The sequence below is a fragment of the Balaenoptera ricei genome, chromosome 1 (genome assembly GCF_028023285.1).
Source record: "Balaenoptera ricei isolate mBalRic1 chromosome 1, mBalRic1.hap2, whole genome shotgun sequence".
Taxonomy (NCBI): Eukaryota; Metazoa; Chordata; class Mammalia; order Artiodactyla; family Balaenopteridae; genus Balaenoptera; species Balaenoptera ricei.
In genome coordinates, this window is record NC_082639.1 from 117,766,220 (window position 1) to 117,995,031 (window position 228,812).

The following is a 228,812-nucleotide window of genomic DNA, read 5'->3' on the forward strand; positions in this document are numbered from 1 at the left end:
ATTTTTTTTCTTAAGAATGTGTTTTTGCCCTAGTTTCCTATCTGTACTTCTAAATTCCCTCCCTTCTTCTTTTTCTACTTTCCTTTAATAGTCCTTTATTCCTTCTCTCAGCTTCTCTCACCCAGACAGGATGTAGACGCATGTTTGCTTCCCCTCAGCACGCACTTTGATTCCACCTTCCAGAAAGGCCAGGTAGCATCTGATCCTCTTCACCCCGCCAGGGAAAGGCGGAGGCAGCCCACCTTCCCCAGAACGCAATTGCTTTGAGACCACACCCCAGCGTTCTATGCCTTTCTCTTTCTTCTGCTTTCCCCTTAGCAGAAAATACTTTCAGTTCACTTCAGGTCAGTCTTTCTTCTCCTTTTCCATCTTTTGATCCATTTCCAGTCACCCTGTCTGAAGCTGGGCTGAGGGGAGGCAGACTGAAAGCCTTGCCTGCCAAAAAAGGCAGCAGTGATATTCCGGATGGAGTACTGGATTTGGAGTCAAAGATGTAGACTTGAGTTCCAGTTCAGCAACACACAACCTGTATGATCCTGACCAAATTACTTTCTGAGCCTGTGGGTTCAACAATACTTGGCTCCCATCCCTCACAAGGTAGTTTCAGAATCAAATTAAAAACTGAACCTGAGAGGATGCGTGTAAAAAACTCTGGACAACGGTAAGGTTTTGTTTGTTTTCTTAAACGTAGACCCACACAGATTTTTCCAGCTAATCTAATGGTTATCAGCTCTTCTCTCATTTTTCTCCTCCCAAGGGGCAGCCCTCAGCCCTGGGAAATTTCCTCAGAGTTGATCTGGCCATGCCCTTGACCTTAAGAAATGGTGCTCAAGGCATGATAAAATAAGGAAGAGTAAATTTCCTTCCGTTAAAGATGGAGGACAAGGTCCATCTGTTCAAAGCAACTAATGGACAACATGAATTAGGAATGTGGTTCACCGCTCCTGACCCCAGCACCAGCTCCATCCTCTTCCCACCAGTCACATGGCTGACCTACCATCCCCTGGAAACTGAACTGGAAGTAGATGTACCACTTTGTGTCTTGTGGTCCTGACCATACTCTACCCCATGATAACTGCTACTTGTTCTCCACACTGCCCTGCCTGACCTTGAGCTCTTCTACATGAAGTCTTTTCTCTCCTTAGTTTAGTGTTTCCAGAGCCTGGCCCAGTGCCTGGCTCTTAATAGTTGGTTATAGATTGTTGAGTGCTGAAGGAATGAATGAGTTCCCTAGAGAAAGCATTTCCCTTCCCTCTGAGATACACTGGTAAACTAAGTCACCATGGTCCCTGCCTTCATGGAGTTTATATCTTGCCCTGCAGGATCCTTGTACAAAGAGCCCTTCTGTGTAATCCGGCCACTTTAGCATGAAGACCCAACATGCTACAAAGTCCACATAAACTCAGAAACTCCTGTATTCCCATTTCCCATGCATATTTCCCAGGTATTTGTAAGTCTTGGACATTTAATGGTCAGTGACCATCCAAGAATTAGTTTCATCAACCCCCACCCTCTCATCCTTCTTTTTCTCAAATCACACTTTCACCATGTTTCAAGGAGTCAAGGTCATTCTAGTATATCCCAGCTACAACACTGACAAGTCCCCAAATCCACCCACTTCTTCTTTTTTTTTTTTTTTTTTGGATGACCACAACAAAAGCAACAATGATTGCAATTACCAAACACGAAACACACTCATACTATGTCATAATATTGACATTCAGTCCAGTAATCCTCCACTGTAACAGCTCCTTTACTTTGCAGTGAAAATTGATTTGTATACTTTTTATCTCTGAGTCCTTGTGGGATTTTTTTTTATTCAAATAGAAAGTCACAAAAATTATAATCATCCTCATCAGTTCACTCAGTCCCATGTAATTAATTTTTTTTTATCTTGATATTTTGTTAACAGTTTTATGAATTCATCAGTTTTCCATTAGAGTTCTGAAAATGCTTATTCATTCAGTTCAGCAGTATAGTCAGTTACCAGAAACCTGCACTTGTCAGAGTCTTCTCCATGAATTCCTTGAAGATGAAACCCTTTTATAGGAACATTTTTGCAAAAGCATCAGAGTACACCCAGAACTGTCTGTAAATGACAAAAGACTTAAAAATGACCACGGTTAAAGATTTGATGAAAGTTCATAATAATGCAATTGACAAGGAAATTTAGTTATTTCTGAGATATACATTTTAAAGTAATACTAGAATTATGACTTATAACATTATACCAGAACATATAAGATTTTTAGAAATTTCATGTAATGTCTGAAACAATCCACCCACTTCTGAGACAAATTTTAAATTTGGGGTCCCTAAGACCACCTTCAATTTTGATAATTTACTAGAAGGCAATTTAATAGTAATCATTAACATGTTAAATACATATGCCCTTTCACCTAGCAATACCCCCTTTGAATTTACCCACAGAAATACTCTGACTAATACTTTCACAAATGCCCAAAGATAAGCAAGATTCTTCCTTATAGCATTGTTAAGTAAAAAATCAGAAATCACCTAAAGTTAATCAGTGGGGAACAGTTTTAAAAATATGGTGTATTCATTCTATACTACAGTATATTAAGAAGGCTTTTAAAAGAGTAAAATAAATGTCCACATACTCACATGAAAAGAACCTTAAGACATTCACAAAACCATCTGCATAATATAGTTCTGTTTAGGTGGACAAACTAATGTGTGTGTATTTATGTTCTCTGAATGGTTGTAAATGCAAAGAAACATGCCTGGGGAAAAATACTCATGATGGGGGCTTCCCTGATGGCGCAGTTGTTAAGAATCTGCCTGCCAATGCAGGGGACATGGGTTCGAGCCCTGGTCCGGGAAGATCCCACATGCCGCGGAGTAACTAAGCCCGTGCGCCACAACTACTGAGCCCGGGTGCCACAACTACTGAAGCCCACGCACCTGGAGCCCGTGCTCCACAACAAGAGAAGGCACCACAATGAGAAGCCCGTGCACAGCAACGAAGAGTCATCCCCGCTCGCTACAACTAAAGAAAGCCCGCACGCAGCAACAAAGACCCAGCACAGCCAAAAAAAAAAAAAAAAAATTACATATATATATATATATATATATATATATATATATATATATATATATATATATATATATATATTCATGATGGCAACCTTTAGATAAAGAAGTAGAATTTTGAGTAGAGGTGAGTGAGTGACTTTTACTTTTTATTCCACATATACTTCCTGTCCAGAACTTTTTACAATAACTATATTACACGTGCGATGATTTAAAGTATCAGTTCTCCGAGTTCCCAGGTTTTCAACTACATAACATAAGATCAATGTATTAGTGAGGCTTTCCAGAGAAACAGAACCAATAGGAGATATATAGACATAGATAGAGAGATAGAGATGGAAATGGAGATGGAGATAAAGAGATTTATTATAGAGAACTGGCTCATGAAATTATGGAGGCTGGCAAATCCAAAATCTGCAGAGCCAATGTCTCAGTTTGAAGGTCATCAGGCAGGAGAATTTTCTCTTACTTGAGGGAGAGTAAACCTTTTTTTTTTTTTTTTTGTCACTAAATAGGTTCTGCAGTACTACCTGACCTGTGGCTGGTTGAATCCACGGATGCAGAACCGCCTGTATGGAGGGCCAATTATAAAGTTATACTCAAAATTTAGAATTTGGTAGGGGCGGGATCAGCACCCCTAACCTCCACATTGTTCATTTTTCAAGGGTCAACTTTGTAGTATAAATCAGAATCTGATTTAGCATCAAATTTTATACTTAAATTGTTACATTTGACATATTAATATATCAGCGTGTTTTGCAAAAATGGAAAAGAAAACATACTGACTCTAGGTGCCCTGCCACCTAGTTTGTGAATTACACCTACTTTGTGAATTATAAATTTAGAAGCTCAAAACTGAGGTTTGAATGATAAGGTAATTTGTGCAAGTCAATGTTCCCTTTAATTTTTTAAGTTGTGGTACACTGGCACCTCTGAAAACAAGAGCATGTGATCAAAGTTTCATACTGCAGTTAGAAGCTTAAAACCAAGTTATCTTGTTTTTTTAATTATATGAACATTCACAATAAACCATAAATGAAATTTTCTTGACATGGCAAACTCTATTCTGGAGGATTTTCTTCTCTCCACATTGTTGTTTGTCTGTCATGTATAATCCATATCAGTGCTGACAGGTTTCCTGATTCCATGTGCAGTTACATCTACTACACAGGTTACACATGCCCACATACCCACATATTAGACCACAAAATATGAAGAGCCTAGATCGTATTTCCCGTCCCCCAAGAGTTCCCCTTTTTCTCCCCCCATCCAACCTTCCTATATAACTTTCATGTGAAGTTCTCTCAGTCTTTCTGGCAGACTCTGTTCTAACTGCCTCTGCTGGTGTTCCTTAGCACATCTGTGTGCTTTCTTCTTCTGAAGATAGAGACTTGGGGATCACATGCTTTGACCTCCCCTTGCTCCACTCTCTTATCTGATACTGCTTTTCTGCCCTCCATCCCAGCCAGGGCAATCCAGCACAAGCGCAAGTGTTAGACACACCATTAAATGTCAAAAAGTACATCAGCCTCATTCCAACTGAGGTTTTTAAAGCATCATTTCAGATTTAGAAGTCCTTGGCAGAGACTTCTGTTGCCTTGTGTTTTAATTCTAGTAATTCTTCTCAGACTATATCAAAGGATAACTTTTGGGTCTTGGACCCCAGAAATTTTATTCCTATTCACTTCCTCAAGTCTGAAAAATAGCATTTTATCTTTCACATCCAGTCCCTTTATCTTTTCTAAATGCATTGGTTCCTCCTGCCCTGTTCTTTTTTTTTTTTTTTTTTTTTTAATTTTTTTTATTTTATTATTTATTTATTATTTATTTTTGGGTGTGTTGGGTCTTCGTTTCTGTGCGAGGGCTTTCTCTAGTTGCAGCAAGCGGGGGCCACCCTTCATCGCGATGCGCGGGCCTCTCACTATCGTGGCCTCTCTTAGTTGCGGAGCACAGGCTCCAGACGCGCAGGCTCAGCAATTGTGGCTCACGGGCCCAGTTGCTCCGCGGCATGTGGGATCCTCCCAGACCAGGGCTCGAACCCGTGTCCCCTGCATTAGCAGGCAGATTCTCAACCACTGCGCCACCAGGGAAGCCCCTGCCCTGTTCTTTTTGTTCTTTTGTTTTGTTTTGTTTTGTTTAAAAAAAAAAAAAAACCATCCCAGCTTTATTGAGGTATAATTTACATTCACCCATTTTATGTGCACAATTTAATGACTTTTAGTAAATTTATGGAGTTTTGCAGTTTCATTACCACAGACTGGTTTTAGAACATTTTCATCACCCCCAAAAGATTTCTCAGGCCCATTTGCAGTCCATTGGCTATTCCTTTTTATTCTCTTTTCTAGGCTCTTTGTTATTTTTGTTGTTCTTGTTCTTTTTTTTTTTTTTAACATCTTTATTGGAGTATAATTGCTTTACAATGTTGTGTTAGTTTCTGCTGTACCACAAAGCGATCAGCTATATGTATATATATATCCCCATATGCCCTCCCTCTTGAGTCCCCCTCCCACCCTCCCTATCCCACCCCTCTAGGTCATCACAAAGCATCGAGTTGATCTCCTTGTGCTATGCAGAATCTTCCCACTAGCCATCCATTTTATATTTGGTAGTGTATATATGTCAGTGCTACTCTCTCACTTCATCCCAACCTCCCCTTCCCCCTCCATGCCCTCAAATCCATTCTCTACATCTGCATCATTATTCCTGCCCTGTCACTAGGTTCATCAGTACCACTTTTTAATTCCACTTATATGCATTAGCATATGCTATTTGTTTTTCTGTTTCTGACTTACTTCATTCTGACAGATTCTAGGTCCACACACCTCATTACAAATAACTCAGTTTCATTCCTTTTTATGGCTGAGTAATATTCCATTGTATATATGTGCCACATCTTCTTTATCCATTCATCTGTTGATGGACATTTAGGTTGCTTCCATGTCCTGGCAATTGTAAATAGTGCTGCAATGAACCTTATGGTACATGTATATTTTTGAATTATGGTTTTCTCAGGGAATATACCCAGGAGTGGGATTGCTGGGTCATATAGTAGTTCTATTTTTAGTTTTTTAAAGAACCTCCATACTGTTCTCCATAGTGGCTGTATCAATTTACATTCCCACCAACAGTGCAGGAGGGTTCCCTTTTCTCCATACCCTCTCCAGCATTTCTTGTTTGTAGACTTTTTGATGATGGCCATTCTGACTGGTATGAGGTGATACCTCGTTGTGGTTTTGATTTGCATTTCTCTAATGATTAGTGATGTTGAGGATCTTTTCATGTATTTGTTGGTCATCTGTTTGTCTTCTTTAGAGAAATGTCTGTTTAGGTCCTCTGCCCATTTTTGGATTGGGCTGGGGATTTTTTTGTGATATTCAGCTACATGAGCTGCTTGTATATTTTGGAGATTAATCCTTTGTCAGTTGCTTCATTTGCAAATATTTTCTCCCATTCTGAGGGTTGCCTTTTCATCATGTTTATGGTTTCCTTTCCTGTGCAAAAGCTTTTAAGTTTCATTAGGTCCCATTTGTTTATTTTTGGTTTTATTTCCATTACTCTAGGAGGTGGGTCAAAAAAGATCTTGCTGTGATTTATGTCATAGAGTGTTCTTCCTATGTTTTCCTCTAAGAGTTTTACTCTAAGAGAGTAAAGTAAGTGTCCAGTCTTACATTTAGGTCTCTAATCCATTTTGAGCTTATTTTTGTATATGGTGTTAGGGAGTGTTCTAATTTCATTCTTTTGGATGTAGCTGTCCAGTTTTCCCAGCACCACTTATTGAAGAGACTGTCTTTTCTCCATTGTATATCCTTGCCTCCTTTGTGATAGATTAGTTGACCATAAGTGCATGAGTTTATCTCTGGGTTTTCTATCCTGTTCCATTGATCTATATTTCTGTTTTTGTGCCAGTACCATATTGTCTTGATTACTGTAGATTTGTAGTATAGTCTGAAGTCAGGGAGCCTTATTCCTCCAGCTCCATTTTTCTTTCTTAAGATTGCTTTGGCTATTCGGGGTCTTTTGTGTTTCCATACAAATTGTAAAATTTCTTATTCTAGTTCTGTGAAAAATACCATTGGTAATTTGATACGGAGTGAATTGAATCTGTAGATTGCTTTGGGTAGTATAGTCATTTTCACAATACTGACTCTTCCAATCCAGGAGCATGATATATACCTTCATCTGTTTATGTTATCTTTGATTTCCTTCATCAGTGTTTTAGTTTTCTGAGTACAGGTCTTTTGCCTCCTTAGGTAGATTTATTCCTAGGTATTTTATTCTTATTGTTGAGATTGGCAAATGGGATTGTTTCCTTAATTTCTCTTTCTGACCTTTCGTTGTTAGTGTATAGGAATGCAAGAGATTTCTGTGCATTAATTTTGTATCCTGCAACCTTACCAAATTCATTGATTAGTTCTGGTAGTTTTCTGATTTCATTTGTTTCTAGAATCCTAGCATCTTTAAGATTTTCTATGTATAGTATTATGTCATCGGCAAATGGTGACAGTTTTACTTCTTCTTTTCCAATTTGTATTCCTTTTTTTCTTTTTATTCTCTGATTGCTGTGGCTAGGACTTCCAATACTATGTTGAATAACAGTGGCGATAGTGGACATCCTTGTCTTGTTGTGATCTTAGAGGAAATGCTTTCAGTTTTTCACCATTGAGAATGATGTTTGCTGTGGGTTTCTCATATATGGCCTTTATTATGTTGAGGTCGGTTCCCTCTATGTCTATTTTCTGGAGAGTTTTTATCATAAATGGGTGCTGAATTTTGTCAAAAGCTTTTTCTGCACCTATTGAGATGACCATATGGTTTTTATTATTCAATTTGTTAATACGGTGTATCACATTGATTGTTTTGCGTATACTGGAGAATCCTTGCATCCCTGGGATAAATCCCACTTGATCATAGTGTATGATCCTTTTAATGCATTGTTGGATTCTGGTTGCTAGTATTTTGTTGAGGATTTTTGCGTCTATGTTCATCAGGGATATTGGTCTATAATTTTCTTTTTTTGTGATATCTTTTTCTGATTTTGCTATCAGGGTGATGGTAGTCTCGTAGAGTGAGTTTGGGAGTGTTCCTCCCTCCACAGTTCTTTGGAAGAGTTTGAGAAGGATAGGTGTTAACTTTTCTCTAAATGTTTGATAGAATTCACCTGTGAAACCATCTGGAACTGGACTTTTGTTTGTTGGAAGGTTTTTAATTACAGTTTCAATTTCATTACCTGCGATTGGTCTGTTTATATTTTCTAATGCTTCCTGGTTCAATCTTGGAAAGTTGTACTTTTCCAAGAATTTGTCCATTTCTTCCAGGTTGTCCAATTTATTGGCATACAGTTGCTTATAGTAGTCTCTTCTGATCTTTTGTATTTCTGCAGGGTCAATTGTAATCTCTCCTTTTTCATTTCTAATTTTATTGAGTTGAGTCCTCTCCCTTTTTTCTTGATGAGTCTGGCTAAAGGTTTATCAATTTTGTTTATCTTCTCAAAGAATGAACTTTTAGTTTTATTGATCTTTGCTCTTGTTTTCTTTGTTTCTATTTCATTTATCTCTGCTCTGATCTTTATGACTTCTTTCCTTCTACTAACTTTGGGTTTTCTTTGTTCTTATTTTTCTAGTTGCTTTAGGCGTAAAGTTTGATTTTTTTTGGAGATTTTTCTTGTTTCTTGATGTGAGCTTGAATTGCTATGAACTTCCCTCTTAGAACTGCTTTTGCTGCGTCCCATAGGTTTTGGATCATCGTGTTTTCATTGTCATTTGTTTCTAGGTATATTTTTATTTCTTCTTTGATTTCTTCAGTGATCTCTTGGTTATTTAGCAGTGCACTGTTTAGCCTCCATGTATTTGTGTTTTTTACTGTTTTTTTCCTGTAATTGATTTCTAATTTCATAGCTTTGTGGTCAGAAAAGATGCTTGATATGATTTCAGTTTTCTTACATTTTCCAAGGCTTGATTTGTGACCCAAGATGTGATCTATTCTGGAGAACGTTCTGTGAGCACTTGAGAAGAAAGTGTATTCTTCTGCTTTGGGGTGGAATGTCCTAAAAATACCAATTAAGTCTATCTTGTGTCATTTAAAGCCTGTGTTTCCTTATTTATTTTCTCTCTGGATGATCTGTCTATTGGTGTAAGTGGGGTGTTAAAGTCCCCCACTATTATTGTGTTACTGTTAATTTCTCCTTTTATGGCTGTTAGCATTTGCCTTATGTATTGAGGTGCTCCTATGTTGGGTGCATAAATATTTATAATTGTTATGTTTTCTTCTTGGATTGATCCCTTGATCATTATGTAGTGTCCTTCCTTATCTCTTGTAACAGTCTTTATTTTAAAGTCTATTTTATCTGATATGAGTATTGCTGCTCCAGCTTTCTTGTGATTTCCATTTGTATGGAATACATTTTTCTATCCCCTTACTTTCTGTCTGTATGTGTCCCTAGGTCAGAAGTGGGTCTCTTGTAGACAGCATATATAAGAGTCTTGTTTTTGTATCCATTCAGCCGGTCTGTGTCTTTTGGTTGGAGGATTTAATCGATTTACATTCAAGGTGATTACCGATATGTATGTTCCTATTACCATTTTCTCAATTGATTTGGGTTTGTTTTTGTGGATCTTTTTCTCCTCTTGTGTTTCCCACTTAGGGAAGTTCCTTTAGCATTTGTTGTAAAGGTGGTTTGGTGGTGCTGAATTCTCATAGCTTTCACTTCTCTGTAAATCTTTTGACTTCTCTGTCAAATCTGAATGAGATATTTTCTGGGTAGAGTAATCTTGGTTGTACGTTTTTCCCTTTCATCACTTTAAATATGTCCTGCCACTCATTTCTGGCTTGCAGAGTTTCTGCTGAAAGATCAGTTGTTAACCTTATGGGGATTCCCTTGTATGTTATTTTTTGCTTTCCCTTGCTGCTTTTAATATTTTTTTCTTTGTATTTAGTTTTTGAAAGTTTGATTAATATGTGTCTCAGTGTGTTTCTCTTTGGGTTTATACTGTATGGGACTCTCTGTGTTTCCTGGACTTGATTGACTATTTACTTTCCCATGTTAAGGAAGTTTTCAACTCTAATCTCCTCAAATATTTTCTCAGACCCTTTCTCTTTCTGTTCTTCTCCTGGACCCCTATAATTCGAATGTTGGTGCAGTTAATGTTGTCCCAGAGGTCTTTGAGACCTCAATTCTTTTCATTCTTTTTTCTTTATTCTGCTCCACGGCAGTTATTTCCATCATTTTATCTTCCAGGTCACTTATCCTTTCTTCTGCCTCAGTTATTCTGCTATTGATTCCTTCTAGAGTATTTTTAATTTCAGTTATTGTGCTGTTCATCACTGTTTGTTTGCTCTTTAGTTCTTCTAGATCCTTGTTAAACGTTTCTTGTATTTTCTCCGTTCTGTTTCTGAGATTTTGGATCATCTTTACTATCATTACTCTGAATTCTTTGTCAGGTAGGCTGCCTATTTCGTCTTCATTTATTTGGTCTTGTAGGTTTTTACCTTGCTCCTTCGTTGTAACATATTTTTTTGTTGTTCCTTTTTTTTTTTTTTTTTTGATGGTGGGGCTGTATTTCTGTCTTACTTGTCGTTTGGCCTACCAGTCCACTGGCAGGCAGCTAGATCCTGGAATTTCTGGCTGCAGGGCTCTGGGGGTCCTAGGGTTACTGCCTATGCCCTGGTGTGGGGGGCAGGGTCCTGGGCCCTCTGGTAGACAGGCCATGTCACAAGGAATGTGTCAGCTCAGGGAGTCTTAAGGCAGCCTGCCTACTGGTGGGTGAGACTGTGTCCCCACCAATTAGTTGCGTGGCCTGAGGCATCACAGTATTGGTGGGTGGGGCAGGTTCCAGTGCTAATAAGCTAGAGAGAGGATTACAAAATGGTGCTTGCCAGCACCAGTGCCCAGGTAGTAGAACAAGTTCCCAAAAATGGCTGCTACTAATGTCTATGTCACCAGGGTTAGCTCCAGTTACCTCTTATCTCTCCAGGAGGCTCCCCAGGATAAGCAGGTGGCTATGAGCTATAAGCTCCTTTCAAATTACTGCTTCTGCCCTGGGTCCTGGAGTGTGTGAGATCCTGTGTGCCCCCTTTAAGAGTGGAGTCTCTGTTTCCCACAGCCCTCTGGCTCTCCCAAAATTAAGCCCTGCCAACCTTCAAAGTCAAACGTTCTGGGGGCTCATCGTCCCAGTGCAAGACCCCCAGTCTGGAGAGCCTGATGTGGGGCTCAGAGCACTCACTCCTTGGGAAGAGCTTCTGCAATTGTAATTATGTTCCCATTTATGGGTCGTCCTCCCAAGGGTATGGGTCTTGATATATCGAGACTCCACCCCTCCTACCTATCTCCTTGAGATTCCTTCTCTATATCTTTAGTTGTAGAAGATCTTTTCTGCTAGATGCCAATCTTTCTCATCAATAGTTACTCTGTTTTAATTTTGTTGTGCCTATGAGAGGAAGTAGAGCTCAGACCACAATCTTGGCCCAAGTAAGTCTACACAACAGAATGATAAACACAAATTCAGACAATGGCAATATAGAGGAGCACATGAGTAGGTATAGGTTATTAATAACATTCCAGTTTTGGGGTTGGGTAGTGGTTTATAAGTGTCTAAGTCATTATAAAAAAAAGGAAAGGGGGAGGGTGGGGTGGAGGAAAGGAAGGAGAGAGAGGGAAGGAGATACAGAGAGAGGACCGACCTGAGTCCCATGCATCTCTGCTGTTTCTTATAGCCATAAGGAAATGATCACTAATGCCACTTCATCAGGAAAACTTTCAGGTAATCATTAGTGTTGTTCACTCTGATTCAATTCACTTCTTTTTAGAGGCACATGGAAGACTGCACATCTTATCTGTGAAGTTAAAAAGGGCCATGGGACTTGTTCTAGCCAGGGAATGTAAGCAGAAAAGGTTATTTTCAGGCTGAAGCCTTTACCAGGCAGGGCACAAGTCAACATTGTCCTTTTCCCAGCCTCAGGAAATAACTCAAATATGTAGCCCTGGCTTGTGGCATGTTTATAGCTGATGAAGAAACTAATCTTGGAGGTTATCAGGATGGAGTTCTGTGTTCTGTTGTAGGGGAAATGGTACATGTGTTGACTGTGGTTTCTCAGGAGGTATGTGATGTAACTACTGCACTGGAGCTTTAAGGGAAGACCTCTGGGAAACAATGTGAGCACTGCATGTCAGCTGCCTTGGTTCTATATTACAAAGGACAGGACCTCAGGGAGAAAAGGTGGTCTGTTTTGCAAGCAGGAGTAAAAGGAATAACTGATTCTGGGTCTTCAACAGGCAAACAGTATGGAAAAATTTCCTTGAGAAATCATCTTCAATCAGGACACACACACACACAGACACATATGCAGGCACTATATATATATATATATATATATATATACACAAAAATACCACTCCCAAAATCTCTGTGTCCATCCACCTCAGTCAAGAGCATGTATTTGCTATGTGGTATCTCATGTGCAATATAGTAATGAGTGACACAGACCCAACCTAGCAGCTGAGGGAACTGAGAAATATTGTTTCTACATGATATATCAAACTTCTAAAATTTGATTAGTAAAATTTGGGGGAGTAAAACAATACATTTTTAATTACATTTGGATTTAGTAATCTTCCAGATGTTCATTCTTTGGTCATCAACATATGCGTTTATCCTCTGCTGAATACTGTTTCTAACATAGGACTATTGAGAATATGAGGACAAATGTGTATTCAGTGACCTCTACCAGAAAACTGTGTAACTGCTGGGTAAGACCTCAAGCAGCCTGAAAACCTGGGCCTGGTGGGGAATTTGTGATTGCAGTACAGGTTTGGCATATGCTGACATTCTGAAATACAGAGCTCTTAAGTTCCAAAATCCCAATATTTGGGATATAATAAAATACTTTAGTGTTTTTCAAAAATATGAAATCTGAATGTGTATCTTAATATATATCTTGAGGAACACTTTGCATTAAAATTTCAAATTGCATAAAACTACATTCCTCTTAAAAAATGTCACCATATCCATTCCTTGCTTAAAAACCCATCCTGGTTTTACCCCAGTAAGTACACTAACATTTCAATCTTACAGAATATCACAGTGTACAGGACCAGTAAGTACACTAACATTTCAATCTTACAGAATATCACAGTGTACAGGAGTACTTAAATCTTGTTTTGTAGTCACAACATCCTTGTGGCAGACCCCGGTTTTAAGCCTGGTTATAGCCTATTCCTGCAATTTTTTGTTGTTGTGTTTTTAAAAATTTGTAACCCTAAACATCTGAGAACTCATTTCTTGCTTTAATTCATCCGAACCCTTTGAGTAATTCATTTCCTTGATGTTCTCAAAATAGAAAATATTAGCTTAGCAAACATGGGAAATCACCATCTCTCTTAATAATTGCTAAAAGAGGCAAATAAATATTTGAATGCAATGTTATCAGTTACATAATAAAAGCTTGCCTCAGAATTATGAAAATACATACGAAGAAGTGATTGATTCTGTCACTGAGAAAGGGATGTAAATATATTTTCCCAGAGAACTCATTGATCTGGGGTATGAATGATGTCAAAAGTTTTGATCATGAGAGGAGTTTTTACTAAATCAGAGATTCACAAATTGCCTTCTAAAGATTGTGGCAGGTCATGATAATTTCCAGGGGTTGGCATACATCATAAAAAATATAAGAACAAAAATGTGGATTTTCCATGCAATTAGATGTATTCAAGGTAAAGAACTATATTTATTCTGTGATTATGTCCTTTCTATTTTGTTGTTGTTAAAATATCTTTCATGTAAAATGATATTAAAAATAGATGTTAATTGAATTTTAAAAACTATATCTTACATTTCTAGCAATTCATTTATTTTTCTTCAGACCTTCTATGTAGACTTATAGTTTCTGGTTGCCTGTACATACTTTTGAGCATATTGTGGAAATAAGTATGATGGTTTTATAATTTGTTTTGATCAAATGAATGGGGTGTAAATCTATGCTGAGACTAATCTTCTCATATATATATGTGTATTTTTTTTCTCTTTCCTTCTCTGTTGAACAGCAAGGTGACCTTTTCTACAGCTCCCTGAGGTTGGGAGAAGGGATAGCGATTAGTTCTGATTGCTCTTACCTCAGATATTTAGTCAATGTGGAGGGAGTCTCTTATAACTTTTCCCCACCTTGAAAATCCTGGATTTTTTTTCTTACTGTGCAGTCATTTAGAAAACACACTTTGTCTTGTATCAGTGGCCTCTTGCATCAAGGTAAACCAGATTCTGTCCCTGGCATCAGCTGTTTGAGATGAAGTGGAGACCTTGATATCTTGCATGAAGGGACATTAAGTTTGGTTTTTTTATGTGTTGCCCGAATTGTCATAGAACTCATACTGTATTTGCTTCACTTATTCTTCCTTAGAAAGAAGAGCTTTGCAGGCTTAGTGTGGGTTCTGTTGGAGATGCATGTAGGGCTCCAAGTAAATCCTTCAAGTGAAGTGCTGAAGTCCACCCATTTCTGGACCAAAGATTATTTTATATCTTTCTCACAGAAACTGCTCTTGAGGTTTGGTTTTGTTTTGTTTTTAAATATCTGGGAGACTATAGTCTTCAAAGCTTCCTGAAATGTCAAAGCCTGAAATTTTTCCTTTTTTATTAATGTTTTTGACTTTTATATTTAGTAAAATGTGCTCTACAAACATGTGCTCTAAATATTTAAAATATTATATATTTATAGTAAATAATAATAGATGTTAAATTTTTGCTTCTTAATCTTTAATTGGCAAATTTTTAAATTTTGTAACATTATATTTTTCCCATTGAAGTAAATGAACTTTATGACAAGTTCTAAGTCTGTGATTCTCTGCTTAGCCTGAGAAAACCAAAATCCTCGTCTCCATTGGGCAAAGTATGTGGGCAGAGGCAACACTGGGTTTTCCACCTAAAGGACTCAGCAGCAATCCCCAGAGAGTCTGCAAGACAACCACAGGATCCCAACTTAGCAGGAAAATCTCCATTCCAAGCAGCTGGTGGAAGAAGGGAGAGAGTAAGAGAAAGCTCCTCTGCCCCTTGGAAGGAGAATTCAGGGGCTGTTCTTGGTTGGTCATTAAGTCTCCCATCCCTTTCCCTTTGGGGTTTCATGCCTAGAAAAGAAAAAGGGAAATAAAAGTGATCACTAGGACCCTTTCTACACCTTGGTTATATTTTTTCAATGCCAATGACCAGAATCTCTTTTCTGTTGTTTTCTTCATAGCCAGGAGAGGGGTCCTGTCCATGAGTCACTTTCTTAGGAGCAATAATTCCTTCAAGTTAGTGGTTCAATGGAGTGGAGGTAACAGAGCTGTGCTAAGATGTTCTTGGCAGCAGGGTCTACCCTGTATCAGAGTGGATGCCTCTGAGCTGCAGAGAACCTTCAGCGCACTGCAGACTCCAAAACTGGGGAGATGATTTCTGGGCCTTTGCTGGAGTCTCTTTTTCTTACCCATTTTAAATGGTCTTCCTGCCAGCCCAAAGGAGAACCCAGTTTTGTGAAATTCCCTTACTCCCAGCCTGGATTTCCATGGATAGGACACTCTAAGGACATGAAGATGTGGAGAGAAAATAAGTGGAAAAAGCAAGTGGGCACCAAACCACCCATCGGGAAAGTGCAGAGAAGTGGGGAAAATAACAGTAAATCAATCACAGGGGTGCTGGGACAATGTGAAATCAAAATGGAAAAGAAAATTAAGCAACTCCTACCTCTCAATAAAGAAAAAAATCAATTACAGCTCAACTGTAGATTTTTATGTGAAACATAAAACAACAGTGCTTTTAGAATATTACACAGGTAAAGATACCTGTGAAGATACCCCCACAGGTATCTTCATGACCTGGGAATAAGGAAAAATTTATTAAATAAGACACAAAAGGAACAGGAACAGTAAATTGCAATTCATTACAATTAAGAATCTCTGTTTATCAAGAACCCATAAAGTGAAAAGGCAAGGCACAGAATGGGAAAAGAATTTGTAACACACATAATTAATAAAAGGCTGTGTCTAGAGCATATAAAGAATTCCTAAAAATCCCACATGGCATTATCATTGTTATGTGCACTTGAGTGGGTTATCAAAGGAAACAGTTTCAGAAGACTTGGCTATTTTAACTGTGGAGACCACGACAGGTTGTCTCCATGTAACATCTGTCAGTATGCTTTGTTGGCACCTTCGCCCTACTTATTCCAGGACTGAACCATTTTCCTCCCCAAAATATCTCGGTGTTTATAGTTTCGTCATCTAGACCTCACACATTACTAGTTCAATTTATCCCCAAATATTTTATTTTTTATTGTTATTGTATTGATAAATGGGATCTTTTCTTCCATTATGTCTTCTAACTTGTTATTTAAATAAAGGGGAGAGTTATTGGTTTCTGTACATACAGTTTTGTCTCATGGTCCCACTGTGATGGGTTGTGGTTTGTTCTTAGTGCTGAAGGAGCAGAAATAATGTACAAAGAAGGGAGTATCCCTCCCCTAAAATTCCAAGAGAGTGGAACCAGAAGCCCAACTCTGTTGCAAGCCTAACATATAAAGGAAGACAAAGGCATCCTACAATTAAAAAGCAGCTAAGGCCAGGACAGGATTGCAGAAAAGGAAAGGATAGAATTGCCTATGGTAGGGCTTAATGTGCTGCTGGTGAATTGTTCAGCCATGTGGAGACCAAAATATATAAGGGACCTGTTATGGGTTGAATTGTGTCCCCCCAAAAGATGTTGATGTACCAATCCCCAGTACCTCAGCTTAGGACCTTAATTTGAAATAGGGTCTTTGGAGAAAATCACATTAAGATATGTCATTAGGGTAAGCCCTAATCCAATATGACTGGTGTCCTTATGAAAAAGGAAAATTTGGACACAGAGACAGACACATCACGTGAAGTTGAAGGCAGAATTCTGGTGATGCATCTACAAGTCAAGGAATGCCAAAGATTGGCAGCAAACAACTGAAAGCTAGGGGAGAGGCATGGGACAGATTCTCCCTCACAACCTTCAGAAGGAACCAGCTCTTCTGACAGCTTGATCTCAGACTTTCAGCCTCCGGAACTATGAAACAATAAATATCTGTTGGGCTTCCCTGGTGGCGCAGTGGTTGAGAATCTGCCTGCCAATGCAGGGGACACGGGTTCGAGCCCTGGTCTGGGAAGATCCCACATGCCGCAGAGCAACTGGGCCCGTGAGCCACAATTACTGAGCCTGCGCGTCTGGAGCCTGTGCTCCGCAACAGGAGAGGCCACGATAGCGAGAGGCCCGCGCACCGCGATGAAGAGTGGCCCCCGCTTGCCACAACTAGAGAAAGCCCTCGCACAGAAACGAAGACCCAACACAGCCAAAAATAAATAAATAAATAAATTAAAAAAAAATAAATAAATAAATATCTGTTGTTTAAGCCACCCAGTTTGTGGTGTTTTGCTACAGCAGCTCTAACAATCTGATATAGGACCCTAATTAGGGAAAAGAAATTCTAGGACAGTGGTTCTCAAAGTGTGGTTGCCAGACCAGCAGCATCAGAGTCACCTAGGAGCTTGATAGAAATGCAAATTCCTGAGTCTTCCTCTATACCTCCTGAATCAGAAACTCCAGGGAGTGTTCTAAGGAGCCTTCTAGATTATTCTGATGCACACTACAGTTTGAGAACCACTGCTCTGAAAAAATTCCACCTTCCTGGACAGTGGAAAGGACTCTGGAAAATGGGAATCTGGAACTGTTGGAATACACGTAACATAAAATTTACCATCTTAACCATTTTGAGTGTAGTTCAGTGATATTAATTACATTCTTACTGTTGTGCAACCATCACCAGAAGTCTTTTCATCTTGCAACACTGAAACTCTTTACCTGTTAAACAACAACTCTCCATTCTCATCCTCCCCCCCAGTCCCTGGGAACCACCATTCTACTTTCTGTCTCTATGATTTAAATACCTTTAAGTACCTAAGTGGAATTGTTCAGAATTTGTCTTTTTGTCACTGGCTTACATTACTTAGCATAATGTTCTCAAGGTTCATCCATGTTGCAGCATGTCAGAAGTTCCTTCCTTTTAAAGGCCGAGTAATATTCCATTATATGTATATACCACATTTTTGCTTATTCACTTATCAGTCAGTGGACACTTGGTTGTGTCCATGTTTAAGCTATCGTGAAGAATGCTGCTCTGGACAGGACCAGATCCTGCTATACAAGACCCTGCTTTCAATTCTTTGGAGTATATACCCAAAAGTGGAATTTCTGAATCATATGGTAATTCTATTTTTAATTTTTTTTTTTAATGTTTGTGGGTTGGCACTCCTGGGACGGCTCCTCGAGGCCATATATTTTTTATTTATTTATTTTTGGCTGTGTTGGGTCTTCGTTTCTGTGCTAGGGCTTTCTCTAGTTGCGGCAAGCGGGGGCCACTCTTCATCGTGGTGCGCGGGCCTCTCACTATCGCGGCCTCTCTTGTTGCGGAGCACAGGCTCCAGACGCGCAGGCTCAGTAATTGTGGCTCACAGGCCCAGCTGCTCCGCGGCATGTGGGATCTTCCCAGACCAGGGCTCCAACACGTGTCCCCTGCATTAGCAGGCAGATTCTCAACCACTGCGCCACCAGGGAAGCCCCCTATTTTTAATTTTTTGAGCAACTGCCATATTATGTTCCACAGGGGCCATACCATTTAACATCCTCACCAACAGTACATAAGGGTTCCAATTTTTCCACATCCTTTCCATCACTTGTTATTTTCTGTTTATTTTTTTTTTAATAAAGGCCATCCTAAGGGTGTAAAGTGGTATCTCATTATAGTTTTGATTAGCATTTCCCTAGTGATTAGTGGTGTAGGACATCTTTTCATGTGCTTGTTGGCTGGTTCTATATCTTCTTTAGAAAAATGTCTACTTAAGTCCTATGCCCATCTTTGAATTGAGTTTCTTGTTGGTTGTTGTTGCTGTTGAGATTTAGGAGTTTTCTGTGTATCCTGGACCTTAATCCCATATCAGATATATGTTTTGCAAATATTTTTTCCATTCTGCTTTTTTACTCTGCTAACTGTGTCTTATCAGGCACAATTTTTTTCAATTTTTCGTGAAATACAATGGGTCTACTTTTTTTGCCTGTGCCTTTGGTGTCATATCCAAGAAATCATTACCAAATTCAACATTGTGAAGCTTTTGCCCTATAAATTCCTACACATCTCTCAAGACACAGCTCGGAAGTTACTTTTCCTGCAGTCACCACCCCTGACATCCCAGCAGAGTTAGGTGCTCATATGGCCCCTCAGTAACATTTCTGTTATACTTCAGATGCTTCAGATTATAATTCTGTGTTGGGGTGGATGTCTGTCCTGCCAGACACTGAGCAAGGCACATGCCATCTGTGTGCTCCCACACCAGCAGAGAGTAGCTGTTCCCCTCACACTTCTTAAGGTGCACGTCGGCACACATGCACACCACCTCACACATGCTTTGGACCATGGCTGGACAGAGCCATGGGGGCCAAGCTATCACAAGGAGGAGGAGGAATGCACAGACGTGCCCCACACTCATCACTCCCCCATCAGATCCCAGGTCCTCCCTGACAGGGAAACTACCTCATCCTGACCGGGAGAGGGACAAGCTGAAGACTGAGGAGGAAGAAGAGATAGGATCTCAGAGTCACCTGCCAGCAGCTAAGGGCCCTTGTCTCAAACTGTACATTTGGAGAGGGGTGGGTCCCCAGTGAGCATGCTCACTCTTGACAACTCTGACTCCGGGAAGCCCAAGGGCTTCCTCCTCATCCTGCCTCTGCCCATGAGACATCCCACAGAGACTGGAAAAAACAGGAGTCGAATGGTCTCTGGCCCAGAAGAGACATGGGGCCTGCTGCAGGTGAGAGCTGAGTCCACCTGCCCTGGACGTCAATGCTCATGGTGACCGCCGACCAGAGAGACAGCCCATGGTGGGGAGGTGGGTGGCCTGAGTGAGTCCAAGGGATGCCCAAGATTCTTCCAGTAACCCCCCTACACAGTGAGTATCTGTGCAGACACTGGCCAGGGAGAGGGAGGTCGAGTTTTGCTCTGAAAAGCTAAACCATCAGGTTGAGAATGACAACACCTTGTGTTTCTCAAGCAATCTCAGGTCCAAAAGCCTTCCACAGAATGTTTCTGCACACAAGCCTTATCCAACTCAGGCAACTGAGCAGCTTATCCCAAACGCCAAGCATCCAACAATGGTTCTTTTGAAGCCCCAGCCCTTGCGGTTCAGTCCTCAAATGTACAGTATGTCTGTACCTGGACAGAGGATCCTATAGCCCTGGCCCCAGAGACTCAGCAAGGAGTAAAGGAAGGTCACATTCCCACATACATATACACACTCACACCATGGTCATACCACACTCACACACACACCTGGCCACACACACACACACACACACACACACTGACAAACGAGTCTAAGCAAGTTCCCCTTGAGCCCCACAAGGACTCACATGTTCCATGTGACGGTCACCTGGTGACTCTCACTCCAGCACACAAGGCTCTGACTTGCTCTCTCATTATTAAATTCCTGAACTGGACAAATCCACAGTGAAGTCCTCTGAAAACAAGAGGCAGAAAACAGTATTAAGGAACATACTAGAAATAGCCTGTTTAGGTTGCCCCAGAGATTCTCTGTGCCCAATACTCCAGCCAGACTGGTGGAGCCCAGCACCTCTGTGAACAGTCGCTGGTGCATCTGGCCTCAAACTTAGCCAAGAGGGACCTCTTCCCCACCCTGAGATCAAGAGCCGTTCCTCAGAGAGGGCCCCTGGTCTGCCAGAGGCTTGAAAGGAGAAACTCACCTATAGAGGAAGATCACCACCAAACACCTCCAAGGGCGCAGTGGCTGTATTGGCAGATTTACTCACTCTGATCCTGTTCACACTTTTCTTGTTCTCCTTTAAAGTCTCAAATTCCCAAACATAAATAATGACTGCTTTGAATTTTATATCAAAGGCTCAGCCTCCATGAAGGATATTACGCTGCCAACTTCAGATTCACTAAAATAAACTAATGGTTACCCATCACAATAGAAATAAAACTGTCTCACTGTTGTGTTGGTTATTCTGCCCCGTGCACATGAATCCAGCCTGGTCCTAACAAGTTACAGAGGGGCTGACGGTGAGGTTGGAGAAGTAAAGAGTCTGGAGCCAAATTTCCTCATTCTGAACCCTGACTCTCCAATGTATACCCTGGGGGACCTTGGGCAAGCTCTTGAACCCACACAGTGCTTCAGTTTCCTAAGCTATAAAATGGATCTGGTAATAGCTCTGATGTCAAGAGTAGATTCAATGAGACAACACACATAACGTTTATAGAAGAGAACCAGGCTGTAGTAAGTGAACATAACTGTTACCTAACATAATTGAATGTATCGCCTGTCCTATTACAAGTTCAGAGGAGCGTTAAAGACTCACTCTGGCCAAGGGGTGAGTCATAAGATGCCATTTTCTAGGAATCACCAAAATCACAGACCACAGGTATTGCCAGGCCATTGTCAGTACAACACTATCCTCCGCGTTTCATGGGGAATGTCTACAAGGTACAAGTAAGTCATTGCGTGAGGACAATAGCTTTCACTCTCTCAGAGATGCTGCCATTCTTAGATGGCAAAGGCGAAGCAATGCTTCCTCAGTCACTAAGATTATTTCAAAACCAGTCAAAGATCTTTCGATTTTCCTGATGACAGTCACTCAAGAGATCTGCGTCTCTGACAGCCCGGGCCACCATGCATGCCCTTCCTTGCTCTTGCTCGCTCTCTCTCTCCCTCTGTCCCCCTCCCCGAAACCCACCCCCCCCACACACCCCTGCTGAATCCTCCTCTCCCATAGGTCTCTTCCCTCGCCTGGCTCAGAACTCCTGAGATAAGCAGGACAGGAGCCATCACAGAATCCTCGTTAGGGGAACATGATGATAGGACAACATGCCCAACCTCAGTCACTTCCTTGTCTCTACACTCAGGAAACCAGCCCCAGCCAGCAGCCCTGTGCACCTGGTAGGATGAAACACTGGAAGAAGCCAAACTCAGGAAGAAGCCACTGTTGGTGCGGTACCTCCGCAGGGAGCTGATCCTACAGTGTTGTAGGGGGGGACTTGTTGGGCACATGCCAGATGCCCAGGTCCCGGGCCTGGAATCGTAGTAGCCAGGGTTCAGGAGAGTGACACACACTCAGTCTGACAAGCCCGGGAGGTCCCACCAGCCAAAGACCCACACATGCAGCTCTCAGTTGAGCTGAGAGCTCTGGGCTCCAGGGGGCAGGTGCCCAGCAGCGCTCATACACTCCACCCTCTAGCGCATGATGAGGCCCCCCACACACAAACAGCCTTGGTGGGAGGAAGTCGTGATTCAAGACATGGATTTCTTTCCTTCTTCTTCTCCAGCCCTACCTCCTCATCCCCATCTCCCACCCTCCCTTCCACACGCTCTGCTCCAGCCACACTCAGCTCCCCACCCTTTCCCAGCTGGGTGGTCAGTGCCACCAACCTTGTAGTCTGCCGACAGAGGTGGCCGCCTCTGCAGACCCAAAAGTGTGGTAAATGGTCCAGTTGCCGTCCCCTTCTGGGTAGTCTGCCCTGACGCCCTGCTGACTGGACCAGTGACCACCCGCTGTGCACTTCCTGGACATGTGGTTCTCGTGCACACAGGCCACCAGGGTCCAGCCGCCATCCCCAGAGGTCATGGCACAGAACGTCTGGTAGACAACACCATTCTCAGTGTGGAGGAAACACAGGCCATCTGCGGAGGGAACCAGCCCAGAGATGCCCTGTCTGAGAGCACAGGGTCCATCTCAGACTCCACAACCAAAATGGTCCTGGGAACTAGAAACATGGCCTAAAGCTCCTCCACTGAATCTTATCACTGAGTGCCCCTACTGGCACTGGAGTCTCCCCGAGTTCAGAAGGCCATGCCCCGTGACTGAGGCAGAGCATAGAATTATCAAAACTTCCAGTGACGTTCCTCAACAATGTAAACATTGAAACCCAGCAATTCCACTCCTAAGTATATACTCAAAGCAACTGAAAACAGAGACTCACATGCTTCTACACCAGTGTTCACTGCAGCATTATTCACAAGAGCCAAAATGAGGTAACAACCCAAGTATCCACGAGCAGATGAATGGATAAACAAAATGTGATGCATACATACAATGGGTAAGAAGGAATGAGGTTCTGACACATGCTACAACATGGATAAGCCTTGAAAACTTGATGTAAGTAAGCTAAGTGAAACACAAATTGGCAAATACTGCATTATTCCATTTATATGAGGTACCTAAAATAGAAAAGTCATAGAGACATAGAATTTAACAGGGTACCTAAAATAGAAAAGTCATAGAGACATAGAATTTAACAGGGGCTGGGGGAGAGGAGGAATATGGAGTTATTGTTGGTGAGTACAGAGTTTCTGTCTGAGGTGATGAAAAAGTTTGGGAAATAGTGGTGATTTTGCACACTAGATGCAAAATAGATGCACAACACTGTGCAGACAATCAATACTACTTAACTGTACACATAAAATGATTAAAATGGTAATTTTTATATTATCTCAATTTTATCACAATTTTTAAAAATCTCCCAGTGGACAGAAATCTAACTGTCCAGATGGGCTTGGTGTCAATGCTTCATCACCTATCACAGGCACCACAACACCTCTCTTTGATTTCCTTGCAGCTTCTGGGCAGAGATGGACAGAAAAATGACAGGTCCATTTCTCTTTCCATTGCATAACCAAAGTATTGACCACAGAGAATATGCAGAGTTTTATTCTTACTACTGGTTTGACACAAAACCCAGCCTCTCCTTGCTACTAGTCCCAATCCCATTCCGCCACTGGAGCAGAGCCTCACTGCCTGGGATGTAAGGTCCTGAGGTTTCCAGCATCCTCTCCGTTCAGCCCACCTGACCCAGCGTCCAGCACAGGCTTATTGCATCCCTCCCTCCACACGACCTCATGCCTATGCTGGGCCCTGCCCTGGGCACAGGCCTTTCAAAGAAATCAAACATTCCCCCAAGTATTTACCTCAACAGAAAATTATGTTGAGAAGAATAAATAATAAAAGAAAGACAAGCCCAGGAGAGCAAAACAGAGACTATGAGATGAGACTGGATACTGGAGTGGCCAGTCTGGGGGCAGGGGGTTTGTCTGGGGAAATGATGCCAGTGGTTACTCAAAGAAGGCCTCCTAGTCCTGGTGACACCTTAGCTTATCCTGAGAGAATAGACCTGACTTTTCATTTGGAAGAAAAGAGAATGCAAAGCAGGAAGTACAGCATGCCCAGAGGCAGGGAAAAAATAATAAAGCATGGTCCACCTGTCAGGAAATGTCAGTAGCTTAATGCGTCTGAAACATGAGGTGTAAGGTAGGAAGTGGTCAGAGCTGGCCAACAGGCCAACAGAGGTGTAGAATGAAGAACCCTGTGTGCTAGTCTAAACTTTGAAGAGTTTGCAGCCAATTCAAAAAGTTTGGGAGAACAAAAAATCCCAAGCTTTCAGGTCAGAGGTATTCAATTATAAGAAGCTCAACACTTAGAGCTGAGGACTTGCAATTATACCTAACATATATGAGCCTGTTTCTTCATACCTAAAACGAAGCTAGTAAACAGTGATTTGGTGAAGACCAGGTGAGACAATATTGAGGAACATGCTTTACTTGTTTGAAAAAATGCCTAAATGACAATGAAGAGAAAGACCAATTTTTATGCCATTGCTAGTCCTGCTGTGGAGAGGAAGACTGGGAAGAGAGCAGTCCTGGGAACAAAACAGACCATTCGGGGCTTCCCTGGTGGCGCAGTGGTTGAGAATCTGCCTGCCAATGCAGGGGACACGGGTTCGAGCCCTGGTCTGGGAAGATCCCACATGCCGCAGAGCGGCTGGGCCCGTAAGCCACAACTACTGAGCCTGCGCATCTGGAGCCTGTGCTCCGCAACAAGAGAGCCTGCGATAGTGAGAGGCCCGCGCACCGCGATGAAGAGTGGCCCCCGCTTGCCGCAACTGGAGAAAGCCCTCGCACAGAAACGAAGATCCAACACAGCCAAGAATGAATGAATAAATAAATAAATGTTAAAAAAAAAAAAAACCAGACCATTCGACCCCCTCTGGAAATCCCAAGACCAAGCCCACTGGAGTGAGGAGAGGCTGGAAGGGGACACAGTTCTTACCACAGGCCCCTGAGGGCCACACAGAGGCACAGAGCTGGGACCCAGGACATGCCTCACCCAACACCCGAACTGCTTTCTACAGGCCAGATCCCACCAGATGCCAGAAATCAGCACTCAGCCTACAGGCATCTCAAGTCTGCAGCAGGAAGTGGTCTCTGTGCAGCTCAAAGACATCCCCTCTGCCCCAGAGTCTCCAGGACCCTGAGAACAGCCCAGCCCAGTTCTGTTATTGACATTTAGAGGAGAAGGGGAGGAAGTGCTGCTCCAGGAGACAATCGCCTGCACTGCACCCTCTTGTGGCCACCATGAGAAACAGCAGGAAGCCGGGGTGGATCCCTGTAATCTAAGGAAAAACAAGATGAAGGTTACCTTCCTGACCTTCGTTTTCCCCTCAGTCCCAGCTCCCACCCCTGTCCAGTCCTACAAAGACTTGAAGGCTAAGGATCCCTTGTCCTCCACACATCTCTGAGCTGGAATCCGGGCTTCCACACTCAACAGATCTTGTCTGAGTCTCAGCAGCACAGTGCAGAGTCCCCTATTTCCCTCCACACTGGGGCCAGAAGCCAAGAGCTGACAGCCGCTGGACCCTAAGAGCTTTCTCTCTAGAAGCTCAACAGACTATAAAAGACAAATCTTAAAGATCAACTAGCAGCATAGTGTCCAGATGCAGGGATTTCATGGACCTGTGTTATTTTCAAAAAAAAAAAAAATACACACATGGGGACAAGACTAATAAGAACTGGTGTTACTTTCGGTTTTTTGCTTGTGTCCTTCCTTCTGGCAAAACATACACAAAAAAATTGTTTTCAATTAAACATCAACCATCATCATCATTTCATAGAAAAAAAGATATTTTAAGGAGAAAATTGGAACTGATCGTCTCAGAATACATATAAATCTTCAGTTGAAATAAATGTAGTTTCACACAGCGACACTACTTTGTCTTTTATTTTCTCATTTTCCCACAAACTGGTGAATATTTACTACAGATGAGCAAATGAAGAGACTACATTTCAGGATAAGTCCGTACAAACCACCTCTGATGCTTCAAGCTTCATCTATCATTTCTGTCCCAATGGCATTCTTCTGTTCTCGGATTCTCCCTTCAGCTATAATAGAATTGATCAGTTCATCCACAGTGATTACCACATACCTAATACATCACTTTATTATATCGCTGATAACATTGCAAGCCTTAGGCTAAGATTGAGCCTTTTGTTGTTGTTGTTGTTAAGCTAACATCTTCTGTCTTTGTAGGTTCAAAGTATTGACTTACACAAAATACTCGGATACATTGATAAAGGAAAATGAAACAGTGCCCAAGAAAAACTCCAAAGAAAACTTATGCTTCTTGGGACTTCCCTGGTGGCACAGTGGTTAAGAATCCACCTGCCAATGCAGGGGACACGGGTTCGAGCCCTGGCCCAGGAAAATCCCACATGCCACGGAACAGCTAAGCCCGTGCACCACAACTACTGAGCCTGTGCTCTAGAGCCCATGAGCCACATCTACTGAGCCCGCATGTCACAACTACTGAGCCTGCGTGCCACAACTACTGAGCCCACGTGCCACAACTACTGAAGCCCACGCACCTAGAGCTCATGCTCTGCAACAAGAGAAGCCACCACAATGAGAAGCCCGCACACCACAACAAAGAGTAGCCCCCGCTCACCGCAACTAGAGAAAGCGTGCGTGCAGCAACGAAGACCCAATGCAGCCAAAAATAAATAAATAAATTTATTTTTTAAAAAAAGAAATCTTATGCTTCTTGTAATACATTATTTTATTGATTCTAAGATATAGCTTTTCATATTTTGACATCTTTAATTTCATTGTGCATCTCATCCTTCGTGGGATATAAATTATGGAATGACCTAAAGTTGACGGCACCTAAGCATCTGGGGAAATGGTAGAAGTAAACTTAGGGACAGCACCCCTTCAAACCACCTACATCCAGTCACAATCAATGACTGTGTCCCATTTATTCTACCTCCTACTTCCTCTTAAATCTGTTTCCCACACCACTGCCCTCAAGTCTTACTGCCTCTGACGCTTGATTAGTTCAGGTCTAGATCAGTTACAAGACTTTCATCTGGGACTAATAGAAAACCCACCTCAAAGTGGCTTAAACAAAAAGTAAATACATCACCTTATGAAATAGGAAATTTAGAGGCAGGGCAGTTTCAGGATTGATTGACTCGGCACCAGCTCACTGTCTTCAAGACCCCAGCACTTTCAGCCTCTCTACCCTGGCTCATCCTCTGGCTGAGAGTAAAATGTCTGTCAGTGCTCCAAGCAGCACCTGTGTAATAGTTTTGTAGGTCTACCATAACAAAACACCGCAGACTTGTGTGGGAGCAGGGCACTTAAACAACAGTGTATTTTCTCAAATTTCTGGAAGGTAGAGGTCCTAGATCAAATGTTAGCAGGTCTAGGTCCTTGAGAGGCCTCTCTCCTTGGCTTGCAGATTGCGGATGGCCACCTTCTCACTGTGTCCTCAAGGTCTTTCCTCTGTGATGCATCCCTCATGACTCTGTGTCCAAATTGTTTCCTCTTGTAAGGATACCAATAAGAGTGGATTGGACCCAAGCTTAATGGCCTCATTTTAACTTCAAAAACTCTTTAAAGAGCCAATCCCCAAATGCACTCACGTTCTGAGGTACTCAGGGTTAGAGTTCTGGTATGAATTTGGGGGAAACACATTTCAACACATCATAATCTAAATTTTTTTAATAATTTTTTAATTGAAGTAGAGTTGATTTACAATGTTGTGCCAATCTCTGCTGTACAGCAAAGTAACTCAATTATACACATATAGACAATTCTTTTTTTATATTCTTTTCCATTATGGTTTATCACAAGATATTAAATATTGTTCCCTGTGTTATATAGTAGGACCTTGTTGTTTATCCATCCTGTATATAATAGTTTACATCTGCTCTTCCCAAACTCCCAGTCCTTCCCTCCCCCATACCCTTCCCCCTTGGCAACCACAAGTCTGTCCTCTATGTCTGTGAGTCTGTTTCTGTTTTGTAGATAGGTTCATTTGTGCCATATTTTAGATTCCATATATAAGTGATACCATATGCTATTAGTCTTTCTCTTTCTGACTTACTTCACTTAGTATGATAATCTCTAGATGCATCCATGTTGCTGCAAATGGCAATATTTCATTCTTTTTTATGACTGAGTAGTATTCCATTGTATATATGTACCACATCTTTTTTATCCATTCATCTGTCGATGGACATTTAAGTTTTTTCCATTTTTTGGATATTGTGAATAGTGCTGCTGTGAACATAGGGATGCGTGTATCCTTTTTAATTATAGTTTTGTCTGGGTATACTCCCAGGAGTGGGATTCTTGGATCATATGGTAATTCTATTTTTAGTTTTCTGAGGAACCTCCCCACTGTTTTCCATAGTGGCTGCACCAACTTACATTCCCACCAACAGTGTAGGAGGACTCCCTTTTCTCCACATCCTCTCCAGCATTTGTTATTTGTAGACTTTTCAATGATGGCCATTCTGACTGGTATGAGGTGGTACCTCATTGTAGTTTTGATTTGCATTTTTCTAATAATTCGTGATGTTGAGCATTTTTTCATCTGCTTACTGACCATCTGTATGTCTCCTTTGGAGAAATGTCTGTTAAGGTCTTCTGCCCATTCTTCTATTGGACAACCCATAACAATCTATAAGACTAAGAAATATCAAGAGCAAAAAGAGGGATCACTTCCTCTGACTCCTTTTTAGAAGAAATGAAGCTTTTCCCAGAGGCTCCAGCACACTTTTCCTACTGTCTCATTGGGCAGAGATAGGACACATGCCCACTCCAGAATCAGCCTCTGGCCAGAAGGGTGGAATGACTTTGATTGCCTCCAACTAATCATCTGGACATGGAATGATGTTGGTGACCATAGAACAAGGTCCTCCATTCCTGAACTGGCCTCCTGCCCCCTCGTAATCTTCACTGTGTCCAGTGTTGGCCCACTCCAATCCCTTCCCCACACTGCTGCTGCTAGCAAGGGTCCTTATAAACCACAAAGCACTTCCATAATCCCACTGAAAACAGTTATGTCATCAGCTAGACCCCCAGGCTCAAACTGCACACCATGGAGGTTGGATCAGTTATCTACTGTGGTACAACAAGCCACTCCAAACCCAGTGACTTAACACAGCAGCAATCATTTCTTTTGCTCATGAGTCTGCAGTTTAAGAACAGCTCAGTGGAGATGGCTTGTTTCTACTGCACATGGTGTCACTGGGACATTTGAATACCTTCTCTCACCTTCTCTCCTCCCTCAATGATCCTGCCCACCCCCCAGCACCTCGACTTTGCCATCACTCTCCCTACTCTCACTTCTTTTGCGCTTCACGTTCTTTACCTCCTGACCACTTCCTCTCTTTCCCCCCTTCCTCTCTCTGCCCTTACTCGTTCCTGTCCCTCATATGGAATCAGCTGTCGTCAGCCAAGCTCTCTCCCACACTGGACAATCCACCATGGGACCTGTGACAGATTTCTGGTCAGGACTCTGCATCCTCCATGCCTCTTCCAGACTCATTATAAAGAGATAGGCAGAGAGGTCACAAATAACATAGTTTCTAATGTTTTCTTCATCTCTTCCATTTTTTCCTAATCCTTATTTCTGAATTGGCAGCTCCCAACTCAAGTGTTAGCACTTTCATCTTTGCCTCAGGCTTTCACATGTGGAGGATCCAGGCTAAGATAAATAGCACCAGAAATGGTTCTGGAAACAGGCTGTCAGGATGGGCTTTAGAGTCAAATTTCTCATATATCTGAAAGGAAGAGGGACCCATTGCTGCTGGTCAGTGGGATTGCGTGAACACCTGGCACTTGCCCTCTCCACCTTTCTCTTCCCCACTTTGTGCCCGTATGCCCTGTAGATCACTTCCTCTCATCACTGAATTTCCATGTGCACTAGAAGTTAGGAATCAGCAAGAGAAGTTAAGAGGGAAACTGTAGAAACAGCAAGGAATGTTACAGCTTTGGCAGTGAAAAGGAGCTGGGGAAAGTGAGGTAAATGTTAGGAGGTACTGATTGCAGCCAACTGATCTTTCCACTACAGGACAGACTCAACTGGGGAGACAAGGTAGAGTTTGAGTCTGTGTTGTGTGTGGTGACAAGCTGGAAATTGTTGGAAGGTGAAGGAGGGTTGGTAAGAATGTAAAAGAAGGAATAAAAAATTGACTCTGATAGAGTATTGCTTTTTGTGAATTTAGACTCATAACCAATCACCAGTCTTTATCAACATAATTCAAAATGTATTTTAGGCAAAAAAAAAAAAAAAAATTGACAGTATGTGTGTGTGTGGAGAGAGAATAGTGTGGGAAATAGCCAACCCCCTTCCAACCTCACATCCAGCCCAGCTTCTCCAAGTGACTTGTTTATACTTTACTGTTAAAAAAAAAATTTTTTTTTATTGGAAAAAATTAAAACACATATAGAAAAGGATATAAAACATAAATATACAGTTTCACAAATTACAGAAAAGCAAGTACCTATGAATCTCCATCCTGTTTAAGAAATTAAAGTTTGCCAGTGCTCCAAAAATACTCCTTCCAGATGACAAACGCCTTCTGAGCCATATCCTTGGAGCTGTTTTGCAATTACTAAAACTCTCACCAAGTGGAAGAAGTTAACTATATGCTGACCACAAGCAGGTAGACCCCAGACCATTTGGAACCAGAAGGTTGATGATGTTGATCCCAATGACCTCACCATCAACCCAATCAGAAAAATGTCCACTAGTAGATGCCGCACACTGTAACCCTCTTCCTCGCCCTGTCTTTAAAAACTTTTCCCTGAAAGCCACTGGGAGTTCGGGGGGCTTTTGAACATTAGCTACCCAAACTCCTTGCTGGGCACCTGCAGTAAACACTGCACTTTCCTTCACCACAACCCTGTGTCAGTAGATTGGCTTTACTGCACACAGGCATGTGGACTCAAGTTTGATTTTGTAACACCCTGACATGCGGAGAGAGAAATAAGGCAAGAGGTATCAAAGATGAGTAGAGAAAGAAGGAATAAAAGAGCAGGAAGGAAAATCAGGAATGAGGTAGTAAGGAACAAAGATTTATTAGGGAGGTGAAAAAAAGAGAAGATACTAGAAAAAAGCAAATACAGTTGACACTTGAGCAAAGTGGGTTTGAACTGTGCTGGTCCACTTACACGTGGGTTTTTTTTCAATAGTAAATAACACAGTATTACACAATTCATGGTTCTTTGAATCTGCAGACCACAAACACAGAGGAACCGCAGATATGGTGAAACTATGGGTACAGATGACAAACTATAAGTTATATGTGGATTTTAGACTGTGCAAAGTGTCGGTCTTCACAACCCACACGTTGTTCAGGGATCAACTGTACATTAACAGGAGTTGACCAAGTACCATACAAATCAGGTTTAGCCAAGAACAACCACAAGGCTTTTATTTCACCCTCCAGCCAGGACAGCTGCTGCCCAACCCAGAGCAAGTGCAGTGGCCTCAGCTGTGGCTGCAACTCTCCCCTCAGGAAACACCAGGCCACCTCTTCTCACAGTCTTGCCATGGAGTGTGTGAACAATGTGTATTCCTCTATCATGGGCTCTATCATGGGCTGACCTTGGCAAATCTGCCAGAGATATTTTCAATGAAGGATTTGGTGTGGGGTTGTCTGGATGTGAAAACAAAATCATGCACTGACACAAAATTCTCAACATCTGGATCATCTAATACGGACACAGGTCAATTTCCTGGGACCTTGGAGACCAAATACATATACTATTTGATCTAGCACAGAACAATGGAACACTGATAACACTCTGGGAGCAGAATTAAATTACAAATGAGGACCAGATTTTTCAAGGTTTGATTATAAGATTTAGTACTACCTTCTCACACTAACATGGTAAAGGAAAATGGTAAAATCAAGTCTTCTTACAAGAGGGAGTGTATAAACCTTGGTTGTGATGTTGACTCGGGTTTTGCGGGACCTGCAATCCATGGTTCAGCTGTCTTTGACTGTGGTGGCTAGCTTGCTGGGTACCAGCCCATGACCTGGGAGAGTGCCAAATCAAAGCTGAAAAGGAATAAATTTTCAGTGCCTTAGAGGACTGGGGACTTCCAGTTGCATACTATGCCAGTGATTCTGGGGACAGAATTTGGAGGATCGATTTATCAGAAAGGATGTGAAGATCTTGACACTTGGGTGAATCTTGCTTGGATATTAGGTACCAGCTGCACTAATTTGGGCATTGCAGCTAAATATCAGTTGGATCCCACTGCTTCTGTTTCTGCAAAAGTCAACAATTGTAGTTCACTTGGAATGGGCTACATTCAGCCTCTGTGCCTGGTATGAAGCTGACACTGTCTGTACTGGTAAACAGGAAGAACATTACTGCTGGAAGCCATGAACCTGGGCTTTCTCTGGGGTTGGGGGTGAATCCAGCTGTAGAAACTTCTGGGAAGAGATATCAGAAGGTTTGGCCTGAATACATTTCCCCTTTGACAGTAGGCTTCCCTCCCCCTCTCCTGACCCCCAGTGATCAAAACAAAAGACCATCTAAACAAGAACTGTATTTTAAATGTGTAGGCAATTTCATGTTAGCTGGCTTCTAGTTAAATTGGTAATCTGTCTAGTTACCAATGCTGCAGTCATGCAGTCACCTTACATTATTTAAATCTATTTAACTGTTAAATGTACTAACCACCAATAATGAAACTGATCTTTGTGAAAATTGCTTTAAAAAAAATGGTAAAGATGAAATCCTCTATCCAGCTTTTCTCAACCACAGCACTACTGACATTTCAGACCACATCATTCTCCATTTGGGGGAGGAGTCCTGTGCAATGGAAGGTGTTTCACAGCACCTCTCACCTCTATCCAGTAGTACTTCTCCCACCCACACATCACCTCCCAGTCATGAAAATGTCTCCAGATATTCCCAAATGTTCCCTGGGGGTAGGGTCACCAGAAAAATATTGCAGGAGACACATTTATACTAAAAACATTATTCACTGTTTATCTGAAATTAAAATGTAAGTGGGTCTCCTGTGTTTTTATTTGCTAAATCTGGCAGCCCTAGCTGAGAAGAGATACCACCCACCTCCCACCCTATTTGAGAACCACTGCCCTAATCCACAGGAGCAATAAAGAAAAAGTATGGTGATGGGAGTTGGGGAATGTTATGATCAGATTTGCATTTTGAGCAAAACTGTAAAACGATTGATCTGCTCACAGGCCAGGACTGCTGTCATCAGCTTCCTGTTTCCATAGATGAAACACTGAGACCTCACTGGAACCTTTGGCTCCCCTTTTGAATAAGCAACAGAAGATGGGAGCCCAGACCTTGCCATTCACATCCATCCTTGGGGAGCATGATGTTGAGAATCACAATATGAATAATAAATTTGGCCTTCATCCTGTTTCTGGCAAAGAGCTCCTAAAACACTTAACACTACCTAAGGGATCAGAGGGGGAAAAAGGGGGGGTGCCTTCAGTAAAATTAATGAAGTTAGAATCAGACTTGTGATGAGAGGGTTGAAACGCAGTCCCACCTACCCTGACCCTCCTGGAGAGGAGTGGCAGGTTTAACCAATTGCCCTGGGCAATGATTTAATCATTCATGCCTGTGTAATGAACCCTCTATAAAAATCCAAAGGATAAAGCAATTATACTCCAATAAGGATGTTTAAAAAAAAAAGAATTCAAAGGATAGGGTTTGGAGAGCTTCTGGGTTGGTGAATATGTGGAGACTGGGGGAAAATGCCGTGCTCGGAGTGGGCAAGGAAGCTCTGTGCCCTTCACCCATACTGGCCCCAGGCATCTATTCCATCTGGCTGTTCCTGAGTTATACCCTTTTATAATAAACTGATCATCTAGTAAGTAAAATGTTTATTTGAGTTCTCTGAGCCACTCTAGCAAATTAATTGAACCCAAGGAAGGGTTTATTGGAACCTCCAATCTATAGCCAGTCAGTCAGAAGCACAGGTGACAATCTGGACTTGCAACTGGCATCTGGAGTGGGGGATTCCACGGGCAGACTTGTAGGACTGAGCCCTTCACATGCGGATCTGATATTGTCTCCTGATAGACTGGGTCAAAATTGTGTTGAGTTGTAGGACATCCAGCTAGCCGTCAGTGAATTTCTTGGTGCTGTGAGAACCCTCCCCAACACACACATTGGAATTGCTCTAGAATCATTTTAAGGATACTATCCCGACTGTCAAAGCAGGAGGAATAAAAGAAATGGACAGTTGTGACCTCGAATTCTTTTTTCCTATGAATCTAAATAATAGTCATCTTGTCTTCCTTAAGACGTTGATGTTGAGGGCTTTATTTCATTAACCAATAACAACAGTATGATAGGAAATTTAACAAGAAAGATTTCCCCCTGCTCTTCAATCTCACTCAGGGTTTCCCTAGAAAGAGGGGCAAACTTGTGTTCTGGGATACCAGAGACTTGAAGTTCCAAACTCAGATCGTCTAAAGTAGAAATCATTAGAATAAGAGGCATTATTTTAAAACATCCCTCCAGGTCTCAGTCAATTTGTAAAAAGAATTCAGAGAAACTTAGGACCACAATGTGATGTAATTTATTCTCTTCCTCTCCTACTTAACATTCCGTTTTTCCATCTCTGAGTATCAGAGCTTAGGAGCTGGGTTCCACGTCTCATACCACACAGCTCTCAGAGGTAGAACAAGAGCACAGCTGCCTCAGTTGTTTCCCGGCTGCAGCTGTAACCACTGTGAGCTCCATATCCATTCCAGTCAAAGGAGGAGAAGTCCCCACACTGCATGGGATTGGCCTCTGGGAAGAATCCTTCTCTGCCGATGCAGTGCTGGGGGGCAGGGGGAAGAGACACAATGAGGGATTGGCTAGGACACCAGTGAGCTCTTAATGGTAGAATCCCCTGGAATCTTTGGTCTTCATCCTACTTGGCCTTGACCACCGCCCCACACAAAACCCTCCCTCCAGTGGACTCTGAAATCATGCTCTTTCCTGAATTCCTTTCTACCTTCCTTCATATTTATTCTCAGGCCCCTCAGCTCACCTCTCTTCCTCAATCGATTCCCCAAATGCTATTCCTCACGGCTCTGTCCACACCTCACTCTCCCGATGATGGCTCATCTCCTCCCATGACTTTAGCTAGTACCAGCATAATCATATTTTGTCAAGATACTCCTAAATGTCGGAGATCAGCCAGATATTTTCTGTGCTTGAAACTCCATATCCAGCCACCACTTGGATGTCTCCACCTAAGTATCTCTAGATCTAAAACTCTGCTTGAGCAAAACCAAAAGAATTCTCTCTTGCTGCCCTTAAATCTATTCCTCATCTTGTCACCCATCTTAATTGATAGCACCCAGTCACCCAAAACAAAAACCTGAAGTATGTTCAGTCTCCTTCATATGCCATCCCCCATATTCATTTGGTCATCAAGAACAGTTGATTCCACCGTCTATGTATCTGTCCTTGCTCATTCAACTTTATCAAGAACACCCTGGCTCAGGTCCTTATTATTTCACGTCTGCACCTTTACATCTGCCTCATGGCCTCCCTGCCCTTAGTTTCCCTGCTCTTGAATCCATATCCTTCACACTGCTATGTCAAACTTGAGTTTGACACATGTCTGGATTGTCTTCTGAATCACAAACTAGGGGTCCTTCCACGAGGGCACAGATGCCTCATTTTGACTGACAAATGGACAAACTGATAATTCATGGGGGAAGTGAAGATGTTCTTGACTTCAGGGTCACATTTCTCAGACTGACAGGAAGGAAAGGAAGGAAAAGGCCCTACGTGAATGCCCTTATTCTTATAGCTCTGACTCCATCTTCCTCCTGCCCTTCCAGCCACAAAATTTCCCTCAAAGGCAGTCTCCAGTCACCACACCTATGGTGCTCTCTTCTACAAGACTGGAAAAACGACAAAAACATAAAGCTTCTACAAGTTAATAAGAATAGTGGAGAATAGGGAGGGTGGGAGGGAGGGAGACGCAAGAGGGAAGAGATATGGGAACATATGTATATGTATAACTGATTCACTTTGTTATAAAGCAGAAACTAACACACCATTGTAAAGCAATTATACTCCAATAAAGATGTTAAAAAAAAAAAAAGAATAGTGGAGAATATCTTCATGACCTCAGCATAAGGAAATACTTTTTAAACACAACATAAAAGTACTAATCATACATGAGAATACAGATAAATTGCACTTCAATACAGGAAATTATGTCCAGTGGTCAAAAGGTACAAACTTTCAGTTATAAAATTAGTCCTGTGGATGTAATGTACAGACTGGTGACTATAGTTAATAATACTGTATTGTACATTGAAAAGTTACTAAGAGAGTAGATATTAAAAGTTCTCATCACAAGAAAAAAGAATTTGTAACTATGTGTGGTGGTGGGTGCTGACTAGACTTATTATGGTGATCATTTCACAATATATAAAAATAGAGAATCATTATGTTATACACCTGAAACTTATATAATGTTATATGTCGATTAAAAAATAATAGTAACAATTTAAAAATTATGTCCACAAAATACCAGCAAAAAAGTAAAAATGCAAGTCATGGAGAAACACATCAACCTACTCCATAGGGTGGGTGTGCACACACACACACACACACATACACACACACAAACACGCCAGGCTGTATATCTTCTCAAATATCACATGCTTGGGACTTCCCTGGTGGCGCAGTGGTTAAGAATCCGCCTGCCAATGCAGGGGACACAGGCTCGAACCCTGGTCCAGGAAGATCCCACATGCCGCGAAGCAACTAAGCCCGTGCGCCACAACTACTGAGCCTGCGCTCTAGAGCCCGGAAGCCACAACTACTGAAGCCCACGCGCCTAGAGCCTGTGCTCCAAAACAAAGAGAAGCCACCGCAATGAGAAGCCCACACACCGCCACAAAGAGTAGCCCCCGCTCGCCGCAACTAGAGAAAGCCCCTGCGTGCAGCAACGAAGCCCCAACGCAGGCAATAAATAAATAAATAAACTCACGTGCTCAGTGTTGCAACCAGTGACTCTCATCCCAGCACACAGGGCATTGGGCTGCTCTATCATTATTAAACACCCTGAACTGGACAAATCCTGCAACAAATTCCCCTGGAAAAGAAGAGGCAGAGAAGGGCCAAGTATTCAAAGGAAGAACTGGAAACAGCTTCCCTTTCACCAGCACAGGGATTCCCTACACCAGCAGGTCAGGTTACAGCTCAACACTCCAAGCTATGGGGAGAGAGCCCTGCACCTCTGTGGACAATGGCTGCTACATCCTGACCCTGAACTTGGCTAGAAGAGAACCTCCCTCCATCTGGGGAAAGAGGACCAAGGCATGGGCTCACAAGAGGTCACTTGTCTGCCTAAGGCTCATAGGAGAAATTAGACTCCACTGAAAGATCAGCAAGAAGACCTCCAGAGGTCCAGCAGGAATAAGCAATGATCAGATGTGGCCATCTGTTTATGCTGGCACACTTCTCATCCAATTACCATGACTTTATTTTCCCTGCCTACCATTACCTGCTCTCACTGAAATAGTAAATGTAAAAAGTAATGGCTCTTGTTTTCCCACCAAAGACTTAAATTCTGTGGCTTTATTATGCTGAAAAAATATCTTCTTTAAAATAATAGCTATCCATCATAACAAAAATAAATTTTTCTCGCCACTTTGCAAGTTGTTCTCACCTGTGAACATTAGCCTAGTTTTTACTATTTTAAGAGCCATACAGGGTATTGGTTAAGAAGCCTGGGTTTATATCCTATAAATTGGAGAGGATAGTAATTCTAACTTCATAGTTTTCTAATGATGATTAAATGACACAGAACCATGTCAAGTTCCTAGAAAAGAGTTTGGCACATTGTATGCGTTCAACAAATGCTACAATTGTTAATTGTTGTTAGTTACACTTTCCCCAAGACTGCAGGGAAGGATTGATGACTGGGCTTTGGAAGCAGATACTCACGCTGACCAATTGGTGAGTAATAAGATGCAGTTTTCTCAGCATCACCAAAGTCATAGACCACAGGAATAGCTGGGCCATTGTCAGTCTGACAGCTCCCTGATCCGTACTTCACTGGGTATTTCTGCAGGGACCCAAGATGCAGGTTGTGTGAGGACAGTAGAGAAGCTGCCACATTGGGAATTTGGGGATTTCGAGCCTTCAGGTGTCAATATGCAGAAATCAGCCTAAATAATAGTGACTCCTTCCCCCTCCCCCCACCCCATAGCTAGGTTCCTAACTAGCTTCAAGCCCCTTGTCCTTCTTCCCTCTCTACCCGCTCTCTCCTCCTCCATAGGCCTCATCCCGTGCTCAGCTCAGATTCCTGAGAGAGGTAGCACATGAGTTCACCTGACCCACAGGTGGAAGAAACAGCCAAGCGCAAGCACCTGCTAGTGATACGGAACCCAGAGCGGACTTACTCCTCACCCCAAACACTTGGCTCTCTGTCCACCAAAAGGAGTGTGAACAGCCAGCAGCCCCATATACCTGGTAGAGTCCAAACAGATCGTGTCCCAGATTCGGGAAGAAGCTAATGTTGGTGTGGTACCTCCGCAGGGAGCTGTTCCTCCAGTGCTGCAGGGGGGACTTGTTGGGCACATGCCACGTGCCCAGGTCCTGGGCCTGGATGTCATAGTAACCAGGGTTCTGCAGAGCAACACGGACACTGAGCCTGAACAGCCCAGGAGGTCCCACTAACCAAAGACCCACAATGCCGTTCTCAGTTGAGCTGAGAGCTTTGGGCTCCAGGGGGCAGGTGCCCAGCAGTGCTCAGACACCTGCCACCTCCAGCAGACGATAAGGCCCCACCACCCAAAAAGACCCGGTGGGAGAAAAGTCGTGATTCAAGGCATGGACTTTTTTCCTTCTTCTCCAGCCCTACCTCCTCATCCCCATCTCCCATCCTCCCTTCCACATGCTCTGCTCCAGTCACACTCAGCTCCTCACCCTTTCCCAGCTGGGTGGTCAGTGCCACCTACCTTGTATCACTGGTGGCCGCCTCTGCAGACCCAAACGTGTTGGCCCAGTTGCCGTCCCCCTCTGGGCAGTCTGCCCTGCTGCCCTGCTGACTCGACCAGCGATCACCTACCGTGCATTTCCCAGGCATGTGGTTCTCGTGCACACTGGCCACTAGGGTCCAGCCGCCATCTCCAGAGGTCATGTCACAGAAGATCTGGTAGATGACGCCATTCTCAGTGTGGAGGAAATACAGGCCATCTGCGGAGGGAACCAGCCTAGAGAGCCCGTGTCTGCGAGCACAGGGTCCACCTCAGGCTCCAAAACCAGAAACACCCTGGAAAGTCAGAAATGTATCCTAGAGGCTCCCACACATATCCATTTGTTAGAGTACAATTCTCTATGGGTCATCTATGAACAGGGACACTGACAGCCTTTGTTCCACGCTACATGTTCAAAGACTTTGTAGCACTAACATCCTTAGAAGACAGAGATATTAACTCTCAATGGATTGTGCTTCCTTCTGGCCTGGAGAGGCCAGAAATCAGCACCCAACCACATCTCAAGTCTACATCAGGATGTAGCCTCTGGAACTAAGAGTAAAGGGCAGGCATGGTCTCAGCCCTTTATATAAGATTCAGATTCTCTAAGCGCAGAGTTCCTCCTCATGCTCAGCCCCAAAGAGAATAAACTATCTTATCTGAAAAGGTTTGTAGTTGCTTGACGAACCCAATTTACGAGCTGCTTGGCAAACAAACTAAATCTGCAAATGTTTCCTGGCCCTCTTCACATCACCCTGTGGGGATGGGACTCAGGGAACCAGCACAAGAAAATGCTGATACTCTGGCTACTACTATGAATGTGAGTAATAAATTTCTTTGTCTCACTGTCAGGAGTTTCATATTTTCTGCCAGCATCTATGAAACTGTGGCAGGTTAACTCTTTAGCTTACAAGAAGGGGAAAATCTTAGACTCATCACCGCTCTGGCCACCACCTTAAGAGTCACCAGGAACACTGCATTCTCTCTGTGTTCAGAAGATCATGTCTGCTGTGCCTGGGTGAGACTGAAAAACCTCAAAATTCTCACTGGAAATCTCCTTGGCTGTAGCTGGAGTCAGAGCAGACAGGAGTGATGGGTACACTCCTCTTGCTGTCCATGACTGGGGTCCCTTTAGGTTAAAAGTGACTAAAATGAGAGGATGCTGGGTTGGTTTATAACTCACCACTTGCTTCACCACAACTTTCTTTGATTTCCTTGATGCTTCTGGGCAGGAAAGACAGGAAAGAAGCAGAGGTTTTGCTCTCCTGAAATGTCTCAGGAGAATGGGTCGCTGCTAGAGGATACAAAGATAATTCTCATTAATAGGCTGGTACTGCTGACAACAGCCTTCCTGGCCATCAGATCCCAGCCCCTGCCCACTTCACCAGTTCATCACTGCGCTATGAGGCCCCAGAGGTCAGGATCCTCTCTGCTAAGACTAGCTGACCCACAATCTAGTACAGGCTTAACACTTGCATTCTTCTGTTCAATTAATTTAAAATGAAAAGTATCATTACACCTACTGTGAGGATGGAATTGTGAGGATGGGGACTAAAGAAGGATATTCCCTGGACACAGCTCTGACCATCCAGCTCCCTCTGGGAATCCCCGGGCCAAGGCCATAGCAGTAGGAGTAGTTAGAAGGGAGCACAGTCTTTATCATGGCTCCCTGAGCCTGCTAAGCCACACAGAGGCACAGATTGCGGCCCCAAGACATGCCTTAGCTTCAGACCAGACCCCAGAGAGGCCAGCAGTCAGCATCCAGGCCGCATCTCAAGTCGGCTGCAAAGTGTGGCTTCTCTGCATCTTCATAACTCCGCTCTGGCCCAGGACTTCAGCATCCAGCCCAGCTCTACTCCTGCTCCACTGCACACCTCAGGTGAGCTGAAGAATCTGCGCCTCCTGAATGATTTACCTGCACTCGGCCCTCTGGTGGCCAAAGAGGGGAAAAGCAGGAGGCAGAATCTGGCCCCTGTCCCCTAAGGGGAAAGGAGATGCACAAGGTCATTGGCTTGCCCATCTTTTCCTTCCATCCTTGATCTTTGAACTTTCTGAGTAAGGAAACCTCAAATGGAAAGTGATGGGATTATGAGCATTCTGGAACCTCCTGGAATAGCCCCCACCTCTATCCAATGCTACAAATCCTTAAGGGGCCACAGGCTCCTTTCTCTGAAACTCCGCATCTCTGAGACCAAGACCAGACCTGAGCTGGCATCATGGCTCCCCACACACTCGGATCTTGTCTCAGACTCAGAAACACCTTCCTCACAGCATGGAGAGCTCCCTCCTTCCTTCCTCACAGATGCCAGGAGCTGAGAGTTCCCAGCCGAGTGGAGACTCAGAGCTACTGCCTCTGCAGAGAGTCCTGAGGTGGGTGAAGTGCTGAGCCTTTATGGGGAGAGCAAACCACGAGGGCCCCGCCGAGCCCTGCTCACTTCAGGCTGCAGGTCCCTGGCTCGGGAGTCCTTCCCTTGAAGGTCCCCGGGGCCTTGAACCCTGGCAATGAGAAGGAATGTGTGACTGGCTGGAGGGGCAGGGAGCAGTGCTCTTGGTCACACTGGTGACACTCACCATCTGAGGAGGGGGAACCCTGCTGGGTCAGAGCACATACAGTGTTACATTCTGTAACAGACTTTCAGGATGGATGGGACCTTACAATTCTTCCCTGCAACCTCTCCTGCTCCCACCTCAGTCAGATGCTCCAGTGCCTCACACATCTCTGTCAAGACGGCATCCTTCAAGTCTCTCCTGAAACCTCCGTGAAGCCTTGCCTGACACGCCCACCCACAGGCAAAGCTGTTGGATTTCTCCCCTGTCTTCCTACTGGACTTTGTCCAAACCCAGAGTGTGACATGTTTCGCGCTGTCATGTCATCTTTTAATTACTTTTTGGTTAGAAATAATTGAAAATTTACAGAACATTGCAAAAATAAAAATAACATAAAAACACACATATACCTTTTACCTAGATTCACCTATTGTTAGTATTTTACCCCATTTGCTTTATCATGTATGCCCTCTCTCTTTATGCATACACAAACACACTTTTTTCTGAACAAGTTGAGGTAAGTTACATACATGAAGGCCCTTTCCCCTAGATAAGTGTGTATTTGCCTAATAGGGATATCCTCATATATAACCACATGCAATTATCAACTTCGTATCATTAACTGTTTTTAATGTAACTTGTACTGTCCTAGGGTCCACCAGCCCAGGAGTTCTACTGAGCTGGAATTCACGGTACTGAATCTCTCTGGCTTTCATTCCTTCCCATTATTAGGAGAGTTCCTGCCCACACTGGAGCCCATAATCCCCAGGTGATGGTCTACTCATGCTTACAAACAAGATTTCTCCATTCCACACACACACCCTGCCCAATTCCTTTCAGCACTGTCCATTGGCCACGCTCTGGCTGACCACTGAACTTACGACTCCTCATCCCCATCCCCTCTGCTGTTCGGCCGGCTCTCTGGGACCAGATGCTGACGTTCAGGGCACTGCTTCCTCTCATTCCTGGGCCTCCAGCACCCAGGAGCCATTCAACATGCTCAGTGTTGAAGAAAGCAAATGCCTTACACATGTATAAACCACTACCCAACCCCAGAACTGGAATATTACTAATAACTTACACTTACCCATGTGCTTCTATATATCACCCTGTCTGTATTTGCGTTGCAGGGAAGGAGAGAGGGAGGGAGAGATGCAGAGAGGACTGACCTGTCTCCCGTGCATCTCTGCTCTTTGGTACAACCATACGGAAATGACCACTAATATCACTTCATCAGGGAATTTCTCAGGTAATTATTAGGGTTGTTCACTGTGATTAATTCTCTTCTTTTTTGAGGCACGTGGAAGACTGCACCTCTTCTCTGTGAAGTTAGACAAGCCATGGGAATTGTTCTAGCCAAGAAATGTAAGCAGAAAAGGTTATTTTCAGGCTGAAGCCTTTACCAGGCAGGGCACAAGTCAACATCGTCCTTTTTCCAGCCTCAAGAAATAAATCAAATATGTAGCCCTGGCTTGGTGGTATGTTTATAGCTGATGAAGAAACTAATCTTGGAGGTTATCAGGATGGAGTTCTGTGTTCTGTTGTAGGAAAAATGTTACATGTGTTGCCTGTGGTATCTCAGGAGGTATGTGATGTAACTACTGCACTGGAGCTTTAAGGGAAGACCTCTGGGAAACAACGTGAGCACTGCATGTCAGCTGCCTTGGTTCTATATTACAAAGGACAGGACCTCAGGGAGAAAAGGTGGTGTGTTTTGCAAGCAGGAATGAAAGGAATAACTGATTCTGGGTCTTCAACAGGAAAATGGTAGGGAAAATTTTCCTTGAGAAATCATCTTCAATCAGGACACACACACACACACGCACACGCACAAGCACTATATATATATATATATATATATATATATATATATATATATCACTCCCAAAATCTTTCTCTCCATCATCTCAGTCAACAGCAAGTATTTACTACTCATATGCATTATAGTAACCAATGACACAGACCCAAGCTAGCAGCTGAGGGAGCCGAGAAATATTGTTCCTACACAATATATCAAACTTCTAAAATTTGACTAGTAAAATTTGGGGAAATAAAGCAATACATTTAAAATTACATTTGGATTGAAAATTCTTTCCGATGTTCATTCTTTGCGCATCAGCACATGGCTTTATCATCTGTTGAATACAGCTTCTAACGTGGGACTATTGAGACTGTGTGGCCAAATGTGTATTCAGTGACCTCTACCAGAAAGGTGTGTAATTGCTGGATGAGACTGAGCAGCCCTAAAACCTGGGCCTGGTTGGGGGGGTGGGGAGTTTGTGATTGCAGTACAGGTTTGGCATGTGCTGACATTCTGAAATACAGAGCCCTTACGTTCCAAAATCCCAATATTTGGGGTATAATAACATATATTAGTGTTTTTCAAAAATATGAAATCTGAATTTGTGTATCTTAATATATATCTTGAGGAACACTTTGCATTAAAATTTCAAATTGAATAAAACTACACTCCTTTAAAAAAATATCACCACATCCATTCCTCACTCAAAAATCCATCCTGGTTTTACCCCAATAAGTACACTAGCATTGCAATCTTACAGAATATCAAAGTGTACAGGAGTACTGAAAGATTGTTTTGTAGTCACAACATCCTGGTAACAGAACCAGGTTTTAGACCTGGTTATGATCTATTCTTGCAGTTTTTAAAAATTCTTACTCCTTGGCATCAGAGAACTCTTTACTTATGTTAATTCATCCGGACCTATTGAGTAATTCATTTCCTTGACATCCTCGAAATAGAAAATATTAGCTTAGCAAATGTAGGAAACCACCAACTTTTTCCTAAGAACTGCTATAAAAGATAAATAAATATTTGAAGTGCAACAATGTTAGTTATATAGTAAAAGCTTGCCTCAAAATTATGAAAATACATAGGAGGAAGTAGTTGATTCTATCACTGGGAAAGGGTTTTTTTTTTAATTTATTTATTTTATTTATTTATTGTTTTGGGCTGCATTGGGTCTCTGTTGCTGCGCATGGGCTTTTCTCTGATTGTGGAGAGCGGGGGCTACTCTTCGTTGCGGTGCACGGGCTTCTCATTGCGGTGGCTTCTCTTGTTGTGGAGCGCGGGCTCTAGGCACGTGGGCTTCAGTAGTTGTGGCATGTGGGCTCAGTAGTTGTGGCTCGCGGGCTCTAGAGCACAGGCTCAGTAGTTGTGGCACACGGGCTTAGTTGCTCCATGGCATGTGGGATCTTCCCAGACCAGGGCTCGAACACGTGTCCCCTGCATTGGCAGGCGGATTCTTAACCACTGTGTCACCAGGGAAGCCCCTGGGAAAGGGATTTAAATGTTTTTTCTCAAAGAAATCATTGGCTCTGGGATATGAATAATGTCAAAGGTTTTGATCATGAGAAAGGTTTGTACTGAATCAAAGAGTCACAAATTGCCGTCTGAAGATGTGGCAGGTCATGACACTTCCAGTGGTTGGCATACAACATACAAAATATAAGAACAAAATTGTGGGACTTCCCTGGTGGTGCAGTGGTAAAGAATCCGCCTTCCAATTCAGAGGACATGGGTTCGATCCCTGGCCAGGAAACTAAAATCCCACATGCCACAGGGCAACTATGCCCACTCTCCACAACTACTGCACTCGCACACCTCAACTAGAGAGCCCGTGTGCCGCAAACTACAGAGCCCACGCACTCTGGAGCCCGCACGCCACAACTAGAGAAGAGAAAACCCGCGTGCCACAATTAGAGAGAAGCATGCCCACCGCAACGAAAAGCCCACGCATCGCAACAAGAGATCCCGCATGCCTCAACTAAGACCTGACACAGCCAGAAAGTAAATAAATAAATAAATATTTTAAAATAATACAACTATTTTTTTAAAAAGAACAAAATTGTGCGTTTTCCATGGAAATAAATATATTCAAGCTAAAGAACTATATTTACTCTGCGATTATGGCCTTTCTATTTTGTTGTTGTTAGAATACCTTTCATTTAAGATGATACTGATAACATGTTCTATTTTTGCTTCTTAATCTTCAATTGGCAATTTTTTTAATTTTGTAACTTTATATTGTTTCCCGTGGAAGTAAATGAACTTCATGATAAATAGTCTATGATTCAGTGCTGAGCCTAGGCTGGCCCTGAGAAAACCAAAGTTCTTGTCTACATTGAGCAAAATATGTGGGCAGTGGCATCACTGGGCTCTCCTCCTAAAGGACTCAGCAGCAATCCCCAGGGAGTTTACAAAACAAGCACAGGATCCCAACTTAGCAGGGAAGTCCTCATTCCAAGAAGCTCATCGAGGGAGGGAGACAGTAAGCAAAAGTTCCTCCACCCCTTGGAAGGAGAACTCAGGGGCTGTTCTGGTCTGATGATTAAGTCTCCCACCCCTTTCCCTTAGGGGTTGCATGCCTATTATAGAACTATCTCTCCTTTCAATCATGTCCATCTTTGCTTTATATATTTTAATGCTCTATTATTAGTTGCATAAATGTTAATAATTGCTATGTCTTCTTGCTGTATTGAAACTTTACTAATATATAATGTCCTTTGTCTCTTGCAACTTTTTAAAATTTAAAGTCTATTTTGTCTGATATTAGTGTACCAACCCTGCCCTCTTTTTGTTAATATTTGCATGGAATATCTTTTCCCCCCTTTCACTTTTATTTACTTTCAACACATTGGTGTCTTCAGATCTAAAGTGAGTTTCTTGGAGACAGTATAAACTTGGATCATGATTTTTTAATCCATTCTGCCAATCTCTATCTTTTGATTGGAGAATTTAATCCATTTACATTTCAAGTAATTACTGATAAGGAGGGACTTACTTCTGTCATTTTGCTTTGTTTTCTATATGTCTTATAGATCTTCATTTCTCATCTCCTGCATTACTGTCTTCTTTTAAGTTTAGTTTATAAATTCTTTGTACTGAAACGTTCAAATTCTTTTCTCATTTCCTTTTGTGTATATCCTATGGCTATTTTATTTGTGCTTAACATGGAGATTACATGTAACATACTGAAGTTATAACATCATATTTGAATTTATACCAGCTTAACTTCAATATCATATAAAAACTCTGTTCCTTTATAGCTCTCCACCCTTCAGTTGTTGTTGTCACAAAATTACATCTAACATTGTGTGTCCAAAAACATAAACTAATAATGTTTTTAATGCATTAGTCTCTTAAATTATGTAGAAAAAAAGTGTACTCATAGTGTTTGAATTATTTGCTCACATGGATGTCTCTCCCTGCCATTCCCCTGACTTTGCCCTCTTTCCCACTGCACTCTACAACTCAATGAACATGTCTTTGTTTTCTTTGCATCTGTTTCAGAGTTTACCACAATGCATGGCACAGTGATTCTTCAGCAGCAGAAAGGCCCAAAAATGTCTTTTTAATGAGTGACTGAAATTGAATTGAAGTAGACTTTTCAAAACTCTCAAGAACACAATAAAATAATAGCTAGTATGTATCAAGCAGTTACCATAAGCCGGCACTCTTATAAGGGGTGTAATGTTATTCCATTTAATTTTTAAAAAACAATATTGAAGACTTTACCATTATTATCTGTATTTTATTATTATCTGTGTCATCTGTATTCAGTTAAAAGAAACTGAGACTCAGATATATGAATAACTTTCTGGGGACCAGGTGAATTTAGTGCACCAAGATTTAGACTAAAGACATCTATAAACATTTTTGAAGTTATCTATATTGTCTGCCTGATAACATTGTATCAATTTTTATTTCTACCAGTAGAGATTTAAAGGGTCCATTTCTTTCTTTTTCTTTTTTTTTTGTTGAGGTGTAATTGACATACAATATTATATTAGTATTAGGGGTACAACATATTGATTCAGCATTTATGTATATTGCAAAATGTTCACCACAATAAGTCTAGTTACCATGTTAGCTTACAAAGTTAATACAATATTATTGACTATATAACCCATGCGGTACATTACAACCCCATGACTTGCTTTTTTTATAACTGGAAATTTGTACTTAATCTTCTTCACCTACTTTGCTCCCCCAAGCCCCCTCCCCTCTGGCAACCACTAATCTGTCCTAAAAGAGTCCGTTTCTTGAACCCCTAGCCAAGGATTATATTTGGCTGCAAATAATAGAAAAACTTATAGCAGCTTAAATAGTTCAGGGGGTTATTGATCACAAAACAAAATTTCCAGGGGTAGGCAATGGAGGACTGATGTGAGACACAACTGTCTCAAGAGGGTACTTGACTTCTTTGATGTTCCTGCTTCACCATCCTTTGTATATATATTTTTTTTTCAGCCTCATGATCACAGAATGGTTACTGTCTCTCCAAGTTTTTGCACAGCAAAGGAAACCATAAACAAGACGAAAAGACAACACTCAGAATGGGAGAAAATATTTGCAAACGAATCAACGGACAAAGGATTAATCTCCAAAATATATAAACAGCTCATGCAGCTCAATATTAAAAAAACAAACAACCCAATCCAAAAATGAGCAGAAGACCTAAATAGACATTTCTCCAAAGAAGACATATAGATGGCCAAGAAGCACATGAAAAGCTCCTCCACATCACTAATTATTTGATAAATGCAAATCAAAACTACAATGAGGTATCACCTCACACCAGTTAGAATGGGCATCATCAGAAAATCTACAAACAACAAATGCTGGAGAGGGTGTGGAGAAAAGGGAACCCTCTTGCACTGTTGGTGGGAATGTAAATTGATACAGCCACTATGGAGAACAGTATGGAGGTTCCTTAAAAAACTAAAACGAGAATTACCATATGACCCAGCAATCCCACTACTGGGCATATACCCAGAGAAAACCATAATTCAAAAAGACACGTGCACCCCAATGTTCATTGCAGCTCTATTTACAATAACCAGGTCATGGAAGCAACCTAAATGCCCATCAACAGACGAATGGATAAAGAAGTTGTGGTACATAAATACAATGGAATATTACTCTGCCATAAAAAGGAATGAAATTGGGTCATTTGTTGAGACATGAATGGATCTAGAGACTGTCATACAGAGTGAAGTAAGTCAGAAAGAGAAAAACAAATATCGTATATTAACGCATATATATGGAACCTAGAAAAATGGTACAGATGAACCGGTTTGCAGGGCAGAAATTGAGACACAGATGTAGAGAACAAACGTATGGACCCCAAGGGTGGAAAGCGGGGGTTGGGGGAAGTGGTGGTGGTGGTGTGATGAACTGGGATATTGGGATTGACATGTATACACTGATGTGTATAAAATGGATGACTAATAAGAACCTGCTGTATAAAAAAATAAAATAAAATTCAAAAATTAAAATAAAATAAAAAATAAATGAATGTGTAAGCCAAATGAATGTGTAAGACATTCCAGTCAGGAGGTCCCCAAGTCCAAGTCTTCCAACCTCCATTGGACACTCTTCCCTCTAAAACTGGGGAAAAAAAAAAAAAAACATCCATTGGCTCAATTTCCTGCCTTACATACTATGGAAAAACCCAGCACCCTCTCTGAGATTTCAGGGGATTCCCAGGGGCTCCTTATGGTCACCTCTGGCTCCGACTTCCTGTTCTAGCTGAATTCTCTCACATCTCTCCTCCCACGCTCTTTTCTTCTCTCCACTGTATGTAGGACCAAGTATGGAGCCCCTTCTTTCATCTGCAAAACATCACCAATCCAAGACAGTTGTGTAGATTGCTACCAAAGGTTTTGGATAACAGAGGAATTACCTCACAGCCCAAAAAATAAATAAAAATGGGAATTAGGCATCTCTGCTCTCATGTTTCTCAGCATCCCTGCAACAAGGAACTTCCTACTGGCTGAATTTCCCCCTCAGAAGAGTGACCCCGCCTCTGGCTCCCAGACCTATAACAGCCTCTCCCTAGCCTCCCACATCAATCAATTGCCAACTTCCCAATGTTGTCTTATATGGGGAAGCCTAACTCTTCTTTGTTGCACCATCTCCTGTCTAGGCTAGGTTTTCACAGCAAAACTTGCCTATTTAGATGTTTTTCCTAACCCAAGACTTTGCATCTCTCCTTCTAGGCCGTGCTCTGTATAAGAGCATTTACTATCTTCTATGAGCTAGGTATCCTAATAGATGCCAGGATATAAAGATGAATAAAATATGGTTTCTAGGGAATTCCCTGGCGGTCCAGTGGTTAGGACGCTGCACTTTCACTGCCAAGGGCCCAGATTCAATCCCTGGTTGGGGAACTAAGATCCCACAAGCCGTGTGGCTCAGCCAAAAAATATATATATATATATATATATGGTTTCTATGTTAAAGAAGCTCGGTTGTCTGTTCTTAATCTCAACATTTAGTTCCCATGATCCAGCTGTCTGCCTACATTAAAATGAAGTACATTTCCATCCTCTGCTTCAACATGTTGTGCTATTAATAGCAGTCAGGAATCTTTCAATTCCAAGTGATAGAAATCTACCTCAAAAACCACCATAAGCAAAAAACGTAGAATTTATCAGCTATGTGACTAGGAGATCCAGAGGTGGAGTCAGGGGCATGATGGGGTAAGTACAGGCTCAGGTGAGGTCCTCAGGCTACTCTCTTCATCTTCTTCTTGCTTCTTTTACTCATTCTTTACTTCTGCAGACAGGCTGTCTCCTTTGGTAGGGAAAATGGATCTGTGGACTCCTCACCCTGTGCAGACGGGCACTGCCACGGAGACTAGCGTGGTGCCTTCTAAAGCACCCTGAGCAGGAGCCCCACTTGTCTGGGACTAAGAACAGTACTAACCATCCACTCAAGCTGAGTTGGAAGACTTGGTTCAAATCCTGCTGATTCTGCCTTTTAAATATCACTTAAAAGTCTTAAACTGGGACTTCCCTGGTGGTCCAGTGGCTAAGACTCTGCACTCCCAGTGCAGGGGGCCCACGTTCGATCCCTGGTCAGGGAACTAGGTCCCACATGCCGCAACTAAGAGTTCACATGTTACAACTAAAGATAGATCCCACGTGCTGCAACTAAAACCCGACGCAGCCAAATAAAGAAATAATTTTTAAAAAAAAAAGTCTTAAACCTTGCCTGTCTCCATTCCCTGCTATCACCGCCCTTCTTTTCCTTCACAGGTTTGGATTCCAAAGACCATCTTGTACCTCAAACTCCTTTTCAGTGTCTACCACCAGAGAAGCCAACATGAAACACCAGCCCCTGTTTTAAAATATAGCTTTTATTACTACTTAGGTATGGCAAGGCCAATAAATGAGGACACAACTGTCATTGAAGAGACAGTTATACTCTAGGTTAAGTATAACTTAATGGTGGGATGAACTGGGAGATTGGGATTGACATATATACACTAATATGTATAAAATAGATAACTAATAAGAACCTGCTGTATAAAAAAATAAAGTAAAATTCAAGAAAAAATAAAGGGTTTTGATGGAGATTCATTAGCTAACTGGATCTTTCCAAAATAAGAATACTAAAACTATAAATTACTGAACACACGCTTCCCTTCACGGAGAAAGTAAAGCTGTATGTAGGAATCTCACAGTTTTCTGAAAAACAAAAAACAAAAAACTTCGCAACCAGTATTTCGCAGACGTACAGAATGCTAACGTGAAAGTTCACAACCGTGAAATGGAGCAGGATCCTGCAGGGCCTTGTTGGCCGAAAGGCTTCTCCGTCTCCCGAGTTTCATGTCCGGAGTTCCTTGTTCGGCAACCACGTCCTTCTCGTTCAGACTGTGAGTAACCAGTAACGCTGTGTGCCGATTTCAGCTCTCTCCCATGGCAGAGAGCTGTATCATTTCCATACGGCTCCATCAGGAGTCCCTCCTTCAGAGAAAAAAGAAGGGATAGAAAAGTTTTCGGGCTATAAAACTCATAAAATGAGAAGCGGGAAAAGAAACGAAGTTCTACAGAATGAGAGTCACTGAACACATATCTAGAAAAAGACGAAAACATTCCCGCCTTACGCTCCGTCGACAGCAGCAGCGCTTCTACTCAATGGACAAGTAGTTTTAAGGTAGCTACTCCTACCAGCCTTTCTCTTTACTCCACAGTTTACAGAAAAACAAGACAAACCATTGTCAAAGCCCTATGGAAAAAAAGGCGATTAGTAGACAACACCACAAGTGCTAATCTTGACACAATGAATCACCCCCCCCAAGAGCTAATCTTGACACCATAAATTACCTCCCGTAGGGAAACCGCACTGTCTTCGGCAACACTACAAAAAGAAGCCCATGCGCAGGGCGAACAAAAACAGCCCACCGTTGTAACTCCTAGTTTCAAAAACTCATTTAGTGTGGTATTTTCCGACACAAAACTTACTAAATGCTAAGTTAATACAAACAATTCCTACGCTTGATTTTAATGAAAACGCCCAGACGCGTCATCAGCTGATCGGCTCTGGCCGTTGCGGTTCTTCCTTCATCCCTATTCAAGTATGGTGAGCATCATAATCCACACTCTTTGTCTAATTCCTTTTGCGTCGTCGACAGTGCTATCGTGGACTCCTGTGCAGGCTTTCTGCTCTCTACTTTGTGAGGAGAAATTCTATGTACTTGATTGTTCCGTCATTCCCGCGCCGAACAGCCATTTCCAATCTGCATGCTCCGCCTTCTGTCCCCCGAGGAGGCGTGGCTACCGCGAGCGGACTCCACCCTCCGGACCGCCTCCTCGCGCCCGGAGCCCAGGCCCGACCGGGAGCCCGACTCCTGGCCTCCTGGCCGGTGCACTTCATGCTGCAGACCGGGGACAGGGGCGGCAGCCGGAGAATGCGAAGGAAGCGGTGACACGGTAGCAGCTCTCACGGTTCGAGCCCCGGAAATCAAGAACTTGCTTTTGCCCACCGCTCTTCCCCCCGCACGCACTGCACATTCAACAACCGTTCAATGAGTAGGCGTGCCTCCTACACGCTTAGCCAGTGCCCGACACAAGCCATGATTACGGAGGCTCTTCAACCACCACCACACCCCCTCACCCCTCCTTGCTCGGGGCCGCTCTGCTCGCGTCGGTGTTCGCCCGCCCGTCTTCTGCCCGACAGTTCGGGTCCCGTGGGGGGGGGGGGGGGGTGTTGTCCTGAGAAGGGATGTCCTGGGTGACAGTCGTTGGAATGCAACACTGCGCGTCGCAAATCAATACTTTAGCATCTCCGTTTTCTCAGCGTGATTCACTCCCGCGGAATTTGCTCAAATCGACGTGCACGGACTGAAGGGCCTGTGAATGGCGCCCAGCCCCCGTGCACGGCGCTCTGCGGAGGCCGGTCGGGTGCCCTTGTGCCCTCACGGTGGTGCAGGGCCGTCGCGGTGCCAGCCACCCTCACTGCAACGGAGCCTGGAATCTCGGGAGATCAGGGACGGTGACCGGAAGAACAGGGCAGGCGTTCTCCGGCAGCGCCTCTTTCCGCAGCCTCGCCAACAACCCCACGTGGCATCAAACTTGGGAATGCTTTTTTGGTGCGGGGTGGTGAAAGGGGGATCGGTCGATCTCATAGGTGAAAATGGTACCTCAGCGTAGTGTGGATTTGCTGCTTTCTAATCTTGGGTAAATAAGGTTGAGCGTCCTCTCCTGTTTCAGAGTCGCCTTTATTTTCTCTCTGTGAACAAACTCCTTGTTGGGGGTCTTCGGCCCTTTTCTTCCTGGGTTCTCGGTTGGGCTTTATCCTAAGGGCCTGCATCTGCAATTTACACATTCAGGGGACTGGCCCTTTGTCTATAATGGAAGCGGTGAACATTTTCTCCTGTTGGATATCTAGCTTTGGCTTTGCTTGAGGTGATGATTCCATTGCCTAAAGGTTTCATGGAAAGTTCTTTTTATATTATCATACTTATCAATTTAAAAAAATATCTTTCAGATTTTGAGTCGAAAGGACTTATAAAATACTTTCCTAAATTTAAAAAAAAAAAAGGACTTCCCTGGTGGTGCAGTGGTTGAGAATCTGCCTGCCAATGCAGGGGACACAGGTTCGAGCCCTGGTCCGGGAAGATCCCACATGCCGCAGAGCAACTAAGCCAGTGCACCACAACTACTGAGCCTGTGCTCTAGAGCCCGCGAGCCACAACTACTGAGCCCACGTGCCACAACTACTGAAGCCCACGCGTCTAGAGCCCGTGCTCCGCAACAAGAGAAGCCACCGCGTGAGAAGCCCGCGCACCGCAACGAAGAGTAGCCCCCGCTCGCCACAACTAGAGAAAGCCCGAACACAGCAACGAAGACCCAACGCAGCTAAAAATAAATAAATAAATTTATTTTTTAAAAAAAATGTACTAGGGATGTAATGGACAACATGATAAATATAATTAACACTGCTGTATGTTATGAAAGTTGTTAAGAGGGTAAATCCTAAGTTCTCAGCACAAGAAAAAAAAATTTTTATTTTTTTTTTCTATTTAATTTTGTACCTGTATTAGATGACAGATGTTCACTAAAATCATTGTGATAATCACTTCAGGATGTATGTGAATCAAATCACTGTGCTGTACACCTTAAACTTATACAGTGCTGTATGTCAACTATATCTTAAAAAAACTGGAAGAAAAAAAGAGATAGTTATACTCACAGTTCCCAAGGGAGGGGGGGGATGCCATATCACAGGAGTGGGGGACCCACACAGGGAAGAACCAGGGTCAATCAGGAGGCAGAGGGAGTGAGGGGAAAACTTACACAAGAGCCTTTATTGTGGTTTCCACAGGAAGGAAGAGGCAAGGCAGGATAAGCAGGTTTAGGATTGGCTAGTTTGAATAATTTCAGCGGGCTCTGGGGCACAGGGACTGTCCCTAGTTGTCTGGTACCTGACCCTGGGTGATTAGGGCAGGTGGATAGTGGCCCAGAGTGAAAGAGCATAATAGACAGGTGGCTGAGGGTATGGGCTCTGGATTGGTTCGTTTGCACATGGCAGGAATGCTCACAAGCAAGCTGCTTGCTACCCCTAGGAATTAGCTAACCCGGAGAGGGGTAGTCCCTGCAGGGCAAGTAAGGCCCCAAGAAGTCAAAGTATCTGAAAATTAAAGGAATGGGCTCTTCTGCCGCCATTTTAAATCTAGTTCCTTAAAATGCTCCACCATCGTTGCTGCCTGGACTCAGACTGAGCACCAGGACCCCCACTGTGGAGAACATGAACAATATGACAACACAGGGGCTTCCCTGGTGGCGCAGTGGTTAAGAATCCACCTGCCAATGCAGGGGACACGGGTTCGATCCCTGGTCTGGGAAGATCCCACATGCCGCAGAGCAACTAAGCCCGTGCGCCACAACTACTGAGCCTGTGCTCCACAACTACTGAAGCCTGTGTAGCTAGAGCCCGTGCTCCACAACAAGAGAAGCCACCACAATGAGAAGCCCATGCACCTCAACAAAGACCAGCCCTCCTCTCCACAACTAGAGAAAGCCTGTGCACAGCAATGAAGACCCAACGCAACCAAAAATAAATAAATAAATCCAAAAATATTTTTTAAAAAAAGAGTTCTGACCCAGTTCTAGCGGGGGAGGCGGGATTTTGCCCACACTGCCAAGCAATTCTTCGACACTAGCTGGTGTCCTACAATTCAACACAATTCTGATGCTATCTACCGGGAGGTTAAGGACTCAGTCTCACAAGACCGCCCCCTCCGCCCCCCTTCAGACACCAGTTGCAAGTCCAGATTGTCACCTGTGCTTCTGACCGACTGGCTATAGATGAGAGGTTCCAATGACCCACTCCTTGGAGTCAATTAATTTGCTAGAGCAGCTCACAGAACTCAGAGAAACATTTTACTTACTAGATTACCTGTTTATTATGAAAGGATATAAGTCAGGAACAGCCAGATAGAAGAAATATATAGGGCAAGTACGGGGAAAGGGCACGGAGCTTCTATGCCCTCTCTGAGCACACCACTCTCCGCGAATCTCCACTTGTTCACCAACCCAGAATCTCGGAACCCTCTCCTTTTGGATTTTTATGGAGGCTTCCTTACATAGTCTTGATTGACTAAATCGTTGGCCATTGGTTGGTTCATCCTCCAACTCTTCTCCCCTCCCTAAAGGTCAAGGGAGGTGGGACTGAAAGTTCCAACCCTCTAATCACAGGGTTGGTTCTTCTGCCAACCAGCCCCTATCCCTAGGTGGCGTCCAAATTTCACCTCATTCACATAACAAAAGACATCTTTATTGTCCTCATCATTTAGGAAATTTCAAGGGTTTTAGAACTCTGTGCCAGAAACGGAGATGAACACCAAATATATATATTTTTTATTACAAGTCACAATATCACAGACATATACCCTGCTCTCATCAGCAAATTATTCTTCAAATCTTTTTTTCCCCAACTCACTCTTCAGATTAAAAACTTCTTGACAGGGCTTCCCTGGTGGCGCAGTGGTTGAGAATCTGCCTGCCAATGAGGGGGACACGGGTTTGAGCCCTGGTCTGGGAAGATCCCACATGCCACGGAGCAACTAGGCCCATGAGCCACAACTACTGAGCCTGCGCGTCTGGAGCCTGTGCTCCGCAACAAGAGAGGCCGCGATAGTGAGAGGCCCGCGCACCGCGATGAAGAGTGGCCCCCACTTGCCGCAACTAGAGAAAGCCCTCGCACAGAAACGAAGACCCAACACAGCCATAAATAAATAAATAAATAAATAAATAAATAAATAAACCCAAAAGTTTAAACAAAAAAAAACAAACAAAAAAAACTTCTTGACAGCTCCCCTTTGCCTATAGTTTTTTTGTTTTTTGATTTTTGCAGGTAAGTGTAAACTGAAGCCACAAGGACCTTCAATTACCTTGCTGCAACTCCCTCTTTTCGCCATGACCCTACAACAGGTCCCAGGGGGCATCCAAGGTCAATCCAGGTACACCAGCCACTAAGGGTGGGAGGTCCCAGAGTCAAGCTATATCAGGCAAGTTTACCCAGAGAAGTCAGAAGCAACAGCACAAAAGCAGGTTCAGTGGGTGAGGCAGGCAGCCGGAAGTCAGAGCTGCAGCAGCAGCATCAGTATTGGGTTTAGGGGTGAGGTAAGGACATAAGCCATATGTTTTAATCAGGATGGACTCCATTATATTTCCCTAACAAACAGCTTCCAAACTCAGTGGCTTAGCACAACAGAGATTTATTGCGTGCTAATGCAGTCACCTGCAGGTCCGGGTGATTGCAAAATATTTGTCATCCATGGAGCAGTTCACAGTAATTTCAACATGAGGCCTTCTTGGTTACAGAACAGATGATACATCTGGAGCATCTTGCAGGCTTTTCTTTGCTTTAGCCTGGAAATGAAATGCGTCACGTTTGCTGACAGCCCATTGTCCACAACTAGTCAAATGGCCCCACCTAATTTTAAAAACACTGGTACATGTGGGTGTGGTAGACAGAATCCAAAGATGTCACCCACATTCCTTCCCCATTGGTTACATGGGGATATCACTCCTCCCATCAGAGGTGCAGCCTATTTCCCCTCTCTCCAAATCTGACAATGTCACCTCCTTGACGGATAGAATGTAGCAGAAATCATGTAGGTGTAGCCTAGCCCTTAAGAAGTGGCACCTTCTGTTTTTGCTCTCTTGGAACTCAGCCTCCATGGATAAGGAAGTCCAAGCTATCCTGTTGGAGAAAGAGGGGTCATGGAGTGTGAGACACAACTTGGAGAGAGAGGCATGGAGGAGAACCAAGGAGCCCCTGCCAAGTTCCCAGCTGAATGCAGCCCCATAAATGACCTGGCTGACAATGTCCATTGCTCAGTCAACATACAAAATCCAGAGAAATAACCCAAAAGTCCATCAACTGATAAGTGGATAAATAAAATATGGCAAATCCATAAAATAGAATATTTTTTGGTGATAAAAATGAATTAACTATTGATACATGCTGCAAAATGGATGAACCATTTATATGAAATATTCAGAATAGACAAATCGATAGAGAGAGAAAGTAAATTAGTGGTTACCTAGGGCCGACAGGGTTGGGGGAAATGGGGTGTGATTGCAATGGGTATGGAGTTTCTTTGGGGGTGATGAAAATGTTCTAAACTTGATTGTGCTGATGGTTATACAACTCCGTGAATATACTAAAAACCATTCAACTGTACACCTTAAGTGGGCGAATTGTATGGTATGTGAATTCTATTCCAATAAAGCTGTTTTTAAAAATCAAGGTAATTGATATACCCTCAGAACTCTTAACAAAAATTATCCAAAACTTGCAAATAAGGCGAAAGGATGACTGCATGTGGCTTCAAGGTCACACACAAGCATGGTCCAAGAGGCTCCTCCAAGGATTATCTCATTCTTTCCTTCCGGGCTGTCCAATACTGTAACCACAAGTCACAGGTGTCTACTGAGCACCTAAAATGTGGCTAGCACAACCAAATGTTTAATTTTATTTAACTTTAATTAATTTAAAATTTTAAACTTCAGTTATTGGGAAACTTTTAAATATATATGTATATATATATATACATATATATTAATGTAAGTCTTTGTCTTTATTTGCATCTTGGGTGGGTTTTTTGGGGGATGTTTGTTTGTTTGTTTGTTTTTGTCATGCCACACGGCTTGCAGAATCTTAGTTCCCTGACCAGGGATCAAATCCAGGCCCTCGGTAGTCCTAACCACTGGACTGCCGGAGAATTCACAGTATATTTTTAATTATGTTTGGAACAACTTTTTCACTATAAATTTTATGAAATCAAAATGCAACATCAACAATTCTGATGAATATATAGTATACAAATTGAGCTGAGCTGTATGTGAGTGTTAAATACACACTGGATTTTGAAGACTAAGCAAGAAAAGAAATTTTTTACATTGACTACATATTGAAATGATAATATTTTGGCTACACACACACACATATATTAAAGTTAATTTCACTTTTTTTTTTTTTTACTTTTTATATAGGGTTAAAAGAAAATTTTAAATTACATATGCAGCTTGCATTATGCTTCTATTGGACAGTGCTGCTCTAAGGTACAAACCTTTCATTTACTAGTTGCAATTAATTAGGGCCTAAACTCTGAAGTTACACGTTAACTTGTCAATTTTTGCCTCTTAAAAACACAAATGATTGAAGACTACCCCCAAAGTTTTATTGCCCAGCTTATTTCTAACTTAGTTGATTTATTCCAGAATGCCCTTCCTGACTACTATATAAATCTCTATTCCACAAATGCTCTTTGTTTTTTGTTTTTGTTTTTGTTTTAATTTTATTTATTTATTTAGTTTTGCCTGCATTGGGTCTTTGCTGCTGCACGAGCCTTCTCTAGTTGTGGCAAGCGGGGGCTACTCTTCATTGCGGTGCTCAGGCTTCTCATTGCGGTGGCTTCTCTTGTTGTGGAGCATGGGCTTTAGGCGTGCGGGCTTCAGTAGTTGTGGCTCACGAGCTCTAGAGCACAGGCTCAGTAGTTGTAGTGCACGGGCTTAGTTGCTCTGAAGCATGTGGGATCTTCCCGGACCAGGGCTCAAACCCGTGTCCCCTGCATTGGCAGGCGGATTCTTAACCACTGCACCACCCAGGAAGTCCCTACATTTATTTTCATACTGTTAGAGGTATATCTTCAGGGTAAATTCCTAGACATGGGATTGAAACCGAGTCCCCCTAAAACTGAGTTCTCCTGCTCAGTTTATGATTAACCTCTCTATCCAAAACTTTATTCACTTTCTTGTCCCACCCCTGTTCCCCTCAGGATTGAGAAGTATCAAAGTAAAGGAGGAGATTGAAAAATGAGCAGGACCCTGCAGGGAATTCCCAGGTACAAAAAGTCCTCCTTGTCCCCTGTTTCTTGTTTGTAGAAAAAGGATTTAGTCCCTTAGGCTTTCTCTGAGTTCCAAAGAGCAGACTCAAACAGTTACTTATTAGGGAAGTGAGGGAATGCAGAAAAAAGGAAAAGCAGTCAAGCAAGAAAAGTAATGATAGCTTAACAATATTTCAGCCACAACACAGTGTTCTATTTCCTCATCAAGGGACGTAGATAACAATCTGACGCATGTCTTTGAGTTGTTCTGCAGAAACTAAGACACTCCCCACCCACACACCCAGGTATAGGATGGTGACTACATGCTGACCACAGCACATAGACCCCGGACTGGTTGGAACCAGAAGGTTGGTGATCAAGATTCCTGAAACATCAGGAATTCCCTGGCAGGCCAGGAGTTAGGACTCTGCGCTTCCACTGCAGGGGGCACAGGTTCGATTCCCTGGTCAGGTAACTAGGATCCTGCAAGCCACATAGAGTGGAAAAAAAAAAAAAGACTTCTGAAACATCACCCTGTTGCCTCACCACCAACCAGTCAGGAGAAACTCCATGAGCTGCAATCCTCACCCCAAATGTTGCCTTTAAAAACCCTTCCCTGAAAGACATCGGGAGTTCGGGTCTTTTGAGCACAGGCTGCCCAGTCTCCTTGCTTGGTGCCCTGCAATAAATGCTGTACTTTGCTTCACCACAACCTGATATCAGTAGATTGGCTTTGCTGCATGGCAGGTGAGTGGACCTGAGTTTGGTCTGGTAACATAATGACCAGGTCAAATTTTAAATGTATATGTACTTTTGTTATGATATTGACAAATTGCCCTACCTTTTGGTTTGTGTGTGTGTGTGTCTGTGTGTTTTTAAAGATTTATTTATTTATTTGGCTGTGTCGGCTCAGTAGTTGCGGTGCGTGGGTGCCCCGAGGCATGTGGGATCTTAGTTCCCTGATCAGGGATCGAACTGTGTCCCCTGTATTGGAAGGTGGATTCTTAACCACTGGACCACCAGGGAAGTCCCACCCTCCCTTTTGTATTCACACCAACAACATATGAGTGTTTGTTTCCCCCACAGCCTTGACGATCAAGTGTATTATCAAGTGAAGGGGAGCAGAAAATGCCACCCCAAAATGTGCCTTTTTGGTATTGAGGAGGAAGAAATTTTCCTCTACCCAACTAGGTTTTTCTGGCTGGTTTAAGAAATAAATTGACATGAGACAGATTAACAGGAGCAAATCAAACAAAATTTAATTAATAACATGTGTACAGGGCAGAGACCCAGGAAAACTGAGTAACTCACCAAAATGGCCAAAGCCCTCACTTTAAATACCATCCTCAACTAAAGTCAAAAGAGAACGTTTAGGATGGGGGCAGTCGGTTATGGGAAGCTACCAGGAACAGCACAGTAAGCAAGGGTGATTGTGATGCAGATTTAAGTCACTGCCTTCTCCATTGCTAAGAGTTTCCAGAGATTTGGTCCTCTTCCTGTTCCAGGTACAGAGAAGATACACCCTTACAAATGGAGATTTCCCTCACAAATGTAAATGTTTCTTACAAAAGGGCAACTCCTACTTGGTTTTCAGAGCGCTTCCCATGTCTGCTGTTCCTCAGAAAATAACCAGCTTCAAACAATAAATATGCCAATGAGACATATTTTAAAGCGGCAAATTCTGCTCCCCTACATTGACATAAAGATTATCTTGAGTTGCTTACTTTTTAAAAACAGCAGACACAGGAAAAGCTCTGAAAACCAAGTAGAAGTTACCCTTTGTAAGAGAAATTTACATGTTGAAGGGAAATCTCCATCTGTAAGGGTGTCTCCCTTTCTGTACCTGGAAGAAGAGCATGACCAAGTCTCTAGAAACCTCTTATCAATGGAGAAAGCACAGACTTAAATCTGCATAACAAACCTTACCCTTTTTACTGTGTTTTGCCTGAAAACCTCCCATAACTAGCTCTGCGTCCCCAACACTCCAACATTTTGTGCCTTTAGCTAGAGACAGTATTTAAGGTGAGAGCTTCAGCCATTTTGGTGAGTTTTCCTGGAAACATGTGTACTGGAGGTATATATGTTATTAAACTTCTGTTTTTTCTCCTGTTAATCTTTTTAATGTTGGCGGGAGGGGGCTTCTTCAACCAAGAACTTGGAAGGGTAGAGGTAAAGTATTCTTTCCTCCCCTATACAAGCTTTTAAAATTTTCCCGGGGCTTCCCTAGTGACGCCGTGGTTAAGAATCCGCCTGCCAGTGCACGGGACACCAGTTCAAGCCCTGGTCCGGGAAGATCCCACATGGTGCAGAGCAACTAAGCCTGTGCGCCACAACTACTGAGACTGTACTTTAGAGCCCGCGTGCCACAATTACTGAAGCCCGTGCGCCTAGAGCCCATGCTCCACAACAATAGAAGCCACCACAGTGAGAAGCCCACGCACCACAACGAAGATCCAACGCAGCCAATAATAAATAAATAAAATAAAATAATAATAATAAATTTTGCCAATCTGATAAGTGAAGTTAACTATTTGTAATTCCTCATACTTAACTCTATGTCCAGGAAATTATGCCTGTAACATAGCATCACGTTTGGAAGAATAGCCATGCCAGAAGGGTCTAGCTCCACCTGGTGGTAGCATATCTAGTTGCAGGAAAAGTACTGTACCTTTACTTCAGGGATATTTGTGCCTTTGCACATTTGCTTACCTCTTAAATCTCCTGCCCCTTCTTCCCTAATGAAAAAAACCTGTATTCTAACCCCTTTCCTATTGGCTACAGCATGTGCCATATGCCAAACTTTGTGAGTTAAATGGCCACTAAAATAATCCACACCCACACAGTTTGCTGTTTACATTAACCTGACTTCACTATGTGAAGGTCTGCATTAACAAGACCTTACTAACCCAGGAAACTCTTGCCCAGGAACTAGACATCCCGACAAAGTGTCCTTAGCGTAAAATGACTCATCAAACAAGAGTAACTAGGAAACCCTTCCCTAGAAAATATTTCCCGCCAATCCTAAATTATTTTGCCACAGAGTATGCCTAATCTCAATCAGCAACCCCTGCCTCCCCCCACAATGAAATACCCCCTGTAAACCAGACTCCAGAATTCCCATCAATACCCTGCCTTTGCACCCCCATTCTGAGACTCTACTAAGACTTTATCAATGACATTCCCTCTGTTACTCCAATAAGCAAGAAACTCGGTTTTGCCTTACCAACAGATTATTTTGTGGTATTTTGGGGGAGCCAGCTTTCAACTTAAGAGAGAAGTACCTTTATCACCAAGTTCCAGACAGGGGAAAGGTAAGGGATTGGCCTTTGTCATACCAGACATTGGGCTTGACCCTCTTACCAACCTCATTTCACAAGTACACCTGTAGTTTAGTCCTTTTGTCCATTAGACTCTTTAAAATATTAGAGGGTGCCTTGGTCCATTTAGGCTGCTATAACAAAATATCATAGACTGGGTAGCTTATGAACAACAGTAATTTATTCCTCACAGTTCTAAAGGCTGGAAGTCTGAGATTGTTACTGAGTCCAAGCTCACTCTGCTCACCTCACGACAGGCCAATAAATCAGGAGACGAGGTGTTGAGGCAAGGAATAGTGACTTTATTCGGAAAGCCAGCAGACTGAGAAGATAGCGGACTAGTGTCCCCAGAGAACCATCTTATCGGGGTCTGAATGTCAGTTTCTTTTATAGAGCAGAGAGGGAGAGGAGGTGAGGAAGTAAAGAAAAAGGCCATTAGTTTTGCCTGGCTTGGCCAGCATATGGGAGGGGATGTGTTAGTTTCTTCTTTTCTGCAGCCATTCACAGGTGGGGAGGGTTCCCTGAGGCAGGCCATTATGTATGATTATAATAACAAAAGCAACGAAAAGCAAAGGTTAAAGTCAAAGAAACAGATCCAACATGGAGTCAGATTTTGCTCTTCCCTGTTACAAGATCAGGGTGCCATTGTGGTTGAACGAGGGCTCTCTTCCTCATTGCAGACTTTTCCTTGTATCCTGCATGGTGGAAGGGGCCAGGGAGCGCTGTGGAGCCTGTTTTATAAGAGCACAAATCCCATTCTTGAAGGCTCCACCCTCATGACTTAAGCATCTGCTAAAGGTCCCACCTCCTAATACCATCACCTTTGAGGGTTAGGCTTTCAGCATATGAATTTGGGTGGAACACAAACCTTCAGACCATAGCAGAGGGCAACTTTAGACTACCTGGACCTTAGGCTCTTTTCTGATGTTGGAGGCTAGAGGTTGTCAGCACCTGCTTCCCCCACTAGCCAGCTTCTTTCCCCCCAACCTATTTTCCTTTTATTTCTTCTTTTCTTTTTTTCCTTCTCTCTTCTACATGCCCAAGACCTAAAGGTGACACTATAAGGCCCTATCTCAGGACTAAACAAGTTTTCAGGGAATAGGAAATTTGACCTGCATCCGTAAAAAATGCTTTCTTGAAACAGACTTCAGATCCAGCCCTGGATTCTGCAGGCACCACAGGGAGCCACAGGCAAGAGCCCCAAGTTGTGCCCTCCTGGTATCACTCGCATTGAATTCTATGAGAGTGGCACCTCTGGCCTGCAATGCCTCCTAACATGACATCTCTTACCTGTGAATTTTCCAAAAAGCCTCTGGAGTTGTGTACTGAGTGACAGTGCTGGGGTGGTTTAGCGAAGCTTTCCAATAGCTCTTTCCCATATAGATAATTATGTGTCTGTAACCTTGGTAGAAGCAGAATAGGGAGTCTTTAGAATTTGGGCTCTGGAGCCTGTCTGTCTGGGTTGGCATTTTGGCTCTTACTCCTATATGACCTTGGGCAAGGCACTAACTTCTTCCTGCCTCAATTCCTCACCTGAAAATGGGGATGATAACAGTACCTTTCTTTTAGGTGTGAGGATTAAATGAGTTAGTACATTGAAAGCATTAGAACAATGCCTGGCACTAATGAGACTTCCAGGCCAACTCTTATTATGTAAAGCACTACACAAATACAGCTTCAGCTCCTGCCCTCCAACCAGATTGCTGCTCCCTAGGGAACAGCTTCAGCTACATCAGCTCTTCTGTGGTTCCTAAATGTGTAGCCCCATGAAGGAAAACATAAGGCTGTTTTTCACCTAAATCTGCTTATCTAGAGCTCTAAAGAATGCTCATGTTTCTCACATCTTTTTAAATCTGTGATGGTTTTACCCAACAATGACATCTCTTTTCAGCCTGGACATCTTTAAGGATTTCGACCTGTGTCTTGTGGAGTACTCCCCTCCAAAAATAGACATTGAAGGGTAGCAGAATATGCCACCCCAAAATATGCCACTTTGGCATATTGATTATTTCGAGCTGAAGGGAATGAGAAGTGGATACAAGAAAAGCCCTCTGCCCTTCCCCTAGTTGCCTAAAAGCAGAACAGAAATTTGTAAAGGTGCCCGCCTACCTTCTCTACCAGGAAGGACAGAAGTTAATCACCAGAGACAACTCTAGACCTTTAGCCCAGAGATGGCACCAGAAGAAATCCACATAACAAACCTAACACTTATCTCGCATTAGTTTTTCCCATATACTTACTTTCCTACCGTTTGCCAGCCTAGAAAGTCCTTTTCCTTTTGTCTCATCACTTCTTTAAAAATTTATTATTCTTTTGTTATAATGCTGTATATGCCCAAGTTCTAACCACTCCTTTGAGTTACTCATCTGAGTTCTCCCCATGTATGCATGACACATGTTAATAAAGTCTGTTTCTTTGTCTCTTGTTAATCTGTCTTGTCAGTCTAATGATGGGGCCCCAACTGGAGAACCTAGGAGGGTAGTGGGAAAAAGATATGTTTTCCTTCCCCTACAGCATAGACTTCAGGTGTTCTGAGTGCAAACAGAATTGGAAGTCACAAGCCTTTTAGGAATGTTGCCAAAACATTGGTGGAAAAGGGTGAGAGGGAGGGGGCTGAGGCTTTAGGCGTTGTCCTTGCTCCTCCTTTATCCCTCTGGCCACACTGCCCTTGCCAGGCTCCTTTCACAGCAGGATAAAGGGACCTCATTCTCAGCACTCAGCCTTTCCTGTATGGGTTGATGTCTCCCTGAGGAAGGTTTCAATGTGCTCCTTATTGGCCACCTCAACACCTTAAACCGTGAGCTGGTCTCAGAGGTAGGAAGAGCAGCTCTGAAAATCCAAGAGCCCAGCCCACTTGGAAGGACTCAGCACACCAGAGGGAGTGAATGAGGCCACTTTATTCTCTTCTCGGGCCCGTACCCTGTTCCACTGTCTCCATTGTCTATACACCAAGAAAAAAAATGCACGTTGAAAAATTCAGGGCCTTGGGCTTCCCTGATGGCGCAGTGGTTGAGAATCTGCCTGCCGATGCAGGGGACACGTGTTCGAGCCCTGGTCTGGGAAGATCCCACATGCCGTGGAGCAACTAGGCCCGTGAGCCACAAGTACTGAGCCTGCGTGTCTGGAACCTGTGCTCCGCAACAAGAGAGGCCGCGATAGTGAGAGGCCCACGCACCGCGATGAAGAGTGGCCCCCGCTTGCCGCAACTAGAGAAAGCCCTCGCACAGAAACGAAGAGCCAACACAGCCAAAAATTAATTAATTAATTAATTAATTAATTTAAAAAAAAAAAATTCAGGGCCTGGGGTCCTCTGTCCCCCAGCTCCATTCAACTTATTTTCATTTGGCTTCCACACAAGAAACAAGAGGTAATAATGCTGGTGACAGCCAACATAGCAGCTCCTCAGTTATCTTGACTTATTTAGATCTGGGGACATGATACTCATTCATTCACCATTTATCGATTGGCATGATGTGCCAGACACTGGGCACGTACCATGACAAGCTCCCTGCCCTCAAGGAAGTTGGTGACATCAAACAAGGAGCTATAAATAATAATTTATTACTGAAAATGACTGTATTACTATTTCCACATAGTTTAAGAATCAACTAGAAACAGAAACTGAATTTAAGTGTTGTTCTAAAATAGTGGGGATGAGTCTCCCTGCTAGTTAAATACCCTCCTCCCACATCACTTCTCATTGACATACTGGTTTTCCTTTCACTCCTTTCTCTCCTGCAGGCTCCAGTGATTTAGCTCTTATTCTTGTCCAGCTGCTCCCACTCACTCTGTTGTCTGAGTTTCTTTCTCCCCAGGGACGTTACAGACCTGGGCCAAAGAAATCTTAAAGTCTGCATTCAAAACCGAGTGAGGAGGGACTTCCCTGGTGACGCAGTGGTTAAGAATCCGCCTGCCAGTGCAGGGGACACAGGTTCGAGCCCTGGTCCGGGAAGATCCCACATGCCGCGGAGCAACTAAGCCTGTGCGCCACAACTACTGAGCCTGCGAGCCACAACTACTGAAGCCTGCGCGCCTAGAGCCTGTGCTCTGCAACAAGAGAAGCCACCGCAATGAGAGGCCCACGCACTGCAACGAAGAGTAGCCCCAGCTCGCTGCAACTAGACAAAGCCCGTGCAGCAACGAAGACCCAATATGGCCAAAAATAAGTAAATAAATAAATTTTTTTTTTTAAAAAAGGGGGTTAGTTGCCTTCTTTTAACTTTAACTATGAATAAAATACCAACGGCTCTATCAGTATGTAAAAAAGTGGTCTCGGGCTTCCCTGGTGGCGCAGCAGTTGAGAATCTGCCTGCTAATGCAGGGGACACGGGTTCGAGCCCTGGTCTGGGAAGATCCCACATGCCGCGGAGCAACTAGGCCCGTGAGCCACAACTACTGAGCCTGTGCGTCTGGAGCCTGTGCTCCGCAACAAGAGAGGCCGCGATAGTGAGAGGCCTGCGCACCGCGATGAAGAGTGGCCCCCGCTTGCCACAACTAGAGAAAGCCCTCGCACAGAAACGAAGACCCAACACAGCCAAAAATAAATAAATAAATAAATAATTTTTTTTAAAAAAAGAAAAACTCATAGCTAACATCTTAAAAAAAAAAAAGTGGTCTCGAATTTATGTGGAAGGGAAAGTAGACTATGGTGAATACATGGCTTAAAATAATGTGAGGTGACAAGCAACAATGGTTATAACTGATAACATATTTCTGAGTAACCAGACAAAAGAGAAGGCATAGAGTGGATGATTCTTCTCTGGCCATTGTTTGGTACGGACTCATTTCCAAATGGTGTACAGTCTTTACAGTTTCTAAGGACAAGAATTAAAATATTCTTTTATATAAATATATATATACACACACACACACCAATTGCCAGTCCATCACCTGTTTTTGTGCAGCCTGGGACCTAAGAATGGCTTTTACATTTTTAAACAATTGAAAAAGATCTGTTACCCGTGTGACAACATGTGAAAATCGTGAAATTCACATTTCAGTGTCGACAAATGAAGTTTTAGTTGAACACAGCCACACTCATTCATTGTCTATGGATGCTTCCTTGCTACAACTGCAAAGTTGTGTAGAGACTGTGTGGCTCACAAAGCCTAAAAAGTTATCCTCTAGAGGAAACTTTGAGCCACTGGGCAGATACCATGAGCCAAGCTCACCCTCCCTATTTGAAAAAAAAATTTGTGGGGAATTCCCTGGTGGTCCAGTGGTTAGGGCTCTGTGCTTCCACTGTAGGGGGCAGGGGTTCGATCCCTGGTAGGGGAACTAAGATCCTGCAAGCTGCACTGCACGGCCAAAAAAAAAAAGAAAAAAATTTATAGAAAAGAAGTTGTCATTGAAATTAAACTGTGGCAGACATGTCCGAGGAATACTGTGGAGATCTGATCCCTTTATGAGTCCTGTGGTAGATGAATGTGTGGAGATGGTAACTAGCGGGCAACAGAAAGATACCAGAATGGTGGTAATACGAATAGTATCATCATGTTAGAAGACTTCCAGCGTTTATAACCAACGGCTGTGTTCACCAGAGGAATCAACTGCTTCTACACATCCCCCATCCAGAGCAACTGTTTTCCTGTGTATATTTTCTTATCAAACTTTCTTTTTAACAACACCTTCGAGTTGAGGTCTATCCTGACGGGGCTTTTTCTGTAAACCTACACCATTGGAAACGCCTCATAGAGTAATGGTGTGGTTTCCTTTACTCATAGAACTACCTGTTAGAACTGTGGGAAAGAACTACAAGACAGAGCTGCCAAGTAAACTATGAAAAACCTAACAAACTTTTTAAATCTTAGATATTGGCATATCCCAATGATCTGTACTGTTCTAGGGTGTGATGGCTTAGGAGTGAATATGATTTGAACCTAATACATTTTTAGAGGATGTCAAATTCAGAACCAGGCAGATCCATCTCCTGACTCTAAACATGGTCCTAAAGTAAATCGCTTGAGGAAATTGGATCCCAAAGATTACAGGTGGGGAATTTTGAAGTGTGTCCATATTCCACGGGAGATCAAAGAAGCCTAACGAAAAGAACTGTGGGCTGACTCACATGACAACTTCTTTTTGAAAGGGCTATTTTATCGTGAAGATTATGAGTTTGGAGGAACTAAGGTGATTGGCAGTGGAAAGAATCAGAACATGTGAAATTCCTTAAAAATTTGACAAATAACTTTGTTTATGTTACACATAATTTTTTTAAAAACCTTTTTAAAAATAAATAAAAAATAAAAACACCTTCGTAGAGGACTTCCCTGGTGGCGCAGTGGTTAAGAATCCGCCTGCCAATGCAGGAGACACGGGTTCAAGCCCTGGTCCCGGAAGATCCCAAATGCCCTGGAGCAACAAAGCCCGTGTGCCACAACTACTGAGTCTGTGCGCCACAACTCCTGAAGCCCGCGTGCCTAGAGCCCATGCTCCACAACAAGAGAAGGCACTGCAATGAGAAGCCTGCGCACCGCAACGAAGAGTAGCCCCCACTCGCCACAACTAGAGAAAGCCCACGCGCAGCCACGAAGACCCAAGGCAGCCAAAAACAAAAAACAAAAAAAAAAAAACACCTTTGTAAGTCAAAAAAAAAATTACCTAGCCATTTATTGAAAGTTTGTCAACTCCTGGCCTAGAATATCCAGTCTGAAAGCAATTATGGACAGCTCTTATAATGTGAGGTACTGTAAATGCTTTACAGATCTTGTCTCATTTAATTCTAAAAATTTCATAGGGTGGGTATTATCACCAGTTTTTTAGATGACAAAACTGAGACCCAGAGAGAAAAATTTGCCAGCGTCACAGAAGGTGGAATCAAACAAGGTCTGCCTGACTCCAAAACTGCTATTCTTTCTTCCATACAGCACTTCCTCCTTAAAGCTCTGAAGGGCACATTCTGAATTATAACCAGTCTTCTTAGACATCATCCATTGGTCCTAATTTTCTGCCTTGGGACCATCCATCCAGTAATCTTCAAATATCTAATTTTGTCTTGCCTGAGTCTTTGATTCTCTGGGCTTGACATTGATTCTTTTATTAAGCTTCCAGATGGCATAGTTTTAAGTCCCTTAAAACTTTAAGTCCCTTAAAAGTTTTAAGTCACCATCCAGATCACTTTCTATGAACATATTAGTTTGTCTATAATCATCTTAAAGTTTGACATCTAAAACAGAACTTGATACAGGAGTTTAGTACCATCAGTGAAGAGTATCCCTCTGGTTCTAGACGTTCTACATCTTTCCAAATTTATACATGAAGAATTGGTTTTGGGAGCCCAAAGTCAGAATCTTAACACTTATTACCACTGAACTTCACCTTGTTAAATGGAGTTTATCATTCCTGCCTACTGAGATCTTTTTGACTTCTCATTTTGCAAGCTGATGAAGTTGTTATTCTCCTTGCCATCCACAAATATGATATGCATGCCTTGTTTTTCATTTAGGTCACTGGCAAAAATGCAGTGATGTTATCCTTCATTCCAGAAGGTGGCACTCATAGGCCCTCCATTCTACCAAGAGCTTCATAATTGCTTGTCTCACTGTCCTGTAGATACTGTTGGGGTAGTCACAGCTCAGAGAAAACCCCAGGTGGACATCATTACTTTCAATGTCCTCTCTCCTAATTCCCACATACCTACCTCTACAAGGAAAGTTAACTTCTATCTCCAGCTCCTCCTCCTGCAGGGTCACTGTGAGCAGGACATATGCTATTCAGCCTCTCCCCAGCTGTCTTGAATCCCAGATCTACTACTTGCCTAGTACTGGTTGTGTGAACATGGGCAGGTTCCTGAGCATTTCTGTGCCTCTTTTCCCCATCTGTGAAATGGGGATAGTAGTAATACCCAGTCAGGAAGTTAGTGGATGATAGTAATTATCCAACAAGTTACTGGGCAATTCCCTGGTGGTCCAGTGGTTAGGACTCAGGGTTTTCAGTGCCATGGGCCCAGGGTTCAATCTCTGGTTGGGGAACTAAGATCCCACAAGCTGTGCAGCGCGGCCAAAAAGAAAAAAAAAAATTACTTCCCTCAAAAAAGTTCCATTTCGTATTAGATTCTTACAGCTAGTACCAAAGAAGCGATAATAAATTGGAAGAGCTACAAAATTAGAGATTTTTTTTCTTAAAGTGCAAGTTGTACTTTTTCTTCATTTATCTCCTTTACTAAGCTGTCCCCATGCCCCCATAGAACATACTGTCCTGTCATTCAGAAATGAACCAACCCCATTTCCCACTTTCCCCTCCCCTGGCCTTGATCTGCAGATCCTGTTGAGACGGGGACAACAAATACATCCTTAATGTTCAATCATTTTATCCCTAATCAGGGTGGGTTCACGTCTAAAACACTAATCTCTGTGGATTACCCTGTTCCTCAACCCCCAAGTCTCCTTTTAATGTAGAAAATGTCCATTTGAAGCATTCCCATTCACGTACAGGCCAATGGTAAGTTAAACTGAAATCTAACTACCAGACTATTTAGAAGGATATCCCTAATCTCTTTCTTAAAAAGACTACAGGTAAGATTTTTGAATGTTCAAGTCACTTTGGGGGTCCCAATTCTTTTAAGCTAAAACTTCAGGACTTAAACAAACTCAATGTGAAAAATAAACATTTATTACAAAAATTAGTTGTAACATTCTAAAATGAAAGCAGACGAGGTGTTTTCCAACTCAAAGGGACTGTTGTAAGCTGAAGCGGTAAAGTCCGAGGCTGGTAAATAACTGACTCATACTCCTCACAAGTCGTGACCTAGGGAGTGAGGAGCCATTTGCTTCAGACTTAACAGGAGCAATGATTCACCTCTGCTTCCCTGTGGCCTTTTCTCCACATCCCTCCCACACTGTCCCCCCAACAATGATACAAAACTGAAACATACTTCAAAAATCTCATTCTTACTGAACCGTTTCACAATCTCTACTTTTATTGCCTAATTAGATTTTATTTCCATCTGGAAAGCTTATTTCTTATTGGTGCGTGACGATACGATTTGGTTTTTGTTTTTCCTTCTGGATCCTTGATGAAAAGAAAACTCATCAGTTCTGTGATGGATTGTCAGATAAGGGAACAGAATATGGCAAAGTGGTGTTCAGTATCCTCCACAGAAATTAGCAAAATCCACCCTAGAAGACCCCTTATTTGCCCTCTTGCTAGTTAATAAATAGACTGGGGCTGCTGGGGTAGAGGGAGAAAACAGATTTAAGGGCAAAGAAGGGTCAAGATGGGACAAGGAAAGCAGTGGCAGGGAGGACTACTCTGCTCACTCCTGCTCTCACTTACACCTACCCCCTAAATAAAGTAGTAGCACTACTTTAAACTACTACTAAAGAAGTGATTCTGAAAATGATTTGAGAAATCCTGCCTCAGGCTCTGGAGCAGCTTTTCCTGTAGCCTCAGGGAAGTATATTAGTGTATCTGGCTGCCAGAGGTGGCAGGGTGGGCGCTTCTCCTCTCACTGGGTGGATCAGACCAAGTAGAACCCAGAGTACACCATCACTTCACCCGGAGTGCCCTTCTCCTGCCACAAGAGGACTCTGGAAATGAGGGTCCAATGTCTGCCTTGAAGGCAGGAACCAGGAAGGGGTAGGACAGTGAGCTAGGGACCAGCCCAGGTTGCTAGGAAGCAGGGCTTTGGGGATTTTCTTGTTTGTACTAAGAAGGAGCCTAGGTATTTCATTTCTCCCATTCCCACAGTACAATCTCACCAAAGAGCTAAGAAGCCCTCCAACACACACTGAATTTCAGTATAGAACTGAGACCACACACACACACGCACACACACACGCGCTCAGCAGAGCTGACTACTACACAAATTCCCACAACCCTGCAGACACATCTTAAAAGTGTGGGTCCAGTTGTTCCAGCCAAGGGAAGGGTGATGGCTTGAGCTACCAGCTCCAGCTTTCTTTTCTGTAGATCAGTCGTTTAAAAACTCTTCTGCTCCGTGTGCCCTGAAAGCTTACTATGGTCTCCACAACAAAAGCTCTTGTTTTCTATACAGATACAGCTGCTGTCAGTCTGCTTGTGTTCAGAAAGAGGACGGTGCAGGAGGATCCCAGTGGCACTTCTGGCGGGAAGACAGAAGAAAGTGGGCTGCAGAGGCGGAAGAGACTTGACGTCGTCACCAAACAACCATTTCAGCTGCTCCAGTCTCCAGTCCCCACTCTAGAACAGCTGGTACCGGTCCTCAGGACGGCGAGAAAGAGCCAAGGAACCAAGCTCCAGATCCCTCCCTATTCGAGGACCACTACATGCAGGGGGCAGTGAGTACCTGCCACCCTCGCAGTCTACTTGGAAGGGAACTCAGCAGGCATCAGTCAGGACTTCTGCCTGATCCCTCATAGGGATGGGGAAAAAGAGCGTTAAACAAGTCCCAGGCCACTCAGCAGTGGTGGGAAAGGAAGGGAGGCAGGAAGAAAGAAGGTGCACATGGCAGACATTATTAAAAAAAACACATCCTAACTAAGATAAAAGTGAGGGCCCCTTTGGGGGCTAGAAGACAAATAAGGCATCCCGTGAAACTACAGACATCAGGGGCCAGAGTCTGGTAGCACCTGTGTAAGGCAAGCACAGAGGACGGGAGATGAGCTGGACCTGGGTCACACCAAGAATGATGAGGTCTGTCTGAATTCCCCCTGCAGAAATAAAACATTCAAGTAAACTCTCTACAGTCTTCTTTAGCTGATAATCCCCTGAATACATATAAACACAGTCTGGAAACCCCTCACTCCAGCCGGGAGGCCCTCCCCATCCCAGGGCAGGCATACTCACATCTCTTCGAGCAGTGGGCTGGCTGTAAATCACCTTCTTACTCGAGGTCCTACGGACAAGTCAGAAGATGGAGACACTCAGTCCCCTAGTCCCTCTCCTTAACCTCTGCTTGTTAACTTTAGAGGCCAGGACTGAGAACTTAATGGAAGCACAGAGTTCTCGGTAGGGAGGTTTGGGTGCAGGGAGAAAGGACAAGCACAGGACCATAGTGGACAGGGCTAGAAATCCAGATGTTTTTTCCCTACCAGGCTAGTTGCCTTCCCCTCCAACCCCTTCCCCCGGGCACATCTCAGCTTCAAACCATATACATCCATGTACTCAACCTTAGAGAGCTCTAGGACAGCAGCTCACTCACCCTTTCTTTGCTCCTGAAAGACAAGAAATGGGACCATGAGTGTCAGCAGTGTAGAAGACAGCATGGCGCAGGAAGATGGGGGACCTAGCGTGTGACCCTGAGATACGGGGGACCGGTGCTCCCTGGGAGGTAACCCCAACACACACGGGGCTCAGTATCAGGTCAGTACTCAGGTGGCACCCAAGAACCAGGCCCTGAAATGGGGATGATACAAAGGAGAGCCTTTGAGGGCAAATACTTACTGTCAAAGTAGCCTCGGTTATAGGCGAACCAGATGCCAAAAATCAAGACTCCAAGGAGAATGAGTGTTACAAGGACAGCTGCCACGATGCCCCCTACATTCAGCTCCGCTATGGGACACAAATGAGAGGTCAGGCACCTGAAAGCTCGTTCATGGTATTGACAACATTGCCAAAGCCAGGATGGAAAGCAGACCCCAAACCCCACCCTGGGGTCTGAGCTCAAGCCCCAGCCACGCCCTCACTCACCAGCATCCATGTGCACAGTGTCTGACTTCATGGGTGACCCATACCCATTCTGCGCCTCACAAGTATAGTCTCCAGCATCAGAGGCCGACATGGGGTCAAAGATCTGGAGGGCAGAAGACGAATTGGCTTCCTGCTTGAAGAAGCCAAGTACCTGTCTTTTCTGTCTCCTGACCCTAACGCCAAGGTTACCTTGTTGCTTGCTCTTCTTCCCCACTTTCGGGGGTTCTATAACCCTGCGCCCCCCTCATACACATCTTTTACCCTGACCCCGTCCGTACCAGCTCCCCTGTCTTATGGTTCAGGCTATAGGAAGAGTTGCTGAAGGCACGGTTGTTCTTGGGTTCCGTAGGCATCAGTAACCCATTCTTGAACCAAAAGTATTCAGAAGGTGGGGAACCGTCTTTCTCTGAGCAGGTCAGCACTGCTCGGGTCCCGATGGTAGCAGAGGAGGGGACATTGATTGTAGGCTTGGATGGAGGCACTGGGGAGGGAGAGAAGGTACTTGTCACAAGAGCAGGAGGGCTGCCTGAAGGCCAAGTAACATGTCACTCCCATCCATCAGCTCTGGCCTTCCTCCCTTACTATGCCCTTAGTTTCCCCCTAACCAGGGGCTCGTTCTTCTCTGACAGCACTAGGACTCTGAACACCCCTCTCCCCAGCCCCACCACCACGAGCATTTTCACCATCAGCGAGCTCCAAAGCTTAGCAGAGCCTGCTAAGGGTTTAGGGAAGCAACTGATTGCAAGCCCACACAGAAGGCCTGTGGCACGTACCAAGCACAATGAGCTGGACGGTGACCTCCCCATAGGTGTTGCCGCCTTCGTCAGAGACCATACAAGTGTACGTCCCCGTGTCTTTCCGGGTCACAGAATGGAAGGTGATGCCACTGTCCGAAAAAGTAACTCGGTCCTCATAGGAAGCTACCAGGACAGAAGAAACAGGGGCAGAGTGAGCTGGAAAGCTAAGAGAAGCTGGTGACGGTGGCACCCAAGGCACAGGGGGCTCTCTTCTTCCCCCAGGAAAGGCGCTGGGAAGGTCCTGGGGACTTCAGCCCCAGGGTGTGCCCCCTACAACCTAGGCAGTCAGCAAGGAGGTGGAGTGACTCACCTGTGATCTTGTTGCTATAGCAAACGAGGCTGGTGATGTCGCCATGGGCAAACTTCCACTCCACACGGGGAGAGGAGAAGCCCGAGTAGGAGCAGGACAACTTGGCAGCTGCAGACAGGATCAAAGTGAGTGGGAGGAAGAAACAGCAGTAAATGGAGAAGATGGGGAAATGGCCCCAAACCACAGTCTGGGCTGGATGTTCCCCAGGGGTCTGCACCTGCTCACCTCCCTTCCCTCCAACTCCCGCCACCCTCCACAGCCCCACCCAACTCACGTTTATTCTCAGCAACTTTGACTACTGGTTCAGAAGTTTGCACTGCACCCCTGCCCAATGCCAGTGAGCCTGAGAAGAAGAAGAGAGGCGGGTCCATCAGGAGTGGACAGAGAAATGCTGTGGAGAGGGGAGAGCAGTCCCAGCTGATGGGGCATCTAGGGCTGGGTCTCTCCATGCTGAGATTCCAAGGTCAAGGGATTCAAGAGATTCACGTTCCTCTCGGATCTCACACTTTCTCACCAATATTCTAAATATCTTTTAAAAATGCTTTTTGTTACAGTTGCAGGCTAATACTTGTTTTATCAGTGGAAATAAAATATTTCCTGCTAATGTAATTTCTTTATTTAAAAAAACTTTTCCCTCTGTGACTCCTAATAATCTAATTAGATTCCTCCTAGTCCAAGAGCAGCTTTCTAAATGACATTTCATGGTTCAGAGAAAGCTTCTCAGCAAATAATTGCAGTCACTTGTCAGACAATCCTGGCAGGAAGCCAGCAAAGCTGGAGGCAAGGGAGGGAAGGAAAGGGAGGAGTAATAATAGGATAATAATAATACATTTGTAGGGCCTTTTGTGCTTTTCAAAGTGTTTTCACATACAATTATATCATTTGATCCTTGAAACAAGCATGACAGATCAGCAGGACAAATATTATCATCCCAGTGTTACATGAGGAACTGAAGTAAAGAAATGTGTCTAAGATCACACAGCTGGTTCTGGACCAGAAGTGGGCTCAGATCATCTCATTAGAATCTCCTTCTGCCCAATGGAGAAGAGAAGGAAAATGTGGTGTGTGGTGAAGGTGGAGAGAGGAGGTGAGGAGAGGCAAGGCTAATTAAGTAACATGGTGGGAGAAAGGCAGCAGGGCTCACAGGAGGGGCCCACACATCCCAAAATAAGCACCAGTGCCAGAGGATTCTAGGATGGTGTGATATAGTTACCAACCTGCACTTACACAATTACTCTCATTCATGTTTTCAAAGCTCAAACTCATGAAGGATGCTTTACTTATAGCTTTAAGTCAAAGTCCTGTCTTCTTTAGATAAATGCAAGCATATCTGTTCAATGCAAGTATACTTTTTCTTTATTAAGTTATCCAAGTAACTGAATATGGTCTCTTGACCCTGAACCTCCCTTTTCTTATCTGAAACATGACGGGTTTGAACTAGATGTTCTCTGAAATCCTTTAGGTTCATTTTCTTTTTCTTGTTTCTTTCTTTTTTTTTTTTTTTAAACCTGAAAGATTAAGTGTGGGGCTTCCCTGGTGGCGCAGTGGTTAAGAATCCACCTGCCAATGCAGAGGACACGGGTTCGAGCCCTGGTCCGGGAAGATCCCACATGCCGTGCAGCAACTAAGCCCACGAGCCACAACTACTGAGCCTGCGTTCTAGAGCCTGCGTGCCACAACTACTGAAGCCCGCGTGCCTATAGCCTGTGCTCCGCAAGAAGAGAAGCCACCGCAATGAGAAGCCTGCACGCCGCAACAAAGACGAGCCCCGGCTCGCCACAACTAGAGAAAAGCCCGCAGGCAGCAGTGAAGACCCAACGCAGCCATACATACATACATACATACTTACATACATAAATAAATAAATAGAAAAAATAAAAGATTAAGTGGCTGATCCAAGTTTTCATAGCTAGGAAATGGCAGAGCTGAGATTAGCATACAGGTCTCTCCTATACCTCTTTTTTTCCCTTATTATACCATACTTTTATACACCATGCTGCTTTTCAGAAAAGCCACTAGTTTAATGGAGGCAAACTATGTACTAAAATATAATTCTCTTAAAAGTCAGGTCCATTTTATCTAGAAATTATTTCTAATCATATTACTTTGTATCTGTATATTTGGCATTATATTTCAAAGTCAAATCTATAATCAGATGTAATAACAGATACAGAAATTAACCCAAATAGTCTTTACTAAATTGAAAACTGAGGACATGGAAGTCTCTGACTCAGCCCTCATCAAGAACGCTGACAGTGAAATGCTTTGATTTTTTGCCCAAGTCAACTTTCTCTGCTTTGATGATGGGAACTTTGTTTTTTTAAGATTCTCGAATTTTACAATTTGCTACCTGTGATGTACACCAAGATGTGCAAACCAGATCTCTCTTCAGGAATGAAGGACTTGTTGTCTCAGCTGCTGGAACTGCTGCCAGAAGAAGGCCTGCAGCCATCAGCCCTCTCTGAGGATACCCAGAACACTGCCTTGCCCAGGGCCATGCCTCCTACCAGCAGGACAGGGTCAGGGCACCGGCATCCAATGCCTGATCAATGAGAGGGGGGGTAGTTCTCTGGTGACCTAGTGGTTAGGATTCTGGGCTTTCAGTGCCATGGCCAAGGTTCAATACCTGGCCGGGGAACTGAGATCGAGCAAGTCCCGTGGCCAAAAAAAAAAAGGAACCAGCAAGAATTGACTTTTGGAGACTTCCCTTGGTGGTTCACTGGTTAAGACTCCACGCTTGCTTCCACTGCTGGGGGCTCGGGTTCGATCCCTGGTTGGGGAACTAAGATCCAACGTGCCACGTGGGACAAAAAAAAAGGGGGGGAGGACACATATAAAGTCCCAGCTCTATCACCCCAACTTCCCAACTTGGGACAACACTGAAGGGCTATTTCTGCTTCAAAGGTCCCTGTGCAGTAAGCTGAGGCCTTGTTGGGACTACAATGCAACTCAGCTTTTCCCTCTGCCCAGTCCTGCTTCCATAGGTGTGGATCCCAAGAACACTCCCTAATAAATGTCTTGGTACAATAATTGACATCTCAGAGTCAGTTTCCCAAGAACCCAACCTATGACACCACCCAAATGAGGAACAGCTTGTAATTAAACTAAAAACTAGCCTTTGAAATAAAGGGCCGCCCGAAAGAAAATAAATAAATTAATCACAGCATATGAATTTGATGATTGCTTCTGCCTCACTTCTAACTTCAGCTGAAGTTCTTTTTTGAGTCCTCTCAGATTATCAGATCTAAAACATGTGCAGGAATGACACCACCACATATATACACAAACATATTGGGCAACTGGCATCTTCCCCTTCTCATTAATTCTGACTGCTATTACCTAGTCCAGGCTTCTCTCCTCTTGCTTAAAATACAGGGCCCTTCACCTCAGGGCCTTCCCACCTTCCTCTGATGCAGGACTGTTGATGTCTGCCTGTGGCCTGACTGCAATACTCAAACCTCTACTGTGACTGCGTCTCACACCATGAGTCAAGTCCAGCCTCCCCACCATGTCCATCCTTCCTAGTGACCCCAGGACACCTCAGACATCCTGATCCACCTTCCCCTTCTTGTTCCTGAACAAGCCTCTGGATCCAGACTGACTGCATTCAAATCCCAGCTCTGTTACTTATAATCTGTGTGACCCGGGCAAGCCACTTAGTCACTTTGAACCTCAGTTTGCCCACTTGTAAAATGGGGATAATAAGAGTTTCTCTGTCAAAGGGCTGTTGTTGAGAGTTAAACAAGCTAATACAAATAAAGTGCTTACAAGAGTGTCTGACCAACAGGAAGCACCAAATAAGTATTATGTCTTATTATTATCATCATCTGCCCATAGGTCCTTCTGTACATACTTCTTTTTCTGACCTCAAAGTTTTCTTCAGTAAGACATATAAATAAATATAAATACTGCCAGAAAAATGCTTACATTCCAGCCCACTAAACCACCTCTCCTCTATCACTGTAATTGCCTTGGAAAGACTAACTCTTTTCTAGAGCTTCCCTGGTGGTGCAGTGGTTAAAAATCCGCCTGCCAATGCAGAGGACATGGGTTCGAGCTCTGGGCCGGGAAGATCCCACATGCCACGGAGAAACTAAGCCTGTGTGCCACAACTACTGAGCCTGCGCTCTAGAGCCCGTGCTCCGCAACAAGAGAAGCCACCTGCGCACCGCAAGGAAGAGTAGACCCCTCTCACCACAACTAAAGAAAGCCCAAGTGCAGCAACGAAGACCCAATGCAGCCAAAATAAATAAATAAATAACTTACAAAAATTAAAAAAAAAAAAAAAAGACTAACTCTTTTCTGGAACCATCATGTATAGAGCAGCAGAGCTGAGGGCTTTCTCTCACAACACCCACAATTTCCCCATCCGTTCTCCCTATCTATTTTATATGTTCCCTTACCTCATCACAACCTCCCTTTTGCACTTAACTTTGGACCTATACTTGGCATACTGTACATACAAATGTCCTACTAGTTAACATGGTAAACCAAAACAGAAGGAAATTTCACCTTTTCCATTGTGATGCTTAATTTACTCCACGTTCACAACAAGAAAAACTACAAAGTCAAAGGCATCAATAGATTTTTTGGAAGGTGCGTGGTGAGAGGCCTCGTGGAGCGTGGAGGTGCTGCTATCGCTTCCAGTTGGGCTGGCATGACCACTGCGGGCTTGGCAAATGAAGCTCCCGAAATTCCAGACAACGTGGGAGACTGGCTTCGGGGAGTCTACCGCTTTGCCACCAATAGAAATGACTTCTGGAGGAACTTTTTTTCTTCTTTTCTTAATTAATTAATATATTTATTTTATTTTTGGCTGTGTTGGGTTTTCGCTGCTTCACGTGGGCTTTCTCTAGTTGTGGTGAGTGCTGGCTTCTCACTGCAGTGGCTTCTCTTGTTGTGGAGCACAGGCTCTAGGTGCGCAGGCTTCAGTAGTTGTGGCATGTGGGCTCAGTAGTTGTGGCTCGCGGGCTCTAGAGCACAGGCTCAGTAGCTGTGGCACACGGGCTTAGTTGCTCCACAGCAGGTGGGATCTTCCCAGACCAGGGATTGAACCTGTGTCCCGTGCATTGGTAGGCAGATTCTTAACCACTGTGCCACCAGGGAAGCCTCTTCCAGAGGAACTTGATCCTTAATTTGGGACTCTTTGCTGCCGGAGTTTGGCTGGCCAGGAATTTGAGTGACATTGACTTAATGGCACCTCAGCCTGGGGTGTAGCCGTAAAGATACATGGAACCCCTGTGCTGTACTCGAACCTTCCAAAAACAGAGCCTCCAATCTGTGACCATCACAAGACTTGCCCTGATGGCAGCTGAAGTTTGATTCAGATGGGCACCTTTCTTTCCCTGCTTGATTTCCTTTTCTTTGCTGAGTCCACTCAGAACACCCTTCTCTGGTCAGCAGGCAGGCTTCAGCTAAAGTGTTGTCCTCTGTTCTCTAAAGTTCTGTACATAGTTCCAAAGTTTCTGCAGGGGATGATCTTTGCTCTTGTCCTGAGGAAAAATCTAATGGTATTTCAACAAATAAAGACTGTACACAAAGACAAAAAAAAAAAGATTTTTTGGCCCTTTCATGTACAGAAAACCTTCACTCAATCTTGTACCCCTCTCTAGTGACAATCCTTTCCTCCCTTTCTCTCTAAACTTCTTAAAGAAGTAGTCTACACACACTGTTTCCAGCCCAACATACACATTCACTGCTCAACCTACTGCAATACGTCTTTGGCTCTCACTTTGAAATTAAAATTGATTTTACTAAGGTCACCAATCGTATTCCTCAATTCTAAGATACCCTGATTATAAGATATAACATCAATTTAATAATAGCTTCTTGGGGGAACATCATATTAAATATGTACATGGGCTGTAAGTCACATCCCAATTTCCAAAACATTAAAGTAGTCTTATAATTAAAGATATCCAGTATTTGTTTTTTCAGTTACCTTCTGTGGCCTTTGTGAGATGTTTGACCCTGCTAACCACTCGCCTCCTCAAGCCACTCCACCCCCTTGGTTTCTGTGTTCAGCCCTTCTGGTCCTCCCCCCACCTCAGTGTTATCTTATTCGCCTTCTTGAACTTTGCTTCCTCTGTCCATCCCTTAATATTAGTAATCCCCAGCATTCCATCCCGTGCCCTTTCTCCTCTCCATATTCTCTCTAGGAAATCTCAAATACACAACATTCCTCTACACCAATGTATGGCCGGCTCCAGATACTACCTCTTACCTGAGCTGCAGACTCCTATTGCTGTGCCTCCTGACACTTCTACTTGGACTTCACACTCCCCCTCCTGCAATCTCACGCTGCTCATCATTTCCCACTACCTCTCGCTTCCCCTCCTCTCTCCAGGTTGGTGGTATCACCATTTACTTGGTTACTCACTCTAGAACCTTTTAAGCCATCACCATCTTTCCTTCACTCTAGTCAAACACCAAGCATTACAATGTCACCTCCCAAATCTCCCTCAAATTTGGCCCCTCCTCTCCAGACCCACTGCCACTTTTTAGTACCATTGTCATCTGAAGAATTGCATTTGGTCTCTCAATAGGTTTCTCTGCCTTGTTTAATTCTGACCCACTCACATCCATCCTCCATCTCACTGCTAGAGAAAGAGTTGACATTTATTGAGCACTTACTATATTATATGCCAGGCACTACTATAAGCACATTACATGGATTTAATTCCTACAACAACCTTAGAAGTTGGGTGATACTGTTATTATCACCTCTGTTTTCTACATGGGGAAACTGAGGCCCAGAGCAGTTACGTGGTGGTATAGCTTCAAATCAAGGCAGTCCAATTCCAGAGACTGGGCTACACTATACAGCCTTCTAAAAAGTGCAAATCTAACACTTGCTTCAAGCTTCCAATGATTCCACATTACTTGTAAGATAAAATCCAAATTCTTCAGCCAGGCAAGGGTTCTAGCTAGCACCAGCGGACCTGGTGATAAGCTTATCATCTTCATCACACTCCCTATTCTTGCAATTTACGCTCCAGCAATACAAAACTACTTACAATTCCCAGCAAAGACGTACAGTTTCACAACCTCTGCCTTTGCTTACGCTATTCCTGCTATACGGAACACCCTGTCCCCTCTTTCTCCACCTGGCCAGCAGGTATTCAAACACATTACTTTCTGGGAAATGACTTACCCCACCCCCAATCCTCACCACAGCCAAGTTAAGGTCTCTTTCCTAGGCTTCCACTACCCCATGCAAAGCACTGTCAAAGCACTTCCCACATTATAATGACATCATCTATGCGCCTATATCTCTCCCCTATCAGGCAGTAAACTACCAAAGGAGCAGGGATAATGTGTTAATCTATCATTCTGAGTTCTCAGCACTTAGCATAATGCCTGGTACAAACTGACATTGAACAACATAGAGCCTTAACAAATTAGGTCAGAGCAGACCATTCACTATAACATCTACTTGTTAAGGTTTATCTACAAAGATAAGCCCATTTTTCAAATTGGCAGATGGGGCACACCCAAATAAAGAAAAAATAAACTTGGGACTTCCCTGGTGGTCCAGTGGGTAAGACTCCACACTCCCAGGGCAGGGGGCCTGGGTTCGATCCCTGGTTGGGGAACAAGATCTCGCATGCATGCCGCAGCTGAGAGTCTGCATGCTGCAACTAAGAAGTCTGCACGCCACAACCAAGAAGTGCGCACGTCACAACTAAGACTCAGCACGACCAAAATAAATAAATAAATAAATATTTTTAAAAAGAAGAAGAAAAAACAAACTTGATTCAAACCCAATCTTTAAAAAATTTTAATACTAGCAACAGTGTGTTTTTTTTTTAAAAAAATATTTAGTTCTCAGAAGAAAAAAAAGAGCGTTCTATTAATCATTTTTTAAATTTACCTTCACAATTTAAGAATTAAGTGTTTTTAATTTGCTTCATAGTTATGAAACAGAATTAACGTTCTCTGCACATGAGTGGTTTCCACCTGCCATTTTGCAAAAGGGCCTCATTTCTGCACCTGGGCTGCAGTGTGTCTGTAGGTGTCTGCATGCACAACAGTAGAGGCTGGTTTCCCATATCCAGTAGAAGTGTGCAGAGCCAAAAGTGGAAGAAGTGCCAGGAAGTTTTCTAATGCAAGGTCTAAAATGGGCGGAGGGGGGGAATGGGGAAAAGATGTGAATCCATTTACAACACCCCCATTTCTTTTATGATCACAAGAGCAACCCAAGACTCCAAGTAGACCCAAGTCATCTGAGGAGACACCTGGCTAGATCACTGCTCTGTCTGCAGAATCTTCAAAATGGTTCATGGTTTTTATGGATTGAATTGTATTCCCTCAAAATTCATATATGAAAGCCCTAACCCCCAGTACTTCAGAAAGTGACTGCATTTGGAGACAAGCCCTTTAACGATGTAATTAAGTTGCAGTGAGGACCTTAGGACATGTCCTAATCCAATCTGATTGGTGTTCAATCTACAAAGAGACACCAAGCATGCTCATGCATAGAGGGGATGACCATGTGAAGAGGCAGCAAAAGGGCTGCCATTGTAAGCCAAGGAGAGGCTTCAGAGGAAACCATCCCTCCAGCACCATGATCTTGGACTTCTGGGCTCCAGAACTGTGAGAAAATAAATTAGTGTTGTTCAAGCCACCCAGTCTTTGGTATTTTGTCATGGCATCCCAAGCAGACCAACCCAAAGGTTTAAATTGGGCATCAGCTGTGGACATTCTGGTTGAATCCCCAGTCATTACAGCCTTGACTCAAGTATGCACAGTGAAAGAATCAACATTCTGCACAGCAAAGGAAATCACCAACAAAATGAAAAGGTAACCTAGAGAATAGGAGAAAATATTTGCAACTCACTTATCTGACAAAGGGTTAATATCCAAAATGTGTAAAGAACTCATACAATTCAATAGCAAAAAAACCTAAACAATCTGTTCTAAAAATTGTCAGAGGATTTGCATAGACATTTTCCCAAAGAAGACATACAGATGGCCAATAGGTACATGAAAAGACGCTCAACATCATTAATTATCAGGGAAATGCAAATCAAAACCACAATGAGATATCACCTCACACCTGTTAGAATGGCTATTATCAAAAAGACAAGAAATAGGGAATTCCCTGGTGGTCCCGTGGTTAGAGCTCCGTGCTTCCACCTCAGGGGGCACGGCTTCGATCCCTGGTCAGAGAACTAAGATCCCATGATGCACAGCACAGCCAAAAAAAAAAAAAAAAAAAAGACAAGAAATAACAATTGTTGGTGAGGATGTGGAGAAAAGGGGAACCCTCATGCAAAGCTCATGTTGGTGGGAATGTAAATGGGTACAACCACTGTAGAAAACAGTATGGAGGTTCCTTACAAAGTTAAATATAGAACTATCATATGATCCAGCAATTCCACTTATGGGTAGTATTTATCCAAAGAAAATGAAAACATTAACTCAAAATGCTATATGCAGCCCCATGTTCACTGCAGTATTACTTACAATAGTCAAGATAGGGAAATATCTTGAGTGTCCATCAATGGATGAATGCATAAAGAAAATGTGGTAATATATATATATATATATATATATATATATATATATATATATATATATATACGATGGAATATCATTCAGCCATAAAGAAGAATGAAATCTTGCCATTTGTGACAAAAGGGATGGACCTTAAGGGCATTATGCTAAGTGAATTAAGTCAAACAGAGAAAGTCCAATACCACAGGATCTCACTTATATGTGGGATCAAAAACAAACAAACAAAAAACCCCAAGCTTATAGATACAGAAAACAGATTGCGTGATTGCCAGAAGTGAGGAGTGAGGAGTGGGGAGTTGGGAGGCAAAATGGGTGAAGAGGATCAAAAGGTACTAACTTCCAGTTATAAAATAAATAAGTCTTGGAGATGTAATGGGCAGCATGGTGACTATAGTGAATAATACTGTATGGCATATTTAAAAGTTGCTAAGAGAGTAGACCTTAAAAGTTCTCATCACAAGGAAAAAAATTCTATAATCATGTATGGTGATAGATGTACATTTACTGTGGTGATCATTCTTCAATAACTATAAATATTATATTATTATGTTGTACACCTGAAACTAAAATAATGTTGTATGCAAAATATACCTCAATAAAATAATTTTTTAAAAAATCAACAGAATTCTTGAAGACTTCTGCAAGGTTTGTCCTATACTTTTAATTAATTATATCCAAAATCTAGACACATGTTACTGAGCATGACCAAATGAATAAAATAATAGCATGAATAAAATAATAGCAGCTAACATTTCTTGAATACTAGGTACCAGATACTCTTCTGAGCCCTTTACAGGTTTAATTCATTTAATCCTTGTAATAATGCTATGAAATAAATATTATTATTGCTCCCATCTTACATGTGAGTTAATCGGGGCACAGAACTGAAGTAATTTGCTCAAGTTCACAAAGCTAGTAGCAGGCAGAGCTAGGATTTTAACCCAGGTAATCTGGCTCCACGGTATGATACATTACACAATTATGTAAAACAAAAACAAATAAAAATAACCATATTGCCATCCCAAAGGTCAAGGGAAATCAATTTGTTCAGGCATAGAAATATGTCCAAAATGTAAAAACAGTATGTAGAACATGACCCTATTTTTACAAATAATAAAAATAACCCGAGTATACACATAAAGGAATCTCTAAGAATAGACTCCAAACACTTGACAGTGCATATTATCTGAGAGATGAGAATACAGGCAGCTTTTCTCTTCTATGTTCTATATTTGTGTAATAAACAAGTATGTATTAAGTGTTTTAATTTAAAGAAAAAAGAGTGGGAAGGGGAATAAAAAGGGAAAAAAATAATAAAGATCACAAGAAGCAAAGAAAAATAAAACAAAGCAAGAAAGGAGAGGCAAAAACAAAGGCAAACAGAAAGGAAGGATGATAAAGAATAACAGGAAATACCCAAATACTGACACACCAGGAAGCAGAGAATGATTAAATAAGACTTCAAAGGTGAAAGGAAGTAACAGATGAGTAAGAAATAGATTATTACACTATCAAGATTCTGTATGTGAGTCTGATAAATTTCAAGGAGAGAAAAAGAGCAGGAAGAAATGAGAGCACATGCATTGTCTCATTAAAAACCATGTGAGGAGGAAAAAAAAAAGAAAAAAAAAACCCTGGGAGACAAGTACTATTGTTATCATCCCATTTTATAGATGAGAACATTGAGGCTTAGCACAGTTGCCCCAAATCACACAGTTGCAAACAACAAGGTGGGAATCTTAACCCAAGTCTGCCTAACTCTGAGTCTCCAAAACTACTGCACTACACAGCATCTTCAGCAGAGCAGCAAGGAAACACCATTCATACTTCAAGATCCTGTTCCAGTGTTGCTTGATCCATCATGCCTTCCCCCAATTAAAATTAATCTCTCTCCAACTTCTAGGAATATAGCCTAAGAAAATAAAATAATTAAAGGTAAGCTTAAAGATGTATGTTCAAGGACAATTTAATGTATTTCGTACAGCAAAGAAAAAATAAAAAACCCTAAATGCTCAACAAAAGGTGAACAGTTAATTACAGGATAGCCATACAGTAGAATACTATAGAAGGGATTTTGTTTAAAGTGTATTTTGCTCAAAAAAAAAAAAAAAAAAAAATATAGTCAGGACATGCTACCACCATACCAGGGACCATAGATGTTCCTATCCTCTCTGCCATAGAACGTAGTCACTACCTCATTTAAAACTAGTACGGGCTTCCCTGGTGGTGCAGTGGTTGAGAATCCGTCTGCCAATGCAGGGGACACGGGTTCGAGCCCTGGTCTGGGAAGATCCCACATGCCGCGGAGCAGCTGGGCCCATGAGCCACAATTACTGAGCCTGCGCGTCTGGAGCCTGTGCTCCGCAACAAGAGAGGCTGCGATAGTGGGAGGCCTGTGCACCGCGATGAAGAGTGGCCCCTGCTTGCCACAACTAGAGAAAGCCCTCGCACGGAGACGAAGACCCAACACAGCCATAAATAAATACATATTTAAAGAAAAAAAAAATCACAACCCTAAGAGGTACAGAAAATATTTTTAAAAAAAAAACAAAAAAAACAAACTAGTACTCTGGGGCTTCCCTGGTGGCGCAATGCTTAAGAATCTGCCTGCCAATGCAGGGGACACGGGTTCGATTCCTGGTCCGGGAAGATCCCACATGCCGCGGAGCAACTACACCCGTGCGCCACAACTACTGAGCCTGTGCTCTAGAGCTTGCGAGCCACAACTACTGAACCCACATACTGCAATTACTAAAGCCCGTGTACCTAGAGCCCGTGCTCTGCAACAAGAGAAGCCACCGCAATGAGAAGCCCACGCATCGCAAGGAAGAGTAGCCCCCGCTGTCCACAACCAGAGAAAAGCCAGCGCACAGCAACGAAGACCCAACGCAGCCAAAAATAAAATAAATAAATTTATTTTAAAAATAAATAAAAAAATAAAAAAATAAAACTAGTATTCTGTCATTAACTAATAATCTAAATGAGAAGGGATCTATAACACAGTTTTGTTTTTTCCCACTGTAATTCCTACATAATCTGAAAAACCGGCCACAGCTCAAAGTAGCATTAGTACACAGTTTGGTTTAAACATTGATATCTATGGATTTCTGTTGAGCTGGTGTGACCCTAATCAATTTCTGCCCACAGAGCCAAGACTTAAGGAAAAGTCAGTGACACCAAACGGCCATTTTATTTTTTCTGATATATTTTGCACAGGTCATCTATACCACACATTTATTCATAGTGGAAAGACTAGAATAAAACCAGCAATCAGTGTTTATCTCTAGATAATAGGATGACATGTGATTTTACTTTCTCTATATCCCTCTGTTTTCCCATTATTCCACATTGAACATCTACTATTTCTTAATAAAAAATTTATCATTTTAAAACGTAACTCTTTCCTTCTGTGCTCCCCAATCATTTCGTGGTTCGATGACAGCCCCTGACGCACGGTGCTCTGTATTCTACTTAGTCAATATATGTCTGTAGTTCCTTGGGAACAGAGAAACCAAATTATGTTTGTATCCTCCCCCGTTCCTAGCACTGTGCTGTGCCGCTCTGAAGCAATGCTGTGATGAGAAGGTGGTCACAGAGGGTGGAGGCATCCAGACATCTGACAGAACCCACCAACAACCCTCCCTTGTACACGCAGGTCAAACCCACAACAGAAAAGCTACTTCCTTCTGCTGCTTTACTAAGAAACCGTTGTTTTCTCTATGCATCCTGTTAATTATTAGAATTTTCCTTAAGTTGTTTTCATGCAATGAGTTTGTTTTGATCCATTTAAAAACAAACAAACAAAGGAAGGAAAAGGAGGGAAGCCAGCCAGCCAGCCAAGCCAGTCTCTGGTTTTCTCTAAGAATTCATCCCAACTTCCCCTCTATGCAGATGAGCCTCACAGTACCCTCCCACTGTAAGGGAGCTGGAGCCTCGGAACAGGGAAGATGAGCCAAAGCCTTGGAAAGCCCCCAGCTACAGTGTGTTCACAGTTTACCTAACGTGGGCTAATTGTTACAATACCTGACTCCCCTCAGAGCTTCTTGATAGATGTTATTCATTTTTTATCCCTAATCTCTAGCACAGTGCTCATAACATAGTAAACACCAATGTTTATTGGATTAACAAATGAATTTGACACTGCAATACAATTAGAACCTGGACCCAGGGCTTCCACCCCCAGTTTGCTCTTTCCTTCCCACCGCTCACCCTGTAGAGACTGAAGTCACTCCTGGAGTTTGGGGTGGGACAGATAAGGAATGAGTGGGCAAGAGGAAGGCTCTGTGAGCCCAACAACAGGCTGGGCTAAGTCAACAGCCAGGCTTGGCTGTACTTTCAGTGACGTGGTTCAACTGGCAAGGCTCTCTGAGGATGGTGGGAAGTGGTGATGGCAGTGGAGGACAGGAGAGCTTTCACGCCATTGCTCCCTCCTGCCCTCTCTCAGCAGAATTTCCAGTTCTACCTGCTCAGCTCTCCTCCCCCACCCATCTCCCCATTACAAGGGAAGGCTCTGCCTGCCTGCCCGGGGCTCACTCCAGGGGGCCTGGCATGAAACTTCCTGCCAACCAGCTGCTTCCTCCTGTCCTACTCATTGTAAAACAAATGACACCAGGCGGACTTTAGACAGAAGCTCTGCTTATCAGGGAGTCCCAGGCAGATGAACTCTTGAGTTTTCAATGCCTGGAAAACCCCAGTATGTATCCACTCACATTACATCTCACAACCCCCTGACAACACTGAAACCTCTTCCACAATTACGTTTGACAAGTGGCCATCCAGGTCTTCCCTGAACCTCTAGAGGAAGCAGGTCTGAGTTTAGAGATTCCCCAAGGTCTTTCCTCAATGCTAACAGATGTGAAAAACAAGCCCCATCATTTCCTAATCTCTCACATGACATGTATATAGCTTTTAAATCTGTCTTTGAGCGGGAGTGTCAGCCACTTCTGAGTCCACAGAACAGATGCCCCTTGACCCAGAGGACTTGGGGAGGAGGGCGGGGGAGGGGGTGGAATATTCTAATGGCCAAGGCCACACCACCAATATGAAAAGATCTCCAGGGTATATTAAATGAAATAAACAAGATACAGGATGGAATACAATGAATATAGTGTGCCTCTTTTTGTGTAAGAAAAGGGAAAAGAAAGAAATATATATTTATATATACTGATATTTGTATAACAAAACACTGGAAAGATGTATAGGAAACTAGGGGAGACACGCAGTGAACAGGAACAGGGTGGGAGTGATAACCCCACTCTTTTATATCATTTTGATTCTCGAACCACACTAATGTATTAACCTCTTCTAAATAAATAAACTTTGTTTTTTTTAATTACAGCAGCTCCACCCCAAGCCAAAACTAGGTTGGAGACTCCAGGCAAGCCCAGATCACAAAGAAACTGAAGAGAAACATCATAAAGTGAAAGTTCTGGAGCCAGGAGGGAAAGACTAAGACACTGGAATTCCACTACCACTCACTTCCTAGTTCCAACTTGCTGTGTCACTAGTTTCTAGGTTCTGGTTTCGAGGGAACAATTCTTTCCTGGGAGTAATTTCAACCCCCCAGTAGAGGGAGGGGAAAGGAGGAGTGACTCACCAATCTACAGTTTGAGGTAAATCTAACCCTGAACAGCAAAGCTAGAAAGGCAGAAACATCAATACGAAAGAAACACCGGGACTCACAGACTGACTCAGACACAGGGCAGCAGTTCCCCCCTCCTGGAATGTTTCAGTGGGGACACTACATGAAGTAAGAGGTGTGTGTGCAAACACCAGGCTTCCAACCTAGGTTTCCCCTTTCTCCTCTGCAGTTACACCAAAAGTCATCCTATGCACACACCACCCTGCTAAGCAGAAATGCCTCTTCCTGCCTGGGAGATAGCTGGAAACTTTTCTAAGCACAGGCTCTCTACGGGGAGGGAGACTAGTACTCTCTGTCACCAGTTTTACTTTTCCCAGGCCCAGTTCTCCCAGTGTTTAGTCTTCAACCCTGTCTCAGTAGGCTCAGGCCTTCCTCTCCACTAGGTTCCCCAGGCTGGGGTTGGGCCTTTGCTTGATCCTTTCTTCTTCCTCCCTGATGGCAGAGCCCACATGAGGAGCAGCCCTGGAGGGAGGAGGGGGAACATGCAGGTGTCCTATATATGCTTCCAGTATCCCAAGGGCAGAGGACAGACTAGATGCCCAAGAAAGCCCCTACTTTTTCACTCTCGCCTTTTGGAATCTAGCAGGGTCTCTCCCTGCTTCCTTTGACCTGCTCTACTATGGGCAGCATCCTTTCATCCTCACAAAATCCAAAGGGGATAAAAGCTGCCCAATAATAATCATTTCATATACATGTAATGTAGCTATTATCCCAGTTGATCCTCAGGACAAGGTTAGGACAAGTATTATTACTCCCGTTTTACAGATGAAAAGACTGAGTTACTAGCCTAAGATCACAAATAAGGCAGAAAGCCAAGCTAGAACCCAGGGGGGATGGCCTGGCTGCTATCTCCACCCTCATTGTACTAACCAAATTGCTCCCCCCAGGTCTAGCCCTATTTACATGTGACAAGGTCAGTTCCTCCATCTCCTGGACATGTTACTTTCTAGGATCCACTGTCCTATCAAGCTAATACAACATCATCTCAAGCTCCCTCTAAACCACTGTTTCTTGATTCCCTGAACAGACTAGAGGACACTCCCAAGCTCAGAAGGGTGATATCACAACTCTTTCAGTGTCAGTATGTGATTATTATAGAAAATGAGGGGGAGAGAAAAGAAAAAGGAAAGGGGAGAAGGATGCAGCTCTAGGAAGCTTATAAGCCTGACAAATACTGTCACAAATAGTTACTGACTCAGAAACTTCTAGGTTGGGGGTGGGGAGTACTGGTACAGCACAAGTGTTGGCAAAGTGTTTAGTATTGAGTACCACACAGAACCAAAAAATGACCCTGGGTGTCACTAGCAGTTCTAAGATACAGACAGAAGTAAATGGGGAAGAAGGGGAGGAAAAGAATGGAAACTGAAGAAAAAGGGGAAATGGAGGAGTAGAATGAAAGGGAGAAGTGAGAGAAGAAAGAATCTAGTGGGAAAGAAAAATTGAAAAAGGTAGGTAAGATAGTGGACTCTGGAGCAGTATCCCAAACTGATGTTTTGATATCCTGGTTCCTGTGCCACAGGGTGCTTGAGACGCTGGAGCCAGGAGTGGGAAAAGGAGAAGTCAGTCAGGAGACTTTTGTTCCAGTCCCAGGTCCCTTTGTCAATCTGGAAAAGTCATTTCCCCTCTTTGTACCTGTTTCCTTATCTGTACAATATGGAGAGGATTCGACTTGTCACTGGTCCAGTCCACCCCAAGTGTTAATGTTTTTGTGATAAGGGACAAAGAAGTAGTCAATTCATCTGTCTTAAGACACCCTTCAAACTAAGCAAAGTGAATTACCTTATAACCGCTAATATTGATCATAATTGTTCATTTCTTTTATTTCCTAAAACATGGATGTTGAGAGGGAAATGGAGAATCTTACAGATCCCCTACTGACACAACTATCCACAGAAGCACACATACAGACACTCAAGAATCAGACAGATAAGTGCACAGATGCTGACACAGGTAGACTAAGGCACAAACCACACACTCGGCCGGGCACAAGCATATCTATAGACGGAGGCCTGCCCCAACAAGTGAGCCTCATTGTTCCACAGGAAAGGGAGTTTACAAAGGAAACAAAAACTCTCAAACAAGGCCAGGGGGGAGGGCAGAGTTCTGGCTCTGAGAAGGAACTAGCCAACCAAAAAACAGGACCTCCCCCTGCGAATAGTCACTCAGTCAACAACATTTATTAAGGACTCTGGAAGTAGTTATTCCAGAAAGGAACTTTGAATGCTGTGCTCTTGAGAAATTTTAGGTTTCAATTTTATTTCCTTTTTTTTTTTTTTCCCAGATTTTGCACCTAGACACTTTTCCCAGAGCAACAATACCAACCCAAAGATCCGGGGAAAGCTAAAGAAACCCTTCAGCAACAGCCAGGGAAAGAAACTTCCGCCCCACCCCACCTCCATTAGATTTTCTCTGAGGACCCTTAAGTAGCAGAGCACCCAGGGGCCAAGGGAGTCAGGGTATGAGAGGCTTCCGACTTCTCTCGGGTTGTTCTCGGATGTTGGATGCGCGTTGGAGGGGCAGGATGGCCCCCTTCCCAGGTGTGTGATCCCGGCTGGGCAGGGCCCTCGCGCCCACCGGCCCTCACCAGTAGGTGAGGATGAAGGAAAGGGGAATCAACCTCTCCCCGTTATTTTTGGTGAACGTGCGCAAAGGCAGCTCCCTCCCGGTGGATGTAAGAGGAGGGGTCATTATTCACCAGTGTGGGGGAGGGGAGCCAGCCACTCACCAGGGTAAGAGGGACGGGAAAGAAGAGGGACGAGCCAGGGGTGGAAAGAGGACTAGGAGGGTGAGGCGGACTGGTTTCTGAACCCCTCCCCTCTCGCGGGCAAGAGGTGTGGGGAGCGCCTCCCTCCAACCTCTGACCAGACCCACAGATTCCTCCAAAAACTCCGGGAACTTACACAGGATCATCGACGTGAAGAGAAGCAACTGTTTCCGCCCGACTTTCGCCTTTGTCCCCAGCATGATCAAGATCCCAACAGACAGTAGTCACCGGAGCCCGGGAACAGACACAGCTTTGCCCAACAGGAGCGCGGGGACTAAACTCCAGCCGCCAGGTTGAGCCCAGCCCAGCCCTTCCCTTCATGCCCGATTGGTCGGCGCCCCGCCTCTGCACATTCCGATTGGTGGAAGGAGCCGCCGCTCCACTGAGTGATTCACCGTCGCCAGGTGCAACTCCGCCCACTACTCCCCACGGCTGACTGGCGCCTTTCCAAGACCAAGCCGCCTCTGATTGGGCCAGGAGACTGTCGCGTAAGGAGACCCTAGACCTCACCTTCTGCAGGTGAGGACACTGTGATTGGGCGGCGTTCCTGAAGTAGGGACTTTCTGACTGGCTAGGTTTTGAGTTGGAGCTGGAAGATTAGAGGAATACCTTAAAGGAGGTGGTAGGGAAGGTAGTCATACTGTGGGACTGGAGAGAGACAAGCCTGAGTTTTTTTGTTTGTTTGTTTGTTCGAATGTAATGGTATTGTCTGTTTGTTCGAATGTAAATTGCTGGGTGCTGCAGAAACCTTGGTCCCCTCCTTTGGCAAGTGAAAACCACATGTATTAATATGCGAGGGTTGGGGGAGAAGACCAGGAGACAAGTGGGGAATGATATGTTGACACTACCCCCCAAACTGTGTTCCTTTGTCCACTCCATTCGCAGCATTCAAGGCTGCGCTGAGAGGAGAAAAGGAAAAGGAGCGCTCAACTCAACAGTGGGAAAAGCAGAATCACGTTACCAAACAAACCCAGATAATACAAACTGACCTACAGACGCTCTATAAACATCACTGAGTGACTGTGGATATGTCCTTTACATTTGTTTAATCAGTCAGCAGAGCTCTGCATTTCAGAATTACTTCTCTTCTCACTGTGACTAACAGTTGGGTGCTGACTAAACTCTCTTTCTATAGGCTATGTTGATACTCAAGCTTTCTGTTAATATTTATACTGTCACATCATTTTTAATTGAAACTCGTGCTCAACACCTTTACTATTTGTAGTTTCCATTTTATAATGATTTTATTTTGTGATCTTAGTATATCCAGGTTGCCTGTGGAAAAACTTCCTGAGCCTTATCTCAATGCAAGTAAGAAGTCCACACTTGCATCCAAAACAGTGGTATTCTTTGACCTTTTGCTTCTTTCACCTTTGTTCTCATTCCTTTGGGCCAAAAGTCTACTTCTGGTTTCACCCAACTTAAAGTAATGTTTATCAAGCACCTATTGGGTACTGTGGGGGAATACAAATAAATATAAACCGCAATCCCTGACTTCAAATGGCTTACAATCTACTTCCAAGACTAATACAGGAAACAGGACAATATGTAACCAAAAGTTAAACTTTGTATTACTAAAGTGAAACAAATATTTGGGTGCCTGCCACTTGGAAAGCTCTGTTCTTTACCCTCAAGGGAATTTAAAGTCTTGGAGAGAGAGACATATACATGAAATTAAGTCAGAGAGTAAAGAGGAGCAGAGAGAAAAGCTTAGAGAGTCACTCTGGGCTGTGACTGTCAGAGAAAATCTTATGATGGGGGAACTTGAGCAGGGGTTTAAAGGAACTCTGAGATCAGTCTTAGAAGGGTAGAAGGGTCATCTTAGAGGTCATTTAAGTCATCCTCTCACCCTTCACAGAAAGGCCAATACAACCACCAAGAGTTTAAACATCCTCTGGTTAAACTCTTTGAATAATTATCTCTCTCTTGCTTTTTTTTTTTTTTTTTTTTTTTGGCCGTGTCGCACGCTTGCGGGATCTCAGTTCCCTGATCAGGGATTGAACCCGGGGCACAGCAGTGAAAGTGCTAAAGCCTAACCACTAGACCACCAGGAAACTCCCTTTTTTTACAACCCTTAATTGTTAAAATATTCTTTCAACAAAAATGGAATATGTCTCCTGCTTCCAAACACTGCTCTCTGGAGTTACACAAAATGTATCATTATTCTTTACCAATGACAGCCCTTCCTTTAAGTATTTTAAGATTCTTATTATGAGCCTCCTTTCCTACTCCAAGCTAAACTATCCTTCAAATAGTCTTCATATTGCTACCCGAAAACTGGGTTCGCCTCTTGGTGGGTGTCGAGCCAACAGACACAACCAAGCCAAAGATCGGGAGAAGGAAGAATTTATTATTACTAGCAGCAAGTAGGAGAACACCGGGGATCTTTCCCAAAGCAGCATCTCCCTGAACAGCAAAACTGGGGAACTTTTAAGCTAAGGGTACACGCACATTCATAAAGGGGCTTGAGCAGAGAACGCAGCATAGAATTGGGACAAAGGTCAACAGAGTCCAAGCTTTAGTTGATTGAAGTCAGGAGGGTCAACGTCATCATTCCATCCTCCACCTGGTTGGGGGCCTTAGTTCTTACAGAACTCAAGGATATATTATTATGTATATCCCTTGAGGAGGAACTAGGACTCTGCTTTATTACTGCACTATTGTTTGACGGCCTTTTCTCTGTTCTTGCATTCCTTTGTTCCCTTAATATCATTAATTACTGAGACCTGTTCAAGGGGCAAGCATTGCGGCCAGGCTTAGGTCACAAAATAGCTTAGGCCAAAATGGCTTCTCTTATGTCAAGAAAGCCATTCCTGGTCTCTTTCTCCTGGGACCCCCTAACTTATCTGTTTACAAAATAGCACAGATTTACATGCCACCCCCCAATTCCTCTCACTCCTCTGGATAACCCCTTGTTTATTACTGTACCAAGAACTGAACCAGGCACTGGAGAAACTATCTCTATGGGATGGACAGGTCTCAGTTCAAACCCAGTTCCCCAATCTAGCTACCTTGGCCAGCTCACATCTGTCTGAAACTTTCTCCATCCAGAAGGTAGTTATGATGATGGTAATATGACTTACCTTATGGCAAAATAAGAATTAAATAATATAATTGATGTACTATGCTTAGCACAGGGCCTGGTACATTTTAAGTACTGAAATGGTAGCTATTTTCATCACTCTTATTTACAGTCTAAGAATGCATTTGCAACCCACACACTTATGGTCAATTAATCTATGACAAAGGAGGCAAGAATACACAGTGGAGAAAAGACAATCTCTTCAATAAGTGGTGTTGGGAAAACTGGACAGCTACACGTAAAAGAATGAGATTAGAACATTTCCTCACACCATATTCAAAAATAAACTCAAGGGCTTCCCTGGTGGCACAGTGGTTAATAATCCATCTGCCAATGCAGGGGACACAGGTTCGAGCTGTTCCGGAAAGATCCCACATGCTGTGGAGCAACTAAGCCTGTGAGCCACAACTATTCAGCCTGCGCTCTAGAGCCCATGAGCCACAACTACTGAGCCTGCGTGCCTAGAGCCTAAGCTCTGCAACAAGAGAAGCCACCACAATGAGAAACCGACGCACCGCAACAAAGAGTAGCCCATGCTAGTCACAACTAAAGAAAGCCGGTGTGCAACAACGAAGACCCAACGCAGCCAAAAATAAAATAAAATTAATTAATTAAAAAAAAAAACTCAAAATGGATTAAAGACCTAGAAGAGAACATAGGCAGAACACTCTTTGACATAAATCGTAGCAATATTTTTTTGGATCTGTCTCCTAAGGCAAAAGAAATAAAAGTAAAAATAAACAAATGGGACCTAACTAAACTTAAAAGCTTTTGCACAGCAAAGGAAACCATCAACAAAAGGAAAAGACAATCTGCTGAATGGGAGAAAAATACTATTTGCAGATGATATGATCAATAAAGTGTTAATATCCAAAATATATAAACAGCTCATACAACTTAATATCCAAAAAAACCCCCAATTTTAAAACGGCCCAGATAGACAGTTTTCCAAAGAAGACATACAAATGGCTAACAGGCCCATGAGAAGATGCTCAACATCACTAGTTATTAGAGAAATGCAAATCAAAAGCACAATGAGATATCACCTCACACCTGTCAGAATGGCTATTATCAAAACATCTACAAATAACAAATGTTGGCAAGGATGTGCAGAAAAGGGAACCCTTGTACACTGTTGGTGGTAATGTAAATTGGTGCAGCCAGTATGAAAGTTCCTCAAAAAACTAAAAATAGAACTATCATACGATCCAGCAATTCCATTCCTGGGTGTATAGCCGAAGAAAACAAAAATGTTAATTTGAAAATATACATGATGCATCCCAATATTCATAGCAGCATTATTTACAATAGCCAAGATATGTAAGCAACCTAAGTGTCCACCAGCAGGTGAATGGATAAAGAGGATGTGATTGATACACACACACACACACATACACACACACACACACAATGGAATACAACTCATTCATGAAAAAGAATGAAATTCTGCCATTTGCAACAACTTGGATGGACATGGAGAGTATTATGCTTAGTGAAATAACTCAGACAGAGAAAGACAAATACTGTATGTTATCATTATATGTGGAATCCGAAAAATAAAACAAACAGATGTATATAACAAAACAGACTCACAGACAGAAAACAAACTAGTGGATACTAGTGGGGAGAGGGAAGGAGGACAAGATAGGGGTATGGGATTAAGAGATACAAACTATTATGTATAAAATAGACAAGCAATGAAGATATATTGTACAGCACCGGGAAATATAGCCTTTATCTTGTAATAACTTTAAATGGAGTATAATCTATAAAAATATTGAATCACTATGCTGTACATCTAAAACTAATATAATATTATCAATCAAATATATTTCAATTTTTTTAAATGCATTTGTAAATATGATTATTAATATTATAGAATTATTAACTAATAACATTAATATTATAACTACTAAGTTATTTATAGTCAATTTGCAGCAAACTAAAACCCATAAGCCTTTTATTTTCACTTGGACTACTATTAAATCAGGTCTCTCACATACTATATTTATACTATTGTTTTTTTTTTTTTTTGTCAAACAAAGCTAAATATTTATTTGCATGCTGCATTATTTCCAAAACGAGACGTAAGGCAGTCTACAATAAAAGACTTACAGAACAGGAGTGAAAACAGAAATGGAGCACAGAAAAGAGAACCGCAACTGCCAAATACAACAGCTGATACAATTCGCAAAAATCAATACTAAGTTTGCCTTCAAGCTATCTACTAGCTAAAGAAATAGGGTGTCCATAGAAGAAAACATTTCCTTGAAATATACTCTTAAAAGAAGATCTATTTTAAATATTTTTAGTTGAACCATTTATGCCTTAGGTCCTTATTCAAAGGACGTGGAACAAAGTTTTGCAATAGAAATTTTGAAATGTACGTAAGATGTCCTCAAGAAGGTCGTCCCTGTATCAACACTCAATAAAAGCCAAGCACAGTCAATCCGTGGTAACTGTTATTTTTTTGATAATTGTTAGCCCAGTGAAGGCACTGGTGGTGGCAGCAATGGTGATGGTGATGGTGGTGGTCGTGGTGGTGTGTGTTTTTGCGTGTCTTGGGGTTGGATGGTTGGAAGGAGAGATATTAGTAAGCTACCTAATGAGACCCAGATATAAAACTTTCAGGGGATTTCACCTGCTGTGGTATAAAGTTTAGTCAATATGGAAAGAAACAACGAAGCAGCATCTCCACATATCGCCTCCATGCCTCCCTGGAGTCTCACAAAGTCCAAAGCTTTAGAAGACACCTGAAGAATAAGCAATTCAATATCCAGCCTTCCAAGAAGAGCCTGAAATACTGACGGTTGGGATTACTGGCTTAAGGAGATTCATGGGCTTTGAGTCCCAAATAGCGGCGACAGAGTTGACGTTCTTTTATGCAAGTGAAAAATAGAAAGAGATGTCTGTTTGGAAGGACTGCAGAAAGCTACTCACTTCTTGGTGTGATGTGTTTTCTCCAGAAGAACACTCCCACCCAAATGAAATCTTAGCATTTCCTCTTGACATAAGCCTTAGCTATAAGTGCAGACTCCAGTGAATTGTATAAAGTTAAATCAAGAAATAAGATTAAAAACATAGGGTCCAGGGCTTCCCTGGTGGCGCAGTGGTTGAGAGTCTGCCTGCCAATGCAGGGGACACGGGTTCGAGCCCTGGTCTGGGAAGATCCCACATGCCGCGGAGCAACTGGGCCCGTGAGCCACGACTGCTGAGCCTGCGCGTCTGGAGCCTGTGCTCCGCAACAAGAGAGGCCGCGACAGTGAGAGGCCCGCGCACCGCGATGAAGAGTGGATCCCGCTCGCTGGAACTGGAGAAAGCCCTCGCACAGAAACGAAGACCCAACACACCCAAAAATAAATAAATAAATAAATTAGAATTTAAAAAACAAAAAAACAAAAAAACATAGGGTCCAGTAGTCTAGATGGTACAAAGGACTAAACCAGATACACACCGAGTTCTCAACAGGGACATCTCAGGCCTGAGCTGCTCCATCCATGAAACACCACACGTGAGGACAAAAGAAAATGAACGGAACAGCCAAACGTCTGGACACCAATGGAATGGAATAAATGTATGCCTCTCCATCAGAATGTCACTCAACAGTCTTCACATTTGTCTCCAATAAATGAGGAAGGTTGTGGAATTATGCAAAGGTCTTAAGCTTTCAATAAAACTTCTTGACAAGTGTAAAATATTAATTCAATCATGCTGTGTGAAGAGGTCACTGTGAATTATTTCAATCGAGCAATATAGCTTCTGAATGGTCAGCAAACCCATGGGAACATTTAGGATGAAATCAGTAAACATTTTGTGGGGTGACAAAACTGTTCTAACAGTAGATTATGGTGATGGTGTAGAAGTCTCCTTCCTGATGTGGGAAAACAAGATGTCTTTAGCACAGGAGTCGACTGAGCTCTTTGGGATCAAATACCAATTTCACATCGTTGACAATGGTTGGCAAGTATTTCAGCGCTGCACCCGGTCCTCCTCTGCCCTCCATGAGTCCCCACGAGCTGGAACTGCTATACTATTGTTTTTAACCAAAGTACATTTTGCATTTATACCCACTCAATTTCATATTTTTTGTTTTGAAAATGAATTAATATACAGAAAAGTATACATGTAATAATGTTAATGATTAAAGTAAATACAAATAACATGTATTCCAGTTATTTCCATATAAAACATTTATGTATATGTTAATATTTACAAAGCATGAAAGTAATTTTGGGGCATGCAAATAATTTGATATTCACCAGGTTCCTTTTCCCATAAAGTTGATTAAATAAATAATAAATTTTAAAATTTCATTATCATTGACATTTGTTTTCTGTAGTCTTTTTTGAAAGCCAGATTTTGTAAACTTCAGACTGGTGAGTTTGTCTGCAAAGTAGAAAATTCTGGAAGGGACTATTAAATATAAATCTTGATTTTGTCATCCAGTATATTAGCAGTTGCACCTGAATCTGTGTTATATGCAAATTTCATACACATGCTATCTATGACCCAATTCAATAAGTTAATAAAAATATTGAAGAAGGACAAAGTTGAAAACAGAATCCTTAAGTGACCTCTTTCCAAGCTGGCATAGTACACTAATAGCAGTCTAGGTATTGATATTTCCAGAGGTTCTTGTTGAGAGATGATGTGCTTCTGTCATATGTTGGTCATATGGACACCTTACTTTTTTTTTTTTTTAATTTTTATTTACTTATTTATTATTTATTTATGGCTGTGTTGGGTCTTCGTTTCTGTGCAAGGGCTTTCTCTACTTGCGGCGAGTGGGGGCCACTCTTCATCGCGGTGCGCGGGCCTCTCACTATCGCGGCCTCTCTTGTTGCGGAGCTCGGGATCTAGGAGCGCAGGCTCAGCAGTTGTGGCTCCCGGGCCCAGCCGCTCCGCGGCATGTGGGATCTTCCCAGACCAGGGCTCGAACCCGTGTCCTCTGCATTGGCAGGCAGATTCTCAACCACTGCGCCACCAGGGAAGCCTTACATTTTATAATCAATCTTGTTAGTCATTTTGCTTTACTCTCTAGGAAGACCAAGCCCAAATTTGCAATGCAAGTCCAAAAATTGACATGCATTCCTCATTTCACCTGACTTTATCCTGACTTCACCTGACTATGCTATTCAATCTTCCTTAGGGCTTCCCTGGTGGCACAGTGGTTGAGAATCTGCCTGCCAATGCAGGGGACACGGGTTCGAGCCCTGGTCTGGGAAGATCCCACATGCCACGGAGCAACTAGGCCCGTGAGCCACAACTACTGAGCCTGTGCGTCTGGAGCTTCTGCTCCGCAACAAGAGAGGCCGCGACAGTGAGAGGCCTGCGCACCACGATGAAGAGTGGCCCCCGCTCGCCGCAACTAGAAAAAGCCCTCGCACAGAAATGAAGACCCAACACAGCCAAAAATAAAAATTAATTAATTAATTAATTTAAAAAATCTTCCCTTAGCCCTGACATTTTTTTTTCTTTTATCCTTTTTGGAATGTAGAGTTTTCTGTACATACAAACATACTGTAGTGATGCTGTGATGTGCTACCCAGACTCCCTTTCAGAAATGAAGAACAATTTCCCCAGCTGTTGGCCTCTTTGGGAATTGCCTCCACCAAAGAGAGGCACCTAGGCCAAAGACACGCCCCCTCCCCTTCCCAGGGGAGGGGATTAGATATGTACAGGGATTAGACGTATATCTAATGTCTAATCCCTGTAAATTGTTCATGGGTCACCTTGAAAGAAGTGTCAGTGGAATAGTGGAGTAAGCAATAAAACCTGTATGGAGTAGGCTGAGGAGAGAATGTAAATTGAGGAAATATAGACTATGGCTACAGGCACTTCAAGAGAGACTTTGCTGAGAAGGGCAGCAGAGAAAAGGAGCAGCAGCTGGAAGGGTGCTGGATGAAGGTAGAGCAGGTATTTTGTTTACATGGAAATGATTGTTGGCTAATGGCAATGACCCAGTAGAAAGGAAAAAATTAATGCTGTATGAAACAAGGGGGGTTAGTTGCGGTACCAAGTTCTTGAGGAGAGAGGAGATGGGATCCAGAGCCCAAGTTAAGTGTCAAAAGGGAGCAGAGACAACCATCCACCATGACAAGAGGGAAGTATATGGTACAGTTGGTACATTTGTTGGTGGGAAGATGATAAAAATTTGGCCTGCCTTCTGTTCTCTGGAGCGTGAGGTGAAGTCATTAGCTAAAAGTACAGAGGAAAAAGGAAAGTTTAGGAGATTGAAGAGTGGGGAGAAGCAGAGACAGAAACTGAACATACTAGGGAAGTGTATTAGGCCTGGTGAGCAGTATCAAGTGCCTACTAGATATTTTGGACATGAATTTAAAGAGAGACCAGTCAAGCTGGTATGAATTTTACTCCAGCTGTTTGACTGCAGGAAAAGTGTAAGTGGTTAGTTGGGTGGGACCACAGTTGGGATTTTCCTAAGAAGTGGATGGAGAAAGCAGCAGGGATGCTAAAGACGTGTTCAAAGGAGTGGCATTTTACTAATTCTCTCTGTGTCTTTCCAGAGTTTCTTTCTGCTAATATAAGCAATTATAAACACGTATTCATAGTATCTTTTTTTTTTTACACTACATTTTTTTTTTCACTTGAAACATGTCTTGGAGATCCTTCGCAAATGTACTGTTTCCTCATTCTTTTTTACAGCTACATAATATTCTATTGTATGCTTATAATGTTATTTATTTAGCCAGTTTTAACTTATAGATACCTGGATTGCTTCCAGTATTTTGCTAATATAAATAAGGTAATGAGGGCCTTCCCTGGTGGTCCAGTGGCTAAGACTCTGTGCTTCCACTGCAGGGGGCACAGGTTCGATCCCTGGTCGGGGAACTAAGATCCCTGTGTGCTGCGGCCAAAAAATAAATAAATAAATAAATAAAATAAGGTGATGAATAAACACATACATATATCATTTCACACAGGTGCAAGGTTATTTGCTCGATAAATCTCCAGAAGTGTGAACGCTGGGTCCAAGGATACATGCGGTTATTATTTTTATTGATATTGACAAATTGCCCTCCATGGAGGTTGTACCAATTTATATTTACATAACCTATTAGCATATCTATTTTCCCACAGTCTTGCTAAAAGTGTTTTATCAAACATCTAAATTTTTGCTAAAATGATAAATGCAAATTGAAACATCAGTTTAGTTTTAATTTGTATCTCTTATGAGTAAGCTGAGCATCCCTGTAGGTTTAAGAGTCATGTGTATTCTATGAACTGTCTCTTCATTTGTTTTGTTCACTTTCTTATTGGAATAGTTGTCTTTTCCTTATCCATTTGTAAGGGCTCTTTATATATTCCAGGAATTAGCCCTTTGAGTATGCTATGAGTTGAATTTTTCCCCTGGTTTGCTCTTTGTCTTTTTTTGTTTTTGTTTTCTTTATTTTTGGCCCTGCAGCATGTGGGATCTTAGTTCCCCGACCAGGGATTGAACCCGCGCCCCCTGCATGGAATCTTAACCATTGGACCACCAGGGAAGTCCCCTGCTGTTTGTCTTTTGACTTGACTTGTGTGATGTTTGTTTTTGCCACACAGAGGCTTGCTTGTTTTGTATTTTCTCAGTCTTTTCTTTCATGGCTTCTAAATTTTGACTTAAAGTTAGAGCTATCTCCCCCACTTTTAGATAATAAAATAATTCTTCTTGATAGTTTCCATTTTTACTTTAAATCTTTGAAATTTATCTTGATATATAGTGTGGGGTTTGGAATTCATCTATCTAATTGCTAATTGCATATTTTAATAGCTGGTAGGGCTTGCTTCCCCTTACTGATGTTCTTTTTCTAGATTTTCTGGCTATTCTTAATTTCAACTAAACTGATATATTTATGGAACTGAGTCTTCCCATCCAAGAACCTTTTAGGTCTTTTCTTTTGTGCAAGTCTTCTTTTAAGGTCTTTTCATCATGTTTTAACATTTTCTTCATATTGGTTTTGAATTTTCTTGATAAGTTTAGTCCCAGTTATGCAAAGGAATGATGATAATGATGAGCCATACATGGAATCAACTAGATTAGGAGGAAAATAAAATCATGAGGAAAATAATAGTGAAATTTGGGTAAGGTCAATTAATTGGAAGACTTGATAGGTTGAGGAATATGATTAGGATTGGGAAAACTAGTGGAATAAATGAGCTGGAAGGACTTCCCACTGGGAAATGCTATCAAGTCTGGGTTCTGAAGACTCTCAACTCTGTTGACTCATATTCTCCTTAGAGTCTCTGGCTATGAGCTTAACTGATATTTTCTTTTAATTAAAAAAATCTGCTGGGGCTTCCCTGGTGGCGCAGTGGTTGAGAATCTGCCTGCTAATGCAGGGGACACGGGTTCGAGCCCTGGTCTGGGAAGATCCCACATGCCACGGAGCAACTGGGCCCGTGAGCCACAATTACTGAGCCTGCGCGTCTGGAGCCTGCGCTCCGCAACAAGAGAGGCCACGATGGTGAGAGGCCCGCGCACCGCGATGAAGAGTGGTCCCCACTTGCCGCAACTAGAGAAAGCCCTCGCACACAAACGAAGACTTAACACAGTCATAAATAATAAATAAATAAAAGAACGTGAATTTCTAAAAAAAAATCTGCTTTTCTTGTGTCTAATTGTGCTTAGTGTTTTCTTCTTTGGTTAATATGAATTCCAGGAGACATGGTCTATTATTACCATGTAAACACTAACCTAAATGAAGCTGGTGTAGTTGTAATAACAGCAAACAAAATAGACTTTAAGGTAGGAAGCATCACCAGAAATAAAGAAGGACATAATAAGAAAAGGATCCATTCCGGAGGAAGCATAGCAATTCTAAATCTGTAACATATAATAACATAGTCTCCAAATATATAAGTAAAAATGTCAGAAAAAAAGGCAGAAAAGACAAGTTCAAATCATGATGAAAGATTTAAACATACCTCTATAAGTAGCTAATAGAATAAGCAGACAAAAAAAAATCAGTAGAGCTATAGATGTGAACAAAATAATAATAAACTGGCCCAAACTGACCTATATAGAACACTACACTCCGAAACTACAGAATATACCCTCTTTTCAAGTGTTCATGGAACATATACAAAAATTGACCATACACTTGGCTATAAAGCAAGTCTCAACGTGATTTAAATGATTCAAATCACAGTGTATGTTTTCTGACCACAGCAGTGGTTAAATGAGTGTGTAAAAAATCATCAAGCTGAACACTTATATTGTCTGACTCTTCTATTAAATATATTTTCTTTTAAAAAAAACAAAACACTTTTTGGGACTTCCCTGGTGGTCCAGCGGTTAAGAATCCGCCTTCCAATGCAGGGGACACGGGTTGGATCCCTCGTAGCAGAACTAAGTTCCCACATTCCACAGGGCAACTAAGCCTGCATGCCGCAACTACTGAGCCCGGCGCTCTCGCGGGCCTGTGCACCACAACTAGAGAGAAGCCCGTGCACTGCAACAAAGAGCCCGCATGCCACCACGAAAGAGCCCGCACGCTGCAACGAAGACCTGACGCGGCCAAATAAATAAACAAAACAAACCCCTTGTAAGTTAACATAAATAATATTTTTAAAAAAACACGTTTCCACTGCCAGTCATAAGTTCCCTTCCATCAAGTTTCAATGATATCTATGCTGTTTTATTTATCTTCTTGTGTTTACTCATATATACATCTCTAAATCCACACGTTTTAAATGACAGGCACTTTACATATGTTATCCCAGTAAACTTTCACAACCATCCAAAGAGATAGTCTTTTAACCCCCATTTTATAGATAAGGAAAATGAGAAGCGGAATAGTTAAAAAGTAACTTGCAGTGACCACTAAGTAGTGCTGAGTCAGAACTGGAACTCAGAACTCTGATTCATAGCCTTTGCTCTTTACATGATAACATGCCATGATACCATTCGTGAGCATTATTCCCAACTTTCACCCCTTGCATTTTCCCCGCTGGGAATTATTAAACACCGCAATAAAAATTCAACATCTATTGAGTACCTCCTTTATTCCAGGTTCTGGTTTCATTGTTGGCCATACAAAAATAAACTAAACAGTCCCTCCCCTTAAAGAGTTCAGTCTAAAGGGGAAGAACCACGTAATTTATAATACAGTGTGTTAAGTGCTACATAGAGGTGTGTACCTTATCCACCATTCTCCTGTTTCTTCTGTCCTTCATGGATCAGTTATATAATCTTATCTGGTTATTTTTCTCCCTTTTCCTTCAGTTTACAAGCCCTCTAGATTAAGACAGCAAGCATCCTGCCAAATACATTCTTCTAATTTTTGTGAAATTTAGTGTGGCACAAAAGAGGCTGGAAGCTTCCCAAACAGGGTAAATGTTGAGTAAAGGCCAGGGTCAGAAAGGAGTAGGGTCTACTTTGGCCACTAAAGAAACTAGCCTGATGGGAGCTGGCACTGAAAGATATGTTTGAAAAGGCAGGGTGATGCCAGATGCAGACTAGAGACTGCTCGAAATGCCAGGCCAAGGCATGTGCTTGAGCCACTAGGCAACAAGGACCTACTGTAAATTATTAACTCTGACTGATAAGATTAAAATGTTATTTTAAGATTGCTCAAGCAGCGATGTTTCAGAAAGACTGAAATTAGAAGATTCTGAAAGTGGCGAGGCCAGTGATGCTCAACAAACACCTACTGAGAACTCAGATCCCAGGCACTGGAGGTAAGGAAATGAAAGCCAGTTCCTGCCTTTGAGGAGTTCACTATCAACTAAGAGAGATAAACAACCAAAACATAATGTAGTAGATATGATGACACAGTCAACACAAACCTAGGGTAGATAAAATATGGTGAAAGAGGGGCTTCCCTGGTGGCGCAGTGGTTGAGAATCTGCCTGCCAATGCAGGGGACACGGGTTCGAGCCCTGGTCTGGGAAGATCCCACATGCCGCGGAGCAACTGGGCCCGTGAGCCACAACTACTGAGCCTGCGCGTCTGGAGCCTGTGCTCCACAACAAGAGAGGCGGCGATAGTGAGAGGCCCGCGCAATGCGATGAAGAGTGGCCCCCGCTCGCCGCCACTAGAGAAAGCCCTCGCACGGAAACGAAGACCCAACACAGCCAAAAATAAATAAATAAATTTATATTTTAAAAAAAAATATGGTGAAAGAGAGGAGTCTGATGTAGCATGGAAAGAGAGAAGGCAGGGGAAAGACATGGAGCTGGTAAGCTCTAGCTCTTCAGCCTCACCTGCTGAAATAGTTAGCTATGAGGAAACAGAAAGAGAACGTTAAAGGGCAAGGTAATGGGTTGGCACAGCCTATCAAGATTATGAACCATATAGTTAATGAGGGAGAAAGAGGAATGTTCTCTTAACAATGATCAAGCCAGAGGGCGTGGTCATGTAGTGGGCCAGCTCAGTTTACTTCCAGGATCCTCTCTAACCCTCATCAGCTAAACTGAAGAAAGCAAGTAGTGTAGGTTGGCAGCCAGGAAGGAAGCTAGAAAACTAGTTTAGGTGCTAGAAGATAGAAAATGGTTGCCTAGAAAGAGATTAGGGATGGAATTGACTGGAAAAGCACCCTAGAGAAATTTGGGGGATTTCGGTGTTCTGTATCTTGCTTAGGATGCTTGTTACAAGTAAGCATACGATTGTCAAACCTCAATGAACAGAACACTTAAGAACAGTGCATTTTAGGGAATTCCCTGGCGGTCCAGTGGTTGGGACTCTATGCTTCCACTACAGGGGACATGGGTTCAATCCCTGGTCAGGGAACTAATATAATATCCCACATAACGTGTGACCAAAAAAAAAAAAAAAAAAAAAGAACAGTGCATTTTATTGTAGGTAAATTATGCCTCAATCAAAAAAGAAATCAAATTACAAAACTTGAGGAGGGAAAAGAGAAAACTAGAACAGTTAAGACTCAAAGAGGGAAATTAGATCCCATGAAAAATTTCCCAACCAGTCTGAGAACCAAAGGAATTTGGGTATTTGGGGAAAGAGTAACTGATACCTATTATTTGCCAGACCCTAGACTAGACTCTTTCACATATTTCAACTTTATCTCCGACCCAACAATGTCCATCTAAGCTTGGTATTTTAACAGTATTATGACTGTTTCAGGGAGAGAGTGAAATAGGTCTGTGAAAGGAGGTGGAGAGCTCAGATGAATGGAAGATTTTGTACAGTGTGCAGTGTAGACTGTGAGATAAAAGATGTATGAGGGCTGGGTTCAGTCCCCCGAAAGGCAGAAGGGGAAGAGGAAAAGGTGAGAGCAAGGCAGGGAATACAGGAAATGTCTGAAGGAATTTCTCCAGAAACTTGAAAAATCAGAAAATTGGGTCCATCTCTGGCTCAACCTTTTCTTCCACAAAAAAAGGAATAAAATTTTTGTAAATCAAACTTAAGAAGTCAAAACTCTGCCATTAAAATATCTAGAAGGTCTGGAACCATATGCATTAAACCAGGGGTCCCCAACCCCCAGGCCACGGACCAATACCGGTCCGTGGCCTGTTAGGAACCGGGCCACACTGCAGGAGGTGAGCGGCAGGCGAGCAAGTGCGTGAAGATCATCTGTATTTACAGCTTCTCCCCATCACTCGCATTACCGCCTGGGCGCCGCCTCCTGTCAGCATTATGGTGAGTTGTAGAATTATTTCATTATATATTACAATGTAATAATAATAGAAACAAAGTGCACAATAAACGTAATGTGTTTGAATCATCCCAAAACCATCACACCCCCACCCCTGGTCCGTGGAAAAACTGTCTTCCACGAAACCAGTCCCTAGTGCCAAAAAGGTTGGGAACCGCTGCTTTAAACCATGAACCATGCTAGAGGGAAGTTATATACCTACTGTATAGTGTTGCATTTTATCTCAGTGAACATGTGCTTTTTCTTTTTTCTTTTTTTACCAGTTAAATTTTGTTAAATCCACTGTGGGATCAGAGAACAGTGTTGCTAAAAACTGGGACCTCTTTCTGCGGGCACAGGAGGAACTCCTCATACCTGTAATTGCTGTTTGACACAAGCGTAGGATTAAGAGTGGCATCCATTTCTTCACGCGACTGCCTGGGAGAGCCCTTTCATTTCCTCAACCCAGTGACAAAGTCTGAGGGAAGTGAGGTTGGGGCTGGAGACCTTAAGATCTAGAGCAAGCGTAGGCAAACTTTTTCTATAAAGGACTAGATAGTAAAAATGTTAGGCTTCGAAGAACATACAGTCTCTGTTACATCTATTCTGCCATTTTAGCACAGAAGTAGCCATAGACAATATGTAAACAAATGGTCATGGCAGCAAGACCAAGTGGGGCCATAGTTTGCTGATCTCTGGTCTAGAGCAGCGGTTCTGGCTCCTGACTGCACATCAGAATCATTTGAGGGGCTTGTAAAACCACTAATGCCCAGGTCCCACTGCCGAGACTCCAAATCTGAGATGGGGCCCAAGACTTTTTTTTTTTTTTTTTTTTTAAACTACCAGGTGGGGACTTCCCTGGTGGCGCAGTGGTTAAGAACCCACCTGCCAATGCAGGGGACACCGGTTCGAGCCCTGGTCCGGGAAGATCCCACATGCCACGGAGCAACTAAGCCAATGTGCCACAACTACTGGGCCCACGCGCCTAGATCCCGTGCTCTGCAACAAGAGAAGCCACTGCAGTAAGAAGCCCACGCACCACAACGAAGAGTAGCCCCCGCTCGTGGCAACTAGAGAAAAGCCCGCGCGCAGCAGCCAAGACCCAATGCGGCCAATAAATAAATAAACAAACTACCAGGTGATTCTGAATTATAGTGTCTCAGCAAACGGCTGGGTGTTTTCATTTTTGTTTTGGTTTTGGTGTGTGAGGGTGGAGAAGCAGATGAATGCTGGAAGAAGAAGAACCTAGGGCTGAAATGAAGTCTAGATTAAGATTAGAACTGTTTTCAGTCCACCTGACAAATTAAGTGCTTCCAATACTTTAATTAACTGCTCTTTATTTGTTGCTTTTGGTGCACAGCACTATAAGAAGTTGCCCAACCCAGCAAGTCAGCCCCTTCATCACTCTTAGTGAAGGAGGCCATGGGCGGGTGGAGGGAGCATTCAATAAGCCTCCTGCTACCTAACCTTCTTTCTGGAACCATTCACTATAGGCCCCTTTGTAGTTCCGAGCCCTGTGGAGAAAAAAGAGGGGTGAGGGAAGGACAAGCCCAGGAGGCAGTCCCCAGTCACGCCCCAGCTAGCAATTCACACCATCCCCATACCCTTTGTATCCAAGGCCCAAGGCCAACTGTGTGGCCTGAAAGCCCCGCTTGCCCCTCTGACAGAAGAAAATGAGGTTCTCATCTTCCAGCTTTGGTTTCTCGGTGGAGTACAAAGCCTTGAAAGCAGCTGGCTCCATCTGCAGGGCAGTTTCCAACTCTGACACTGGGAGGAAGAGTAGAGAGGACAGAATGGAAAGCCGGCAGTTTGGCAATCTCAGGCTCTGAGGCTGGGCCTGGAAGGACTGGTCCTGTGGTCGAACATACTCCAGGGGGCCCCAAAACAACACACGGTGACCACCACCCCCCAACCTCAAGGACAAGATACAGCCTACCTGCACAGGAAGTCAGCCACACAACCTTTGAATGGAAGCCACTTCCCTAGTTTGTGAGAAGGAGCGGGCAAACTCAGGCATTCAGCATTGGGGAGATCGAGCGTGTACAGAAGCTGGCCTGCCACTTCCTTGTCTCCCGTTATCCCCTCAAACTGGAAGGGCCAATTCCGCTGCCAGGATCCGCCTCCAATCAACCCTTCTTAAGGGAAGTTTGGGGGGCTACCGGAATACAGGAGCCCCGTAACCAGTGCCTTCCCCACACCATCCTAAGTGAGGTCCCATTGGCTGAGACTCTCCTGGACGGCCTCTACTCCACCACCAGGGCTTCCCCTCTCAATCCCATACCGGGAATGTTGAGCGCCCCAGGGATGGTCCCAGCTGCCGCCTCCTCCCGAGATCTCACGTCGATGAGCTGGGCCCGGCCGGAGGCTAGGAGCGAACGGAGTTCGGGGAGCAAGACCGTGGGCTCTGAGGAAGGGGGCACGAGAGGCTTGAGGGGAGCAGGTCTGCAAGGCCCGGCTGCCGCAGCACCCCCTCACCTGGCCGCGCCCCAACCCGGCGGGGGTTGCGCGAGGACCCCCTCCGCCACGCCCCTTTGCGCCTCCCTCCGTGTGCACCTCCACCGGGGGGCTCCACGCGCGGCCCACACGAGATCCCAGGTCTCCCCTGCAGGTACCTCCAGCCATGGTGCGCGCCGCAAATGCGAGTTTCAGGAATGCGGCCCCGGCCAGCCCCCTGGGCGCCCGCAGCATCTCCCGCGCCCTCCCGGAGCCGGAACCGGAAGCGAAGGCACCGCCTCTCGCATAGCCCCCTGTGGCCCCGGTTCCCGGTGGCCCTAACACACCGCCCGCTAGAGAAATCTTCGAGATTGCCGGGCGTGGGCGGGCAACGACACACCGGTCTGAGGTGTGTCCAACAGGTAGCAGGACTCAGAGTCCAGGAGCAGCTCCCCACCCTAACCTTGGCCCAACCCTTACTGGTCAAAGCACAATGTGCCCCCTCCCTCCCGCCCTGGGGCCCGCAAAAGGAGACAAAACGGAGACAATTGTGGCTCTGAATATTTTATCTTAAAAAAAAAAAAAAAAAAGGAAAGAAAGGAAAAGGGGCGGGGGAAAAAACCATCCCCACAAGGGGGTAAGGCCCCCAGTGGGCCCTGCCTGTTGTTCTCCCTGGTTCCAGAGACTTCTGCAGAGGCCTCAGCTGCTTGCCGGCCAGTCTCCTCTTCCCGGGGCAGCAGCCACTAAGCATCCTATCCCCACTTCTTGCTGAAGCCTGTTCCCCAGAGTCCTCAGGTGCACATCTGAGCTCCAGGGAAAGGGAGAACCAGTGGAAGCGCCAGTGTCCTGGGGCAAGCCAGAGCTTTGCTTGTCAGCAGACCCTCTGCTGGCACTCTAAGCAAGCACAGGGCAAGCCCCCCAGTTCAGTGTGTCCAGTGTCCAGCATGGAGACAGCACATGCATTGTGCAAGAGGAGCACAAGGGCCCAGGGGCTGCACGGTGGGGTTGGGCGAGGATGTCAGTACGCATCCACGTGTGTGTTTCACACCACTGCAGGCTGCTGTATCACAGGGCCTCAGTTCAAAGACACGCCTTCTGAACTCCCCCCAGTCCCACGCCAGAAGCGGGCAGTGAAGGAAAGGGCACGGGGTTAGCCTGTTGCTCCTGGGCCATCTGCAGTTCTCTGAAAGGGGCTGTAGGGCCCAAAGCCTCTGAATCCCCAGAATTAGTTGCTATCACTCTTGATGACGACCTCTACTCCGTGGTGCCTCAACTGAGCTCGTAGCAGCAGATTCTTGTTTTTAAGATCTTCCACCTACCATGGGAAGGAGGCAGTAAGGGAAATAGGTATAAAAGTTGGCACAGCCAAGTCCCTGAACTTACTGGGACCCCCACCAGTGAGGAGGAAAAGATAAAGCCCTCTCTGTGGAAAACAAAATAGGGAGGCCCAAGCTGGGTTAGTGGTTAAGGAGGCTGAGGACAGCTATACTGAGGGTAGGGGGGGGTCTGACCTGCTGTCGAAGCACATCATTGTCCAACTGCAGCTGGTCAAGCCCCTGCAGTTCTTCAGACAACCTGTGGTTACTCTGCCGAAGTTCCTGGATATAATCACAGGCTTTGGATAGAATTCCACCTTTACTCTGTAAGAAAAAGCCAACAAAATGAGGACTAGGATATAGGCTACCTGGCTTGCTTTCCAAAAGCATGTTTACACTTTGGACCTCATTTTCCCTTAAGGATGGTGAAATAACATCTCCCAGGGATTCAGGAACCTCAGAGAGAGATAGGAAAAGACTACTGCCATGTGTGCCCACTCTCTACCATTTCTGGAAACAATACCAGGAGACAGAATTCAGGCATCTTGCCCACTACCAGGGTCTTTCCATGACCTGGCCAGACTTGGTGCTCTCCATGGAGCAGTCTGGGATGATCTTGGACAGCTGTACAATCCAGTTGTTAATCTTGTCTCGGCGGCGGCGCTCCACTGTGGGGCAAAGTAGAGGACAAGGTGACTCAGGGAGAAGTCACCAAAGGCCCCAGGGTAAAATTACCTAACCTCTCCCCTCAACATCACTGCTATCCCCAATCCCACCAGACAGCTCCAAGCTTCAGACGCAGATCATACCTACCTTCGTTATGCTGAGCCCTGCGTTTCTCATCCCGAGTTGTCCGGGGAGCTTCTGACTTCCTAACAACAGAGCCCAGAGCGGCCAGAGTGAGGGAGGGTCAAAAAATGAGATTGGAGTTTGGGGTGAGGAATTACACCAAATCTGGAAGGAATCAAGACCATTTCTGGTAACTGAAAAGAAACAGGGTTACTCACGGGGAATAAGGGTGGGTCCTGGGGGCAATAGAGCGCTGGCTTCCTCCTTGCAACACTTCTTGTGGTGACATCATCACAAAGAACTGACCTATGAAGATGCACGGTAGGTTCTGTCAGGACATAGGCCTAGGAACCTCACCAAGCTCTAAGGCCAAGGCCCTGGGACCCTCCTCTAAAAAGGACATACTGCCTCCTGCTGGAAGGGCAGCCCCAGACTCACTGCCTGCCCAGGTCTTTGTGATCATTAAGGGATCATGAGTAAAGGCCCACTGCCCACCAGCCATGTCCCACAGCCTATCCTAGCCCCTCCAGCCAGCATCCTCACATAATATCTCACCAGTGCCAGGAGGGGTCGCCTGCCCGAGTAGTGCCTCTGAGCCCTGGGTGGTAACAACAGCCGCCGTACTCCCCGATGTGGTACCCCCTGCCCCATCTCCCACTGCAGTGCTGGGGAAGTAAGTATAGTGCGTCTCAGCAGCTGTCCCCTCTGTGTCAACTGCATCATCACTCGTGAACGCACCCTGGATCACAGCCTGGGAAGGGGAGCAAGAGAACGGAGACAAGTGACAGTTAAATACTTCCCATGAACTACTCTGCAGCTTCTATCCCTTGGGAGGAGGGAGGGAGAAACATCCAGAAAGGGAGAGTCCAGTGCTTTGGGTCAAGGCAGCCCTAGATGCTTCCCTATCCCTAGCGACACCTATCCTATTGGTTCCCTTCTTCATCTTACTACTCAGAGCTCTAGTCCCCTCTGCAGCCCACACCCCTGTACCTGGGTCATGGATTGAGTGGCAGGGTAGCCACTGATGGCACCAGTCCCCTCAGTCTGGCCATCCAGCTGCCCCTCAGACACCTGGATCACCCTGTACATCACCTAGAGGCGGGGAGGAAAGGGGAAGGAGGGGGAAGAGGGAACAAGAGAGTAAGTGCTAGGGATTCCAGGGTCCCTCATAAAGCTTCTCTCGGATAGGGCCCCCAAACAAGAATCCTTCAGGGACATATATTTAGCCATTCCCCCTCCTTTCCCCATATAGAGCTTTCAGCGTAGCCCCTACCCCACACCAATCTCTACTCCAAACCTCATACTCCATCCCCCATCCCCTTCCCCCCAAATAGTCCACATCTTCACCTCATCCTCCAAACCAGGTTCTACCCATGACAGGTTCAATTACCTCCCTCAATCCCAACCCCAGGTAACACCTGCAGCCACCTGGCCCCCTCCCTTACCTGGCCCCCATTTTCAGTTCGGAAGACGTACTTGACGTTGGGGTCAGGGAAAGTGGCAGCTGACTGGATGCTGGCGATAGCCACACTGGTTGGGTCCTCCCCAGTTGCCACTGCGCCTGAATTAGGAAAAGGACAAGTCTGTGAGTTACTGCTTTTCTCCCTCTGTTGCACTTGCATGTCATTTATAAGAAGCTTGCACAGGTGATAGGCCCATGGGGTAGGGGAAGAGGCCACGATGGGCTCTTGGTCTCAGCTCAGTTCCGTTTCTCCCACTCACCTTCCTGAATCTGCACTGTCCCCTCTTCCGTTTCAGCTGTTTTCTGCTGCCTGTTTGTGAAGGGACAAGAGGAAGAATAAGGGAAAGTGAATTAAAAGCTCACTGGCCCAGTAACATATGGCTCCCAAACTCATTGGCATTCCCAACAGGTGCTAGGTTAGGTTAGAATAACAAGAGCTAGTATTTACTTAGCACTGAGCTAAGCACTTAACAGGCAATATCTTACTTAATACTAAGAACAGCACTATGAGTAGGAAGCACTACTTGCATTTTATAAACTGGAAACCAGATCACATTAGCAGGGTGATGTAGCTGGGACCTAAATCTAGGTCTGCCTGACTCCAGAGCCAGTGCTCTTAGCCATTTTGCATTCTCCCAGGCCTCCCATCTCCCATCCCAGACCCTACCTCTTCTTCACTCACCCCTTCATCTCTCTGTGAGGGGGCACATCCGAGGAATTGGTCCTTCTTTGGAAGTCTTCGTATCTCCTGCCTCACAGGCCTGAGTGCTAAGTCCTGGTAGGAATCAGGGAGTCTAGTGAGTCCAGGAAACTGAAAGCTCCCCTGTTTCTAGAACCTAGGCTCCCTGAAGACACATCCAGGAACATACACCAATCATCTGCAGGCGACAATCAGCTTTCTCCATTCTGATACTGAGGGCTGGCTACAGTGATTGAAAAAGCAACTCTACAAATGGTGCTCCGCGTCTCTCCAATTATCACTCCATCTCCTGATGGAGAGGGAATAATTATACTGCAAGACTGAGAAACAACATATTTCTGGATGGATTATTATTAAAGCTATTACGATCTGCCATGACATGGGGATTAGGAAGGGCCATGTTTAGACCACAGCTATCAAAAAACACAGGGCCGTGGATGCTGACGCTTCTTTCAGCCTCTCAGGCACATACTGTACCTGTCCTGAAATCTAGGAAAGGGAAACCTGAAACCCATTGGAAAAACCTCCGGAACCATAGAGACCAGACTTGGCCCTCGGGCCCCTTTCTACTGACAGGGCTCTTGTTTTGGGGAGTCCAGCTTTATGTCATTCATTAAAGACCCTAAAGCCCAAGTGTATCATCTTCAGGCTCCTACTATTTTATTCACCACGCCTTCCTGTAGCCTTTTAGCAACACAGTTGCTAAAATGTTGCCATGACAACTCCAAATCAACTGAGCCTCAGCAAAAAGGGGCGAAACTCCAGGTTCGGGGTTCGGAAAGAGAAGAGACAATGGGGGAGGAATCCATCTACGAGGTGCCTGCCTTAAGACCGTTTACACCCGGGCGGGGGGGCGCGGACTGGGGAGGCGGGCAGGAAAAACAAAGGGCTGAGCAGACAGATGCCTCCAGAAAGAAACAGCTATATACTACAAAGCGATAAAATAATCCCGACAAGAAAGGGGTAAGACTTTTGTAAATCCTCTACCCATAAGGTCCCCCAGACCTTTATCTTCAGCGAATGAGCCATGGAAAACTTGTATCCAAAGTGTTAACCAAAAAAAAAAAAAAAGGAACTGAAAGTGAAACTGTCCGGAGGAAGTAGCGCTGCAAGAAGATCCCAGCCCCTAAGGGAGAAGTAGCACCAGTGTTTCGAGACCACCTTACCTCTCCATCCTCAAGCCTGCGGAGGAAATGCCCCTCTGAGGCTTGCAGCGCTGACAGCAGAAGGAAGCAATGAAACAGAGGCCAGGGCACAGGAGGCGTCTCTATGGCCCACAGCTGTCAGACAGGGGCAGCCTCTGAGGACACCCAGTAACGGGATCAGGCTACTTATTCAAATCTTATGTGGACATCGGGAAGCATTTCCTGAGCATTAGGGGTATGCGACACGGAAAGCGGGCTAGCATGTTGTGGCGTGCACGCTCAGGGAACGAGGGCCCTGCAAGAGCCCTAAGTCTCGACACAAAGGGAAAAAGAATCAAGTTCGCAAAGAAGTCAGGCGCCTAGACCTTGCCTGAGAATGCGGCGTCTCCCTGCAGGCCCACCAACCAGTAGGCGCTCAGCAGCTGAGCGCCGGCCAGGCGCGAGACCAGGAGCCCGCGCGGTGACCCGGCCAGCCCGGCCGGGCTCACCCCCAGCCTCTGCTGCTCCGCAGAGGTAGGAAAGGACACCGGGGCTCAGCGGGCCCCGCAGTGTCCGGCCCAACGGCTCGCGGATAGCAGCGCGGGAGGGCGGGGACGTGTGCGCCCGGGGGCGGGGAGTGAGTTCGGCCCACAAAAGGGGGAGATAACGAACCAGGCACGGCCCCCTCCCTCAAAACAAAGGCTTCCGCCCCAGACGTTCCTGAACCTAAAAAACAGAAACAAAATCGAGGCTGCTCTGCCTCGCCGGCGCACCCAGTCTCCAGACTCCCGCCGTGTCCTGCACTCACCGGCCAAGGCAGCTTCAGCCGCCGATCTCCCCCCAACCGTGCTCTCCCTCTCCGGACTGGGGTATCTCCAAAGACAGCTGATCATGCGCACTCCCGGCCCGCGCCCATGTTGGTGAGGGGCGGAAGTGTCTCTCTGGACCCGCCCAGGCTACTCAGCCTCTGAGTCGCCCCACTTCCGTTCGCTCCATCTTGATGAGGGCTTGGATGGGGCGTGTTGTGGGTGTTGCTGGGTCAGCGAAGAAGCAATGCTGAGGGATTTCGGGAGAATGGCCTTGAAGTCCTAGTCGCTTTCGTCCTAGTCCAAGAACGGGAGAAGGACGACTAACTTGGTGCTACCATTTTTCTGATGGACAGTGCCTTTTTAGTTCCAGGAGAAGGGAGTGAGAGAGGCCAGCTTAGATGAAGAGAGGGACATCGGATGGAGGCGCCATCTTTAACAAAGGACATCTTTTTTAAGTTTTCTGTTGGAGATTAGGACATATCTGGGCATACATAGAATTTGTTTTAGCGTTAGCGGTCACCCAAAGACCCCCAAGGCTTATGGTTTTTGTGAGGCTCAGAGTTTCTGTGAGAGGTATCTTGATTCCCATTCTTTTCAGTCAAGACCTACCCTTAATGGATTCGGAGTAGTGTGGTGTAATAGGAAGAGTTCACACTCTGGAGCCAGACAAACTCGGGTCTCAGACCTAACCTCTGCCACTTCTTAGTTCTGAGACTTTTGGCAACGTTTGACTTAACATTGGTTTCCTCATCTGTAAATGGAGATTACAAGTACCAACCTTATAGAATTATTAGGTGGACCAAATAAAATCAAGAGCGTAGATTCTGTGCACATAGAATACCTAGCCTTTACTGGCATATAATGAGCATTATGTAAATATAAGTTTCTCTTCCGCATTTCCTGACCACCATGAACCCAGCTCTAGTTTCTAGCTACAGGTCTTCACGACAAGAACTTAGGAAGAGCACCCAAATAATAAAAAAAGAAAAACAACGTTTGGCCAAACGTATCACTCAAGACTTTAATAAGAATAATGAGGGCTTCCCTGGTGGCGCAGTGGTTGAGAATCTGCCTGCTAATGCAGGGGACACGGGTTCGAGCCCTGGTCTGGGAAGATCCCACATGCCGCGGAGCAGCTGGGCCCGTGAGCCACAATTACTGAGCCTGCGCGTCTGGAGCCAGTGCTCCGCAACGAGAGAGGCCGCGATAGTGAGAGGCCCGCGCACCGCGATGAAGAGTGGCCCCCGCTTGCCGCAACTAAAGCCCTCGCACAGAAACGAAGACTCAACACAGCCAAAAGTAAATATAAAAATAAATAAATAAATAAAATATTAAAAAAAAAAAAAAAAGAAGAAGAATGAGACACCACACTATTTATGTGTAAAAATACAACGTTTATTCTGAGACATTGCCCCTCGGGACGTGTGGCCCCAGCCTGTCGGGAGAAGCAGTCCCAGGGCCTGAGTGACGCCATTCCCCTTCCCTAAAATAGGAAGTTATTCCAAAGGAGAAAGGAGAGGCCAGAGAGATCTATACAAGTCCTCTCTTCCTTGAGACGCAGGGAGGCAGAGGGTGGGGGAGCTGGGAAGGGAGCCAGTCCCTCCAACAAATACTCCGTATTCAAAGAGTTTCCTGCACATTTTCCTCCTAATCTGGAGTTAAGAGGAGCAAGAGGTGTCCCAGGGCCCAAGAGTAGAACAAGGCTGGGTAACTCTAGAAGTGTTTGTATGTAACAGGCTCTGATCTGGCCCTGACCCCTGCCTCTGCTCTGGACTTCCATGAAGAGAGGTTCATTGCCTAAGAGGGCAGGAACTTGGCTGGCGTTCTGCCTTCATTCTTCACGTTGAGAAACCGTTAAGTTTGCCTCCTACTCTTTGTTCCCTTTGGCCAATGACCCCACTCTCTGGGAACAGGATCTTGGTGACTTTCTCTGGAATCTCGTAAGGGATAAGTGCTTTGTGTCTGAGACAACCTCAGGTAAACGGACCAAGACGTGCCTCCCACAGTCATGAAGAGAAGCTGGAGGGCCAAAACCTATAAAGTTGGGCACTAAAGCTGCTCAGGCTGCCGAAGAGACAGCGGAGAGACCCTGGAGACAGCTACTGTCCCCTCTGCCCAGTGCTCTGGCCCTAATCACAGTGCCTCACCTTTCCCAGAGTTAGCCTGTGTTTCAAATGCATACGATCGGCGCTGGGGGGACGTAACGGGCTCAGGGAGCTGGGGTTCTCTCGGGGGCAGACTAAACCGACTCCGGGGTCCAGACCCTTCTGTGCCTTCAGCCGGGAGCTCCAGACAGCTAAGGGGCCGAGGACAATAGGCAGGGATCATGCTATAGGGGGAGGTTTTGGGGATGAGGCTGTAGTCCCCAGCCCCGGTACAGGTCTGGGTCCGCCGAACCGCCTGAGCTTCAGTCCTCTGGCGGTCCCGGGCCAGGGCCACAGCAGCATCAAAGGAAAGACTGCCCCCATTCCTCCAAGAGGAGCGGGAGGCTCGGGACCCCCAGGCCCATTCCCCAGGAGTTCCATCAAGCCGGCCAGGCCTTGGGCATGGGTTTGCTGGTGCCACGTGGATCTTGCCACACATTGCACTGGGCATCTTGGCAAACTGTGGTTTGGGGGGCACCACAGGCACAGAGCGGACCTGTTGGACCTGAACCAGGGTGGAAGCCAGGCGCATGCTCACACCACCAGCTGAGCCGAGGGGACTGGGCTGCCCCTCAGGATCCATCTCCTCTGGCCGGCGTGGCTGTGGGGCTGCCTGTTCTGTCTCAGAGGACTGGGCATTGCCCTCTTTGGCACTGTCAACCTCCAGGGACTCTACAGGTGACACTTCAGGGAGGGAGCCCTCTTCTAAATGGTCACCTCCAGCCCTCTGGTCTCCCTCAGCTTCTCCGTCTCCACACTCCCGTTCCTTGCTGACCTCCCCTGCTCCTCCTTCAGCTGCTTCTTCTGGGACTCTGCTATCTTCACCATCTCCTTGGTCTTCTCTTGCCTCTTGGTTCTCATGCCCCCCCTGCCCTTTGACCTCATCTTCTCTGCCTCCTTCAGCCTCTTGTTTGTGTACAACTTCCCAGCTCTCTTCAGCAGTTTGGTTTTCCTGGGCCCCATCCTCTGGGTCCCTCCCGGCTTCTCCCTGGGCTTCATCTCCTTCCTCAGCCTCTTCTTCTCGCTCAGTCTTTCTTTCCTTCCCTTGGTCTTTACCCTGCTCCCCTCCTGTTTCCTCCACACCCTTAGCTTCCTCCATACTCTCATCCTCCTGCTGACCTTTGGACTCCTCTCCCTTGGCCTCTGTCTCCTCTCTCTCTTCCCCGCACCTTTCGCTCAAACTGTCAATCACCTTTTGGCTTCCCTCAGCCTCCACTCCGTCCTCACTGGCCTCTGCACCCTCCACTTCACTCTCTGGGCTCCCCTCAGCCTCCTCCCTGATGTCCCCTCTACTTCCAGGCTCAGCCTCCTTGTCCTCCTCAACTTCCCAGAACACCTGTTCTCCCGCAGCCTGTCCTGGAGCCTCCTGTCTTCCAGACCCTGTTCCGTTTTCCTCTAGACTGCCTGAACCCTCCCAGGTCGGGAGTTCGGGCCCCAAAAGGGGACTTAGGTCATCATAGGCGCTCAGGAAGACTTCCTCCCCACTTTCCTCCTCTGCTTCAGGCCTGGAGCCAGGAGGGTCCAGGGAACAGCAGCTGGGAGCCAGGACAAACTGCGCCTCATCCAGAGACAGGTCATCCAGGGGTGGCTCCACAGAGAACTCCTCCACCTGTAAGCACAGCATCGTGGCTCAGGACCAGGTGGCCCTGTCCACCCTCTGGATTCCTTAGCACCCCCAAACCCAGCACAGCGCCTCCTTACCTGAGGCCCAACTCCCAGGAGCTCCTCCAGGTAGCCCATCCCAGGGTCGTCCTCCCCAGGGGAGAAGGCTGCTCCTGATGGTCCTGCCTTGGCCACCTCCCCATCCACCACCCCCACCCACTCGGCCTCTGAGCTGCTTGAGTCCTCTAGGAAGGAGAAGGAATCCTGCACCTCCTGGGACAGGCAGTCCTCCAGGGCAGGGGTCATGTCCGCTGGGCCTGAGTCAGCCAGGGGACCTGGGGCTGGACTTGCCTCCAACTTCTCATCTGTTGGGAGAAAGGTAGTCCCAGGAATACAAAGGTCAAGACCAGCCCTGACCCTTTCCAATGTGAGTCTTCCTAGCATTGCTACAGTATGGGCCCAACATTCCCAGCATAGATACTCCATGTGGCCGATCCTCTCAGACCAATATCCCTAACTATTGGCTTATAGCCACCTTTATTGAGCTCCTACCAGGTGCCAAGCACTGTGCTATACATTTTATAATGCATTATCTTATTTTCTCCATAAAACAACCCTATAATGTAGGGTATTTATCCCCATTTTATACATGAGGAAAGTGAGACTCAGAGAGAATTGTCCACAGTCACACAAACAATGAGTGGCACAGCCAAAATCTGAATCCAAGACTACTTAACTCTATAGCCCTTATCCTTACCCAGTACCCAGTGCTGCCTCAGTACTTCTCATTATTGACACTTCAGCAACTGGAATCAGAGCAAAGATCAGATCCCAGCTCTGCCACCTCCTACCAAATTGCTTAACCTAAGTCTCAGGTTCCACTGCTGTAATATAAGGATAACAACAATACCTGTGTCAACATTATGAGAAAATGAAATGAGCTAATGCCTTCAAAGTCCTTAACAAAGCACATCATAAACTCTCGACAAATGTTAGCTATTAGTATTAATATTATTATTATTACCATCATCTATGATATATTCCCACTTTGTACTTAGTAATCCCTGCTGTATATATCTGACACAGATCCCCATTCTTGGGTATATCAGTGATCTAAGGCTGCCAGAGATCCTCTCTGCAAGAATTTCACACAGCCTGATAATATTACTGGACTCCCCCAAACTTGAATCCGGGGAGGCAGCTAAAGATAACCACCCAAAGCCCAGAGCAGATTCCCCAGCATCGGAGCCTCAGCCTAGCGTTCTAGTCCCCTCTCCCAGCTCTGGGCAATCCTTGAATCCTCACCTGGGGGGCCAGGGCCAAGGCCAGGGCCAGAGCCAGGGCCAGAGGCAGGGCTTGGCCGGGGCTGTAGGGTGGGGTACTCAAGACCACGGGCAAACCCGGCCAAGGAGACGTTAGAGATGATGCCTGGGGATATGTTGAGCATAGAACTGATGTGTGGTGGGAGGTTGACATCATAGGGCTCCGAGATGTGGACGCCGGCACGGCGCTGTGCATGGCTGCTGCCCCCAGCACGGATTGCTGACCGCCCAGGTCGTGGTGTGCCGGGCTCAGAGCTCGTGCCACCCAGTGCCTCCGTCTCAGGCTCCTGTTCACCCTCTGCTGCGTCCACAGAATCATTCTCCAAGCTCGCCAGCAGCAGTGGGCCTGGCCGAGGACTGCTGCGTCCCACCAGCCCCTCTGGCTCTGTGGAGGAGAGAGAGGTAGGCAACAGCCTCTGCAAGGGGACTGGACACCTCAGAAAGGCTCTGGAGAGTGCCCTCTGTTTTCTCTAGCCTGGAAGACACCAGGCCCAGCTTCCCTTAGCCGCTACTGCAAACCTTACACAGCCAGCAGGTCAGAGGTCACCCCACCAACATCTACTTAGGAACCCCCTTCCCTCCCTGGAGGTACAGTCACTAGCCATCACTACCCGCGCCCCGCCCCGACACACACACACACGAGTGCACACCTGTACTCACCATCACTGACCCCAGCCACGGCACTCAGTGAGTCCATGCTCTTGGCTGGCCGCAGACACCCCTTATCAGATTTGTCCTCTGCAAGACAGGGACGTGCGTAGAGCCAGGGCCCGGCACACCCTCAGCAGAGCTCCCCCTACATCTCCCCAGACTTACCCCTGTCCTCAGCCCCCCGTGGAAGTTTACGCTTGGTCTCATGGCCAGAACGACCCAGATTGAAGATGGATCTCCACTTCCTGACCTTCAAAGACCCCTTCCTCCTGGAGGGGATGGAGAAATCACTGCAATTGGAGCCTGGTGGCCAGTGCAGGGGAGGAGGGCCCAGGAAGAAGGCCTTACTTGTGCTCTGCAATCTCTATGATAGTGTGATAAGGCCGCATCTGTGGGGGTCCATCACCAGCCTGCAGGATGCTAGGCAGGTGGTAGGGCAGGGATCGAGGCATAAGGTCCTCGGGGCTGCCTGACACCCGGACCCCTGGAAGTGATCGCCATCCACTTTCCACCTCACCACCTAGGAAAAGAAGAGGAATTGGCCAGCCAGGAACAGCGAGAGGGCTATGGGTACCGAGCTCCTCACTGCACCCTCCCACTCACCAACTACCATGCTAGGGATATACCTGGAGGCAGACCCTCTGTGTCTAACTCCTCAAGAGGGAGTCCTCAGGGCCAAAGGGAGCCAGGAGATCCCAGGACATTGGCCCAGCGGGCCGGGGGTGGGAATGATCCTTCACTAGCCTTGAGAACCAGGATGGATGGTGATTAAGAGGTCAAGTTATACCCTGGACGGAGAGCAGAAGAGGCCTACTCAAGTCCTGACTGCACCATTCTCTCTGCAGGGTCTTCTCCATGTGACCATAAGCAACAACATTTTATGAGACCCAGTTCTGTCATCTGCAAAGCAGGGAGACTGAACTAGATGATCTTGGAGGCTCTCTATAACTCTGACATGACTCCCAGACAGAGAGTGGTGATTTGGTGAGTTGGAAGGACACTGACCAGAGAGAGCCGCACCCTCAAAGAGCTGGTCCACATGTGTGAGGATGAACTCGACGACAATGGACTGCACCCGCACCTCCATGAAGGCTGCTGTCCCATTGAAGCCTGAGGCCTCTATGTCCTTAGACCTGTGGAGGTGTGGAGTTATTCTCCCCCAGCCCCACCACACTTCCCCATTCGAATTCTCCCTAAAAATATCTTATACCCTTTCCCCTGAATGCCATTAACCCCATCTCCACCTCTTAATCTACATGCATGATTCAAGTCTCAAATGGCCACTTCCTCCAGGAAGCCTTCTTGGACACCCTCCTCAGGATTAATCTCTACCTCCTCTGCACACCAGGGTGCCTTGTGTATAACGAATCTCAGGACTTCTCATAGTCTGCCTTGCACCACAGGGAGTGACATGCAGCCCACTTCTCCAAGACATTTGCTCAACAAACGTTTGACAAGGATCCCCCCCACCCCTTCCTGCTCCAGTCCCTGAGCTAAGTGATGCAGTGTAAGATAACACAAAGGTCTGGGAATTTCCTGGCAGTCCAGTGGTTAGGACTCCGTCCTTCCACTGCAGGGGGCACGGGTTCGATCTTTGGTCAGGGAACTAAGATCCCGCATGCCACTCAGTGTGGACAAAAAAGAAAGCACAAAGGCTCTGTCCTTAGGGACTTTACTCAAGCTCAGAGAAGGGGCTCACGTGGGTGAGCTCCATCGCACTCAATGTGATCCTGAAACTTCCTGTTCTCACCGGGTGAGACCCCTCTCCAGTGCACCCACACAACCACACCCCATCCTCGAGCAGCTTCCCAGGGGCTAGGCTCTGCCAGGATCCCCACACACGCACCCACCTCAGCAGGTTGGGGGCCCACACGATGGCCAGGTTGCGGGCGTGCATGTTGGTCTGGGCACTCAATGAGGCCATGTGCACCAAGTGCCGCATGAGGAACTCCAGGGTCCTGCAGAAAGGGGGCGTCATGGGGTAGAGCTCACAAAGGGAGCACTCAGGCAGAGGCAGGATTGAGGTGTGGGAGCAGGAAGAGAAGTGACAAGTCAAGGCCCCAGGTGGAGAGAGAGGCTGGGCTGAGTGGGGTAAGTCGGGACTCTGGGTGGGAAGGAGCCCCACACACCTGTAGTTTGGGACAGGGAGTTCTCGAAGCACCTCTAGGATCTTGACCAAGCGCTCAGGTTCCAGTTGCACTGCCACAGCCTCCTGGTTGAAATCAAGGAGCAGGAGTCAGTGACCCAGCGCTGCCCCTGCTTCCTCCCCAGAGTTCTGAGCCAAACTCTCCGAAACAGTCTGTGCTGTACTCCACTCCATCCCCCAGGTTGAATCTTCGAAGCACACTGACGTAGAATTTGGGTCCCACAGGACCTGCCGATGAATCTTGGCTATGCCACTTAATAGCTTTGTGACCTTGAGCCACTCACTGCCACTCTCTGCCTTCGCATCCTCATCAGTAGTGCTCTGGTTCTGGAACACATCAGGTTCCACCCTGTGGGTGCCCCAGGGGCCATGGAGTTGATTTCAAGGTGTCCAGGAAGGCCCATGCCCACCCATTCTGTCCTGTAAGGGCTGAATGGCATGCCCTGGTATTCAGGGTCTCTAAGTGATGTCACGCTCAATAAAATGCAACTTAATTTAAAAGTGTTACTCAATTCAAGAGAGCGCTTTTGTCATGTATTTTCTTTTTCAAAAGATGTTGAACACACGATCACAGTTCATGGAAGGGCACGCTTGAAAAAATCATTGACTTCCTAAAAGGGTTCTCATTCCCTTAAATGTAGGGAAGCTCCGGTCTAGGTGATTTCCAAGGGCTTTCCAGCTTCTGCTCTCTGTCTGACCTCTCCTCTCCCCCAATCTCACCCTGCACTGTGTGCACTTTGCAGGGAAAGGAGGAACAATGAAGAGCAGAGGGACAGGGGAGGGCAGAGGTAGCAGGGTTACGAGACTTGTAAGGGAGGGGTCTTTTCATTTTCATGTGGTCTCTGTCATGCAGGATCCCTAGAACTCGGTCTGGCATTGGACACATCTGGGATGCCAAAACCACAGAGGTCACCCTCAGCCTTCTCTTCCCCCCACCCCGCTGTCACTCAACTCACAGCAAACTTGTCATAGAGCCGGTAAGTGAGCAGGGGGTCTGGCAGCTCTCTGAAATAGGCCTTGCACAGGGAGGAGACGCAGTGAATGTCCTGAAGGTAAACATCTCGCCGCAGGTCTGGCTTCCGCTCAGCCTCAAACTCCTGCCTGGGGAGGTGCAGAGTGGTCAGGAGTGGTGACGGTCTGGGGAGATGGAGGGACCCTCACCTACATTAAATCTATGATTTGAGGGACCCTCACCTAGGGAGAGCTGTAGAGATGAGCTCCAGGCAGGGTCAAGGGTCAACATGTATGAATCTTGGAAGGAAGAGGTTGGGGCGTGTGTATACATGAGGCAGCAAGTATAAGGCGTTGTGTCTGTCAACGTGCAGAGTGGATGTTGAGATGGGTAAGTGGATAGGTGAATGGATCTATGCATGAACAAGGGTACATATCAGGATGTAGAGTCGGTGTGAGTAGCAATGTAGGGGCATGTAGGAGTCGGGAAAAGTGGGGGAATGAGCCTAAATGTGTGTTTCTGGGTATGTGTAAAGATGGAGCAGTGTAACTCTCAGAAGGGAACATAAGTGTAAATCTTCATGACCTTGGATTAGGCAACAGTTTCTTGGATATGACACACCAAAAGCACATGCAACCAAAGGAAAAAAATAGATCAATTTAACATCAAAATTACAAACTGTTGTGTACCAAAAGACCCTATCAAGGAAATGAAGACAACCCACAGAATGGGAGAACATATTTGCAAATCATAGAGTTAATAAGTGTCTAATATCCAGAATACATAAAGAACTGTTACAACTCAAAAGACACAAATAACCTAATTTTTAAATGAGCAGAGATTTGAATAGACATTTCTCCAAAGATACACAAATGGCTAATAAGCACATAGAAGGTGTTCGACATAATTAGGTATTAGGGAAATGCAAATACAGATGAAATATCACTTGACACACATTAGGGTGGTTATAATCAAAAAGACACACAGTAACAAGTGTTGGCTGGGATGTGGAGAAATTGGAACCCTCATACATTGCTGGTAGGAATGTAAAATGATGCAACTCCTATAGAAAACAGTTTGGCAGTTTCTTAAAAAGTTAGACATAGAGTTACCATACGACCCAGAAGTTCCACTCTTAGGTATATACTCAAGAGAACTGAAACCATATGGCCACACAAATACTTGTACACAAATGTTTACAGCAGCATTAATCATAACAGCCGAAAGGTGGAAACAACCCAAATAGCCATCAACTAATGAATGGGTAGACAAATGTGATAATGCCACACAATGGAATACTATTCAGCCATAAAAAGAAATGAAGTACTGGTACATGCAACAATATGCACGAACCCTGAAAACATGCTAAGTAAAAAAAGCCAGACACAGAAATTTACAATTATATGATTCCGCTTATGTGAAATGTCCAGAATAGGCAACTCCATAGAGACAGAAAGTAGACTAGCGGTTGCCAGGGGCTGGGGGAGAAGGACAATGTGGAGTGACTGCTAAGGGGTACAGGGTTTCTTTTGAGGTTGATGAAATGCTCTGGAATTAGACAGCGGTGGTTGCACAACCTTGTAAATGTACTAAAAACCACTGAATTACACATTTTTTTTGAATTATACATTTTTAAATGGTGAATTTTATGGCATGTGAATTATATCTAAATTTGTTTTTAAAGCTGGGTGGGTGCATGTGGGAGGGGAGGTGTGTGTGTGTGTGTGGGTACATGCGTGTGCACACACACATGCATGCATGCAGGCTAGCCTGTGGGGAGTGTGGGGCATGGTGTCAATCTTTCCCGAGGAGACTAGAGCTCCTCCCTTGGACAGTATCTATCATCTATGTTTCCTTCTCCCCAAATCCTCTCACCCCTATGGTTCCTGGCCTCCTGGCCACAGAGCCCTCCCCTCACTGCCTGACTCACCGGAGCTTCTGGATGTTGGAAGAGACCCCTGAGAGGCGGTAGATCCCATCCACCACTCCATACTCCTCCACAAACTCTGCACAGCTCCTTAGCACCTGGGGCACTGGGAACACAGATGGGGCAGAGAAAGAGAAATCAGAAGGTCTGGGAGGTCAGAGACTACAGGGGGTCTGAGAAATGGATGTGCCAGGGAAGGGGGCTTGGGAAGACTGAAGGCAAAGCTCATGGAATAAAAACTTGTCAGAAAGATTCTTGCAGGACATCAGGTCCAGCCTGCCAACCCGTTACAATCTCTCTGCCCATTGGGTCTAGAGTCTCGGCATAAACTCCCCCAGTAAGGGGGAGCTCACTGCCTCCCCAGACTGCCCATTTCTGTTAGAAAGTTCTGCCTTTGTTGACCTGAAATTCTCTCTCTCTGTAATTACTAGTTGCTATTACAGAAATTTTAAAGGGACAGCGATGTGATTGCAAGAGGACTCAGGGTGAAGGACTGGTCTCGAAAGCGCGTTTACGTAACACTTTACATAAGATAAAGGAACGTTAGCTCTTGCAACCAAAATGGAACAGAGCTGATGGGCATTATTGTGAAGCACCTCTTCTGGTGAGCGAATGCATGGATCTTAGATCTGCCATAGGAAGGTACATGAAATTGTGACAGACCTTCAGACAGGTCAGTTCAGGAGAGAAACAACTATATGCCAAGCACTATGCATTAGACATGAAAACTGATGATCGTAGAAGTAATGAGTGTGCAGTATCACCCAGCTAGAGCCAGCATTCAAATCCAAGAGTGCAAAAAGTTGTATTCTCTCTCCCTTCTTCGGAGCCCTTCCCAGTTACTAGACTGTAAGCTCCTTAAGGACAAGATCTAAGTGTGACCCATCCTGCTGTTCCTCATCTTATTTGTCATGGTGTCTCAGTTGTGGGAAATCCTCAGAAACCGTGTGTTGAATCTCATCTCCACAAGGCCACATAGTTATCTCTCTAAAGCACTTCCATGCTTTACTTCTTTTTTTTTTAAAGCACTTCCATGCTTTAAATCCTTTCTACGTACACACTCTGCTCCACCCCAATCTTCAATGCTTAACTTACAAACACAGAATAAAATAGAAGCTCCTCAACATGGTATACTGTATAAGACCTTTCACAAACCAGGTCCAGCTGCCATTCCAGCCTTAGCTCCAGACAGCTCCCCCAATAAATCCTATGATCCAGCACTTTCCTACTCCCTGAACAAGCCTTGGTACCATCACTCATGTTTTCCCTTGCCTGGAAATGCCCTCCTCTCTGTCTCTGCCTGGTGAGCCCCTATGCATTCCTCAAAACACACTTCAGACATCACTTCCAATTCTGAACCCTTCGCTTACATCCGTATTATACTTCCCAAGGTCCTTTGTTTATATCTGTACATAGTACTTATTGTACTTTGTTATGATTTGTATATTTTGTATCTATACCTTCTGACAAATAGTAACATCCTCCCCAGCGTCTAGTACAGTGTTGAAACAGAGCAGGTGCTCAAAAGATGCTTATTAAATTACTCAGTGAATTAGTCAATGAACTGGAGCTTTAATAGAGAATATTGCCTAAGACAAAACATTGAGTCCAATTAACTGAGACTCACCAGAGAAATTCCTGTCATGTGTTAGTGTCAGAAAAAGCTGTGCTTCTCCTAAGCCACCTATTTTTTTTCTTATGGGCTTTATGAATTTCATACCTGATTATGTTTACCTCTTAAACTACCAGGAAGCTCAGAGCCCATATCTTGGAACCATATAGAACCAGCTGAAATGCATTTCTAGGTACTGATCTTACCCTTCCTGTTTTCCCTTCAACTCAATTCCTTCAGTCATTTATTCTTTTTGTAAAGTTTTGGGTTTTGCAAGTCATCCATCTCAAGCTCTTTGTGGAATTAAGTAAGTTAGAAATACAGATTGAAGAAAATCAATAAATCCATCAAACACTATTTTAAACCCTCTTTATGTGACCTGGGGTCCACACCCTTTACCCTCCTGCACCCCAGAGCCAGGATTTGGGTGAGACAAGGAAAGCATCAAGGCTGCAAAATTTAAGCACTCACTCTTAGGGTTGTGCAAGTGCCAACTGTGCACATGCACGATCTTGAGAGTGAATGCCTCCTTAAGAAAGAAGCACCTAGGACTTCACTTGCCTGGCCCTGAGTGTGAGAGTTTCCTTACATTTTGCACCCTAGTCACCTCTCTTGCCTCACCTTAGTCCTGGCTCTACAGTTCACCATCCATCCCTTCAGGACCTCTGCCCATTTGCCAGGGTCCCCTGATCTCAGGTTCCCAGCACTGAATGAAGAGATGAGGCAGACCCTCCTGGTTCAAGCTGTTGCTCTACTCTTGGGTGAATAATGCTACCCCAACTCTTTCGGCCATCACTCTGTTGACTCATAAATAGTTCGCTGTCACCTAAACCCCAGGTTGTTTTCACAGTAACTGCAATCAGTCCAGGTCTTCTCCATTCCATCCTTCTCTGTTGATTTTGAGTCTCCACAGGAGGCCTTTGAAGAAGGCATGCCTTTAAAGAAGGCATTTGAGAGCCTAAGGAGTCAGAGCCATAGAGGAAATGGGTCAAGGAGATGGGAGAAGAGATAATAGGATCAGAGGGATGGAGGAGTCAAGGAGACAGAGATAAGAGAAATGGGGTCAGAGGTAAAAGTTAGAGACATAGTTGGGGTGGTAGAGTCAAAGGGTGGGTCAGGGAGGAGGGCCTGAAGCTTAGGAAACTGGAGAATTGGAAACCTGAACAAGATCTCAAAGAGATAAATATTAGGAAAAGGAAGAACTCAATTCATATAAGGGCTCAGGGAGGAAGAGACTCACCTAGGGCAAAGAGCTGGGAGAGGGTGCTGAGATGGAGCGAAGCTGCAAGGATGGGGGAAACCAAGATAATCAGGGAGGATAAGTTAACCACAAACACAGCTCTCCTGGCCTGGGCTTTCATTTTTGCTGGATCTTGGCTTAAAGAGAGAAGCCATCACTGGCCTCTCTCTGTCCTTCCACTTTCCACCTGTCTATGCTAGGAGGAGCTGGGAGCAGGGGAGACGGCTGCCACTGCTGCTCTGGTGCCCAAGATACTCCTCCCCCCTTGGACTCAGGTGAGGTTCTGGTGAAGGGCAGGAGGTGCTTGGCTCTCTCTCTCTCTGGGATTCACTAGGATCAGGACCCAGCAACCAGATGCCTATCCCTTCCGGAGAACATGTCCCTCACCTTCTGGGAATGCCGACAGAGGCCAGGAAGGGATACAGGAGTGGGATCTGGGCTGGCTGTGAGTTCAGTGTCTCAACATGAGGTTGGCAGGGGGTCCACAGGGAAGGACAGCACCAGGATGAGGAGGCTGAACTGAGGGTTTGCAGAGAACTGGAAGAACATCAGCCCCAATTAAATCATGTGGCCCTCACCCAAGAGCCATCATTCTCAAGAAGCATCCCTTGTAAAGGAGTCAACCCCACGCTGGCGGCTGGGCTGTGCCCTGTTAGAAAAGAAAGAAAGGCACAGAGAAGCCACTTCGGCTGTTTAACACCCTTCCTTGGGGCCTGGGCTTTCCCTTAACTGAGGTCAGTGGGATGGGGGCCTCTGGGGGAGGAGAAAAGGGGAAGGAGGTGTCTGGGGACACAGGGGCGGGGCTAAGAGCAGGAAATGAGCTGGGAACCACCATCACCCTCCCTCCACTGCAGGCGCACAGCCCAGAGCAGAGGACAAAGAGGAAATGACAGATTGGGGTGGAGGTGGGGGAGAAATCATGCCCTTCTTTGGGAGGAGGTCGAAGTACCAAAAAACAAGCTGGGCTGGGCAGTCAGGATACCTGCGTTCAATTCCAAATCAAATCAAGAAATGTTTTTGAGTGTCTACTCCACACCAAGCACAGCTGGGAGCCAGTGTTGTCCCTGGTCCTGGGCGTTTCCAAGCGCCCTCCAAGGTAACTCAGGGAGGATGCTTTCCACAGACAGTCCTCACCCCGATCCTCCTTTGTACCCACTACCCCCATCTTCACACCAGGCCTCAGGCCATCTCTCTTACGGTTCTGGTGTTCCCATTTTAGCAGCTTCTCCCCTCACCTTCCACTTTGAACCTGTTTCTCCTTTGCACAGAGAAAACCGGAGAATCAGAGAGACTGAGGGAGGGGACTATCCCCACCCTGCACCTGTGGCCCAGCAAGGCTGCAGAGGGATCAGAGCCCCATAACCTCGTCTCCTCCAACCAGGAAACACCCATCCTCCCCATGTGCCATCCTCAGGCTCTCCAGGGGCCCTTCTCCTGTCTTTTTTCATTCAGACCTAAGGACCATCCATGCCCCTTCAGCCACTCATCTCCTGACCCTGTCCCCTCAGCCTTCCTCTCCTGTCCCCCAGCTGTCATCTTCTCACCTCTGTTTCTTCTACCTCTCCTGGGTCTCCAGTCTCTCCCTCCTCTCCTCTCAGTGCTCCCTCGGTGCCCCCATTCTCATCACCAGTCTCTTCACCCCCAGGCAGTCACACAAGGCTCTTCGCTGAGCCACATTTCCTGCCCTGCCTGCTCATCAGCTTCCTGGGGGTGACCCCAAGCCACTGCCCCTTCTCCATGAGCTCCTGGAAGCTGCTTCTGTACCCTCAGCCCAGATCAGGCTGGAGAAGCTCCACGTCTCCCCCTCCACCCGACAGCAGCTCCGGGTTGGCCTCCTTACCCTCCTGGCCTGAGTGCTGCAGGTGCTCCTGCAAGTCACACCCAAACACCCGCTCCTTCGAGCTGCCCTTCTTCTTTCCTTTCTGCCGAGACTTCATGGCCGGAGCCCCAGGGCTCTGGCCCGGCCACCTCTGTCCCCTAAGACCTTTGCCCTACTAGTCCCCCATGGGATCCCAAGCCAGCCTCTGGGCTTGGCCTGGCCCCAGGGGGGCAGGGCTCGGAACTGGGGGTGGAGGGTGGCCTGGGCAACGGGCAGCAGCTCCTGCCTCTGGGGCCCCGGCCACACGGAAGTGGCTGTGGAAGAGGAAGCTGCCAGGACCCCGGCAAGAAGTTGTGTCTCGTGGCCGGGCCTGGCACTCGCCCTTCTCGCCCTGCTCAGCCCTGGGGGGCAGGAAGCTGTGCAGCTCCTTAAACCCGCTTCCTGTTAGAGCATCTTTGCAACCACAGAGCTGGGGTGGGGGAGGTAGCTGACATTCACATCCTCACCCATTGCTGGGCCTCCACTCATTGGTCAAGAGGAGGTGATGTCAGAGCCCTGGGGTGGGTGGTAGCGCCTGCGGCGTGAGCAGGTGACTGACACCCTTGGAGACCAGAATTCTGGGGTCTGAGGTGGAGACCCGAGACTTGCCTAGGAGCAGAGCAACACAGGGCTGTGCAAGGCATACCCAGGAGGGGGGATGCCCAGGCTTTGGCCCTGACTGGCCTGTAGTCTCAGTCAAGTCACATGACTTTGCTGAGCCTCAGTTTCAACACATATAAAAAAATGAAGAGAGTGAACTAAGATGATCTTTAAATCTTTCCAACTCTAACATTCTGTGGAACTCATTTGAATTTTGGGTTCTTTGACTGTAAAAAGTTTACACTGTTGTCTACTTTCCAGGCCTGTTGTAGTGAGACTCCGATACAATACAGGATATAAAATACTGCCAACTAAGGCACTGCCTGTCCTGGAAGGGCTTATAGTTCCACTGTCCGACCTCGACTCTCAGAGATGGCTGAAGGTCTTGTGGAGGCCATTTCTTTTCCCCCGTCCCCCATATAGTTCCAGGCAAACTAACTCCTCCGCTACTTGGGACCACAAGGAGGATGGTGCTGAGACAGACAGCACTGAGGTTCAGGACTTACACAGTCCAGGGAGCAAGACAGGAACCAGAAAGAACAGGTTTTATCTGTTTATTTAAAAACAGAATATCTTTTTTATGTACAAATATGAACATATTTACACAAAATATACATACTAGAATTCCATATCTTCAGGTTCCACATCCAAAGTCCTGGGCTGGCTGGAGAGCAGGGGATGAGAGTCTCTCCTTTGGTCCAGAAATCCAGCAGAGTTCAGGCTGAGCAGGGTTTGGGCACTAAATCTAGATACTCTGGTTCAATGTATTTGGGTGGGGCAGGCAACAATGGACCTTATCTAATCCCAACCAGAGAAACTGCTGGAAGAACCCCAAGTTAGTAACCCTGAGACCCCTGGGGAAAAGGAGACATTCTTGCTCCCAGCAGCTCCTTCACCTCCCTTGGTCTATAATCACTATTCTCTCTCCCCTACACCACAACCAAACCAGGAGCCCTTGTCACCAAGTCCTAGCAGCACCCCTACCAAGGGATCACAAACAACTGTGGATACAACTAAGAAAACATGAGGCTAGGGGAAGAACTGAGGAACCGCTAGGGCCAAGGACCCTACCTACCCTCCCATAGCCAGTAACTGAGGGGCGCACAACCCTCCTTCAAACTCCATCAGCTCTTAGGCGCCCTCCCAAGAGCCTGCCTAGATTAAGATGCCTTAGATGGAGCACCTTTCAGAACCACAGGAATTAACCCCCCCGGGGTAGGACCTGAGCAAGGTCTAGCTTTGCTGAATTCTTGTGTAGGCTGATGTCACTTTAAGCAATCCTTGCAATAATAAATGTCCAGATGAATCAAAAGTTTTTAAAAAGTCTTTTCTCTTATTAACGCGTTTGGGGCAGTAGTCCTTAAAGAAGCTCCACTGTGCAGGTTTATTTACAGCAAATATGTACCTGCAGCAGGCCCAGAGGCCACCAGAGGGCGGAGGGTTTCTTCTGTAACAGTTTGAGCCTCTGGCTGACCCCTAGGCCCGCTGCTTTACACTTGCCCTGACAGCTCCCAAGTGGTGGGAGCCCGGCTCCCGCACTCAGGAGGCCAGATTCCAGCTCCAACTATGCCCCCACACCTGGACGTGGCCCACAGTCTCCACCTTCCGTCTCCAACCTCTGCATCATTAATACTGCTCTGGGGTCTGAGGAAGACACCTGCATTTTACAGGCACAGGTCACACAGCCACACGACACACAAACCGCTCCCCCGTGGCGTTCCCCATGCAGCCACTGAACCCTGTGGCACACACACCACGGTTCACTTGGACTCTGACGTGACAACACAACGCACACCGTGGGCACAGTCACCCCTCCGCGCACACACAGTGCACACTCAAACAAGCACAAATGCACGCACAGTGACCTGCACACGCTGTGGGAGGGACTCAACAAGCGGAGCCCTTCCATCATCCAACAGAAGGACTGGAGGAAAAGGTCGAGCAGTCAGTGGGGTGGGGAGCATCTTCCTCAAGAAATGAGGTGTGTAGGGAGGCTCCCCGGGGATGAGCTGAAACCTTCCATGTCAGCAGAGGGAGCCAGGCTTAGGGGACGGAGGCAAGCCTGGGTCAGACCAGGTGCCCCCGCCCATTGATGTAGATGCCATTGCCCGTGGGCTTGGCCCGCAGGGTCCCATTCTCCTGAACAAAATGGTTCATGGCCTGTTTGATGCCTTCATCCTGATCTTCCTCCTCCTCTGTCCGCCCAGAGCCTGGAGACAGCAGTTCAGTCTGTGTTTCGATCTCCCTCACTGTGGTCAGCGTGGAGTAACTGCGGCCCTCTGCCTCTTCGCTCTGGAGACCAAGGGCGGAGGGCAAGTCAGGAACCAAGGCGGGGCAGCCAAACGTGAGGGGGTCGGCTGGGGTATGCTGGGGTCAGAGGTCAGGCACAAGCAGGGGTTATGGTTGCTCAACGGCTCAGAGATGGGGGGGCCAGGAATGAATGTCAGGCCTGGGGAAGGGGAGACTAGGGAGCAAAGGCATAGCGGGGCGGGGAGGGGATGGGATGGGGCAGCGTGGGTGTGAGGTATCAGGGACCGGGGAAGGGGCAGCTGACGCACCACATCGGGGACCCGGAGAGGGGCCTGAGGAGAGTGGTAGGGACGCCGGTGGGGCCGGGGGCCTCACCATCACAGAGCAGCTACTGTTGTCCTTGAGACTATCAGGGTGGCCCTCGGCTCTCAGCCCTACACTCTCCTCCGGCTGCAGGGCCCGGATATGGGGGAGGAGTCAGAACAGGGCTCAGCCTCTTGGCCTCTATCCTCCCCCCAGCCTCCCCCCCAATCACCTTTCCCCCAACCTGACCTGGCCGTTCTCTCCTCGATGCAAACATCCTCATTTCCCCCACCCCTACCCTCTTCCCACCCTAATCCCACCCTGAAACCAGTGCTGATGGTGGCTTCCCACAGCAACGTCGAGGCCAGTGCTGAAGGGGGCCTTCTGAAGGAGCCCAGCAAACCCAAAGCAGCGCCAGACCTGCTGCGGCTGAGTCAGCGGCCAGACCTGGGGGCGGGCTGCGCTTCTGGTCCGCAGAGGGGCCCCGGCCCCAAGAATGCATCCAACCTCGGCACACACCTGGTTCTTGGGGTCCGGATGATGGGAATGCAGCCTCCGGATGGAGTTCTCCCTGGTCAGGGTCAGCTCCTCCTCACTGGGAAGACACCCCCTGGTCAGGAGCTGAGGGTAGTGGTAGCCTCCCAAGGTGAACCTAGCCTGGCCAAGCCTATGTGAGCCGGGGCTGGAGGGTGTGGGCGCTGGGTTGTCCCTGCAAGTGTGAGTGAGTGGCTGTAGGTGGCGGTGCGGCTACAGAGCGTGTGTGTGCCCATGTGGTACTCGTGCATGTGGATCTGACCCTCACTCAGGCAGCGTGGCCCCCCTCATCCAGCTGTGACCCAGGCCCCAAGGCCCTTCTCATCTCCCAGAAGGCTGGCTCTGCCTACCTCTGGCCCACAAGCTCCTCAGATGTCAGGCCGCCCAGTCTCCTCTCGCTTCTCGGTCCTGGCCCACCTCCTGGCCCACTCTACCCGCCCAGGAGTGGCCAGTACTCACTATTTCTGGGTCATCTGCTGGGCCTTGCGCCGATGGTATCGGGACATGAGCACCACCACCACCACCAGAAGGCAGAACAAGAGTGCGGCGATCACACCCACCACCACCACGGAGGCCGACACCAGATCCACCTGCTTCCCTGTGGCATCCTGGGGGTCTGCTGGAGACAGGCCACTGTCTGAGGCAGATGCCCAGATCCCTGACCGGGCCCCGGACTCCACAGCCCCCCACGCACTGTCCTCACAAAACACGTCCCAAACCACCCCCTCAGCCTGGCCCTCTGCAAAATACATGCAGTCCAGCCCCCTCCAAATATCTACTCTCCCAATTCACTCTCTCTGTCTTGCTCCCTGTCCCCCCACCAGGCCCCTGGCCCAGGTCCCAGCCTCTGCCCCAGTGCTTACCAAGGACAACCACAACCACCTGAGAATCCCTTGAGGCGAGCTCATTGCTGATGTGGCAGACGTAGGTGCCACTGTGCTCAGTGGTCAGCGGGGGGAAGCCCAGGGTATCTCCTTCTGCTCGTACCCCACTGGGCAGAGGCCCGTCCAGCCTGGAGGACAGGGAAGCTGATGGGTGCTGGCTGGGGCGGGCTGAGACTGCCACGACCCAACGTGCCCGGGCAGCTCTCCACCTCCCTCCCCCATGACGTCACCCAGAGCCACCGGCTGTTCCCACGGTGCCCCTCCCTCCCCTAGGCAGGTCTAGGCAGAGGTCCCTTCTCCCTGCCGCCCAGCCTGACCCAGGCACCCACACACACACTTGGGGAAGATCCACACGTGTGCCGTCCCACAAGCTCCATAGGCATCACGTCATCCCGCACTAGGTACCAGGTCCACACGGTATATAAAGTCCACACAACAGGACTGTCCTTTCCTATCGGGGCTCAGATGTACTTGGACAATGTGACTGCATGCCCCAGCACCCACGAGGTTTCATGGCAGGATACATGAACACAGCCCCAGGCACAAGGCCACGTGCATGGCTCATCTGCTCACATGTGAGCCTGTCATGGGCTCACGCACACGTGTCCCTGACCCCTCCCTGATTGTCTGGCCATCTCAGACCCTGAAAAAAAGCCAAGGAACTGGCAGAGATGGGTGGGTGCTTCTGAGGTGCTAGCAACCTGGCAGTGGCTATAAGCGTGTTAGTTTCACAACAGTCACAGTCAGCTGTATCTTTTGGTCTTATTCACTTTAGGCACTTACATAAATATATAAAGTATTAACATTGAAATGCTGTATTATATTTCACAATTTTAAAGTTAAGGAAAAAAAAGCCAAGGACTTATCAGCTAATTCCCTGCCAGTTACCTACACTCCCAGGTGCAAGCCAATAACAATGTTTGGTGACCATGCATATTCTTGCATTGGTCTGAACATGTGCCCCAATTTATTTGGGGTTCAGAATATATTGTCCCAGCCCACAGTGAGTACGTGCTAGTCCTGAGGGAAAGACCCTGGTCCCAGGCTAGGCCCTTACCGTGTCCAGTTGTACGAGGGAGGGGGCTGCCCTTCACTCAGGCACTTGAGCACAGCTCCTTCTCTGCCAACCTGCCACAGATTTTGGTCTTCAAGGCCCCTCACAGAGGCCTCAGCAAGGACTGGAATGGAAAGGTGGAGGAGAAAGAATGGAAAGGATGCCTTTGATCATGCTCTTCCTCAAAGGGCCCCCACCCCAGGCCCCACTTTGCCTGGAATAGCCTCGCCTTGCCCTTCTCCATCCTACTCATCTGCGGCCCAAGCTAGCCCAGCCCCACCTTACTGACAGCTCCCTCCCCTCTCTCTAAGTTCAGAGAGCCCACATGGGTTTACCTGTGCAATGAGCCTATAAGGCCCTCTGCACAGCAATGTGGCACACCTTTTCTGACTCCCCCGTGGTCCGTAGCATAGCGCTAGTCACAGAACAGGTGCTCAGCAAACACTCCCTGATTCATCAAAGGCTTAACCATCCTACTAGTTCATTCATTTCTTTTTTTTTTTTTTTTTTCTTGGCTGTGTGGCGCAGCTTGTGGGATCTTAGTTCCCCGACCAGGGATCGAACCCGGGCCTTTGGCAGCAAAAGCATGGAGTCCTAACCACTGGACCACCAGGGAATTCCGGTTCATTCACTTCTTTCACAAACATTTGTTGAGGACCTACTTTGTGCCAAATGCTGGGTTAGTATGAGTAGAAAACAGTGCTATCCTCCAGAGAGGCTCAAAGTCTAATGCCAGGAAAACAGTATCGACTGTCGACCGAGCACCTTCTACGCACTAAGCACTATGCGAGAGGCTCTGCATTCGTTCAGAACCCTGTAAAGTTGATATAATAATACTCCTTCTCTTGATGAAGAAAATGAACCTTAATAAGATTGAATAACAGCTGGTAAATAGCAGAACTAGGGCTCATCCTAAGTCTATCTGTCTTCAAATCCTAAACTGTCTATTTTACAAAATGCTTTTAATTCCAAGTTTATATCTGATTCTCCCAACAACCCCTGAAGCAGGGCCAGCTCCTTTGTAAACAGAAGGACACCAGGTCAGAGAGTGATTTGCCAAGGTCATCTGGGATGGGCTCCAGGTCTTCTACCTTGGACTGGTGCTCTCTCAGCCATACAAGGTGGCCTCCAGGACCCAGGCTGGCCAGACTGGTGTGGCTTAGGGTCTCTCACTATCTCACCAATCCTCTTGGAGCCCATGGGGGCGCCCTACCCAAGATCCAGGTACTCACAGGCCACTTGGAGGATGTGGGTGATCCTTTGGTCCTGGAGCAGGCCAGGGTGGGACACCACGCAGGTAAGTGGCTGTCCATTCATGCTGCGGCTGGGCACCAGATGGAATTCTGAAGTGACAGCAGCTGAGCGAGAGTGCGTGAAAGAGCGGCTGGATGTTGTGCCCTTGACCTCTGTGTCCCAGGTCACGCTGGGGGCCGGGCTACCCTCTGCTGTGCAGGAAGCTGCCAGTGTCAGGCCCTGGCCCTCTTCTAGTGCTGGACCAGGATTCAGCGAGGGAAGGGGAGGCACTGCAGATTGGGGGGAGGCAGAAGTCACAACCTTTACAACCCCTGTCAGGAGGCCCCGCCCCATCCCAGTTCAGTCTTGCACAGGTACAGAGTTTCAGGCCCCTTTTTCTTCTTTTATTTCATCAACAAAGATGCCAGATGAGTGGTAGCATTTCAGCGGACTTTGTACCTTTCTCCAATGCTTGAATTTTTTACAATGAGTACGGGTCATTTTTTAAATAAAAATAATGAAGTAATTAAAAAAACTAACCAGATAACATCTATATAATAATAATAATAGCCACCATTTATTAAGCACTTACTATGTGCCCAGAGTTGTGCTAAACACTTTACAAAGTCTCTTTTAATCCTGTCAACAAACATGAAGCAGGTATTACTATCTGTGTTTTACAGCTGAAGAAACTGAAGCTCAGGGAGGTTAAATGATTTATTCCAGATCATTAGCTATTAGGTGGTGAAGCCAAGATCCACACCCAGATTTTTCTACCAAGGCTAGTATTACTAACTTCCATGTGGATAAAGGGAAACTATAAAGGCCTTCATTTATTTTTATCTTCATAACATTAACAGTCCAAGCACAGAATGGAAAAGACTTAACTTGACCATAAGTCTAGGGCATCCGTGCAAAGTGGTGGTTTAAAAGGTGATTGTGGTCTCCAACCACATTCACTGAAGGTCCAGATCAGGAAAGGTCTCAGCCCCACTGGTCATGCACAGCCCCACTGGTCATAGCTGGGTCTGCATGTCCACGTCTAGGCACCACATTCTAAAACCATGGAGCCCAGGGTGGTGAATGAGTGTCTTTAGCAGAACTGTTGCAGAAACCTGTACGTTTAGCTTGAAGAAGAAGAGGTTTGGGTGGGGCATGACAGAGGTCCTCAGCTGGTGGAAAGGCTGTCGTGCAGAAGGGAGAATAAGCCTGTGCCATCTTGCTGGGGAGGGTGAAAGTAACCGAGAGGGAGATTTCAGATCAGCAGAAGGAAGGACAGCCTAATACGTGGCTTCTTCCCCAAGGCTGACCAAGCAGTATCAAGCTTTTGGGGTCACTTGGAGAGAACTTCTGGATTAGGGTTGAGTGGAGGTGGCTAAATGAAGCTCCCTCATCCCTACAGGGCCCCACCTCTTCTTCCTGTTCCGCCTCTGCCCCCTCCATCTCTGCAGTCTCCATCTCTGCATCCCCCCGCCTCCAGCTTCTGCCCTCCAAGACCCGGGGCCTGAGGACCTGGTGCTTCTGCACACACAGCACCCCCGCCCCCATGCCCAAGGGGCCCCACTTACCCAGCACGCGGAGCCGAAGCCGCGCCTGGAAGCTGCCGGCAGGGAAGGTACTGACGCGACACTCGTACTCGCCCTCGTCCGCCTGCACCGCGTTGCGCAGAAGCACCGCACCGTCCAGGGGGTTCCTTGGGGGAGGCGGCTCTTCCACGCGGCCCTCGTAGGTTGAGCTCACGTGCAGCCCGTATTTAGAGTTCAGAAGTGCCAGCTCCTGGCCGCCCTCGTCCGCATCCACACGAGCCCACGCCACTTGCTCCACCTGCTCGCCCGGGTCCCCTCGGTAGAAGCAGGGGAGTTTTGCGTCCTGGCCCAGCACCACGGTCACCAAGTCCGAGGTCTCCAGCTCGCCCGCCGGGCACCGACCTGCAGTGGGGCAGACAGAAGCAGCCAGGATTAGGGGCGCTGCCAGAGCCGGGGGAACACTTATCCACAATGATAATGTCCACAAAGGCAGCCTGGAACTCCCGGAGCACTTTATGCTTGCAAAGCGCGTTCAGTCCATCACCTCATTAGATCCACAAAACATTCCCAACAGGCAGGCGTTATTATCGCCGTTTAACAGATGAGAAAACTGAGACCCAGAGACAGGAAGTGACTTGCCTAAGGCCACACAGGTGGTACGTGGAAGAGTCACACCCTCTCTCAGCCCAGGATTGTATCCTGAGCAATTGTAAGGTGGGGGCTCTAACAGGAGGAGAGACCCAGCCTCTGCCCTCAGGGAGCTCAGGGAAATGGATTTTGTGCACACAAAGACGGGAAGCCACGGACAAACATTTACAGAAGGCTCAACCTACCAAGGGGGGGAAAAGTGAATGCTTTCAGAAAGTGTGGCCAGGAGCCAAGGCAAGGGTCGAGAACAGTTGGTGTCTGGGATGGGGCATGTAGTGTAGGAAGGGTCCATCCCAGCAGGCCCTTCGGAACAGTCTTTTCATGGCTTCAAGATGAGAGACCTGGATTCCCAGAGAGAAGAAGGTATCCTATGTGGGAGGAATGGCACAAACCAAGGCTCAGAGACAGGAATGAGCAATTCACTGAAGACAGAAAGGCCCCAGGTCAGAGGCCCAGAGATACGAGGTCAGGACAGACACACATGACAGGGTCAGAACCGTGAGCCAGAATTGGAGGACCAGAGATAGGGACCAGTGACAAAAGGCGAGTGTTTTGTGCATTGACAAGGAACAGTATGAAGCACTCAGGGGTATCTATCATGTAGCCTTATCTGCAAAGAAGGATGCATTTCCTGCACTCATAGAACCTGAGCTCTATTCTGGAAGAAGAGATATGTATGGAGACAGCTATGGAAACACTTATGACGGTTTCTGATTTAGTGCTTAGTTGTGTGTTGCAGGTTAGTCGTGGGATGGGACAGTCACAGTGGTCCCGAGTCACATGGGAGGGGCTCATGCATGAGTTGGGTAGAATCAGAAGGGGATGAGACCTGGAAAGGGGTCCCAGGTAAGGGACCAAGGTGGGCAAACCCCAAGGAGGTGGAGAGGCTGGCTGGTTCAGGAAGCAGAGAGGAGAGGACAAAACTAAGGCAGAGGGTGTGTGTTGAGCAGGAGCAGGACATCTGGTCAGAGCAAAATCATCCAGGACCTTCCATACCAGGCAAAGGAATTCAGAGTTGGCCAAGATGAAATAGGGAGTCACTAAAGCATGAAGCCAATGGGCATGTGCCCTCAGACTAGAAAGTAGGGAGACTGGGGACAGGAGACCCACCAGGACCCTGCAGCTGCCGTCCTGCTGAGAGGACGGGACAGTTCCAGGGGAAATTTGGCAGGATTTGGTCACTGACCAGAAAGAGAGAGAAAAGACTCAAAGACAACTCCTAGGTTTCTAGGATAAGTAACTTATGAGGGAGGCATGGCTGGGGAATCTCATGGCTGGGAAGAAAGAAATTTGGAGTTGTGGAATAAAGCGTGTGAAACAGAGGGCTGGGGGCTGAGGGTTGTGGACAGAGTGAATGCTCTCTGGGATGGCAAGAGTTCCTTGAGTTGGAATGCATATCCAGCAATTCCCAAAAGTTCAAAGCTCCTGCCTGTGGCCAGCACTTCACACACCCTGCTGGCCCTCACCTTGCTCACACTGTGCTCCTTCCTGGAACGCCCTCCTCCCTAAGTCTGGCAGCTCCTACTCATCCTTGAAGACTCTGCTTAGACATCACTTGCTCCTGGAGTCCTCCCTCCCCCCACCCCCACCTCAGGCAGAGTGAGGTGCCCTTCCTCTGTTCTCCTCTGGCACCCTGCTTTGACCCATCGTAGTACTTTATACCACAGATTGTATTTGCTATTTTCTTGTCTGCCTCTTCCACCAGATTGAGAACCTCGAGAGTATAAACTCGGTCTTACGTCACATATGGAAACATGGTTTCTGATTTAGTGCTCAGTGGTCTGCATTCCTGGCACATAATTGGTGCTCAATTAATGTTTATTGACTGACTGACTGAGTGAATGGGTGGGTGAATGAATGAATGCGAGAGACAGGCAGAAGAAGGAAAGGGTAGAATGAGGAGGACTGTGCAGTCTTTGGTTGGGCTGGGCAGGGAGGGGGTTGGCATGGCAACCTTAGGGTGGAGACAGGATAGGCTGGCTACCTGGGTTCTCTGCCAAAGGGAGTACCTCCAGACTGGACCTAGGGAGAAGGAAGGGGATGGAGGGGGTCAGGCATGGAGGGAGAAAGTGAAGCCCCACTAGAGTGGACCAGAGGGTTCCAGTGAGGCAGAGCGTGGGACAGAGGAAGGGGGTCCCATGGCCCTGCTAGCAAGGGAGGAGGAAGGGAGGATGCTGTTGGGAGCTGGGAGGGCCCAAACGGGACAGGACAGACCTGCAGGGCCAGATACCAGGGCCCTGACCTGCCTAAGCTGATGTTGGTCCCACCCAGCCCAGCCTGGGAGTCCAGCTAACCATCTGCACCTCTCCCAGACACCTCCTCCTGGCGCCAGAGGGAGCAGGGCTGCCAAGGAAGGGCTGGAGGTGCGGTTGAGATAGGGGCTTCCCAGTACTTCCTCTGCTTCGAACACTGGTGTCCATGCAGGTCACAGGGAGTCCAAGCCCTGCTCCACTGGGACACTCAAACCCTTTCAAAGACTAATTCTGGGACAATGTCAGATGGCATATTTCCCATCCCCATCCCTACACTTGCCAACCAGCTGGCCCCTCCCCACCACTAATCACTCACATTTCCCCCCCAAAAAAATACCTTCTTTTTTTTTTTTTTTTTTGCCACACAGCGGCATGCAGGATCTTAGTTCCCCAACCAGGGATCGAACTCATGCCCCCTGCAGTGGAAGCTCGGAGTCCTAACCACTGAATTGCCAGGGAATTCCCAAAACTACCTTCTTAGGGTACAACATGCATCAAGTCCCCAGCACATGTCTGAGTTCAATCTTCCACATCCCTACCTGTGGGTCCAAGAGCCCCGTGATCCCAAGTGATAAGCCCAAGCTTTGCCGGATGAGAAACCCAGTAAAACCAGAAAGTCCCTTCTGCGTGAGCTCCCCATTGTCCTAAATCCACTGTTGAGTGGGAGCATCTCAGCTTGAGCAATGCCTTCCTTCACTTACACACACACACACACACACACACACACACACACACACACACACAGGCTGCAAGAGATGAAAAGAGAACTTGGGCTTTAGAAACCCTGCCCTGAGCTCAGTGGACCCAGAAGCTCAAACTCCCAGGGTAGGGTAGGCCAGGACTGCCTCCCCCTTCTTCTCCCCCACCCAGTGCCCGCCCAGCGTCAGCATGATGATGTCACCAGAGCAAAGGAGACACACCGCCTGCCTGGTGAGGTCACCCTGGGGGCATGTCGTAGCCAGGCCAGGCCCACAGACCCTTCTGCTGCAAATGGTTTCCTGAGCCTGGTGGACTCTGCTGGCTGGGCACTCCTACCTCTGACCCTCCCCTCCCCTCCCCTCCCCTCCCCTCCTTCTGGAAGTACCAGGACGCTGGTCAGGAGCCTTGGTGATTCAGCCACTGCTGCACAACAGGCCTAGCCTCAGTCACCACCAGCCACCACCTTGCGCAAGGGAGAGAACAGGCCCAACTGGCCAGACGGGATCCCTGCCCTCAGCCTCCCCCACCCCTGGCCAAGCCCCCACGGGCCTCTTTGGGGCCCTGCCCTCTGTGTACCCTGCCTGCTCCCAGACAGGCCCTCCATTCCTGGCTGGGGCTGGCTGCCTGCTCCCCACCCAGCGCCTGGGTCCCAACTTTCCTATCTGTGTGAGGCCTGGCCTCTGATCTCCAGAGGGGAAACTGAGGCTGGCAGCTGCAGATGACAGCATCTCTGGGGAAGGAGGCTTTTCTTTCTGAGGAGCCTTTCACCTTCAGCATCCCCTGCTAGTACATCTAGGGGTACACAGTGAGGTCCTAGAGATGGGCCTGTGAGGAGGAAGAAGGGAATATGTGTGAGCCTTTTGCATCTGAACGTACATCTTTGGGTGAGGGTCTGGTGAGTCTCAGTGCTGTTTCGCATGCAGGAGAGGCTGTCTCTTTGCATGAACTTGGGGGCGTTTTGCACATATATGTGTTCATGTCTTATCTTCAGGAAAGCGTGTGCGCTTGTCTGCATCCAGAGCGAGCTACGAAACGGCGTGTGTGTGTGAATGTGCACACATAGTAAATATTTTGATGTCGGTTTCTCTTGGCTTCTGCACGGCTGTCTGTCTCAGCTGCCTTAGGTCAGTGGTGTGCGGCTCGGCGCCTTCGCCTCTGCACCCGTCTGGAGTGTCGCCCAGGCATCCCTCCCCACCCCACCCCAGACTTGAGGGCAGATGCCTCTCAGGTGGAGGGACCCAGAGATGAGGTCACTGCCCCTCCAGGGTGATGGGAAATAGCCATCAAGGACTCCCCAGCAGAACAAAACAAAAGCTCTCTCTACCCTTGCTCCTCAGGTTCCTACTAGAAGGACCCTCACCCTTCTCACCCCCCAGCCACGCCCCCAGGCCCCCCAGCACCTCTGGCCCCCCAAGGAGGCCTCTCCCTGGGAATCACTGTCAGGCCTCTGCTGCTGCCACCACCAGAAAAACCAGCTCTAGCTCCAGGCCTGGGGTGAGGGTTGTCTGGTGTAGGTTGGGTGGGAAGCGGTGGGGGGAGACCCTGCCTGGGGCTAGGGGGAGGGGTCCAAGCTGTCTAGGGTCTCACTCTCCTTTGTTAACTCTTGCCTCCCCTCACCCCACAGAAGCAGCCTCCACCAGAGACAGGTGGAATATGTGGGTGAGTTTGGGATAAGAAAGGACGTGGGAGGGGAGCCCTGAAGCCCCCCATTCGGGACAGGTGATATACACAACCCAGCACTTTTTTTCTTCCATCCTTCCCCCCATAACCTTGGCCTTGGAATGCTAAGGAACTTTGAAAACCAGCAGATTCTCCCTCTGCATTCATCCACCTCCCTCACATTTACCCCACATTGTCCTAAGCCCCCCAGCTTAGTGAGAGTTTCCCAACCCGGGCAAAGCGCCCACCACAGATTAGTAGATGGGGAGGGGGGCCGCACCAATCACAAAGGGAGGTGAGAACAATGGGGCAGGACAGGCCTTGAGGCAGCCCCAGCTCTGGCCCAGACACAGCTCCCAGCACAGATAAGTCCCCTAAAGCCCCCAGAGCCAGAGTCTGAGCCTGGTTGAGTCACCAAAACAGCCACACTGTGGGTGGGAGACCCAGAATTCCGCTTCTCCCAAACTCCTGAGATCCTAACCCCCTCCCCAGTCCTGCCAGCCAACCAACCACCCCCTCCCCCATCTCTGCAAGTGTGGCCAGCTCTGCCCCGCCCCAAATCACAGCCTCAACCCAGCTCTCAGGACACGCCAGCCAGTTTTAAAGGCAAGAGGGGAGGAGGGTGGCCTGAGAACTGTGGGTAAACTTCTGAGGCCAGAGGCTCCCTGCCTCAGTGAAAGAGTGACCCTGACCCCCTCCTGCACAGCCCTGCTCCAGGAGGCTTGGTGGCTTGCCCCCAGTTCTGAACTTGACCTTCGCATTTTAGATTCTGTTCCCAGATCCAGCCCCTAGGCTCCTCTCCTCCCTTCCCTCCTGACTCAGCTCCCCACCCCACCCTCACCCCTTCTCTCTGTCCAGACTTTGGTCAGCATCAGGGCAAGTTTGGAAGGCCGGGAAGCCCAGGCATTCTCTCCTCACTAGGCTGGCTCCCCAAGGTGGCTGACCCCCCTTCACTTTGCCTGGAGGACCCCAGGATCCCGAGGCTGGGGTCTAGAGGCTGGGACTGTGGACTCTACTATGAGCCCCTCACTGCCATCTCTGTGGCTGGGGTCCCCTTAGCCCAGCTCCCTGAAACACTGGGGTGGGACCAAGGTCAATGGGGCCACAGGGCTTCCCTGGGATTCCCCCTAGTTCTCCCCACCTTGGGCAGGGAAGCTAGCCTCCCTTTCTAGCTTCCCTGGTTTTGGGTAGATCCTACAGGAAAGGGCCTGCCCCCCTCTGTAAACAGGAGTAGAAAAGCAGGGATGGGGCCCTTCCCTTTCTAGGAAACTAACTTTAGACAGAAAGCTGGTCCTAACCCTCAGAGGACAGACTTCAGAATTCAGAGAACCCCGTGCCCTCTGGGGTCCTGCAGGGCTCAGTTGGGCCCCAAAAAAGATCTAGGGGGCTTCCCTGGTGGTGCAGTGGTTGAGAATCCGCCTGCCAATGGAGGGGACACAGGTTCGAGCCCTGGTCTGGGAGGATCCCACGTACCGCGGAGCGACTGGGCCCGTGAGCCACAACTACTGAGCCTGCGGGTCTGGAGCCTGTGCTCCGCAACAAGAGAGGCCGCAATAGTAAGAGGCCCGCGCTCCGCGATGAAGAGTGGCCCCCGCTCTCCACAGCTAGGGAAAGCCCTCGCAGAGAGACGAGGACCCAACACAGCCAAAAATAAATAAATAAATAAATAAATTAAAAAAAAAAAAAAAAAAAGATCTAGGAACTAGGATCCTATTGGAGGGGTATCTGTAGATTTAGGTCCCTCAGCCCCAGGGCAGGAGATGGGGAGGGAGAAGGGAGGGGACCTTACCTGGAAACTCATCCCATTAAGGAGAGGCAAAGAGCTGTGGTGTTGAGGTGCCTCCCTAGCCTGGGCTCCTTTCCCTGTCAGGGGTGGGGCAGGGCCCTGGGGCTCAGAGCTCTAATGGCCCAGGACTTGGTGGGGGTACTAATTTTCAGCAGTGCAGGGGCAGAAGACAGTATCCAGGGTAAATCTACCCTTGGTCCCCACTGAGAAATGGAGTCAGGACATTTCCCCCTTCTGTCACCACAGCCAGACTGACCGCCTCTTCCAGCACCCAGCACCCACCTTCAGTTCAGGGCTTGATATTTACGCAGCCACAGGCTTTCAGAACTGGAAGGCCTATAGGGGTCATCTGGTCTACTGAAGTCTAGTTTCTTCGTTGCCCAAGGTTGTGTAGCAAATTAATTGCAGGAAAGGGACCAGAACCCAAGACTCCTGACTTCCCAGTCCAAGGCTTTTTCAGAGACAAGAAACACGCTAGTTTCCTGGGGGCCATTGAGGAGATGCCTACAGAGGAGCCAGAATGGAGGTGGCAGTTAGGTGGGTGCATCTGATCCTCGGGCTAGGCACCTGGAGCCTGAGTTCCAGCCTTCAGAGCGCCCTCCAGCTCTGTGCAGGTTATAGCAGTAGAGCGTGGCTCACTGGGCACCAGCTTCCCCAGAGCCGGGTAGCCACAGCACCTGTCCAGGTACTGGGCAAGGTTGAGGTGAAGCCCTAACTAGAAGGGGTCTCCTCTACCCTTCCCTGGCTTCTCTGAGAAAGAACAGCTTCGTTTCATGGGAAAAGAAAGCGGGGACTTTGTCTTGTTCACTGCTGCATCTCCAGCATCCAGCACCCTGGCTATCCCCAGTGTGCACTCAGAGGCACTATGCTTTCATGAACTAGGAACTGGGAGACCAAGACGCTAACCCTGGTTACGCTTCTAACACTGAGTAGTCTTGTTAGCTCACTTGCCTATCTGTTTCTTTCAGTTTTCCCATCTGTAAAATGAGGGAGTTGAATCGATGATCTCTTTGGTACCTTCTGAGTCCTGAGACATCATGGCTCCATTCTTTAGGCGTGGGTAGATCCTACAGGAAAGTGACTGCCGAGTTCCCCGGCTTCAGCAACCAGGCCCCACCCTCTTGGCCGAAGCGAGTGAGAAGGTTGTCTGGAAGATGGGAACTAAGATGTGGGGGGTAGGGGGGGTGGCAGGGCTTGGAGTTTCAGTAACCTGTGATTGGAGGCTGGGCCAACAGCCCTTCCATTATAAGATCAGGGCAGAAGCAGCCCCTACCCATCCACACGTCTAGACCTCACTCTCCTCCGCACAGCTTTAGCTGGGGATGGAGGTTGGGGGACATCACTGCTAGGCCCTGCTGGACAACTGAGGCTCCGTCACTGCTGATCCTGGGACTGGGAATCAAACTGTCCCATATAGATAAGGCCTTGTCTTTCCAAGGAGAAAGATTTCTCAGTTGCCCATTATCCTGGGAACAGCCTATGGAACCCTACCTACCGTGGTCTCATTATGTACACGCACGCCCACACACATATACTCTCCCCCGCTCTGAAGATTATAAATTCCTATCATTTATATCTTCTGTATATACATTACACGAGAGTAATACAAGGCATCTAGTTGAGAAAATGGGGGGACAGGGGATAAACAAAAGAGTACCCTACCCTAGACCCCCACTCTTCTGAGTAACCACCTGATTCCCACCCTGGCACCTCATAGTGTGCTCAGGGCCAGAGGGGGCCAGAGTGAGAAGAGCTTCCAGCTCCCCTGTAGTCACCCAACAGTATTCTAGGATATCGTGAAGAGAGGAGAAGGAGATAGAAAGACACTGTCCACTCTCCGGGCATCAGGCTTCCTACACCTTGATGACTGGGGAAACCAGCTCAGCCCTGAGTCAGCTGCAGCCCCAGTCAGCAGTTCTGGAGCCCAGAGGGTAGGCGAGGGAGCCTCCAGGAAAACCTGGGGTGAAAGGGTCCCCACCAGTTCTACCTCCCTGGCCACCTGCAATGGGTCACCGTGTCTCTTCCCTACGAGGCAGCTTCAGCCCTCTGGCTGAGGTGGTCAGGGACCCCAGACCCAATGACCTGGCCTGGGGCTGGAAGGGGACATGAAGCAGGAGAGCTACAGTGGCTCTTCTCGGGGCACTACTATCAGCTGGAGGTGGGAGAGAGAGATTGATTCCTCAGTTCCGAGTAAAAGGAAAGGGAATATGTACGTGTGCGTGCGTGTATGTGTGTGTGTGTGTGTGTGTGTGTGTGTGTGTGTGTGTTGGCTTGGGCTCAGAAGCAAGGATCCTGAAGCAAGTCCTACCTGTAAACGATGCCAGGAGCAGTAGCAGCAGGCAGGTCTCAGGCCCGCACATCTCGGCTCCCAGGGACAGAGGCATCGGTCAAGAGGCAGAGCTGCCCGGTGTTTCTGAAGTTCCACCGAGTTCTCCCTGGGAGCCGGCTCTAGAGCTGGATTGGGCACCGACCCAGAACGCAGGAAGTCACAGAGTCCTCAGGCACTGACGCACCTGCCTATCCCACTAGGGTCTCCACTCGGGGACCCGGCCCCGTTCCACCCACCCAACCGTAGCTACCCGCAAGTAGCCGTGATCGGGAGCTCCAAGCTCCCCCAGAGCTGCTTCCCACGCCGTGGCCAACAACGACAGCAGAAACTTGGGAACCTGCTTAGCAGGTCAGAACAGGTGCGTCTCTGGGGGCTGGGCCTGGCGCGGAGACTAGGCAGCCGCCACCCCCGCAGCCTGCGCTGGCTAATGGGTGCCAGAGAGGGAGGGAAGGAGGGAAGGACCTGGGGGGTGGGATCCCATCGTCAGCTCCAGGCTTTACCTGGCAGTGTGTGGAAGGGGCTGTGACCAGAGAGGAAAGGAGGGGGAGGGTGGGGGTGGGGGGGGGCTGGGGGGCTGGGGGCTGGGTAGGAGAAGGCCTGGCGTGACTCGAAGAGGGAGGCGCCAGGCCAGGAGGAACAGGGGCAAGGCCCTTGTGGGTGGAAAGGAACCCAAGCATCCCACACCCCAGCCAGCCTTGCTGCCTTCCCCCGGGGCCTTGCCGAGTTCCCCAATCTCCCAGAGGGGTTCAGCTTGGGAACCAGAATCAGAGAAGGCCAGAACTGAGGACAGTACTGGCCCAAATACCTCATCCATCAGACAAGAAAACAGAGGCCCAGAGTGAGGAAGGGGCTTGCTGGAGGACACACAACTTAGGTAGTATCAGACATCCCTATCCCTGAGGCAGGGAGTTAGTTCAAAGACCCCTCAGATGGAACTTAAGTGACCCCCTCCGCTTCACCCCTCCCCCACAGAGGATAAGCCAAGGGATTGACCAAGGAATTAACCCCACAGATTCCTGGCCTCCCTAGCAGGACCCTCTCTCAGCATCAACACCTTCTCATTACTGGCCAGAAGTCCCCAAAGTGCGTCAGCACTACCTGAGTGGGAAGGGGTTCCTTTCCACCATCTCCATGGTCATTCTATCCATTTATCCCATGGTCATTGGACAAAGCCACATGTCCGGACTTTGCAAGGACAATCTTGATTCCAAATACTCTGTCCTTATATCCCTATAGGTATACTCAGACCCGTAAGACCACGCGTTTCCATGTTGGATGCATATAATGTAACCGCCAAGTTACACAAAAACTTACTGGCCTAGCTGGCATAGCCAGAGGAGGGGGCAGACTCTGAACTCCCTGAAAACTGAGGAATGGGGAGGGGCACGATTGCTGGCATACTGGAGCTAAAAATAGATATACAGGTAGACAGGAGAGAAGAGAAGATACATACGGGTTAAAATCTTGCAGTGGGATCCTTTGTCTGGAGAGGGGCAGGAAGGAGGAGCCAAGAACAGCAAGGTGGGGGGTCATTTCAGGTAGAATATTTTCCACACACACACTCACCCCCGACTCTACCTGTCAAAATCTTACTCGTCTTTCAAAACTGACCTCAAATGCCACATCTTCCATGAAGACTTCTCAGCTCCTCCCACCTAAAATTAATGTTTCTCCCTTCTGTTCTTTTTTTTTTTTTTTCAAATTATTAGCACCTTTAATTTTTATTTATTTATTTATTTATTTTTGGCTGTGTTGGGTCTTCATTTCTGTGCGAGGGCTTTCTCCAGTTGCGGCAAGCGGGGGCCACTCTTCATTGCAGTGTGTGGGCCTCTCACTATCGCGGCCTCTCTTGTTGCGGAGCACAGGCTCCAGACGCGCAGGCTCAGTAGTTGTGGCTCACGGGCCCAGTTGCTCTGCGGCATGTGGGATCTTCCCAGACCAGGGCTCGAACCCGTGTCCCCTGCATTAGCAGGCAGACTCTCAACCACTGCGCCACCAGGGAAGCCCCTCCCTTCTGTTCTTCCTCAGCCTCTGCTAGTCCCTTTATTATAGCTTGTGTACTCATAATTTGTACACATCTTATCTCCTTAACTAAATTGTAAGCGTCAATTCAAGAAGCATCAGTTGAAGCCTGCTGTGTGCCAAGGATTCAGTAAATGTGTTAAATTGAGGGACAGGACAAGAGCTGTAGTCTGTGAACTCCTGGAAAGTCAGACTTGTTTTATAATCTTGTCTCAGTCATCCGTGCTAGGACAGTCCACAGCACTTAATGGAGACTGAATACATTTTTGTTGAAGGCATGATGTTATGAACGGAAAAGGCGGTCAGGTAGAGGAGTGGAGATCCTGACTCTCCTGAATCTGGTTAGTGACCCAGACTTTAACCCTGCCTCTGGACCGTGACCCCAACTCTCTCTCTAGATCCCAAATCTCAGCAGTGTCCGTGGTAGTGACCTCTTCTTGGAGGGCTCTTTCCCACAGGTCGGGGCCAGGCCGAATGCCAAAGCTCCTGTTTCTCTCCACCTCCACCTTGGTGAACCCCTTCCCCTCTTCGGGACTCACATCCCCACCTGTGCCAGGGGAGCAGCCCCACCCCTATGCTGCTTTGAGATCCACGGTGGCAGGGGTGGGGTAGAGCAGTGGGGAATGGGAGGGAGGAGCATCCCGTGTTATAATTATAATTATCAAACCTTGGATCCTATCGCGTGATTTCAGAGGAACTCCTTTCCTTCCCACAGATTCACCCCTCCTGGTCCAGGAAACCACAGGAGAAACTGAGGCACGGTGGTAGGAAAGCAGTTAGATCACAAGGTGGGTATCCAGTCCCTATATCTCCTTCAGCCTTTTAGTTCACAATACACCCCAGTGCTGTCAGTCAGGAAGTCTGTGAGCCTCTGGCTGGGACCCTCAGTCACCGAACCCCCAACTCCAGCCATGTGGATCACTGGGGGGAGGCTGGACGTTCCAGAGGTGTTAAGTCCAGGCTGTGCCAAATATTTTTTCATGGGTATGTTCAGGTCCTATTAGACCCCAGAGGTGGCCTTGGAGGGAGGGCCACGTGTACCACTGGGCCTGAAAGGGAGCACTTGGGCCAGGCAGTGATTCCAGCCCTCTGCTTGAGGTAGGGATGTTCCTCTCCTCTCATCTAACAAATATCGGTCTCCAAGTCCCCCTGCCCCCTGTGCCCTCAGTCCTGCATATCTCACAAGGGCCGTGCTCTTGGGGAATACACCCTCATCCTTAGGCCTTGCCTTCGCTCTTCTGGGATGAAGATTGCAGAAGGCAAATTCCAGGGTTGGGGCTAGAAGGAAATACTGGTTGGGGAAGACTTTCCAGACCAGTGCCTGGTCTCTTAGGTTCTGTTCTTTCTTCCTCATTGAACCCCCATTCCCTTCATGCCTCACTACCTACCCTCCCCCTACCCGCATTCTGGGCCCTAAGAATGGGAACAATTCAAGTCAAGGCGGCATCCTTAGCATGTAAATTGTCTGAGTGGCACCACTGCATGCATGCCTGCATACCTGAGTTTATTCGACAGACATTAGGTAAGCACCTCTTCGTGCCAGGCTCCAGGGAGAGGACAGAGACACATAATACATGGTCCCTGCCTTCAAGGAGTCCTCAATTAGGACAGGCAGACACATAAACAACTATAACATGCTATGTCCCTCCATCATGTGTTCCCTACATGTCTCTGTATGTATATATGCCGTGTCCATACCCGGGGCTGTCTCTATGTGCATAACTGCAGATGTTCATTACCTGCATGTATCCGAGCATCCGCTTGTAAACTGTGTCTGTCCCCATGGCAGGCTGCACACCTCAGCCAAACCGGTTGGAGTGGGTTGTGCTGAAATTTTTGTTTGTGTCAATGGGACTTGGAGGTGAGTCAGGGAGGGACAAGAATGGGTGAGGTGGTGTGGGGGAGAAGAAGAGTGAGAGTGAGGGTCAGAGTGAGTGGGTGGGGCAAGGAGGGAGTGGGTCAAGGTGGGAAGGGCTGGGGGTGGGGTATCAGGAGGATGGATTGGGAGAAGGAGTAGATGAGAGAGCTTCTTAGTGAGTAATATCCTATTTGTCTGCAGTGAGATCCCAGGTCAAAGAGTCAGAGGCTGGCAGGGAGACCCTCGGGCTTTGGGAGAGACAAGAGTGGATAATAAATCTGAGTGGAACTAGTTGGAAGCATGGATGTGGACAAAATGTCTGTAATCCATTTCTTTCTTTTTTTTTTTTTTTTTAATTTTATTTATTTATTTATTTATTTTTGGCTGTGTTGGGTCTTCATTTCTGTGCAAGGGCTTTCTCTAGTTGCGGCAAGCGGGGGCCACTCTTCATCGCGGTGCGCTGGCCTCTCACTATTGCGGCCTCTCTTGTTGCGGAGCACAGGCTCCAGACGCGCAGGCTCAGCAATTGTGGCTCACGGGCTTAGTCGCTCCGCGGCATGTGGGATCTTCCCAGACCAGGGCTCGAACCCGTGTCCCCTGCATTGGCAGGCGGATTCTCAACCACTGCGCCACCAGGGAAGCCCTGTAATCCATTTCTATACAGCTTGTTTCTCTGTGTGATATTAAGCTATTCTTGATCTGCTCATTGCCTTGGCTTCTTTGTACAGAGAAGTGTTGGGAGGTTGACTGACGTTGTAGTGGAAGATTACTGATAGGGGACTTGATTCCATCCCCCAGGACCAAGGCTATTTCAGGTAGAAGCTTCAGGGTCCCTCTTCCTGCTCCTCCCTAGGCTGCTCCTCACACACAGAGGGCTGGGAAGCGATCCCCATACAGAAAACAGGGACTCCGGCAGCTTTTCCTCCACTGAAAATCACCTTTGCTCCCCCCCAGCTGAAGCTTCACTGTGCCCAGTATTAGGATGGTGGCATCCTGCTTTCCAAGAGATTCCATCTAAACATTGCCATGTGCTGTGCTCTTCCTATCTGCCTATCCTGCAGGCCCACTGATCCGCAGTACCCAGCCCCATCCCTAATGACAACCACACTTCCTGGTTGCCTAAGAACATCACTTAGAGTTCAGAAGGCTGGATTTGCTTGTTCCTAAAGAGTCCTAAAGCAAGAGTGAGGAAGTAGCTGAACATACGGCACATTTGGGCTCTGTATCTCAGTAGGCCACTGTGTGCAGAGCCCCCTCCTCCTTGCTCTCACCCCATGGACTCCCCAAGCTTCTGTAAATACATAGTCATAGAATCAGGGACCAGGGCATGGGTAAAGAGAGAGATGCCTTATTCTTTGACCCTGTGGTCTCTGGGTAGGCTAGCACTTTTAGAAGGCTCTAGAAATAGGTCCTGGCTGGCCCAGGACGAGAGTAGGAACCCTCATGGAAATCAGAGTCTTCCAAGTGCTGACAAAAGCTGCAGAAGATGCAGTGGTTAGGAGGAGGTAAGAGCAAAGTTTAAGTGGGGTCCTAAGAACTTGATGAGAGAATGGATTCTAGTGAGGACCCCAAGCTGTGCTCCTCTGAATTCTCCCCATCCCTGTCCCCACCCCTGACCATAAAAAGAGCCAGGCTCCTCCCAGGGAGCCCGCCTGTTGAGGAACATGCATGTAGGCAGCCCCCAACGGCCAGCCCAGCCTGCAGAGCCTGCACCACCAGGGCATTTTCAGGTAACACCTGGCCTCTGTAGTTTCTCGCACTCATCTCCAGGTATCCAGCTTAGATGCTGAGGGTGTGGTTCCTCTCTAAACCAAAGACTGCCACTTCCTGGCCATCAGCCTGGGCTCCTGCCACCGCCCAACTTGGCTTCCCTAGGGGAAAGCCTCCTGAGGCCCTGCGATCAAACATCACCCTTGGAACAGGCCCTGGGGGTGGCAAGACAGCTGCAGAGCAGAATATGGGGCCGCGGATGGAGGAAGACACCATGAGACCCAAGGGTTGTGGAAGCCTGGAAGAGGTGGGAGCTTGGGGGAAAGAGCGGGGAAGACCCCAAGGGGAGAGGGCCAGTATTGAAGGGACTCTGAGGGAAGACGTTAGAGGAGAGGGGCAGAAGCTGAGAGGACAAGAGCAGCAGTTGGGAATCGGGGGAACCAGTAGGACCTGGGGATTCTCGTAATTAGAGAGTAGATTTTCTTTTGAAATTCGTTAGCAGAGTCCTCCTTCTGTATGGTCCAGGAGTATTCACCTCTCCATCACGTCAACTCTAATTCCCTCCTTTCTCTCCACACCAGAACCCAAAGATACCTCAAACCTGCAGCTCCGCCTGTTTCCATTATCAGTGCTCAGCACTCAGCAGGCAGGTGTAGCTGCCCTGGTCAGAGGCCAGGTTGTGGTGCAGCTGTAGAGGAGCCCTAGTCTCAGTGCCCTGGGCTTTCTCTGCCTCATCCTGGAAAGCAGGGGCTGGGTCTTCAGGTTCCAAGACACCCCCAAAGCCCCAGTGCAGCAGGACTAGTTCTTGGCCTTGCTCTCACTGCACTAAGAGACTTGGACCCTGTCCTGCATCTGTTTTCAGTCCTAGAGATAGCAAAGTTGGGAGCCTTTGAGCTGAGGATGGAGGAGGTAGGTCCTAGGCTGCAGGAGAAGCAGGGATGGAAGCCGAGTAGAACATACCCCTGAGTCCCTTCTGAGTATCTTCCCCACACATCCCAAGATGGACTTCATGCTTTCCTTGCAGGAACCCCTAGTAACTGCCCTCCAGCCTCACCTTGAAGCCTTCCTGAACCTCAATTTTTCCATCAATTCTAGAAGTAGCATAAAAGAAGAAGGGCTAGGGATCAAGACACATCTCCCTTGCTAATGATAACTAGCGAGATAACTAGTGATAACTAACTAGTCCCTCGCTCGTGAAAACTAGCGAGATCAGGAAGCATTGGTCCATGGGCTATAAGGAAAGGTAGAGGAACAAAGACTGGAGTCTAATCTCCCCGTGCCAGCCTGCTTCTCTCCCTGGGCCCAGGCCTCCATGCTCTAAGGTCCTCTGTGGGGAAATCCTACTTCCTGAAAAGGCCCCTTTTGTTGAAGCTCACTCAGGACCTCATCAGTAATCAATACCCTATGACTGTGCCCAGGGACCCCAAACTGGTTCTACAGTTCTAGCATACAGCCAAAGGGGAGAAGCCTGGCCACTCCTAGAAGGTTCCAAAGCTCCTTGCAGAAAAGTCAGATGGTTGCCTCTGTCCAGCAGGAGAGAGAGGGCAAGGGCGACAGAAGGGCAGAGACCCAGAGAGAAAAACACAAAGTAGATATGGTGAGAGAGATCTCAAGGCACCGTGAGACAGGTCAAAACCTAGAGATAGATACAGAGAGGGAGAAACACACAGACACACAGATACACACACACACACACACACACACACACACACACGAGTTATTGAAGGGGGGTAATTCAAAGAGATAAGAAGCTGAGACAAAATCTGAAACAGAGACAGAAAGACCTAAAGAGAAATTTCTGGATGCCTACTTTCCCACTGCTGGGATCACTCAGGGACTTCCCTCTTCCACCCTCAATTTCCACCACTCAGCAATGACCCATTGATACTTTCCTACTCAATATCGCCATGTCCCTCAAAAACTCACGTTTTTCCCCATCCTTATCCCACCTCTCCATCATTCTCTAACTCGTCTGATTCCCACTCCCCTCCACCCCAAGTCTGCTCACACTTCCACTTCTCTCACAAACTACTTTCAGCTTACGTCTCAATCACGTCTCAAGATCTGGCCTCTTGAAATCTCTTTTCCTGGTCATTCCTCTGTCCTTCTGTTTGCCCATGTCCTTATTCTGGCTGAGCTGAGAGCAAAAAACCAGAATTGGGGCCAAGAAGGCATGGGGCCAGGAAATCAGCTAGGCAGAATGAACTGTGGGAAAAATGTAGAAAGTCCAGAGGACAATAAAGGAAGAGCCAGAGAGACCGCCTGAAGGATGGGACAGCCTGGGAGATGTAGGCAGAGGGAATTGAGAGAGTCTTGAGAGTGTGACTAAGACCCCTAGGGTCCAATTGTTGGCTTTCTGTGTGTACTGAACAATGCTGAGAACCAGGGATGGTTCCAGGGTCAGAAAATGAGGTTAAGGGGAGGAGAAGTTAGACTAAAAGTTTTGTGAAGGTTTGAGACAAGGGCGTGTAGATTTGGGGCTGGGACAGACATCTAAGACTAAGAAGCTGAGCTGCAGGGATCCTTGCTTGCCAGAAACAGCCAACTGAGGAAATCAAACTCATAGGATCACATCAGGATTCTGAGACTTTCAGAATGATCAGCCACCACCCCCACTCCTGGACAGAGGTTGTCCCTGTCCCTTTCAGTTTTTTATCATTGACGGGGTCATTATACACCACTTTTGATGCTGCCCTGGGGTGTCAAGTGTTTGTCAGACAAGTACAAATTGGCTTATTTTCTTCCTCTCTTTTCTTCTCCTTCTTCTTCCCCTTCTCCTCCCCCAGTTTCTTTCCTGCCTCCTCCAAAATATGGGCTTACTTCAGACTAAACAGGGGAGGTAGGATTCCTCCCCCAGGTCTGTGTTTGGAGCAGCAATGGATAGACACCTCTAGCTACTAGGTGGAACTGGAGGAGGTGCAGAACTGGGAGGGAACAGCCAAGGAGCAATGTGAGGTTCAGGCTCCATGTTCAAGTGAGATGACAACTGCTGAGGACTCAGAGTCAGAGTGGAAGCTGGGAGGAGAAGGAAAACAAAGCTGGGAGAGACGAGCTGGAAAGGCCCCTGGGGTGGGGAGTTCCCTGTTCTATCCAGGAGAGGCAGAAAATGAGTCTGGCAGAACAGTCAAAGACTTAAGCAAAAGCAAGAGCCTAAAATGGGCATATAGGCCAGTACGGTTAAAGCAAAATGACACCACCCGCCAGGCAGCTCCTTGCTGAAATCCTAGGAGTATGACAGATATGAATCTGTCACTTGGGAGGTTAGCCAGTCAGAAGATTTAGGGAAAAGGCTGGCTTTCAGATTTCAGCCAAGGATGTTAGAAGTTAGTGATTTTTTTTTTACCATGGTCTGGAAAACTGTGGATCCTCTTTGTCAAAATCAGGGAAAGCTATAGTTGGGTGGGCAGAGACTTTCAAAGCTACTACTGGGTCTCGGCTTTAAGGTATAGGTGGGGAACAGGTCTTGGTACCTACCAGTCTCTCTAAATGTGCCTTCCTGCCCATACCCTCCTCATGCTATTTTCTCTCAGGACCAAGAGTTAGGATCTGGAATGGGAAGAGCCCTGCCCTGAATTACATGTCCAGCCTCACTGCAGCTCTAGCCACTCTCTATGGCCTCAATTTCTTGGGCCTGATGGGGATCAAGTTGATGAATAGAAACCAAAGGCAAAAGTAAGCAGTCATCACTCTCATTTACAGACCAGCCCTGGAGGACACAAGTCCTGTTTCTGTCCCACCCCAGTTATGCTGGGAGTAGAAATCTGTCTGCATTTTCACCAGTAGCTAAAACTAGTCAGCTTGGATCTGGGCCTCTTCATTCTTCGCTGGGTGTTGGAGGGATAGAGTTAAGAAGAAGCTCAAGGACCTGGCTTGAATAAATGGAAGATACCAGGGAGGGGCAGGAGTTTGTTTTTCTCACTCCTCGCCTGCTTCACCCCCATCCAGCTTCTAAGACTAGGCAGCTTCTGCCCTGGATCTTATCAGGAGAAACTCCCTGACCTTAATTCTGAGTTCCAGATGCCACGGTACCTCAGTTTCCTCCTGCTGTATGAGCTTATGAGACAAGAGGAAATAAGGAGTTACTTTTTCTAGGACTCAATAGTGAAAAGTTCTCCCAGGTTCAAGTATGCCTAAGGTATCTTCCGTCACCCTCAACCCAATCAATCTCTCTCTCTCTCCCTCTCTCTCCCTCTCTCTCTCTCTCCTCCCTCTCTCTCTCTCTCTCTCTCTCTCACACACACACACACACACTCACTCTACAATGTGCCCTGAGAGAGACTGGGTTCTACTACCCTCTAGTGGCCAGAGAGGAAAGGGCTGTCCCACCCAGTCAATCAAGACCTTCAAGACTTTACCACGGTCTTCGGTCTGGAAGACACCTAAGGGATAAGCCAACAGCACATTTTATAAATGAGAAGGAAGAGGCCTAGAGGAAAATAATCACTTTGAGAGTCAGGGTACAGTTGGGACCAGAACTCAAGTCTCCTGACTCCCAGGTCAGTGCTTAATCCACTTTCACTGCCTCCCCTCTGACTTTTGTCTCCCTTTCCTAGCTTATCCCTGGGGAGGTCAGAACGAATCAGAAAAACGCCCAAAACGCCAAAGCCAAAAAGGACATGGTTCCTCAAACCCTGCAGAGCAACGCCTGCACCTGAAACGTCATAGTCCCAAGCGAATTCACATCTTGGATAACATGGGTCCTTCTGAGGAACTGGCTGTCCTCGGACTTTCCGAATTTAACAGACTTTCAAGATTTTTATTGACCTCGCACAGCTCTTGTCGCCATGGTGACAACACTGTCTAATCCATGGTGGCCACCCAGGTCTCCTGTCTCCACGGTAACCGGTGCTTTGCGACCTTCAGTTTGCAGCGGTCGTGCTGCAGCCGCTGCAGTGGTTGCTGGGCGACGGCGGAGAGAAGCAGGTGGCTTGAGGTGGGGACCCGGACGGGCTTCCGGTAGGGGTGTAGGGGCGGTTCCGCGGAAGCCTGCGCCCCCAGGTAGGGGTGCTCCGGGCCGCCGGCCCCGCAGCCCGCCCCTCCCCGGGCCCATGGCCGGGGCATTGGGTGGGACAGGGGGCTCAGGCTGGACTTGGCGGCCGGTGGCGCGGGACCCGCTGCTGGCGCGGGCCTTCCATTCATGCACCGAACTGCGGGGACGGTTCTATCTGGTGGGGGGTCTCCTAGCCGGAGGAGCGAGAGAGCCGAGCAGTGATATGGTGGTCTTCGATCCGGCTGGAGGCCAGGCCGTGCGGGTGGGAGCCCGGGGCGGCCCGAGGCGCAGCCACCACGACGCGGCGCTGGTGGGCGGGCGCTGGCTCTGTGTGGTGGGCGGCTGGGATGGGTCGCGCCGCCTGGCCACGGTAAGCGCCCTGGACACCGAGCGCGGTGTGTGGGAGGCGTGGACCGCCGCCCCCGGCAGCTGCCCCCCTGCCGGCCTCAGTAGTCACACCTGTACCCACCTCTCCGACCGAGAGCTGCGGGTGGCAGGCAGGGAGGGCGGGACTCGCACTCAGCGTCGTTATGGAAGCATCTACACGTTAAGGCTGGACCCTGGCGCCCGCACCTATTGGTATGACACCCCTTGCCCAAAACCTTTCATGCTCCCTCACTTACACTCTGGGAAAACAGCTTCGCAGGCAATTTATCTAATATCCTCACCCTAGAACCCTCCTTCCCCGAGGATCTTCCATGTCTAAGATAGCTGAACTCTCTTTATCAGTATTACCCTCCCTCTCAACCGAACTACATATGGCACTGTCCCATGTCTCCTTTCTATCCTTGGCAAGGGGGTTGGGGAAAAGGCAGTACAGCACTTAACATTTTCCAGAAAACACAACTCAGGCCTGAATTTCACAGCTATAAGGAAGAAGGCTACCACACAGTCTCACGTTCAGGTCACTGCGCTGCTCTGCTCCAAAGTCCTGGGCCCCACCCAGGTCACCAGCTATTGCTCTTTGGGGGCTGCGACTCAGCTGAACCAGAAGTAGCTGGGCATTGGAGTCATGGGAAGATTAAGGTATTATCTACTCTCATCTTGCTAAGGGTGGAAGGGGGCTAAAATTGGGATGCCCAAATCCCTCCAGACAGTCCCTTCTCTCTCCACCAAGGAGGAACCACCTGTTGCCCCTCGTTTGATGGAACAGCTTGCAAGGCTCGTGAGCAGTGGGCAGGGGTCCCGGCAGGGGCCTCGAGGACTCCGGCATCACTCATGTTCTGTGGTTGGGCCCTTTGCTGTGCTGTTTGGTGGAGAAACTCTGACTAGAGCCCGAGACACCATCTGCAATGACCTCTACATCTATGATACCCGTGAGAAGGGGCTTAATGGTTGAGAAGGGGAAAAGGTGGGAAGATAGGAGAACCTGAAGACTACAGAAAGAAAGAGGATGGGGTAATGAGGTAGGGAGGAGGAAGATTTAGTCGACAAATTAAAGGAATACATAGAATGTTAAATTTTGAAGAGGCCCACAAATCCAGTGAGGAGAAAAATAATGAGCAAGCCTTTGGTCTTGTTAAGAGCCCCATGGGAGCCAAACTGCTACTGCCTCAATAACCACTCTCTGCCCTTACCCAACAGGAAAGTCTCCTTCTCTGTGGTTCCACTTCCCCTGTGCAGACCATGGGCTAAAACGCGTGGGCCATCGGACCTGCCTTTGGAATGATCAGCTCTACCTGGTTGGGGGTTTTGGTGAGGATGGCAGGACAGCTAGTCCACAGGTTTGCATTCTGGACCTCTTTATCTAAAGAATAGTGCCAAGATACACCACCAAGCCTCTTGTTTTGTTGCAGACTCATAAAGCATTATCACCAGAGCTGTCTGCCTCATTTCAAATGCTGATTAAATTTCAACCTGAGAGTTAACATTTGTTTCTGAATCTTTTGGCGGGGAGGGAAGTAAATAAGGAGATGCATCTTTATTTGCAAGGTAAAGGATAAAATATGGGACCTAGTTTGATATTGTTAGCCATTAACCAGATGGACCCAAAACCACAAATCATATGCTTGCCCATGCCCCATGCAAATTCTACCCCTAATACTGGGTGAAAGCTTCAGGCTAGAGCTAAGCATTCTGAACAAAACATTTAATTAACAAAAAAAAATATTACAATAGCAGAGAAAATAATAACAATAAAGAGAAATTAGAAGAAGTGGGAAAAAATGCAAAGGCCTTGGTCTCTAGGAGACCAACACTCCAGCTGAGCTGGACTTAGCCCCAGCCCCTTCTGAGTTTTCCTTGGCTGCTGGCTTCTCGTCTTCCCCCATGAGACGAATGTTGTGCTTTTCCCGGAATTCATTTAGTTCTTTTCCCTTTGCCTGAAGCTGCTGTGTCAGTGTCTCAATGATCTTCTGTATCTAGAGGGCAAACGACAGGGATTATGTAAGGATTTCAGGACTCCCTTCCCCCATCCGTTACGGACTATGGTTGGGGGAAGTGAAGGAGTGATGATACCTCTAACCTCAACTTTAACCAAGTATTAATAGTAGAGCCCAGACACAAAAAGTATTCCTGTCTTAAAAACAAGGTTTATAAACTGTAGTATACATAAGAATCACCTGGGCTGCTTATTTTTAAAATGCCACTTCATGGCTCCCATCCCCAAAGGTTCTCAATCAGTGGGTACAGGACAGGGTCTGGGAAGCTGCATTTTAAATTAGTCCTCCAGGTGATTTGGATGCACGTAGCCATGGACTACACTGTGAGAAACTCCACTCTAACCACCTCCCCTCCCCCAATTCAGCCAGAAAATAGGCAGAGTCAGCAACTCCTTTGTCTAAGGAGTTAGACGTAGCATAGCTAAAGAGCATGGGCTAATAGGCTATTTATGCTGCCTTCAACAGGAGTTCCTACCCACACTTTCCTCCCCCACATTCCCTAAAGCCCTGGCCTCCCTTTCCTTACTCCTTGGTTGCCCAGGGCATCTACACAGGGATTCTTGCTCACCTGCTCCTTGTTGTTCTCCAAGGCAGGCAGCACCTCTTTGACAGTGCGCTCCACCAGTACCCCTCCAACCATGCGGTAGCACTTGCGGGTTTCATCTACCTCCTTCAGAGTATCGATCACTAGGCTGGGGTAGGAGGACAAGGCAGGATCTGAGAATTCAGTCCCGCTCTGCTGCAACCCTCTTACAAAATGGCCCATTACCCGCCCCCCAAAACCAAGTGGCCCATCCAACTCTCCTTGTGCTTGCGTCTCCCGGCTCCCCCACCTGTGCTCATTCAACTCCATCTCCAGCTCAGCTGCTTTGGATGCCAGGCCCCGCTGTTCCTGCCGAAGGCGGTTGAAGCCAGCAATTACCTAAGAAGGTGAGAAGGAGATAAAGGTGAGGAAGGGGACAGTGGAAATGGCAGAGGGTCAACGCAGGATAGCAGGCTTTACAAAGATGCAGTAGTAGACACCTATCTTGGAAAAGGAGTAGAACACAGTTGTTTGCAGTTTCTAAATTAAGTCTGTCTGGAATTCCATTCACCCAACACTGAGTGCCTACTAGGTGTGAGTGAGGTATTTGCTAGGCCACCTTGCAGCTTCCTTTGGTGAGGATTAGGCATTTGTTACATAGGAATGGGTGTGGAGAGCTACTGGAGCACCTACAGTGGAGCTTAAACTCGCAGGTAAAGAGGGCTGTCAGGAAAGGCTTTGTAACGAGTAACTTTTTTTTTTTTTTATTTTACTTATTTATTTATTTTTGGCCGTGTTGGCTCTTTGTTGCTGCACGCGGGCTTTCTCTAGTTGAGGAGAGCGGGGGCTACTCTTCATTGCGGTGCGTGGGCTTCTCATTACGGTGGCTTCTCTTGTTGTGGAGCACAGGCTCTAGGCGCGCAGGCTTCAGTAGTTGTGGCACGTGGGCTCAGTAGTTGTGGCTCGCAGGCTCTAGAGCGTAGGCTCAGTAGTTGTGGTGCACGGGCTTAGTTGCTCTGCGGCATGTGGGATCTTCCCAGACCAGGGCCTGAACCCGTGTCCCTTGCATTGGCAGGCGGATTCTTAACCACTGCGCCACCAGGGAAGCCCCATGTAACGAGTAACTCTTGTTTGGGTCTTCCCAGCATCCCTCCCATTAGGCAAGTGCCCCTCCTAATTCACTGGGGTTCTTGTGAGGCTCCTAATCACAGGACCCTTGCTCTTTGACCACATGGGCAGTGACCTATATTCTATACTATAGGAATTGAATTTTGGGTAGAGACAAACAGGTACAGAAGGCAGCTGGAGCTAAGACACCTATAGTTGTCCTATAAAGATGATCCTCCATTCCTATTCCTGAAATCCCCAAAGCTGCCCTAGTTATCGAACTCTGTGTGGCCTAGTTGTTTAATGTTCCTTTTCACTGTGTTCAATTCTGTGACCTACCACCATCCTTCTAAAACACTCTTTTAAAAAAAATAATAAATAAGTTGCCCAAAGCCTGTACCTGTAGCCTCTAAACCCTAACTGATACAGGCTTCCTGAGAGATAATGCCTTAACTGAAGCCTGAAGGATGAGAAACTGGGGGTGGGGGTGGGGTGGGTAATGGTACAAAAGAAGCATAATAACACACATAAAGGCCCAGAGAAGTGATTACCACCAGCTTCTTGTTCCCCAGAAACTGAGCAGAGAATTAAAACAGTGTGAAAATCAGACAGGGTACTAATACCACCACCAGCATCACTTCTAGTATAGGGCTCTGATGACTGTATCTGGAAAGAAATATCAGGTGAAAGACAAAAGACCAGGTTTCAAGTTTTGTCTCTGCCACATATTGGTTTTATGAACTCTGACAGACTTTTAGCCCTGTTCATTCAACCCTGGCTACACATTAGAATCATCAGGGGACCATTTTTAAAACGTAAATAGTACTAGCCTCAGAACAATTACACAATCACTGGGAGTGAGGCCCAGGCCTCAGTATTTAAGAAAAGATCTCCCATGAAATTCTGATGTGCAGCCAGAACTGAGAACCACTGGGTTAATCTCTCTGAGCCTTAGTTTTCTCACCTGTAAAAGGCAGATGATACCTACTTCATAGGGCTGTTGTATCACGTGAATGAATTAATGTGAAACGGCTTTGTAAGCAGTGAAGTACATTAATTACTATTATGACCTTCTCTCCAAACCCAAAGTGTCCCTTGGACCCTCCTGGTCCACTGAGAGCAGTGAGCCCATTCATTCAAACCACTGCCAAATCTCTCACTCTCATTTATGTCATCTCAGGTCTCACTGCCATCACTGACTAACCACCTCATCTTTACTAGGATCCCTTATCTCTAGCTCTTTCTCTCTGCAAGATTCATATACAGCTAATACAGCTAATATACTCCAAATGACTGTCCTGTACCACCCCTACAGCCCTTCTACTGCCCAATAAATGACGGAATAAATTTGACTAGGAACTTGTCATTCCAGCAACTTGTTTCCTTCTCCCATCCATCATCCTTTCATCTCAATCTGCTTCATCCACTCATTTCAGCAAACGCCTTGGAAATCTCACTCATCTACAAGCTGTTTCTCCTTCACCTTCATTGCCTATATCAAAACTATTCCATTTATAATTAGCATTTTCTCCACTGTCAGTGTTACAGATCAAAATACTTTCATCTAAGAAAATTCCACAACTAAACTAGATTCTAGATGTTCTCCTAGCACCCAAATGACATCCACTCTTCTTCAAGTATGTCATATTTAACACACATTAATGAACTCAGCTTAAATGTCTAAAATTTCTGAGGCCTGAACTTATTTTCCTTAGTAATTAGTAGGAATCTACTTTTCAACCACCAATTTAACACAACTATAGGCAAAAAGATTTTAATTACAACTTTTCTTCAAATACTTTTGCTAATTAACAACCCCTATTTCCTCTTGGTCCAGTTATAGAGTTTATTACAACACCAAACTAAAGTAAATATATTTAAGTGTATGAGTTATCCACAGTTGTTATGGAAAATTTCAGCCACTGATGCACTTGAAGGAAATGAAATCTCTTAGCAGCTGACAACTAACTTTTAGTTAAACACAAAATAAGCTGATATTAACCTGCCATCTCTGGTGTCTGCCAGGTAATGAAGACAGAGAGGCTATGCTCTATTCCCACATTCTTCCTCCTAAAATACAACTTACTAGTGGTTTTCTCCCCTATGGCTTGACCTAATTTACCTTCCCTTTCCCTTATTTCGTGTTCTCCTAAAGCAGTCTGGCATGCGTAGGGATGGCCAGGTCACTGTTGACTCTCTCAACCCTATTAAATCATCTAACATATAAACATCCCTGCTGAAAAAGAATCCAATTAAAATACCAACTATTTTTCCTTTTTTTTTCTTTTGGCAGTGCGGCACAGCATGTGGGATCTTAGTTTCCCTGACCAGGGATGGAACCCGTGACCCCTGCAGTGGAAGCGTGGAGTCCTAACCACTGGACCACCAGGGAATTCCCTATTTTTCCTATTCTAAAGTAGTTTCAAGCCTTACAACTATACAGAGCTCTTTACATTCTCATATTTGGCATGTACAAATAACTTTACACAAGACACGATCATCTTTTTTTTGTTGTTGTTCCCAGTGGTTACGAATCCGCCTGCCAGACATAGAGAATGGACTTGAGGACACGGGGAGGGGGAAGGGTAAGCTGGGACGAAGTGAGAGAGTAGCACTGACATATATACACTACCAAATGTAAAATAGATAGCTAGTGGGAAGCAGCCGCATAGCACAGGGAGATCAGCTCTGTGCTTTGTGACCACCTAGAGGGGTGGGATAGGGAGGATGGGAGGGAGACACAAGAGGGAGGGGATATGGGGATATACGTATATGTATAGCTGATTCACTTTGTTAACAGCAGAAACTAACACAACAACATAAAGCAATTATACTCCAATAAAGATGTTAAAAAAAAAAAAGAATCCACTTGCCAATGCAGGGGACACGGGTTCAAGCCCTGTTCTGGGAAGATCCCACATGCCGCAGAGCAACTAAGCCCGTGTGCCGCAACTACTGAGCCTGCACTCTAGAGCCTGTGAGCCACAACTACTGAGCCCGAGTGCCACAACTACTGAAGCCCACGTGCCTAGAGCCCATGCTCCGCAACAAGAGAAGCCACCGCAATGAGAAGCCCGTGCACCACAACAAAGAGTAGCCCCCCCTCGCCGCAACTAGAGAAAGCCTGCACGCAGCAACAAAACCCAATGCAGGGCTTCCCTGGTGGCACAGTGGTTAAGAATCCGCCTGCCAATGCAAGGGACACGGGTTCAGGCCCTGGTCCGGGAAGATCTCACATGCCATGGAGCAACTAAGTCCATGTACCACAACTGCTGAGCCTGCGCTCTAGAGCCCGCGAGCCACAACTACTGAGCCCACGTGCCACAACTACTGAAGCTACGCCTAGAGCCTGTGCTCTGCAACGAGAGGCCACTGCAATGAGAAGCCCGCGCACCGAAACGAAGAGTAGACCCCACTCGCTGCAACTAGAGAAAGCCTGCATGCAGCAATGAAGACCCAGTGCAGCCAAAAATAAATAAATAAAATAAATTTAAAAAAACCCCAAAACCCAATGCAGCCAAAAATAAATAAATAAATGAATTTATATTAAAAAAGATATAATTGACATATAGCATTGTATAAGTTTAAGATATACAACATTATGATTTTATATATATATGGAAATGATTACCACAATAATGTTAGTTAATACATCCATCACCTCACAGTTCCTGTTTGTGATGAGAACTTTTAAGATCTATTCTCGGGGCTTCCCTGGTGGCACAGTGGGTAAGAATCCGCCTGCCAATGCAGGAGACACGGGTTCGAGCCCTGGTCCGGGAAGATCCCACATGCCACGGAGCAACTAAGCCCTTGTGCCACAACTACTGAGCCTGCGCTCTAGAGTCTGTGAGGCACAACTACTGAGCCCACGTGCCACAACTACTGAAGCCCGTGCGCCTAGAGCCCATGCTCCGCAAAAGAGAAGCCACCGCAATGAGAAGCCCACGCACTGCAACGAAGAGTAGCCCCTGCTCGCCGCAACCAGAGAAAGCCCGCGCAGCAATGAGGAACCAATGCAGCCAAAAATCAAATAAATAAATTAAAAAAAAAAAGATCTATTCTCATAGCAACTTTCAAGTATACAGTACGGTATTGCTAACCATAGTCACCATGCTATACATTAGATCCCCAGAATTTGTTCATCTTATAACTCCAAGTTTGTACCCTTTCACCCCCTCTAATCATTCCCCCACCTCCCCCTCCAAGCAACCACCAATCTCCTCTGTTTCTATGAGTTAAGTTTTTGGTTTTTTATTCCACATATAAGTGAGATCATACAGTATTTGTCTTTCATTGACTTATTTTCACTTAACCTAATGCCCTCAGGGTTCCTCCATTTTGTCACAAATAGCAGAATTTCCTCCTTTTTTACAGATGAATAATATTCTCCTGTGTGTGTGTGTGACATTTTATCTGTTCACCCACAGAACATGGTTTTCTAATTTTTAAGGGCTATATAGTATTTACACCCTATTTATATATTTTTTAAAGCTATTCTTCTCTTGTTGGGACATTTAGGTTATTTCCAATTTTTCTGTAATAAATAGCATTAAGTATCTGGACAAATAGTAGAAAAATTTTACAGCCATTTCTCTTGAATCATATTCTCCAAAGTAAGATTAATGAGTCAAAAGGGTATTAACATTATTATAGTTTCTACTGCATGTTGCTATAAAGTTCTCCAAGATGACCAGATGACTTTACAGTGCTACCAGCAATGTCATGATTGTACCTAATGATAGCTTATATTATCTTTGTTAATTTAATAATTTTTAGAGCAGGAAGAGATCTTAATTCCAGAAACCTTGGAATCATCCTCAACTCACTATCCACACCCAATTAATCTCTAAATCATATCTATCTGTTAATACTAAATACCTCAAATCCATCCACTATCCTCTCTCACCTGTACTACTGGAACTTCCTAGCTGAGTTCCACACCTGCCTCCAGATCGGCCGGCCCCCTTCAATCCATTCCCCACACTTCAGCATAAGTAACCTTAAATTTAAATCTAACCATATTATTCCTATGCCTAAACCTTCAATGGTTCCCACTGCTCATGGGATAAAATCCAAACTCCTGAAGACAGCAGAAGGAAGTCCTATAAGACATGGTCCTTCCTGACCTCTCCCAATCAGTCCTTCTCCCACCTCTTACAGTCAGCACTATTGCCCAGTAGAACCACTTGTAGTTCCCCTATTCATTTACCTTCAGGCATTTGCATAGAATCCACACCTTACCTGGCACACTTACCCAAACCTCTCTCATTGCATTTTTCTCTGCCTAACTCTTAATTCTTTTTTTTTTTTTTAACTTTTTTTTTTAAGTGTTAGGCTTTTTTTGGCTGTGTTGGGTCTCCCTTGCTGCGTGAGGGCTTTTCTCTAGTTGCAGCGAGCAGGGGCTACTCTTCGTTGTGATGCACGGGCTTCTCATTGTGGTGGCTTCTCTTGTTGTGGAGCACGGGCTCTAGGAGCATGGGCTTTAGTTGTGGCGCGCGGGCTCAGTAGTTGTGCCTCACGGGCTTAGTTGCTCCGCAGCCTGTGGGATCTTCCCGGACCAGGGATGGAACCTGTGTCCCCTGCATTGGCAGGCGGATTCTCAACCACTGGGCCACCCCTCTAACTCTAACTCTTTCTTCAGGTTTCAACTTAGATTCTTCTAGGAAGCATTTCTTGCCATCCCCAACTCCCATGTTAACTCCTTCTATGGGCTCACATGTAAGCATATAGCAATTCCTTACATTTTTTGATAGAAAACTTTTTCTATTTTCATGTATTGTGTTCCTTATTTTCCACCATGCAGCCTGCCTTTTAATCTTTATTGTTTTCTTTGGAAATTTAAAATATGCAAATACAACCTCTTTTAAAATATCTATATCTTTCATAGTCCTACAATAACCTGCCTTCCTTCCACAATTTGCAAAGTAAAGGAGCCCTACTATGTGGCAGGTACTGTGCTAGACTTTTTTTTTTTTTTGGCTGCGTTAGGTCTTCCTTCCTGCGCCACCAGGGAAGTCCTGTGCTAGACTCTTTATTTCATTTAATTCTAAAACAAACAGGGCTTCCCTGGTGGCACAGTGGTTAAGAATCTGCCTGCCAATGCAAGGGACGCGGTTTCGATCCATGGTCCGGGAAGATCCCACATGCCGCGGAGCAACTAAGCCCGTGCACCACAACTACTGAGCCTGCACTCTAGAACCCGCAAGCCACAACTACTGAAGCCTGTGCACCTGGAGTCTGTGCTCTGCAACAAGAGAAGCCACCGCAACGAGAAGCCTGGGCACTGCAACGAAGAGTAGCCCCCTCTCACTGCAACTAGAGAAAGCCCGTGTGCAGCAATGAGGACCCAGTGCAGCCAAAAATAAAATAAATAAGATAAACAAGTTAAAAAGAAAAAAGTTCACACACACAACTGTAAAAAAAAAAAAGTCAAACTATTTCCACTTGATTTATTTTGATTTTCTTTTCTTTCTTTTTTGTTTAATTGATACCATATAATTTTGATAACTTTGGGGAAAATCTACAATCATTACATTTATCCCCAAAAGGTCCTTTGGTCTTCTTATCTACATGATATTTACTCTTATTGGGTTCAATGGAAGAATCAAAGAGGTAGAGAATTATGACTGGATGCATCTGGAAAAGCATTTTCTGGGCTATTGCTGCACTAAATATCTTCTTTTCAGTGCCCCCTTTTCTGACAAACATACTCAACTCTAAAAATTTCTTCGACCTTATCAAATGATGATTTGACCATCATCAAATGATGATTCTCATCCCTTCTCTTCATCAAATATTTTAGGACTAGTCTACATGCACTGCCTCCACTTCCTCACCTCCCAATTCACTTTATTTATTGATTTTTTTGGCCAGGCCATGAGGCTTGCAGGATCTTAGTTCCCCAACCAGGGACTGAACCTGGACCATGGCAGTGAAAGCACCGAGTTCTAACCACTGGACCGCCAGGGAATTCCCAAGTTACTTTTTTGTTGTTGTTACTTCTTTTTTGAATCTAAGTTTTTTCACCAAAAAAATGGAGATATCTGCCTCATAGGATGTTGAGAGGATTCATTAATTACATCAAGGACTTAGGACAATATCCAGCATATAACAGATTGTCAATAAATAGTGCCTGCTACTATTATAAAACATCTCCACCTAAATGTCCTATGGATACCTTAAACTCGGGTCATTCAAAGCTGAATTTTCTTTTACTCCATTTTAAACTGCTATTCTTCTTGTCTCCTATTTCTGCTAGTAACATGACTCTAGCCTGGTAGGAAACCCTAGTTTCATCTTTGGACACACCCTTATCCCATCAACTGTCAAATTTATTGCCTCTACCTCAGCAATTTTTCTTAGGCTTACTGACATCACCCTAGTTGAGGCCTTCATTACCTCTTGTCTGAACTACTGCAACAGTCTTCTAAATTATCTCCCCATTTTTGGACTCTCCAAATCCATCCTATACACTGTTGCTAATTTAATTCTTTTAGCACTTGGGTGATATAGAAAAATATTCGTGATATATTATTAGGCTTAAAAAGCAGATTATGGGGACTTTCCTGGTGGTCCAGTGGTAAAGAATCCGCCTTACAATGCAGGGGCCAGGGGGTTCAATCCCTGGTCAGGGAAACTAAAATCCCACATGCCAAGGGGCAACTAAGCCTGCACACCACAACTACTGAGCTCACGCGCTTCAGCTAGAGCCCATGTGCGGCAAACTACACAGCCCACATGCCCTGGAGGCTGCATGCCACAACTAGAGAAGAGAAAACCCACATGCCACAACTAGAGAGAAGCCCGCGTGCCGCAACAAAGAGCCCGCATGCCGCAACTAAGACCCGATGCAGCCTAAAATAAATTAAATAAATAAGTAATAAATAAATCTTTTTTTAAGAGAAAAAAGCAGATTACGAAACAGCAAATAGTGTATAATACTAATTTTATAAAATTAAATATGTAAAATATACATGCCCTCCCTTTCCATCTACACACACATATACAAAAACATAAAGGAGGGGGGAAACCTCTCAAAGGATGTATTTCAAAATGGTAAGAATAGTTACCTCTGGATAGTAGGATCATGGGTAAAGTAGGCTCATGGGTAATTTATTTCTTATTTTGTACTTCTTCTTGTGTTTTCTATATTTTCTAAAATGAATGTGTATAATTTTATGTAATAAGAAAAAAAATCAATAGTATAACATATATCCTTCTATGACTCTCTCACTGCTTACATTAAAAAGTCCTGAATTCGTTGCCATGTAGACTCAGCTTGCTTTAAGGACTACATCTTTCTAACTTATAACTCATGATTTAGCTAAACTAGTCACTGCACTTAATGTCAATCTATGCTTTCCTCAGATCTCTTCTTACCCTATTCCCTATATTCTATTTCTACTGCCACCTGTTCAAATTTATCCAATCCTTCAGGCTCAGCTCAAATATCTCTAATAGGATTATGGTATAAAAAATAGGTCTGTCTGATGCTCAAGTCCCTCAATTAAAAGCTCTGCTCTCCCAGTTACTGACTCTGGGTAAGTTAGCTAAAGCCTCTGAAACTCAAACATCTTGAGGACAATACTGCTACTTCAAATGGCAGTAATTAAGTGACAGAAGATAAAACAAGTAAAGTGCCTAGCACAATGTGCCACTTGCCTCCATCTTCTCTATATGGCTCAAATTTGCAGCAGTGATAAATATAATATTTTTTACCCAGTGTTCTCTCTAGAACACAAACAAAGGCCAGAGAATGTTAAGCAAGGAAAGCCTCAGAACTCAATTACCACAATTCTTCAGTCTCTTTTGAGGGCTTCTTTTTCTCTACCACCCCTTAACTATTGGTTTCACTCCTGTTTTACTTCTTTTTTCACTTTCTGTACAAACTGTAGGTGATTTCATCCACAGCCATGGCTTTGTCTACCATCCATAAACTTATAATTCTCTAATCTGTATCTCCAACTCAGATTTCTTTCTGTAACTCAAGATTATAAATCAAACCACCTACTAAAGGTCTCTACCTGGATATCCCACAAGAAACCCAAATTCAAACTTATTTTCTCCCCAAACCTGTCCATCTTCCTACATTCCCTGTGGCACCATCAAAAACAGAAACCTGAGGGACAGCCTAGATTCCTCTTTTATCTCTTTTTCTCCACTTTCAAGTCTTGCAGTCCATCCCAAACTTTAAGTCCACCTGCATCCCAAACATGTCAGGCAGTTTCATGCCACAGTGTTTTTAAACACATTATTCCCTCTATCTAGAAAATCCTCCATTTCCTTCTTTGCTTGACTAACTTCTCTCATCCTTTAGAATTGAGCTGAAGGATTATCTTTTTTACAGAGTAATTAACACTTATTAAGCACGTAGTATATTCCAATCACTGTGCAAAACACTTTGTATGCGTTGTCTAGCCTAATAATTGAAATACAGTGAGGTAAGCACCATTACGTTTCCACAGAAGGAGAAGACCAAAAGAAGTAACTCATGGGAGGTCATATATAGGTAGTAAAAGGTAGAAATGTGATTCAAACACAGATCTATCTGAACCCAGTGCACTCCTTACACTCTTAGTCACCCCACTATACCACACTTCCCTTTCCCACCCACCCCCCAATCTCATAATCTCCTGCTTAGTTAGAGGTCCCTCCTCTAGCTGCCATTAAGAAGGCCTGTGAGGAACATTATAAAACTTGTAAAACTTACTGTTTGGCAACCCAATCAAAAAATGGGCATAAGACCTAAATAGACATTTCTCCAAAGAAGATATACAGATGGCCAAGAAGTACATGAAAAGCTGCTCAACAACACTAATTATTAGAGAAATGCAAATCAAAACTACAATGAGGTATCACCTCACACCAGTTATAAGGGGCACCATCAGAAAATCTACAAACAACAAATGCTGGAGAGGATGTGGAGAAAAGAGAACCCTCTTGCACTGTTGGTGGGAATGTAAACTGATACAGCCACTATGGAGAACAGTATGGAGGTTCCTTAAAAAACTAAAAATAGAACTACCATACCACCCAGCAATCCCACTGCTGGGCATATACCCAGAGAAAACCATAATTCAAAAAGACACATGCACCCCAATGTTCATTGCAGCACTATTTACAATAGCCAGGTCATGGAAGCAACCTAAATGCCCATTGACAGATGAATGGATAAAGAAGATGTGGTACATATATACAATGGAATATTACTTAGCCATAAAAAGAAACGAAATTGGGTCATTTGTAGAGATGTGGATGGATCTAGAAACTGTCATACAGAGTGAAGTAAGTCAGAAAGAGAAAAACAAATATCGTATATTAATGCATATATGTGGAACCTAGAAAAATGGTACAGATGAACCTGTTTGCAGGGCAGAAACAGAGACACAGATGTAGAGAAACAAACGTATGGACACCAAAGGGGGAAAGTGGCAGGGGAGGGGTGGTGGTGGGATGAATTGGGAGATTGGGATTGACATATATACACTAATATGTATAAAAGAGATAACTAATAAGAACCTGCTGTATAAAAAATAAAGTAAAATTCAATAAAAGAAAAAACTTACTGTTTGGTTTGTCTTTTCTCAAATGAGTCTGTGTGTTAACTTGAAAACAAGGTCTATTTCATTTATCTTTTTCCCTGTAACCAGCAGAATGTCTGACACATGGCAGACCCTCAAAAAGTATTAAGTTCCTTCTCCCTTGCCTTTTTCCCCCTAAGTCAGAAACTATCTCTACTTCCCTCCCCAAAATTCCACAGCACTTTATATCTCTCTTAGATATACTTCTGCCTCACATTAGCATTTTGTATGTCATATTTTTCCCACCAGACTATAAGCTCTTTGACTGTAGGGGTCAGTTTTAAAGACCTTTATGCAAATACCTCTGCCTATAGTAACTGTTCAACAAATAACTGATAAATAAAACTATAATTTAAAAAGCTGTTGTTTTTACTACGTTTTCCTATTACGCAGATTTCTTCCCACCCCTAGTAAACACTAGCCCCACTATTAGCAAACCATGGTTCCCAAGCCACAAGGGGCTTTTCTGATTAATTTATCAAACGTTTCCCGGTGCTAGGCACTAGGGGAAATGCATGCTCGGATTTTTAGTAAAGGATTTCTGGTCTATAAAAAAAATTCAATCTAGTAATGACTCCCGAATCAAAACAGTATGAAACACTAGACTGTTCGAGTGTGTGAGTCACGTGTCTCTGCAGAGCGACGACGATTTTCAACGTGGTTTCAGGGTCCAGTAAGACTACACTCCCAGCCGTTGACTAATCCCCTGGGATTCGTTAGGAGCTGCCTTGCCCAGCCATACCCTGTTTGAAGGTGCGGAGGAAAATAGGGAAAGTGACCACCCATCTTTCCTCAGACTTGCGCATCCTCCCAGACCCTGCTTCTCAGAGCTTTTCTCTCCCCCAGGCTCACTCAACACCCCGAGGGGGCGTGGCTTTCACCTACCAATCCGCCTACTCTCTCCCCGGGGGCTCGGCTAGCTTCTCCAAGGACCCTCCCCTCTCTGGGTGGCCACGCAAATGTGGGACTGGAGTAAACGTCTGCACCAGGAGCAGGCTTCCCCCTGTTCTCACATCGACTCCGGACCCAGCCGGGTTGTCCTCCTTCGCGTTCCCTGCTCCCCACCTGCTCTGCTGACACCGTCCCCTTCCCCGCGCCGCTCCCGCTGTTCTTGCCGCTGCGACCGCTGTTCTCCGCCATCTTCACCGCCTGCTGGGCTTCCGGCCTGCGTAGCTCAGCCCACCCTCCCTGCGTCACGTCCGGTCTCGGAGTTACCGCCCTCTCGCCCCCGGCGCACCCACCTCCAGGCCGGTCTTCGATTCGGATCCTGCGAATCGTTTTGGCCGTATCTTCATGTAGGACCTACTACCTTTCCCGCCCGCCGCGGTGACTCTCACCTGCCGTGCTTTAACTTGTGCAACAGAGACGCTGCCCCTGGGAGAGGCGGGGAAGGACGGGTTAACTGGAGAGTGGGGCGCGGGTTGGGCCCTGGGTGATGAGGAACGAGGGAGGGTGAACTTCCCCTCAGAGATTCTGGTGGGGGAAATATGCTTTGCGTCAATAAAACTGTGCAGGTGCACAGTCAAGAACAGAGGCTGGGAAAACCAAGGAAGTATCTTGGAGATGACTTGTGAACTGCTGAAACATTTGACTGAGGAAAGAGGCTCCAATTTAATGTGAGATCAAAGCCCTTTCCTCCATCTTCCCACTTTATGAGCTCTTCCGGTAGCCCATAATTACTTATGGTACAGAGTGTTTTGAAGACTTGGGGGGTTTTACAGGCGGGGCCCTGATTCAGCCTCACAGTATGAAGAGAGAAGTCAGAGGATCTTAGAAATGTATTGCTTGAGAGTGGGGTTGGTGTCCTGATTTCTCACCTTCTTCAGGTTGGGCTTCATCATCAGGCCTCCTCACCAGCTCCTGTCCCTTCTTTTGTGTCCTGGACTCCGGATACCTCGACTCTCAGTACTTTGTGCTCAGCCCAGGTAACATGTTTTGTTGTGTTCTCAGTGCCTGGCACATAGTAGATGCTCAATAAATGTTTGTTAAATGTATGGATGGTGGGAAACACTGGGGTGCCAGCCATCACAGAACATTTGATCAGTGGGTCATTGTGCCATGGGTCACTGTGCCCTGTAAGAGCAGAATCAAAGGAAAGTCCAGCCTTCCTGCCTCCCCATTTTAGCCTCTTATCATTAAACTTGGGTTTCCCCATGCTAGTCAGTCTGAGTCCTGCCTGTGCCATTCACAGACTCAGAGCCATGGCTGTCTCCTCTTCCTCCTGGGAACTACCCCTGGTGGCTGTGTGCCAGGTAACATCGACACCAGACAAGAAACAGAACTTTATAACATGTGCTGAGCTGATTCGGGAGGCTGCCAGACTGGGCGCTTGCCTGGCTTTCCTGCCTGAGGCATTTGACTTCATTGCACGGAACCCTGAAGAGACGCTTCACCTGTCTGAGCCACTGGGTGGGAACCTTTTGGGAGAATATACCCAGCTTGCCAGGTATCAGGGAAAGGGGGAGGGAGAGGTAGTTTCTTTCTGGGTAATGTCCCAGGATTGCCAGATATGAGGGTAGAGCCTTGAGAAGAGTTGTCAGTGTCCCCTCCCCCTCAGGGAATGTGGACTCTGGCTGTCCTTGGGTGGTTTCCATGAGCGTGGCCAAGACTGGGAGCAGACTCAGAAAATCTACAATTGTCATGTGATTCTGAACAACAAGGGTGAGACTCTTCAGCCTGCCTCTTCTCAGGCTCTTCTACCTAAGATTCTCCAGAATTCTGTGTTGTTTCTCAACTCTGTTTCCTTGGCCAAGGGTTTTAGGGGCGTTTGTATTTCTGTTCCTAGCCTATAAGCTATCTCCTCTTTGGGAGGAGAGGAACTAAGCTGGGCTTCTAGAGCACCAGCACTGAGTACTGTTTCTCCCTCTTACTCAAGGGTCAGTAGTGGCCACGTATAGGAAGACGCATCTGTGTGACGTAGAGATTCCAGGGCAGGGGCCTATGCATGAAAGCAACTCTACCATACCTGGGCCCAGTCTTGAGTCTCCTATCAGCACACCAGCAGGCAAGGTGGGAGTTGTGAAAGGATGAGGGTGGGAGAGGAGCAAGAGGGAGGGGAATAGGAATATTTTGAAGTGGTAGTAGAGGATAGAAAGCCCTAAGGAGTGGAGTAGCGGGGTTATGACCAGATGCTGTGACAAACAGGGCGGGGGACTAAACAGGCTGTTTTCATTCCAGATTGGTCTAGCTATCTGCTATGACATGCGGTTCCCTGAACTCTCTCTGGCATTGGTTCAGGCTGGAGCAGAAATACTTACCTACCCTTCAGCATTTGGATCTGTTACAGGCCCAGCCCATTGGGAGGTAAGAGGACACCTCTTTAGAACATAAGGGCCTTCTCTTACCTCATTCTCCTCCCTTGGCTCTACCAGTTAAAAGATTTTCTTCTCCTTCCCACTTAGTGGGAAAATTCACTTCCCCAGATTGTTGCCTCTCAGAATAGTTAACATAGTAAATCATTCATAGGCAATTATCAGAATGGTCACAGTGGGTAGATTGGCCTGTAATGTCCATGGCCTATCACTTCCCTACTAGCTGCTACCTGTACTTAAGTCAACGCCTATCTCCTCCATCCCCAGGTGTTGCTGCGGGCCCGTGCCATTGAAAGCCAGTGCTACGTAGTGGCGGCAGCACAGTGTGGACGCCACCATGAGAAGAGAGCAAGTTATGGCCATAGCATGGTGGTAGATCCCTGGGGAACAGTGGTGGCCCGCTGCTCTGAAGGACCAGGCCTCTGCCTTGCCCGAATTGACCTCAATTATCTGCGACGGTTGCGCCAACACCTGCCTGTGTTCCAGCACCGTAGGCCTGAACTCTATGGCCATCTGGGTCACCCACTGTCTTAAGACTTTTGACTTCTGTCCGTTGAGACCCCCATTGTGAGCTGGTGTTGCTGTGACTTGTAGGCAGGACCCACGTGCAGCTCCCCTCACTTGGAGAACCTTGTCTCTCTTGCTGGAACACAGGCTCAGCTTCTTAGGAAAGAAGAAACTTTCACCTGAGCTCAGATTTCAATTTCAGAAAGGTGGAATTTTATATAGTCACTGTTTATTTCATGAAAATTGAAGTTATGCTGAGGGCTGAGCAGCACTGGCAATGAAAAAAATATAATAATCATAAAGTCTGTGTCTGGATATCTCTTTTGGGAGCTGAAAGGGGAGGTGGTATTGTACCAGCTGGACTAGACTCCAGTTCTAGGCCTCCTGACTCATTCAACATGCCTCCCTATCTAAATAAAAGTGCGACACTCAGTGCATGTCCCAACCTCATGCTCCCAAGCTTGGGGGTGGGACTGGGGGTAGAGGATGGGGAAAGAAAAAGAAGAAAGGAATTGATATTGAATCATTTCACTTTCACCTATGATGCCCTTTGCCCAAGCCAGAAGAAAGCAAAGGGGAAAAGGGCTGCAGGGTACAGTATTTATTTTCACTTGAACATGGAAAGAAAGTGTCACACTCCCCCTTCCCCTTTTTAGGGGGAGTGTATTTTAATCAGCAACCTCTTCTCCATCCACCCTGTGTATGTGTGTACACACACACCACAGTTGGGAGGGTGACTAGGCTGACCTAGTCCGCTTACCTATTACTCCTTTGAAGAGGGTTTGACAAAGAGGGAAAAGGAAGGAGCCACACCAGGCCGAGGTTTCAAGCCATGGAATGGAGGAAACGAGGCAGAGAGGAGCAGCACCAGAGGCCAGGAGAGAGTGGAAAGGGCCACAGCTTCTTTGTTTTTTAAAAATTCTATAATTTGGGAGAGGGTGGTGATTAATTTCCAAAATACACTTCAGAGTCCCACCTTCCACACAGCTCCCTACTGAAAGCCCTTTGGTTTCTCAGACAAAATTTAAGAGCCCTCATAAAGCCAGAAGTACTGATAACCCCTCAATGCACCCAAAAGCAGTGATCACTTCAATCCCTTACAAAGACTATGTTCTATAGACTTTGCTTCTCCCTATACATTTGTCTTACGGCTCAGTGGCAAGGTGGCTGTAGAGACACACATGATGGGGGTAAGTGGAAAAGGGAAACAAAGGGAAGCCCAGGCACATGGGTGCAGGGAGGAGTGGGGAACACCACTTCCATTTTTCATTTGTCTTTTCCTTTAAAAAAAAAAAAAAGGCAGGGGTGTGATTGGTTGGAAGGGTAGAGAACAAACCCCAGAACGGTATGTAAGCTCCAGAGGTGGGTGGTGAGAAGTCCCCAGAGAAGTGAGAAGGGGAAAAAGGTCAGGGCAATGCTTGCAGCATCAAGTTCCTCAGGAGTTTCTGTCGGCCCAGCTCATAGTCCTCCTCGTCCACATTCACCAGCAGCTTGATGGCCTCATGGCCCACAGCCTGCTTGAGGGAGTCTGTGATGAAGACACCTTTAAGTGCCTCTAGTAACGAGCCATTGATATAGTCGCGCCAGAATGCGTCGAGGTAGGTGAGCTCAGAGAACTTGATGTCACAGATGATGGAGCCCAGGTCCCGGGACTTGAGGATGGTGTTGGCCTGGTTAAAGCGCTCAAACTGGCGCTCAAGTGGGTCCTGCTTGTTAGAGAAGACGTTGCCCTGCAGAGCAGTCTCATGCTGGCAGTATTCAGCCCGAACCCGCAGTCTGATGTCTGTGGGGAAAAGAAGATATGCAGAAGAGTTTGCACTTTACACACAAGTTTGAAAGGTTGAATAGAAGAGCAGAATAGCAAAGTTGGGAACATCACCTGACAGCTTCTCTACCTCTTCCCAGAACTAGTTCTTTTCTATGTACCTCTGAAATCCTTGCCTGAACTCAAGAGGTTCCCTTAAATGGGCCATGCCCAGGTCAGATTATTTCCATCACTCACAAGTAGCACCTTGATTCTAGGAGATATTTTCCTAATTAACAGACACACAATTTCACTTTAATACTCTATCATGACTTGGGTCATCCTACAATAAGGATGTCATAACAGCATCCCTTTCATCTAGTATTACCTAGAAAGAGTTGAAATGTACTCTGCCACAAAGGTAGAGGAGTTCTTCTCCCAGAGACTATACCATTCAATCTCACTTTGCAACAGCAATCAAACTGAGCCTTACACACTGAATAGAATAACTGCCCAGTATTCCAGCAGTTCTTTGTATTTCCCTTCAAGTCTACTCTACCTCTAGAACCCTTGAACTTCCTCACCGCATGTCTGCTTTTCCTTGGGATCTGGTGTCACTGACTTCCGGCGTTTTCGCTGGCTCCCAAGTGTAGCTCTCCCTCGAGCTGGCCGCTTGCTACACATCTGAGGGCCCGAAGTGGGGCAGCACACCACAGGATAGTGGGGAGGCACTGACCAGAGGGTAAAAAGGGAGACACAGTAGGGTAAAAGCAGAAATTCAAACACTTCACTTGGAATGAGGAAGGATCGTTTAGACTTAGCACTAAAAGCAGTATCAATAATGTGACCTGAAAGGCAGACACAATGTGAGAACAATTACAGGACCCAGATGAAGCATTAACACCTCATCTGATTTTTGGGGCGCCACATATGTGGTGGGGGGGACAGTGTCCTTTCATTTAGGCTGGCGAAACTGGGAAAAGATGGGTCCAGTGTCCTCTTTCTTGATTATGGAAATTAGGGGGAGTTAATATTGTCTCACCTGTTTTAGGGGGGTGGGGAGGCCTCGGTTCTGGATCGCTGAGGGCTCTGGGTGTCACATAGCGAATTGATGTCTCTTCCAGATATTTGTCTACAAGATCAGGGCACACTGTAGGGGGAGAGGGATTCACTCAGGAAAAGATACACCCTTCCCTTCTCCCAGTCCAACCCTCCACTGGGCCTCATAACTTATCCTCCTCAGTACTCCCCAGCGTCAATGCCTCCTGCTTGGACTCCAATGCTGCTCACTCAGGGCCGCCCACAGCTGTTCCCTGATTCCAGCGTCCCCAGCCCCCAGTGCACCCTCACCAGCCCGTCTCCTCTTGAGGGTGACGTAGGGCAGCAGGTCATGGCGAGTGATGATGCGCAGCAGCTGCAGCACCTGGCGAAAGTTACTCTCATCACAGCGGCCCTGGCGCTCCAGCGCCAATAAGAAGTCACGTCCATTTCTGATGAGGCCACGCTCGTGGTCATCAATGACATCAACAAAGAGGAAGGAAAGAACTCGTACGTCTCTGTGTGTCAGGTGGGTGCCCACGATGTCAAACATGCGATGCAGGCTATACAGCCCGTGCTCTTGCTCACCATGCTCTTCGGGCCACACCTGGCTTGCCCTCCGCTTTAGGCCCGCCATGCTGGGGGCTCAGGTGCACAATGCTTTCCAGAATCCCTGCTCAGCAGCTGCAATCCCCAGTATACTATAAGGAAAAGGAAAGAAACTGTGAACCCCTCAATGTCAGGAATTAGTCATCCACTCCTATATTCCCAGAGCCCAACACAATGCCTGGCACAGTGTAGTGCTTAATAAGCGTTTATTAACTTTTACAAAGTTTTTTTTTTTTTTTTTTTCTTTTTGACTGCACCACGCGGCATGTGGGATCTTAGTTCCCGACCCTTGCGTTGGAAGCACGGAGTCTTAACTGCTGGACTGCCAGGGAAGTCCCTACAAAGTACTTATTAAAAAATATAGCCTAGAGCTCTGTATATCCAACAGATGCTGCCCTAAGTCCAGATCCTACTGGAGAAAGAAGGTCCCTTCTGCTAAGTAAGACTTGTTAACTGCAATTTTAGCACTACATATTTAGCAGAAGTTGCTATTAAATATTACCCCAATTGTTCCTCTGGCCTTCAAAATACTGCTTTTGGTCCCTTGTGCTCTCCCTGCCAGCGCCCCCAATCAATTCATCCCTTAAATGTAGGTGAAATGAGGAGAAGTAGAGAATTCACTCTAAATTCTAATATAGAAGCTGCATCAGATGAACTTAGGGGCTGACAACAGGGAAACTGAAAGCCTTTAGGGTTACAACTAGTTTTAATTCTGCCTATTTCAGGACTTCCCTGGTGGCGCAGTGGTTAAGAATCCGCCTGCCAATGCAAGGGACACAGGTTCGACCCCCGGTCCGGGAAGATCCCACATGCCGCGGAGCAACTAAGCCTGCGAGCTACAACTACTGAAGCCCGCACGTCTAGAGACCGTGCTCCACAACAAGAGAAGCCACCGCAATGAGAAGTCCGCACACCACAACAAAGAGTAGCCCCTGCTCGCTGCAACTAGAGAAAAAGCCCATGTGCAGCAATGAAGACCCAATGCAGCCATAAATAAATAAATAGAAAAAAGAAAAATGGGACTTAAAAAAAAAAATTCTGCCTATGTCATTAACAAACTGTGTAGCTGTGTGCCCTTAAGTCACTTAACTTCAAAGTCTCACTGTCCCCATCTACAAAACAGGGATGAAAGAAACTACTCCTCGGAGTTAAGAATCCAATGAGAAGATGCATGTGAAATCACTGTAAAACTTATCTAAATGGTTAAGAGATTTCAAAGAGATAAGCATCCTTGGCCTCTGCAGCCCAGACTCATCCCTCCACAAACCTAACCTCATATTTCCTACAATCAAACCAAGTCCAGGAGAATAAATGCTAAGAAAGTTAATTAAATAGCCACCGAACTCACGGATTTAAAACAACAAACATCACTAAGCTCCTAGGTTGAGCATTCTTGTAAGTCTCCTATGCCACCTGTACTCGCCTGATGTTCACACACCATTTGGATATGTCACTTTCTAACCTTTCCTCATGGTTGTCATTTACCAATCCCCTGTCAATGACCAATCACAGTCCTACATTTATTATATATTTTGGCATTTAATTCACAAATTTCCTCCATCATCCTGGGTAATACCAGTGACCCAGCCAATAACCAATCCTCAAGTCCAACAACTTTCACCTCCTCTCCAGCCACTCATATTCACTGCCCCGGCAGAGAGTACCACCCAATACTGCTCCACCACCTGACCACAACCTCCAATCACCCAATCAATTATAAATTCCTGTTGATGCTACTTTCTATTTCTTAAATCTGCCTCATCCTTCCACCTCTACCACCACCACACTGGTTCAGGCCCCAGTAATCTCTCACCTGGATTACTGCAACAGCCTCTCTAAGTCTGTTGCAGCCACCAACCCTAACCTGCCTAAATCAATCCCCCACGTCCAGCTGAATTATCTAAAATGCACAACTGACCACATCACTTTTCGGCTTAAGACCTCGCTACAGTCCCCTCCTTACCAATAAGAACACTCCAAACTCCTTACCCAACACACCAAACCTTCCAAGATCAAGGCCTTGCCTACTTTGCCAACCTCACAACTCACTTTTTATTCTCTAACATTATCCGTTTGTTTATAGTTCACATACATCATACAATTCATTTCTCTGTAACTTTCTTCAGACTATTCTCTTTGCCTGAATGCCCCTCTCCCTTCTCTTCCACACACCCCCCATTACCACCCTTTTTCAGATGGTTAACTCCTACTCATCCTTTAAGAATCAGCTCAGATGCCATCTTCAAATTCATTCTCTACACCCCCATGCTGGTATAAGTAGTCCTCTTCTGTGCTCCTATGGAACACTGTACATATTTCCCTTAAACCATTTATCGAAGTGTACTAAAATTATTTGTGTATTTATTAGCCTATTAGACCTTAAGCGACTCACATAGAGGGCCTAGGTCATATTCATCTTTATGTCTCTAGTGCCTAGCAATGGATGGAGGCTGGCATATAGTAGGAGTAACCTGTTGTTGAACTGAAATGAATCTCCAAGAGATCACCACAAGCAACACCAATTAAGAAAAAAACTCACAGAAATCCAAGAGTGAGAGGACCCCATTAAAAGTACACACAACTCAGGTATCATGCATATACTCTAACGGGCTATAGCCTCCCCCACATTGCAAAACTACCCATACCATAGTACCCTACTCAACAGCGAGACAGGCTGTTCTGTCCGTTTTATACTCCAAGAAACAGGCTAGGTTAAGAAAGAGAATAAAATTATAAACTACTTCAGAAAAGTCAAGCTGTTGAGGACTCAGAAAATTGAAGCGCAAGTAGGACCTGGTCCTCTCTTTTAATCCTGAAACGGAAGCACAGAGACACTCATACCCTTAAGAAAAGGGGAGGGCTTCCCTGTTGGCGCAGTGATTTAAGAATCCGCCTGCCAATGCAGGGGACATGGGTTCGAGCCCTAGTCCGGGAAGATCCCACATGCCGCGGAGCAACTAAGCCCGTGTGCCACAACTACTGAGCCTGCGCTCTAGAGCCTGCGTGCCACAACTACTGAGCCCACGTGCCTTGAGCCCATGCTCCCCAACAAGAGAAGCCGCTGCAATGAGAAGCCCGCGCACTGCTACAACGAGCAGCGCCCCCACCCGACGCAACTAAAGAAAGCCCATGCGCAGCAACGAAGACCCAACACAGCCAAAAATAAATAAATAAACAAATAAGAAAAGGGGAGGGCCACCCTGTAATCACCTAGCCCCATACCATGTGTTCAGATATGTGGACAGGAAATATAGCCCTTATCTAGTTATGAGAGCCCAGATGTCCCACCCAAAGCATGGGAAACAACTGGGAAAATAGCGATTCAACTATTGACTGGTTTTCCTTGTTTCTTCCTCGCTTGTTTCACCTGCTGCAGTCACTGGCTACAAATAGAGGGGACTGAAGGAAAACAACTTCTTGCTCATAGCAGGTAACATGAGAAAACTGAGTCTCCTTAGAGCCCCTACAACTTCTCCTTGTTCCCTATCCCACCTGTTCCCCTTGGCCAGCTGTTCATTATGTGGATCCCATAAAAAACAGATGGGCAGGTTTCACATTCAACCAATCAGAAGAGCAGGCTGCTTCAGAGCTCCCTAATTCAAAGTGTCCTGACTATAAACCCCAGGAAATTAGGAAATATTGTCCCCACATACCTGGTCACTGGAAAATGAAGCAGAATACAGGAAAGCACTGTGGTCCTAATTATGTATCAATGGATGCAATTCTACAATAGGTCTCACTCCTGAGGGTTAACTCCCTAGATTTGAGGGAAAAACAGCCACCTTTAAGTCGTAGATCCTAGGCTGGATCAAAGTGACAGGAATTATCAGAGCTTCTAGGTCAGTGGTTCTCAACCAGGGGCGATTTTGCCCTCCAGGGGAATTCAGCAATGTCTGGAGTCATTTTAGACTGTCATGACTGGGAGGGTGGTAAGGGAGGGTGCTACTGGCGTGCAGTGAGTAAATGCGATGGATGATGCTAAACATCCTATAATGCACAGGACGGCCTCTTACAACAAAGAATTATCTGGTCCAAAATGTCAATAATGCTAAAGATGAGAAATCCTATTCTAGATGGAGCATGATGAAGGGTCAAAAGGAGAGACAGCATGTCGCTTCCATCCTATATCTGGAAAAGGAAGTCATTTGGTCCCTCCAACCCAAACCCATCAAACAATATTACAGAAGAAAAGCCAGTCAGACAAAGACTCATTTAACTTAACTAAGGAGTTCCATCCCACTCCAACTTGGCTTCTCTATCACCTGCTGTTGCCATTTAGGTGAACAGCAGGTGACAGGACTACACTCCCTTCCGCCCCATCCCAGGAGGTCTAATTTGACCTAGTTCAATCTAAATTTCTGTGCAGATCAGAGCAATGCCATCCTCTGCAAGACAGACAGAAAGGATCCTGCACTTAAACCTTGCAGCCATCTTTAAAGTCCCAAAACTAGACCAAAAGCAGACCCTTCCTTGTTAGGCTGCTGATCAGACTTATACTGCTTACGCAATGAAGCAAAATGTAGAAGAGGCAGAAGTTTCCCAAGGTCATGCTTGTCCTTGGGAGAAATGTCAGGAAGCTGGCATGCAGACTAATAGGCAGCCCTCCCCACTTAATTATCATCTAGGATGGTGAGTTCACTCACTCAGCAATCCAGATGGGGGTTCCAAGAATCTATCTAACTTCAGCACTAAAAGAACATGGCCAACTTCCTCTTAAACCAAAATATACTCAGCTTTCTGTGGCAGTGAATCGAAGGAACTCAGCTTAAATTATACAGAGATCCTAGTTGAAAAGTATCAGAGCAGTGAGGAGAATGTGCCCCCTCTAAAACTGAAGATTACAAAGAACTTCAGAATCTTGGTGCCTGAAATATTGCCAGACACCAAGAGACAAACACTCCAGTAAACAAGAGTCCTGATCCTGCTGGCTGATTTGGGTCTATTTGAGAGCCTAAGGTATGGATCGCCCTTAATAGGTTCCCAAGACTAATTCTTTATTCTGATGAATTTCTGCATTTCCTGGAGCTGCAGGGTTTTTTGTTGTTCGTTTTCTTTTGGGAGGTCCAAGCCAGCCAAGGGCCAACAAACAATCTGTATGTATCTACAGGACTTCCTCTTGATTAATCGTTATCTATTAGATTTCTACTTCCGTACAAAGTCTAGTCTCATCCCAACCAGGGATGAGATCTGTATTTTTTGAGGTACTTGATTCTCTCAGAAGCCCTTAGAAGGCATGTGGAAGAAATAAATAAAGAGTGATGCCTTGAAATGAAAACAATAGTCCAGTTTCATCCCAAAAGAACGAGAGGTATTTGACTCTCGCAGAAGCCCTGTGAGAGGGAAAGTCATGTGGAAAATCTGAAAAAGAGTGATGTCTTGAAACCTGAAATGTAAAGGACATGGAAAACCTTCAAGATGACTAAGATGACTACATAAAGAGCTTTCTTGCTGGTAGGACCAAGAAAATGTAACCAAATATCTGGAAGTCAGAATTACAAACTGTGTTTTCAAAATGAAGATTCCAGAACAACTAGGAGAAAGAGTAAGCTACAGGAAAAGCCTTCCCGGGGCAGGTGCCTCAGTAACCCTCCAAGGGCAACATTTAGTAGACACTGTACTAGAGTACAAAGTTCCATATGTTTAAAAATGTTTCTCTCAGAGCTGACCACGAAGGCTAAATAATAACAAAACAAGGCTGGAGGTTTGCCCTAAGACACCTAATTTCTGTTCTCCTTTCCCTCCTATCAATCTCCAGTGACCCAAAGGGACAATGACTGCAACAGATCTTACACACTGAAAACCCATTTTCCCTGTCAGCTACCCCATTACTGAGCTCAACCCCCAATATGCCATTTCCATTTCATGCCGTTTCCATTCCCTTCCATTGTTTGAAAACAATAAAAAGTTCCAGACTTACCTCTGCAAGAAACTTAATTTCCCAGGTCTCTTCCTAGCACAAGGTTCAAAGCCAGCAGCAAAGCAAAAACAAATAAGAGGGGGAAGCGTCAATTTTCAAGCTTTATTTTGAAACCTCAAAGAGGTAGTCAATCTCAGCTGCAAAAATATACAGACAAGCCTGAAGCCATTTCAATTGAAATGATCCACTCCAAGCTAAATGAGAGAACTCACTCCCATCAAAGTCCCCAGGCTTCCCTAACCTTCTGTTACCCAATTCACAACACAATAGCAACTCCAAGAATTTCCAGTCTCAGTGGCTTAGGGCAAGAAAGGTCCCAAATTCAACAACTTGTGGGAAAACCAATTATCCTCTGACACCTCACCTGACTCCTCAATTCCTTATGAAGCCCAGCTACTTTGTTACAGTATTAACATTGACTTTCATCTTTAGATGAACTAGGAGAAAAGTGGTTACAGCCAAAGAAGGCACTTTCTTTCCATTACTTCACTAATGAGACCAGAACTATCCTCCAAATTCTCGCACACAGTGAGAACAAAATATACTGGGGCAGCATCCAGTCAAACATCTACATTTCACCAGGGAACATTTTTTATGTATGGATACTGACCCCTGCTCCTAGCACTTAAACAGCAAAAGAAGGGTCTGGAAACGAAAGCACTCATTTAATTAGCACGGCTGCCTAGACACCATCCTGTGTTTTCTGTTCCCTGCAAACAGCGTTCCAATATAGCATGGCTGTTTCCCCATTCTGGCATTGCTAATTGTTTAAAACTAGAAAAGTCCTTTACTCCTTCCACACTCCAGCGATACCAGGCTCCCCATTTTCTCTTCTTTTTGTAACCAGGAAAAACAAGGGAGCAGTAAGCTAGGCAGCTTTTGGAAATCCAGTTGAACCCTCATCCAACCCCAATTCTCCAAACCCACATGACCATTCCCTTCTGCCCTTCCCACCCTAGTAAGAGCTAAAGGCCTGGCAATTAGAATTGGCTGTAACTGATGCTGCTTAACTCTGCTCTCTCTTCCTTTCTACAGGGAAAAGGGAAACCCCTGAACCTCTATCACTCGTGCAGCTACACTGTCCTATCTCCCATCCCATTCCCCTTCCTCCCAAACTTTCCTCCTAGTCTCTCACTTTCTCCATTACCTCGTCACACCGACACGCTCTCCATTCCCCAAACCTCCGTCCTCTCCTTTTCCACCCAAATTCTCCCCTAGGCCCTTCCCCCTCCCACCTCCAATTTAACACTTTCACAACCTCCCCGCAAACGTCTCAAATCCAATCTTCACCTTTTCCACTTCTCCACAACACCCCTTACAAGAGTCCAGTCCTTCTTCCAACCACATGCCACAAGCCCCCTTCCCCTTCACAGCCTCGGCCCCTCCTTCCCGTTCCTACCCCCTCAGCCCGGCGGGACCGCAGCCCCACTCCCCACCTCGGCCTCTCTAATACCCCTAGCCTGGCCCAGCCTCGGCCCTTGTTTACGCCCCTCCCCTGCCCCACTCCTCCGCCTCGACCCTGCCCTCTCCCGCAGTTGCCACCTCCCCCGCACGCCCCCCTCGGCCGCTCCCCTCCCCCACCTTGCAGCGTCCCGTCACCTCCCTCTCTTCAGGTTCTCAGGCTAGACGTCGCCACCGCCTCCCCCTCCACTTTCCTTCCCCAAGCCCTTTGCGGCCCCGCCCGGCCCCGCCCCGTCCCGCTCGACTCCCCCTCCCCACTCCGGCCGCCCCGCCGCCTCACTCTCGGCTCAGGCTCGGCGCCGCCATGTTGGATCCATCCGCGCCGCTCTCCCGGGCCTGTCTCACGGCGCCGCATCCGGGCTCCAGCCGCCGCCGCCGCCGCCACCGCGGGCGTGGGGGAGGGGAGAGGCAGGCGGGGGTGGCTGCATCCTGAACAGCGCCTCCCGGAACCTGGCCGGTTAGTGGCGGCTTCGAGACCATAGTGAGGCATGAGCCGGAGGAGCCATGCTAGTTGAGGGCAGCCTGGCAGCGGCATTAAACGGGGAGTGGATAGCTTCATTTCGGTAGCGGAGAATAGAGATTGGCAGCCATCTTGCTTTGGGGCAAGCTGGCAACGCAAGTTATTCTTCAGGACGGCTTCAGGGCAGTAGTAAAGCATGAGAGAGGGTTGCGTTCTTGAGTGTGGAAACGTTGGTGGGGTCGGAGCTGTCTGGTGTCGACTTCAAGATCCACTGAAAGACTGCGACTGGCAGTCATGACGCGTAAGGGCGGAATATTACGGGGGTCGGATTGCCCCGCAAACTTAGGGGAAGGTTCATGATCTGGGTTTGACCTTTGCTCTGAGCTTCCTGGTAACCCGGACGTTCCGTAAACTTGGGTCCGGAACAGAAAGTGCTGCTCAGATGCCCCCTCGGATTTCACTTTTTGAGCATTTGGTTTTTGAGCACCCACTTCCTGAAGGAAGTGTCGCCTGAGCTGAATACTGGACTGTTGGGAATTGGGGGTGGGGGGCTAGGTACCTTCTGGAGCTGCCAGCAGCCTGGTTTGGTTAAAAGAGAGGTAATAGATGAGTCCCGGAGGTTGGGAGGGGCCTGTTTACGCAAGGCCTTGTAAATTAGTTTATTTTATCCTAAGGGTAATGAATAGGTTTTGAAGAGTCTTAGCAGAGGTGTGAACAAATATATTTGCCTTTTAGAAAGATCACTGGTTGCAATGGGGAGAATGAATTGGAGGGCGTGAAGTTAGAGGCAAGAACAATTGGGAAGCTCTTACCCTGGTAAGAGACTACAGCGGTCTGTCCTCTAGAAGGGGGAGTGCAGATGGGGAAAAATTGATCGGAAATGGGTATGAGGCTGAGGGAGGAATCCAAGGTATTTCCCAGTGCTCTGGCTTGGGCAACTGGGGAATAATGCCATTTTCATTGTTTTGGGTGGGGGAAGAGTGAGTTTTAGGTGCCTGTGGGATATCCATTAGACAATAGAATATTAGATAAGGTGGGTTGGGAGTCCAAAAGGAAAGTTTGGGGGGCGGGGGGGGGGGCGCCCTAGCGTGTGAAAATAGAAGGTTGTTGAAGCCATGGAAGTGACTAAGATGGCTTAGAAAGAGGAATTTGAGATGACATGAGGGAAGAGAGAGGAAAAGAGAACATTGAGAAGGAAAGGAAAGAAGAAACCAGGAGAGAAGTATCAAGGAAACTGGTCAGTGTCAAACATAACAGATCAGGTAAGATGTGGGCTAAAATGTGTCCATTGGATTTTGCAACAAGTCGTTTAGTAATTTTGGAGAAAGCTGTTTCAGAGATACAGTGGGGGTAGAAACAACACTGAGGTAAATTGAGTGACTGGAAAGGCACAGTGTGTAAAGACAATTTCTTCACGGTGTTGACGGTAGAAAGAGGCTAGCAGTAGGGTATAGCATAAGGGAGAATTACAAAGAAAGGGAAGGAGTTTTAGATATCTGTGGGACAGCCAGATGGAGATGTCCAAATGGCAGTTGAAGGTACAAATCTAACACATGGGAGAAAATTATATTAAATGGAAAAAAACCAAGTGCAGAAGAATACTTACATATTTACACAAGTGTTAAAAAATTAACTATGAAGAGTGGGCCTGGGAGGGATGAAACTTATGCTTTTTATTTTAGATTCATCTTTACTGTTTGTTTTACTGTGTACATAACGTATATTACTTTTATAGAAAGCTGCTTTTTAAAAACTCCAATGATGTATAGGCCAGAATTTCGGGATCATGAACATTTCAGTGGTAGTTGAAGCCATAGATTTGGATAAGCTCCCCAGAGAACAGCAGGGGCTAAGAAGAGTGCCTTGGTGAATTCTAACATTTAAGGCACAAGTAGGAGAGCCCTTGGAGAATCTTTGAAAAGGAACAAGCAGTGAGGAAGAAAAACACTGGATCCTAATTGTCACAGAATCAGAAGGAAGAGAGTGTTTCAAGAGGATGGAAGTTATTAAAAGTGTCAGATGTCCCCAGAAAGGCAGCTAACAAGAAAGGTTAAAAGCTAGCCCCAGACTCAGGTTTCCTGGGAACTTGGCATAAATGTCAAATCCAGATTTTGAACCGTCACCAAATATCACGTGGAATTCAACCCCCATGCTGTTCCATCCTTATATGTCATGGTTGCCAGTCCCAGTCTTTCAGTGGGTCTTGAAGTCAACACCAGCCAGTTCTGGCAGCACTAGTATTTCCACAGTCAAGAATGCTTCCTCTCCCATTCTTTACTATGGCCCTTAAGCTGCCAGCAAGAAAAACTTGTGTTGCCAGAAATGGTAAAGTTAAGGAATTGAAAGTAGGAGTAGGGACTTCCCTGGTCGTCCAGTGGTAAAGAATCTGCCTTCCAATGCAGGGGACAGGGGCTCGATCCCTGGTCGGGGAACTAAGATTCCCACATGCTGCGGGGCAGCTAAGCTTGCACGCCTCAACTAGAGAGCCCGCATGCTGCAAACTACAGAGCCCATGCGCTCTGGAGCCTGCGCGCCACAACTACAAAGAGAGAAAATGTGCATGCCACAACTAGAGAGAAGCCCGCGCGCACTGCAACGAAAGATCCCATATGCCGCAACGAAGACCTGACACAGCCAAAAAATAAAAACTAATAAAATTAATTAATTAATTAAAAAAAAAAAAGAAAGTAGGAGTATAAGTTGGAGTTGAGAAGGTCAAAAACTAGCTAATGATCACGTGGATTTTCCTAAAACCACCCAGATAGGAAGAGTTGGTACAGAGAGGTTATTTAGTAGGCACTGGAGTTCTCAGTAAGCATGAAGGATAAAGGGTACTAGAGCCAAATGGCATAAGCTTTAAAGAAGGAAGAGTTTTTACAAGAGGATGAGAGCACAATCATCTGAAAGTAGCAGTGGATTGCAAAGAGAAGGGTGATACCCTGCCACCCTTTCCTACAGGAGTGGAAGAATGAACAACCTCTACTTTACACAGTTGAAGGGAAGAGATATCCATTAGAAAAAGCCAAAAATGTCTACCCCCGCTTCACCACCACCCCATACTGGAACTCTGTTCTTTTGTAAACAGCCTCCCCTATATTCTCATTTTCTTCACAGATTACTCCCTAACTTTTCCTAGTGGACGAGTCATCAGGACAGAGGTAGCTAGCTGTGATATATGGAAGGGGGATTTACCCCACCCACATAAGCCCACAAAAGAGGCGGACACAGGCACTACTTCTTAAAATAGAATCATGTTCTCTCGCTACCCATATCCGGAAGTGGTTTGATACCTAGCAATCTTGACATCATGGTAGTAATTCCTTTCCATGAGCCCGTCTCCTAAACTTAACCCAGCCCCATTTAGAGGATTAGAGAGGAGAGTCCATGCTGAGGACTGCCTTCTCTAATAGTATGGTGTCCTATCTGCTCATTGCAGCCTCTGGAGAAAAGATAGATTGCCTTCTTCACTCAGAATGGAAAGCTAAAGGAAGGACTGGGATTTTTCTTCATTAGGCCTTCAAAGTAATCCCTCTTCCTCTATAGGACTCGAAGGACCTAATCCTTTTCCCTGGGGCCAAACGTTAACTAAATTTTACAAATTCCAGACATTGGAACAGTTGCCGGGCCAGCTGTTCCTAAGTTAGTGCATTCATGACTGCATTTGTAGGAAAGTTTTCTGTTTGGGGGCCCCGGAAATTCACTCTTAAAACATGAAGCCTTTGGGAATTCCCTGGCAGTCCAGTGGTTAGGGCTCCGTGCTTCCACTGCAGGGGGCACAGGTTTGATCCGTGGTCAGGGAACTAAGATCCCACATGCCACGCTGCGTGGCCAAAACAAAAGACAGACAAACAAAAAACATGAAGCCTTGAGATATAATAGGTGCTGAAGAGATCATAATGCCAATAAAGAGAGCTGAGCAGATTTCCTGAGGTGAAATGGGGTAAATACTAACTAAACCAAGGAGACGGGCACTCTCACGCCCAGCACTGAGAAAAAATATTTCAAACACTAAGATTTTTTGTTAGTTGTAGCTAAGCAGCCGTTCCCCTTTGGCTTAAACTGTACATCATCTCTGCAGTTAAAGCAAAAACTTCATTTCTTGTCTGGTGTTCTTTTTCCACCCTCTCCTTACTTCAACTAAAAACTCGAGAAAACTCTCTCAGAAGATTGAGAACCCTATGTAGGATTCTCCTGTTCCTCCGCCTTTCACGTCCCTTCCTTTATATCAGTTCCTGTCTCTTCCTTGGAGCCTCAGCTGAGATAACATCCCTCCAGCTTTCAAAGACGGGCCCCTCCAACTGGACCCTGAATCCCATTCTTTTCTGCTTCTCAATACACTCTATTCCCACAATTATCTCTTCCTTCACTAGAATCATTAAACTGACATCCTTCAGCTACCTTTCACATGCTCCCGTTTCCAGTATGTCCTGCACTTAATTCTCAATTCATTCTAATTTTCAGTGGTTAGAAACACCTTTTTTTTTTCTTCTGTATTTAGAAAAATCTCTTTGTAACTTCCATTTATTGGTCCTATTTTTTTTTCCCTCTGGATCAACGCATCAGAGCTAAATGTCAGCCCTTCAGATAGCTATGTCCCTACTAAATATTTTTTTCCCAGTCAATGGTACTACCAATTCAAATTATAGTAGATCTCTTGTCTTTTTTAATCTGAATACTCTATTGAGGCTGCTTGTCCCAGTCTATGCTGTTCCCCAGCTCTGCCAGAATTAAAATCTTTTTAAACCAGACATCCCTTAAAGAATTCTATACCCTGTTAGCAACCTATTGTCACAAGTATCCTCTTGACTCTTCCAGGCCCACTCTGATCCCTATGTCCCTGCCTGGGCTTTCCTCTTGAACTTTATCCTACAATGACTTGCTGACCTGACAGTCCTCTCTAGGTCTTGGTTTCCCATTAACTCCAAGCTGCTCTAGCTACTCATTTTCACCAAAGCATCATACTTGCTCCTAATTTCAGTTGTACTTCAAACCTTGCTGTAAGCCCTTAGCTAGAATTCCAGTGTCTGCTGGCTCCTGAATAGAAGAGTAGGGACCACAATCAGTCACTGAATCCTAATGATCTGCTGTCCAAAATTCTCCTTAACCTTTTCCCTTCATTTGCCAGCTCTGACCCTCACTAATATGACTTTGGGCAAGTTCCTTCTCTGAGCTTGTTTTCTCATCTGTAAAAAGGGCAAATATAAAATAACATCCATGTCATAGGTCCCTGTTTTAATGATTATATTAAATAATATATGTGCAGTGTCAACACAGGGCCTAGCTCATTGTAAGCAGCGGATAAATGTTACCTAATATTTATATATAACAATTTTCACCAGGTTTCAGAAATTCAGGAGCGGTTCTTTGTTAATGCTCTCTGCTGCCCCCATGGGGATGATTTTTCCAAGTCATTGGTTATCCCACAGGCAGGCCATGACAAAAAAACAGCCTTGTCTTACCAACCCCACCAGCTAATTAGAGAATTAATTCTCTTTGGTTGGTTGTTCAGTCAAATAAAAATGATTCTATATTCTAGCAAATTCACTATCTTTTTCAAAGAACATATCAGGAAACTGTTACGTTTTCCTGAAGTCAAGATATACTGTCTCTATGATGTTCTAGTCTGTTAATCTAGTAACACTGACAAGGAAAGTCATTCAGTCATTTACTTAATAAATATACGTTAGGCATTTACTAATGTCAAGTACTGTGATAGGCATATAGGATAGGATACACAGTGGTGAACAAAACAGACATGGTCCATGTCTTCATGGAGTTTACAGTTTACATGGGTAGACTGACACTAAGGAAAGAAAATAGCAAATATATCATTTTAAATTGAGATAGGTGCTATGAAGGAAAAGAACAGAATGCTGTGACAGAAAAATGAATGATCAGGGAAAGCTCTCTTTGAGGCGGTGACATGGAAGCTGAGACCCAAAGGACCCAAAGGAGCCAGGCTTCTTGCAGAAAAGGGAGGAATATCCCAGGCTGAGAGGATACCTGCTAAAGGCCCAAAGACAAGGAAGAGCCAACACCTTGGGAGACTGAATCACATCGCCATGACCACTGTAGGCATCTGGGGGTCGCTGCTTCCTTTTCTATTCATAAAATACTCTTTAATAACTTCTACAGTTTTACTAAGAATCAATAATCTTAGTTTTTTAGTTTCCAGAATTCACCATCTAGAATTTCCCTCTTTGAAGATGTGGACATTTGCTATATTGTGTGTTCCTCAGATGACCTAGACAGAAAACAATTTCACTTACAAATATTTCTGATTTCTAGAATACCATGTGTCCAGGCCCTGAACTCATTTAAAATGCTAAGAATCCTGTTACCATTTTAACTAATCATTAATGAAGTTATAACTAACAAAAAGACTTTTCCTAACTCATTTTACCTCATTTCTTAATGTTTTCTTCCAAGTTTTAGCTATTTATAAACATTTTATATAGCTAAAATAATAATGTAATTATCATTATTGCAGATGATAGCTTATTTACATAGATATAATCATGAGAATCAACTTTAAAATTATTACATATAATAGAATTTAGTAAAGTGGTGGTTGGGAGGGGAAGTAACATGCAGAAATAAATATCCCTTATATATAAACAATAAGTTAAAGGTATAATCAAAAAAAGACCAAATAGGGCTTCCCTGATGGCGCAGTGGTTGGGAATCCGCCCGCCAATGCAGGGGACACGGGTTCGAGCCCTGGTCCGGGAGGATCCCACGTGCTGCGGAGCAGCTGGGCCCGTACACCACAACTGCTGAGCCTGCACTCTGGAGCCCGCGAGCCACAACTGCTGAGCCCGCGCGCCACAACTACTGAAGCCTGTACGCCTGGAGCGTGTGCTCCGCAGCAGGGGAGGCCACCGCAATGAGAAGCCTGTGCACCGCAACGAAGAGTAGCCCCCACTCGCCGCAACTGGAGAAAGCCCGCGCGCAGCAAGGAAGACCCGACACAGCCAATACATACATACATACATACATACATATATACATAAATAAATAAAATTTTAAAAATATATATTTAAAAAAAAAAGACCCAATAGTGACAAGTCAGATAAAATGCCTAGGAATAATTAACAAGAATGGGCAAGATCTGTATGAATGAAAAAAAAAAATTTTTCCCCATGCCACATGGCTTGCAGGATCTTAGTTCCCTGACCAGGGATTGAACCTGTGCCCTTGGCAGTGAAAGCACAGAGCTCTAACCACTAGACCGCCAGGGAATTCCCAGTATGAATGAAATTTTAAAATGCTACCCATGGGCTTCCCTGGTGGTGCAGTGGTTAAGAATCCGCCTGCCAATGCAGGGGACATGGGTTCGAGCCCTGGGCAAGGAAGATCCCACATGCCATGGAGCAACTAAGCCCGTGCGCCACAACTACTGAGACTGTGCTCTAGAGCCCGCGAGCCACAACTACTGAAGCCCACGTGCCTAGAGCCCCCATGCTCTGCAACAAAAGAAGCCACCACACAATGAGAAGCCTGCGCACCGCAACGAAGAGTAGCCCATGCTCTCAGCAACTAGAGAAAGCCCAGGCACAGCAACGAAGACCCAATGCAGCAAAACTAAATAAATAAATGTATAAAAAAATAAAATAAAATGCTACCCACATAAAAGAGAACTTGATCAAATGGAAAATAATATCATGTTCCTGGATAGACCCAAATATGTGAGGAAATTTTGTATTGATAAAGGTGTCACCTTAGATCAGTGGAAAGATTATACATACCCTTTAAAATTACTTCCACATGCATTAGTAGCCGATCGTAATTAACATAAAATACTAGAAACTATCTAAAACGTAACGGTACAGGGACTTCCCTGGTGGTGCAGTGGTTAAGAATCCGTCTGCCCATGCAGGGGACATGGGTTCAAGCCCTGGTCCGGGAAGATCCCAAATGCCATGGAGCAACAAAGCCCGTGCGCCACAACTACTGAGCCCACGTGCCACAACTACTGAAGCCCGCGCACCTAGAGCACGTGCTCCACAACAAGAGAAGCCACCACAATGAGAAACCCGCACACCACAACGAAGAGTAGCCCCTGCTCGCCACAACTAGAGAAAGCCCACACGCAGCAACGGAGACCCAATGCAGCCAAAAATTAATTAATTAATTAATTTTTAAAATTTTATTAAAAAAATAAAACATAATGGTTCAAAAACGTTGAAAGTAAAAGAATTGGAAAAGATATACTGTGCAAATATAAACCAAAAGGAAATTATATAATAACAGATACAGTAGACTTGAAAGCAAAAGCATTACTAGAAATAAACAAGGGCACTTCATATGAACAAGTCCAATTTACCAGGAAGTTTTAAATTTGTATGCACTTAACTTCAAATTATATAGAGCAACAGAGCTACAAGGAAAAAAATAGACAAATTCACTATCATAATAGGAGATTTAACATACGGCTGTCATCCATTGATAGAGGATACCTCTTTCAGAACCAGTAGACACCCCCCCAAAAAAAATTAGTAAGTATATAAAAAACTTAAATAATGTGAGCAGCAAATTTGATTCAACAAGCAGATATATAGTCACTGTACTCCAAAACTTTAAATTACAAATTATTTTCAAGCACACTTGGAACATTTTTAAAACTGACCATATTGTGCTATAAGGCAAATTTTAACAAATTTCAAAGTATTAAAATTATACAGAGTGTGTTTCTTGACTTGTAGTTAAGCTACAGATCAGTAACAAAAAAGTAACTAGAAGTTATGAAATACACTACTTCTAAGTAACCACCCAAAAAATCACAACTGGTGTTAGAAAATAATTTGAACTGAATGATAATAAAAATATTACATACCAAAACTTAGATGTGACTAAAGCTGTGCTTACAGGAAAATGTATAGTCTTAAGTGCACATATTAGGAAAAAAGAAAAGCTGAAAGTTCATAAACTTTGCATCCATTTCAAGAACCTATATAACACAAAGCAACTATACTCCAGTAAAAATTAATTAAAAAAAAAGAACCTATATAACAGTAAATTATACCCAAAGAAAGTAGAAGAAAGAAAATGTGCACATAGAGATGTCTGGAAGGATGTATACTTAAAATGATAGCAGTTTTTGTCTCTTGGGGTAGGATTTTGAATTAATTTTATTTTTCCATATTGCTTAAATAAGCTGGAACAAACAAAGCCATTTTCATTTTAAGAGAAAAAGTACTAGAGGAAAACATGGGATAATTTTTTTTAAATAATATAGACTGTTGTGGTGACTCAACACCAGAAGTTATAAGCAAAAAAGACTGGTAGACTTGACCTCATGTATGAAAAATTTCCACATGGTTAAAAATACTATGAACAAAAGCAAAGACAGATGACAAACTGGGAAAAATATTTACAACTCATCACAAATGGCTAATCTCTTTAATACATATATTTTTAAAACTCATACAAATCAGTAAGAAAAAATGAATGACAATTACAAAGGAGCAAAGGATATAAGAATTTACAGAAAAGGAAATACAAATGGATCCTAAACCTATGAAAAGATATTCAGCCTTACTCATAATAAGAGAAATGGACATTAAAATTGTCTTGAGATTCCATTTCAATCATGAAATTGGCAAAAACAACTCTTGTTAACACTGATTTTTGGGGGGGGGGCGCGGTGGGGAAATTTGTCATTTCATATATTGCTAATAGTAATACAAATTGGTTTAATCTTTCTAGAGGCAAATTGGCAATATTTAACAAAATTTAAAATACAAATCTTTTGAGGCAACAGTTCCATATCTAAGTATTTATTACATATGTACAAAATGATGAGTAGGCAAGGCTATTAACTGCAACACTGTTCGTAATAGCAAAAGACAACCTAAATAAACATCCTGAGGGTCTTGTTGAATAAATTATGGTAGATCCATACAATGGGATGCATCTACAAAAGAAGAAAGAGGGGGAGGGGGGAAGAATGAGGTAGTTTTGTATGTATTAATATAGAACAGCCTCCAAGATATATTATTCAGTGAAAAAAGCAATGTGCAGAAATGTAAATAGTATGCTATGATTTTTTTAAATAATATATATATATATATTTTAAAGAAATTCACGTTCTTTTATTTATTTATTTATTTATTTATGACTGTGTTGAGTCTTCGTTTCTGTGCGAGGGCTTTCTCTAGTTGCGGCAAGTGGGGACCACTCTTCATCGCGGTGCGCGGGCCTCTCACCATCGCGGCCTCTCTTGTTGCGGAGCACAGGCTCCAGACGCGCAGGCTCAGTAATTGTGGCTCACGGGCCCAGTCGCTCCGTGGCATGTGGGATCTTCCCAGACCAGGGCTCGAACCCGTGTCCCCTGCATTGGCAGGCAGATTCTCAACCACTGCGCCACCAGGGAAGCCCTATGCTATGATTTTTATAAAATGTTTTAAAAGAATGTGTATGTGTGTACATATTGGTAAGTGCATAGAGTATATCTGGAAGGATATACAAAAAACTAGCTAGAGGGGAGAGGCCCCTGGGGAAGGGAACTAAGTAGCCAAGGAAAGGGATAAGAGGGAGACAACGTTTCACTCTATATCCTTTTGTATCTTTTGAATTTTGAGCAGGTGTATGTATTACCTATTCAAAAGTAAATATTTTAAAACCACATCTAGGGCTTCCCTTGTGGCGCAGTGGTTAAGAATCCACCTGCCAATGCAGGGGACATGGTTTCGAGCCCTGGTCCGGGAAGATCTCACATGCCTCGGAGCCACTTAAGCCCATGCACCACAACTACTAAGCCTGCACTCTAGAGCCCGTGAGCCACAACTACTGAAGCCCATGCGCCTAGAGCCCGTGCTCCGCAACAAGAGAAGCCACCGCAGTGAGAAGCTCACTGCAACGAAGAGTAGCCCTCACTCGCCACAACTAGAGAAAGCCCACGCGCAGCAATGAAGACCCAATGCAGCCAAAAATAAAAATAAAATAAAATAAATTTATTTTTTTAAAAAAACCACATCTATGTACAATTTTGTGTTCTGATTTTACACTTATTTTATAAATATTTTTCTATAGCATATTCCATATAGTTAATATAACATTAACAGTTTCTAGGAGCTTTCTTCCCTCTTCTGTTATAAATAATGATCTAGATATTTTGTGTCATTAATATAATACTATATTCCCTCATGCCTTCCTGCCTTACACACGTTCTTCTTTCTGCTTAGAATACCATATTTACCCTGCTCTCTCCTTGCCCGCACATTCAATGTGCTCATCCTAAGAGTTCAGTTCAAATACTAACAGCCTTACCTGATTCTCTCAGGAATACTTACTCAGACAGTACTTTGTATACCTCCAGAATAGAGATTTTTGATTTTATGGTAATTGACTGCTTATTAGTTTTTCCTCCCCAAAGAATACGTCTTTTCATCTTTGTTAACCAAATCCTCTGACACTCCCAGCCCTTGCCGAGATCTCACTAGCTAGTAGATTGCAGTTAAAGTCCATAGTTGTAAAATCTCTAGGGATGATACCAACACCTCAGAAGGTCCTGTGCACACATCAGCCCATTCCAGGGAGGGGGTTTGTTATCTCATTTATGTTCCTGCAGCCCTACTGTTTGTTCCTGCAGTCTCTCTTTGTGTTTTCAGAAACACTGGTTCATTACTGATAGCCGTCTTCCCTTTTAGGGCCATGAATAGCCCCTGCCACCACCTCTGTCCCCTCAGATCACTGGTGCTAATTTCACATTGGCCTGGAAATGGTAGAAAGCTGGTTAAGGATGTGATTTCTAGAGCCAGATTGTGCTTGGGCTTGAATTCCAATTCTACCATTTAGCGGCTGTGTGATATAGGGCTTTCTTTCATTGAACCTGACTGTTCCTCAGTTTCCTCAAATGTAAATGAGGCTAATGAAAGTAACTATCTTAAGGTTGTTGCCAGAATTAAAGGATCTAATTTTTTAAAACGTTTAGGACAGTGCCTAGCATACAGTAAGCATTGTATAAATGTTCGTTTTTATCATTCTCTTTACCAAGTTCTCTAAGTGTGAAACTAATTCCCCACGGCATAACAGAGATCAGGTTACAGTTTACAAGAATTCTTTGCTGAAGTCTCCAGAATAATTAAAGGCAATAACAAAGGAGAAAATTTTACAAAAGTGGCCACCCATCTACACTGATCCTCTATAGCAGCAGTCCCCAACCTTTTTGGCACCAGGGACTGGTTTCATGGAAGACGATTTTTCTACGGACCGGTTGGGGTTGGGGGGGGGGGTTCAGGCGGTAATGCGAGCGATGGGGAGCGGCAGATGAAGCTTTGCTCACTCTCTGCTCACCTCCTGCTGTGCGGCCCGGTTCCTAACAGGCTGCGGACCGGCACCAGTCCACGGCCCCAGGGGTTTGGGCACCCCTGCTCTATAGGGTGGTTCCCTCCCTGTAGTAGAACTAGAATTTCCCTCACCATTCTGAGTAATATTCCAGAATATCAGAGTCCAGACTATCCCCTTAAAGACCAGAAGGAGGAAAAATTTTAATTCCTTTCCTAATCCAAGGTTTATTTCCCTAATACAATATTTATTTTTCCTTTTGTCCCAGGAGCTACCTTTCTCCATGATGACTGACAATGGGATTTTCAACTACTTTCAGAGGCTTCCTCATGTACTCAACAGTACTATCCCGTCAAAACCGTGGTCTGATGTTAGTGTATTTCCCAGAATTGAGTTTTCCAATCAATTCTGTCAGGTTCCTTTTTATAGCTGTTTTAGGACAATTTCCATGAGGGCAAGGACTCTGCCTGCCTTGTGCACTACTGTATTTCCAATGCCTGAATGTAGTAAGAACTCCATAAACACATGAACTGTGTATGAATGAGCACTTCCTTTGAAAAAAGAAGCAGCTCAGGCCTACACACTCTTCTTTCAGTCTTCTCAACCTTAGCTTCTGACCTCTTGTGAGAATTACTTAAAGCAAGAATCAGCTAAATTGATCATTTAAAAAGAAACTTCTCTAAAATAAATACACTCTCCAGAGATGCAACTATGCTTACAATAGAGACAGCCTTCATGCAGTATGAACGCTGCTTTACAAAGTGGTCTAATAAGGTGATTTTCAAAAAAAAAAAAGGTAAGATGCAGATTTAAGGCGACAGCTTGTCTGATGCTTACTTAACTCATCAAGATATTCCTTTATTTTAAAAATATTGATTGAGCACTTACTTTGTGCCAGGCATTACAGTATTATTGTATGAACAAGACTGACACACAGTCTCTACTGTGAGCTTACGGTCTTTCAAGACAATTAAACAATAAAGTGTGATGTGTTGTTACCATAGGGGAAGTATTCTAAGGCTAGAGGTCTTCTGCCTGCACTTGAACAAGAGCAGCTCTGCACTGATCATTTTTATACTTTGAGATTCCAAGTGAGATTTTATGTTGTTGTTGGTAACCTGGCTCCAGTATTACAAAAAGTTTGAAAATTACTGCCATATATATATACATATATATATAAATTTATTTATTTGTGACTGCATTGGGTCTTTGTTGCTGTGCGTGGGCTTTCTCTAGCTGAGGCGAGCGGAGGCTACTCTTCGTTGCAGTGCTTGGGCATCTCATTGCAGTGGCTTCTCTTGTTGCGGAGCACGGGCTCTAGGCGCACAGGCTTCAGTAGTTGTGGCACGCGGGCTCAGTAGTTGTGGCTCACAGGCTCTAGAGCGCAGTCTCAGTAGTTGTGGTGCATGGGCTCAGTAGTTGTGGCTCACGGGCTTAGTTGCTCCGCGGCATGTGGGATCTTCCCGGACCAGGGCTTGAACCCGTGTCCCCTGCATTGGCAGGCGGATTCTTAACCACTGAGCCACCAGGGAAGCCCTGCCCTATATTTAATGTGAATTTCATCCTGAAAATCTATTATGTGAATGAATGAAGAGACACTGCATGTATAGTTAAAATCACCCTATAAGCATTACTGTCCTCCTTTCATAGGTGAGAAAATGCAGTTCACAGAGTAACTCTCCAAAGTCTTTCCCCGTCCCCCCAGTTTTATTGAGGAATAGTTGACAAATATAATTGTATAAAGTGATGGTTTGATATACATCTACATATAAATCATATACATGTGATAGTTTTATATATATATATTGGAATGATTACCAAGATCAATATCCACATCCATCACTTCACATAGTTTACACATGTGTGGTTAAGAATGCTTAAGATCTACTCTCAGCAACTTTCAAACATACGATACCATTTTATTAATTATAGTCACCATGCTGTACATTAAATCCTCAGAATTTATTCTTTTTATAACTGAGAGTTCATATCCTTTGACCTACGTTTCCCCATTTCTCTCTCCCCCGTCTCTAAAGTCTTATGACAATTAAATTGCAAGCCTCATTCCAAATCTCTGCACTCTACCACACCACAGAGCTTACACCTTAAACGGAATAAATCTTTATTTCTCTAGGAGAAGGAACTTCAGTGAGATATTACAAGCTTGCCTTACCCTTATCCAATATCCAATATTTCAAAGAAAGAAATATATAGCATGCAAATAAAAGACAAAAACCACATCATCATCTCAGTGAATAAAGAAAAAGCATTTGGGAAAAAAATCCATATCCATTCATGATAAAAACCTTCAACACTAGGAAGAGAAGGGAACTTCCTTAACTTGATAAAGGGCATCCACGAAAAGCCTACAGGTAACATCACACTTAAGGAAGAGACAATGCTTTCCCCCCTAAAATCAGAACAAGACAAGGTTGTCTGCTCTCAACACTGTACTGGAGGTTTCAGCCATTAGAAATTAAAGTTGTAGATAGACTATAGAATTTGATGATTAATGGAATTTGATCCAAAATTACTGCCATGGGTTGGAACGATTAACACTGCAAACAAGATATGTAAGTTAAGGCCAAAAATAACGTGCTTAGGTTTAAAAACCAACTGGAAGATACAAATTTTGCAAAAGGATTACTGGGTACCTACTGTGTGCCTTGCACTAGAGATAAGAGACATGATTCCTTCCTAGATGAGTTCATTCCAGACCCAAAAATGCCTAGGCTACACTAAAGCAAGTCTTCCCGTGACCTCTAAACTCCTTTGGCATTTATTAAGAATTTTCTAATTCAATTGTGTTAACTGTTCAGGGTTGAGACTGTATGTACTTTGATTCTCCACGGTTCCCAATAATTCTCAGGAGTTTACTACCCTCCTAATGGATCACTGCATTGGCCCCCCGCTATCTCAGCTGAACCACAAGGAAGTTAAGTTTATTCGAAGCCGACACATGTGAATCGCGCGTTTTAGGATGACAGCGCCGGGAACAGCGCCTAGAACTGCCTGAAATTCTAACAACTCTTCAAGTGTCCGGAAGCGTTTTCTGAGATTACGTCTCTGAGCATGAGCGGAAGTCACCCTTTGAGCAATCTGCGGTTTAATTATATTCAGGACAGAGCCATCCGTTTCCATTCTTTTCTTCTCGTTGCACCCATAAGCAAGTGATCAGGTGACAAATTTCTCTTCGTTACTATAAAATAAAGATCGTATTCAAAGAAGTTTCAAGGCAGCCCAACTCCTCATCGTCCAGTAGTAAAGATGGAGGCGCCCTGAATGTAAACTACAGGTAACACCACTTCCGTGTTTCTCTTGCGCCCTAGTCCAAGATGGCGGATGAGGCCACCCGGCGTGTCGTGTCTGAGATCCCGGTGCTGAAGACCAATGCCGGACCTCGAGATCGGGAGTTGTGGGTGCAGAGACTCAAGGAGGAATATCAGTCTCTTATCCGGGTCAGTTGTGCTTCTACTGCCAACCGCGTCGCAAAAGGGTTGCGGATAATCGGGTGTCCTTAGGAATAGGCTCCGTGTGGAAGCCGCTTCCGGTTTTAAAGTTTACGAATTCATAGATATTGGACGACTGCGGGGCTGGGGGACTTAGGGAGGCGCGGTGGGGAGGAGGTGCCTCCTAAGAGACTCAGGTTAGGAGCCACGGTGGGGCCAGACTTTATGACTGAAAGCAGCAGTTATTTGGGGGATATGCCGCCCCGGAGGATGACATGTCCTTCTGGCCCCAGGTGATTGCTCTCCTGGATGTAGGCGAGGTGGTCAAAAGGAATTCCTGGAACCCTAAGTCCCGGTCCGCGTCTCTCCGCTCCCTCTTTCACTTGTCCTGAGGGAGGAGTACACGTTAGAGCTAAAAATTCAAGTAGATATTAGTTGCAGAGAGACAAGGAGCCTGAGCTCAGGGTTAGGAACGAGCCATCTTCTGAGCTAATCTCCCTTCTGTGGAAGGAGAAGAAAATTTGACTTTCTTGCGGTGGTCTCTGTTTCAAAGGCTAGCAGCTTTCCTGATGCATGTATTCATTCACTAAAAAAACATTTATTGTATACCAAGTACCTAGGAAGGGCATCCAAAGCCGAATAAAGTTGAGCCTACGGAGGTGGACAGAAACATATCATGATAATACATTATGTGGAGAAACAGGGAGAAGGAGTCTGAGAAATTGCTAAGATGTTTTGAAGCAGGAGGTGAGATACCGAAATCCAGCTTGGGTCTGGTCAGGGAAGGCTTCCTAGAAGAGGCAATGCTTGAGCTGAGGCTTAAAGGGTGAACATAAGTTAGCCTGATAAAACATGAAGGTAAGAGAATAACATTCAAGGCAAAAGGAACAGCATGAGCAGTCATAGAAGCTAGAAACACCATGACATATATGAAGAAACACAAGTAGATCACAGTTGTTAGAGCATCAAAGTGTGGCAGTGAGTGGTAGATAAGGCTTGACAAATAGATTTGAGCACTTGAATTTTATCTTGGAGGCATTGGGATACCTTTAAAGGATATTAAGTGGAGGGATAACACGATGAGATTTGGGTTTAGATCAATCACTGGCAGTAGAGAGGAAAATAGAATTGACAGGGGTAAGATTGAAGTTAGGAGGCTGTCATTAATCCAGGCAAAAGAAAGATGATGATCTAAACTTGGGAGTTATGGTGAAGATAGAGAGGAGAGGTAGATTTAAAGAATATTCAGAAGGTAAAATCAGCAGGACATTGTAAAAGATTGGTTTGTAGAGTAAAGGCGAAGGAGGGTCAAGGATGATTCCCAGGTTTTTGGCTTGGGTGACTGAATGCTAATGCTGCCAACTGAGATTGGTGAAGTGGAGAAACAAGTCTGAAGGACTAGAGGGAAACTTGGACTGCCAAGTTTGAGGTACCTGTGGAATGAAGGTAGAAATTTCAATACACAGTTGGATAATGGAGTTGAAGCTTTGAGAAAAGCTCTAGATTAAAGATAAAGATTTAAAAGTCATCAGCATATGGGTGCTTAAGAGAGGAAGTAATCACACACTTTTCTTTTGAGGGAAGCGGGACTGCCCTTGACCTCAACACCCCCCTCAAAGACCTCATTCTCTACTTTTAGTACGTGGAGAACAACAAGAATGCAGACAATGATTGGTTCCGACTGGAGTCCAACAAGGAAGGGACTCGGTAGGCAGACCCTCCTGGGAGGTGTGAGGGTGGGGATGTCACATAGCTTGTGCATTTTGGTGTCCCAGAGCCCACTGCCAGGCCTTTCCTGCCCCTTTCTGGTCTCCACTCCCACAACTCCAGAGTTCCCCAATTCCCAACCCACGAGTCTCCCAGGCTGGTCACCTAAGCCAAGAAGATGTCATCTGAGTATGAGAAGAATGGGGAAATTGCACTGAGGTTTGGTCTATGTTACAGGTGGTTTGGAAAATGCTGGTACATCCATGACCTCCTCAAATATGAGTTTGACATCGAGTTTGACGTGAGTATGATGGAGTGGGAATTATGGAGGTTAGTAGAACAGGAGGGATTAGGTGATTGTTAACAAGCTAACCTTTCTTGGAGGGACCAAAGATAACTTTTTAAATGGGAGGGAAAAGCTGAGGTTTGAAACAAGCATAGGTTATAGTTACTCATCTCCATGTCCAGAATCCTGGTGTGTGACTGCTGCTTGATGAGTTTATAGAACATTTCAGTTCAACCAAGAAATGTGTATATCTGATTAGACTAGTTCCTTTCTACTCTGATTCTGTTTTATTAAAGCTTTATAATTCTTCCAGATTCCTATCACATATCCCACTACTGCTCCAGAAATCGCAGTCCCTGAACTGGATGGAAAAACAGCAAAGATGTACAGGTAGGACTGAATAGCAGATGGGAAAAGGTCAAAGAAGGCCTTGGAGAAGAACTCTCTGAGGCAGGAGTTTTCCCAGAGTCTGCAGGCCTACAGAGACTCCAGGTCTCCCTCTGCCAAGCCTGGGCAAAGCACTTAGCTGACCTTGTTCTCTGTTCTGATCACCAGTAGTCTTCCTGTGCTCTCAAGAGCCTGCTGTGCTTTATGGTATACCTTGCATGTCAACACCTTCTGATCATCTTGTCCCTCTCATAGGGGTGGCAAAGTATGCCTGACTGATCACTTTAAGCCTTTGTGGGCCAGGAATGTGCCTAAGTTTGGACTAGCTCATCTCATGGCTCTGGGGGTAAGTTTGGAGTATTTGGTATATAAGGGGAGAAGGGGTTAGGTCCTGAGCGGTATAAGAAAAGTAACTGAGAGTAAACAAGGAATAACAGTGTTTTCCTTTGGGCGTGTTCTCCTAGAATATCTCTAGGAAGGAGCTTCTGATGGAATAAGAGGCATTGATTGGGTGGTAGTAATCTCACAGGGTCTCCCTTGTATTGCAGCTGGGTCCATGGCTGGCAGTGGAAATCCCCGATCTGATTCAGAAGGGAGTGATTCAGCATAAAGAGAAATGCAGCCAATGAAGGATCAATTCACTGAGGCAGGACAGAGGGATCTTCGATAGGCTACGTTCCTGTTTTCCTGTGCATCATTCTTTTTACTCATCTAACCACTTCCCTCCACACCCCTTCACCCATAATTGTTACTAAGTATCAATAGTTGCAGCGGACACTGCTGAAAAAAACAACGGTATTGCTACTGAATTTCTAAGTTGGGCTACACAGGAAGGAGAAAGACTAGGGCCTTGAAAAACCAAAAGGCAATTTATATCCCTTGTCCATGTGGAGCAGTGTGAGGTCCTGGAGGGATATGGGGTGACTGAAAGTGGGTACATAGTCTTTTTGGTTTCTGGAGATAACTCATCAATAAAAGCTGCTTCCTCCTGTGGCTTGTGGTTCTCATTGGTGGCTGTTAATAGAGGGTGAGCAGGCTTAGGGTCAGCAGGCTAAGACCCAAGGCACATGTACAACTATACTAGTTCGGGAGGGAAGGGGAAATGGAGGATGCTCTGGTCTGGAGCTGGGGAATGAAAGGAAATCCTGACTGCTCTCCCTGCTGCTGAGATCTGCTTTTGTCCTTTAGCAGGGAGCCTACTGCTTTGGCCTGCAAGATGCTTGACGACTGGTTTTGCAGGGCCAGTATGCCCTGCCCTCCAGGGATCTTCCCAACCCTATGTGGATACTTCACTGGTCTGTGGGCTGGACCCAGGCCCTGCATTCGCACCCCTGCTCCCTGGGAAGGATCCGTGCTGCAAGCCGGGGGGCTATACTACGATTGTCAGATCTATATCCTTTAGAGCCACGGGGTGGGGCGATGGGACTCTACTTTAGGGACTTGCTTTGGAGCGATGGTTTAAAGACAATTCTTGCCAAAGCTGGGAACTGGCGGTCCTAAAGTTGGCTGTGTTTCCATGGTGTCGGCGGCGGAGCCGAGGGGGCGGGTTCACGCAAGCGCCGAGGAAGACGGTGGGTGGAGTCTGAGTGTGGGTGCGCAGGCGCCCTGAGAGACAGTGAAGCCGGCGGCCGGTGGCCGGGCGGGACCAACAAAGATGGCGGCGGCCCCTGCGGTGGGAGAGATCTGGGCACTAGCTGCGGCTAAAGCTGCAGCCGGGCCCGCAGGGGCGCTGCACGAGGGTAGTAGGGGGTGGCCCTGAGCTGGGGCCTGGCCCCGGCTGGCCTCCCCCGCCGCCTCACCCGGGGACAGGTACGGTCCGGGGCGTTATGGCGTGGGGGTGCCGAGGGAAGACTGTTCCAGACCCGAGAGATCGCCCACCCCAAAGGCAGAGACGCTGGGGGCCCGGCAGGCCTGCGAGAACTGGGCTGGAGGGACCAGCATCCATGGATTGTGTAGAATATGCCGCTGGACCCCGTAGCCAATCAGCAGCCTCGGCCTTTCTGCCCTCGAGGGGGGCGGACCCGGTTGAAACCTCCTGTGGTGGGAGACGTGCAGAGATTAGGGGTCAGGGAGTTAGTTCGTCCTCCCTCCCCGCCACAGCCCCTGAGCCCCGACACCACTTTGGAGCTCAGAGGTGGGGGAGGGAGTGATTCGCAAGTAACCTTTTTAGTGTGCTTCATTTGCAGCCAGGAGGGGCAGGGGTTTGAGAATGGAATGCTGTCCTTGGGGCTGTTATACTTGCATCCACACCGCTATTTGACCAGAGGTCCCAAGTGACCCAGAGCACATCCCACTTGACTAGGCAGGTATGGGGGAACCTTCCTGAGCACCTAGATTATAAAAACAGCCAAGATAGGAACTATCTATCATTGGCTCTCCAGTAAAGCAGTATTCTGTAGGAAGGGCGTGAGGAATGTAGAAAGAGTTAAAGCCCTGCCTGCTATCATTCATTCATTCATTTACTCAATGGCTACTAAGTGTTTACTTTGTACCAAACACTATACTAGGCACTGGGGATACAATGATTGATATGGCAGCCTAGGTTCCCACCTCCCTCCATATTCAAACGCTGATCGTCTCTTCTCCTCCCAGGTCCAGCCTGTGGTGTCCACAATGCCCCAGGCTTCTGAGCACCGCCTGGGACGGACCCGAGAGCCACCTCTTAATGTCCAGCACCGAGTGGGATCCAAGCTACCATTTGCTCCCAGGGCCCGGAGCAAGGAGCGCCGAAACCCAGCCCCTGGGCCGAACCCTATGTTACGACCTCTGCCTCCTAGGCCAGCTCCCCCTGAGGAACGGCTCAAGAAACTGGAGCTGGGACGGGGACGGACCTCAGGCCCTCGTCCCAGAGGCCCGCTTCGGGCAGATCATGGAGTTCCCCTGCCTGGCTCACCACCCCCAACTGTGGCTCTGCCTCTCCCATCAAGGACCAACCTAGCCCGTTCCAAGTCTGTGAGCAGTGGGGACTTGCGTCCAATGGGGATTGCCTTGGGAGGGCACCGTGGCACTGGAGAGCTAGGGGCTGCACTGAGCCGCTTGGCTCTCCGGCCTGAGCCCCCCACTTTGAGACGTAGCACCTCTCTCCGCCGCCTTGGGGGCTTTCCTGGGCCACCCACCTTGCTCAGCATACGGACAGAGCCCCCTACTTCCCATGGCTCCTTCCACGTGATATCTGCCCGGCCCTCTGAACCTTTCTACTCCAATGACAAGATGGTGAGGACTTGCCAGCACACGCCTTCCATGCCCATGTTCCTCCATGACTCCAGCTTTCTTGCCATCATATGGCTTTCCTTTCCCCTTTTTGCCAAGTTCCTTTTTCACCCCTTCATTTCAGTGGTTTGGACTTGCCTCTCCCTTATTTAAGTATCCTTAAGCCTCATAGACCCTTTGCAGGGTTGTCTGTGACTGCCCAGAATGGTGTGCCATTTCAGTCCCCAAGGAATAAACCATTTGGAATTCTTTGGGTCCCCAGGCCCTTACCTTCCCTTGCTGTACCTTCTCTCCTAGGATGCTGCCTAGGCCTAATTAATCTCTGGAGCTGAAGAGGGGCGGGCTCAGAACATCTGAGCTCGTGTGGTTGCCCATTTCCCGAGCTAAGTGAGCTAGGCTGATTGCAGTTGGAGCCGTCAGGAGAGGGTGCAGGAAGGGGCCACGGGTGCAGGAGGGGGCCTTGGGGGTAGCAAGGTGGGGGTGGGGAGCAGCTGGGCAACCATGCCAGTGCTTGGGGAGTTGCCCCAGGAGCTGCATCGCCGGCTAGCTGGGCAGAGGAGTAAGTGGGGAACAGGTGGGACAGCCATGGCTGAGTCCGTGGTACACTCAGCTGTGATAGGCTTACTGCTCATGGCCATTGAGGTAGGGAGACCCTAATACCCAGTGACGGAAAAAGTGTAGAGTTTGGGGGTGAAGGATGGGGTGGGGAAGGCAGTGGGCAGCATGCTGTCGAAAGGTTAAAGTGCCAGGTGGGATATATGGGAACGTGCTGACTGTACTCTGACCTTCCAGGCTCATCACACACTGCTTCTGGGCTCTGGTCATGTTGGCCTCCGAAACCTGGGGAACACGGTGAGAGCCATTCTCCTGTCTTTCCTAACAGGAATGTGAACTGGTGTTGGGGGCAGGCATGGGGAGGGACACTTGGGAAAGGACAGCACTGCAGTTCTCTTAAGGCTTCCTAGGCACTGGTCTGGGGAGGTAATGGCACTGTCTTTACTGCTCCCCAGTGCTTCCTGAATGCTGTGCTACAGTGTTTGAGCAGCACTCGGCCTCTTCGGGACTTCTGTCTGCGAAGGGACTTCCGGCAAGAGGTGCCCGGAGGGGGCCGAGCCCAAGAGCTCACTGAAGGTGGGGCAACAACTCCTGCTCCCTTCTTTCAAGTCCTCTTTTCCCCAAACCCTTGTAGGTCCACCTGCCAGTGCCAGTGGCCCCAACCCTGAGAGCTGGCAGTTGTATCTGTTTTTCCCAGTGCCTGATTTCCTAGAGGTTGTTTTCCACCCTCTAAGCCTCCTCTTGCTTCCCTCTTCTACTCATTAACCGTTGTTTCCCTTCCCCACTCCCACCCTAATAGCCTTTGCAGATGTGATTGGTGCCCTGTGGCACCCTGACTCCTGCGAAGCTGTGAATCCTACTCGATTCCGAGCTGTCTTCCAGAAATACGTTCCTTCCTTCTCTGGATACAGGTGGGAGAGCTGGAGGGTCTGGGATTTCTCTCTGGCCTTGTCTGGGGGTAGGGCCAAGCAGCATCATTCTGAGCCTTGAGACACTCTTCATCCAGGAAGTGGGGACAGATGTCTGGGCAGGGGTTAGTGACTGTGGACTAGGCAGGGGTCAGTTGCCCATGTTCTTTGTCTGACTGCAGCCAGCAGGATGCCCAAGAGTTTCTGAAGCTCCTCATGGAGCGGCTACACCTCGAAATCAACCGACGAGGACGCCGGGCTCCGCCAGTCCTGGCCAATAGTCCAGCTCCCTCCCAACCCCGCCGTGGAGGGGCTCTGCTAGAAGAACCTGAGTTAAGGTAAGGTTGCCCCCCTCCTTTTTCTCCGCAGTAGTTTATCAGCAGCATTCATCCTTCACAGAAGTGAGCTAGTCAAGATTGAGGATGTAGGGTCCAAGGAAGTACTTAGCTCAGAAAATGGTTTGAGAAGCAGTGCAGAAGTAGGAAGAAGGCAGGAGGAGGAGGGAGGCTGAGGGGCACAGATGGAGGCAGAAGATAGTGCTATGGCTGTCACTGTATTGACAGAGGAGGGGATAATTAATTTACAAGGTACCTAAGGGGTCTGAAGCCAGGTGGAGGAAGATGGCATGTTCTTCCCTTGTCAACATTGCTTTCTTTTCCTCTCACCTTGGATTTCCCCGGAAAGTCCTCTGAAGCATTACTCCTTCGTCTCTTTCTTGAAATTTAGAGAAGGAGCTGGGGTATGGGTGGGGTACAGGGCTCTGTGGATCATTTCAGTGGTGTCGGGGGTGCCCAGTGTTCCTGCTGTCTCATGGGTGCTCCCCACTTCCCTTGATCTGTCCTAGCGATGACGACCGAGCCAACCTAATGTGGAAGCGTTACCTGGAGCGAGAGGACAGCAAGATTGTGGGTATGGAACGAGACAAAGTGATGGGGAAAGATAGTGTGCAGGGGGTGCGGGCTTGGCAGAAAAAAATCCATCCTCTCCAGGGGTGTGGGAATAAGGCTAGATGACGAAAATGTGGAGAAGTTGTGAGGGGTTTGTGAGGAGTGTCGGTGGTGGGAAAGGAAGGGTCAGGCAAACGGGTGGGAAGAGATGGGAATCCAAGAAAGCATCTCAGGCATCCTACAATGACTGTTTCTCCTGCCCCTTTGCTTCTATCTAGACCTGTTTGTGGGCCAGTTGAAAAGTTGTCTCAAGTGCCAGGCCTGTGGGTATCGCTCCACGACCTTCGAGGTTTTTTGTGACCTGTCCCTGCCCATCCCCAAGGTGGGATTCCAGAAGATTCCAGGGGTGGATGGGACATGGGTTCTGTGACCCAACCCTACCCACCCCCAGTGTGGGAGGGAACCCTGTGGGTCTCTGGAGCAGAAATGAAGCTTGGATTAATCGAGAAGAGTTGGAAAAGGAAATTCAGAACATGCTGACCCTTCACTCCCCTTTCCCCCCAGAAAGGATTTGCCGGGGGCAAGGTGTCTCTGCGGGATTGTTTCAGCCTTTTCACCAAGGAAGAAGAGCTAGAATCGGAGAATGCCCCAGTATGTGTGGGTTCACAAGGGATATAGTATGGGTGGGAGACCTGGGGGGGGGGGGCTCCATATGGGTAAAAGGGGTTGCATGATGCCTTAGTATGAAGAATAACACTTATATGTCTGGGTTTGTGTAGGAGTTTCAGATATGTCCTGGGATTCCCAGGGCAAAGGGCAGCGGCCCAGAGGATACAGAAGTAATAGGGAGCATAGTAAATTTGTCTGTGAGTCAGGGTGTCAGAAAAGCCAACTGAGGTGAGGAGCACGTTAACCTTATAATATTATTTGACATTTACTCAGGTGTGTGACCAATGTCGGCAGAAAACACGAAGTACCAAAAAGTTGACAGTACAAAGATTCCCCCGAATCCTCGTGCTCCGTATCCTAATGTTCAAATTCTTATTTCTCCCATTCATTCTTTTTCCTCATTCCTCATGTTTGCAGAGGCTGGACATTTGGGAATTCAGTTTTCCTTAGGAAAAGCCTGCCACTCCACCTTTCCCTACCAAGCTCCCCATGTGTGTTCAGGGAGGGGAGTGGACAACATTCAATTCCTCAGCCCCCCTCAGAGGCACTCTGCCTCCCAAATTCTCCTTAACCAGAGCTTAGATCTTAATCGATTTTCCGCCTCCCGAGGCTCCATCAAGAAAAGTTCAGTAGGTGTAGACTTCCCGCTGCAGCGACTGAGCCTAGGGGACTTTGCCAGTGACAAAGCCGGTGAGTCTTGTAGGGAAGGTCCTGAGGAGCTCCCATGAAGGGGAGGGAGAGAGTGGGAGTGGGGCACAGCTCTGACTATAGATTTTGGTCATCTCTAACCCCGAAGGAAGCCCCGTATATCAGCTGTATGCCCTTTGCAACCACTCGGGCAGTGTCCACTATGGCCACTACACAGCCCTGTGCCGGTGCCAGACTGGTTGGCATGTCTACAATGACTCTCGGTGAGAATAGCCTCCTATTCAACTCCTGCCCCATTCCCGCTGCAGCCCTGATACCTTTCCCTAATACGAAGCCCCAGGAGAGCACAGTGCCTGGTAAAAGGTGGGCGGTGAGTGGGTGTGTGTGTGGGTATGGGGGCGTCTTTCCTGATCACTACCGGGATGCTGTGAGGTTGATCATGTGGGGAGGGGGGGAATATGCAGGAATGATCACACCTCCTTCCCCATCTCCCTTCTTCCTAGTGTCTCCCCTGTCAGTGAAAACCAGGTGGCATCCAGTGAGGGCTACGTGCTGTTCTACCAACTGATGCAGGAGCCACCCCGGTGCCTGTGACATCCCCTTTAAGCCCTGGCACCTGTGAAACCCTTTCAACACCCTCAAGCCCCCAGGCTCCCCATTTACCTCAGAGACGTCTATTTTTGTGTCTTTTTAATCGGGGAGGGGGGAGGGGGTGGTTTTACCTCCCATTATTTTTTTTATTAAAAAATATCCTTCCACCTGGAGGCTCCCGTCTCCCAGCCCCATGTACAGAGCTCCCCAGGCCCCTGCCCGTGTACAGCCCCCAGACCCTCTACAGTCTCACTTTTTTTTGTAAATAAATTTATTAAGAAAAAATGATGTCCTTATTTGTATTTGTGCTTAAGGGCGGGTGGAGATACAGAACTAGGCCGAATTGGAGTCTTCCTGGGACTCAGTTCCCTCTCTGAACAGATGGGGGCGCGCTCAAAGCCGTGGGGGTGGGAGTGGGGATAGAGGGGCCGGACCAGGACACATTGATGCCAAGGTTTGACCACGCAGTGGTGGTTTATATTGGGAGGAAAAGGGAAGGCGAGCTTGAGACTCGTGAAGCTGTAGGGAAGCCTGGAGCTAGAGTGCAGGCACTGGGTAGACGGGTTTTGCCGGCGTAGGGGGCTGCCCCCTCGAGAGCGAGGTGCCCAAGGACCCCTGTTGATAAACACGGTACGTTGCCGGGCCGCCCTAACTCCCGTAGGTCCAGGCTGTTGCTAACATCAAGGAGCTGTTTATGGAGCCACCTCCCCACGGACCAGCCTCCAGTGTCCCTATCTACTCTCCCTACAACCAAAGCTCATGAGGCCCTCCCTCCAGGGTTCTCAGCCTAGCTGGGCCTGGGAAGCTCGAGCTGGGGAATGCTAACCAGCACGCAGCTCTCGCCGCTCCAGCCTTGAGGGGAAGTCAGTGATGGATATAGCTGCTCTCTCCAACCTGGCATCGAACCGGTTAACTAACCTCCAGCTCCACAGAGCAGCCTTCTACAGGGGCCAACCCTACGCCTTTGCGGGAGGAGGAGCCGCTCCCGGTTCAGTGTTGTCATTGGTGAGTGTGATCGGGGCCTTTCAGGACCCACCAATCCAGGAGCAGGAAGGTAAGGTCAGGCGTGTGCCGCGAGAATAGAGTGGACGGAGAGTCGGAGAGACCGAAAAACTGGGGTGGGGGGGTGGTGGAGGCAGCGGACTGAAACTCTAGGCCTAGTGGGGGCGGGCGGGAGGGAAAGCGCTTCAGAAGACAGGCGGCAGGTCGGAGCCCAGAGCCCTGCGCTAGCAGATAGCGTGGGTGTGGCCCTTATCCACCTCCCAGCCCCCGCACCCGGGACGCCGGCGGCGTGATGTGTTGAGACCTCTGTCTCCTCCTTTCCCCTCATTTTTCTCGTTCCTCTCGTGGGTGAGTCCTAGGCCCTGGGCGGGGACCTCACAGTTCCACCACCCCATCCGCGGGCTCTGCCTTAGTTTCCCCTAAAGCAGCGAATGGCCGGGGGTGGAACGCGGAACCCGCAGGTCTTCTGGAGAGCAGGGTGCTTCTGGTCAGCCTGTCCGTATCGCCTCCACACCCGCAGGCTTCACCATGGGCCGGACCGTGGTCGTGCTGGGCGGAGGGATCAGCGGCTTGGCCGCTAGTTACCACCTGAGCCGGGCCCCTTGTCCCCCCAAGGTGAGTGCCCCCCGCTCCGTGCCAGAGGGAGCCTCCTTTAATACTCTCCCATTTCCAGCAAGAGGGAATGCGCCGCCCCATTCCCCTCCTGACCCTTTACGCCGCGGCCGCGGCTATAGGCTGCAGTTTCTCCCTCTTGTCCCCAGGTGGTCTTGGTGGAGGGCAGCGAGCGCCTGGGAGGCTGGATCCGCTCGGTACGAGGCCCAGATGGTGCTGTCTTTGAACTTGGACCTCGAGGAATTCGGCCGGCGGGAGTCCTGGGAGCCCGGACCCTGCTCATGGTGAGGGGCTTGTGGAATGCCTAGGAGAGGTTGTGGAGGGACCTTCACTAGAGAATAGAGTGAAGGGGAGCAAGTAGATTTGGTGGTCAGTCCTTTCCTTAGTTTATGCTCTTTCTGAGGACGTGTGGAGCAGGTTTCCGAGCTTGGCTTGGACTCAGAAGTGTTGCCTGTCCGGGGAGACCATGCAGCTGCCCAGAACAGGTTCCTGTATGTAGGTGGCGCCCTGCACGCCCTGCCCTCTGGCATCAGGTAATGCTACCACCTCCTTACTGCCATTCTTCTCCTCTGCCTCCATCCTCACATCCCTTCCATTTCCTCATCTTCCAGTTTGTCAGCCCTCCCAGCAAAAGGGGCCAAATGAATGGAAATGACCCCCTGGAGCTGGGGGGTTAAATCAGAGCTCCCTCTTCACTGTGCCTTCCTCCATGCAGGGGGCTACTCCGCCCTTCACCTCCCTTCTCCAAACCTCTGTTTTGGGCTGGGCTGAAGGAGTTGACTACGCCCCGGGGCAAAGACCCTGATGAGACTGTGCACAGTTTCGCCGAGCGCCGCCTTGGTCCTGAGGTAACACCGCCCAGAAGCCCCCAAATCCCGTCCCTCCTAAACCAGCTGCAGATCCCCGTACTCGCACCTCCCAGTAGGGCCTTTTCTGTATCATCTGAAAACGCCCTCTTCTCTTCATACCCAGTAGCCCCCCAAACTCAGTGTTGGGGGTGAATGCCTTCACTTCCTTTCCATCCTTCTGTAATAGTGAGACTGCTTTCCAACCAAACCCCACCCCACCTCACCCCTGTTCTCTGCCAAGCAGGGACAGTGGAAATTAGTGCAGCTTATTCCTTGGCCTCTCAATCCCAGTCTCACCCTTAAGGTGGCGTCTCTAGCCATGGACAGTCTTTGCCGTGGAGTGTTTGCAGGCAACAGCCGTGAGCTCAGCATGAGGTCCTGCTTTCCCAGTCTCTTCCAAGCTGAGCAAACCCATCGTTCCATATTACTGGGGCTGCTGCTGGGGGCAGGTGAGGGGGGCGTTGGTTCAAGGGTTGAAGATATTAAGGACTGCCAGAGTGAAGGACTGGAAGCAAGGGGTGCTATTTTAATGATTCTTCTCTGCTTCCTCCTCTGCAGGGCAGGGCCCACAGCCAGACTCAGCACTTATTCGCCAGGCTCGGGCTGAGCGCTGGAGCCAGTGGTCACTCCGTGGAGGGCTGGAGACATTGCCTCAGGCCCTTAACACCCACCTGACTAGTAGGGGTGTCAGTGTTCTCAGAGGCCAGCCAGTCTGTGGGCTCAGCCTCCAAGCAGAAGGGTGCTGGAAGGTAGGAGAGCCCCCTGGAGTGTAATGAACCTGTCTGTTAGAGTTTCCAACTTTGTCTAAATGCTTTAGCCAGCAGGACTGGAGTTTCTCCTTGTTCTGCTGTCCTAGAAGCTATTTAAATATGGGCTACTCCACATTCCTAGGCCTTATTTGGGGACCTTCCTCCAAGGCCTGTTTGATCCAAACCTGTGGATAGAATATATATAAGTGGCTCCCAGCTAGGGGAAAGAACCACTGAGCTCCACTAAACATTTCAGAGTGGCCCACTGGCTTTTGTCTGGCCCGCTTCCTGGAGTAATGGGGGGATGATTTTTGTGCTGACGACTTAGTCTCTTCATCCTGAGTCAGCACCCAGTCTCTCTCCTGCCTGGGAAACTAAGGCAAAATTCCCATGACCTCTGTGTCTTTTAAATGTTTTCTTCCTCTCAGGTGTCTCTAGGGGACAGCAACCTGGAGGCTGACCACATTATTAGTGCCATTCCAGCTTCAGGTAATGTGGTAGTCACCCTCCCCTTCTCCAACCAGGTTGAGGCAACGTAGCTTCTTTCTGGGCCAACAGGAGCATGCCATGCCCCTGAACTGGTCAACCCTGTGGGAGTCTAAGCCCAAGGAGGGTTGGTAAAATTGTAGTGTGAATGCCTCCTGAGGCAGGCCTCTGCCTGCTCTCCTCCAGTGCTCAGCAAGCTGCTCCCTGCCGAGGCTGCACCTCTGGCTCGTGCTCTGAGTACCATCACTGCTGTGTCTGTGGCTGTGGTGAATCTGCAGTACCGAGGAGCTCGTCTGCCTGTCCAGGTGTGACACAGAAGAAGGGGAGACGTGGGCTCAACTGGAACTCTTCCCTCCTGACCCAGTCTCTTCCTTTTCTCCAGGGATTTGGACATCTGGTGCCATCCTCAGAAGACCCAGGCATCCTGGGAATCGTGTATGACTCAGTTGCTTTCCCTGAGCAGGATGGGAGCCCCCCTGGCCTCAGAGTGACTGTGAGAGAAGGCAGCTTTGCTTAGTGGGGGTTTCCCAAGGGCTCCTCTGTGCCCCAGTGTAGTAAGGCCAGGCTGGTCAGTGCCGTATTCCCTCCTTAGGTGATGTTGGGAGGTTCCTGGTTACAGACATTAGAAGCCAGGGGCAGTGTCTTATCTCAGGAGCTGTTCCAAAAGGAGGCAGAGAAAGCAGCTGCCACTCAGTTAGGACTGAAGGAGCCACCAAGTCACTGCTTGGTCCATCTACACAAGGTAAACACTCCTCAGCTACCCACTGGAGGCAGGGACTGGTACATTTGTCATTGTCTACCCAGGCCTGGGACATCAGTAATAATCTTTCCCTGTATCCCCTCTTCTCTCCCCAGAACTGTATCCCCCAGTATACTTTAGGCCACTGGCAAAAATTGGGTAAGTTGGGAAAGCAGCTGGGCTGAGAAAGAGCCATGAAAATAGACCCCTAGCTGTAACATTCCTTTTATCTTTTCCTCCCAGAGTCAGCTACCCAATTCCTGGCTGCTCAGAAGCTGCCTTTGACTCTGGCCGGAGCCTCGTACGAGGGGGTTGCTGTCAATGATTGTATAGAGAGTGGGCGCCAGGCAGCAGCCCGTGTCCTGGGCACAGAACCTAACAGTTGATCCTCAAACCTCACTTCTTCCTGCCTCTGCTGACAGGGACTCTCTCACCCATGAAAATAAAAGTTGCTGGAGCTTGGCTTGGTCTGGCTGTTCTGTCTCCTGTGGGCGTGGGTGGGGTGGGTGAGCAAAGGTAGTAGGTAAAGGGTGCTTAGGATACAGAAAGCAGGAGCAGAGGCAAGACAAAGTCCTTTATTAGAAAATATATCAAAATCCCAGCCCCCTGAGCAAGGTCCAGAAGAGGGAGCTACTCCAACACTGGCAGAAAGTACCCTGGGAGGGGCTTCCTTCAAACACACTTCCTGGGAACCATAAATAGAATAAATATTCACAGAGGTCCCGGGAAAAGTCAGATCACTCTTCTCTCCATGGAAGAGGAAGGGATTTGGGGTCCAGCCCTGCTCTTACCCCGTGGGCAGGGGCCACCTAGGAGTCATCACAGAAAATCATGACATCAAGGATTCACAGTCATAAGCCCTGGCTGGTGACCCTAGAAAGAGGGACCCCCCCAGGGCTAGAGGAGCCCAGCTCCAGTCCAGCAGTGAGGAGAGGCCCCTGCCCCCAGCACGGCAGTAGAGTTCATTTTCCCCACATCCCCTCTAAGAGCAGTGAGGAGCTGAGGGTGGGGAGAATACAACTCTTCGGATTCAGTTTCATGATTAAGGAGGAGTCAGTGTGAACCATGGGGAGCTGTGTGGTTGGCAGCAGGCAGAGGGTCGGGCCCGGCTGGGGGCCGGCGCTGCAGCATCTCCTGACGGAAGGCCTGGGAGGAACCAGGTGGGTAACGGGGACCAGAGGGAGTCTGAGGACCCCGAGGGTCAGTTCCAATGTCTGCTGTGATGTTGGTATAGAGAGGGCCCAGCTCTCGAGCCAGCAATCGGTATGTCAGTGAGTTCATCCCATCTTGAGTCCAGGAATTCCGGGTTCGGACCAGGAGGTCAAATCTGAGGATTAGAGATTGGAGACTTAAGACCTGGAAAGGAACAGCCAGGAATCTAGGAAGCTTCAGGAACTGCCTGGCTAGGGTGCAGAATCTTGAGGATCCAGTAATAATCCCCAGGCGGCCCTCCCATCCTACCTGTGGGGATTTTCCTCGTTGCCCTTATCTCCTCGGTGCTTCACCATCTTATAGTGTCCCACAGATGTGGGGGGCCGAGAGATCTTCATCCCAGCCAGGCGTACCCTATGGGAAAAGTGAGGGCAACGTGGAGGGTCCAGAGCGGAAGAAAGCTGCTGACAGGTGAGCAAGAAGAGCTAAGGCTAGCGAGGACGGAATTGCACGTTTCTTTACACAAAGAACAGCTATTACTAACTAGGCAAAAAAAGTGCCAAGTACTGGAAGGGGAGAGAAAGTCAAACAGAAAGAAGGAAATGGCTGAAGAGAATGTAAAAGCTTGGATGTATCCAGATCCTCAGGGCCTACTGCCAGGCACCCTGGGGGCTTTAAACAATTGGCAGAGGTAGATTTGCACCTCCCACCTTTGTTTCCTAAACGGCTCCCAGGAGCTGCCCTTGCAGTCTGGAAAGGACCGGGAGAGGAGCCATTTTCTCAAAAAGGGAGGACAAGACTGGGAGTCACAGACCCAAGCTCAGCAGTTCTTATTTAGATGAGTAGCTGAGCTGCCTCAGCTCTGCCACACCCCCTACCCCCCACCCACATTAAGAAAAGAGTGGAACCAAGTCATCAGGACCTGGAAAGAAACAAACTCCCACTCTGACACACAGAAGCAAGAAGTGAAGATAGCCTGGGAAGGTACTGAAAGAATACATACATTTAGAAATTGCTGGGTGCTTTACAAACATACAGAAGACAAGAATTCATAGAGATGTCATCCCAGAGGACAAAGGGGGAGAAGAAGCAATGGGTCCAGCATATCAAGCCCAAATAGTCAAATGACAGATAGGAAATTGGGTCAGCTGAGGCTGAAGGTCAAAATGTTTCACATGCTAAAAATAAGTTGGCATCATGCCAATGGCACAGGCTTTTTTTTAAAAAAAAAAAAAAAAAGTGGTTCTGGGCTATGTGGAGCTGAGCCTCTCCTCTCCCAGCCCTGAAAGGAAGTGTGGTTTGGATGCAACCCTAGCAGAGGCAGGACTAAACTGTCTCTAGGCCCCTTTCCAGCTCTGGAATCCCGTGATACTATGGCCTACTGATCTTATCTTCTCTCCCAGGAACAGTACTAACCAGATCTAAGAGACTGAAGGATAACAGAATGGGGAGCAGCATGCAAAGCCTGACCTGGGTAGACCGGACTGAAAAGACTAAGGGAGAGGAATGGGCACAGTGCAGGACCAGGGAGCTAAAAATTAGTGGTAAAGGGCTATGGCTAGGGGTGGTCTCAGAGGACAGTGATCCAGGCTGGGGTCAGGGAGGGAGGTGGTGGCAGGAAGTCTGACCTGGTAGCAATGTCATCATCCTCACCACCCCAGCCCCAGTATTCATTGGGGAAGCCATTCATCTTCAGATACTGGTCGGGAGTGAGCGCCGAGACCCCTCCAAAGTACTGGGGGTACGGGAGGCTGGGGAGAGAAAGATCCTTGGATTCCACAAGTCTTCTGGGGGGGCCATCCCTCCTTCTTCCACCAGGTGGTGGAATTCCTGCTTCCAGTACCCTCTCATGCCCTCTACCTGTATCCAAACTTGTTCATGGCAACAGCAACATGCCGGGGTCCTCGGTGGTCGCACACATACAGATTGTGGTCATTCTCCGGCAAGAGGTCCACATCATGCAAGAACAAGCAGTCCCATTCTTCATCACGCAGGGCCTCCCGCACCCCAACATTCAGCAGCTTTGCCCTGTTAAATGTTCCATTTCCAGCCTGGAAGATAATGGCGGAGGACCAAACTAGGTCTATAGGTAGCATGGAGAAGAAGCATAAAAGTGAAAAGAGGGAAATCAAAGTGGGATATGGGACAAGGAAAATGAAGAGAAAGACAACTTCTTTGTTTTTTCATTCAACAAAAAATTTTTTGAGCATCAGTATGTGCCTGACACTTACATGCTGCTATTTAGCATTTAATCCCGACAACAAACAAACCATGTGGAACAGGTGGTATATTAGTTATCACTCTTTGCCTCATTTTAGCAGGTTGGGTATCTTGCTCAAGGTCACATATGGAACAAGTGGCAGAACCCAGAATTTTAGCCCAAATCTATCCACTTCCAAATTCAAGAACGGAAAAATCATGGAAGATTATAGGACAGTGGGAATATCCTTAAGGAGAAGTATGGGACTAACACGTTGGCAGAGCAGTGCCAGCTGCTGCTTTCTTTTTATATATATATATGTGTGTGTGTGTGTGTGTGTGTGTATATATATATATTGTTTTTTTTTTTTTGGGGGGGCTGCATTAGGTCTTTGTTGCTGCATGCAGGCTTTCTCTAGTTGCGACGAGCGGGGGCTACTCTTTGTTGCGGTGGCTTCTCTTGTTGCGGAGCACGGGCTCTAGGCGCGCAGGCTCAGTAGTTGTGGCTCGTGGGCTCTAGAGTGCAGGCTCAGTAGTTGTGGCACACGGGCTTAGCTGCTCTGTGGCATGTGGGATCTTCCCGGACAGGGCTCGAACCTGTGTCCCCTGCACTGGCAGGCGGATTCTTAACCACTGCGCCACCAGGGAAGCCCCCTGCATTCTCACATTCAACAGTCTGACCCTCTTTTTTTTTTTTTTTTTTTTTGTCTGACCCTCTTAAAATTATTTCAGGGATCCATTATATGAGAGTGGAGTGGAATTTGTTTGAGGCTTCCTTATAAGAAAGAAAATCAGAGGGGTATGGGAATTGGGGGTACCTGATGGATGACATAGATGCCATAAGCAAGCTGCTGGCGCTGCAGGAACGGGTGCAGGTGGTAGAGCAGCAGGCGCAGGTGGTGCTCCCGGGCGCGATGGGGCACAATGATGGCTGTTCGGGACCGGGGCTCACACCCTGCAGGGCGGTACCGGCCCCCCGGTTCCACCCGGGGATTCCTCTCCACAATCTCTGCCAGTGACGGCACTGGGCTAAAGGACACGGACACGGGACCCACTGTTGGGAGGGAATGGCAAGGTCAGGGATTAGAAGGGCAAGAAGAACTGTCCCTGGCAGTCTGATTCTGGGGCTCAGCTCCCCCAAGGTCTTGCTCAGAAATCTCACAAAACCTTGAGTTCCCCATCACTGGGACAGCTTTGCAAAGTCTGGAAGGTGAAGGCTCCTTACCTAGCCTACCTTCTTATTTAAGGGTTCCATAACTCTCCCCTGCCTCACAAGGTTAGAAGCTTACAGTTAGGGGATGGAGAGAACAGATGGACTTCCAACTAACTCACTACACTAGGAGTGGTCTACAAAAGAAGCACGTCCTAGCCCGAGGCAAGAAGAGCCCATAAATGGGTTGTGGCTCAACCCAAGAGCCCAGTCGAAACTCCAAATTTAGAGTCCATTCTATCTCAACCTCAGCCTCCCTTCCAGTTACATGACCCTCCTGTTCTAAGACCCACTCCTGCCATCCTATGCCTGTCCAAGGCTCCCTGTCCCCACACCTTGGCCTTGCCTTCACTTCTGCCTTCCTTCTGCACTCACCTAAGAGAGGAGATCGTTCTGGACAGTAGGGCAGACCTTGAGGAGCTGGGGGGCCCCCTGGGGCAACAGGGGCCCCAGGCAGGTGACTGAGGTTACTGTAGACATCATGAGGATGAGAGTAGTCAAATGTCGGCTCCTGCTCTCGGCCAAATAGAGCGCTGAGGCTTCGGAAGCCCCCCAGTGACAGGTACATCATGACAGCCAGCTGGGAGCCCACAAGCAGGGCCAGAGTGCAGGGTCGCTCCAGCAGCCTCCGCAGCATCCTGGGGTGTAGTCTGGAGAGGGAGAGAGGAGAGTGCTGGGGCAGGCAGGAAGAGAGCAAGCCAGCAGAAAGAGATCATTGGGCAGGGATGAAGGTGGTGCCAGGGGTAAAGAGGAAAAGAACAAAGTCACAGAAGGGAGCACACAGATGTATGGAAAGAAATAGAATGCTACCACTGGCGCAGTGGTTAAGAATCCGCCGGCCAATGCAGGGGACACGGGTTCGATCCCTGGTCCGGGAAGATCCCACATGCCACGGAGCAACTAAGCCTGTGTGCCACAACTACTGAGCCCGCGTGCCGCAACTACTGAAGCCCACGCGCCTAGAGCCCGTGCTCCACAATGAGCGAAGCCACTGCAATGAGAAGCCCGCACACTGCAACGAAGAGTAGCCCCCGCTCGCCGCAACTAGAGAAAGCCCGCATGCAGCAACGAAGACCCAACGCAGCCAAAAATAAATAATAAATAAAATAAAAATTAAAAAAAAACCCAAAAAAACAAGAAAACGTTACCTTTAAAAAAAAAAAAAAGAATGCTACCACTAGCAGACCTACCACCTGTCACTTCCAGCCCAAGTTTCACTCTCCTCCACCCCTCCCTCAAACCACTCCTATCACCTACTATCAGTCCCCAAGAATGCTTACATCATTCATGTCCCAAGGCCATTTCAGAGCATTCTCTGGAGAACCTCCCTTCCAATTTTAGAGGGGGTAGAGATAGACTCACCTAGGTTCAAGCTGTCTTCTTCAGGATCATGGGGACTCCACGGGGTCCCGGGGGAGCAGAGATGTGAGGCATTATAAAAAATTGGAAATGTCACAGAGGACAGAGAAAGGCTCCATCCAGCACTCCAACAGCAATCTTAGGACCGGCTGAAACAGAAGTGGTCAAGGATAGCCAGCCACCCGCAGAGGGGCAGAGACGAGGATCAGGGTGAAGCCGGTTTCCCAGCTGGGGAAGGGAGGGAAAGTGGTTGGAGAGAAAAGGGGTGGAGCAGCAGATGCTAGGTCCCTGGCCTCTCCCCCATAACCCTCTAGTGTGTCAGATTTACTCTGTACTTAACCATCCTCCACCCCAGCAGGACCAACCTGTTTGGAGAGTGGGGACCGGGAAGCTATTGGAGATCTTACTTTCGCCAGGGGGGAAGGCAGTCTTAACAGGACTGTGGAGTGGCCTCAAGAGAACCCAGGGAGGCGGAGGAAACTGGCTCCTCTCCGTTCTTCACGTTTCTGGGAGCTAGCTCCGCAGGTGCAGGGAGCGTGAGCACCTGGGAGCTGCATGCAAACAACCTCGGAGAGCGGCGGGGAATAGGATGGGGGTAGCATCCCCTACCTTTTTCTACCTTTCCCCGGTCCTATCGGAGGTGGGGATCAGGGGTTATTGGTGAAATGAGATAGGGAGAGGGAGGGCTGGGCAGAACCTGTCAGAGGTACCTGGGCTAGCTCACCTAGAGGGGCGTGGTCAGCGCTCTGCAGGGGGTTACAGCCCAGTTCTTTCGGAGCACCCTCATCCCACCCCAATCTCCTCCTCCGTTTGCTCTACCTTGCGATGTGAGCCCACCGGCCTCTGTCCATACTTGCACTTACGTCCCCCTCCCTGCTCAAGGCTGTCTCCAGCCTTTACCCAAAACTTCTCACCTTCCCAATTTCCCGAACCTTTCTCCCGTGCCTCTCACCCCACCAGCCCCAGACCACACACCTGACCTTCTGCAGCCAGTCGTCACCATCACCCAGACAGCCGAACAGGAACCGCTGCCGCCATCTTGGAAGCGGGAGCTGCGGGGGCGGGGCCTCGCGTCACGGGGCGGGGCCTCGGGTGGAGCCGCCCTGGCCCCGCGAAGCGCAGGGTGTGAGCACCGCGCGGCCTGTGGGGCACGGGTGAAGCTACCGCGCAGGCTGCTAGGGGCTCGATCCCTCGGGAGAAGGCGCGGGGGCTCATCCCCACCGGACCGACTTCCAGCGGGATTCCACCCCCCACCCCCCACCCCTCACACTTGTGAAAACAGCAAGTCAAACCGGGACCTTTCTCGGGGCCAAGACGTACTGAGAGGCCGGTGCGTCGGAAGACCTCACTCTCGCCCCAAGTTGACCTGAGCCCCTTTCCGAGTGTGTCAGTGGCGCCCCCTTTAACCTAGTGCCACTTATTATCAAAATTATTTCTTGCTCAGGGTACATCGTTGCAGACTGCTCTGGCACATTTTTGTATCCCCAAGGTATCCCGCAGGCCTTGAAATAGAAACGGTTAATGAGACAAGGAAACGTTGAGTGTGGAGGGAAGGGCAGCGTCCGCTTTAATGGAAAAATGTGTTTCCCCAGATGTAAGAGTAAGATGGACGCTTCATTAATATGCAATATGTTTTATCTTGTGGCTTCTACTACCCGCTTAGCATACTGTGCTCCTTACAAGCAGATCATCACACTGAGGAAACTTAAATAACTCGCAGTGTCTGCCTCAAAAAGCTCATTTTCTTTTGTGCGGGGTCGGGGT

At 46.5% G+C, this 228,812-nt stretch overlaps 14 protein-coding genes, 1 non-coding gene and 3 pseudogenes across 35 annotated transcripts; 8 read left to right on the top strand and 10 right to left on the bottom strand.

Annotated features, from left to right (window-relative positions):
- Window positions 1-21,441: 21,441 nt before the first annotated feature.
- On the bottom strand, window positions 21,442-23,768 carry LOC132367080 (intelectin-2-like; annotated as a pseudogene).
- Window positions 23,769-31,794: 8,026 nt separating this feature from the next.
- Window positions 31,795-33,499, top strand: LOC132367118 (voltage-dependent anion-selective channel protein 2-like; annotated as a pseudogene).
- Window positions 33,500-34,899: 1,400 nt separating this feature from the next.
- On the bottom strand, window positions 34,900-41,438 carry ITLN2 (intelectin 2). The gene is given in 9 exon segments (XM_059925084.1): window positions 34,900-35,052; window positions 37,231-37,278; window positions 37,280-37,335; window positions 38,190-38,310; window positions 38,715-38,873; window positions 39,202-39,443; window positions 40,407-40,517; window positions 41,139-41,202; window positions 41,427-41,438. Coding segments are annotated over 9 exon segments (966 nt in total).
- A 23,168-nt stretch (window positions 41,439-64,606) lies between these two features.
- Window positions 64,607-68,252, top strand: LOC132367221 (small nuclear ribonucleoprotein G-like; annotated as a pseudogene).
- A 113-nt stretch (window positions 68,253-68,365) lies between these two features.
- Window positions 68,366-68,496, top strand: LOC132354922 (small nucleolar RNA SNORA18). The gene has a single exon (XR_009499464.1). It is a non-coding gene; the product is annotated as a small nucleolar RNA SNORA18 (small nucleolar RNA).
- A 2,824-nt stretch (window positions 68,497-71,320) lies between these two features.
- On the bottom strand, window positions 71,321-93,680 carry F11R (F11 receptor). Of its 2 annotated transcripts, XM_059934712.1 has the most exons (10): window positions 93,507-93,680; window positions 75,721-75,789; window positions 75,447-75,554; window positions 75,113-75,259; window positions 74,618-74,820; window positions 74,340-74,442; window positions 74,094-74,201; window positions 73,852-73,864; window positions 73,497-73,545; window positions 71,321-73,360 (listed from the first exon to the last, which is right to left on the bottom strand). In XM_059934712.1, the coding sequence occupies exons 1-10, from the start codon at window positions 93,568-93,570 to the stop codon at window positions 73,325-73,327; spliced, it is 900 nt and encodes a 299-aa protein (XP_059790695.1). In that variant the 5' UTR covers window positions 93,571-93,680; the 3' UTR covers window positions 71,321-73,324. The 2 variants fall into 2 exon arrangements, with proteins under 2 accessions (XP_059790695.1, XP_059790704.1); XM_059934721.1 differs by lacking the exon at window positions 73,852-73,864.
- Window positions 93,681-110,362: 16,682 nt separating this feature from the next.
- TSTD1 (thiosulfate sulfurtransferase like domain containing 1) lies at window positions 110,363-111,839 on the bottom strand. The gene is made up of 4 exons (XM_059902847.1): window positions 111,655-111,839; window positions 111,324-111,446; window positions 110,647-110,809; window positions 110,363-110,556 (listed from the first exon to the last, which is right to left on the bottom strand). The coding sequence occupies exons 1-4, from the start codon at window positions 111,728-111,730 to the stop codon at window positions 110,505-110,507; spliced, it is 414 nt and encodes a 137-aa protein (XP_059758830.1). The 5' UTR covers window positions 111,731-111,839; the 3' UTR covers window positions 110,363-110,504.
- Window positions 111,840-112,023: 184 nt separating this feature from the next.
- Window positions 112,024-117,787, bottom strand: USF1 (upstream transcription factor 1). 2 transcript variants are annotated; one of them, XM_059934728.1, is made up of 11 exons: window positions 117,675-117,787; window positions 115,725-115,817; window positions 115,303-115,352; window positions 115,026-115,141; window positions 114,571-114,672; window positions 114,136-114,331; window positions 113,799-113,886; window positions 113,605-113,663; window positions 113,365-113,459; window positions 112,987-113,115; window positions 112,024-112,790 (listed from the first exon to the last, which is right to left on the bottom strand). In XM_059934728.1, exons 2-11 carry the CDS (start codon window positions 115,730-115,732, stop codon window positions 112,701-112,703), a joined length of 933 nt encoding a protein of 310 aa, XP_059790711.1. In that variant the 5' UTR covers window positions 115,733-115,817; window positions 117,675-117,787; the 3' UTR covers window positions 112,024-112,700. The 2 variants fall into 2 exon arrangements, with proteins under 2 accessions (XP_059790711.1, XP_059790718.1); XM_059934735.1 differs by lacking the exons at window positions 115,303-115,352; window positions 115,725-115,817; window positions 117,675-117,787 and having other exon boundaries at window positions 115,057-115,144.
- Window positions 117,788-119,074: 1,287 nt separating this feature from the next.
- ARHGAP30 (Rho GTPase activating protein 30) lies at window positions 119,075-133,252 on the bottom strand. Its single transcript, XM_059902856.1, has 12 exons — window positions 133,112-133,252; window positions 128,423-128,525; window positions 126,497-126,641; window positions 125,524-125,606; window positions 125,245-125,352; window positions 124,400-124,527; window positions 123,743-123,914; window positions 123,560-123,663; window positions 123,404-123,481; window positions 122,727-123,128; window positions 121,521-121,786; window positions 119,075-121,428 (listed from the first exon to the last, which is right to left on the bottom strand). The coding sequence occupies exons 1-12, from the start codon at window positions 133,206-133,208 to the stop codon at window positions 119,809-119,811; spliced, it is 3,306 nt and encodes a 1,101-aa protein (XP_059758839.1). The 5' UTR covers window positions 133,209-133,252; the 3' UTR covers window positions 119,075-119,808.
- Window positions 133,253-134,267: 1,015 nt separating this feature from the next.
- NECTIN4 (nectin cell adhesion molecule 4) lies at window positions 134,268-151,220 on the bottom strand. 5 transcript variants are annotated; one of them, XM_059934754.1, is made up of 9 exons: window positions 150,866-151,220; window positions 141,556-141,915; window positions 139,987-140,277; window positions 138,758-138,878; window positions 137,680-137,828; window positions 137,276-137,432; window positions 136,802-136,877; window positions 136,355-136,429; window positions 134,268-136,021 (listed from the first exon to the last, which is right to left on the bottom strand). In XM_059934754.1, exons 1-9 carry the CDS (start codon window positions 150,939-150,941, stop codon window positions 135,797-135,799), a joined length of 1,530 nt encoding a protein of 509 aa, XP_059790737.1. In that variant the 5' UTR covers window positions 150,942-151,220; the 3' UTR covers window positions 134,268-135,796. The 5 variants fall into 5 exon arrangements, with proteins under 5 accessions (XP_059790737.1, XP_059790731.1, XP_059790754.1 ...); XM_059934748.1 differs by having other exon boundaries at window positions 137,276-137,435; XM_059934782.1 differs by having other exon boundaries at window positions 135,864-136,021; window positions 136,288-136,429; window positions 137,276-137,435.
- Window positions 151,221-153,623: 2,403 nt separating this feature from the next.
- Window positions 153,624-163,334, top strand: KLHDC9 (kelch domain containing 9). Its single transcript, XM_059934797.1, is given in 6 exon segments — window positions 153,624-153,696; window positions 161,030-161,274; window positions 161,276-162,045; window positions 162,333-162,492; window positions 162,584-162,782; window positions 163,051-163,334. Coding segments are annotated over 5 exon segments (1,401 nt in total). The 5' UTR covers window positions 153,624-153,696; window positions 161,030-161,169; the 3' UTR covers window positions 163,218-163,334.
- A 200-nt stretch (window positions 163,335-163,534) lies between these two features.
- On the bottom strand, window positions 163,535-177,234 carry PFDN2 (prefoldin subunit 2). The gene is made up of 4 exons (XM_059934807.1): window positions 177,126-177,234; window positions 164,681-164,769; window positions 164,416-164,539; window positions 163,535-163,826 (listed from the first exon to the last, which is right to left on the bottom strand). The coding sequence occupies exons 1-4, from the start codon at window positions 177,198-177,200 to the stop codon at window positions 163,650-163,652; spliced, it is 465 nt and encodes a 154-aa protein (XP_059790790.1). The 5' UTR covers window positions 177,201-177,234; the 3' UTR covers window positions 163,535-163,649.
- Window positions 177,235-177,272: 38 nt separating this feature from the next.
- Window positions 177,273-180,180, top strand: NIT1 (nitrilase 1). Of its 3 annotated transcripts, none has more exons than XM_059934849.1 (7): window positions 177,273-177,355; window positions 177,887-177,985; window positions 178,252-178,506; window positions 178,618-178,721; window positions 178,936-179,069; window positions 179,238-179,363; window positions 179,639-180,180. In XM_059934849.1, coding segments are annotated over exons 1-7 (987 nt in total). In that variant the 5' UTR covers window positions 177,273-177,353; the 3' UTR covers window positions 179,906-180,180. The 3 variants fall into 3 exon arrangements, with proteins under 3 accessions (XP_059790832.1, XP_059790840.1, XP_059790825.1); XM_059934857.1 differs by having other exon boundaries at window positions 177,309-177,386; XM_059934842.1 differs by lacking the exon at window positions 177,273-177,355 and adding an exon at window positions 177,415-177,676.
- A 284-nt stretch (window positions 180,181-180,464) lies between these two features.
- Window positions 180,465-191,150, bottom strand: DEDD (death effector domain containing). Of its 5 annotated transcripts, none has more exons than XM_059934883.1 (7): window positions 190,928-191,150; window positions 189,187-189,219; window positions 186,923-187,026; window positions 182,973-183,361; window positions 182,665-182,772; window positions 182,207-182,353; window positions 180,465-181,661 (listed from the first exon to the last, which is right to left on the bottom strand). In XM_059934883.1, the coding sequence occupies exons 4-7, from the start codon at window positions 183,295-183,297 to the stop codon at window positions 181,285-181,287; spliced, it is 957 nt and encodes a 318-aa protein (XP_059790866.1). In that variant the 5' UTR covers window positions 183,298-183,361; window positions 186,923-187,026; window positions 189,187-189,219; window positions 190,928-191,150; the 3' UTR covers window positions 180,465-181,284. The 5 variants fall into 5 exon arrangements, with proteins under 5 accessions (XP_059790866.1, XP_059790879.1, XP_059790852.1 ...); XM_059934896.1 differs by lacking the exon at window positions 190,928-191,150 and adding an exon at window positions 190,768-190,821; XM_059934869.1 differs by lacking the exon at window positions 186,923-187,026.
- A 390-nt stretch (window positions 191,151-191,540) lies between these two features.
- Window positions 191,541-210,217, top strand: UFC1 (ubiquitin-fold modifier conjugating enzyme 1). Of its 3 annotated transcripts, none has more exons than XM_059934913.1 (7): window positions 191,541-191,706; window positions 206,725-206,853; window positions 208,484-208,551; window positions 208,789-208,852; window positions 209,151-209,227; window positions 209,480-209,570; window positions 209,773-210,217. In XM_059934913.1, the coding sequence occupies exons 2-7, from the start codon at window positions 206,731-206,733 to the stop codon at window positions 209,851-209,853; spliced, it is 504 nt and encodes a 167-aa protein (XP_059790896.1). In that variant the 5' UTR covers window positions 191,541-191,706; window positions 206,725-206,730; the 3' UTR covers window positions 209,854-210,217. The 3 variants fall into 3 exon arrangements, with proteins under 3 accessions (XP_059790896.1, XP_059790900.1, XP_059790888.1); XM_059934917.1 differs by lacking the exon at window positions 191,541-191,706 and adding an exon at window positions 192,265-192,369; XM_059934905.1 differs by lacking the exon at window positions 191,541-191,706 and adding an exon at window positions 206,274-206,573.
- Window positions 210,218-210,293: 76 nt separating this feature from the next.
- USP21 (ubiquitin specific peptidase 21) lies at window positions 210,294-216,980 on the top strand. Of its 4 annotated transcripts, none has more exons than XM_059934827.1 (13): window positions 210,294-211,530; window positions 211,817-212,437; window positions 213,227-213,286; window positions 213,445-213,565; window positions 213,789-213,900; window positions 214,080-214,235; window positions 214,742-214,806; window positions 215,063-215,166; window positions 215,349-215,435; window positions 215,727-215,805; window positions 216,036-216,143; window positions 216,250-216,364; window positions 216,605-216,980. In XM_059934827.1, the coding sequence occupies exons 2-13, from the start codon at window positions 211,838-211,840 to the stop codon at window positions 216,693-216,695; spliced, it is 1,698 nt and encodes a 565-aa protein (XP_059790810.1). In that variant the 5' UTR covers window positions 210,294-211,530; window positions 211,817-211,837; the 3' UTR covers window positions 216,696-216,980. The 4 variants fall into 4 exon arrangements, with proteins under 4 accessions (XP_059790810.1, XP_059790801.1, XP_059790816.1 ...); XM_059934818.1 differs by having other exon boundaries at window positions 210,294-211,526; XM_059934833.1 differs by having other exon boundaries at window positions 210,294-211,526; window positions 211,817-212,176.
- Window positions 216,981-217,824: 844 nt separating this feature from the next.
- PPOX (protoporphyrinogen oxidase) lies at window positions 217,825-221,590 on the top strand. Of its 3 annotated transcripts, XM_059934919.1 has the most exons (13): window positions 217,825-218,042; window positions 218,215-218,309; window positions 218,456-218,590; window positions 218,724-218,839; window positions 219,022-219,154; window positions 219,459-219,603; window positions 219,713-219,903; window positions 220,332-220,392; window positions 220,576-220,694; window positions 220,772-220,882; window positions 220,982-221,131; window positions 221,245-221,287; window positions 221,372-221,590. In XM_059934919.1, the coding sequence occupies exons 2-13, from the start codon at window positions 218,223-218,225 to the stop codon at window positions 221,512-221,514; spliced, it is 1,434 nt and encodes a 477-aa protein (XP_059790902.1). In that variant the 5' UTR covers window positions 217,825-218,042; window positions 218,215-218,222; the 3' UTR covers window positions 221,515-221,590. The 3 variants fall into 3 exon arrangements, with proteins under 3 accessions (XP_059790902.1, XP_059790907.1, XP_059790908.1); XM_059934924.1 differs by lacking the exon at window positions 218,215-218,309 and having other exon boundaries at window positions 217,826-218,042; XM_059934925.1 differs by lacking the exons at window positions 217,825-218,042; window positions 218,215-218,309; window positions 218,456-218,590; window positions 218,724-218,839 and having other exon boundaries at window positions 219,028-219,154; window positions 219,446-219,603.
- Window positions 221,591-221,683: 93 nt separating this feature from the next.
- Window positions 221,684-228,106, bottom strand: B4GALT3 (beta-1,4-galactosyltransferase 3). 2 transcript variants are annotated; one of them, XM_059934940.1, is made up of 9 exons: window positions 228,024-228,106; window positions 227,052-227,197; window positions 226,500-226,733; window positions 226,065-226,339; window positions 225,298-225,533; window positions 224,141-224,331; window positions 223,909-224,031; window positions 222,590-222,694; window positions 221,684-222,455 (listed from the first exon to the last, which is right to left on the bottom strand). In XM_059934940.1, exons 4-9 carry the CDS (start codon window positions 226,324-226,326, stop codon window positions 222,182-222,184), a joined length of 1,191 nt encoding a protein of 396 aa, XP_059790923.1. In that variant the 5' UTR covers window positions 226,327-226,339; window positions 226,500-226,733; window positions 227,052-227,197; window positions 228,024-228,106; the 3' UTR covers window positions 221,684-222,181. The 2 variants fall into 2 exon arrangements, with proteins under 2 accessions (XP_059790923.1, XP_059790917.1); XM_059934934.1 differs by lacking the exon at window positions 226,500-226,733.
- Window positions 228,107-228,812: the final 706 nt, after the last annotated feature.

Excerpts from the sequence above, each read along its gene's own strand:
- F11R (XM_059934712.1), bottom strand. The coding sequence starts at position 93,570 with ATGCTGGGGACAAAGGCGAAAGTCGGGCGGAAACAGTTGCTTCTCTTC. Across the intron at positions 74,821-75,112 it reads CGTCCAGCTCATTGTGCTTG|TGCCTCCATCCAAGCCTACA; the intron begins GTACGTGCCACA and ends CTCCCTCCCCAG. Across the intron at positions 74,202-74,339 it reads CACTGTGCACATGGATGCTG|CGGAGCTGAATGTAGGGGGC; the intron begins GTGAGTGAGGGC and ends TGTGTCCCATAG.
- TSTD1 (XM_059902847.1), bottom strand. The coding sequence starts at position 111,730 with ATGCTGCGGGCGCCCAGGGGGCTGGCCGGGGCCGCATTCCTGAAACTC. Across the intron at positions 111,447-111,654 it reads GGCGCGCACCATGGCTGGAG|AGCCCACGGTCTTGCTCCCC; the intron begins GTACCTGCAGGG and ends CCCCTTCCTCAG. Across the intron at positions 110,810-111,323 it reads TGGGGCGCTCAACATTCCCG|TGTCAGAGTTGGAAACTGCC; the intron begins GTATGGGATTGA and ends TCTTCCTCCCAG.
- USF1 (XM_059934728.1), bottom strand. Across the intron at positions 114,673-115,025 it reads GAACTGAAAATGGGGGCCAG|GTGATGTACAGGGTGATCCA; the intron begins GTAAGGGAGGGG and ends CCCCGCCTCTAG. Across the intron at positions 113,116-113,364 it reads AGAGCACCAAGTCTGGCCAG|AGTAAAGGTGGAATTCTATC; the intron begins GTCATGGAAAGA and ends TTTTTCTTACAG.
- ARHGAP30 (XM_059902856.1), bottom strand. The coding sequence starts at position 133,208 with ATGAAGTCTCGGCAGAAAGGAAAGAAGAAGGGCAGCTCGAAGGAGCGG. Across the intron at positions 123,664-123,742 it reads ATAGAGATTGCAGAGCACAA|GAGGAAGGGGTCTTTGAAGG; the intron begins GTAAGGCCTTCT and ends CATCCCCTCCAG. Across the intron at positions 121,429-121,520 it reads TCCTGGGAGTTGGGCCTCAG|GTGGAGGAGTTCTCTGTGGA; the intron begins GTAAGGAGGCGC and ends CTGTGCTTACAG.
- NECTIN4 (XM_059934748.1), bottom strand. The coding sequence starts at position 150,941 with ATGCCTCTGTCCCTGGGAGCCGAGATGTGCGGGCCTGAGACCTGCCTG. Across the intron at positions 140,278-141,555 it reads GCTTCGGCTCCGCGTGCTGG|TGCCTCCCCTTCCCTCGCTG; the intron begins GTAAGTGGGGCC and ends CCCAATCTGCAG. Across the intron at positions 137,829-138,757 it reads CCCTCGTACAACTGGACACG|GCTGGACGGGCCTCTGCCCA; the intron begins GTAAGGGCCTAG and ends CCTGTCCTCCAG.
- PFDN2 (XM_059934807.1), bottom strand. The coding sequence starts at position 177,200 with ATGGCGGAGAACAGCGGTCGCAGCGGCAAGAACAGCGGGAGCGGCGCG. Across the intron at positions 164,770-177,125 it reads GGACGGTGTCAGCAGAGCAG|GTAATTGCTGGCTTCAACCG; the intron begins GTGGGGAGCAGG and ends TCACCTTCTTAG. Across the intron at positions 164,540-164,680 it reads ATGGAGTTGAATGAGCACAG|CCTAGTGATCGATACTCTGA; the intron begins GTGGGGGAGCCG and ends CTCCTACCCCAG.
- NIT1 (XM_059934842.1), top strand. The coding sequence starts at position 177,624 with ATGACTTGTGAACTGCTGAAACATTTGACTGAGGAAAGAGGCTCCAAT. Across the intron at positions 177,986-178,251 it reads GTACTTTGTGCTCAGCCCAG|ACTCAGAGCCATGGCTGTCT; the intron begins GTAACATGTTTT and ends TGCCATTCACAG. Across the intron at positions 179,070-179,237 it reads TCAGCACACCAGCAGGCAAG|ATTGGTCTAGCTATCTGCTA; the intron begins GTGGGAGTTGTG and ends TTTTCATTCCAG.
- DEDD (XM_059934891.1), bottom strand. The coding sequence starts at position 183,297 with ATGGCGGGCCTAAAGCGGAGGGCAAGCCAGGTGTGGCCCGAAGAGCAT. Across the intron at positions 182,773-182,972 it reads CCTCAAGAGGAGACGGGCTG|TGTGCCCTGATCTTGTAGAC; the intron begins GTGAGGGTGCAC and ends CTCCCCCTACAG. Across the intron at positions 181,662-182,206 it reads CAAGGAAAAGCAGACATGCG|ACATCAGACTGCGGGTTCGG; the intron begins GTGAGGAAGTTC and ends TTTTCCCCACAG.
- UFC1 (XM_059934913.1), top strand. The coding sequence starts at position 206,731 with ATGGCGGATGAGGCCACCCGGCGTGTCGTGTCTGAGATCCCGGTGCTG. Across the intron at positions 206,854-208,483 it reads AATATCAGTCTCTTATCCGG|TACGTGGAGAACAACAAGAA; the intron begins GTCAGTTGTGCT and ends CTCTACTTTTAG. Across the intron at positions 209,571-209,772 it reads CTCATCTCATGGCTCTGGGG|CTGGGTCCATGGCTGGCAGT; the intron begins GTAAGTTTGGAG and ends CTTGTATTGCAG.
- USP21 (XM_059934827.1), top strand. The coding sequence starts at position 211,838 with ATGCCCCAGGCTTCTGAGCACCGCCTGGGACGGACCCGAGAGCCACCT. Across the intron at positions 214,807-215,062 it reads AGAGGACAGCAAGATTGTGG|ACCTGTTTGTGGGCCAGTTG; the intron begins GTATGGAACGAG and ends GCTTCTATCTAG. Across the intron at positions 216,144-216,249 it reads CTTTGCCAGTGACAAAGCCG|GAAGCCCCGTATATCAGCTG; the intron begins GTGAGTCTTGTA and ends CTAACCCCGAAG.
- PPOX (XM_059934919.1), top strand. The coding sequence starts at position 218,223 with ATGGGCCGGACCGTGGTCGTGCTGGGCGGAGGGATCAGCGGCTTGGCC. Across the intron at positions 219,904-220,331 it reads AAGCAGAAGGGTGCTGGAAG|GTGTCTCTAGGGGACAGCAA; the intron begins GTAGGAGAGCCC and ends TCTTCCTCTCAG. Across the intron at positions 220,695-220,771 it reads GAGCTCGTCTGCCTGTCCAG|GGATTTGGACATCTGGTGCC; the intron begins GTGTGACACAGA and ends CCTTTTCTCCAG.
- B4GALT3 (XM_059934934.1), bottom strand. The coding sequence starts at position 226,326 with ATGCTGCGGAGGCTGCTGGAGCGACCCTGCACTCTGGCCCTGCTTGTG. Across the intron at positions 225,534-226,064 it reads AGAACGATCTCCTCTCTTAG|TGGGTCCCGTGTCCGTGTCC; the intron begins GTGAGTGCAGAA and ends CCCTCCCAACAG. Across the intron at positions 222,695-223,908 it reads GATGATGACATTGCTACCAG|GGTACGCCTGGCTGGGATGA; the intron begins GTCAGACTTCCT and ends CTTTTCCCATAG.